Below are 243,793 nucleotides of genomic sequence, written 5' to 3'. Positions count from 1 at the left end.
TAGGGGATAAAGAACGCAGAGTAACGCTGCGCGAAACAAACACTCGTTACTGTCAGGTGTTTCAGCAGTGCGTGGAAATGGAGTTCTAGACGCTACGCGCGGAAGCAGCGGCGTCACAAAAAAAACACACAAGTGACAAACTTCTTGGGAGGAAACCGAAACTCAACAAGGCAGTTTGTTGGCCCCGCCTACCCCTGCAGTTCCGGTTCGGACGGCTCGGAGCTCCACCCCAGCAAGGGAAGGAGTCTTGAGCGTGCCGCGTGGGAAAGGCGGAGCTTGACGTCATATCTAGCGCGACGCTGACGTCACCGTTTTGACCGGGACAGTCTGGCGGGGCGGCGCATGCGCGTTCCCCCTCGGCCGCCCTGCCATCCCGCGACTGCAGTAGTGTCACCATGCTGTGCCGCTCGGGTGCCGGGTGGCTCCGGTCGCTTCCTACTTTGCGGCTTCGGGCACAGGGATCGGCCCCGAGCTGGGGCAGCGCGCGCCTCCCGGCTCTCCCGCTCTGGGCAGCCGCGTCGGTGTCGGCGGCCTCTCCGGGCGGCTGGTATGAGGCCCTGGCAGCGTCGGCGCCCGTGGGCGCGGCGGAGGAAGTGCTGCTGGCCGCGCACGAGGCCACGGGCCTCCCCTGGTGGGGCAGCATCATACTCAGCACCGTTGCCCTGCGCGGTGCTGTCACGCTGCCCCTGGCCGCCTATCAGCACTACATCCTGGCTAAGGTGAGGGGCGTCGGTCCCCGTGCTGCCTGCCTGTTAGTTTTAGCCATCAAGACTGCGTCGTTGCTAAGATAATTAGCAATATCACCAAGTGGTGCTTGGCGACGAGTACCTTCCAGTTCATCCTACCTACCAGGTCTTTATCCGAAATACAAATACCTCCTAAATTTCTGCTTGCGATCAATCTGCAGGCAGGAACCTTAACATGAGGCACACAAACATCTTCATTATTATTGTTGTTGTTGCAACTTTTTCGTTGTAGTTTTTGTTATTATTACTAGTGGTTTTTCGAGACAGTTTTCCTGTGTAGCATTATTATTATTGTTGTTGTTATTTTCCTGTGTATTATTTTTTTTCCTGTGTAGCATTTTTTTTTTTTGAGACAAGGTTTCTTTGTGTAGCCTGCCTGTCCAGAACTCGCTTTGTAGGCGAGGCTGGCCTAGAATTTACAGCGTTTAGCCCACCTGTCGGAGTGCTGGGATTAAAGGCGTGTGCCGCGATGTCTGGCTTCACATAACTTTTTTTTTTAATCAGAGTGTCTGCCGCATTATTTGCCCCTAACTATTTTTTACTGTTCTTCACTATTAGATAGGTATCACAAAGTTAACAGTTTGCAGCCTCGGATTCTCACTCTGGCCCTGACACCTACCACTCTGAATCTGATGAGTTGTGACTTTGACATTGCCTTTTAGGGCCTCGCTCTCTCTTTTTTTGTGGAATCGGTGTAGCATTACCTTTCCATGGATGAGCTTAAATCAGCACGAGTTAAAGTAGTCTGAGAAGGTAAAAGTTCACAGAGGATTGCCGGGAAGGGAAGTAGCAACAGTGTGGAGTCAGAAAGTCAGTGATGTACGTATAGGCAGGTGGAGTGCTGTTTTCTCTGCACTGGGAAATCTGAGGATGGAACAGTAAAAACCCATGTAGTTCTCACTTAATCTCAGTGAAGTAGGAGGTGCTGTTCATTTGCTACAGAGTAGGCATCGGGATTGCAAATGTTATTATGTACAACCAGAAATGGCAAGCAAGAAGTTGCAGTTTGTGTGTAAATCAGTTTGGTTGCCCAGATCACGCTTATAGGTGTACAAGCTGGAATTTTAAATTTGTGACTAAAGACATTTTAAGCAAGTTAATATCAAATAGTACCTTCTGCTTGCATTTTCCCCAGTTACAAATATGATCAGTAAACAACGTTTGTAAATATCTAGGGAACAGAGAATATAAAAATAAATTTGACTGCCCTGACCAGATGCTGAGCGTGGGAGGAATGGGGTTACGTGGTTTACAGCGTGGGAGTACAACAGTGCAGGAACACTGCTTACTGGCTTGTTTAATTAGCTTTTGTTTTTGGTTTTCCAGACAGGGTTTCTCTGTGTAACAGTGCTGGCTGTCCTGGAACTTTCTCTGTAGTCCAGGCTGGCCTCAAACTCAGATCAGCCTGCCTCTGTGTCCTGGGACTAAAGGTGTGTGCACCACCACACCAGGCTTCAGCTAACGTTTTATATAGCTCAGGCTCACATGCCTAGGGATGGTGACCCACAGTGGCCTGGTTTCTTCTTTGTCAATTAGCAATGAAAAAAAAAAGCCTATGCTAATCTGATAGATGAAATATGAAATGTCTTAGTTGAGGTCCTGTCTCCTAGATGTGCCCAGTTGACAACTGAAACCAACTGTAGCAGTGGTTATTAATTTAGTTCCTTTATGTGCTCATCAAAAGAGCTTTTTTCTTTAGTTAGGTGGAAAACTTGCAACCAGAAATAAAAGACATCGCCAAGCACCTTAACCAAGAAGTTGCAGTCCGTGCACATCAGTTTGGTTGGTCCAAGAGAGTTGCCAGGTATGCAGTTTTGCGTCTGTAATCATGAAAAGTAATTTGTATATATAATATTTATTGTAAATACAGGTTTAGGTATTCTCTTGATTGGCTCGTTCATATTAACAAGCCATTATGTAGCATAGTTGTTTTAGATATTGGAATGAAAGCAAATAAACAAAGAAATAGACTTTATCTTAACTCTCGAGGAGCTGCATGGGCCTCCCACCTCAGCTTCTCCGTCCTGGGGTTACAGGTGGAAAACACTGTACTTGGCTCTGTAGGTCTTTTTTTTTTTTTTAATGTATTTATTTTTATGTATGAGTTGCTATCTGCATGCACACCTGCAGGCCAGAAGAGGGCATCAGATCACATTATAGATGAATGTGAGCCACCCTGTGGTGCTGGGAATTGAACTCATGACCTCTGGAAGAGCAATCAGTGCTCTTAACCACTGAGCCATCTCTCCAGCCCCAACTCTGCATGTCTATTATATCAGGGTTTCGTGTGTACCAAGATGCCTCTAGGTAGCTAGGTAAAGAGTGACCTTGAACTCCTAATCCTCCCAAGTGCTTGGATTACAAATGTGTGCTACCACCTGGCCTTCGTTTTGGAGGACCCACCGAGGAGAGCCATGATCTGATCGGTGGCGGTGAGGTAGATACTGTGTTATGATTTGATGTACGCCATACAAAAGTTGAGGGAGTAGTTTAAGCTGTATGGTCCTGTCCCGTGCTGTCCATCAGTGTCAGCTCCAATATCCTCCCCTTCCTGCTTTGGTTTGGTTTGGTTTGAGGGCAGAGGGGGGTGTTGACTAGTTCAGGCTAGCCTTGGACTAGCAGTCTTCCTGCCTTCCAGGTGGCATCGGGACAGTATTGTGCCACCACCACGCCTGGCAAGCTGTATTTCACGTGAGCTTTAGCATCCTCATTTGTTCTAATAAGAAAACTTTTCATCTGAGACAGGCTTTGTCTGTCTGTCTAGAACTCCATTTGTAGATCAGACCGGCTTTCAACTCAGAGATCTGCCTGCCTTTGCCTTGTAAGTGTTGGAATTAAAGGCCACCATGCCTGCCCTAAAGAATACAATTGCTCTTTCAGATGACCCAGGTTCAATTCCCAACACTCACATGGTGGCTCATGGCTATCTGTAGCTCCAGTCCCAGGAATATCTCACATCCTCTTCTGACATCTGAGGGCGCCAGACACGCATGTTTGTAGTTAAATACATGCAAGCAAACCACTCATAAAACAATAAAATAAATCTTAAGCAATAATAGTAAAGAAAACTGTGTAGGCAGAGACTAGTGTATTTCTTGAGATTAAAGCTTGCCTCTTTCACATAATTATAGGTTCTAGGCCACCCAGGCTGTAGACTGAGACCCTGCCTCAGAAAGAGGAAAGGAGAAAGTGTATGTGTTACTGCATGAAACATAAAGCTTCATTTGTTAAATATAGATGAGATGAGCTTTAGCCTGAGGTTTTGCTATTTGAGGACTCCGAGAGCTACAGCCCTGGTGAGAAGGACAGATGAAAAGCTGTTGATTTGGGTTGTAAACGGCTGGGTGGGGTGAGAGTCACGGTGCCTTGCCTTAGCCACACCAGGGCATGCTTGTCTAGAAACATCTTGTGCAGATGGGTGGTTCCTGTGTTGAGTATCACAAATTTCCACAGATAATGCTTAGGTAGGGGTCCCTTTTGTTGGGTGAGCTAAAAGTTTCAAGGACCAGAATGTGCAGGTGTGTGGAGAAATTAGCATAGTAGAAAGGCCTAGAGGGTCTGTGTGCACAGTCGCAGTTCAGCACTCCACAAATTGATTAAATTCAAGAATCTCTTAAAGGCCTACTGTGTACTAAATGTTCGCAATGTAAGAAATTTAAAGATGGGCCAGAGAGATGGCTCAGAGGTTAAGAACACTGGCTGCTGTTCTTCCAGAGGTCTCGAGTTCAATTCCCAGTAAGCACATGGTGGCTCAGAAACTGACTATAATGAGATCTGGTGCCCTATTCTGGCATATAGGTGTACATGCAGGCAGAACACTGTATATATAATAAATAAATGAATTTTTAAAAAAAGATCTAAAGATAAGTATGAAACTAAGCAAGGTTAATGGTGCACACTTAGGAGGCTTGTGACCTGGAGACTAACCTAGCCTAGTGCTACCCTACCTGCCTCAAAATCCCAATTATCGTCCCTCAATACCGTGGTCCAGAAAGTAAGACTTACAGTCTGAAATGACAGTCCATTATGGTGTTGCAGGCCTGTAATTCTGGTACTTTGGAAGTGGAGGTGAGAAGACCAAAGGCTCAGAGTATCCTTAGCTACACATCAAGTTCAAGGTCAGCTTGTACTATCTGAGGCCATGTCTCACAAAAACAAGAGAAGCAACTGAGCTGGCTCTGATGGTACATACTTTGAATCCCTGCGCTTAGGCAGCAAAGGCAGGCAGATCTTACAGTTTGAGGCCAGCTTGGTGCATAGTGAGCGCCAGGAAAAGGAAGGAAGGAGAAAGAAAGAAACAAAGAGAGAGAAAGAAAGACACTGATACGGTGAACAGATTACTATGACCTTTGTTGAAAAGCTGAAAAAATGGAGGCGAGTTTGACAGTCTAAGGCTGAGTAGGCAGGAGCCCACAGAACAGGAGTGATCCTTTAGGAGGGTGAGTGATGATATTTGTCTGGATTACAGGGTTAAGTAAAATACACTTTCAGCTGTAGCATTTATAGTTAAAATTGTGTTACACTTTGATGGTCTTGAAATCCCACTCCTTATTTTGTTTAATTTTGAGACAGGAGTTCACAGGTAGCCCAGGTTTGCCATACTAAACTGGCTGTGTAGCTGGAGCCTGGTCTCAAGCCTTAAATCCCTCCACATCTGTCTCCTAGGTCCTGGGACTGTGGGTATGTGCCACCACACCTGGGAAAATCTCACCCCTAAAATCCTGCTGACAAGGGCCAGAGAATGATGGCTCAGAGGTTCACATGTTCTTCCAGAGGATCCTAGCTTGATTCCTAGCACCTATATCAGTGGCCCCTTGCACGTACACGTGTGCACACGATTAGAGATATGAAATGAAATGGTTTTTAAAAATCTTCCTGGCCAGTGATCATTAGAGACTGAAACTCTAGTCTGATAGTAAAGGGCTGTGTGCTGTCTGTTTAGTGGCTGTCGCTTACTGCTTATGATAGTTGAAACTATCTTCTCCTTCCTCTTTTTCTGTAGGCTCACTTATCTAAAGAACATGCGGAGACTCGTTTCGGAGCTGTATGTTCGTGACAACTGCCATCCTTTGAAAGCCACGGTGCTGGTCTGGGTCCAGCTTCCAATGTGGATCTTCATATCTGTTGCCCTCCGGAATTTTAGCATAGGGGCCACACATTCAGAAGGTAACTATTAAAAAAATAAATCCTCATATCAAAATATTTTTATTTTTCAATTTTTTGATTTTTCGAGACAGGGTTGTCCTGGAACTAGCTCTGTAGACTAGGCTAGCCCAGAACACATAGAAATCCACCTGTCTCTGCCTCTGGAGTGTTGGGATTAAAGGTGTGTGCCACCAGCACCTGGCCCATCTCAAATTCTTCAATGCTGCATCCCAATAGAAAAACAGTCCTAGTTTTCATAACTACCATTTACTGTCTTTCTTATATTACAGAATTCAGAATCTGAAGCGTGAACAGACAGTCTGTGTTGAGAACAAAAACTTAAGGAAATGAAACAAAACAAAGAATAGCGAATATAAATAGCTTGAATAAAATCAGTGCAGATGTTCAGAGTGAGGCACTCTGGGATTGCTGGGCTGCCCTTGTTTGTATGGTCCTGCAGCTGTTCTTAGGAACCGTGTTGTTTTTGTGTGTCAGCTGTTTCAGCAGGTGTTTCTGTCCGGGAGCAGTTGGCTGCTGGAGGCAGCCTGTGGTTTCCTGATCTCACCGCAGTGGATTCCACCTGGATCCTGCCTGTCTGCGTTGGTGTTGTCAACTTACTGATAGTGGAGGTCAGTGGGTCACATTGGAGGTTGCTGGCCATTTCAGCCGTGAGGATTGCCACCCTTCCTCTTCTGACATCACGTACATGTGTGTTTTGTTGTTAGACATAGCTCTGAATTCTGATGCCATCGGCTCTTGACATGAACCAGTTCCTTTATGTCTGGGTGTCAGAACGCTTGTTATTGAAGTAAGAACAGTAGCTCATGTCTAATCCTAGCGCGCAGGAAGCCGAGGCGGGAGCATCCCAAACTCAAAGCCATTCTAGACTACATAACAAGACCATCTAAAAGAACTAAAGCTGAGGCAACCCTGCTCTGCACAGCTGGATCCAGGGCAGCCAGGGCTGCATGGAGAGAACCAGTCTCAAAAGAATTAATATGCCTGGCCAGTCTGGTTTTAATCCTACAAGTGAATGGGGTTTTTGTGTATCTGTTACGTGAATTTATTGGTAGGGAACCCTGAGTAACCAGCTGCCATTCTCTTAAATGACTTAGGGTAATCACTTCAGTTTCTTGATGAGATGAGGTAGAAAAACGCATACATGAAAAATACAGGTTTTCAGTCAGCTCTTGCTTCCCCCAGCGCTTCACGCAGTACACAGAAAGCGTGCTGGTAATTTTATACAGAGCTCAGACTTGGAGTAAAATTCTCACAAACCCCTCATGTCAAATGAGCACTCTGACAATTCTAATATTTTTTTAAGCACCTTGGAGCTGTGAAAGTGGTTGCGCTGGTCGAGTGCTTGCCTAGCTTTCAGGAAGCCAGGGCTCTGTCGCAGCCTGACTACCCTGGGCTGAGTGACACACGGCTGTAAGAACATGAGACTCTTCAGCTGCACAGCAAGGGCCACGCCGCTCCAGGACATGTGTTTAAAGAAGAAAAGATGGGGCTGGAGAGAAAGCACGGTGGCTAAGAGCACTGGCTGCTCTCAGACAGGGCCTGGACTCGGTTCCCAGCATCCACATGGCTGCTCACAACAACAGGCTTTAACTTCAGGTGCAGCTCCATAGGTAACACCTTGGTGAGATAAAGTACAGAAGCACATACATGAACAATACAGGATTTCCCCGTCACCTGTCCTGTAACCCATAGTGCTTCTGAACCCCATGGGCGTCACACAGGTACAGGTGTAGGAAAACATCCTTACACCTTTTTTGTTGTTTTTGTTTTTTAAGATTTAAAAAAAAAAAATCTGAAGTCATCAATGAAATTTTGTTGGAGAAAGACATTATGTACAGTATAAATGTTCTTTCTTAAGAACACATAGTGTGGCTCTGGTTTGTGTTCAGTATTTGGTAGAAAGAGGGAAGTGATGAAACAGAGGGTGAAAGTGAATTACTGTCAGGGCTGTAGGCTTGTTCTGTGTGCCGTCTAAGGACTGATAAAAGGCTTTAAGGTGACAGTGTCGTGTGCTGGTGTCTCTGAACAGTTGACATGAATTATCTTATTCAGACTAGCCCTGTGAGGAGAAGACTGTAGTCATTTCATCTTAAGGGAGGGAAAGCGGCACACAAGGTGCGGGGCACACCTGTCTGTAATCTCATCACCTGGAACGTTGAGGCAAGAGAACCCTACATAGTGAGAGCCTGTCTCACAAAACCAGCAGCTGCACCAGGATTGCCTCTGCAGCCACAGCCCCTTGCCTCACAGGCACAAAGGCCAAACTGTCGTCCCCGCTTTGGAGATAGACGGTTAGCTACTCGAGTTTGTTGGTGTGGAAGGTATTGTGTTTAGTGCTGGATATGGGTGCCATGGCCTCGCACACAGCAGCTCTAGTGTTCTGCCACCGTGCCACAGTGCCAGCACACTAGTGCTGCTCACAAACTAGTGTTTATCAAGAGATGCAGCTCTGCCCCTGTGATCCCAGCAGAGGCAGTGTTTGAGGCTACCCTAATCTACTGAGGAAGTTCCAGGTGAGTCAGGGCTGCTTGGTGAAACCCTATCAAAAGACACTGCCCCTTGTGGCCTGTCCGACAAATCTATAAGGCAGAGATGACTTTGAGTTGCTGACCCAACAGCTCACAAGCACTAGGATTATGAGTACTTGGAAGCCAAGGCGTCAGCATGTGTTCTGAAGGTACCCGATGTCGTTTGCATTTAGTAATCAGTGTGTTTTTCTTGATTTCACTTCAGATCTCCTCTCTACAAAAAATGGGAATGTCTCGATTTCAAATGTACGTTACAAACTTCGTGCGTGCTGTGTCCGTGCTGATGATCCCAGTGGCTGCAACAGTGCCTTCAGTGAGTAGCATAGCATTGCACGTGGCTGCTGCTTAGCTTCCATAGCCTGCCATCTTGCTGCCTTGGGACTTCCTTTTACCCGCTTGACTTGCTGTTGCACGCAGGCAGAGGGAGGCGCATGGCTGTGAGTTCAAGGCCAGCCTGGTCTACAGAGTGGGTTCCAGGATAGTCAGGGCTACATATAGGAACTCTGTTTCGAAAAACCCAGAAGAAAGAGAGTTAAGAGGGGAGGGAGGAAGAAAGAAAGGTGGACAGACAGGCAGCGATTGTATTACTGTTGTCTGTATCATCCAGCAACACTGGGCATTGGCTGGATTGACTCATCTTCTTCACGTGCATGTGTCCAGTTCTCCTTCCTCACTCCCTCCCCCTCCTCTATTTTAGGCTGACAGAGCACCTTGCATCCTCTGTAATGACCTATGTGACTAGCTAATACATTGAGCAACTTCTGTGTAGACTGGACCAAGGATTAGCACAAGGACTGGACCAAGCACTTAAAAGGAAAGCTCTGCCAAGTCCATATGGATTCACCAGTTCTACATAACCTTGCATTGCTGTGGGTTTGGTTCAGTCGTCCCTGCGGAGACCTAAGTAAGCTTTTGAAAGGAATAGAACAAACAATTGTTATAGCTGCTCGTAGATATTTCCCACAGATACTTTAGAAGTTTTCAAAAGCTGTGTTGTATATGTTTTCATCTTTATTCAGCGCCAACATGAAGCCATTAAGCAGAATTCAGTTGTAAGGCTGATGAGCACGTACAGCGTTCTCACAGTCCTCAGGGATCTGAAACAGTGTGCTGTTGGTGCACAGTGTGCAGTAAGCTGGTGGGTGGGCAAATGTCGTTTACCTGTGCAAAATAAGTTCCTACGTCTCTGGAATCGATCCCATCCATGCCTGTGAGCATGAAATGGTATCACAGTGCTCTCCCATAGTGGAAAATTGCTGGAAGACACCATGTAACACTGATGAGACAAGAGCCATGTCATGCATGTAAAGCACTGGGCTCAGAGTTAGCGATGGATCTGAAAGGGTGTGCTACATCCCCACACCTGATGCTATCGGGATTCAGACTGAGCCAGCTTAGGGATGGTGTACCAGCTCCACGAAGACAGCCCTGTTGCTGCACACTGCTGCATCACACACAGCCTCTGATGGCTGTCCTTGTGGCCACAGTGGTCATAGCGCATGCTGGAGCAGGGCACGTTGCAGAAGTGGTAGAAGATGCTCCAGGAACACATAGTCCTTCTTAGGAGCCTTGCTAGCTGACCCACCAAATAAAGGTGCACGCGCCTCATTTGGTCACATCTAAGCTGTTTAAGAGCCTAGGGTGTATGTTTTGTGGCTTTTTTTTAGATGTGCTACACCCAGATAAATTTAGAGTTTTCTTTCTTAGCAAGAAAAGGGATTGTGTAGATGGCGGCTTGATCTCCAACTGGATGCGTTAAAAAAAAAAGTGGCAAGAAAGGGCTTGGAAATCCCTGTGTAAGCTGAGGGTGGTGCTGGCCGTTGTCCTCAATACTCAGGAAGCTAAGCAGAAGGATTCCTTCCCACTGGATGCACCTAGTTCTAGGTCAGGCACGTGTGCGCTGGTCACAGGACAGCCTCCTGGAGTCAGTTCTCTCCTTCCACCATGTGGGTTCCACGGATTAAACTCATCACCTGACTTGGTGGCAAGCACCTTTACCAGCTGGTCCATCTTGCCAGCCCTAGGCACTCTTTTTTTTTTTTTTTTTTTTTTTTTTTTTTTGGTTTTTGGAGACAAGGTTTCTCTGTGTAACAGCCCTGGCTGTCCTGGACTCACTTTGTAGACCAGGCTGACCTTGAACTCACAGCAATCCACCTGCCCCCGCCTCCTGAGTGTTGGGATTACAGGTGTGTACCACCACGCCCAGCCATAGGCCTCTTATTAAAAAGATTTTTGAATATTCTGGTGGTATAGTGAGGCAGGCACTGGAGCAAAGGTAAAGTCCCAACTCTACTCCTCTGGCAGTTCAACTGTGCTTGTACCTGCTGTGCTAATCTGCCTGTGCTGTGTTACTTCTGCCCTTGAGGTCAAACAAATGCAGATGCTCACTGTGGGTCACTGCTCTTGTCATAGCCCTCTTAGGTGGACACAGTGACTGTCCCATTTTACAGGTAGGAAATCGAAGCAAGAGAAATAACCAGTATAAGCCAAAGAATAGTGAACTCACACTTGGAGTGCTTCATCCCAGGCATACTCACCAGCCACATGGAGCAAAGCTTGAAACACGTGTGTGTGTAAGAAACACATGTATGTATGTATAGAAAATCAAAAGTTGATAATCCTGTCTCCAAAAAAATAAAGAAATGCATCCTAGACGACACTGAGAGGCTAGTTACTGGGGACTCGTGGAAGACTGATGAGTAAAAGGGGGAGTGAAGTCTAGTAAGATTGCTGTGGGAAGCGGCCACATCCCCAGGCTCCCACTATCCATCTGTACAATCAACTTGTCAGTGGTGCCTGTGGTGGGGAAAAAGTCCTAGTAGCCAGGGAAGAGGGGTGCTGTCTTGCTCTGCCTGGTTCCTGCTCTGTCATCCGGCTGCCGTAAACACCTCGCTCTGCATTCTTGTGCTCTCAGCCTCTCTCGCCTGCTGGACCCCACATGCTGTTTGCAGCTGGCTCTGAATGCTGGTGTTTTTTACTGACTTCTTGTACAGACCTTGGCCGTACAGGGACAGGTGCTAACGTCATGTGCTTTCTCTAGTCACTATCTCTCTACTGGCTGTGCTCCAGCCTCATGGGCCTCTCACAGAATCTGCTGCTGCGCTCCCCTGGATTCCGCCAGCTTTGCCGGATACCACCAACCAAGTCGGACTCAGAGACTCCCTACAGAGACCTCTCGGCAGCCTTTTGTGCCAAGTTCCTTTCAAGAAAACGATGACAGTGCACTTCCAGTACCTTAGGAATAATTAAAATGTCGCCGTCAGTTTCATATATTGAGCCTAAAAGACTTTATTTAAATATCATGAAGCATTGTAGGAAAAATATGTTTAACAGTAATAGTTAAATCTTTTATGTATTAATTAAATGTTCAGTTGTAAAAGTGTAAAAATAAGACAGGATGCCTGGCCTTGTTCATAAACTCATAGCGTTGTTGAGAACAGGATTAGGTCCTGTGTCATCACTGTGCTCAACTGTCCACATAATAAATTTCTGTAAATTAAAGGCTCTGGTGAAATAATTTCTTTTCTTTCTTTTTGTTGTTTTCGAGACAGGGTTTCTCTGTGTAGCCTTCCTTTGTCTGTCCTGGACTTCATTTGTAGACCAGGCTGGCCTTGAACTCAGCAATCTGCCTGCCTCTGCCTCCCCAGTGCTGGGATTAAAGGCATGCGCCACCACACCTGGCATAATTTATTATTTTAGAAAATTTTGTTTACATATGTATGTGTGCCTGTGTGGGGCTTTGTGCACCTCTGTTGAAGTGTCTACAGAGGCCAAGAACTCCAGATCCGCCTGGAGTAAGGTAGCTAACCTGGGTGCTGGGAACCAACCTCGGGTCTTCTGGAAGCCCGGTATCACCACTGAGCCTTCTCCCTAGCTCTCCCTTGAGGTAGCTCAACCACCGAACCCTTTAGCTAAGTGAGATAATTCTTAATACTTGGATTGGAGGGTGATTATAGGTCTGCTTGTGTATTTGAAAACAGTCTGTATGGTTTTGTCTGTCTGGCAAGTTCTAGTTAAGTGATCTAGTGGGGACTGGAGAGGGGGCTCAGTGCAGAGGACCGACACCCCAGCTGTCAGCTGAAGTGTTTATGGAAGGACTGAGTGCTCTCTTGGGATTAGAGTAGGAAAAGTTGGTGGGTGATATAAATTGTGGCTTTAGCTCTTTGTTTCATTCAGAAAGATGCCAGCCATGGTTGATGTACTCAGGAGTGAACTCAGCAGGCATTTGCAAAAATTAGAATTTTCCCTGTGTTAGAATAGGGGCCTGATCATGAGAGCAGGAAGTGCTCTTAACCACTGACCCATCTCTTTGGATCCTGAAATTAAGTGCTGCTGTGCAGTGGCGATGGACATCTTTTAATATCAGCATTCAAGGCCAGCCTAGTCTATAGAGTGAGTTCCAGGACAGCCATGGCTATACAGAGAAACACTGACTCAAAAAGCAAAACAAGGGCTGGAGAGATGGCTCAGCAGTTAAGAGCACTGGCTGCTCTTCCAGAGGTCCTGAGTTCAATTCCCAGCAACCACATGGTGGTTCACAACCATCGATAGTGAGATCTGGTGCCCTCTTGTGTGTAGGCACACATACAGGCAGAATACTATCTATAATAAATCTTTAAAAAATTATTGCAAATAAACATAACATTTAAAAAGCTTGTGGGTGGGGGTGTCTCCTGTAGTCCCGTAGCCTTGAAATCACTGGCTACCTATATATGTTGTGTGTGTGTTTAAATGTGTAAATGGTTTATTTAAAAATAAAAAAAACAATTTAAATATATATTTAAAATACATATTATGAAAACCTGGGAGACATGTTAATAAATGGGACCTCTTGAAACTGAAAAGCTTCTGTAAGGCAAAGGACACTGTCAATAGAACAAAAGGGCAACCTACAGATTGGGAAAAAATCTTCACCGACTCTACATCTGACAAAGGGCTAATATCCAAAATATATAAAGAACTCAAGAAATTAAATGCCAGCAAACCAAATAATCCAATTTAAAATGGGGTACAGTGCTAAACGGAATTCTCAACAGAAGAATGGCCAAGAAGCACTTAAAGAAATGCTCAACATCCTTACTGTGAGTTCAAGGCCAGCCTTGTCTACAAAGAGAGTTCTAGGACAGCCAGAGCTATTATTACACAGAGAAACTTTGTCTCAAAAAAAATGGATAAAGAATAAATTAAATTTATTTATTAAACAGAATTTTGCTTTTATTTTTAAAATTAAGTGTGAATGTGTATGTGGGAAGGGGGCTGGGCACAGGAGGGCAGTGCCCTCAGAGGCCAAAAGAGGGTGTCAAATCCCCTGGAGATACAACTACAGAAGGTTGTGAGCCTCTCAACTCAGGTCTTCTGCAAGAAGATTGTATGCTCTTAATCTCTTAATCATCTTTCTAGACCACATATCAGTTTTGAGAAAAAGTAAATATATATCTTGTCTTTATAGTTACATTACATATTCCACGACTATTGATGCATTTGAATCACCTGCAGAGTAACAGTGTTCAGGGTTTTAGACTGAGAGATGTTTCCTATCATCTTAGAGCAGAGCCTTTCTTCTCCTCACGAGCACCTGAAAGCTGCAAAATCCAAGAGCCTAGAGTCATCAGCTGGGCCAAAGCCAGAGGACAGCAAATTCAAGCAAGACAAGAGGACTCTGGGAGAGGGCAGCAGCAGGACCCCAGGAAGATGTCCTGGGACCCAGTAAGCTTCATTGAAGGTCACTAGAAGAATCCGCTCTAAAGGTAAAGGAATTTGGAGAAAAATCGGAACTTCAATCATTAAATGGCTCTCATTGCATTATTTTTGAACATTTTTGTTCTCAGGTTAATAATTATGTGTATTGTTTGTGTAGCCATTACAAGTTTCTTTATATAAGCCTCCCAGAAGATCATATTGGAAATATTATAAGATAACGTCTGTTTTACAGTTGTCCTGATGCTGTAGTTATTAGAGGGAAAAAGCCTACTTTCTTGCCCTGATTACTTCCTAGGGATGGGCCAGGAGAGAGGTCTAATCCCGCTAGGGTCCTCCTTTGCCCTGGTCTGTAACTCAGGATCAGAAAACGTACTGAGTCTGTTCCACAAGGCTTCCTACCTCCCTAGTTAAGCACTCCATAGTGGGCTAGAGAGATGGCTCAGCTCTTCCAGGGGGCCTGAGTTCAATTCCCAGCAACCACATGGTGGTTCACAACCATCTACAATATGATCTTTGTGCACTGTATACATAATTAACAAACAAACAAACAAAAAAGAACTCCATATAAAAGCCTTTGATATTGATGACTGATAGCCCTAAAGCCTGTAAGATCTGGATAGACTTTTTTTTGTTGTTGTTGTTTTTTAACAAACAGAGAATGGCTATGTAATTCCAAGTGTTAGCAATCAGCTATGTTAAACTAAAGAAGCTGTTTCCTTGCCTCACCTACTGCTCAAAACACTAACTTTGAGCTTTAATCTGACTGTCCTAAAACAGTGCTTTGTTTTGGTTTGGTTTGGTTTGGTTTTGCCGAGATGGTTTCTCTGTGTGGACTTGGCTGTCCTGGAACTCACTCTGTAGACCAGGCTGGCCTCGAACTCACCTGCCTCGGCCTCCTGAGTGCTGGGATTAAAGGCGCGTGCATTTCCGTGCATTCTCTTGTGCCCTCTTGACAGTCCAGCTGAGGTGAGCTCTTCAAGCTTGCCTTGCCCTTATGACTTAGCTCTAAGCTGTGAGTCTTGTTTTAGAAAAGCAAGCCTACTGGGTGTTGGGAACAAAAACACTGGGGGAAAAGATGAAATAAAAGCAAAAGTAAATGTTCCAAGAAATCAGCCACTCCTATTGTTTTCCTGAAGGAAAAAACAAAGAGGTTTGTGTCTTTGCTAGACTTCAAAGAGCCAAAAATATCCTTTAAAACAGTTTACTATGGGAAAATGCCTAGTTTTGGTGTTTTTACATTTAGAGATTTCACAGGCATACTTTTGTTCTGTCTTCCTGATAAGGCAATTACAGTGTTTTTGCCTTAGAAACTGGGAAGGCGCCAGGCTGTGCCAGCATATCCCTTTAATCCCAGCACTTGGGAGGCAGAGGCAGGTGGATTTCTGTGAGTTTGAGGCCAGCCTGGTCTACAAAGTGTGAGTTCCAGGACAGCCAAGTCTACACAGAAAAACTCTGTCTCCAAAAACCAAAACCAAAAACAACAACAACAAAAACAAAAGCAAAAGAAAGAAAGAAAGAAAAAAAAAAAGAAACCTGGAAGGCAATATTGCATTTAATTTGACTTTAGTTTTTCTTTTCTATAAAATCTTAAAAATGTAACATGAAGCATTCCTTTTTAGGGGGGTGGTTCGAGGCAGGGTTTCTCTGTGTGATAGTCCTGGCTGGTCTGGGAATTCAGAGTGACTCTCCTGCCTCTGCCTCCGGAGTGCTGGGATTCTAGGCGTGTGCCCCCACGCCCAGCACATGAAGCGTATCCTAAGTGTATCATTCTGTTGCCTCTGTATTCCTGGCCTTTGTATAATGAAAATGACAAGCTCAAGCCTTCTTGAGTGTCTGTGAATAATGGATGCTTCTGAGGACGGTAGTATTAAAAACAGAATCTTTATATAGGGGAGTTTGTAGCTTACTCTGTGCTGTTTAGAATCTAACCCATGGGCTAGTGAGAGGACTCGGCAGGTAAAGGGTTTGACTCCCGGAACACTGATGTCCTGAGAAAGCACCTACCTCTGTATGCATGCTTGCTCGTCCCTCCCGTATACACACTACAACTAAATGCATGCAACAAAATAGTAAAATAAAGTATATCAAAAATCAAATCTACCAGGGGTTGAGAGAAATTCTTTTCTTTCTGTAACTTCAGAAGTACGTCATTATCGGCTTACTTTCCACCCCTCCCTCATGGCAACTACTGTGTCCTGGGACAAATACTTCCAGCTTCTCTGTCAAAGGCACTCAGTATAGGCAGCATTTCCTTTCTCCTCACTATCACAGGCACCATGCCGGTCCTGGTGCAACCAGTGTGTTGCCTCATCCCCAGTAAGGTAGCTGGGGATACATTTTCCCCTTTAGAGATGTAATTAAAAAACAACAACAACAACAACACGTATCTTATAAGATAATAAGACTGTATATCATATGTTCATGCTTCAGGAAAGCTAAAGGAAAGCATTTGTCGGAAATGCTGAAGGTACAATCCCAGATTTTACCCCACACTGTCCTGAGTGATGACATCACATTGTGTTATATACCATTTACACATTCTTTTCGCCCGGTTTCTCTCTGTCTCTCTGTCTCTGTCTGTCTGTCTGTCTGTCTGTCTGTCTCCCCTCTTTCTCCTCTCGCCTCTCTTCTTTCACTCTTTTTATTTTAAGACAGGGTCTCACTGTGTAGACCAGACTAATCTGAAACTTCTGTGTAGACTAGGCTGGCCTTAAACCCACAGATCTCCCTCTGTCTCTGTATCATCAGGCCTCTCTGTATATTCTTAATCCCCAAACTACTTTCCTCCTGGATGTACTTTTCTTGGTGCAATTTTGTTTGCTGCCCTGTCTCTTGGCCTAGTTCTTTAAAGTAATTTTTAAATGTCTTATTGTGTGTGTGTTTGGGAGCACAACGCAGAGGTCTGAGCACAGCTTTGTGGAGTCTGCTCTCTCCTTCCGCCTTGCTGTGGGTTCCAGGGATCCAGGTGAAGTCGCAGGCTTGCCTAGGAAGTGCCTTTAGCCTCCAAGCCAGCCTGCTAGCCTTGGCTTCGTTTGTTATGATTTTATCCGGATGCGACTGGATACTTCTGGGTACCCCAGAGACTACCCCCAGTAGAAATCTCAAATTCAAACGGATCATCCTGCCTCATACCTTTGAAGTGGAAGGTTGTAACAAACTTTAAAGAAAATACTAAGGAAGCAAGACATTTTCTCCAGCGCATAGTGTTTTGTTTTTTTGTTTTTTGTTTTTTTCTCCGTACTGGAGAAATTTAGGTGTTGGCTATTATTCTGTGTGTTCTTTTTTGAGAGTGTAATTTAATTACATTTTCTGTTATTAATTGACAAGAGAATACATCTGAACCTCAAACTTTAGACACATCTGGGACATTTCTTCAAATGATTAAGGTCAAGAAATACAGATTATAATTCTAGTTTCTCCTGTTTGAACAAGTTTGAGTGTGTAAATCTTCATTTAAAAGATTGAAAAAAAAAAAAGCTGGGCCTGGTGGCACACGCCTGTAATCCCAGCACTCTGGGAGGCAGAAGTAGGCAGATCCGTGAGTTCGAGGCCAGCCTCTCTACAAAATGAGTCCAGGACAGCCAAGGCTACACAGAGAGACTCTGTCTTGAAAACCCAAAACCAAACCAAACCAAGCCAAACTAAACCAAAACCCCTAGCCTGGTGTGGCAGTACATAGCTTTAAATCCCAGCACTCAGGGAGGCAGAGGCAGGCGGATCTCTGTGAGTTCACTCAAGGCCAACCCAGTCTTCATAGTGAGTTCAGGAACAGCCAGGGATACATAGTGAGACCCTGCCTTCAAGAGGCAAAAAAACCAAAAGTTGATTGCGTACCTTTGATCTCAGTACTAGGAGAGACAGGTAGGTTTTTGTCAGTCTGAGATCAGACATAGTATATCAAGTTCAGGGGAAACCTAGGTTACACAGTGAGATCCATTCTCAAACAACAACAACAACAACAACAACAAAATCAATAACTCAGTGATAAGTAAACACAGCTAAAGGCTAAATCTTATGAAATTATTGATAGGGATATTTTATTTTCTAAATACCAAAAGTTGTGGAATCCAGTAGTCTCTGTGACTTTCTGATTTTAAGAATTTGTGAACTCTATTGATTTTTGACAAGAAAGCATTGGTGCGCCCAGCTTGCCAACATACGTTTGTTTGTTTGTTTGTTTGTTTGTTTTGGTCTTTCAAGACAAGTTTTCTCTGTGCAGTGGTGGCTGTCCTGGACTCCCTATGTAGACCAGGCTGGCCTCCAACTCACAGCGATTCTCCTGCCTCCGCCTCCGGAATGCTGGGACTAAAGGAGTGTGCTACCACGCCTGACTGCCAACCTAAAATTTTTGATGAAACAGTAATCTCTATAATTGTTTTTATTAACGAAGATCTTAGGCTGTGAGTGTGACTTAGTGGCCGAAATCCTGCTCAGCCACTTGGAGCCCTGAGTGCGCCCCCACTATTGATCACTTAACTAATTTGAGACACGATCTCACTGTGTAGCCTTGGCTGGCCTCAAAACTCTTAGAAATTCTCCTGCCTCTGCCTCTGCTTCTCAGTGCTGCCAGTCGTAGTGGCACACACCTTTAATCCCAGCACTTGGGAGGCAGAGGCAGGTGGATCTCTGTGAGTTCGAGGCCAACCTGGTCTACAAAGCTTGTAGCCTAAACTTATACAGACTGTACAGCCTAGGCTATACAGAGAAAAAAAGATGCATGCCACCGTGACCAGCTTAATTTAGTTTTAGCAACTGTAGATTTTTAAAGAATATGTATGATAATTTAGATAATGAATTAATGATTCATCTAAAAATGGTATCACTGAGAATAGGACCCCATGGCAACAGCGAATGATACTGCGTGTTGAGACGTTTATTCTTTCAGTGTTGATGAATCTCAGTCTTGTAATGGGCTACAGGTGCACGCCTTTAGTCCCAGCACTCGGGAGGCAGAGGCAGGCGGATCGCTGTGAGTTCGAGGCCAGCCTGGTCTACAAAGTGAGTCCAGGATAGCCAAGGCTACACAGAGAAACCCTGTCTCGAAAAACCAAAAAAAAAAAAAAAAAGTACAGATAATTCTAGCAATTCTCATTGCTTCAGCCATCATGCTGGCTGTTAGACAAACAGCTCAACACTGCCCTCTAGTGGTTGGTATAAACAAGCCAGCAAACAGTTTTCAGTTAACAAAGGAGTTTTTTTCTTCTCATTATTGTTTTTTCCTCTTATACACACATATTTATAATGGGTCCTATTATACTGCACATTTTCAAATTACAATAACTTTTATGCTTGTAGGAATCTGTAACTAATAATCAGCTGCTCTTTAAATTATATAGTTGTGAACACTGAGAATTTGAATAAGTAGCGTTATGTGAAGTTGAGTTGCCTTCTAAATTCAGTTGCTCACAGCCCAGAATCTAAGGCTTTGACCTACTTTTTATTTTCAACTCACTCTTGGCTCTCCACGGCCATTACCTTGAGTAAACACAGGCCTTTGAAGCTTAGGACTGTATTTACTCCAGTTAATGCTACAAGAACAAGATGTGCAGGTGATTAAAAAAATTGTCCAGATATTTCGTTACTGCTGTTGATATAAAGCTTGGCACACGAAGGAAGAAGTTTCTGGAAGTGCACTCTTTGTCCCCACCTGGCAGCGGCTGTAGCCACAGGATGTGACGTAACTTATGGCAGGTGTGTGGGCAGTGTTCAAAGGGCATGGCCTCCTTCCCATCAAGGCTTGCTGGCATTGCCGGAGTCTCATGTCATCCTTGCTGATAGCTCAACGGGAATGTTGTGTTCTTTCTGCTTACACCTTTCTCACTGTGTTCGTGAAGCCAGAATATGTGAACACATGAGACAGTGAGACAGGCCATTTGCACATCTCTCTGTTTATCTTACTATGTCACCTCGAAAGCTTTAGCAGGCCTGGAGAGATAGCTGAGTGGTCAAGAGGGTTGGGTCTGAGGATGTGCAAGTAAAAGAAGAGAACCAGTGAAGTCGAGGTATGCCAAAAAGCAACGTTGTTCACCGTGGAGGAGTGACTAGCAGGAAAGGGCTGCCACAGGTTCGGAAACTGTTGCAGCACGGGAGGGGTGGGAGTGAGTTTCTTTTAAAGCAGAAAAACAACAACCAGGTGTTGGGGGTGGTGGTTAAGTAAGAAATTAATCATCCTTTGAAGTGAATGTTCAGCCATTCTTTGAAGTGACAGGCCCCTTCCTGAGTAAAGGACGGGTTCCTGGGAAGGATACTTCTGTGATAGCTGCATGTTTGTATAGGCTCAAGGCGAGGCAGCAGGGCTAGCTAGCTCTTCTACTGCCTTCCTATTAGAAGGAGCCTAAAGACAAGGGGCTGCAGGAATCTAGTGCAAAGGGTACTCCCAGGCAGATGTGCCCTTCCAAGGAGCCACTGGGGGAGGGAATGGTGGGAGGCCCTGAGGGGAGAGCACAGGGAGGTGAGGGGCCCTGAAGGATCTGGAAGGGAAAGATGAAGGGAGCGACAGCCAGGATAGCTGAGGGGCCTGGAGGCGGGAAGGCTGCTTTTCTGGAGGACCAGAGTGGTTTCTGCATGCATGCTTGGCAGTCCACAACTGCCTGTGACTTCAGCTTCAAGGGTACCTTTTCCTGGCATCTGGGTGTACTCATACACAGGTGCCATACACACACACACACACACACACACACACACACACACACACACACACCAGCAGCAAAAATAAATCTTTAACAACAACCCTCGCTACTAAACCAAGTGTGGAGGTGTGCACCTGTCATCTCAGTGCTGGGGAAATGGAGGCCTAAGACTCAACCCCAGATAAGGGTATCTCCTCATCAAAGAAGTGTATATTTGCAGCAGGAGACAATTACAGCAAACCAAAACTGGTGAAAACTGGAGGACAGCTGACTGTGGTGTGCCTATACCCAACTGATCTATCTGTAACACTGAACTCAGGGAACATCCCAGAAGGATGGGAAGGAAGATTCTAAGAACCCGAGGGCAAGGGCATCGCTGGGAAGGTAGTGTTTTCTATGTATGGTGAAAGCAGTCCCCAAGAAATTGCAACAAAACAACCACCTAAGCAAGACCTGAAAAGTAGTTCACCTGTCAACGCGAGTAGGCAGCATCTCACTAGACCCCACCCCTAGATGAAGAGTTGTAGACAATTAATGGCTGCTGAAAGGAGAGTTAGTCTTCTCCAGGAATAAGCTCTCTGGTAGATTATCCAATCCCAAGTGGTTCATGCCTGTAACCACAGGACTCAGCGGGAGGATGGTGGGTCAATGTTTCCTGGGAGGCCCTGTATGCGTCTCTCAGGGAAGGCCCAAGCACAGAGCACCATTGGCTTCCGGTGGAAAAGGGTGAAGCTTGGGGGTCAAAGGTCCTGCCTCTCCCAGGAATGCCAGTGTCTGGGCGGAGGAGGGTGAGACATGAAACTGAGAACTGGGCCAGAAGATCTGCTAGATGTCTAGTTCAGCCAGAGACGCAGGAGAAAAGATTTCTCCACAGTAAGTGTTACTGCTATTTTAGCTGAGCTGCCAGCCCCAGGCCGGATGGCAGCAGGGAGCTCAGGGCTCCAAAAACCCCCGAGTCAGGCAGCAAGGAAAGTCCTGCCTGCCTTGGGCGAGTTGGTGACTGCTTAGAGAACAGCCAGTAATAGAGGCTTGGAGCGCCAAAACCGAGAGGCAGTGCTGGGAGCCTGGTTTTTTCAGGCTGTCGGAATGGCTGAACAGCCAGCTCCTCACCTTCACAGATGGGCACTGCAGTGGGCTGAGTGGTGAGAGAAAAAAATGGCAGCAACAATCCTCCAGCAGTATGTGGCTGCCTGACCAGCAGTCAAACCGGGAGGTACAGCGGTGAATTCTCTAGGGAGAAGGGAAGCCCTTCTTTACCTTGAATAAATGATGTGCCTGGCGGTAGTGGCGCACGCCTTTAATCTCAGCACTCGGGAGGCAGAGGCAGGTGGATCGCTGTTAGCTCGAGGCTAGCCTGTCCTACAAAGCGAGTCCAGGACAGCCAAGGCTACACAGAGAGACTCTGTCTTAAACAAACAAACAAACAAACAAACAAACGATGAGTCTCAGACAGTCATGGTGGAGGAGTGGAGTGAGAGAGCATTTATTTCATGAATTAGGAACGTTATAAACCTTGGGCTGCGGGAGGGGTTTCAGCGGTGAATGTTTGATTTTTCTGGGCCTTGGAGTGCCACGGATACTCTTTGTAAAGGTCATTGGTTGAAAGCTTAGGTACTAAGACATCTCACGAGGATTTCCAGGACTCCCCCGGTGCACCCTGAACAGGTTTCTTATGGGGAAAGGTTGAGCCTGTAATCTCCCTGAGGGCTGTGTGACTCTCCTTAGAGAATCTAGGCTTTCCCCAGATCAGGAACCCAGCTAAGGAAGGGAGTTGTCATTTTAGCACAGTGCTTAGGAGCTTTCCGGTAATGTCAGACTTTGACCTTAACAGAAGGGTCCAACAGAGTGTTGTGAATTTGAGTCCATTCTAGGTTATATAGTAAAATCCTGTACTGAAAAGCCAGAAGAGAAAAATACTGTATACTAGTTATACAAAAATAAGAGAGGCTTCATTGTGGCATTTTCACACATGTGCATGATGTATTTTGGTCACACTCACACCCTAGTCCCCTCTCCTGCCTCTCTGAATTCCGTCTATGTTTCCCTAGTCATCTGGTCTATTTCCCTTCTCATGCCCATCTCCAGCTCTGCCTACCTGTTCACAAATGGCATCATTTTGTTCTTTACAATTGTGCATACAGACGCCACATTTCCTTTATCTGTTCGCCCACTGATGGACACTCAGGCTGTGAGCAGTGTTGGAAGAAGCATGGCTGTGCAGGTGTCCCCATGACATTCTGATGCTGGTCCTGTAGCTGGGGTAGAGCTAGATCACATGGGAGGCCCATTCCTACCTCTTTGCTTAGGGGAGCTTAGGGGAGCTCCTAAGCTAGCTTTCACAATGGTTACACCGGTTTCCTCCATCCTGACGTCTCTCCTCCAGCAACCCCCCTCCGCGTCCATCAGCAGCACTGTTCTGTGATGATGGCCGTTCTGGCTGGGATAAGTCAGACTCTTGAAGTTTTAATTCGCAGTTACCCAGAATTGCACGCTTCTCTCTGTGGTTATTGGTCATTGGACTTCTCTCTGTTCACTTCATTCATTCATCCATTGATTGGATTATTTGTTCTGTTGTTGGTTAATTTCTTTCTATGGTCTGGCTATGACCTCCCTGACTAATGAGCAAATATCCTCTCTTATTTTGTATGCTCTCTCTTCATTCCGCTAATTGTCTCTTCATTCTGCAGAACTTATTAATTTGATGAAATCACATCTGTCAGTTCTTCCTGCCACTTTAAGTTTTTATTGATTTCTTATTTTTTGGTTTTTCGAGACACGGTTTCTCTGTGTAGCCGTGGATGTCTTGGACTCACTTTGTAGACCAGGCTGGCCTCAAACTCACAGCGATCCGCCTGCCTCTGCCTCCTAGTGCTGGGACTAAAAACATGTACTACCACTGCCCGGCTTTAATGATTTAAAAAGAAAAAGATTCAGGGGGGCTGGAGAAATGGCTTAGCAGTTAAGAGCACTGGCTGCTCTTCCAGAGGACCTGGGTTCAATTCCCACCACCCACACAGCAGCTCACAACTGTCTGTAAATCCAGTTCTAGGGGATCTGACACCCTCACACAGACACACATGCAGGCAAAACATCAACGCACATTAAATAAAAAATTAAAAATTAAAAATTTATTTTTGTATGTGAGTACTTTGCATGTATGTGTGCCATGCAAGGAGGTCAGATGAGGATATCGAATATCCTGAAACTGAAGTCGCTGATGGTTGTGAGGTACCGTGTGGTCCTGGGAGTTGAACCTGGATCCTCTGCAAGAACAATACTTGCTCTTAGCCACTGAGCCATCACTCCAGTCCCCAGGTTATTTTTTTATCTCTTTACTTAATTGATTCATTTTTTAAAAGATGTATGTATTCTATAAGTACACATGTTTTGCCTACATGTGCACATGTGGAACATGTGCATGCTTGGCTCCAGTGAGGCCAGAAGAGAAGATGCATCCACTAGTACCAGAGCCATGGATGGCTGTGATCCATCATGGAACTGAACCCAGGTCCTCTGCTAGAGCAGCAAGTGCTCTAAACTGCTGGGACAATTTTCTAGCCCCACCTTAAAAATACAGAGTCTGTCCTAAATACAGGTATGCACCCCCATGCCCATCTGGGAGGAGAGATCCTTTAGAGATCAGCAGGGCAGGAGTGTTCAGCCTTGGGGTTATGTGGTCAGTGACCTTATAGGCACTAAGTGTATGGTCTCAGCTTGATGCGAACTGATTAAACACAGCATGCAAGAGAGGCCCAGACCACACACTTCCAGATTCTAACCTGCTACTGCTATTGACTCCTTCAGCAGAAGAGCTATTTTATGTAAAGAGGTCTAATATTATAAACTTGGCTGCTCAATTTAGTATCTTCACTCTATGTACAGTTCTACCAATAACCTCCCTTAAGGTTGCTGCTTGACAAATGGATGAAGTCTAGAGAAACCAGTCTTTACCAGAATGGCCAGCAGAGGGCAGCCAACACTGTCAGATCGGGATCATCCTGCGTCTTACAGAATTCCCCCACACAGGGCTTCTGCAATTCTGTTTTGCTTTGTTTTGTTTTGTTTTTCCTTTCCTGCTTCAGGAAGGAAACAAGAAAGATTTTTTGATTCTTTAATGTGTCTATACTAACACTTAAATGAGATTCGAAGATGGGTGTGATAGTGTCTGCCTTTAATCCCAGTGTTCAGTAGGCAAAATAGGTGAATCTCCTTAGTTCCAGGCTAGGTAAGGAGTTTCAGGACATTCAGGGCTACATAACGAGATGCTGTCAAAAACAAAAGCAACAAAACAAAACAAACAACTCCCCACACAAAACAAAATTAAAAAAAAAACAAACCAAATTATAGTATATGGTCTTATAGCATATACACACTGTCCGTGCTTTATATATAAATCCTTGAGCTTGTTGGTAACTAAGCAGTTGCTTTCAAGAAACTTTTTCTATCCCTCAAGATAATTTTTTAGAGCCTTCCATAGAGATTAGCTTGGGTTTCCGTTGCTATGATAAAACATCAGAAGCAATTTTGGGAGAAAGGCTTTATTTGCCTTACACATCCACGTCATAGTTCATCACTGAGGGAAGTCAGGGCAGGAACTCAAGGCAGGAACCTGGAGGCGGGAGCTGAAGCAGAGACCATGGAGGGTGATGCTTCTCATGTCTTGCTCACCCTGCTTTCATATAGCACCCAGGATCCCCAGCCAAGGAATGGCAGCACCACCCACAGTAAATTGGGTACCCCACATCAATCATTAATCAAGACAATGTCCCACAGGCTTGCCCACAGGCTGATCTTATGGAGGCATTTTCTCAACTGTGGGCCACTCTTCTCAGGTTATTCTAACTTGTGTCAACTTGACGGTAACTACTCAGTATAGAGATGATGCTATAGGATGCGTGGGATCGAACCCTCCCTGGTCCCTGTGTCTAGTGCTTTTATTTTATTCAGTCTGGGTCCAGCTTTCACGGCCAAACTGAGATTCCCTTCCCCCTAGGAAGGTAATTTCTTCCTCCATGGCTCTCAGGGAACACTCTATATTTTCTCAATCTTGGGCGCAATTTCTAAGTCTCGAAATGGTTCCTAGCTGCTTAACACCACTGCTTCTGTAACTCCTGCCTTATTTCCGCTGTCCTCCAAAAGAGCAGCTAGCTTTAGTTTATTTTCTGATTTATACAATAAACCCAAAAAAATGTTGCAACATAGAAACGTTTTCTATGTACTTGTTCAGATGAGTCTATGTGTGCATGTGGATGTCTGTGTAATGTGTCGGCAGAAAATGCTTTTCCAAATGATTTATTTATTTATTTATAAAATATTTATTTATTTATTATTATGTATACAGTGTTCTGCCTGCATGCACACCCGCAGGCCAGAAGAGGGCATCATGTTGCGTTACAGATAGTTGTGAACTACCATGTGGTTGCTAGGAATTGAACTCAGGACCTTTGGAAGAGCAGGCAGTGCTCTTAACCACTGAGCCATCTCTCCAGCCCCCCTTCCAAATGATTTATAATTGTGCAACTAAAAAAATTACTCTGTAACAGCCCATGTGTACAAAACAGGAGCCTATGAAACATTTACATAGTGACTGGATTGGAACCTGGCAGAGGAGCAGACAGTTGAGGCTTCTGTCTGGGTTATTTGCTCTGAGAATCTTGACACTCACTAAGGTCACCTATATTGACACCTAAATCTTCCTGTGGTGTGCCAATAGTTCCTTCCTATTAGCACCCTCCCACAGACCCTAGGGTTGTAGGCTGTGTATCTTGCCCCCCAGGAGAGTTCTGCCCATGGATGCAGTTACCTCAGCTTCTTTCATCACTGTGTAGCCATCACACCAGGTGTTTCTCAGCACCCTGCTTGGTTTTTTAAATTATTTATTTAAATGATATGGATATGCATGTATCTGACAGTAGTTTTGTTCAGTAGTGGCATGCATGTTAAGAGAATAAGTAACCATGTTCAGACTAAATGATTGCTGTTTTAAAAAGCTTGCTATACAAGAGGAACTGATGCCTGGCACTCACTGGGCAAAACCCTGTGGCTAGCTGGGTCATAGACCCTAGAAGACAACTTAATACGAGTATTGTGCTAAATAGACACAGAAATAAACTCCCTTATGTTCTTCAGGGTGCATCTTTCATCTCACAGCAGAGAAGATTCTTTCTGAAATAGATAGCTATTAGTAGAGAGACCCATGAGTAGTCCATGTGTAGAGAACAAGAAAATGTAAGTCCCAGAGACGATTGTGGAAGGGGAGGGTGGAAAGATCGTAAGACCCAGTAGTGGATGTCTGCAGAAAAACATTATTTGTTGCACACAACGTGGCTGCTGCACATACGACCCCATAGAAACTGTGTCTGCATTCATAATACCTGCACAGAATCCCAACATTATTGATGGAGTGATCATCAAGTCCCGTGCTCAGCCAAGAAGCCATTGGCAATTAGGAGCTGCTGAGAAAATGAGAGTTTTATTCAGGGGTGTGGCCCCTAATTCCCCACCCCTGCCCCCCGTGCTTCATTAGATGGTCCTACACCCACATGCACATAGATCATGCTAGGTGGGTTCAGCAAGTTAAAAAAAACAACCACAACCATGAAGTTTGGAGGGGATGGAGGGGAGGAAAGAGGGGTAGATGTGGTTAAAATGCCTTATAAGCATGTATGAAAGCCTCAACTAGCCAGGCACGGTGGCGCACGCCTTTAATCCCAGCACTCTTTAGGTGGAGGCAGGAGGATCTCTGTGAGTTCAAGGCCAGCCTGGTCTACAAAGTGAGTCCAAGACAGCCAAGGCTACACAGAGAAACCCTGTCTTAAACAAACAAACAAACAAACAAACAACAAGAAACAAACAAGAAACCAGACCAAACCAAACCAAACCAAACAGAACAGAGGCGGCCTGTAACTATCACTGGTTACATTGGTCTGTATTTGATAGCCGATAGTATCTGAGACGGACGCCTCCCAGCCCTGTTTGTTCTCATCTGTTCTTGGTAATTTACCTGTGTATCTGAGCTCTAAGGTATGCAGAATGTGGAGTCTCACGTCCAAACTACTGAATTACACATTGACATAATATTCTTTATTGTTCAACATTTCCACACACTTGCATGATACATTTTAGTTGTTTATATCCATTATTCTCACCTCTTGTCCTGTTTCCTCTCCTCCTGGAGCCCTTCTGCCCAGCACGTCCCTCTCCTAATCCCATGTCTTCTGGTTGTTGTGTGGCACATTGAGTTTAGCGTTTCTTACATGAGCGTGGGTAGGAGGTAATTACCAGAGCAAATCACTAATGACCACACCACTGAAGGAAATGACACACCCTTCAACAACTTCTAACATCCACTAGTCCTTCAGTAAGAGGTAGGACTTCACGGACCCTGCCTATCACCCATGCACTGTGGTTATAGGCATAATACTATGCCCGATTTTATGTGATGTTAAGGATTGAAACCAGGGCTTCGTGTGTAGTAGGCAAGCACTGTACCAAGTTATAGCCTCAGTGTCCACATGAAGAATTTATTGATTGATTGATTTAAATTAAATTTTTTTGAGATAGGGTTTGTCTGTATTCGCTTTGGGTGTCCTGGACTTGCTTTGTAGACCAGGGTGGCCTCGAACTCAGAGTGATCCACCTGCCTCTGCCTCCTGAGTGCTGGGCATAAAGATGTGCACCACCACACCCAGCTGAAAAATTTATTTTTTTGAGGCAGGATCTCACGGTATAGTCCTGATTAACCTTTGACCTGGAGCTTACTATATATGTCAAGCTATCCTCTAACTCACAGAAATCCACATGTCTCTGCCTCCTGACGGCTAGGACTAAAAGCATGCACCACCACTCTGTCATGAACAGTTCTTGATTGGTTTATTGATTTGGTCACTCAAGAAAAATGCTCATTGAGTATTGATATCAAACGTGATAAGAACTGGATAGATGATTCTCTTATGGTGTAACAGTGGCTGTGTTATGCCCGATACTTGATGGGCGAGGCCCAGGGCCTCTACTCTGCTCACTAGTGGCCTCATATTTCTTGTATAAGTTTCCAATCCCCTCTCTCCAACCCTAGGTTATCAAAATGCTTTAAGTCTTTGAGCAGGGGGGCTGGAGAGATGGCTCAGAGGTTAAGAGCACTGGCTGCTCTTCTAAAGGTCCTGAGTTCAATTCCCAGCAACCACACTGTGCCTCACAACCATCTATAATGAGATCAGGTGCCCTCTTCTAGTGTGTAGGTGTACATGCAGGCAGAACATTGTATGAATAATAAATAAATCTTTAAAAATAGTCTTTGAGAATGAAGACTGTAACTTCTTGAGATCCATTGCATTATTTTACCAGTAGGCACTGTGTAATCTCTACATATTTGTAAAAAGCATATGCTCTATGTAACTCACCTGAGATGTTGAAGTGCATATTTTTTAATCTATTTTATTTGGGTTCTTATACCTCTACCTCCCTACTCTACTCCAGTCCCTCCCAACAACCCCACACTAGGTAGGAGAACAAGGTTAGTGGGGAGAAGGAGAGTAGGGTTCAACTATTTCCTGCTGGTTAGAGCTGTTGGGTTCCTTTGGGCAAGTCCTATCTTCATTTCAGGAAAATTTTAACTTCTTCTTGTCAAACTGCATCAAGAGCAACCAGGAGCAATGGGGGGGTGGTGGTGCAGAGAGCATCAGTCTCCTTCTTCTTTCTTAGAGCCCTCTGCCTCTTTACTGGCTCTGGCATTTATACCCTCTCAGAGTCCTCAGAATTAAACTGTCTGCAGCTGGCAAAGATCACATCCCTGCCAGATCAGGAAAAAGTGATGGTGACTTTATAATTCCAGGCAACTCCTCTGGCAGTGCACTTGGTTCAAGACTAACCCTTGGCCCTGTGCAGCCTCTTCCTCCTCCTGGCCCCTTGCCTCACACAGGGGCTGTGGGGGAACCTAACAGCCAAAGTGTGTGGAGCAGGGCAGGATGGCAGCCTTTATTCCAGCCTCATCTGCTTCCCTCCTTCATCCTGTAGGACGTTTGCAGTCCCAGACACTGGGCTTGAACCTGTCTCTCTCTGGCTCTTTTTGTTTTCCAAGTTCTCCAGCCTCTACTCGCAAACTCTCTAGTTGCACAGCCAACTTTGCAACCCTTCTGGGGCTGGCTTACAGTCTCAGAGGTTTAGTCCAGTATCGTCATGGCAGGAAGCATGGCGGCATGCAGGCAGACACGGTGCTGGACGAGCTGAGCGTTCTACATCTTGATCTGCAGGCAGCAAAAGGAGACTGTGTGCCACACTGGGTGTAACCTGAGCATGGGAGACCTCAAAGCTGGCCCCCACGTGACACACTTCCTCCAACAAGGCCACACCTCCTAATAGTGCCACTCCCTGCGGGCTAAGCGTTCACACACGTAAGTCTTTAGGGGCCATACCTATTCAAACCACCACAATTTCATAAATTCAAAATGAAACCTATTATGTTATATAATCAATATATGCTAAAAATGAATATATGACTTGATGAGAAACAGCATAGTAATCTCAGTCATATTTGGTAATTTCTTCAGTGATTATTTCTAGAAGATTTATTTATTAAATATGAAATTACATGCATACTACCAATGTATAAGAGGCTATCTCATTCTTTCTATTAACAAGGACTTTAACTATATATGTTGGTCATTTTTATAAGATACGTTTATATTTCTGCTGTAATTTATAATTTATACTTAATTAATACTTTAATTAAATTAGATTTAATTTATATTAGATTTAATTTACTTTTCTTTATTATTCAGAATTTCACACATATGTATGTATAATGAAACATGATGATGCTTACTTCCTCACTTCCTCACTACAGCTCCCCATAGCAACTTCAACACACTCCTCCCAACTTTATGGTTTGTTTGTTTTTTTTAATAACCCACTAAGCCTAGTTAGAGCTACCCATATGTGCATGCGTAGGTGTGAAGCCACCACTTGACCATGGATATCCTACTAGTGGTCACATCCAATAAAATTTAATAAATAGATTTATGGGGTGGGGTTTTTTTTGCTTGTTTCAAAGTTTTCTCTCCTCTTACACCCTTTGTTGAATAATTATTCTCTTACTTTATACCACTAAAATTTTAATATATTGTTTTTGAATTAATTCTGATGATTTTAGCTGCTTCTGTTTAGTTTTATCAACATGTCTGCCTTTCCTTTAGAGTTGGCTTAATTACATATTTTAATTAAATATTAATATTTATTAAACTTATTAATTAATGCATAATCATTATATTTATAATTATATATTAAGTTTAGAAGCATATTTTAGCCATTTGGAGTTTTTATTATTTCATTCAATGTTGTGGAAGGAGAATAGTTATATATGTGAAAAATCGCCATTGTCATATGAGGTTCAGACAATAGGGAGAACTGGGAGTGGACACAGGAATCTATAAATCCTGTCCCAGGGCATCTAATGCCCTCTTCTGGCCTCTGTGGGTACCAGGCACATACTTGGTACACAGATATGCATGGAGGCAAACATGCATACACTTAAAATATATTTTAAAAATTAACAGTTAAATAAATAAAAAAGTTTTTAAAAATGCTTTTGGCCTTTTTTTTTTCTATTTTTCTTTTACTGAAAATAGATTTCCGCCCCCAGATAATATATTCTGAAAGTTCTCCCTTTCTCCAAAAAGAAGTTTGTTTCTTTTTAAAAATAGTTTTTTTTAATTGAAAAAAGCTATACACATTTATACCATTTCATGTTTTGATACCTGTATATATTGCATAATATTTAAATCAAGGAAAAAAGAGCTTTTTTGTTTTCAAATGTCTATTGTTTCTTCATGGAAAAAAACTTTAAAAATCCTCTTCTTTAGCATTTTCTAAGTATATGAAACATAATTATTTTGTGCAGCAGCATTCGTTTTTACTATTGTTTCCTAGTACTCCTCTTGGTGGCATGAAACATCCATTTGTTAAAGGTGGTGGGGTCTTCTTAGACTGAATTGCAGACTCTGAAATTGTGAGTTGATTATTCCCTGGGCCCTTTACCTTCAGGACACCGACTGGAATTTATGTGTTCCTACTTGACTCCCCAGGAACAAATATTCTAGCTCTAAAGACTCCTTTGCTCATAAAAACAAACAAACAAACAAACCAGAAGCCTTTATTTTCTAATTTCATGTATGTGGATATACACATGTGTGCCACTGAGTGTATGCAGGGTCAGAAGACAGCTTCTGTTGCTTTTTCCTTTCTTTTCAGTGTGTTGATTCTGAGAGGGTCAAACCTAGGCAGTCAGGCGTGGTGGCAAACACCTTTACCCTCTGGACTGTCTCACCTGCCCCTTATTTAAGCACATTTCAAGTCAATGCCGGTGAGTTCCAAGTCTTTGCATCTGTAAAGGGACCTTTATTATCTGGGCAGACTTGAAACACTCCTGGAGATGTGGAAGAACTTAATTATGCTTTCAACACACATTGATGTGCTTGGAGCCACTCAGAAGGAAGGCAGAGACGTCTGAGCACTTAAAACTGTTCCATCTTTACGAGGCTGTGACTTGATGTTTATTTTTACCAGAAAATATTCTCAGAAGTACCAAGTAATTGGGCTTTATTCTATAGACTGAAGGCCAATATTCCTGCACTTGGTAAAAACCAACTGAAAAAGTGAATTCCAAAGATGGAATGTCTCCATGGAAAATGCGGAGTTTCAGCCCTCGGCACTCACACCTAAGGCCTGTTGGCAGCTGTTCTTCAGGGCTGACACAGACATGGTGGTACATAAAGGCAGTTTCTATGGAAACCTGAACCCAAATGCAACTGAGGCTTTGAGATCAAAGGCAGTGCCCTTGGATTGTTTACAGAGGCCAAGGAAGGTTCCAGAATTTTATTGTTCTTCACAGAAAACACAACCCTTGAGACTTTGGAATGTTTTCTTGCCCAGGTGTTTTGGAACTATGGGGATGACTTAAAACTCTGTAATACATTGCAAATGCATCTGTTTTAATTATTTTGTCAGGTATTTTATAGCATTCATTGCTGTTTTGAAGAAAATTTTATCTTCCATTTCTTCCTTTCTCATTTTAATTTAACAAAAAATGAGAAAATGAGGCATACAGAATAGAACTAGTAAATTTGGTAGTCAGTGACTGTCCTTATCATACAGTTATGCATAATTGATTCAGGATAACATTTCTCCCCTGCACTTCTTAATAGATACAAAAGATGGGTTGCTAATATAATGTACAGAGCTTCAGGTCTGCCTACAAAGAAGGCTTTGGGCTTGTGAGGTGGCTCAGTGGTAAAAGAGTTTGCCATTTAAGCCTGGCAGCACGGGTTCAGTGCCTGGAACCACTGTAACAGTGAATCCACCCTGTGGCATTGGCCTCTGACCTCTGACCCTGGTGTATGCATCGCCTGCGTCATATGCACACATGATCATGATGATAAAATAAACGTAAAAAACTGAAGGCTTTGAGCTACAGTAGCATTCTCTCATATGAGTAGCCTGTGCACCAATTTCTTTCTTACTTCTCTCTCTCTCTCTCTCTCTCTCTCTCTCTCTCTCTCCCTCTCTCTCTCTCTCTCTCTGCACATGTGTGCGTGTGTGTGTGTGTGTGTGTGTGTGTGTGTGTGTGTGTGTGAAACTCTGTCACCAAAATGTTCATAGAAATTAAAGTAGAAGGCCACATTTTCAATGGATGTCTGTTCACAAATAGCACTTTTTTTTCTTTTTTTTTTTGAGCCTGGTTTGGACTCATGACTCCATGACTCTCCTGCCTTAGTTTCATGGGGACTAGAATAAGCAAGCTTCCTGACCCCCACCACAACCTTTTTATTTTTATTTTCCCTTTGGCAGATTTTGACTTAGATGTATTTCTTCTGACAAATCCCCATGTCATAAAAGTCACAGCAGCCTGGCTAGTGCCAGTGAGACACATTCTTCCTGGCTGAGGGAGCTGGTGGAGTGCTCCCTGAGCCTCCAGCCTTCGTCTGTGGGGGTTGCTAGCCCTGCTCTCATCTCCCTCTTCTCCTTTTGGTCCCCTTCCTCCCTGCCAAATAGTCCTTTTTCTGTCTTCATTTTATATGTATTTTTTGCCCCCCCCTTAGAATTCTTCCTCCTTTTCCACAGTCCCATTTCTACTTTCATGTCATATATATGTGTGTGTGTATATGTACACATACATACGTAAATTTAAATCAGCATTCCTCATACAAGAGAAAACACGCAGTATTTGTCTTTCTGAGTCTGGCTTGTTTCATCTAATATGATGTACTCTCCACTTATCTTCCTGAAAACATGATTTCCTTTTTTCTTTTAATTTGTAGGTTACAGCACAAAGTACTGGGTGTCATGCGCCCGTGTTGTTATGCTTTGTTCTCAGTCACGGCCCTTCCTGTGTACTGTCTCCTGTCTCCCGTCTCCTGTCTCCCGTCTCCCGTCTCCCGTCTCCTGTCTCCCGTCTCCTGTCTCCCGTCTCCTGTCTCCCGTCTCCCGTCTCCCGTCTCCCGTCTCCTGTCTCCCGTCTCCTGTCTCCCGTCTCCCGTCTCCCGTCTCCTGTCTCCCGTCTCCCGTCTCCCGTCTCCCGTCTCCTGTCTCCCGTCTCCCGTCTGGCCCCGTGTTCTCTTTCTTCCCTGCCTCAGCTTTTCTGTTACAGGTATTCCCTTACCCTCCAGTTTTCACCTCCCTAGGGAATGTTTTCTCAATCCTCTTTAAGTTTCATGACCTAAAAATACACATAGACATTCTCTCTCTCTCTCCCGCCTCTCTTAAATTTAGTTTCTACACGTGAGAGAAAATGTGGTATTTGCCTTTCCCAGTGCTTTCACTTAGCAGAATGATTTCCAGTTGTGTTCATTTTTTCGCAAGTGCCATGATTTAATTAAAGAAAAAAACTGTAAGGTTCCATGTGTACTTGTGCTATATTTTCTTTATCCATTTATTTGCCGATGGATACCTAGGCTGGTTTGATGTCTTGACTATTGTGACTAATGCAGGAGTAAACACGGCTACAATTCTCTCTATGGTGTATTGACTTACAGTCCTTTGGCATTTTTTGAGATAATTACTGTGTTTTTGGTGGTATTTTAAAGAAGGGGACATTATACAGATGCTTAAGAAAGCAAGGCGTACTTGACTGCATGAAAGTTTGGTTTTTTTGTTATTGTGTTTTGTTTTGTTTTCCGAGACAGGGTTTCTCTGTGTAGCCTTGGCTGACCTGGACTTGTTTTGTAGACCAGGCTGGCCTCGAACTCACAGCGATCCACCTACCTCTACCTCCCGAGTGCTGGGATTAAAGGTGTGCATCACCGCGCCCGGCTGTTGTTGGTTTTTTGAGACAGGGTTTCTCTGAGTAGTCCTAGCTGTCCTGGTCTGTACACACAGGTCTGTAGACCTGTCTGGCCTAGAGTGTCTGTCTTTCTTGATATGTGGAGGCATGGGGGAAGGGAGCACAGCATGTGGTGGGGATCATGTGTGACCAGTTCCACTCCCATTCTGAGCCTTTCCTGGGGTTCACTGAAGCACAGCATAACCATGGCTCTATGAAACATGGGGTCTGTACATGACATGGGGATGGTTTCTGAACCACTTGGAGAAGGCCTGCGCACTTGGCCTTTGTTATAGTGGAAAGAGATTGTATAAGAAGTAAATGGTTTAACTAGGGGGATGACAGAAGAGTCTTGTGTACATCTTGGGGGAAAAATTCAGGATAGCTGGGGAAGCCCCTACAAACTTCACAGGAAAGGGCATATTCAAGGAATAGTAAGTGAGGGAGGGAAGTCAGGTGTGGGCAGTGCTGGACAGCCTTGAATATTTGGCCTTTACTTGGAAAAAAGGAAGAAACTGCTTCATTTGTTTTGACCACAGGGACCTTTGTTTGCCTTAATTCTTAAGCTCTTTTGTGATTAAACATTTTATACATCTTACAATCTTTTCTAAGCATGAATATAAAATTCTGTCTGGTATTTGTTACCTGTAAGATCAAGAATCAGAGGCTGGCATGGCTTAATTATACAAGCAAAAAATTAGCTCCTGTGATTTCTAAGGGACAGGGGAATTCTGAGCTCTAATTGACTGTCTTTGCTTATGACCCTATTGGTCTCAACACCAACCTGGAGGCACATTTATGGAGTGCGAGTGGTGGTAACCAATCTTAGAATGAAGTGATGCTTGCACACTAGGATGCTGCTCTTGGTTGTTAACTTGATAGGACCCACAAAGTGGGTCCTAACCTAGCCTGAAGTAACAAGTGTCAGCCTCAGGCACAATTTACTTCATTGGTTTCCTCTTACATTAAAAAACATTAAGTTTATGTTCACAGCCTCATGTTGCTCAATGACCAAGTATATTCTGAAAAATGTATAGTCCTTGTACAAACACCATAGAGTGTATGTCTACAAACCTAGATGTATAGGCTGGCCACTGGACATGGCCATTTGAACAGTCAAGAGACAAGACAGTGGATGGCATGACATGACTGGCTGCCTTTTTGTTTGTTTGTTTTGACACAGGGTCTTGCTAGGTAGCCCATAGTGACCTGGAACTCCCTGTGTAGCCTTTATTGGTCTCACAGTATTAATTATCCTACCTCCGTCTCCTGAATACTGATATTACAAGCATGAGCCACTGTACACAGTTCAGTGTACTGTTTTACAGTACTTAAAAATATTCTACTTTATTACTTGAAATCGTGTGTATGTCTGTGTGATATGTGCACGAGTGCAGTTGCCCTAAAAGGCCAGAGGCGTTGGATCCCCTAGAGCTGGAGTTACATGTGTTTGTGAGCTGGGAATCAAGCTCAGGTCCTCTCCGAGAGCAGTATGTGTTTTTTTCTGAACAAGAAGTCTTGACTCTGTTCTTGCTTTAGACTCTACACGAACTCACACTGTACAGAAGGTCAGGTGGCCCTGGCTGAGAGCCATCTTCCCAGCCTCCATAGTAGTTAAAAAAAAAAAAGTGTGTATAGTAAAATGTTGATCACAGAAATGTAATATGTAAGACCTAGTTTTATTAGCATCAAATATTTCATATTGTAGTATTCAGAGATGTTCTTCACATAGCTGGTAGCACAGCAGCTTGGTTTCATCAACATCATCCCAAACGCACATGAGATGTACTTCCTTTATATTAGGAATGTGTATCTAGCTAGCATCGTGGCAGGGTCCTGTAAGTCCGGCACTCTGGAACACTGAGGCAACAAGATCATGAGTTCAAGGCCAGCCTGGGTTCCCCAGAATCTCTCTAAAAAAGTATTATGATGCTTAGCCTGTTACTTCTTGATGTTTTTTCACCTCAATTATAGTCTTGTGGGGCTACTTTTATTCATATGATTTGTTATTGTCAGTAGCCATTATGGGCCACATATCCATGTATTACATGAAGCTAATTTTTTAATCTAAAACTTTATTTTGTGGGTGGTGGTGGGGCATGAAAAAAAATGAGAACTTTTTAATGGGCTTCTAGACACATGGTAGAGCTCAGACAGTGGGTCACTGCAGGGCTAATGGGGAGGTGGGTCCTGAGATAGGGACAGCTGTAGTGGTAAGAACAGGGATTCAGGGATCCTGCTCTTAGCCTGGGCCACCTGACCTTCTGTACAGCTTATGAAGAGTCTAAAGCAAGAATGGAGTCAACGCTTCTTGTTTAGAAAGCCTGGGTCTCCCACCAGCTGTGAAGGGAGGAGGGGTTTTTTAGTGCTTATTGGCTCAGTGTCCCCTGTACAAAGGCTACAGTGACATTGTCTTTTGCTGATGTGCAGCCATGGTTACACAGCCAAAGGTTATTAAACAGGAAGATTTCGAGAAGGACACATGAAGCAGACACTTTTTTTCCTCAATAAAAATTTAAAGTTAATTTTTAATTATTTTTCATATACATATTATGTTCATATTCTTTCCCCACTGAATTCCTCCAAAATCTCCCCATCTCCCTCCCCGTCCCCATATTCTCTCTCTCTCTAATTGGCTCACACAAAACATATTTCATGTTTGTTTGTTTGTTTGCTTTTTTTGTCAACTTTTTGGTTTGTTTTCAGGTTTTGGGTTTTGTGTGTGTGTGTGTGTGTGTGTGTGTTTGTTTCTTGAGACAGGGTTTCTCTGTGTAGCCTTGGCTGTCCTGGACTCACTTTGTAGACCAAGCTGGCCTTGAACTCACAGTGATCCCCCTGGCTTTGCCTCCTGAAAAAGTGCTGGGATTAAAGGCGTGCGCCACCACCACTTGGCTAGGTTTTGGGTTTTTTGTTTTGTTTTGTTTGTTTGTTTTGGTTTTTTTTTTTTTTTGGTCCTTCTTCTTCTTCTTCTTCTTCTTCTTCTTCTTCTTCTTCTTCTTCTTCCTCTTCTTCTTCTTCCTCCTCCTCCTCCTCCTCCTCCTCCTCCTCCTCCTGTTTGTTTACTTGCTTTAGTTTTTCTTTTTTGGAGAGACAGAAAACTTTCTTTTGAGAGCTTTGCTCATAAGCTCTGTGCCTGCATCACTCCCCTCCTTCCACTCCCGAGAGCTCCCAACATTCATTCGCATTGTAGGGCTTCACTTCTGCCTTTTTGCATAACCCCACTCCAACACCTTTCTCTCACTGAGCAAGTCGGGAGCCACAGAAGTAGGATCTAGAAGGCCATGGTTAGGGCTTTCACTTCAGGAGCACCAACCAGGGAGCTGTTGCAGAACCAGACACAATGGAGTGATGCTTGTGCGTATATTGAAGGGAATTCTCCTCAGGCCCGGTGACACATTCCTCTAATTCCAGCCCTGAGGAGATAGGAGGATCAAGAGTTCCAGGCCAGGCCTGGTGAAATGGCTCCTCAGCTAAAGAAGCTTGCTGCTAACTCTGAAGATCTGAGTTGAATTCTTTGAACTCACATGGTAGAAGGAGAAAAAAATCCCAACTGCTGAAATGTATCCTCTGATTTCTACATACATGCCATGACTCATGTACACACACACACACACACACACACACACACACACACACACACACACACTATAAAAGAAAAAAATTATAAAATTTTAGGTCAACCTGGGCTATATAGTGATATCTAGTCTCAAAAACAAAAAAACCCTGCAGGGCGGTGGCGGTGCACGCCTTTAATGCCAGCACTTGGGAGGCAGAGGCAGGCAGCCTTTTCTACAAAGTTAATCCAGGACAGCCAAGGCTACACAGAGAAACCCTGTCTCGAAAAACTAAAAAACCCAAAACAAACAAAAACACAACAAAAGATGGTAGTGTGTTTATGATTGTGTATGTGTGTGTGTGTGTGTGTGTGTGTGTTTGTGTGTGTAATAGAAATACTGTCTTAGTTACTCTTCTGTTGCTGTGGTAAAAACTCCATGACCAAGGTGCCTTATAAAGGAAGCTGCTTGTTTGGGCTGTGGTTCAAGGGGATTAGCATCTGTGATGCTGGGGAAGCATGGCAGCAAGCATCAGGCCTGGCATCTGGAACAAGATGCTGAGAGCTCACAACCATAAGCACAAAGCAGAGGGAACAGCTGGAAATAGGGGTACCCTTAACCCTCCAAGCCCACCTCCTCCCATGACATACTTCACCAACACGATCACACCTCCAAACCTTCCCAAACAGCACCCCAACTGGGACCAAGTGTCCCAATGCTGAAGACTATGGGGAGCATTTCTCATTCAAACCACCACAAGTATATTATGTGCATATATGGAAATGTCATAATTAAACCCATAATTATTATAGCTAACATTTACGAATTACACATTAAAAATGACAAACACAAATGCATACTTGAAAAAATCTTTTAGGTACATAACAAATATAAGAGGGTCTATGAGACATCTGCCATTAAGACCCTTGTGTTGACAGTAAGGAGACAATGGAAGGAGTAGATACCTCTTTACTTAGTGCTGATTAATACTCAGTATGGCCTATGCATGTCTGGCTTGATAACTCTCGAAAGTAGCTTCTGAAGTCAGCCTTTCTTATGGCAACATTCACGGAAGTACTACATCTGAGTTCTCACATTGTCTCTTCTTAGACTCTTCGTCTCGTCTTTGTCCTGTAGCTCTACAAACTTTTGCCCCAAGTCTCATCCTTTTCTTGAAGAAAGATTTGGAATGCCAGCCTCATGGTAGGACTGGCTTTCTGCAGGAGGCTTGGACCAGTTGCCTCTGGCAACACCTTGCTTTGGCTCTTGGATGGTTACCCCAGACAAGAATGTGCTAGGGTTTATTTGGGCATCACCTGACTTTTTCAATGAGCCAAGGAATGCAACAGCCTCCACAGTCTGCAGAGAAAAGCAGGTTGTTAGCAGTTGGTCACCACTTAACCCTACAGCTGCCAAATTCACTTAGTGTCTGGGCCAGAGGTGAGTCCACCTCAGCTTAATTTTGGGCAAGAGAAAGGTGTGAAAGCTTGAGGTGTGGGTCCCACCAGCTGCTGCTGCTTCCCCCTTTTCTCTTTTTCATTAGCACTCACTCTCCAGATTCTCTCAGTGTGAAGTCACAAAAGCCACAGTCGTTGGCTTGGCAAGTGTGAACAAGGCAGTAAGGAAAACGGAGCACTAGAGTGTTCACTGTGCCAGGGGCTGGGCGATGAAGTTTCAAGGAGGCAGCACCTGCCAGTTCAGTGCTGAACAGTAAAAGCATTTTACACTCTACACACCTCCTGTTTTCCTTGCGGTGTTAGGAAAGGGTTGGGTGAGAATGCTTTGTCAGGCTGGGTCTGGCAGGCAGCAAAGGCAGAAAGACTTGCCCCGGTGTTGGTTCCTAGGCCAGCCAGGGTCTCTGTCAGCATCTTGAGTTTGGTTGGGGATTTACTGGTTCATGGCTGAAGTACATAAAAGCTAGCAGCCAGCAGGATTGAAAAGGCCTCTGGAAGGCACATACGAGGTGACTGTGACCTAGTGGGAAGGGTGCTGCTCACTGAGACAAGTGGGAATGTTCCATAGTGGTGAGGGGTTGGCCTGTCATTCACTTCCAGGGGTAGTGGGACTTGTGTCTCAGAAGAAGCACACCAAATGATGATAGAAATATTCCAAACGAGAAACCTCCTATGGAGTGTGGTCTGAGCATTTGGAATCTTTCACCACTTTCTTTCTCTGGGCTTATTTCCCAACTCTTCAGGTATAGAAAGCTCTCTGGTCCATGCAGGCTGTTGAGTCTTCGATGGCCAGACCTTTTGTCTTGCTGATTACTTTCAACATAGAGATTAGAAAATCCGAAGTAGACTGTGCTTCTCTCTGTGGAAACTGGATCTTTTATTTTTTATTTCTTTTGCAGTCCTGGGGATGGAACCAAGGGCCTCACATGTGCTAGGCTCTCTACCATTGCACTGTGGCCCCAGTTCCCTGGCCCCTTTCACTTTTTATTTATTTATTTATTATTTTTCTACAGATTTATTTTTACTTTAAAATTTTGTGTCTGTGTGTCTATGTGTTTGTCTGTGTACGTGAGTGCAGGTACCCAAGGAGGCCAGAGGAAGACTGGACTCTCTTGAGAGGTTGCAGGTTGTTCATAGTGAGTGCTGGAAAATGAACTCAGGATCTCTGAAAGGCAACAGGGCTCTTAACCATTGAGGCATCTCTCAAGCTCCTGCTTTTAATTTCTGAGAGAGGGTCTCTCTAAGTTTCCAAGGCTGGACTTGAACTTGTGATCCTTCAGTCTCAGTCTCCAAGTAGCTAGGGTCACAGCCTACACCACTGTGCCTGGTTCCTGATTAGACTTATACTACCATGAGTCAGAGAGACAGTAGAAGCCAGGAGAACTTCCTTCAAGGTGCCTTTGGAGGGGGCTGTGGCCCCACCCCTATGATGCCTTGAGGTTAAACTTCTTCAAAATTCACTGTGAATTTGATTGTGTAAACAATTTGTGGCATAGTAGTTATGGTAACAATGCTTTCTTCTTTATGTCAAAGGCCTTCCTGTCCTTTTCTCATTCTCTTTTTCTTTTTCCACCTTCTTTAATTTCTTTCCTACTTTTGAGACAGAGTCTTATGTAGCCCAGGCTGCTCTTGAACTCACTGAAGATAATTTTGAACTCCTGATCTTCTTGTGTCCACCTCCCAAATTCCGGGATTACAGGCACATGCCAGCATGCCTGACATTGAGATTCTTTTTTAAAAATATGAGACTCTGCTAAGCATGGTGGTGTACACATTTAATTCTTGCCAGGGACCAAAAGGCCTGAGGCCGACTCCCACCCATTCAGTATTTGCAGCAAACATCCTGCTGGGCCACTCATTAGGTATGCAAGGCATCCGGCTTAGTCCTGAGAAGACAGCGATCTGATCCTAAGATATTCACAGAGACATCCTGCTTTGTCTCACCTGAAAGACCCCTCCCCTTGCTAATGTTCCCGGGGCTCAACCCAGAAGATTTTGTACTTTTCCACTACTCTCCTTGCGTACCCCCGCCCTCACTAAAGCAGGTTTTAAAAAGCCTGCCCTTACCTTTAATAAACGAGCTCTTGACAAGCAATTGTTCGCTTGAGCTACTGTCTCTCTCCCGCCCATGTCTTTATGTACAGGTTGCGACCCCCCTCGATCCCCCAATAACTGACCAGCTGGACTGGTTGGTGGACTAATTATCGTTACATGGATTAATTTCATCTGGCGACCACGAAGGGACTCGAGGTGCGGGTTTCTCCCCGAACGGATTAAGGGACCGGTCCACAGGAGTTTTCATGACCAGCCGAGCTCGCCCGGCCGGCTTCGTCATTAGGTGAGTCATCCGTTCGCATATCTCAAGAATGGGCCATTCGCTGTCCAAGGAAGCAAAGTTCATAAAAGGCTTAAAGGACGTACTCAGAGAGAGAGGTATTAGGGTAAAAAAGAAACATTTGATTGAGTTTTTTGTTTTTATTGACCAGACCTGTCCCTGGTTCATGATTGATGGACCTACTATTCATTCTGAAAAGTGGCAGAAGGTGGGGCGTGAGCTTAATGCACTTATTAAAAAAGATGGTAATACAGCGGTGTCGAACAGTATTTTTTCTTATTGGGGCCTTATACGGGACATAATTGAGTCCGGCGAAAACGAAAGCGGAGAGAGGCAGCTCCTCTCCGTGGCTGAACTCTGCCTGCGCGAATCTCTCCCTCCTTCTCGTGTTCCTTCCTGTTCCTCTTTGCAGGGTTCCTCTCTTCCTACATCCTCGGAGCCCTTAAAAAATCTTTCCCCTGCGCCTGCGTCCAAGCCTTCCCCTTCCTCCCGCCGTCTCTATCCGTCGCTTCCTCCCACCCATGAGGACCCCATTTCCGCTATGGAACGCGGGTGTTCACCACTTTGTGCCCCTGTTTTTCCCCCAAAAAGGACACCCTCTGTCCGATCCGGTCCGCCAGCCTCTCCTGTTCCCCCTTCACGCGCCTCCCGCCATTCCGCCATTTTCCTTTCTCAGGCCCCAGATGAGCCCTTGGATCCGGATGCTGCTGCCACCCTTGAGGAGGAGGCTGCTCGACATCATTCCGATGATGGCCTCCTCCGCGCGGCGCCAACCTTTCCCTCCTCTACCTTGCTCACTCTTCCCCCTCCCCTTACTAAGCCCTACCCTGCCTCCCGGCTCCCGCCACCTTGTTCCCTCCCAAACTGCTTTTGCCAGACGGAGGCTCATCTCCAACACCAGATCTCCCATGCGACGAAGATTCTTCAGCTTCAACAACGGCTTTCGCTTTTATTTTTTTTTTTTTTTTTTTTTTTTTTTTTTTGGTTTTTCAAGACAGGGTTTCTCTGTGTAGCCTTGGCTGTCCTGGACTCACTTTGTAGACCAGGCTGGCCTCGAACTCACAGTGATCCGCCGGCCTCTGCCTCCCGAGTGCTGGGATTAAAGGCGTGCGCCACCACGCCCGGCTGGCTTTCGCTTTTAACAACGCGCATTTCCTCCACAGCTCCGTTTATTTTCCCTGTCACCCGTTCCCAGAGCCAGCCCGCCCTGAGCGGGGCGAAAACTGAGGCCATTGATTCAGGCGCTGCTTTGGGAGACCCACCTGCCCCTACACCCTCCCAGTCGTCCGCGGCCCTTGTAGATTCTGATAGTGAGCATGATTCCTCAGGTTCGGAGGGAGAACAGAAAGGTGGTGGAACGGCTCCTGACCCTACCCCCACTGCTTATCATAAACTCAAATTTAAAAAGCTAGAAAAACTTAACACGGCTGTCCGTAGTTACGGACCTAATGCGCCGTTCACACTCTCCCTCCTTGATGATTTGGCAGATGGAGGTCATCTAACGCCCAACGAGTGGATCACCACTGCACAGACTGTCCTCACTCGAGGACAGTTCCTTTCTTGGAGGGCGGACTGGGCTGATCGTTGCCGTGACCTTATCCGAAAAAACGTACAGCAGGGACATCGCGAGACCCGTGAATGGTCTCTTGACAAACTCCTTGGCCAGGGCAAATATGCCACTGACGAAAAACAGCGTGCACTCCCCTTTTCCTTACTTTCACATTCTAGTTCTGCCGCTCTCGCTGCTTGGAGAACTATTGCTTCCACGGGCTCCGCCCTGTCCCCTATTACCAAGATTCTTCAGGGACCTCAGGAGCCCTTCAGCGACTTCGCTGCGCGCCTCCTGGAGGCTTCAGAAAGATCCCTTGGTCCTGGCCAGACAGACAGTAAATTTCTTACACAATTGGCCTTTGAAAATGCCAACTCAGCCTGTAAGGCAGTTCTTAGACACAAATATAAGGGCAGGGATCTTGATGAGATGATTCAGCTTTGCCGAGAGGTTGATCCCCTAACTGATAAGTTTACCAAGGCCATTATGGCCGTTGGAGCCCTCCCTAGCGGGGCCTCCTGTTACCGGTGCGGCCAACCGGGACATTTTGCCCGCGCCTGCCCAAATGAGCGTAACCGCCCACCCTCACAGGCTGGACAGCCGCCGGTCGTTCCGCCACCCACTGGATCCCGGGGACCTGTGGCCCGGCCCCCCCCTACTACGCTCTGCCCTCGTTGCCGTAGAGGTCGTCATTGGGCGAACACCTGCCGTTCCACTGTTGATGCCATGGGTAACCCTCTCCCCCCGCGTTCGGAAAACTCCTCTGGGGGCCAGTCCCGGGCCCCTCACCCTATCCAATTCCAGCCTGCGTCGGGACCGGTGTCACAGGCTCCCCCCAATTTACAGACCCGCTTCCATCCACAGACCTCCTACCCCACCTCCCAAACCCAACCTCCTCCCATTCCAGCGGCGGCCCCTTGCCCTCCCCCACAGGATTGGACTTCCGTGCCACCACCTCTACAATACTGACGCCCGAGGATGGAACCTTGTCCTTGCCTGTCGCCCTCTTTGGAAACCCTCCCCCTCTTCCCCTCCTGGTCCTCGGCCGTGCCTCTTCTGCCCTTATCGGGCTACTCATCTATCCCCTCGTTTTAAAACACCCGCTCCCTTCTCCTACGCTCCTCCTTGCCGCCGCTACCCAGGGCCCTCTCTCCATCTCTCCTGGTCAGATTCTGGCCTGGGCCCTTCCGTTAACCCTGGCTGACTCTGTTGTCTCTCCTCCCGCCACCCCGACTCCCTCCCTGCCCCCCTCCGCTTTTTGGGTCCAACGCTTAACTTCTGATAGACCCCATCTTACACTAAGGCTTGATGGCCGCCCCTTTGAAGGCATCATTGATTCCGGGGCAGATTCGACGGTCCTGTCCCAATCTTCTTGGCCCTCGTCTTGGCCCTGTCAGCCCTCCCTTACTCACCTTCAGGGCATCGGAATATCTACCAATACCCTTCAAAGTTCTAAGGTCCTTCGCTGGACTGACCCTGATGGCCAGACAGGGACGGTGCAACCGTTCATTGTCCCAGGGTTACCCGTTAATCTGTGGGGCCGGGACATACTCTCTCAGATGGGGGTCTTTATCTATAGCCCCTCCTCTCCTGTCACGCATCAGCTTTTGGATCAAGGCTATTTGCCAGGCCAGGGCCTCGGCAAGCTGGGACAGGGGCGTCTCGAGCCCATTGTCCCTATGCCTAGGATTAGTCGCCAAGGGCTGGGATATGAACAAAATTTTTTATAAGGGCCACTTCTCCCCCTGCACTCCAGGCCGATAAAATTACTTGGAGAACTGATTCTCCTGTCTGGATCGATCAGTGGCCCCTTCCTTCCCGTAAACTGGCCGCAGCCTCAAGGCTGGTGCAGGAGCAACTTGATGCAGGCCATGTTGAGCCCTCTACTTCCCCCTGGAACACCCCCATTTTTGTCATCCAAAAAAAGAATGGTGCCTGGCGACTCCTCCAGGACCTCAGGGAAATTAACAAGACCATGATGCCCATGGGAGCTCTGCAGCCTGGTCTCCCCTCTCCTGTAGCTATCCCTAAAGGATTTCATAAACTTGTTCTCGACCTTAAAGATTGCTTCTTTTGCATTCCCCTACACCCTGACGATTCCAAACGTTTTGCCTTTAGCCTCCCTGTTGTTAATCATGTTGGGCCCTCACCCAGATTTCAATGGCGGGTACTTCCTCAGGGCATGGCCAACAGTCCCACTCTTTGTCAAAAATATGTAGCCCAGGCCATCGACCCGCTACGCCTTAGGTACCCACATTTATATATTATTCATTATATGGATGACATCTTACTTGCTGGCCCTAACACGGCTGAGCTCTCTCTCGTCACCCAGGAACTTGTTAAGAGTTTGGGTCATCTGGGACTTAAAATTGCCCCAGACAAAATACAACTACACCCCCCTTTTCTTTTTCTGGGCTATGAACTTGGGACCTCTTCAGTCAGGACCCAAAAGGTCCAGCTCTGCCGAGACACCCTTAAAACACTTCATGACTTCCAGCAGCTTTTGGGGGACATAAACTGGCTGCGCCCCTACCTTAAGCTCACTACTGGAGAGCTTAAACCCCTTTTTGATATTTTAAAAGGCAACTCTGACCCTTCTTCACCACGCAGTCTCACTGCTGAAGCTTCAGTGGCCCTACAAAAGGTCGAAGACGCCATCTTCCACCAGTCCATCTCCTATTATGACCCTACCCAGCCTTTCGCGCTCATAATTTTTCCTTCCCTCTTTGCCCCCACAGGACTGCTCTGGCAACGGACCCCTCTCTTTTGGCTTCATCTCCCCTCCTCCTCCACTAAGGTCCTTCCTACCTATCCTACTCTGGTTGCGTCTCTCATTCGACAGGGGCGGGAAGCGGCCACCAGGCTTTTCGGAAGGGACCCTCACTCTATTATCACGCCTTACTCGGCCACACAAATAAGGTGGCTTTTTCAAAATTCAGATGATTGGGCGGTCTCCTGTATTTCTTTTTGCGGCCTATTAGATAATCATTATCCCCCAGATAAACTAATTCAATTCCTGCAGCGACAACCTGTCATCTTCCCGAGAGTCACCCGCTCCAGACCCCTCCCCCAAGCTTCCCTGGTTTTTACTGATGGCTCCTCTACCGGGGTTGCTGCCCTTTCTGTGGACGGAGCTATCCTGCAAAAACAAACCCCCCATACCTCTGCTCAGCTTGTTGAGCTGGAAGCTGTTGCACACGCCTTTACATTGCTTCCCCATACTCCCTTTAATCTATATACTGATAGTGCCTATGTAGCATCCTCTGTTCCACTCCTCGAGACGGTTCCTCGTATTAAGCCTGCTACTAATGCCTCTCCTCTCTTCTCCCGTATCCAACAGCTTATTCTTTTGCGCTCTCAGCCTTTTTTCGTTGGTCATATTCGCGCTCACTCTACCCTGCCAGGGCCTCTGACTACACTTAATGCCCAGGTGGACTCAGCCACGCGCCCCCTGCTTTCAGGGCTGGCCGTTCCATCCGCCAGTGACCCCGTTGCTATGGCCAGGGAGGCTCACGCCCTCCACCACCTTAATTCCCAAAGCCTCCGCCACATGTTCTCCATCACTCGGGAACAAGCCCGGGCTATTGTTAAAGAATGCCAGGCATGTGTCACCTTTCTTCCCGAGCCACATACGGGAGTCAACCCTCGTGGCCTCATGCCTGGACAGGTCTGGCAAATGGATGTTACTCATTTCTCCTCTTTTAAGAAACTTAAGTATATTCATGTGTCTATAGATACTTTTAGTGGATTTATTTGCGCCTCTCCGCATGCTGGAGAGTCTACTAGAGATGTTATTGATCATGTTTTGTATTGCCTTACTGTTGCCCCCAAACCCTTTACCTTAAAGACTGATAACGGCCCTGGGTATACAAGCTCTGCCTTCAAGTCCTTTTGTGCCCAACTGCAGATTAAACATGTTACGGGGATACCTTACAATCCCCAAGGACAAGGAATTGTCGAGAGGGCCCATCAGACACTTAAAGCAATGCTTAATAAATTACAGTTTTCCAAAGGAATCCTATATCCCTCTACAGCAGGGCCTCGCCTGCTTCTCAATCATGCATTGTTCATCCTAAATTTTCTACAAAAGGATGATCTTGGCCATTCGGCGGCCGATCGCCTTTGGCACTCCTCCACCTCCTCCACCTATGCCAAGGCTCTGTGGAAGGATCCACTGACCCACCGATGGCATGGACCCGACCCAGTCCTTATTTGGGGCAAAGGTCATGCCTGCATTTATGATCAGAAAGAACAAAATGCGCGCTGGTTACCTGAGCGCCTAGTCAAACCTTTTAACCCCCCTCTCCCAGGGAACTCCCCTGAGGAAAAGATGTAATTGTGCTCTTTTTTAGGATAAAAAAGATACCGCCGATGCATCACGTTGCTACTCACCACGTCGCTCCTTTGCCTCTGCCTCCCTGAAGTGATTCTCGCGGCATTTCTGCGCCAACCTCAGCCTTATACAATCTATAATTTTATCTGGGTCATTATTAACCAAGCGGGAGATATTGTTAGTTCCTCCTCCTCTCAGGGCATTAATCCCCAGTGGCTCGATTTACAGGTTGACCTCTGTGCCCTGGCCCTGGGAGGCCCCTCTTCTTGGGGCGTGGAAGACATTTTTTTTCTCTCGCTCGGTTGGTGGTCCCAGTCCCGGCTGCTGTAATGACCTGGAGCGCATCATGCTCCACAAAACCTTACACCAAGATGGGATTGCTTGGGCCGGAGGGCTCTATGTTTTCCCGGGACCCTCTCATCGCTGTGGTGGGGCCCAAGATTTTTACTGTGCCTCTTGGGGGTGTGAGACCACTGGCGACACGTACTGGAAGCCATCCTCTTCTTGGGACCCTTAAAGACCTTTGCAATGTAGCTCGTTCAGTCACCAATGGCTGGTGCAACCCCCTGACCATTCGCTTCACTGAGCCCGGTAAACGTGCCATTTGGACGGGTCGTGGATTTAAATGGGGCCTCCGTGTTTATAAATCAGAGTACGATTTTGAACTTACGTTCAGGTTACACCTCCTGAAAAAGGTACCCAGTAAGGGCGCTGCAGTGGTTGGGCCTAATCATATTTTCCATCATCCTGTTCCCGTTCCTGCTCCTGACCCGCCCCCCCCCCCCCCCCGCCTAAACCCGCCACCCCCATGCCTCCCTCCCCTCCCACCCCCTCCCTTCCGACCTACCCTCCCCGTGGGCCCCCCCCCCCCCCAGTTCGGCTGATGTCATTCCCCAGTTGACAAATGCCTCCATATGGGCCTTAAAAAAAAAAAAAAAAAAAAAAAAAAAAAAAAAAAAAAAAAGAATGACTCCTCCTTGTCATTTCCTGAATGTTGGATGTGTTTCTCCCCCTCCCCGCCCTTTTACGAGGGTATTGCTCTTCTTTCCACCTTGCTCTTTACTAATGTTACCCCACCCTCACCGGCTTAGCTCCCGACAATCGCATTACCCTCCAGCCTGTTTCCGGCATAGGTACTTGCCTCCTGGGTCCCCATATGCTCCCTCCCCCAACCTCTTCCCCTCAGCGACGTTCGCGCCCAGACTGTCATTCCCGACCTCTCCCTCCCCTACATTCGCGCGCCAAATAACACCCATTTTGCTTGTTCCTCTGGTTTAACCTCGATCGTCTATGCCCCTACCTTCCTTTCCTCCAAAGACTGGTGTGTCCTTGTTATTCTTCTTCCCCGTTTTACTATTCATGACCCCGACTCATTTTTAAATTTTCTAAAAGGGGAAATTTCCCCAACCCTAACCTTGCCTCCCCCTGGCTTACTACCCTTCTCCTCACCCTGCTCGGGCCCCTCGTTGGTGTTCTCCTTCTATTATCCTTTGGCCCATGGACTTTAAACCGTCTTACAGGGTTTGTTAAAAGTCAGGTTGAAGCTGCCACCAAGAATATCCAGGTTCACTACCGCAGCCTGGAGACTGAGGACTCAAATGAGACTTCTATTTCCATCCAGGAGATTTCACCTACGCCTCAGTCGGTTAACTACGGGCGGCCTTTGCAGTTCCTATGGGCGGCCTTTGCAGTTCCCGAGGATGCAGAATGCTGGATGGTGAGCCTGGTTGTGCCCTCGGTGCCTTTGGTAAACCTGTGCAAGCCCTCCCCTATATCTTTTGGCCTGAGCCCACCTTGACCTGACCCGCGATAGTGCCTGGTAAGTCAGAGACGGAGCGATCGAATAAGTCTCGGTTATCAGACGTCGGTCGGTCCTTGGTGGGAGGACAGACCATAGGCGTGGTAAGATTGAGCATCGATCCTCTAGCAGGCTCAGGCCATCGCGAGGCCCCCTCTCCTTGGGAATTTGGCCGGTCCAGAATAACTGTTGTCCTGAAACATTGGACATTAGTGATTCTTAAATATACCGCCATCCTGTAACAATGACTGGTGACCTCCTAAAGGTCATTCGCTGGGCTGTAAGGTCTCCCTCAGGCCAAAGTAAACAAAAGGGGTGAGGATGCCAGGGACCAAAAGGCCTGAGGCCGACTCCCACCCATTCAGTATTTGCAGCAAACATCCTGCTGGGCCACTCATTAGGTATGCAAGGCATCCGGCTTAGTCCTGAGAAGACAGCGATCTGATCCTAAGATATTCACAGAGACATCCTGCTTTGTCTCACCTGAAAGACCCCTCCCCTTGCTAATGTTCCCGGGGCTCAACCCAGAAGATTTTGTACTTTTCCACTACTCTCCTTGCGTACCCCCGCCCTCACTAAAGCAGGTTTTAAAAAGCCTGCCCTTACCTTTAATAAACGAGCTCTTGACAAGCAATTGTTCGCTTGAGCTACTGTCTCTCTCCCGCCCATGTCTTTATGTACAGGTTGCGACCCCCCTCGATCCCCCAATAACTGACCAGCTGGACTGGTTGGTGGACTAATTATCGTTACATGGATTAATTTCAAATTCTAGCACCCAGAAGGCAGGAGAAGATGGATCTCTGTTCATTCAAGGCTGTCTGGTCTATTCAACAAGTTCCAGCCAGAACTAGTGAATTCTATCAAGAAAAACAAAACAGACACCAAAAACAAAAAGAAAAATAAAAGAAAAATAAAATAAGGGTGCGTGTGGCAGCCACCACTATGGTGAACAGCTATGTGATGGAGAGATGAGAAAGACAGAAAAGCAGAGTGGTACATGCACTGTGGAGAGAGCCAGAACTAGAGACATCTCAGTGATGAGGATCAGGCTGATGCGAGTGGCCTTCACTGCTACCTAAGACCATGGTGATGTCCATATCTGTACTGCCACTGAGGGCCATGTCTATGTCCAAGGTCCTACTGCAACTGTGGTCTGTGTCAATGTCCATGGTCTAGGCTGCTGCCTGAACTCACGTTGGTATCCATGGACCATGCTGTCACCGGGGGCCATATGGATGTGAGTGGTCTATACTGCTACCCGAAGCCATGGTAAATCCATGGTCCAGGCTGCCTCCAAGGGCCTTGTCTGGGTCTGTGGGCCTATCATAGCCATGGGGCTATGTTTATGGTCTCTGCTTTCACTAGAAACCATGTGGAGGCCCATGATTCATGCTCCCACTGACTGTGAAGAGCAAGGAAGCTACTTTTGCAGTGATATCCATGATTGCAGAGGCATAGTTGAGAAAGAGGGATATGGAAGGCTCTGTGACAACCCTTACCATCCCCAGTCCTCCCCGCAAAGTAACAGCCTAAGCAAGAAACTGCCAGAGACCTCTTAAAAGTCTGATAAGGATGCTGAGGTTAGTTCTCCACAATTAATGTCTTCTAGTGGAGGTGTGGGTGGGAAGGTCTCAGTTCTATTTAAGGGGAAGGCCACTGAGAGTTTGACCATGAGTATACAGAAAACGCATATTGGACTTTGGCTTAGGGTTTATTGCTGTGAGGAGACACCATGACTAAGGCAACTCTTTTTTATTTTTTGGTTTTTCGAGACAGGGTTTCTTTGTGTAGCCTTGGCTGTCCTGGACTCTCATTGTAGACCAGGCTGGCCTCAAACTCACAGTGATCTGCCTGCCTCCCGAGTGCTGGGATTAAAGGTGTGCGCTACCACACCTGGCTCTAAGGCAACGCTTATAAAGGAAAACATTTAATTGGGGCTGGTTACGGTTTCAGAAGTTTAGTTCTTTCTCGTCATGGTGGGAAGGATGGTGGTGGAAGAGCTGGGAGTTCTACATGCTGATCTGCAGGCAGCAGAAGGAGACTGTCTCACTCTGGGCATGGCTTGAGCACATACAATCTCAAAGCCCACCCCCACAGTGACACACGTCTCCTTACAAGGCCACTTCCTATGGGCCAAGCATTCACACACAAGTCAGTGGAGACCATTCTTACTCTTACCACCACAGACTTTAAAAATAAATTAATATTTAGTTTTTTGAGGGGGAAGGAGGACAGAAGGGTGAGGGGGTGAACGTGAAAGGACTGTGAAACAGGTGTGATTGGCGTGCATGATGTAAGATTCTCAAAGAATAAAAATATTATGTTTAACAAAACAAAAGAAAAACAAACCAAACAAAAAACCGAACCAAACCAAAAACAACCCCGCCCCGTCAGACTGTGAAACCCTTCGTGAAACTGTAAAATCTAGTTTTGTTGACATTAACCAGATTGTGGTTGTTCAATCCCAGCATCACAAATGTGGATGGGGTGGGGTGGGGGGTGGGGGGCAGTTTTTGAGGCTGGTTCTTTCTTCCACCTTGGGTTCTGGGGCTAATTCAGGTCTTCAAGTTTGTGGGGCAAGTGATTTATCCAAATGAATCATTTTACTGGCTTTTGCCTTCTACTTAAAAAAAAAAAAACTCAAAATAAAAAACAAAACAAACAAACGACCCCCCCCCCCAAACCTCATTAATTTTGTGTCTACATGTATGTGTGCATGCTCCTGCCTTAGTGCTTGTTTGGAAGTCAGGGGACAGCCTGTCGGAGCTGATTCTTGCTTTTCCACTATGGAATCCAGAAATCAAATTCAGGTTGTCAGCCTTGGCAACAAGCGTCTTTACCCACTGAGGACCTACTTTTTAAAGAAACGACCTTGATATTTCTTGTAATAGAGCGCACGGCATCCGTGAGAACTGCAATAGCAAATGAATAACGGCCATCTGGAAGGAAAAGGACACACCCAAGTCCTAAATCCGAACCATGCTGAGTGTACCCTACGGGATCAGAGGTGGTATGCTCCCTAGTCTCCTGAGATGGATGTGGTCACATGACTGAGTTCTTAGCCAATGGTTACAGGGGAATGGGACTGGACCTGGCTCTTAAAGCCTCCTATTGGCTGATTCTTCCTGCCACAACCCATTCACAGCTAGAGTGGCTTCGAAATGTATGTGTGATGTGGCACAGCTCTTCTAACCTCGTGTGAGTGAGAGCAGCAGAACCTGTGTCCCTCAGACTACGTAGCCTCCGCCCTGACTGCATGGTGAACCTCCATGGTCCTTACGCATCGGGTCTGTGTGTTACAACAATTCAGTGCATTCCACACGTAATCACTGTATCTGAGCTTCGCAATTCAGACACAAGACCCTTTACAGACGTGTCCACCCTGTTTTGTAAGTTATTATCTCTCTATTTGATAACATTCAGTGTTTCCAGACGACCTTTATAATTAAGTTAAAAAAAATCTTTCTTGAGGCTCAAAACAGTTCTTCAATTCCTCTTTAACAACCCTATTTGTGTTTCTCCTTTTCCTTGCAGACCCTTTTCAGTTAAATAACTTCTGTTTTCTTGTTTTCCTGGACTGTTCTTTCTTTCTCATGCCTGTTGAGCCGGTATGTCCATCTCCTTGGAAAAGCACTTCCCAGCGCTCCTCTCGGTCCTGATGGGTTCGATGTGGGCACACGGAGCACCGGTCTCCTTTGAGCATTTCTCACAGTACTTACTTTGCTTTGCTGTACTCATCAGTTTGAGCTAGGAACTTATTGATAGGCCATATTTAATTGATGGCAGAGGATTCTCTTTGTGCTTTTTAAAATATTGATTCTGCTATTTAATTGATGTTAATTAATTAATTAATTAATTAATAGACAGAGTCTCCCTCTGCAGCCCCAGCTGCCCTGGAACGCAGTATGTCTAACCTTGATGAGAGCTGGTATTAAAGGTACGAGCTCCCATGCCCAGCTGCTTTTATTACTTTTTATTGTGTATATGTGTGTATGTATGTGGTTGTGTATATGTGTGTATGTATGTGGTTGTGTATATGTGTGTATGTATGTTGTTATGCTCATATGAGTGCAGGTGCCCACCAAGACTAGAGACATCAGGTCCTCCTGGAGTTGGAATTTTAAGCAGTTGTGAGCCATCTGGCATGGACACTAGTAACAGAACGCTGGTTCCCTGCAAAAGCAGTGCATGCTCTTAGCTGCTAGGCAGTCTTGCAGGGCCCCCACGTCTTTGCTTCTCTGGTTTCGGCTTGGTCTCTGGAAAGCTTTTGAAATAACTGAACACATCACTTCTGCAAGTACTTGGTAAGAGCTTCCCGGTGTCATGTATTTTGTGATGTGAGAGCGAGATGATGTCAGGAACTTGAAAGTGACAGGGTACTTGCCTTCAGGGAACTAGAGTCTAGCGAGGCTGACGGCTATCAACCAAACACGCAAATATTGACAAGTTCTGCAAGCATGCATATGCCAACCACTACAAGTCTTTTGTTTCTTAGTAGCTGAGCAGAATACATTTATGATTCAGTACTCAAAATACTGCAATTTTACAATCGTGACAATTATCAAATCCCACAAACAATGATCGTAGCCATGTGTACTGAGCTGTTAGGATTGAAGCACATTAAAAAGATGCTCACATTTAGATCTTATTAAATCCTCATGACAAACCCACCAGGGGCAGATTCCATTCCAGACATGTTGCTGTGCTCTCCCAGCTGGACTTAGCATCAGAGCCACTCAGGTCAATGGGCAGCCACATCAGGTTGGGACCTGGTCTTGATGGATGTCCCAGACTTGGCTAACTCTGATAAGACTCAGCCATGTCTGGGAACTAACCTTCTCCTAATCATGTACTGCCTCCCCCACCCGGAAAAAAAACAAAAAACAAAATACGAGTGAGTAGAAATATGTGGTTCTCCTCAGATGAAAGTCAGTGGTGCAGCTGGTATCTGCATCGCTGTGAGCACGTTGGGAAGGCCAGCGAAAGCATCCTGTCCGTGGGCTGCTTCCTTCCTCCTTTGTCTTCCCACACAATCATTGTCCCCATTTTTCACATGGGTAGGTGGGGGTACAGAGGACTTCTGTTCAAGAGGAATAAATGTTATGAGATTTCTTTAAATAGTTATAGAAAATATGGCTGTATTTCCCTACAGATGACGATCAGTGGCTCATAGAACAAGAAGAAAAATAGATTTATATTTTCAACCACTTGGAAAAAGGGAGACACTTAAGTTTTTCAGGGGTTGTACTTTTGGTTCTTTAAAAATCAGTTTTCTGAGACTTTCCATACAATGTATTTTGACCATATTCACTCCCTGCCCCCAACTTCTTTCATATGTACCTCTCTTTTCCTAACTGTCAAACTTGTGCCTTCTCAAGACTTTTTTATTTTGCATCCACCAAGTCCACCTGGCCTTCCATTGAGCATGGTCTACTTATCAGGGGTCCATTCTTGAAAAAAACTGACCTACTCTCTCTCCAACAACAGCTGTCAATTGCCAACAGCTCCTTAGGTGCGGGCAGGACTTTTTGCCCACCTCTTTTTTTCTGTGCTGGGGTCAGTCTGGCTTCAGCTTTCCGGGTTTCATGTATGCCCTTAAAACTCCCACGAATTCATATGTGCAGCTGTCCTGCCATGTCCAGAAGACACTGCTTCCAGCTGGTCACCCACTATCTCTGGCCCCTGTACCACTCCTGCTCCGTATGCCACAATGATCTGTGAAGGAGGAGGACACACACATACACACACACACACACACACACACACACACACACACACACACACACGTATCTTGTTTATGCCTGAGAATTCTGCAGCCTCCTATTCTCAGCACCCTGGCCAGCCATGGTTAATTGCCATCTACTGCCAATGGAAGCTTCTCTGATGGGGACTGAGCGATGCACCCATCTATGGGTGTGGCTAAGTCATCAGGAGGTACTTTAACACTATGTCCATTTAGCAGAGTAACAGTAGTAGTTTCCCCACTTCCAGGGCCTATGACCTGTCTAGTCATAGGTTCTTGGTCTAAAAATGGTGCCAGGTTTCATCTTGTGAAGTGGGATTTAAGTCCAACCAGAAAGTGGCTGATGACTGCCATGTTTGAACTCCTGCTGTGTACCAGTGGGCATGTCTAGCCAAGCCAATTGTTATTATAGCGTACAGGGCTCACTGCTGTATACAATTGGTGATCGCTTTTTGCTTCTCTGGTCCAAGCTGAGCTGAGCCTCAGGGCCAGGTTGAGGTGCAGAGGTAATACACCAGACCATGGAAGCCCATCGAGGCAGAGGATGTGTCTGGGCTCATAGTTCAGAAACTAAGAAAGCTAGCCAGTGGGGACGAAGCTTCCAGACCAGTCGAGCATGTGCTATCTTCAGCAACAGGGTCAGGAATTGTTCAGAATTATATGCTCACTCATTAACACACAGGAATGAAAACGCTTCCTGCTCTGGCAGAGACAATAGACAAGCCAATGCAGGCCGCAATGCTGAACGCTGTGATGCTGTTATGTGTTGTGAGAAGTGCGTGAATGCTCGGGACCTGTCATTTCTCTTGGTCTTAATGTGAGTAGGAATTCAGGGGACAGAGAAGCAGCTTTTTAGGCAGAACAGTTGGCAAGAGCTTGGAGATGCTGCTGGGTACATAGCTGGCACTGTCACACTAAGGTAAGAGTTAAAAAGAAGGAGAAAAAAAAATCTAAAAGGAAAAAGGAATTGTTTGGGAACACTGAGTTTGGGATGTTTGGGGGCCATCTGGGTAATATGTCAGTTTAAGTTGTTAAAAACCTGATCTAGAGCTTAAAGTGAGGTGGGGGGGCTGGGAGGGAGGGGGAGGGATGGGGGGTCAGAGGGAGGTGTAGCAGAGCCAGGAGACAGGAAGGTGAGCGGAGGGGATGGGATACTGCACGGACTCCCCTCACTCAAGGTGGGAAAGAGGTACTGTAGTACAGGGGGAGAGGCCATGGGAGGAAGAGCAATCTGAGAACACAGGGTGCTTCCGGCAGCAGCGGCGGCGAGGTGACCCTGCAGTTAAAGGAGGAATTAGCAAACAGGTCCAAAGCTTAAGAAGAGCAAAACAGGATTTGTCCTGAAAGGACTCTGCTGGTTTTGGAGGTCAGGAAGTCATTAGCAGCCCCGCCTGGAGAAGTTTCAGTTAAAGGAGGAGGAGAAATAGCCAGAAGACAGCTGGGCTCTGAGAGATGGAAGAGATGTGCGCTGGTGGGGGGTGGGGTGGGCGAGGAGGCACAAGCACCCAACCCCCACCTCCTTCCTCCCCCCTGCTCCCTCCCCCCCACCGTCCCCTTTCCCCCACCTCCACCCCCCCCCCCCCGCAGGAAGTTTGGGCAAGAGGATGAGAAAGAGCCATAAGGAACACACGAGGGACAGGAGAGGACAAAGGAAAGATTGTAGTTTTTTGAAAGTGTAAAACTTGAAAACAGTTTTTAAACTGTAGGGAAAGAGTGGGTGGAACGGAGAAGTTTGCCTAACCGTATGTAGGTGTCGCGACTGAGCCAAGTGCTGGCGACAGCAGTGTGCCCTTTGGAGAAGGAAAGGCACACTCGGCCTCTCAGGTCCAGGGTGGTAAGACAGAGTGATCAGAGTGATTAATTCCCAGGGCTGGATGTAGGGAATTTGATGGCCACACCGTTCTTGTTTTGTAACATGACATTTTGAGCTGCGGTTCCAAGGCGGTACAGAAACCACACATATGTTGCTTTTATTGAAACTTGCTAAGCGCCAAAGGAGTGACACTCATGCAGGCAAGGCATATTATTTTTTAGTGTGGGAGCTCAGGATAAATGCTCAGCTTTCTAGACAAGGACGGTGGCTCTTCGGTTCAGCTGAGCTCCTCCTCAGACTCCTCCTCAGAGCCGGTAATCACCATCCATCTATAGTTTGGATCTGTGGTAAGCACCAAGGACAATGCAACAAACAAGCAAATCCACACCTGGGCTCAGCTGCCGCAACCTGCCAAGCTCAAAGTAAAACAGTAAGAGAAGCTTAAACATAGGCCGAGGAGGAGCAATGTCAGGCCAGAAGGAAAGCCTTTTTAAAGAAAATACAGTTAACAGCTAGGTCTACTCATTTCTACCTGTTCCCACCCCCCCCCCCAGTCCCCCCACCCCTGCCCTTCAGAGATGGAGGCATGCGCAAATGAAATGTAAGGCCAGCCTCTGCTACATAGTGAGTTTCAGAGCTCAGACTGGCCTTGAAGTCCAGATCCACTTGCCTCATTGCCCCCTGCCACCCCTACCTCCTCACCCCCACCCCTCCCCCACCCCCACCCCACTGCCCCTACCCTCCCCCCCTTCTGGGAGAGAAGGTATGAACACCACCCCTAGCTGAGATGCTGTTCCTAATATCACCCCCAAATGAATAAATCCCCAAGACAGTCACATAAGAGTCGACTGTCATCTTTCTAGAGGAATACTTAAAACTTCCTTCAAAACATGGAAGATTTGAAGCTGAGGGGCTGGCTGAGACCTGAGCTGGCGTTTGCAGCAGAGGCTGGGAACAACGGTAGTGCTGTCTGCCTGTAACCTCAGGGCTGAGGGACAGAAGCAGGAGGTAGTGCTGTCTGCCTGTAACCCCAGGGCTAAGGAACAGAGGCAGGAGCACAGAATAGCAAATTCCATGCTCAGTGAGCGGCTCAAAGAAACTAAGGTGGAGAGCACTTAAAGAAGACATGCAAGGCCGGGCGTGGTGGCACACGCCTTGAATCCCAGCACTCGGGAGGCAGAGGCAGCCGGATCGTTGTGAGTTCAAGACCAGCCTGGTCTAGGACAGCCAAGGCTACCCAGAGAGACACTGTCTCAAAAAACAAGAAACAAAAAACAAAACAAAAGACATGCAAATGTCACCTTTGGGCCGTTTTGAAGATCTGCATACAGTGGCATGTAAAACCCCCACCCACAAAAGCACATAGGAGTTGAAGGAATACAAGAAAGATGTGAGTATCTTTCAAAGTAAATACATTTAATACAGTCCCAGTTAAATTTCCACTTAAGTTTCCTGTAGATCTTAAAATTCTCTAAGATCTAAAATGTGTCTGGGAAAGGTAGAAATCTATCAATAACTAGCTCATATTTGAAAAGCACAGAGAAAGAACTTGCCAGGTCGTGTATTAATATACTGGGCAAAGACATGGTTAAGAGTGATTATTTAAAGAGCAAATATGGCCGTGGAAACGAAGAAGACTCAGAACTATCCTGTGTGTGCATGGTGCTTGATAGACACCTGGCAGATAAAGACAGATCTCACAAAAGATGACAAATTGCTTATTTTGGTGACATGGGAGAAATTCTTGCCCAATGAAGCCAAATAAATTTGGATTCCTACACTATATACAGAGGAAACTCTGGCGTATTAGGACAGCACAGAATGTTCAAAACCATAAAGCTAATAGAAGAAAATATTTCTGTGACCAGTTTATGGTACAAGACCTTTCATAAAAGAGTAAAAAATAATCATCAGGAGAGATGTTGGCTTCAACTATATTAAAACTAAGAATTTCTACTCAGTGAAGGACCTCACAGACAAGGTTAAGGGACAAATGGGATAGAAGGAAGATGTCTTAGTTAGGCTCTCTACTGCTGTGATGAAACACCATGCCCCAAAGCAACATGGGGAGGGAAGGGTTTATTTGGCTTACAGTTCCACATCACTGTTCATCATCAAAGGAAGTCAAGACATGAATCAAGTGGCAGGAGCCTGATGTGGAGAGGCCACTGAGGGGTGCTGCTCACTGGCTTTCTCATTATGGCTTTCTCAGTTTGCTTCCGTATAGACCCGGGGACCACGAGGGTTGGTGCTACTCACAATGGGCCCTCACCAATCAATCACAAATTAACAAAGTGTCCTATAGCCAGATCTCATGGAGGCATTTTTCTCAATTGAAGTTTCCCATTGTCAGATAACTGTAGTGTCAAGTTGACATAACACTAGTCAGCACAGAAGATAAAAAGATTCATAATAGCTAAGACTGAAAATGGGCTAATAAGTTGCTGGAGAGATAGCTGAGTGGTTAAGAGTGCCACCTGCTCTTCAGGAGGTCCTGAGTTCAATTCCCAGGAACGACATAGTGGTTTACAACAGTCTATAACATGATCTGATGCCCTTTTCTGGCATGCAGGCGTACATGCAGCTTAAATACTAATATATATTAAGTAAATAAATAAATCTTGAGGGGGGGGAAGAAAATGGGCTAATAAAAGAAAGGCATGAATGTCAAGTATAGAAAGTAAGGCAGTTGGCTGGGTATGGTGGCACCACATGCCTTTAATTCAGCACTCAGGAGGCAGAGACAGTTCAAGGCCAGCCTGGTCTACAAAGAAAGTCTAGGACAGCCAGGACTATAAGAAAAACTCTGTCTTGAAAAACCAAATTAAAAAAGAAAGAAAGTAAGTAAGTTAATGAAAACAATGGGTTCATGATCTAAAGAAGCAATTCAAAGATGGAAGTATGAATGGCTGCATTAATAAAAAGAGGACATTCTGTGATAGAAACATTAAAGGCAGAGTGGCAGCCAAGCATGGTGGTGCACGCCTTTAATCCTAGCACTCTGGGAGGCAGAGGCAGGCAGATTTCTGTGAGTTCGAGGCCAGCCAGGTCGAGAGAGAGAGAGAGAGAGAGAGAGAGAGAGAGAGAGAGAGAGAGAGAGAGAGAGAGAGAGAGAGAGAGAGTCAGTCAAGGACAGCCAGGGCTACACAGAGAAACCCTGCTTTGAAAAAGAAACCAAACCAAACCAACAAACATGCATGGGAAGTTCTGGTGAGGAGATGCAGTGGCAGATGCTGCCTTCTTGTCCTGAGGATGTGGAAAGTGGTATCTCACTAATGTTGTGCCCAACTAGCTAGCATACAAGAGAAAAGGGAAAACCTCTGGTGGTGTGACTGCAGACTGAGGAAAGCATGGTTTTGGAAGGGGTCGGGTAAGGCAGCTAGCTTTAGGTGTTGCTCTACTTTTTCACTGGCCTCAGTCCTGACGGAGTCCTTAAAAGTATCTGCGGAGATCTGGGTGTGTGTTCAGGTCGTTCTTAAACACACCACTTTGGGCTTGAGCCCCATCTAACATGCAAGGGAGGAAAAGAAGCACAGGTAGAGGGTGCTGTCTGCAAAGAGGAACTTGAGGTTAGTTTTCAGGAGATGAGAGGGTGTCATAGTTTTTTGTTTTTAATTTGACTCAAACTTATATATACCTTGAAAGACAGAATCTCAGCTGAGGAATCGCCCCATCAGCTTTTGCAGACATGTTTGTGGGGCTGTTTTCTTAATTGCTATTTGGTTTGGATGTGATTTCATTGTGGATGGTACCATGTCTGGCCTAGTGGGCCTGGCCTATATTAGAAAGATGGCTGTCTTAGTCAGTGTTTTATTGCTGTGAAGAGACACCATGGCCACAGTGACTATTATAAAAGAAAACATTTAATTGGGGCTGGCTTACAGTTTCAGAGGTTTCATCCATTATTGCCATGCTGGGAAGCATGGCAGCGTGCAGACAGACACGGTGCTGGAGAGGCAGCTGAGAGTTCTACATCCAGATCAGAAAGGGAGCAGGAAGAGAGAGAGCCATTGGGCCTGGGCTGGGCTTCTGAAACTCTGGTGACACATTTCCTCCCACAAGGCCAGACCTACCCCAACAAGGCCACACCTCCAAATAGTGCCACTTTCTAGGAGCTTATAGGAGCCGTTTTCCTTCAAACCACCACAATGGCCAAGCAAGATGGAAGAAGCAAGCCAGTGAGCGACGTTCCTTTACCATCCCTGTAATCTATAAGTCAAACAAATAGTTTTCTTCCCCAAATTGCTTTGGGTTGTGGTATTTACCACAGCAACTGAAACAAACTCTAACAGAGGAAAATGTGAGTTCTAGAGATATGGGCTTGGGACAAAGAGGCAGCAACTTGGAAGTTCCTGAAGATAATTGGTGGCTATGTTCACTGACTTGGGAAGTTGTTTTCTATATGACACTCCCACAGGGTTAGAAATGATCAGTCACTTTCCAATAGACATTGATGGGACATGACCAAAGGGCAAAACTTATCCAAGTTCTTCCAAGGTATCAAGAGAAAGTATAAAAATACACATTTGAGGAGCTGAGGTAGTCTTTCCGCTGACGACATCACATGCTTTCCCTCATCCAGTCAGACAACAGGCTGCAGGGGAGACTGGCAGAGCAGGTAGTCTAAAAGGACAGCGTACACTTTTAACTAGGATGAGATGGATTCATACTTCCTTGGCACAAGAGATTAGATAAATGTTAAATAAGCAGCATTTTCTTGTCTAGATCTGTGTTAAGGTTATTATTTTTTTTTACAAAATAATGTTTGTTTCTCAGTTTCTCTCTGAAGCCAGCTATCACAAAACAAATGAGACTCATATTTGTTTAATAATAAGCTTCACAACACAATAATTGAACAGTCATTACTCTATTCTTAACCCTTTAAACTAATCTGGTTTCCACCCAGTGTACATCCCAGAGACACTTGCAGTTTCTAGCTTTCCTGCTCCAGCTCCTCTCCTGATGTCTCTTGGATATCTCCCATGGCTGAATCCCCTACTTCCTCTTCTAATTCCTTCTCCCCTGGCTGGCAGGAAGTCCAGCCCTATTCTCTCCCCTGCTCAGTGATTGACTATCAGCTGCTTTATTGATGTATTAGGGGACAAATGGGGAGCAGTGTTTACACGACATTGAGAAAGGAGATTCTCAGAGCAAGGATTGCAACAGATATGGGGGTATAGCATTTGAATTACACAATAACCGAATGCCTACAGATCTGAGTGTGAAGTTTGTGGCATGACTTTGCATTTCTGTATGGATTTTTATTACATTATAATAAACATATTATCTAGGCAATTCTTTCTCACACCCGAATGGAGGGAAGTCACATGGAAACAAATTAAGGATGACTCAGGGCAAGGGACACACTTTCACCAGCAGGCCGGAATCAAGACTCATGTGCAACAGGCTCATGCATCAGTCCACTAACACATATCCTTGAGGGGTAGAGGCAGCTTCTGTGACTCTTAGTGATTTTGTTTTGTTTGCATGTATGTGTGATGTATGTTCTTGTGTGTAGGCACGTTACCGTGTGTGGGGCAAGTATCCGTCCCCTCTGTGTGTATGTGCGCACGTGTGTGTGTGTGTGTGTGTGTGTGTGTGTGTGTGTGTGATATCAGGTGTCTTCCTCTACCCTCTTCACCTTATATACAGAGACAGTGTTTCTCACTTGAACTTAGAACTCACAGATGCAGCTAATCTCCTAGACAGCTTGGCCCAGGGACCTCCTGTTTCAGTCTCCCAAGGCTGGGTTACCATACCCACCTGGCTTTTATGTAGGTGCTAGGGATTTGAACTCTGGCCTTACACTTGTGCAGTAAGGCACCTTACCCAATTTGCTACCCTCCTCGATTTGTTTTAGTAAGTATGTGTTCTGACAGACAAACCAATTTCAGCAATAGGTTACTGTGTTAGTTTCTTAGGGCTGGCTTTAGCTACTTTTCTTGTGAGAGATGTGAACAAAAGTCTAATGACCTCACATAGGGTACTAATGACAGACCAAAACAACAGATCTCATGGAAGCCTAGCTGGACAGCTCAATGAGTTTATTGGGTTTCCTTATAGAAGCCCAGGTGTGGCAGGTGACACAGTGTGTCTGTAGAGCTGCATCATGGAATCCTGCCTTCAGCTAGTCTAGTCTCAAGATCAAGTACAATAGGGAACCGAGATGGATGCAGGGGAATGTTCCCAGCCCCATTAGCATCACCTTATCCCTAGTATCACTGTGTTAGTGTGCTTATTTATTTCCTATGACTATAGGGCCAAAGGCATTGCTGCTCCATGATGGTTGATAGTTGGGCAAATCTATGACAAGGTGACAAAGATTAAGCAACAAAAATGACAGAAATTTATTATATTAAGCTATAGAAAGGTGTTAAAAATCAGGGCATCCTTATCTTTACTCCACTATGAGACTCCATTTTACAAGGGGCTCTGTAGTCCATTTTGATGACTGCATTTCTTGGTGGGCACAGAAACAACATCATCTGTCTGGCAGCACCCATGAGGTCCAGACTGTTAACCAACTTATTTCTCAAAGTAAAAAGGATAACCTGTAAATTTATTAAAGGAAACTGGAGTCATATGAGCACAAAGGTGTGTTAAAGTCATATAAATAGAGGCAGGCCTGAGAACTCATGACAGAGTCCAAGAAAAGTGGTGCAGCCCCCTCATGTGGACCCCATAAAGAGGAAGACACTTAACACTGGTATGTTAGTGGCCCCACCAACCTCTTCTCTGACCCAGTGGTGTGTGTGTGTGTGTGTGTGTGTGTGTGTGTGTGTGTGTGTGTGTGTGCTGGGGACTGATGGGCAGAGAATTCCCTACTTGTCCCAGGGCATCCACTCAGCTCTGTCCCCACTGTTGGAGCAGCCTACTTAAGCTGCCACCCGCCCACATGCCCATTGGTCCCTCTGGACCTGCCATCTATCTGTTTGCTCAGTCTTTCTGGACCCAGTCATGTCCTCTGTCTCTATGGACCTCCCTGGTCTCATGTACCTCAGCAGCTCAGCCTGACCTTAAGGCTCAGCTCAAACTCTGCTCTGTGTCTGAACTCCACAGAGGCCCCCCAGAAAATCTGTAGCCAAATTTGTTATTTTATTCCTATAGAATAAAATAACATTTGTTTAATCTTCAATTTCTTTCCTCAAGAATTTTGACTTTTGAGGGAGGAATGGGAGGATACAAGGGATGGGATAACCATTGAGATGTAATAAGAATAAATTAATAAAATATATTTTTGAAACTTTGTGAAACTTTGTTTCAATCTTCATCATCTACTTGGTACATTTTAGGAACGCTTTTTATTAACCAGGTGTAGTCATTCTGATACTTACACACACACACACATGTACATACATACATATATACATATAATAGATAAATAGATTTGATGTGTAATATATGATCTGAGATTTGTGTGTGTGACCTAAGAATTGATATTAATAGGCAGGATTGGAGTGCTGAAGAGATGATGCAGTAAGTAAAGGTGCCTGGTGCTAAACCTCACTTCTCACAGGGTTGAAAAAGGGAGCCAGCTCCCACCAGTTCAAATTCTTTGACCTCCACACACATGCTCTGGGGCACACATGTGCCCAACACATATACATACATATGCATAGACGCTAACAAATAAGTGTAATGATTTAAAAAAAAATATTGGAACCAGATAACCTGTGTTTCCCTTGCTCAGCTTTCGAGGGAACCAGAACTACCTGACGCGTTGCTGCCCAAACCTTGACAGACCCTGACAGACGTGCTTTAAGCCTGGTACACTCACCACAAGACTAAACACTTGGAATCGGGATGCCAGCAGGCCATGCTTTCTCTTGTAAGAGAGAATCCTCCCTTATCGTTTCTGGCTTCTGATATTTGCTCACAGTCCTTGTTATCTTGGCTGGAGCGTGCTTCACTCAGTTTCTGCTTTGGTCCTCAGAGGCCTCTGTTCTCTCTGTGTCCAAATTTGCTGCTTTTATAAAGGTACTAGTCATTGTATATACCTCATCTTTGTATTATTATATTTACTCTGTATATCTTTATTATCTATACCTGTAACAACTCTGTATCCAAGTAGCGTTTAGAACTTAAAACTGGATTTGAGGGGGAGAAATGCAATTATCTCATAACAAGGGAAAAGTCAAAATTCTTTTTTTTCTAGAATTATCATAATTTTATTATTTTATGTTAACATTTATTTGTTTCACTAATATTATTATTTACATAAGATAAAAATAGGATAAAATTTTTTTCTAGTGAGGTCAAGCTGTTCTCACAATATTTCTTTTTCTTTTTTCTTTTCCTTTTTTTTTTTTTTTTTTCTGAGACAAGGTCTCTCTGTGTAGCCTTGGCTCTCCTGGGCTCACTTTGTAGACCAGTCTGGCCTCGAACTCACAGTGATCCATCTGCCTCTGCCTCCCGAGTGCTGGGATTAAAGGCGTGCGCCACCACGCCCATCTCCTTTTCCTTTTTTAAAAAAATATATTTTATTAATTTATTCTTATTACATCTCAATGGTTATCCCATCCCTTGTATCCTCCCATTCCTCCCTCAAAAGTCAAAATTCTTGAGGAAAGAAATTGATAACTCATAGCCAGAGTGACTGAGAACCTTGAACTTTTCTTGTATGTCTGCCTCCTTTGGGCTCTGAGTCATGCAAATTGCAGGTCCCAGGGTATCCCTCCTTGTTGGCTAGCTGTTTTGGAAGAGGTCTCTCAGCCCGTGGTTCTGGTTCAAAGGTGGTTTGGCAGTGATATGTTTGAGTGACCCTAACGCTGAGATGGATGAGTCCAGGTGCGAGGTGGATGAGTCCAGGTGCGAGCTGGAAAGGACCTTTCTCCCTGGATTTACTTCCCAGAACGTTACAGAAAGTGATTTCTTACCAGACCTGGGAAAAGTGCCTTCCTTCCCAATAGAATGTGACCATGTCCTTCCAGAGTCATAGATTTACGAGTTTTCCTGTTGAGTCTTTATTTTCATCTTCCTAGCTGCTTAGAGGAAAATCAGGATAATTCTGAAAGTAGAACTTTCAATTCAGGGCTCTTTATTATTTTTCTTGCTCCTAGGTTTGTGGTTTTGGGTTATACTAATGCATTTACACCCACAAAGTCAGCTTGAGCTGTTGAAATGTGGTCATTAATTAATCGATTAATCTAAGCAAAACCTCCCATGCTAGGGACTTCTTACTTCATCTCTCCAGTGAGCTTGAAGCCAGGTTACAATGATGCTGAAGGTCCCTCTGGTTGATGAGTCCTGCCAGGGAAGTTCATGGGAAGCCTGCGGTGTTAACGTCTTTCCTGGTTGGACTCCAGGTGTTCAGTCCCTCTGCTTGCTTTGGCTTTCCCACATTACTTCCTACGTGGGTGTTACAGGAACCTTCCTCTCAGTGTCCAACAAAACCCTCCCCTTCCCCTTCCAACCTTGCTACAAAAGGTTGGAAAAAAACTCACTGTGGTTTTTTCCCCTTAATTTTATTTTATGTGGATTGGTGTGGGGGTGTCAGATCCCTTCGAACTGGAATTACAGACAGTTGTGAGCTGCCATATAGTTGCTGGGAATTGAATCCGGATCCTTTGTAAGAGCAGACAGTGCTCTTAACCACTGAGCCATCTCTCCAGCCCCAACTCACTGTGGTTTTAATTTAGCAAAGGTCAACGGGGAGGGCAATGAGAGAAGTGCTTGGTGCCATTCACACAGATATAGCTCAACAGAGGGACGACACTTTCAGTAATAAGAATCCCATGGGAATGGAAGAGTCACTGCACGGTTTAAGAATTATCAATGTATGTGTTCCAAGAGCCAATGGGAAAAATAAATTATTCTTGAATCATGGGTGGCAAAAGGTCGGGAAGTCTGTGGGGTTGTTGAAAGGACATAGGTAGCCCTGGGAAAGAACAGAGAAGTCTATTTCCTAAGCAGACAGTTGTATGTGCAGAACCCAGGCGAGCGCTGGCACAGCAGAGCTGTGGAGGTGTGGAGAGCACCTCATTCAGCTGGGGGTGGGGCTCCTGCTCCTGCTCTCCCAGTTCTGTCTAGTTGGGGAGCTAAGTGCAGGGGGGGTGTCTGAGAACAAGGGGGCTTCTGGGTTTGCGAAGAGAACAAGAGCAAATGGAAAGTACAGCCAGGGGGAGGTGCTAAAAACAAGATTTTTCCCTTATTAAAAGTTATATTTCCTTATTAAAAATTGTATTGGCCAAATAGTATGATTACGCTAAAGGGTAGTTAGCCAATACAGAACATTTAAAAAATCAAAACAATGGTGTCACACAACTTTAATCCTATTTGGGGGGCAGAGGCAGTTCCTCTGTGAGTTCCAGGCCAGCCTGGTCTACATGGGATTCAAGCTGATGTGGTTATGTACTGAGACCCTGCTTCTCTCTCTCTTTATTTATTTATTTATTTTTTTTTGAGACAGGGTTTCTTTTTTTTTTTTTTTTTTTTTTCTTCACTCTCCTGGAAGTCACTCTGTAAACCAGGCTGGCTTTGAACTCACAGAGATCTGCTTATCTCTGCCTTCTGAGTGCTGGGATTAAAGGCATGTGCCACCACCACCTGGTTGAGACCCTGTCTCAAACAAACACAAAAGAACTAAAAGAAACAAATCATAGACCTTCCACACAGCTATTTTTAGTAAAACACTACTCACCTGTTTTATCTGTTAATGACTCCGTATTTTTAAAGTTGTTATCTTTTTAATAAATTATAAATATCTACCCATTTTGTTAAAGTACTTTCAGTATCATTTTACTGAATGTAAATGTAGCAACATATCATATTTTGTGCAATAAATGATTTCTTTCTGGTCAAACATTCAGGGAAAGCACTTTTTGCTTTTAGTTATTATTTACATGTATATTCCCCACAGCTATTAATGGGTTGTTGTGATGTTTTACACATGCATATAATGTATTTTGACCATGTTCACTCTCCCAGTCTTTTCTTGTTTTCCCCACTTCTTCCTCTTCCGAACTACTACCTCTTTCATTGATCTGGTTTTCTCCTTCTCTTCTCTTCCTCCTCTTTTTCCTTCTCTCTGCACTCCTTCTCCTCCACCCCTTTCTTTTAAAAACTAAGTTTCACCCTGATCATAAACCCCCCTCCTTCCTCTCCCGTCCCCTTCCCTGTTCTTCAGAAAAGGTGAGGCCTCCCTTATCCATCCACCCCAGCTCATCAGGACTGAGTGCATTCTCTTCCCCTGTGGCCTGGCAAGGCCAATCCCCTTACTAGGAGCCCCAGATAAGGCCTGAGCTGCTCATCAGCTACATCTGCGTAGGGGACCTAGGTCCAGTCCGTGCACGGTCCTTGGTTGGTGCTTCAGTCTCTGCAAGTCCTGGCTATTTGTCTCCATTGGTCTCCTTGTGGAGCTCCTGTCCCCTCCAGGTCCTTCCATCCTTCCCCCTACTTTTCCACAAGACCCCCTTCGCTTTGTCCAGCGTTTGCCTGGGAGTCTCAGCGCTGGCTTTTGATCTGCTGCTGGGCTCCACCCCCTTCCTTGTCTTCCACTCTACCTCCTTCTTTTTAGCGACCCATTGAATTAATTAGGGTTGTTGCAGAAGCATGCGTGAAGTGTTATTATTTATAAGAGAGTTGACATCTTACCACTGGCTACACTACTGAAGAAAATGTAGCTCTCTTTCCCAGCGCCCATTAACTGCATTTGTATCTTCAGAAGGGAAGGGCCCTCCCCCTTTATTTCTAGGTCTAATCTTGTGCAGGTCTTGTATTGCTAATCACAGCTGCTCAAAGTTCAAGAGGGCACTAGCCATGCCATGCCATGAAGAATGTTCTACAACATTCCGTCCCTTCTTCGGTCTGTGAGACTTCTCTTCCAGTGTTTTCCCTGAGCACTTTGAGTGTGTGTGTGTGTTGTATAAATATCCCACTTGGGGGTGAACATTTATTCTTTTCCCTCTGACTACTTGTAAGTCTTTGCAATAACTCCACTCATTGCAAAATTAAGCCCTTCTGTCCAAGCTGACAGTAGCAGTTAATAACCATGGGCATAAACAAACTATTTACAAGGTGGTTTGTTAGTTAAGCACTTTTATAGGTAATTTGAATTAAATTGTTTTGGTGGTGGTACTTTGAAGTATTCTTCATGGATAGTTTCCAATGACATTGCCTTTGGTGGGGATACAGTTTCTGGAAGCAAGCCTCTTGACCTCCATAGACATAAGAATCTGATAAAAATGAGTTATACAGGATGGGTTCCACCAGACATTTGTATAAGATTACTAATACCAGATATGGTGGCAAATGTAATCCATTACTTGGGGGCAGAGATAGAAGGATCACTAGGTCTAGGCTGGCATCGGACACACTGAGGGTTCCAGGCTAGACTAGAAAACACAGTAAAACCAGGAAACAAAACAAAAATAAATGACAAGCAGAAAAGCAAAGGAGAGAGAGAGAGAGAGAGAGAGAGAGAGAGAGAGAGAGAGAGAGAGATATGTGTGTGTGTGTGTGTGTGTGTGTGTGTGTGTGTGTGTAAGAGAAGCTGACATAGAAGATTATGTCTATGATCCAGCCATCAAGAAAATAAGGAGGCAGGAGGATTGATACTAATTGAAGGCTAACCTGTTTTATACAGTGAGTTCTAGAAAGCCTGGGCCACATAATAATGGCATGTATCAGAGGGAGGGAAGCAGGGTGTGTGTGTGTGTGTGTGTGAGAGAGAGAGAGAGAGAGAGAGAGAGAGAGAGAGAGAGAGAGAGAGAGAGAGAGAGAGAGAGAGAGAGAAAGAAGAAGAAGAAGAAGAAGAAGGAGGAGGAGGAGGAGGAGGAGGAAGAGGAGGAAGAGGAGAAGGAGGTGGAGGAAGAGGAGAGGAAGGTAGCTAAAAATATATTTCAAAAACTAGCACAACAAAACGAAGAAGTGGCTAGCTGCAGTGTCTCACACCTGTAATCCCAGCATTTGGGAAAGCAAAGGCAGGTGGATCTCTGTGACTTCGACGCCAAGCTTGTCTACAAAGTGAGTCCAGGACAGCCAAGGCTACACAGAAACCCTCTCTTGAAAAACAAACAAACAACAACGAAAGAGACCCACAAAAAGACAAAACATAAAAAGGAGTGGTAGGTGCTTTTTGGTCGTGGAGGATGGAGGACAATCAAGGAGAATAGTAAGAAGTCCTTCTGTCCTTCTGTTGCATAAGAAGGCGGTGGTCACGCTCTGTGCCAACAAACACGCAAGCTCTATTAGACGCAGTGACTATACGAAAACACTTCTTGGCATTATAAGCTCATATATGTGTTTTTATATGCTATGAAGTTGGAAAAAAGTTAACAGTGTGAAGTATCGAGGCCACAGCTGTATAAAAAAAATGTCACAGTTTTCAGCCAAATCTATGAGCATAAGAAATTAGGTGTTGTGGTACTCTCTCAGCACTCTTTAAGGCTGCTGAAGGTTGGACCTCAGCCAGTGCGAACAATTGCTTTTGCTGGCAGCAACAGTTCCAATGAAAACAGAGGCAAGCCACCATTTTATTTTTTAACCCAGAAACAATGAAAACACAAAATCTTTCATGGAAATCATTTGCACATTTATTTTACTGCTATTTAAAGAAGTAGGAATTCCATGAACATTTTTGTTCGTGATGACAGTAGGCTGTGAAGGAAATTGTATAGGGCTTTTGGAGTTAGAAGTGTAATACATAGGAAGTAAGCTAGAAGGAAAGGAATATATGTACTTGAAAGTTGTGATTACTGGATTTTTTTTTTTGCTTTTTTTGTTGTTTGTTTGTTTGTTTTTTGGAAACAACAGCTCTGTGTAGCTCTGGCTTTCCTGGACCTCATTCTCTAGATTGGGGTCCACCTGCCTCTGCCTCCTAAGTACTGAGATTAAAGGCATGCATCACCATGCTTGGCTAGGTAACTTTAGCATTCTCTAACCCTTGCAGATAAGGGAAGAGTCTGCATAAGACAAAATCCATTACATAACTGATATTCATGGACATCTTTTTCTTTTTCTTTTACATTTACTGTTTTATTTATTTATTTTTAACATATACATTTATTTTATTACACATGAATAAAACAAACTACATGCAGCAGGGAGAACCATGAGACAATCATGAGTTATATAAATGTTACCTTCATAGTGATTTGGCTATTTGTATTTGTCAAACTTGAAGTAAGCATCTTTCCTATCTTGTTGTGTCTAAATTTCTGAATGAAATTCAATACCTATCATATCTCATCTCTATTAACTTTGGTCCTTTATCTTGATCTAAAAAGATCTTATCCCCTAACCAACTAAACTTGATTGTAAAACTAAACTGTCTGGTCCTCAACCCCCCCCCCCCCCAGAGACTTGAGAAGGAATAAACTTAAATACCTGAGTGAACCAGTAGTGCAGGTTAGCAGCTTCCAAAATGAAAAATTGACTGAGACAGTTTATTGGCTGAACAGCCACCCAACACTTTCTAAAACGTTGGAGCCTCATCTTCGTCCTCCTAGCCCAATATCTTTGCTGGACTTATTCGTGAGGCAGGAACTATTGAGGACTTGCTTACTCTGTCTTGGCAGAGTTTGGCTGTTGACTCTGCCTGCCTCTAAGCTTGTCCATTTTAAGGCAGAATTCTGTCTGTGTCAGAAATGAGGACATTTTGCCCAGTGGCTTGTTTGCCACATTTGAAGCCAACTCCATAAGGACGTTCTTTGATGCTCATCATCTTTGAGGTAGGCTGTGTGCTGACAGGAGTTAACTTGTCTTGTTGTCAGAGAATCTTTAGAATAATAAAACATCTTTAAATGCCATATTCTGTGGGTCTCTGAGGCTTTTGAAGACCTTATTTAACTATTTTACCTTATATATCTATAGAATCATATTTATTAGACCTAGAATATATATTCTTGTGCTAAATCAGACTAGTATTTGACATGACCATGATTTGCATCAATATACAAAACTCTATACCAATGACTTAGAGATAACATTTGTGAGCCTTGAGTTAAGGAATGGTTTAATCATCAACCTTTTGATCTATCCTCCTTTCTTTCTTTTCATATCCTATCTCTTTACCTGTGGATGAAAGATAAAGGAGAAGAGAGACATCCTTGAGTTCAGCCTAGTTTTCTCTCTGTGTAAGACCAATAATAACTTATAACCACCTCCCAATGAAAATAAGCATTTGAAGATCAAGAGACAAACAGAAACTTACCCAATCTGCCTTAGAGGGAATGGGGGATGTTGCTTTCTTAAGGTTTCTTTAAGCTGAATTGGGGCATATAGTATCTTAGAAGGGGCCAAAAAAATTGGGGAAAATGGTTAAGCAAGCAAGGATTGCATTTGTGGTCCAGTTTCTAAATGTTGAGAAATTCCAAGCTTGATAGGAGTACAGTATGGGACAGATTGAAATGCCGGACCAAATGGGATCAGAAGCTTTCTACAACACTGTCCTGGAAGCTGTCCAGTTCTGATGGGTAACAGCAACAGAGGCGTCTGGGGCTGGAGCAAGGACGATGCAGGATGTCAGTGCCCAGCCTGCTGAGTGGAATGAATCCTGTCAGGTCTGATCCAGCATCAGTGTCTGGTTCTTTTGTTCTGAAAACACAATTTCTCACAAGCATTATACAGTTCTGACATTATTATAACTATATGAGGTATGTGAGATGTACAGAGCAATTAAGGCTGGTTCTCTGCTCATTGTATGAGCAGCAGTAAGATATCTGCAAATCTTCCTTCATACTAAGAGTGGCCTCTAGCAATAAGTCACAAAGAGCCTGTGGCCAACATGAAGCCTCTCTATGCATTTACATTTGTATCTCTGCCAGTTTCAGAGCTATTCCCATGTAGTGGGATTAGCAAGATAAATTACCTGCTTGTTCTGCAGTTTGAATTACTTACATCCCAATTGCCACCGCCACCCCCTCCCTCAACACCTCCCAATCCCACCCCCTCCCAATTCAGCTTGGTGGTGCATGTCTTTAACTTCAGCAGACTTGAGGCAGAGACCGGCAGATCCCTGTGAGTTCACAGTCAGCTTGAAGTGTGTATATAGTTCTAGGCTACCCAGGACTACACAGTGAGACCTTGTCTCAAAAATTTTACCTTTCACTTGGGAGGCAGAGGCAGAGGCAGAGGCAGGTGGATCTTTGTGAGTTTGAGGCTAGCCTGGTCTACAAAGTCTACAAAGCAAATCCAGGATAGACAGGGCTACGCAAACCTGTCTGAAAAAGCCAAACCAACTAACCAACCAAACAACCAAATAACCCCCCCCCCAGCCAAAACCCATAACTTTGCTCAATGCAACCATGGGTCCAGCTAAAATATTTTTCTAAACTTGATTGCAGTTAGGTCCCTGACATTTCAGCCAATGAAATTATTGGAGAGACCACCAGGTTCTGTTCCTTTGTTCTATCGTCTGTATTATCTTCTGTATTGTTTTTGCCCTGAGAACAGTTTAAATTAACTAGCTAACTTGAGATTGTCCCACAGCAAAGCTGTGAGATGGTCAGGTACCCATGGGGCCATTAACCCACTAGTCTGGTTGCCTCCATTTCTTTTTCTTTTTTTCTTTCTTTGTCCTAAAATAATATTTTTATTGATTCTTTAGGAATTTCACATCATAACCCGATCACACTCACTTTCCGGTCCTCCATGTCCGCCATACCCTTGCCCTTGTGACCACCCCACCCAATAAAATAAAAATAATAGTGAAAAAAGTCCAATTTGTGTAATCCATATACTCATCAGAGCATGGTCAAACTCCCAGTGGCCAGCTCTCTAAAGGAAATGCAGTCTTTCTGCACCTGAACCACCTTCAGAAGCCATCACTTGTGGAGAGCTACACTTCAGCATCCTTATCACAATTTTTTTTCTTTTTTTTTCCTTATCACAATTTTTAAGAGTTCTTTTCTGGTTGTTTCATTTTTAGGCTGTTACTTTTGTGGGAAGGGTTGAGGTAGAGGTAGGGATTGTCAAAGAAGTCCTCCATATTCTTCAACTGTGCATCTGCAGTCATCAGTATCACTGTCAAAGATGCTTCATTGCTCTTTACGGTCAGTAGGAACACAGATCATAGGTTTCCATATGGTTTCTGGCACCAATCCAGGCCATGAACATGGCCCCTGCCCACAGTAGGACCACAGACCCAGACAAAGCCCTTAGAGGGAGCCCAGATTATGGACATCACCATGGCAGCACAGGCCACTCACATCAACATGGCCTCCTGCGACAGCCATCAACATGGCTTCAGGCTTTGGCATAGACCAGGAACATCTGCTTGTCATTAAATTGTAACACAGGCCATGGATATCAAGCTGGTTCTCAGCCACATCAGGACCACTGACCACGCATGGCCCTTGATGACGTCATGGACCAAGATGGTCTTCCCAGAAGGTCCTGTCTAAGAAGTGAACCATTCCTCATCTTTGGCCTCCATCATTGTCCAGAGCCAGGGATTGGGCAGCATATTTGGGGGCTGAGTCTGTGTCTGCATAAGCTCCAGGCTGCTGCACACAATCTCTCCAACCTCCCTGGGCAATGACTTGTCCCACTATTGACCTCTGACCTCTCACACCTGTCATGTCTTCGGTTCCACCTCTTTCGACAGCACACACATGCTCCTCTTTTCTATCTTTCCCACCTCTCCACCACACATCTATTCATTGTAGTGACTCTTCTACTTGTTTCTATTGAAGCTTCTGGTGGATTCCTGTTCCCTGTGGTACCCAGACATCTTAAATTATGTGGAACCTTTGACAGAATCTTGTTTTGTGTGCTCTGCTTTATGTATAAGCTAGTCATTGTCATAAGGATGCATTTCATGATTTTCTTCCTGAAATCCTCTTCTAGGCAGGTCCAACCTTCTGTCTGTGAGACATGCCATTGTCACCTACGCAGTGTATACTCAAGAACCATATAATTCAGTTAAGGAAAAAAATCCACATATTTTAAGAAAGTTAACTATTTAGTTGTGGACCACATGCATAGCTATCCTGGGGAGCGTGTTGCCTATGGGCTGCAGGCAGTACACACTAAGCTATTTATGCATTTATGAATTAACATTACCAAAACATTTCCTCTTTCTCATTAGTGTACTAAATGCCTAATAAGCATTTGATGTGGCTGATGGAAAAATAGAAAAATAGGGCTTTCGGGTCCATTCAACAGAACACGCCAGATCTCTAAACATAACTTTAGTAAAAGAGAATAGCTGAAGGACCAACCCTCTGCCCTGCTCCTTTGCAGCTATGTTAAAAGTGCCCACATCTGTTTGCTTTCATATAATTTAGTATTTCTGAACTTCATGTGACTGAGACTCCATCTCCTCAACCTGCAATAGTGAGTGCCTATCGGAGAACCCACAGAGGCTGTGAGCATCTGCACATGCTCCTCATAGAGTAAGGCCACCAATACCCTGTAATGCAAAGGAGAGGGGTTCACGAAAGGGGTAATCGAAAGAATATGGAGCCATAATGAATGTACTGATTTTTTTTTTTTTTGAGACAAGGTCTTGCTCTTTAGCAATGGATTGCCTGGAACTAAAAATGTAGACCAGGCTGGCCTCAGCATCACAAAGACCCTCTACCTTCCAAGGACTGCAATCAAAGGCATGCACCACTGTGCTCAGTGATCCAGTGATCTTGACAACGTATTCCTCACAGGATATCAGGCTGTGATCAAGAGCGAGAGGAGGCTCCGTCTGAAAGTAGTCTCCCAAGCCAGTACTCTGAGCTGCTCTCCTGTGTCGCCCACCCACAACGCCTTCCTTCCATTTTTGTCTCCCTCTTCTTGCTCCACCAAAACTCACCTTGAGTTGAGTAGGTGGCCTTCCAGGTTGGCATGCACCAGAGGTTTGCAGGAAACAGGTCTTGGCTAAGAGCTGGAGCAGTATCCGGGTTCTGAGAGCAGGGGTAACTGCAGAGGAAGAGGATGGCAACCAAGGACGGAATGCGGGGTCCCTCCCAAAGGGAGAAGCAAACACTGTCATCTCTGCCCAAAGTGCTTACTGGAAAGGGCAGAGTGGTGGGAGGGCAGGTGACTTAGCCTCAGAAACTCAGGGGTGTTCCCTAAGTAGTCAGGCTCTTTCACTGTGTTTTGATTTCTGTCTGAATTTTCTGGACTTTTGTAGACATGACTAGATCAACAGTGGTTATTTCCCCTTTCTGAATTTCATCTGCTGAAACTGGAAACTTAGATGCCAAGTGTTATATAATGAACAAAAAAGACAGTCAAATATTATTATTCAAATAATAGCAACAGTATACTTTAAATATATCTGGTTTCTTTTTTCACCTCTCACATTCTTGCCTACTTTAAGACCAGAGTAGACCTTTGCCTGTGCCCTTGCTTTTTGGCTTAGATACTCACTTTTCTTAGTGCTTAAACTGTCTGGCAGACGGAGGGTTAAGCTTTCTAGCCTCACCAAAGCTTTATATACAGTAGCTTGGCATCAATCACACGCACTTCTGGGCAGAGTGAGCTTGATGAGACCCTGGATTTCCATTTCACTGGATTTTCACCTTTGTAAAATTATCTCATTTGTACCAGTCAGATGCAAAGTGTGTGTGTGTGTGTGTGTGTGTGTGTGTGTGTGTGTGTGTGTGTGTGTGACTGTGAGCATGTGTGTGCTCACAGGTTACTGTGCAGGCTGAAAAATGGTACTAGTCAAGCCCTCTATCCAATACCAGGCAATACTAATGATCAATAACTGCTGGCTGTTAATATGATGGTGAGGTTGTGGTTCTTCTTCATATCATTGACATTTTTATTACATAAGCATAAAAGCTACCACCGTATCAATTTGGAATGGAACATAGCCCAGAATGCTTTTGAAAACTCTCCAATAGTATTTAGTTTATTTGTTTAATGAATTTTAAAAGCTGAGACATAACGTTTACACATCGTCATCAGGTCTTTAATGGAGACTTAATGCTTGCCTTATGCACAATCATCAGTCCGAAGCAGTAAGCATGGTCACATTTTCAAACGCTAGAGCTTCCATGTGTTAGGCATCGCACAAGCTTCTGTCATGGTGCAGTGCAGCCGACTGTCTTAATTACCAGTTCCTGCCTATGTTATAAAGAAAGAACACATCACTTCACTTCCTCCGCTCTGTTTTGTGCCCTTTATACAGCTTCCCTCCATCCCTCCCTCCTCTCCTCTGCTCTTCCCAGTCTTCCGTAACCATGATTCCATTGCACTGTCTTATGAAACTGATCCATCATTTGCCACAAATGAGTGAGAACATGTGGTGTTTGTCTTTCTGCTGCAAGTGACGAGGTTCGCTCCTGTTATGGATGAGTAATATTCGTGTGTGTACACGTTTCATTTCTTTGCATTCTCCTGTTGCTGGATAACTAGTCAACCATAAAGTTTGGATTTTGTGGGTAATAAACAGAAGATTGCTAGTATTTTTGCATAATAATTTCATATCTTTTGTGAGTTCCAGGGGTAGAATTGCTTGACCATGAGGTAGCTCATTGGAGGAATTACCATAGTGTTTTCCACAATAACTATGCTAACTTATACTCCCATCAACTCTGTGTAAGATTTCTCTTTCTTTTTACCAGGTGTGTGTGTGTGTGTGTGTGTGTTGGATGATATCCATTCTAACTGGGGTAAAGTGTCTTATTGTGGTTTTATTTGTATCTATCTAATATGTAGTAAGATGAAGCATTGTTCAAATACCTATTGGCCATTTGTATGTATTGTTTTCAGAAATGGCTATTTAGTTCTTTATCTTATTATTATTACTATTTATTTGTTTATTTATTTACATGTGGTGTGTGTGTGTGTGTGTGTGTGTGTGTGTGTCCTTATGTGGTATGTGTACATGGGTGCAAGCACTGGTGGAGGCCAGAAAAGGTTGTTCAGTCCCCTGATACTCAAGTTACAGATAGTTGTGGCCTGCCAGAAATGGGTGCTGGGAACAGAGCTTAGGTCCTCTGTGCAATCAGCAAGTGCTCTTAACCAGTGCGCCATGTCTCTAGTCACCACCATAATTTATCCATAAATATGCATAAATTTGATATTTTTGGTGTTAAAGTTTTTGGATTTATTAGCATATAATGGATAATAGTCTCTTACTCCAGCTACTATTCAGGCTGGAGAGGGTTTCTTTTTTTATTTTTATTTATTTATTTATTTTTTGGAGAGGGTTTCTTTCACCTCCTGTAGGTTGTGGTGGTTATGGTCTTGTGTGTGTGTGTGTGTGTGTGTGTGTGTGTGTGTGTGTGTGTGTGTGTCCCAAGACGAAGTACAATCTGAGCAGTCTGTATCATGTTACTTGTGTGGGTAGGTTTTCAAGGCTGACCATTTGTTATCAGACAACCAGTTGGGTGGATGTGCTCCTCCCTGGGTGATACTATTTTCCTCACTCTCAGTCTCCCTTAGTTTCCTGCAGCTCTTTGTGTAAGGCTGAGGCCTCATGAACTTTCCCTTTTCATGTTAGCATGCTTACTGGTGTTGTCTTTCTGGCATAGGATATAGAGGAGGCCTTTACTAAGTCTCATTGGTTGAGTGTGCTAGTGCTGGTGCTGGTGCCTGTAGCTGTGGTAGCAGTTGTCCTGGGGATATAGGATATTAATAGGAACGTTTGTATGAGCACATGGTACAGCCTGTATAGGGATAAGACTTGTGTCATCACTAGCCATAGTTCTAAAGTTGCAAACAGAAATGTGGCGTTTTCTTGGTTGTCAGAGATAAACTAGGTGATACCTGGGCTTTTTATGCCTTCAGCTACAGTCCCAAGGCTGGGGGTGGGGCTGGGATAGCCTTTCCTTATTTCTTGTTGGGTTGGTGTAGTGCCGCTGGTAGTCATGTTTCTGGAGCTGTGGAACTTGGCTGAGACCTTTCTCGGCTTCCAATGGACAGGTGCACGTCTAGCTGAGACAGGGCAACGGTGAGTGGGAGCGTGTTCAAGGTTGTCGGCTTGGGAAGAGAACCCCATCGGTTCCTGCCTAAGGAAGTGGTAATGTGAGTGGCTCTTTTGCTTGTGGCTCTGACAGCCATTGACTCTGAAAGTGCAGGATGCTAGGGGGAAGGTGCAGTGTGTTTCGCCCAGTGAGGGAAGCAATGGATCAATAGTCACCGTTGTGTCAGCCCAGAGGCCAGAGGAGGGATGCCTAGTGTGGCTGTCTAGCATCTGAGGCTCTGGTGGTTGAGGAAGACCCAGCATGAGCTCCTTCTTGGGGCAGAGGAGTCACTCAGACAAATTGGCTCCCTAAGTTCACTGAAAGCCTGTGAAATCTGTGGATCCCTTCTGTGGTTGAATCCGCTAGAACTTTATTTTATTCCCAACTGTGCTAGCACACCCCACTCCTGTCAGGCAGCCGGGGTGGACGTTATATTTTATTTTCCTATAGAGCCTTCTGACTCTCCTGATATTTAGAGGTCCCTTTCCCTTACTGACTTTCAGAATTCTCTCTTAATCCCTCTCCTCAAAAAAGTTTTTCCTTTGTTATCCTGTTTCTTCCCTGTGACAGAGTCACCTTCAGAGCACCTCCATTCAACCATCTTGGCTTACTCTTCCTCCATCATCTTCATCTCCTTATTTTCTTCATATCATCAACATCCTCGTCCTCCTCCTCCTCCTCCTCCTCATCTCCCCCTTCTTTTTCATATCACCATCATCATCACCACTACCACCACCACTGACATCACCATCATCTCTCCCTTCTTTCTTTCTTCTGCTCCTTTGGTTCTTGTAGATGTTTTCATTATAGATATAACTGCTTTCCCGATTATAAAAAAAAAAAACTAATTAAGGCTGGGTGTGGTGGCACACACCTTTAATCCCAGCACTCTGGGAGGCAGAGGCAGGTGGATTTCTGTGAGTTCAAGACCAACTTGGTCTACAAAATGAGTCCAGGACAGCCAAGGCTACACAGAGAAATCCTGTTTTGTACTCCCCCCAAACCTCAAAATTTAATTAAGAGTCAGAGGGCAAAGAAACCCACAGAGTTTATGCAGACCAGCACTTGAACAACTCTGTTTGTGTGTAGTAGTGGTAGTAGTCATAGCAACAGCAGCAGCAACAGCAGCAGCAGCAGCTTTATATATACAGAGTTCCTTGGGCCACAAAATAGCAAGTAGCCATTTCTCTTCTTATTCAGGCCAGAAGAGAATGGGCAAGAATTTATGTCCTGTATTCATATCCTTCCCTTCCAGTCCTCTTAGATTTTGTTATAATATAAGGAGTTGAAAAAATAGCATATTGGGCCGGAGCAATGGCTCAGAGGTTAAGAGCACTGCCTGCTCTTCCAAGGTTCCAAGTTCAATTCCCAGCAACCACATGGTGGCTCACAACCATCTCTAATGACATCCAGTGCCTTCTTGGGGCAGACAGGCACACATGCAGGCAGAATACTGTATAAATAATAAATCTTTAAAAAATGGAAAATAGCCTATCAACAATAATTAACTTTAATAGTATACATTTACATGTATACTGTTTGGGAAGTGGTGAAATTGAGACCTATGGATGAGCAGCAATGCTTAACTTTAAGAGAAAAAAATCACACCTCTGCTCCTATGTATGTCATATGCCATGGGTCTCATGGAGCATAAGCAAAGTAAAATCAAGAGAAACACTGGCAGTTTCAGAAGCCTGGGGAAATGCTCTGTGTTGAAAGAACTCACCACAAGTTTGCAAACATGAATTAGGTTCAAGACATCATTTTCTTTGGATGTGGTCATTGAGGAATTTTCTTGCTAGCCATCTTATGAGCATAATCATAATATTTGTAATGCCCACGTTCTGTTTGGATATTCTGAAGGTCGCAAGGGTTTTGCTCTGCTCCAGAGTTACCTAATGTCTCACATGCAGTTAAGTTTTTGAAGCTAGGAACAGATTTCATAATAGTTTTATTTTAGTAGCTGAATTTAGGATTTAGAAGCAAGAGCTTGTGCTTACTATTTTTCAGCACCTGGTTTATGGCCTATGGCCTTGCCAGAAACAGATGATATTTGTACGCGTCACACCTTGACATGTTTTGCTGAGGAATATAGAAAATTAAGTGTGGAAGGAAAAACATATATGTGTAAAGGGGAAAATGAGAAACTTACATGCTGAGCAGCTAAATAAATGGATATAACTTAGCTTGAAGAAGATGATATTTGAGGAAAAATATATGGAAAACACTGGACACTGGGGTCCTCCTTCTTACTTAGGACAGAACAATGAGCTCATTTGGTACAATTAAGGGTCTGGATATTAGAATCACAAATGGTTGGTTAGAACCTGTCTCAGTTTTGTTTCCTTTGTGGTGATAAATAGCTTGGCTTCATGGAGTAACTTTTAATTACAGCTAACAATTCCCAGCTATGCGAGGGAGTCAGGGTGGCAAGAATTTAAAGCAGCCACTCACATCCTAGTTAAGAGCAAAGAAGGAATGAATGAATGCTCCTCTCAGCTCAGCTCCCTTTTTCCACTCGTAGTTAATGAATGAATGAATGAATTATTGTTTTAAGACAGGGTTGCATTATGGAGCTCTGACTGTAAAGCAGTCTGGCCTCGGATTTACTGAGCTCTATTTGCCTCTGTCTCCTTGGGATTAAAGGCGTGTGACTCTGTGTCTGGCTCCTTCCTCCACTCTTACGCAGAATCCTCTTCCTAGAGGACAGTGCCACCACCGTGTCTGTCTTTCCACCTTAATTAATTCCCTCAGTAACATCTATTCCTAGGAAATTCTAGACTGTGTCAAGTTGACAAGTAAAACGAAGCAGCCCAGAGTCTAAGTTCCAAATTCTTACTGAAAGTGCATAACCTTGGCTCAGTTCTTTATCTCATTTGACCTTCAGTTTTCCCTTGTGAAAAGTAGATAAGAGCAGTGACGACTCCATGAGGCGGGTGGGAGGACTGCATGCATCAGCTTAAATGTCCAGTAAGCTCCTTTTGTTGCTCAAAGACAAGAGATTGGGAGACGCGGATGAATCACCGAGTGAGTAGAGCTTTCCCTGTGACCGCTGGGACTGTGACAACATTCTTTTCCAGATAACGCAACTGGGCGTTTCACTGGCCCACTGTAGGCATTAGCTGTTTGTAAAAGCCCTATTAGTTACTATTGGCTTGGCATCACCAAGAAGTGCTTTGCCTTTTAAATTGTGTCTTCTCCTCCTCTGGGTTAGAATCAAAGCCTTGCTGCTGCTGCTGCTGGTTCTGCATCATAGCTTACTGGTCAGCACCTGAACTGTAGGCTGCTGCAGCCACCTAAGCCTTTAGAGTCCATCTTCTGTTCTCATGGACAGGGCTCATCTGATTGTCTCTGCCAGATGGTTTTATTCATTTATTTTTTAAATCAAAGCTGTAGGTAGCTGCTAGCTGGACACCTGAAGGAGTGAGTGAGCAACGTTTACCATGAGCGGCTGTCACCACTGAGAAATTTCTTGGCTGTGTTGAAACTTCCAGCGAGGACACTTCCTTTTATGCCGTTTTCCCCTCAGGACTTGCCTCACCCAGCCATGAGACAACTCTCCCTTTAGTGCTGTCTGCCCTTCCTTGTCTCACTTCTTCTGTCTCACTTGGGCTCTTTTAAGGACCATCTCTCAACTGCTCACATTAAGAGTTAGTGGTAGGCATGTTGCCACATGCTCTCAGTCTCAGCACGGGAGGCAGGCAGGGGGATATGCTGTAAGTTTGCCGCCAGCCTGCTCTTCAGTGAGAGTGTCAGGCTGGACAGAGCCACACAGTGCGATCCTGTCGTTAAAAAAAAAAAAAAGTAGTCATTGCTTATGCTCTCTCCTGAAGAAGGCATGGCCACTGTGCTCAGGAACTCCCAGAGGCTGTGGCATCTAAGTTAAGTCCTCCATAAGATGTCAACATTCCCTCACTAATAGGGGAGGGGCTTCTTGAGGCTTCAGCCCTCCCTGAGGCAGCAGTAACAGGTCCTTGTGGGTGCAGGAGTCATTTTATTCACTAGCACAAACACTGATAATACATCCCTGCTCCAGTAAATAACCCTGCCCATGTTCATGAAAGCAACTCTAGTTAATCTCCCCCCAACCCCCTGCCACACAAAACAAAAAAATCCAAGTAAGAGCCACATGACGATAGGAAGGGGGACTTGGAAAACAGAACAGGTGCAGACAGAGGGCGTTGGGGTATGTGTGGAAATGATCAAATGTGTTATATGTGCCTGGAATTGTCAAAGAACAAAAGAAAATTTTATAACGTGAATAAGGAATCTTTGTTTCAGCGTGCCTTTTGAGGAAACCAAATGGAGTCAGGGTGTCAGTGTCCTCCTTCACGTGTTGAAAGTAACAAGCTTTACGGCGGCGATCAGAGGAGGTGTGTGCAGGGAGAATATGGCTTGGGTACCTGGTGGATATTTGTTTTGATTATGAACATTTTGTCTAAGTACCAGGCACTGGTGCACTCTGGTGGCATGAGAGATGGGTTTTCCGGCAGTCTCCAAGAGCTTTGTGACCTAAGACAGCTGACTGCGGAATGCTGTGGGAGTACAGAGGAGAGAGGCACCCTCAGAAGGCTGGCAGAGGTGTTCTGCATAGTCATAAGTCAAGCGCTGTGTGTGCTAAGCATCTAGCTGACTGCAGATAGGGAAAACAACTGACATAGTAGTTTTCCAGAGCATGGGGAGTTTACAGGGACATTTGGAGGAGAGTGAGTTGTGGTCTAAAAAAGTAGGAGTTAGGAAGGAAAGAGAGGGAGCATCAGTTTTATTTTTGTTGCTATAAAAAAATTCCCTAACCAAAGCAACTTAAGGGAGAAAGGGTTTTCTTGCCTTATAGTTCCAGATAGGACATAGTGCATCGTGGAGGGAAAGGCATGGCCACAGAAACCTGAGGCTGGCTACCACACTGAACTAGTAGTCTACAGCAGAGTACAAACAGGAAGTGGGGTCAGGCTAAAAACCCTCAAAGCCCTCCCAGCCCCCAGTGACGTGCTTTCTGCAGCAAAGGTTTCCTAAAGGGTCCATAATCTTTCCAAACAGCGCCACCTGCTGGGGACCTGGTGTTCAAGCACATGCGTGGATGGGGCACATTTCACAGTTGAACCTCAACAAAGGGTATAGTCTGGAGTGAGAAATCTGACCCCCTTAAGAGAAAGTGAGAGAAAGAGAGAGTGTACCTCCTCTTTTCCCAGAGGAAGAATAAAAAGAAGAGGAAAAGGATTCATAGTTTCTGTTTCATGTCTCCGGCTACTAGTTAGTCTTAAGTTGTTATCGTCAGGCAAGCACTATGCTGGGCTCTTTATGTAATTACCCCATGCATCCTCCTGCTGCAGTGAGTCTGTGAGCTACAGTTCATGTAAGGTCTTGAAGGAGATCTATAAACAGAGCCAACGAGTAGTGTGAGCTTGTAGTTAATCGGGTTCTCTTGAAGCCTTCGTATAACATCACACAAAGACATCCTCTATAAGCCCTAAGCAAACCCTTATTTTTCTATCTTTTCTCCTTTGCTACTAGGTTTTGAACACACACAAGTTTTAGAGATTTTAGAGAGCTTTGTCATTGCCTTTAGAGCTTAATTACTTGATTGGAGGGCCTGACATAAACTTATCGAAGTTAACATTTGAGTATACAGTAGGCCTGACAAATTGGTTAAAAAAAACTATTTAAACTATATTTTAGTAAAAATACTTTCTTTTACATTCAGGTGCATTTGCATATTGTCATCTGAGCTGTGTGGCATCAGGACTTCACTTTCTGTTCCACAAGCCTCAGCTGCCACTGCATTCTGGATTCCCCAGTGTTCCCTAGGCACATGGGGACATGCTCTGGCCTACAGGAAGTCTTTGTGGCAGCGTCAGGGGCTAGATTCCTATCAGCTATTTAACCTTCTTCTATTTTGATTTCACGGAAGAGATGCTTTTATGAACTCTAGGGTGTGTGCCACTTTTGGTCTAAGTATCTTTTTGTATCATTTTCCCCAGTATGGAGGCCTTGGACCCTGGGGTAATGAGATACAGTTTAAGAGACCGCTAGGATCCCCACCCTGTTTTTCGTATCTTCAGGTAAACTTGGTAAACTCATGACCATTCCAATATGTGCTAACTAGTGACCCCACATCTTTTACCACAGACAGTAGCAGTCTGCCTGGGGCCTCTGAGTTGCCAAGTCAGGGCCACTGCCATAGGTTGAGCATTCTCTTTAGCAGTAATGTCCTCTAAGTGTCTATGTTGACCTTCTGGCATGGCTTTGTATTTTGTTCTACAAACACCATCTTTAAACGTAGGCAAGTGAAAATCAAGTTGTTCTTGTTCTTTGGCAAATAATGAAACTCCAGGGACATAATGCTAGTGGAAGAGAAGGGTGTGGAATGTACTGCTGGGGTGAGACAGCGACCACCTTAGTCTATTTGTGTAACGATAACAGAGTCCCCCCCCCCCCAGCATGCATCTTATAATGAACAGAATTTTATTGCCTCAGTTCTGGATGCTGGGAAATCCAAGATCAAGGTATTGATCTGGAATGAGGACCTTGTAGCATCAGGTCTTCACATGATAGAAGATGAAAGGGCAAGAGGGTCAGGGTGTGCTCTTTCTGACAGCACCAATCCCATCCATAAGTGTGGGGCCTGTGTGGCCCAATGACCTTCCCAAACTCTCACCTCCTGACACTACAGTGACTGTTCCATTCCAACACTAGCTCTACAAGGACATTCAGGTCATTCCAGCCCCCCCCCCTTTTTTTTTTCCGAGACAGAGTTTCTATGTGTAGTCTTGGCTGTACTGCACTGGTTTTGTAGACCAGGCTGGTCTTGAACTCACATCAGCCTGCCTGCCTCTGCCTCCCGAGTGCTGGGATTAAATGCGTGCGCCAACACGTCCAGCCAATGCCAGCATTTTTTAAACACATGGCCAAAACATGAATGACAGTTTTCTGACAGCCAGAAGTGATTGTGTTCATCTGCAGTGGTTGCAGACCCAGGAGGCCAGGAGGCCGAGGCAGGAGACAGTTGAGTTGCAACTCAGGTACACAGATATACCTTTTCTCAAATAAGTCATAAACCTCCCTCCAAACTTAACAACAACAACAACCTTAACAAGATCCCAATTCCCAGCCCCCTAAAAGCACCCGCTTAATTCCAAAACATTCAATGATTACTCTTACAGACTGCTAATCTTATTTCTATCTGAAATCTAAAACAGGGCAAAAATAAAAATCTTCTCCTCTTCTAAAAATCTATAAGCCTAGGGTTATAAGAACAAAGTATTTTGAGCACTTGCTTTTGGTATCAGTGTTGGGACAAGCAGGTGGGCAGCTTGCCTAATGGCTTATTGACCCTGTCTCCCTTCTAGAACTGGTGCAGTTCAGTCTCTCGTAGCCCATAAGCCATCTCCGAAGCAACCTGAACACCCGGGATTGCTGATAGTGAAGACAGCTGATGGTAACCACTCTTTAGACAGCCCAAGGGAAAAATTTGATGCGTTCACCTAAAAACTTTATTTGCTACGGGAATTTGCTTTGGCTAATGCAACTTTTAAGACCTGTTAGTTCACTCCAAGGCCAAGGAACATTTATGTAAGGAATCTTCAATAACATTCCTTTAGTTTGGCAAGCGTGGGGCTCCCTGATGCCAGTTGCTCCCTCTCTTCAGTATTCAGTTTGTGTATGGCTTCATTTGACTTCCCAAATGTTTTCAGTGTTTAAAGAATGCAGATAAGATCATGTAAACTTAGAGACATTTATTTTACTTTTATTTTCTTCTCAGTGTTTTTTTTTTCTACCCTGAGCTTTAATCAAAGCCTGCACCACGATTTTTATTTTCATTAGACAAGACAGTTGTGTTCAGGGTGCTTCCTAAATGGTGCTGATTTGTATTTCCCAAGGTCTGTTCTACAAACCTCCAGTCCCAAGTGCTGGTTCTTAGAGTGCTAATTGCGGCAACCCCTGAAAGTGCTCTATGTTAAACAGAGGATCACTCTAGGACCTTGATGTTAGAGTGCAATTTCCTTTCTTCCATTCCACCATGTGGAGACTTAACTCTTTATACCCTGAATTCTGCTGAATCCAGGGCCCTGGGTTATGGGTAAAGCCTGCATACTTGGAGCTCTGAAGTATTGGTAAGGCCTAGGTACTAGGAGGCCCCAGGGTGTGGGTGAGGCCTAGGCACTAGGAGGCCCTCAGGTGTGGGTAAGGTCCTGGTCCTTGGAAGCCCTTGAGTAAGAGCAATGCTTTAGTATTAGAAGGTCCAGGGGTATGCTTGATGCTAAGTTACTAGGAGGCCCTGCGATGTGGGTAAGGCATAGGTACTAGGATGTTCTTTTGGTGTAAAGTAGCTTGAGGCTTCCTTGGCTAAGACAGTAAAGGACAAAGAAGTTTAAACAATTTTTAATTTATTATGGGTTTTTCACAATACATCCTGATTGTTATCCCCTAGCTTGTATCTTCCTATTCCTACCCTCTCTGTGTCTTCACCCTATTTCCCTCCCCTAGACCTCTGATGGAGGTGGGGTGGGGTGGTAAATAGTGATACTTTGACTTCTTCCTTCCTGATGTGGATCCCCTTCATCTCCTTTTGTTGTCTTAGTGCTCTAGCTAGAACTTCAAGTGCTATATTAAAGAGATATGGAGAGAGTGGCAGCCTTCTCTCCTCCCTGATTTTAGTGGAATTTCTTTGAGTTTCTTTCCATTTAATTTGATGTCAGCTATTGGCTTGCTGTATATAACCTATATTATGTTTGGGTATGTCTTTTATGCCTGTTCTCTCCAAGACTTTAAACATAAATAAATGTTGGATTTTTTCAAATGCATTTTTGGCATCTAAGAAGATTATCAGGTGTTTTTTTTTTTCAATTTGTTTATATGGTGGATCACATTGGTGGATTTTTGCATATTGAACAACTCCTGAATGCTGGGATGAAGCCTACTTGGTCATGATGAATGATAGTTTAAATGTGTTCTTGGGTCTGTTTATGAGTATTTTACTGAGTATTTTTATGTCAATGTTCATAAGAGAAATTGGTCTGAAATTATCTTTCTTTATTGGGTCTTTGACTGTGGCCTCATGGAATGAGTTTGTCAATGTTCCTTTCATTTCTATTTTGTGGAATAGTTTGAAGAGTATTGCTATTAGATTTTCTTTGAAGGCCTGGTAGAATTCTGTGCTGAAACCATCTGGCCCTGGGATTTTTTTTTTTTTTTGGTAGAGAGACTTTTGATGACTGCTTTTATTTCTACAGGAGATATAGGACTATTTAATTTGTTTACCTGATCTTGATTCAACTTTGGTACGTGCAGTCTATCAAGAAAACTGCCCATTTCATTTAGATTTTCAAATTCTGTGGCATATAGGCTTTTGAAGTAAGCCCTAATGATTCTTTTGCTCTCTGCCTTTTAGTTAGTTTGGCTAAGGTTTGTCTTGTTGATTTTCTCAAAGAACCAGCTCTTGATTTTGTTGATTATTTGAATTGTTCTCTTTGTTTCTAACTTATTGATTTCTGTCCCAAGTTTGATTGTTTCCAGCCATCTACTCCTCTTGGGTGTGTCTGCTTCTTTTTTCCCCTGGGGCTTCCAGGTATGCAGTTATGTTGCTTGTATGAGATGTTTCCAATCTCTTTATGAAGACAGTTAGTGCTATGAACTTTTCTTCTAACACTGCTTACATTGTGTCACATAGATTTGTACTTGTTGTACTTTTATTTTCATTGAATTTTAGGAAGTCCCTAATTTCTTTCTTTATATTTTCTCTGACCCAATTGTCATTGAATAGATAGATGTTCACTTTCTAATTGTGTGTAGGCTTTTTGTTATTTCTGTTGTTGTTGAGGCCCAGTTTTAGTCCATGGTGATCTGATAGGATATGAGATAGTATTTCAATCTTCTTGTATCTGTTGAGGCTTACTTTGTGACCTACTATGTGGTTGATTTTGAAGAAGGTTCTGTGAGGTGCTGAGAAGAAAGTGTAATCTTTTGTGTTTGTGTGAAAAGTTCTGTAGATATGTTAGGTCCATTTGATTCATGACATCTATTAGTGTAATTATTTCTTGCTTTAGCTTCTGTTTTGCTGATCTATCCTTTGGTGGAATGGGGGTGTTGAAGTCTCCCACAATTAGTGTGTAGGGATAGATGTATGGTTTAAGCTTTATTGACGTTTTTGTTACAAAGGTATCTTTGTAGGTCTGAAATTATGGATAGGTACTGTTTACATTTGTTTTTATCATGGAGTTTATGTTTGATCCATGTATCGTTATTGAAAGTTTCACTGGGTAGAGTAGTCTGGACTGGCATCTGTGGTCTTGAAGGGTTTGCAAGATCTCTGCCCAGACTCTTCTGGCATTTATGGTCTCTGCTGAAAAGTTGCATGTGATTCTGATAGGTTTGCCATTGTATATTACTTGGCGCTTTTTCCTTGGCACTTTTAATATTTTTCTTTGTTCTGTGCATTTAGTGTTTTGATATTATGTGGTAGGAGGACTTTCTTTTCTGGTCTACTCTAGTTGGTGTTCTGTAGGCCTCTTCTATGTTTATAGACATCTCTTTAAATTGGGGAAAATTTCTTCTTCGATTTTGTTGAAAATGTTTTCTGGGCCTTAGAGTTGGGCATCTTCTCTTTCCTAAATTCCTATTATTCTTAGGATTCATCTTTTCATAGTGTCTTTGATTTCTTTGATGTTTTGTGTCAAGAATTTCTTAGATTTAACATTTTCTTTGATGGTTGCATCAAATTCTTCCATTGTGTCTTCTACACTTGAGATTCTTTCCTCCATCTCTTATATCCTGTTGATGATGTTTACCTCTGTAGTTTCTGTTTTCTTATCTAAGTTCTCTGTAGGATTTCCTTAGTTTGTAATTTTATTATTGTTTCCATTTTCATCTTCAGACCTTGAGCTGTTTTATTGATTTCTTTAACCTGATTGTTTGCATTTTCCTGAATTTCATCCAGTGATTTAGTCATTTCCTCTCTATAGGCCTCTGTCATGGCCTCTCTAAGGGGCTTAATCTGTTTATTTGCATTTTCTTATATTTCTTTATGGATTTTATTACTTTCCTCTATTATCATCTTCCTAAGGAAAGATTTGATGTCATTTTCTTGTGTTTCAATTGTGTTAGACTACACAGGGCTCATTGCTTTGGGTTCTGGAGATACCATATTACTTTGGCTTTTGTTGTTTGTGTTTTTACACTGGCCTTTAGCCATCTGTCTGTCTCTGCTGTTGTGTGGTAGTTTCTGGTGTCCTACGCTGGCTGTTGAGAGCAGCTCATAGGTGAGTGGCTATAGATTGAGACTTCTCACCTGCGGGTATCAGGGAACCCTTCCGTGGATCAGCTAGGTGACCTGAGGTCAGACTGGGGAACTTTGCGTGGACAATTTGGGTGACGTGAGGTCAGATTTACCTGTATTCCATACCATAGTGTCTCCTCTTGGCCGGGAAACTCAGACACTGGTGTTTTGTGGCCCACAGTTAAGTATGAGACACAGAGCACAGGTGCTGCTTGCGGGAATGTGTGTTGTTATACTCTGGAGACTGGGTCTGAGCTTACTTGGACCCCAGAACTTTCCATGGATTGATCAGGAGACCTCAGGTCAGATCCACTTGTATTTGAGACCATGGGGTCTCCTCTGGCATGGAAGACTCAGACTCTGGTGTTTTGTTGCCCACAGTTCAGTCTGATACACTGAGCTCATGTAAGCTAGCATGTGGCTAGAGACTAGAGACTATAGGCATCCCTGTAGGTACCCAGAAAGTTTTCTGTGGATTAGCTGGGTGATCTGGGGTCAGGTCTACTTATAACTCATACCATAAGGTCCCCAATTGGCTGGGAGACCCAGACACTGGTGTTTTGTGGTCCACAGATCAGTCTGGGCCACTGAGTGCTCCATGCTGCACCCCAGTGTTTGGCTGGACATTGGACATGTGCACATGCCTGCAGGGACTCAGGGACTTTTCTGTTGATTAGTCAGGTGACCCAAGGCTGGACCCACCTGAGTTCCACATTGTATGCCCCCTTCTTACCTGGAAAACACTAGCATTGGTGTTTTGGAGCTCTCAGTTTGGCCCTTCAGTTTCTGTGTAGTCACTGCTGTCCTAATGATCTGACGCAGTGTGTGATCGGTGCCACCATCTTGGACCCCACAACAAGGAAATTAATCCAGAGAAAATCTGAGGGGGAATATCACCTTAATTCCATTGTGAGTAAACACAGTCTTACTTTCCCATGTCTTTAGAGACAAAGAAACACCAAAAAGCTAATTTGCCTTTACCCAGTCATTCATAATAGGAGATTACAAGGAGTCAGCCTTGTCATAATAGGTCCCAGGTCCTAACCAAATTTTGACTTTAACTACCATTTATGCTGTCTCATGTGAGAGTATCCACCTTCCCAAGAGTGAAGGAACAAGTTGTAGGTAAACACTGTTTAGGCGCAGCCCATTTTTAAGTCTGCATATTTGAAATATTCATAGGCTTGTAGGTTAGACTCAGGAGAAAGTCATTCATCCAAGTATTTGTAAAATTTGTAAATGATAACAGATAAAGAAAACCTTTTTTGTACTTCAAGAAAGATAGACTAAAGCATCTATTGACCATAACATATCATAATTTCAGTATAATAGCTATCTATGAACACATCCAGCTGTCTTTGAGTATATGCATGAAGGGATCAAAGTTGGTACGTAACGTAGACATGCAGTACTACTCACAATAGCTGAGATATGGCATTAGTCTATGTCCATCAGCTGGCAGATGGATAAAGGAAATGTAGAGTTGTACATAAAAGAGTATTATTAGTCATAAGTAATGTAATCCTGTTACAGGAATATGGATGCTATTAGAGGATAATGAACAAAATTAACCAGACAAAAACATAGTATTTCATACTTCTCACAAATGGAAAAAACAAAGTCCTAAAAGTAGAGGGGGGATTATAAGGAAAGGGTAAATGCATGGCATTCAGGTTGAGGGTGGAGAGAGGGAAAACTAGGGATGTAAAAGAGAGGGTGGATGATTAATACACAATAAGAGAATGTTGCACCACAAGATAGGGAGATTCTGTCTTTTTTCTTTTTCTTTCTTTTTTTCTTTTTCAAGACAAGGTTTCTCTGTGTAGTCTTAACTGTCCTAGACTCACTTTGTAGACCAGGCTGGCCTTGTTCTCACAGAGATCTGTCGGCCTCTGGGATTAAAGGTGTGTGATACCACTACTGCGTGGGAGATTCTGTCTTAATAAACCAAATAAAAACAAAACCCCCTAAACATCAACAATATCATTACCCTGTAACTTAATCTATGTGAATGATTTAAGAAAGCCTTAATTAAGCTCTTGGGGGATGCATTAGTTACTTTTTCTGTTTCTGACCAAAGTAATCTAACAACACTGACAAGGCAGGTCTCAAATCTCTGTAACTCCAGTTCCAAAGATCCAGCAATCTCTTCTGCCTTCCTCAGGCACCAGGTGTGCTTGTGGTGAACACATACATACAAGCAAGACACCCAAACACATAAAATACTTTTTCCAGGAATGGTGGCACATACCTTTGATCCTGGCATTTGGAAGGCAGAGGCAGGCACATCTCTATTGAGTTCAAGGACAGCCTGGCTTACACAGTGAGTTCCAGGCAAGCCAAGGTTACTTGGTAAGACCCTGTCTCAAAAACAAAACAAATAAATAAAATGCCACAACCTCCCTCAAATCCCCCAAATCCCAAACCAAATCAAGCAAGCAAGCAACCAACAACCAAAGAAAGCAAAAAACCCTCAAATGACAACAACAACAACAGCTACAGCAACAACATTCAAAAAACTTAAGGGAGGGGCATTTACTTTGGTTCCAAGTTTGAGAATTTGGCCCATCATTCTAGAGAAGGCACAGTGACAGGAGGTTGAGGCAGCTGGTCACATTGCATTCACAATAAAGATACAGAGAACTAAAAATTGTGATATCCAGGTACATTTCCACTTTTCATACAGTCTAAGAGTCTGTCCCAGGGAATGCTGTCATCCAGTTAAGGAGGGCCTTTCTACCTCAATTGAGATAATGAAGACAGTCTCCCGCTGGCATGTTCAGAGGCCAACCTAATCTCAATAGTCCCTTAAGGTTTGCTCAGAGTCTTTTCTCTTTGATGATTCTGGAACTCATCAAGTTGACAATCACAAAGTCTAATTAATCACAAAGCAAACTTATACATAAGCAGTACTATAAAGTATGCTCTAGGTTTTTGCCTCCACTTCCACAGTGTGACCCTCACTAACATTGTGTGTTAACACAAATAAGAAGTGACCTTGAACTGTCATGGGGATCTTGATTTGGACTCCCTAAGGCTTCTCAGGCCTTGTGATCTTTGCCAAAGGATTCAGGGGAGATACACAGACTACAGTTAGAAAACTGACAAAGTTTATTGTAGTGCAGGCTTTTGAGGGGTGAGAGTAGACCATGACCACGGGTACCAGTTATGCCCATCTACATTTTTGGCAGGATTTATATTACCCATAAATCACCTGAATCAGGCAGCATTTCTGATTGATGTGTTGAGAGACTATTTTGTGTCTGTTTGGAAACTTCACCTATGAATAATAAATCTGATGGCCTATCGCTTAGGTAAGAAATAGGAGGTGGGATATCCATCAGGCAGAGAGGATACTGGGATAGAGCCAGGTGCATAAGATTTGACCAGGAAGAAGTTAGAAGGACATACACATGGTGCCCAAGCAGAAGTGGCCAGCCACATGGTAAAACATAGATTAGTATAATGGTAACCCAGTTATGAGCTAGTCAGAGAAGAGCCCAGCCATATGGCTTAGGTGTTTGGATATTATTTGAGTTGCATGAGCCATTATTCTGAGATCTTGGGGCAGGAGAAACCTGGTGCCCCCCCCCTTAACATTGATGGGTATTTTCCCATCCAGATGATTGACAGGTCTATTTGGATGAACACTTTACAGTATGTAAAACCTTCTGCTGAGTAATTTTGTAGGGGTTGGAGTTCTTGTCACCAGATATAGATCATTAAAAGTTTGTGACTTTCTCATCAGTTGAGGATATCCTTCCAGGGCTAGAGTGTTGACTCAGGTCTCATTTCTCTGATCAGCAACCAAAGTTCTGTAGGTATAGTTCCTGGTTTTATAGGTGCTTGATTATGGGGGAGAGGGTCCTCCCATCTTACTGGTAGCTACATAACAGCACTAATTTAACATGGAGCTTTCCCACTGGAAATAAATGAAAATGTTGCATCCTTTTTATGGAGGTTTCCCTGGTTACTGCATCTTCTTTTGATCTAAATATCATCTTTTTATTATGTAAACTTTTGATATTGGAGTCTCTTATCCTCACTCTTCTTGTTTAAAGCACTTACATCTTACTTCCATCTATAGAAACATACATATGAAAAAATCATTTCTTAAGACATCTTACCACAGCTTCTGGATTTACCTAATCTCATGATTTACTGATTAAAAAGGATATTTCCAAGCTGGCAAAGCTTGAGAGACCAACTGAGATGATGCACCGTGTTGGGAGTTGAGGAGTGGGCTCACCCTTCAAATACACATTAGCTACTGTCAGCCTACGCTCTTCCCCTGCCTTAGACAGGATCTAACTGTCAACACTTGCAGTTTAAGGAAGATACTTTTTTTTTTTATCATGTCCAACACTGTGTCTTCTTTGATGGTTGTGTCTTTGTTTCTATGATAAGAAGCAAGTAGAAGAGTCAGAGAGATGGCTCAACAGTTTAGAGCATTAGTTGCTCTTGAAGAGGACCCAGGTTCAATTCCTAGCACTCACATGGTGCCTCACAATCATCTGGAGCTCGAGTTTCAGGGCACCTCTGCGGCTACATATACATACACAAATGTAGAACACTCATACTCATAATAAATAAATCTTAAAAATAATAAATTAAATACTTTTAAAAAGCCGAGAAACAAGGAATGGAGGTGTTATGAGTTTGAGTGGGACATGACTCACATAAGCTCAAATATTTGAATACCTGGCCACCAGTTAGTGTCATTGTTTTAGAAGGTTGTGAAACCTCTGCTGTGAGAGGCGTGACTGCAAGAGCTGGGTCACAGAGGGTTGGCCTTTGAGGGGTATAGCCTGGACTATATTTGGGTCAACCTCTCTGCTTCTTGGCTGGTGCCAGGCTATTAATAGGAGCTGCATACTTTGCTGCCACTCCCATGCATTCCCTATGATGGTGGACTGATTGATGTTCTCTGAAGCTGTGAGCCAAAGGGAATCCTCCTTCCTTCAGGGTTGTCCCATCAGTGATGAGGAGAGCAATGGATGCTGGGAGTAGCTTTGGGAGACTGACCCTATTTATTTTCCATCACTGCTGTAGCGAGAAAGCTGTTGAGAAATATCCACACAGGAGATTAGATGATTTCTAATGTTTCTCCTGCTCCAAATCTAGTCTCATTTCCTCTATATTTTCTCCTTCACATGCTCAGTAACTGAGCATATTCTTATAATGGAGCATACACTATTCTCCACATTGGTCAGGAGTTTGTAGAGAAAACAGAACCAAAAGGATATGGTTAAGGAATCCACTCAAGCAACTGTGGACCCTGGCACCCTGCAGTCTGCAGGGCAGGCCACAGGCTGGAAAGGGAAGGATGGGTCACAGCTGAAGTACAGACAGACCCCTCTGCTGGCCAAATTCCTGCTGCTGAGGGCCAGCCAGTCTTAGTTCCAAAGGGCTTTCTGATGGGAGATCAGTCACGTTTTGGAGGATTATCCCCAAAAGCTTGCGGTTTAAATACTAATCTCATCTCCTCCCCCAAACATAGCATCAGAGCAACCAGAATCATGTTTGACTAAATATATTGGTGCTGCTCTAGCCAAAAGGACACATATTAACCTCTCAAATATGTAGAAGAAAGCATGATGACACAGCATGTGCTTCCAGCCTTCCTTGTTACAATCAGTGTTTCCCTTGGGTCAGAAGGAAATCTGCTCAGTTTAGAAGTTAAATGGGCCGGGCGTGGTGGCGCATGCCTTTAATCCCAGCACTCGAGAGGCAGAGGCAGGTGGATCGCTGTGAGTTCGAGGCCAGCCTGGACTACAAAATGAGTCCAGGACAGTCAAGGCTACACAGAGAAACCCTGTCTTGAAAAACCAAAAAAAAAAAAAAAAAAAAGAAGAAGTTAAATGGCTTCTGGGTTTTAGGTTAGATTCCATGAATAAGCCTCTAACCTCTGCACAAACGTTGGTCATAGTGGCATAGAGAGACATCTTCCACCCTAAACATTCCCCAGTGAGGTCCATAACTAATGTCCCACCTCGGTCTCTGCCATTCTCCCACTCTGCTCCTGTCTGGTTGTTATTAATATGTCTCACTGGCAGTCTTCCCACCTTTACTCATTCGTTGCTATTGACTCCAGCAACTCTTCAGTATCTTATGGAATTGTATAATAAATACACAAACATACTCTTTGTTTGTTTGTTTGTTTGCTTTTCAAGTCAGGGTTTCTCTGTGTAGCATACTTGCTTTGTAGACCAGGGTGGCCTCGCACTCACAGCCATCTGCCTTCCTCTGCCTCCCCGAGTGCTGGGATTAAAGGTGTGCAGCACCAGTTCAATACAAGGAGCATATGCATGTTCACACTTGTTCATTTGGTGATTGTCTTTAATCCAAAAGGAAGGCATTTCATATAACAAGAGAAAAGTGAAACGGATGTTCACATTTACTGATAAACACAATGCATTTTGAAGTTCCCTTTACTCTGAGGTCCAAATACCATCTATATAGCTAGGCAATATAAACCATGGAACACAGCATCCCTGTGTAAAGCAGCTTCCGGGAGATAGGATTCCTCCCTTAGGATGACATCTTATTGCTTATTTATTATCTGCTGTACCTGTAGAGTTCCCAAGCTATACAGATGTCTTTTAAAAGAAATGTTTCATTATGAAATGACACACATGGCATGTTTTCTTACAATGACATCAGGCTCCTAATTCCCTAAGCAGCAACAAGAAGGCTTTTAAAGCTAATTTATGTTCATCCAAGAGTCTTTGCCTAAGAACTGGTTTTCTGGGTCCCACGAAGGTCATACCTGAAGGACCTGTGTTAAGATCAGGAAGATGGGACACCATGATTCTTTTGATTTTTTTTAACAACTTCTTTTGGAAAAGATGCAATGGATGAGCATTTCAGCAAGATTGACTTTGTAAGGGGCTATAACAAAAGAAGTTGAAAAGTAAGAAATTTGCCCCCCAGCTGTGACCAATATAGTAACTGGTTTTATTTGACATTTTACAATTAGTGTTGTACTGGGAGATCCCTGGGGTTACCTGTGGACTTATCAATCAGCTGAGAAGACTCAATAGACAAAAGTAGTTATCATCTACAGTCATAATTAACTATAGTGTAAATGATAGGAAAAAAAGAAATTAGAAGCAGCAGTGGAAATGTTACACGATTTCCTTCTTCCTTCTTTTTTTTTTTTTGTTTTTTTTTTTTTGTTTTTTTGAGACAGGGTTTCTCTGTATAGTCTTGGCTGTCCTGGACTCCCTTTGTAGATCAGGCTGGCCTCGAACTCACAGCGATCTGCCTGCCTCTGCCTCCCAAGTGCTGGGATTAAAGGCGTGCGCCACCACGCCTGGCTCCTTCCTTCTTTTATACAGGGTTTCTTTTTGTAGTCCTGGCTGTCTTAGAACTCACTCTGTAGACCAGGCTATCCTTGAACTCAGAAGTCTGCTTGCCTCTGCCTCCTGAGTGCTGGGATTAAAGGCATGCACCACCACCAGGCAACTTCCATATTTCTTGTAAGCATTAGATTATAGATGATTCTGACTCTAAAAGACTGGTTGAAAATTTAGATTCAAATAAAGGAAATGTAATACTTTACATGGCTGATCTGCCATATGATTCATTGATTTTCTATACTACTCCCCATTTCATTGCTTCATCCATGTAGTAGTAGTAGTAATAATAACAATAACAATAAAAAATAAATAATATCATCCCAGGAGGTGGAAGAACTACTAGGTTCCCCTGGAATAGTAATTTTCAGTGTTTTAAAAAAGTGTAGTCTACGATCTATACTTTTAAAACACATTCTCTCCCTAGTCCTCCTAAGCTGCTCTCACCAGAATGGAAGAATGGCTAGTCGTTCTTCATTGCATATGATTTTATTCAATATCACATAGAAATTTGATATTGGAAGCAGGGTAACCAGTGTTAGATCACTGGTAACACTTTTCACAAGGACCTATACCAAGTACTTGCCATGCAACCTGGTTCCTAAGTTATAATGAAACTAAATTCCATAATCAGAACAAGAATGCTATAAACCTAGATGTCTATTAGATAAATGTGCTTCTGACAACAGCCGTGCAGCAGTCCGCACATGTTAGGTAAGCTTGATGGGACCCTGACCCTTCTTTAGGAAGCTCTGGCTACCACGCGGTGAGAATGCTTTGTGTGGTAGCATCCCTGCCTCCAACCCTGATGGCCTACATTAACCCACACATGGCTTTAAGATTATTTTTATTATTTTATGTGTATGAGTGTTTTGCCTGTATGTGGACCACAGTGTGGTACCTGCTGAGGACAGAAGAGGGCATTGGAGCTTTTGGAATTCGAGTTGCAGGCATTTGTGAGCCACCATGTAGGTGCTGGGAATTGAACTCAGGTCCTCTTGCAAGGAGAAACAAGTGCTCTTAACTGCTCAGCCGTATCTCTGGTCCTCATTTATTTTGATATATTGGTATTCTTCTAACATTTGTCTTGATTAATAAGTATTTCACCAATAAATCAATATTTGATACTTAGCTCTGGTATTTAGCAGAGCCTGAAACATTGACTGATATGTGGCTCACCAAAAGTAAGCAGTGACCTTTCTGAAATAACATCTACTAGCTACCCTTAAAATCTGAATTTTACAGACAGCTGCTTACTTTAGAAAGAAGCTTAAATGAAGGGGCATATTCTTAGTGCCATATTGCCTGTGATGAATTGTTTCAAAGTACATTATTAATTTGTAGTTTGGGGACTACAGTGACATCAGTTAGGGATCCAGCCTTTACCTCACAGAATGTCATGTGCTTCCTGTGCAGCACGTCCTGTGTTACATCATTTGTTTCCTTCTGTATTGTCGCTGTTAGACACAATCTCCCTGACAGGGTACTATCTATTCACCTGCAAAATGTCGGCTGCTGATCATGCTCTTTTCATCCTTGGTTACTAATTTCCTAACATTTCCTTATGTAAATCAGTTTAGATCTGAAATAAGTCAGTGTGGGTGGAACAGCTTTAGCAACAGACTAAGAAAAATGACAGTTACAGAGATGATTGCCTCAGGTACAGCACCCAGAACAGGACAATGTGTTACTTTCAGAATGACTCAGGGCTTAGTGTTGACATGTGATGACCTTCATGTATTATTGAACAAGACTGTATGATATGCCATTTATTCCATAGTGTTGTAAAACAGGCTTTAAGCAAATACTCTAGACTAATGTGTCCATATTTATCATAGGATTGATACTAAAGACTTTTCAAGGAAGAATGTTTACTTTGATTTTTGATGCTTAATAGTGAGAAAAGCTATTTTTCTGAATATAAATAAAGTGCATGGTTAGGAGTTAACATTTGTTTATGAGTAGAACTGTTATTAGGTTATAAGTAAGTGTTTTGCAAAAGAAAGCACGTGACCACATGTTCTGTGACTAGTCTAGCAAAATTAGATATTTTCATTGCTATGATTTCTGCTACTCTTTCTATTTTCTTCCAATTGTCATAATAGTTGTTTCCATACTTGTCATTTTTACTCACTGAGACACCTTAAAGAATCAGTATGTGGCAGTGTGTGATTGGGGCACAGCCACAGTTCACCATGTGATTGGGGTACAGCCACAGTTCACCATGTGATTGGGGCACAGCCATACTTCACCTTTTCTGTATCATTTCATGCTTAATCAAAGCTACCTGCCTGCCCATGGCTTTTGCATTGCTATTCAGAAAGTTTAAGACACAAAAATCAGCCTAGATGCCCCAAGCGGATGAGTGGATGAAAAAATAAACTGTGTATACATAAATTGAACAATTTTTTAGCTGTAAAGAGTTGTAAAGCGCTGTAAGAATGGGTGGAACTGGAGGGCAGCATAGTAAGTGAAATGAGACACGAGAGAACAAGCATCACATGCTTCCTCTCACAGATGGATATAAAAAAAACAACAGCAATGACAACCGAGCAATACACGCTGAATTGAAAGTAGCAGACTGATTGCGAGAGATGTAGAAGGGTGCAGGAAGGGTGGCTGGGCCATAGTCAATGTGTTCTGTGTGCTGTGTGCATGCATGGGAGTATCAAAGCGAATCCCACTAGTTTGCACAAACAATGCATTAATCATAAAAATCATTTAAAAAGTTACTGGGAAAGAACACAGCCACATTAATCACTGAATCAGATTCATTGCATCAGGAGCTAGTGGCTTGATGGAACCATTGATTTGGGAATACATTAACGTACAAACAAAAGCTTCCCAAAAGCAGCATGTTTGGGCGCGTCCATCGCAATTATCAGGCACTTGAAAACACTAGACTGCTTGGGTATTGTGTTCCAGTGAGAACAAGAGGACGTTGAGAGAAGACACAGAAGAAGCATCCAGAAGTCATGTAGGTGCCTGTATCTAGTCTGCTCCTTGGGTGCCTGTTAGAAATATGTTTTGTTTTGTTTGTTTGTTTGTTTGTTTGTTTGTTTTTTGGTTTTTCAAGGCACCGTTTCCTCTGTGTAGCCTTGGCTGTCCAGGAATCACTGTGCAGACCAGGCTGGCCTTGAACTCCCAAGTGCTGAGATTAAAGGCATGCACCACCACTGCCCTGCTAAGAAAAATTTTTGCTATTAAGAAAGGCAAAAGCTCACTAGAACTGATAATGAAGATTCTGGACAATGGTGAAAACTGTTTTCGAGGGGCCAGAGAAGTGGCTTCCTGCTTGGGAAGACTGGCTGCTCCTGTGGCAGGAGAGAAGACTTCTGTTCCCAGCACCCCCTGGGGGCTCACACTGTTCTAGGGGAGCCAATGTCCTCTTCTGACCCCTTCAGGCACTAGTCGCACATGTGTGCACATAAATACGTGCAGGCAAGATACCCTTGTACATAAAATAAAACACATCTAAAACAATTTCAAAGTGTTTTTGCATGGTTTCCCCTAGATTAGCCTCTGGGACAACATCCAGGAGCCGAGTTCCTGTGTGGTCTCCTCCCCGCGATCCCCAGTCTACACTGCCCAAGAGCCAGCATTTGCATCTCAGTGAGGAAAAATAGCCAACTATGGTTTACTCAACTGTCATGCCTATTAGGAACAGTGCTTCTTGTGTAGTCTATTCTAATAGCAGTGGGCTAAAGAAAAATGGCTGAAATACTACCATGAGCAGGGCATGCAGGCCGAGCTCTGTGTGGACATCTGGAAAGAAACTAAGCTAAACTAAAGCTAAAAGAGAGAGGAATCAAATAAAAAGGCCTCCTAAAATATCCCAGTTTTGTGCTAATAATACTACTCTTTCTTTGATATTTAAAACAATGGATGGTTGCTAAAATCATGCAGTTAGTATGTGGATAAACGGGGGAAAATAATCCATGTGAAATTGAAATAAATCATCCCTGCATACAAAGAGTAAACAACGCCAAGTGTTTGATAGTCTATCTTCATAGTCATGTTTTATTTTATTATTTTATTGCTGAGACAGGGTCTTGTGTAGCTCAGGCTGGCTTCAAACTTGCTATGTAGCTAAAGAAACTTCTGGTTTCCCTGCCTTTACCTGCATGTGAGTGTACAGGTATGAATCTTGATTAATACAGTGCTGGGTGATTTGTTGATGCTATGCAAGACTTACATCTCTAACCCTCACATTTTACTTTTGATTTTTTTTTTGAAAAAAGAAAAACAGAACTGAATCATAGCAGTAATATTGTTAGGAGTTTTATATAGTTCATGTTTGAATCATTAAGGAATGCAGAGTTCACCATTCCTCTAACAATATAGCCCCGTGGCTTGGAACTACAGGAAGTAAATACCTGTAGCATGGTCTTTATTAGCCTCTAGACAGCTGGGAAGGGAATAAAGTAAGAGTTGAGATCTATGGCTTCCAATTTCACCTCTTTTCCTATGTGCAGAACTGTGTGGATTTAGTGAGAAAGTTTTCCTTATGCAATCTTGGACTAAGTAGGAAGAAATACTAGCATTAAAGAGAGAGGAAATGATGCATCTTAGCAGTTGGAGAGGCAATATGGTTAGTTGATTCTAAAATGAAGGATACTCTGTTTACATTGAACTTAGGGATCAGACTTGGAGAGACGTTGGCACAGGCAGCGTTGATACGCAGGAAGACAATGGCTGCAGAAAAACTATGTGGGCATAAAGCCGGTGCTGGCTCTGCCTGTCTGTACATGCCTCAGCTCTTCCACCCAGTTCAGGTATGCTTGTAATCGCTGGGGATTCTGGGATCGATTTCCTATGCTCCGCATAGCCAAAAGCCAGACTATTTGGTTTTCATTCCCAGTTTCACCACAAATGTAAGCTTTTGCCAAATACCCCTTACAAGGACCCAGCATTTCTCCCTTACGGACTTTCTTATAAGGTGTTATTTATGTGAAGCTCTTGAGATTGGATAGCCTAACTATTTAACCAACTGGCAGGAATGATGCCCTAGACTTACTTGTGAGACACTGTATGAGAGCTGTGGTCTTCTCGAAAGAACTGCAGGGCATCTGTTCTTAACGATAAAACGAGACTCCTGGGCAAAACAAGTCCTGTATAATCCCCAGCTCACGGTGCCCCTTTGCTTACAGACTGGAGGGCTCCCACAGACACTTGCCGTGTTACCTTTCTCAGGAATGACAAGGAAAGTAAATCCAGGAAGGTGGAGTGCAGGAGATGATTACTAGTTGTTTTTTTTTTTTTCTTTCAAATTGACAGTTATAATTTGCCCGTTGTCAGGGAGAACGCAACCCTGGGAGCTTTATCAGTGGATCTGGGAGGAAGGTCAGGTGAGCTGCTTTGTCTTGAAGTTCGATGGTGCTGCACTAAAATTCTAGGAGAGGGGAAGGCGCACAGCTTCACTCATTTGTAGCACTAGAGCCTTGTTTTTAAATACTACTCCTCCTCCTCGTCCTCCTCCTCCTCTTCAGTTTTTTGTTTGTTTTACTGTTTGGTTATTTTTCCTCCCTCCCTCCCTCCCTCCCTCCCTTCCTCCCTCCCTTCCTCCCTCCCTTCTTTCCTTCTTCCCTCACCGCTCACCCTCTCTCTCCTCTTTTGAGACAGGGTGTCACTATGTAACCTGGCTGTCCTGGGACTCACCTGTAGATCAGGCTGGCAGAGTCGGGCCTGCCTCTGCTCCAGAGTGCTGGCCTTACAGGCGTGCACTCCTATACTACCTTGTTTTTAGACAGGCTGAGAATGCTGCAGCCAATGGTCAGGCTAACCCCGACCTGTCATTATCTTTTGTTACTTTCCCTGTGGCCTCTTTTCTGGAATTGGCTATACTGATAAACCGTAACTTTCATTTTAGGGTCAGTGATGGTTTATGTGTCTGTTTTTTACCCTTCCTAGGTAATGTTTGAAGCTAAACATTTTTCTGCACCTCTGTTCAGAGAAAGGTTTTCTGCTAAACAGTGTCTAGAGCTGTTCTGTTATTATTCTAAACTGTATATCTTGACTCAAATAAGATAGGTTAAAGCATCCTTCTAGGCCTTAGAATAAATTCATCAAGGACCTAATAAAAATCTGTTTTATTTGATAGGGACTGTCTTAGCTCTGGGGACAGTAGACACAATCAGCCGAGGCCCAGGTAAGTCCAGAGACTTTCAGTGGGGAGGCTGGCATCTTCTGAGGCACATATTTTTTGAGATAGGAGTGCTAGCTCTCAGGCTAATCACTCTCTGTTTCATTGCATTCTCTGAACTTTTGTCTCTTCCCCACACCACAAGACATTTATTTAGGAAATAAAGGTCTTACCTCACATCTACTTTTGGGATCTGAAGCCCTACAAATCAGCTCCTGGCTCCACATTCTGTCAATTATGATCCCTGATACCGAGAGCACTGTAAGTACCACAGTGACCTTTTATCTTCATTAATGAAGCCATAAGATGCTGTGTTAAGTGAAAAATCAGTGAATCACTCACTGGACACACAGAAACACTCTGGCTTTGGGTTGAGCATTAACTATAGAAAATCCAGGGCAGAGGAGAGAAGAGGCAGAGATACAGCAAAGGAAAGCAAAGGCACAAAATGGAGATGATATTCTAGAGACATGTGGAAGACAAGCACAGGGTTGCTGATGATGATGGCGAGGTGGGGCTCGGTAGCTCAGAATCTGGGAGTGAGATGGCCAGCTCTTAGCTGGTAGGTGTGGGTAGGCGCTGGGCTGCGCTATGGTGATAGATGGCCTACTAGTGTTATTAAAGATCTGGCACTGTGCTCCTGCTAGTTAGGGCAGGGTCAGAACAGCAAGTAGTTTCCTCACCCTCTGTTTAGTAAAGAAACTGTTAGTGTGCCTCAGTTCACACCTGTGTGCCTTCTGGGGCACTAAAGCAGTGAGGGGATGGAGAGGGGACTCAGGGAGCAGATGGTCATGCCTCTCCTACTATGTAGTCACAGTCCAGCAGGGGGTGATGGCTGCATGTCTAATGAGAAGGGAGTAGGTTAAAGACTTGATTCCTAAATTAAAGTTCAAAATATAGGAAACAAAGACTAAGTTACATTAAAGAAAACCCACTGACATATAGTCTTAAGAGATTATTAGCCCAAATCATAAATTTAAGATGCATCTGACTATATGACACCCCACTATTGTTACCTACTTTAAAAACACAGCCAAACTGAAGGACAGCGATTATTGTCCAAACAACAAAAGATATTCTGATTTTTAGAGCCATCAAATACTAAAAATATATATCTTTAAGTCAGTGTTACATACTATGTGCCCCCCACCCCCCAATAAAACTTGTTAGCAACAATGGAAGCAGAACCAAACAAAAATAACCATCACAGTTCAGTGCTCTTTGGGGACTGATATATGAATGTTCAAAATAATGAGTGTAACTGATCAAATCTTGAGGATCTGGGTTCAGATTCCCCAATGCCATGTAAAAAGCCAGGAATAGGAAGCCAGTGCTAGGAAGGTGGACCCTGGAGCTTGTTGGCCAGCCCCTCCTGCCAACTGGTGAACTCTGTGATCAGTGAGAAATGCTGTCTCAAATAATAAGGACACCTGGTATCAACCCATGGTTTCCACATGCATACACACACACACACACACACACACACACACACACACATGCACACAAACACACACAGACACACACACACACATGCACACAAACACACTTACATAAACACACACACACACAAACACACTTACATAAACACACACACACACACACACACACACACACACACACATAAACACACACACCCCTACCTGCCTACTCACTCTTGTCATCAATAGATGTTTCCAGACAAGAGTGCTTGATTCTATTAAATTCAAATACTTCCCAGTCATTAAAACACAGAGATTTCAGATTTGCATGTTTAAATTTTCTCTGAAATTATATAACAGAATATAGTTTATATCTTAATCATGAGACATGCCTATGTTGGCATATAATTACTATCCTAAATTGTGTACTTACTAAAGGATTCCTAATATCCTAAAAGGATTCCTAATATGCTAAAAACATAGATTATTATAATGAGAGCAGAATGGGCCGGGGGTGAGTGGCCAGCCTCCATACAGAGTGATTTTTGGAGTTGATGTGATTTTTGTGTCATTTAGGCTTCTCATCTCTTGTATGACAGAACATCTGGCATAAACTGCTGAGAAGGAAGGTGTGTGAACTTCAAGAGGCTCAGCTAGTAAGGGAGCTGTCACCAAGCCTGAAAACCAGAGTTTGATCCCCGAGACCCACATGGTAGAGGAGGACTGACTCCTGCTAAGCTGTTCTCTGTCCTCCACTCATGTCCTGTAGTGTGTAGATGTGCGTGAGTGTGCACACACACTTATATACACAAATCCACAAGTACATACATAATGACAAATGTAAAGGAGAGGGATAAAGGAAAGGGAAGATGGTCATTTATTCCCTAGTTTCAGAGATCTCAGACCACCACGGCAGGGATGAGAGGCCGGCAGGGAGGACACACAGCATGGCACCGCATGTAGAGTGGAACAGCAGGGCTTGGAGACGCCTTGAGTCACCCGCTTTCTCCAACCACTCACCACCTCCTGCAGCTCCACCAACTCCCAACTGTATACTCAGAATTTGAATTTGTTATACAGATTACACCACTCATTATGTCAGGGCCTTTATTGTCCGCTAGTCATGAGCGGACACACCTGGAGCCGTGCATCATCAATTTCCCAGGCTTATTAATTCAAGATGACCATCAAGATTAACTACCGCACACCTTGTGCTGCTCTGACCCATTTTATAGAATTTCCCAAGAACGAATGTGACTCTTCTCATTGTTAGACTAAGAATGTATCCCCAAGTGGTGGCTAGTATCTAGGTAAAACAGGGCTGTCTTTGTTTGCACTCTGGGAAGATGGCAGTATTTATAATTGAACATAAACTTATAGTTAACACCAATGGACAAAACAGTACAAAGATAAGGGGAATGTTAGAGAAGACAGTAAAAATGCAGTTTTTATTTTATTTTATTTTAGTTAATTAATTATTTATTAATTTTAGTTTTTCGAGACAGGGTTTCTCTATGTAGCCTTGGCTGTCCTAGACTTGCTTTGTAGACTAGACTGGCCTCGAACTCAGAGCACTCCTCTTGCCTCTGCCTCCCCAGTGCTGGGATTAAAGGTGTGCACCACCACGCCCAGCCTGGAATGCAGTTTTTAAATGCTGATGCACTCCCCCATGTGAAGGGGGTTCCATTAATGTAGTAATGGCATCTCCATAGTCCTTTAGTCACAGAACGCCTTTGGAAGGGATATGACTTATTCAGCTTAAAATGCTGGGAAGAATAAGCTGTGCACATTTGGGTATCTGTCCTGTTTCTCCCTTAGAGAAGCAGCTGCTTCCTGGGCAGTCATTTCTTCTTGCTTCTATTCACCACCAGCTGGGCAGAGCTCCAACAGGGGATACCCTCTCTTGTCCAGGCCCGTATATGGCTGGGTGAGAACATTGGTCCAATTAGGGAGTGTGGGATTATGGACTGAGCTATTCATCAACCACACACTCTAGCTTAATCTGTTTTGATCATAAAGGTGACGTACATCAATCTTACTCCTTTGCCTTACTTTTCAGTTTGTTTTTTTTAACAACTGCCAAGAGGTGTTATTTATTCAAAATCCCCATACTTACCACTCCCTGATAGATCCTTGGATTTATTTGTTTACCTATGTTTCCCCTTAGCAGAACACAAGCTCCAGGGCAGAAATTAATTTTGTTCTCTGCTGTATCCCTAGCATCTAGAACTAGTACAACACAGCCTTTTAATAAATACCTGCTAAATGAGACATCAGTTACCGTGCCAGGGTGAGTGGAGGTGAGTGTCTCACGGATGAGTGAGGTCACACTGCACCATCTCTGTGTGAGATGTGGAGTGTTAGTCTCTTAGCTCTGTCTTGAAAACATTTTTATTTATATACATGGATGATTTGCCTTCATGTATGTATATGCATAGTATGTACACCAGGTAACTAAGGAGTCCAGAAGAGGATGTCAGACTCCCTGGAAATGGAGTCACAGGTGCTTTTAAGCTGCCATATGGGTGCTGAGAATCTAGCTCAGGCCCACCGGAAGAGAGGCCAGTGCTCTTTACCACCGAGCCATCTCCCCAGCCCAAATTGCCCGTTCTCAAAGAGTACCAGAATAGTATACAGTTAACTTGCTTCCACCATCTGATTTTCTATCATCTGATTTGCTTCTGGGTCCTTAAAGCGAAATGTATTTTGAATGAGCTTTGAAAAATGTTGCCTTAGTGATGTTTCCCTTGAACAGTATGAAGGTAGACCGAGCCCTAACGGCAATGAGTAGGAAAGTGCTTTTCAGGCGCTGGTCCAGCATCCTTGGAGGCTGAGGGCTTCATCATCATTTTTCTGGCTCTCTAGCTTTAAGCTAGAGTAACTAATTTTCTGAGTAACTAATATGGAGAAGGGCGCTGCTGTGTTTACAGTGACAAAGCTGAGAATGGTCATACGTCTGCATTTCCAAGGAGGAAATTCCAACTTTGCTTCCCTTGGAGCCAGGAAGTAACTAGATCATCACATTTAAGATTTGCCTCCAGATTTAGTTTATATTTGGTCTCATCTCTTCTCTCTTCTTTTTTCTTTCCTTTTTTCCTTCTTTATTCCTTTCCCTTCCCCCCTCCCTTTTCCTTTCTTCCTTTTCTTTCTTTGTTTTTGACATATGTCACAGGTTGGCCTTGAACATATAGTGGAGGATAATCTTATATTTCTGATCCTTCTGTCTCCACCTCCCATATTCGGGGATTACAGGTGTAAGCTACCATGCACAGAGAATGCAGCGCTGGGACTCAAACCGAGGGCTTTGTGTATGACAGTCCGGCACTTTCCCAACTCAGCTACAGCCCAGGCTCGGATTCTCCTTTGCCCCCTGGATTTGTGCATGCATAAATTTAGGCTTATGTGTTTGTGTTCTTTGTACTTTTATGTTTATAGTCGTCTTCTTATGTGGACAAATGATGGTGATGTTAAGGTTTTTAATTAGGTATTATTATGAGGCAAAATACTGACCTTAAGTTCAATTGCATATCTATGTATGTAGAAGTTTCCAGTTCAGTTAAAAATGGTTTTGCATTGTGGGGTGGCCTCAGTACGTAAAGTCTTTTGCTGCAGAACCTGGTGACCTAAGTTTGGTCACTCAGATCCAGTATGGTAGAAAAAGATAAATAAATAAATAAATAAAAACAAAAGTTAACATTTCTTTTTGTTGTTTTGTTTTTTTAAAACATGGTTTCATTATGTAGCTTTATTATGTAGACTGTGCTGGCCTTGAACTCACAAAGATCCATTTGCCTCTGCCCCTGAGTGCTGGAATAAAATACATGGCTGCTATGCCTAGCTCCTTTTGTTGCTCTGTGTGGTGGTAACATTCCACTTGGACCCCAGAAAAGTGTAGTCTTTTACCTTTAGTGGTCACAATGCCATCTTTTATTATTTAAACCCCATAATAATCCAAGTTAATACTTTTTAAATGTCTGCAACCCATTTTGTATGTAGAGACATTTAAAAAAGTCATTTAGTGAAAATACTGTGTAACTTTTATTTCTTTTCATTTTAAAAGAAATCTGATGGTAGGCAACTATTTTATTATTTGAATTTTTCTTTTTAAATAATATTTTATTACTTCTTCAGAATTTCACATAATGTATTTTTCTCTCAGTCATCCTTCCCCTAACTTCTCCCAGCTCCACTCCCACCTCCCTGCTCACTCATATTCTCTCTCTCTCTGTATTTTTAAAACTCATCAAGTTCAATTTATGGTGTTCAAGTGCTGTTGGGAATGGGGCCTGTGAGAGAATGTGTTGACCTTCCAGTGGTCACATCCGTAAAGAAAACTGGCTCTCTTTTCCAAGCAGCTATCAGATGGTGAGAGCTCCTCAGATAGGGTGTAAACTTCCTGCACACATACTCTCTCCATGCTGGATTCTGTCTGGCTTGTGCTTGCTTAGGTCTTATGCATACTGCCCAGCTGCTGTGAGTTCATATGGGCAACTGCCTTGTTGTGTCTGGAAAACACTGCTTCCTTGTAGCCATCCTCTACCTCTGGCTTTTACGGTCTTTCTGCCCTCTCTTTCATGATGTTTCCTGAACCATGTAGGGATGGGGTCTGTACTCCACTTAGGGATGAGCACTCCACAATCTTTTATTCTCTTAACCAGTTGTGGGTCTTTGTGTTAATCACCATCTACTGCAAACACTTCCAGTGATGAAGACCAAGAGACATGCCAATCTGTGGGTACAGCAATACGCCATCAGGAATCATTTTAATGTTATGTTCGTTTAGCAGAACAACAGTAGAAGGTTCTTCCTTAGAGCCTATGATCTATCTAGTCACAGGTTCTTGGCCCCTATAATGGAAATGTTGTAGGGTATTCACTGGAGAAGAGTCCTCAGACATGAGCTTAAGCCAATAGGAAGTTTTTATTAGCTGCCTGGCAACTACACTGGGTGCTCAGGATCCTAGTATAGCCCTGAGACTCTCTCAGTGTGAGTTGTCAGGACAAAAACCATGTCCTGGGTTCACACACTTCAGATGACAAGAACAGTTAGACAGAAGCAGAACTACAGCAGCCAAAAAGGAAGGTTAGTAGACTTTCCCAGAACGGTGGGCTTTGGTGGATTAGGCCTTGTTTTAGTTTTGGCAGGTGGTGCTGTCTATGTGTTGAGTTTTATAGCTTGAATGACACTTCTATCATGGAGTCAGTTGTGCTTAGGTCTCTGGGCCTACTAAGGTCTGGGGTCCTGTTACAGTATCTGGTTCTAGTGACCTGTTACCCAGTCATTAGAATCCTTTACTTCCAGTTTTGGGTACTCATACTATGATAGTTAATTTCCATTATCAATGTGATTGGCTTTAGCATCAGTGTGGAAACATACCTATCAGGTATTTGTTAGGATGTGTATAGACAGGTTGAGCTGAGGAGAGAAGACCCACCTTTAATGGGGGTGGCACCATCTTCATGGGTGACATAACCATCAGCCTTCTCTCCTTCCTAACTAGGATGCTATTTGACCAACTGCCCCATGCTCCCCCACCCATGACTTCCCTGCTGTGATGGACTTGAACCCTTGAACTGTGAGCCAAATAAACTCTTCTTTTCATAAGCTGCTTTTATTAGGTACTATGTTACAGCAACAAGAACAGCAATGCCCACATACCAAAGCACCTCATCAAGATGTAAGCAATAGTTATCAGTAAGATGTGCTATATTTTAACTTAGACTCGCCTTACTTAATTCAATATAGTAAGAAAGCAGGAAAATTAGAATAATAATTTTTGCATTGTCACTGATATAGGAATTCTGAAACAACATTTTATCTTTTTGCATTACCTTGAATATTTCTTCTGAAAAATTTTGAAGTTGCACACTTAGTTAATCTGTTTAAGGGACATTTGTGCCAAAAACCTAATGTGAAAAGCCACTGCTATGTTCAGGTGAATTAAATTAAAATTACTCCTTGCCAGAAATGACCTCATTTAGAAAACTTAATATATTAATATGCATTTAAATATACTGTATGAACCACTGAAAAAGAAAGTGGTACATGTCATGTAAAATCCTATACAAACTTCAATTAAAGGGTGTAGGATTTGTTTAGGTTTCCAACAGCACAAAGGCTGATTGGCTTCTGATAGAGGAAGGAGAAGGAGTATTAGCCAGATTCACCTGAGAAGACAAACATAGGAAAGATTTTTCTAAACTTGGCAATAAATAAGGGTCAGTCTTCTATCTTACCATCTTTGTTGTAGTTTATGGTTTTGAAAATGAACCTTAGCTGGGCAGTGGTGGCACACATCTTTAATCCCAGTCCTCAGAAGGTAGAGGCAGGTGTATCTCTGTGAGTTCAAGGCCAACCTGGTCAACAAAGAGTTCCAGGACAGCCAGGGTGTTACATAGAGGGACCCTGCTTTAAGAAATAAAGGAAGAAAGAAAAGAATAAAAGGAACCTCACATCTCTTTGTGTCCTGGGGAAAATAAGATTATCTAAGCACATGCTGTTAATTTTACCCATAAAAAGAAACCATAACTGCTCTTCTATAGAGCTACAGAGGAAGATATAGAATAAAAAGACATTGTCCAAACAATATCTATATTAAAAACTTACTCTCTTACAGGCAGTAGGTAGGATGCTTAATATGGACATGCTTGGTGAAAGCCCTAATACCTTTCCGTGCCACTTATTTGTTTTTCAAGTTCATCTGTGGAAGGTTCATATCCTGACAGTCACAGTGATGGGGCAAGGCCATAGGTTACCTTAGGATGAAGGTTTTAAAGCAAAATGTTGGGAATGTTAGGGAAATTTCAGCCTTCATAGTTCAAAAAAATTTTAAAGTAATTTTATATCAAGTGCCTACAATTTTTTCTTCTCTAGAAAGAACAAATTAGTGCTTCTCAAGATAACATGGAAGAGAAAACTGGCTGACCCAATCGGCTGTTGGAACAGGCTCCCAAGTGAAATTGTGAAACGCTGTTCTGTCGCTGTCTCATCTGTCTGGTATGTCAGGATAGGGATGGGAGAGGGGCAGGAGAGAAGACCTCTCGAACACCATCCAGTCCTCACACTGCCTCACTTCTGCCATGGAATGCTCACTGTTGGGTAACAGAGAAACAAAAACATCTCTTATCAAGGAGACATTTTACAAACAAGACTTTTTAATTCTTGGAAATTTTATTAGGAACTGATGGATAAAATATCTGCACTTCATTATTACCCTTATTTGTAACCTTTATTATAAAACAATGGCTGTTTTTTTAATGACTGGTGCGCTTTTGCTATTTAAGCATATTCTTCTGTGTATAGTAGCTCATTAGTGTCATAACTCAGAGCATTTACTCGCCTGTACATTCTTGCTGGGCAGGTAGATACGTTTACCTCTGTATTCCTGGAAGCCAACATGGTCTTGGATCAAGAGTGAGGCTAACTCCTGGAAGTAGCTTTTGAACTCTCCATGGATCAGACTGGTCTGGGAGTGCTCACCCAAGAGTCTGCTCCTCTAATACCCTCTACTTGTCCTTACAAAATGTACTTTACTCAGCCTTGAGTCATTGCCATCACTAATTCCTTAATCTTCAATATTGGCTTTTCTGTTATGCCTAAAAGAAACTGTTTTATTATGGCAAAGCATGGACTTTACCAGAATGAAAATAGGCTTACATTTTCTGTTAGCGCTGTACTCTTGAGCAGGTTACTCAGACTCTACATGCCTCAGTGTTTTCATTAATCCGTCACCTCATAGGACTTTGTTGAAGACTTTTTAGTGAGTTTAACACAGAAATAGGATGAGAACAATATGAAAGCTGACTTACCCTTGTGGGCTCATAGCCCTAAATGCATAAAAAGGAGGCATAGGCTATAGGTTGAATCAAGGATTTACATAAAAAATAAGCATGGGCACCATGGGTGACTTCTGTTAGATGATTAGTTAGGTTTTGACTTAAGTCTTAGTCACCATGACCAAGACATGGTGACTATAAAAGGAAACAAAAGCGTTTAATTAGGGGCTGGCTTACGGTTTCAGAGGGTGAGTCCATTATCATCATGGTGAGAGCATGGTAGCACGCATGGTGCTGGCGCAGTAGCTGAGAGCTCCTCATTGTCACAGACATAATGATAAGTCATAGAGGCTTGGCTTGACAAAGTTCCAGAGCCCTCCGACTGCCCAGCATGGGCACTAGACATCCAGAGGAGCTGTTGAGGCTTTGCTTGGCAGCGTTCCAAAGATCTCTGGCTGATCACCACTGCCCCCAAATATGTATGGTCCAGGTGTAATATTGTTTAGAAATCTGCTATTTCTCCTAAAATTGTTTTGTTTTCTCTTTATTTCTCAGCCCTAAGGAAAATCATACAGGGAAAACTTTTTTTCCACAGAGAATGCTGAAAGAAGGCATCTGGCTAAAGGCTTGAGACAATGATAGAGTTTTTTTTTTTTTTTTTTTTTTTTTTTTTTTTTGCTCTGACTACGAGCACCCAAGCAGAAACTGCATGTAAGAAAGGTAAGACATAACAGTACCTGGCTAGATACTGTTACCTGTGGAAATGTTTCCTTAGACTCTGCTTTGAGAGCAATAGAAGATGGGCTTGGAACATCATGCTTTACAGATATTTTACAATAGAGGGCCCCTTGGCAGTTAGCCTAGGCTTAGGTAGCACACTTGTTGGTCTAGGACTGGAAATGGGTCCAGTTTTTTCTTTAGAGACTGTCTAGCTCAAGCTATGTGTTAAGGCCATCTTGTAAACACATTGGCTTTAGCCTGGGGAAATTAATGATTAAACTTTCCTGAGTGTTGTTTAAGAAGTAGTAAGCAGGTTATGCTGACCACTGTTTGGAAAATAATTGATTTTTGTTGTAGGTTACAGACCTTTTTGTATTTCCTTGTTACTCTGTTGATTTTTGATTGCTCTAGTAATTGTAATGATAAAAAAAATTATGATGTAATCTGTAATGAAAAAAATTGAATTTCATTTTCAGTAAAATACCGGGGTTAGCCCAAGGAGAAAAGGGGCAAGCAAGTAACAGACATGAGAGAATAAGCTACAGTGAGATGGGGAACAGCAAGAGGGATGGATAGATGGAGAAAAACAAGCAAGAGGAGAGATAGGAAGACGGGCAACAGCAAGCAAGGAGATAGTTGGACAGACAGACAGCAAGCGAGACAGACACAGAGTCAGGAAAGTTCTCCTGGGCTTTAAGGCCTTCAGCTTGTACCACATATGCCTGAGTCTCTGAGTATTTCTTTTTCCTCTGTTCCTCAGCTTCTCCTCAAGAACTGGTTTCTCTAGCTAGGTGTTCAACCAATGGTTGGTTTCCATTAACCATCTGTTTACCGCCTGCTCAGTTCTCCCTACTGCAGATCCACCTCTCTTCTCTCCTCCTCTTCGCTCTTCCCAGAGCTGGTGTTGGGGAGCAGTAGCACTTCATCCCAACCCACAGGCTACAAGAGAGAGACTGGGCCTAGCACAGGCTTCCGAACCTCAAAGTCCAAACCCACTGACATGCTTTCTCCAATAAGACCATACCTACGCCAACAAGGCCACACCTCTTAATCCTTCTCAAACATACAACTCCTCGGTGACTAAGCTTTCAAATTTATGAACTGATTTGCAGTCCTTCTTATTCAAACCACCGCAACTTAGCATTTAGAATGTTTCAATTCAATGTGGGTGGCATTTAACCCGAGAGTTCATACATGTAAAGTGTTTTGATCCAGATCCCCGTTCCCTCCCTGCCATTCCTTTCTTCATTTCTCTCATCACCAGTCCCTCCCAAGCTCACATGCCTCGTTTAACCCCCTGGAGTCCAGATCATCCTGACTGCATGTGTGTGGGGTAGGGCTGTCTACCGGAGTATGGCAAGCCCCTCCTGGGCCTCAGCCCCAAAGAAAACCTGTCTCCGTCTCCCAGCAGCCATCAGTGGCCAATAGCTCCTCAGCTGTGGGTAGCACTCCTGAGTACCCTTCCTCCATTTTAATCCTAAGTATTAAATTGTATTAAAAAGATGACATTCTCACCTATGCCCCCTCTTCCGTCCCTCTACCTTCCTGAAGCTATGTACACTCCTTTGGCAGCCTGTGTTTCCATGTGACCTGTCTACAGTTAGTGCCTTCTGCTTTCATAGGATACCTTCTCGTGCTATCAGGTGACTCAGGTGCACCTTTCCAGAGAGACATAATTGCCGTAATGTGCGTTGTGCCTTTATGAGGCTATATAAAGACTGATCCCATATGTTTTTCCATGACCACAATGTAAGAATGGTTTTAGAATGATTTTTGTTTTTAAGTTAGGGATAGTTTATTTATAGAATTTTTTTTACTATTCATCAATGTTTATATGTGAAAGGACTACAGGTGTATTGTGTTTTTATGTCTTAGAGAGTATTATGAACAAATACTAAGTGAGCTGGTCCCTTGTCTGTCCTCTGGATCTATTCCTGATCCGGCCTCTACCCCTTCTGACTTTGGAGTTCACTAGGGAATGTGTCTGATTAGATTTGGAGCAGGTATTTTTGTGAGGTGGGGGACATAATCCTGGGTATAACCTTCTCGTTTGCTCGGATTGGAGAGAGGTCCCTGGCAATGGGCATGGCTCAATGACGTTCTGTTTTATAAAGGCTAGTCCCACTTCAATGCCTCTGCTTCCTTTGGGTAGCTAAGGCATGGAGCTGCCTCTTGCTACTGCACTGCTTGGCTCTTGTGCTTGGCTTCCCCCCCCCCGGCCCCCCCCCCTCGTTTCCCTGTCTTTGCAGCAGCCTATTTCTGTTAGGCCCCGAGGACTCAACTTTGACTGTCCCATTATAAACATTTGTCAAGAAGGTGAGGCTTTCTGTTAGGTTACCTGCCTTGAAAACTGTTGTTTACATTAGACTATGTGGGAGTTTAGCAATTTAGAGAGGTAGGCCAAAACGTTTGCGTTTTATTTATTTGTGGCAGGTACACAGTAGGCAATGCAGAAACCTCTGCCGGAGGCTTCTTCCTCTAGATACGCTGATTCATGCTTTATTTCTTAGTGCTCTAGGCAAAATTTATGAGGCTGTGTCTCTTTTCTTATCAAAGTCCCTGTTCACTCTCTACTCTCTATGTTCCTGAAAGTTTGCATAACTATACTCTTTAGTTGATGAGTTAAAAAAAAAAAATCAAAGAAAGATAACGCAGAGACTCTGCACTGCCCCCTTTAGATCAGACATTGTATTGCAACCACAGACACTTCAGAGTTTTCCTTAACTCTAATGGAGGAAGGGGGACATTCTTACCAAAAAGTTTTACTGATTTTATAAAGTCACGGCTATGTGAGGGCTTTTCCTTCATTTCCCTGATGTTCTCTTTTACAAAGAAATCTATTGTAATATTAACTTACACTACTGGAATGTTATCAACTAAGAATTGTTCAGGATGCGCCCCGCCCCCCCAGCCTTGTGTAAATCCTAATGAAAAAAAACAAAAAACAAAAAAACTCCAGAACCACTGGCCAAGAACACTGGGTTCCTGCTTACTGTTCCTCCCTTTATGTAGTACCAGGGACTAGATTGCCTGCATCCCCTGCTCCAGACAACGCTTGCTTCCAAATCCTTTAAGGCCCTGTGAGAGGCACAGTCAGACAACTTGGCAGCGATGACTCAATCTGAGGAGAATTAATTAATTCCCTTCATTTAATGATGCTGTTTTTGATAGAAGCGATGCTGTTGGGAGATTAAAAAGTCAGGTTCACGTGTATTCGCAAGATGTTCAAAGTCTGTCTATGGCAGAGGCACACACTCTCTCATATTAAAGAGAAAGCCACACTTACAACCGTAATCTCCCACTTTCAGCCACTATCTTTGTGACCTTCACATAAATTTATGGTTTTGAGATGACTGTTTTGAAAAGAAAACAAAGTTCTACTAACTCTGGCAGAGATTCCATGTTTCTTGGACATACTCTGTAAACATTCTTATGAAGATTATTCTTAACATTTTCATTGCCAAAATTGATGCGTCTAGTGTTAATATCTAGCTGTTAGTTTTAGTTAGTCTTTTTCTTTCTTTCTTTTCTTTCTTTTTTTAAATATTTGAGGATCTGTACTGGTTTGAATGGGAAGTGCCCCACCCCCCAGTCTTGTGCATTGGAATGATTGATCCCTCCTTGGTGGCCTTGTTGCAGGAGGTGTTGCCCTGGAGGTAGACTTTGACACCATAGAGACTCACACTATTTTGAACATATGCTCAGCTTCCTGGTCACAGTTTGGGTTTAAGATGTGAACTCCCAGCTTGCTGCTCCAGTTACCATTCCTGCCTGCTGTCACACTTCCCCCACTGAGATGGTGATGAACTCATCACTCTGGAACCATAACCCTCAATACAGGCTTCTATAGGCTGCCTTGGTCATGGTGTTTATCACAGCAATAGGAAAATTACTAAGGCAGGAACCTGAACCGGGGAAAGGCACCTAGAAGGCCAATGGATTACAAGTTTAGAAAGTAAACTTGCTTCAGGAAGCGTTTGCTTATTATTTACTTGGCTCAAGGCTTTTGAAATACAAGATGAACAAAGCAAGCTCTCAAGACACTGGTGTCTTACATTTTAGCACTTATCATCTCAAGATGTTCCGACTCAGCAGGACAGAGTAGCAGATCAAAACTACCCTTATCTGAAAGCTTCCTAAGTAAGACTGAAGCAGCTGGGCTGCGGATTTTAAACATACATGACTAAACATTCCAACAAAATGTGCCTTTTCTGATTAATATTTCACAAGGGGCACGTATGTGGTGGTGATGGGTATTAATGAGTGTCCTGTGTCCTGAAGTCCATGGCCAAAGGTGGGAATCCAGAAAAGTTCTCCTGGGGCCCAGATAGGAATCTAAAAGGAGCCATAGAGGACGGACTGGGGATCTTCAGTTATTGTCTTAGCTGCCTGTGCTCTCATCAGAGCCACAGCCAGCGCAGTTTATAAAGAGCCCACATCTGTCTCCCCACAGGCTTGGAGCTTTAATCAAGGTGTGGACATCTGGACTCTTATGTTTTCCACATTCACAGTGACACCTTGAAGGCTGTCTCCTCTGCAGGAGTGAAGCACTGTTCCTCCCGTCGCAGAAGGGTAGAAGAGAGGCACAAGCCCCTTGAATTGTGACATTGATCCATTCATGAGGGCAAAATTCTGAGTCCCCAACACTGAGTTCTGAAGAGGACAAGACCTGCAGACCTCAGAGAGTGGCACATATGGGAACAGAAGAGGTAAGCAAGATTTATCCACACACCTAACACACTTTAGCTAGGCATCAACTACATTTTGAGAATGAAGTAGGGAAAGTAAAAATAATCTTTATAGACATTGTCTAAATGACCTAGGTAGAATAGAAGGCCAAGAAATGGGTGTAGAAAGTGGTCAAGAACCAGCAGTGATTCATTAATGAGCCCGAATAAGACTGAGTCAAGAATGCCACTAGAAAGGCCACTGCAGTAGTCTGGGTATCAGATGTCAGTCATATGATATTCATACATTGGTTTTAAGCACCCCCCTCTCCTGAAGCCCACCCACTGTCCCCTTCCGCCTCTAGACGTGGCAGAGGTGATGAGCTTCATATCAAAGGTTATCTAGGTATGCACAGGTTTAATCGGCATGGAACTATTGTCCGATGTAACGACCTTCGCCAATTTACAGGGAGTAATATAGTCAATAGGGAAAATGATATTGACTGTGTGCTTTGTGAGTGTCTTTGAAACTATTTAAAAATTATTGTCCTAGAGATTCAATATATTTTAAGTACTTCTGTCCTGTCATTATTATCTTTACAAATGAGCCGAGAACATTACAAACCCCTCGGTAGATTAAAAACAACTGGTTGGTCTTCTGCATGGAAACCTCTAAGGATCTGAGTCACATTAAAGATGATGCGGGTCAGAGAGATGGCTCAGAAGGTAGAGTCATCTGCTGCCAAGCCTGGTGATGTGAGTTGGATATTCCCAGGACCCTCATGTGAAAGGAGAGAACTCACTCTTGTATGCTGTTCACTGACCCCGATACACATGCCCCCCTCTCTCTTCCTCCCTTTCCTTTCCTCTCCCCCCTCTCACTCACACACACAAGTACATAACTAAGTATAATATAAAAAATTTTAAAAATGAAGGCCTGCAGTTAATGGTACCTTGTCTATGTGCACAGCCCTCCTGAGATTCTCCTCTTTGATGTCTCCCAGTTATAGGGACAGATTGGTCCCTTCTTTCACATCTGAACCACCCCATAAACATAAATTTGTCACTTTAGAAATAAAAACTAGTGATCAAGGAGCATTTTTATTTGTGACATAAATTTTTACAACAGAGGAGATAGCTGCGATCAGATGTGGAGTTTGTAGAACCATGGGGAAAATTTGAATTTTAGTTAGTGTAATTTCCTCTGAATAATTTTGGAGTCTGAGCAAGCAAGTCATAAACATTTATCAAGGAAGCATGTCTGTCTACTTTCCCCCTAGAAACTGCCTTATTTTTTGACTTTACATTTGCAAGTAACTGATTATTTTTGTTTCCTGTCCATTGTTCACTTACTCATTAGCTTGCTGCATGTTGCTTGACTATTTCTGTATGTCTTGCCCTCACTGTGAATTATTAGCCATGGTCCCCCATTTGTCATGTTCTGCATTTTAAGTTCTTTCCCGATCACAGATTCTTTGCGCCACATTTTCAAGCGAGAGAAAATTAATGAGAAGGGAAGATATAACTGGCTGCTGGGAGCACTAATGGCAGCTGATCAAAGTCACAGCTCACACCACTGACACACGTTATCTCCCAAGATAGCACATGGTATTCGCTGTATAAATGGATGAAAATTCTATGTAACTTGTGGATTCCTTTCTGTTCAGCTATATATTTGTCTGTGTTTCCTTTTCATGATTTTTCACTTCATATTCTTTGCCATTTTACCTATTTGGTGTTATAAAATTATAAAACGTTTATACCCTTTTACAAAACATGCTTATGTAGTGTTCCATAAAGCTTAAAGATATTGTAAAACTTATGATATATCATTATATTCTTCAAGTTGTAGAATTAATTTCATGTAAAAAAGAAACTCCAAAAAACAAAAAAAATCTCTTCAGTTTAAATCCACAAAATCCGTCCCAAATTTAGAGATCATCTGCATTTTTTATTTTAAAACTATTATTTGAAGGTTGCAGAGATTGCTCAGTGGCTAAGAGCAGCACTGATTGCTCTTCCAAAGGACATAGGTTCAAGTTCAAGCACCCACATGTCAGCTCGCAACTGTCTGTAACTCCAGCTCTAGGGGATTTGACAGACTCACACAGACACACATTCAGATAAAATACCAATGCACATAAAATAAAATTAAATAGATCATTAAACTATTATCTGAAGCAGTGAGGCTAGTAATTAATCAATTTTCCCCAGCTAAATCAGCCAATATATTTATTTACAAGAAATTAATTCTGGCAGTTTTTGTTTGTTTGTTTGTTTGTTGTTTTGTTTTGATTTGTTTTTGAGACAGGGTTTCATTGTGTCACCTTGGCTGTGTTGGACTCACTTTGTAGACCGGGCTGGGCTCAAATTCATAGCAATTCACCTGCCACTGCCTCCTGAGTGCTGGGATTAAAGGCATGCGCCACCACGCCTGGCTCACTCTGATGTTTTGATAGGAAAGTAATTTATTAAGTGGCCATTAGTAAAGTAATAGCATGGACAACAGATCTGGAGAGCAGTGTGGTCTGGGCAGGAAGTGCAGTCCACTGATGCCCTCCTCGGGAGCTGCTGCCACTCCCCAGGGCTGGACACACATTCTCACAGTGCATTTCTCTGCCGCTGGAAGCTGGATAGTCTAGAGATTTGGAGCCCAAGACAATCATCTTGGTAGAACTACGGCTATGTCAGAGAGATTTTCACATGTTTGCTTTTCCTTCATCTCCTGGCTTTTGATCCAAAATCTGGATTAAGTATGTCATATACGGTGTCCCCTATTTGACCCCTTCCCCTTGGTGGGGAGGTCTGGTGGCACTCAGAGGAAGGGTAAGCAGACCACCAGGATGAGACCTGATAGGCTGTGGTCATATAGTGGGGGAGGAGGTCCCTTTCTGTCACAGGCCTAGGGGAGGGGAATAGGGTGAAAGGGAGGGAGGCGGGACGGGAAGATACAAGTGAGGGAATAACAATTGGGATGTAATCTGAATAAATTATTTAAATAAAAAGAATGTCATATACTAATGTACAGTACAACTCAATAGAATTTGGGAAAAGAAATTCCTGCATTTTAAGTCATAATAGTAGAAGGCAGGATTTCCCCTCCAAAGTGTATAGTGAGTCCTCCAAACACGGAAATAGGGTTCAAAGGTCAAGCTTATATAATTTTCTGTCTTGAAATGATGGATCATCACAGACCCTTGCTGTAACACATTCTACCTTGATATAAATTTAAGAGTATACGCTTTGTAGTATGAATGATAACCTTGAATTCATTTTGTGCCTTCTTTTAGCTCTGTGACCTTAAACAAATTGATTAACACCCTTCCTAGTTGGAATGTATCTGTAAACTAGAAATATCAATATCTGTTTTGTTGCAATAATTACCACTGAAATTTGAATAAAGTGCATGGTACAGTTACCAGCAGAGCAAACACTTGATAAATGTAATCAGAATCGTTCACATTTTTAATAGAGTCTGGTTCATTTTGTCGCAGTTGCCTCTAGTCACCTATATCGGGAAGTTCCTTATTATCGGGAATTCCAGCCCAGTTGATATTGGAATCAAAAGTCCACTTTTTTTCCATAATAGTGAAGATTTTGGGGCTGGAGAGATAGTACAATGGTTAAGAGCATTGGCTCCTCTTCCAGAGAACCCAGGTTTAATTCCCAGTACCCACACTGCAGCTCACCATTGTCTGTAACTCCAGCTCCAGAAGCTCTGACCCTGTCACACGGATGCACATGCCGGCAACAAATCAATCCAAGTAGAAACAGCATCTGTAGAGCCTGCCCACAACTAAGGGACAGGTTTTTGTTTTTAGTATTCAGGAATATGAGGTGTGTATTGTTTTACTTTTCTGGGTGCTGTGTGACAAATGCTTGACAAAGGAGAGGTTTTGTTTTTGTTTTTTGTTTTTGGGTTTTGCTTTGTTTTGTTTTGTTTTTGCCTCACAGTTTGCAGGTCCAGTCCTTCCTTGAGGGAAGGCATGAGAGCAAGAGTCTGAGGTAGCTGATCACACATCAGGTTAGGCACAGACAGCAGCAAGCGGAAAAGGCTGCGTTTCCTTTTTATTCATTTTTGAGCTTCAGCCAGAACATGTCAGGGCGCATGTTCTTATTTTAGCCAACCTCCTCTGGAAACTCTCCCATAGACCAGTTCAGAGGTTTGTTTCCATCCTAATCTCCAATCCTTTGAAGCTGACAGTCACAACTAACCATAGACAGCAATTCTGTGCACGTGCTATTTTTAATTATGCAACTTTCAAACACACGAAATTATAGTACGACATCTGGTTGTCTTACTTTTATGCACGAAGACTGATCAATCTGTTAGGTGGTGACAATTTAATGCCTCTGTTAAAAATTCCTTATGGTCAATTTTGTCTAATGGTTGTATGTGCTGGTGATCTTTTGTTTGTTAAAATATTTCATCAGTAGTTACAAAATGATAATTTACTAACGCTATTATTCCTTAATACATTTGTTAGTTGGAATCCTTTTTATCCTTTATATTAATTTGTCTGCTCTCAAATACAGGGAATCCAAGATAAAGACAAAATAAATGCTCAGTATATAGACCTTGTCAAGAGGAGTGATACATTGACATTGTCAGGATAGATAGACACTGTCAAGGCCCACACACAGGTATCCAGGTACAGATAGACACTGTCAGGAGAAGTCACTGGTGTCCAGGGGTACACTAATCAGATCACAATTGCAGTGTTCTCTAGAACAGTGTTTGCAGCACCCCCTTTGAGGCCCCAAAAGTGGCTTAAACATATTATTATACAATCTGGGTTCTGATAGGATCCTAAATATTCTGATGTCCTGGTAAGGTTTTAGCCACTTTGTATAAAATTACTTGTATTTGTTAAGGATAACAGCATAAATGCATTTTTAAGAAAATATGTTGCCTCCCATGCTAAGAGTGTCACGTACTTCCGGACAGCTGCTAATGAAGTGGGAAGATGCAGCCTGCTTCAAGAGCTGGGATTGCTGCAGCTGGCTGGGGCAGGGCCGGCTCTCCTGTTCTCATGTCCTCAGGCCAGCTCTCTAGGCTGCTCATTCCAGCTGCCCTGTCCAGGTGAGGTGCCGGGCCTGCTCTCCTGAGTGCTGTAGCCAGTTAGGGGCACGGTCAGAAAGAGGCTGATCCTGTTGATCCAAAGCTGCCGGATCTCCATGACACAGGGCAACAGCAGGATATCTGAGACAGGGCAACAGCAGGATATCTGAGAGCAGTGCCAGTGAGGATCCAATACTGAAGGTATGGCAGAAGCCAGAGGCCTCGAACCAGACTAGTGACTCATTACAATGAAGATGTGTGGACAAAAGGGTATACTGTGGGACACACTGCGACACACTACAGCTTCCTCTATGAGATGGTTGTTTGTTTGGGGCAGGTGGGAGGAGGTTGCAAGGGTGGAGGGCAGATAGAAGGCATGGGAAGATGACTGGGATTGGGGTGCATAAGTGAAATTCACAAAGAAATCAATAAAAAGTTCTTTAAAATGCGGCAAATAGATTTCAAAGCAAAAAAAGAATTCCAGCCTCGAGCATGTTATCACATACCTTTAGTCCTAGCACTGTGGAGGCAGAGGCAGGAGGACCACTGTGAGTTTGAGGCCAGCCTGGACTACCTTGAGAACTCCAGGACACCCAGGGAAACACGAGAAGCAAAAACAAAAGCACCACCACCAATAAAAAAGGAGTTGGGATGGATCAGCAGTTAAAAACACTGGCTACTCTTCCAGAAGACCTGGGTTTGATTCTCAGCAGCCACGTGGTGTCTCACAACTGTCAATAATCCAAGGTGCACTGTCTTTCAGCATCTATGCACTTCAAGCATACATGAACATACTTGCATGTACATACATCCTGCACACTGGAAAAAAAAGTTTCATATCCCAACTCTTGGGGCACCTTAGCAAGCATGGTACTTGAGAAAATTTCAGGGATTTTTTCAATTTTGGTACAAGGTAAGCATTCTAATTATTACACCATATTTCATTTAAGGCAATTAATCAATTTCTTTTCTATGAAGTCCTCATTATTTTGCTCCTTAATTTTCTTTTGTAATCTAGATATAGACTCTAAGAGGGCATAAGCTTTTATAAGGCTTATAAGTCAGGTTCCACACAATTCAATAGTTTTAAAAATAAGTTTATGTTCAAGTATATTCTTCTGGAGACAGGAAGCACCATGCAAGCACTAGTAACTGGGTGAAAATGATGGGGAGATAAAAACATCTTCTCTAGTACTATATTTTTTGTAATTTTTCCTTATTGTGTTCTTTCTTTCTTTCTTTCTTTCTTTTTTTTTTTTTTTTTGAGAGTCATACTATATAGCCTAGTCTGAGGGTCACTATGTGGACCAGGCTATCCTTGAACTCTCAGAGTTTGTGTTTCTTTTTGAATGTTCGGCTTAAAGACCTGCAATGCTATACTTGGCCCCAGCAGTATAATTTCAAAATAAGTATGGTACTGTTTTGTTTGGCAAAATGGACTTTAACTTAGCAACATAGAAAACTTCTCTGACTTCGAATTGATTATGAATATTTGGTTTTGTTTAAAGGGCAATATTTTTGAATGGCTGGACTTAGGCATATGAAAATGAACTACTAAATGCTGCTTTCCCAGTTAAAAATATGCTGATGTTGGCACACAAGGACTGAGTGAAGCTTCTTACGGCTTAGTCTGGATGGATGGCCCCATTTCCCTCATTCTTAAGGCAATGTGGACATCTTTGATAAAATCTGCACCATTGATGACATGACAGCAAGGAGCAATTCAAACACCCACTTCACTGTTAAAGTCCAAGAAGCTGAGGAGACCACCTCAGGGTCAGCATGGCTTCTGACTCTTGTTAGAGATGCCTACAGAACCAGCAAATACAATTTGTCAGTCTCAGCAGCTCCCCGGGAAAAACCTTCTTTGACATGTTGGCCAAAAGCCACTCCTGATATTTCTGTAGTTGGGCTTGGATCAAATTTACCTCTCATGCGCATGGCCAAAAACATTGGCCAACTAAGCGAGCAATGAATGAATATCACCCTTTCAAATTATTCTGAGGGAGCCTTTGTTTTTCTCCTTTCCTCTGGAGGTGAATCAAGTACATTGACGTGTTCCCTGGAATGCTAGTGTGTATCCATATACTAGGGGGGGAAAAGCACTTACTCTGTTTTCTTCATTTTTATTTTAGTCCTTTATATAAATCTCTCTCTCTCAAAAAAAAGTGGCAATTCAAGTCTTCAGCTGAGATGAAGTTGAACAGTCACAACATCAGAAAAGATTCTTTCATGGTTGTTGGCCAAGTCTTTGATGCCAGCATAGGGCAATCTGCATGGCAAAGCATCCTAGTGTCTTTGGCTACTTGTCTCTTCACCAAGGCTACAGAGCTCAGATTGCCAAGCATCGCAGGTGCTCCATCTTTCTAGAGAATACCAGAGTTTGCTTTCAGCTGAAGTTTTTCTTGGCAAGAAAACCATGTTGACAGCCCTTGGAGTTTCTAAAAGGGGCTCACAGCATAGGAATTCTTATAAGAGTCACTCGGTTTCAGGGCTGTGAACTGTTTTATTTGGTTGAGTGTTGAAGGAAAATGATTTTAACACCATGATTCCATTCAAGACAGAAGAAACGGAATTAAGAACAGAGTGGATTAGGGACTGATTTTGTATTGTGTAGTAGGTGTTTATAGCGCCACATATTTGATTTCAATTCTTTGGCTCTCAGGCTAAGTGTCAACCATCTCATGTGCTTTGACCTGTCCATGGTGACACTTCAAGACTTTTTAAAGGTGAGCTTTGGCCACTGGGACAAAAAGTGAGGTTACAAGGCAGAGAGAGAGGGGGGAGGGGGAGAGGGAGAGAGAGAGAGAGAGAGAGAGAGAGAGAGAGAGAGAGAGAGAGAGAGAGAGAGAGAGGGAGAGAGAGAGAGAGTTAGAGAGTTGTTAGGTCCTTTGGATAGGCACTTACCCATTGATGACAGGTTTCAAGTTAGGTGCTGAAAAGTAGTGGATGAGTGGACTGACCTCACATCCCTTCCTTTTTCCTGGCTCACTTCTCTCCTCCCCCCTCCCTTTTGGCTTTCCTTCCTGTTTTTTGTTCACTTGGCCTTGATTTTATGTGTGTGGGTGTTTTGTCTGCATGTATGTCTGTGCACAACATGCATGCATGTTGTCTGTGGAAGCCAGAAGAGAATGTCAGATCCCCTAAAAATCAGGCTCAGAGATGGTTGGTGGCCTCCATGAGGATGCTGGGAATCGAACCTGGGTCCTGAGGAAGAGCAGCAGTTGCTCTTAACCCCTGAGCCATCTCTCCAGTCCTTTCTTTCTGTTTGAGCCCTACAGCGTCAATCATCATCATCAGCTGGTCACACACTAGTGGCTAACGTTTTGTCAATTCAGCATCAACCCTTAGTGTTAGGTTCTGTTGCTGTTCTCGTTTTTACACGGGAGAAAACTGAACACATAGTGATTCAGTAACTTGTCAAAATCATCCCAGAAGTGGGCAGTGAGGCCATATTCTAATCATCCCAGAAGTGGGCAGTGAGGCCATATTCTAATCCAAGCACTTGGGATGCTAATTGCTCTCACGGCATCTTTCAGTGCATGCAGCCATTCATTGTATCAGTTGTAGAGTCTTAGTAGTATGGTTTTATATTAAAGTCTTTTCACTTCAAACAGTTTTTAATAATAGCAAGAAATAAATATTTTCTTCCATTTGGCAAAGGCCTTCTAGGCACCACAGGGATGGTCTTCCCTGTTTGTTAGTAGCTGCAGAGACATTGGAAACAGACACTGGGAATAATAGGGTTTGGCTTCCAAAACCCATGATTGATTACAAATACATTTCTGCTGTTTGCCGTGGGTATTTTTATAATATGGCATTTCTGCCATTCTAGATTCCTTTGCTAAAATTTCACTTAAAGGCAGTTGTAGCATTTCTAGAGAGAGCCCAGAGGTGTCTGTCTCTAGAGGAGGTGCTGGGAGACCTGTTTTATAAGCACAGATGTCTGCAACTGTCTAGGAGGAAACCCAAGTATATCTTCCCAACTCTTGAATTTTTATCATACTTTCCACAGCTGAGCAGACAAAGTCTGGAAGGAAAGCCTGTAAACAAACGACATTCTCTGGAAACCCGTTTGCCTCATTGTGGCAGTGACAATGTGCTTCAGTTTAGGGCCACTTTTTTCAATTGAGTTAGCGCCCATTTAAACAAAATTGCTTTTTAGGGAGACACAAACACTTCCTACCTCATGAACTTTCAAAAGGAGCAAATACCAATGACTTCCCACGAGTTTCAGTGTGGCAGAACTCCCCTTTTAAAAGTAGTGTCTGTTGGTATTGAGGCTGACGGGACACTTCTTTTGATATTGAGTTTTTATAGTTAGGGGCCCTTAAGCCAAAAGAAGTAAAAAGCCCAAAGCTGAAGTGTTCATTTTTATCAAACTTCTGCTTCAGCTGGGCCTTTTCGCACAATTTGTATCAGTTCTGCTGGCAAATCTTTTGTCCCACACTTTCTCTACTCAGTGTGCCACTATTTTTCACTTCCTTCCTTGACACCGTCTTAAACTAAGTTTCCCCTGTGACTTTCCCAGTTTAAATGAACAGATTTAAGATGGTTTTCCTTCCAGTGAAGCCTCATGCTGCAGAGTTATACTGTTAGAAATATGTAAGTTATTTTGTCTTTGGGGGTTGAAACTCTCCAAAATACTCTGATCTAATTTAAAATGGAATCCATGCTCTTGGCCACATGTGGGTTGTTCTTGCCCCAGATCCTCTCTAAATTAGTCTCCAAAAACACTGGATCCCAATGCATATGAGCCCTTCCTTGTCCCCTAAGTTTCTGGCTTAGCAACTGGCATGTGTTCTTTCTGTTCATAAGTGTGGAAGGGTTTGTTGGAGGGCTGTGGAGGTGTCCTGAGGTGTTGGAGGTATGTGTGGGTTTGGGGAGGTGATGGAGGTTTGTGGGGGTTTGTGGAGGTGTGTGGAGGTGTACAAAGGTGTGTGGAGGTGTAAGAAGGTGTGTGGAGGTGTGGGTGAGGTATATGGAAGTGTATGGAGGCATATGTAGGTTTGTGGAGGTGTATAGAGGTGATGAAGGTATGTGTGGGTTTATGGAGGTATGTGTTGGTGTGTGGAGACAGCTTGGTTGTGGGCTGGACCATGGGTTTGCCCACACTTTACACAATTCCTCATTTTGGTACTAATGTTACCCCAGTGCATATTCTTTTTTTATGGCAGATGACAGAGGCATTGGAGACAAACAGAGATGTGCTAAGTGTCTTATAGCTTCTGCTTGGGGCATTCTGAGCAGTACTTTACAATTACAGCTCTTCACTGTTTCCTCCCTTGGTTTAGCTAGTTTCTCTAATTCATGTAGAAGTCTTAACATCAGATAATACGATTCCTCCAATATTATTCTTTAGCTCCCAAATGCTTGGGTTTTCTTATGGCCCTCAAAAGCTCGTACTGAAGGCGTGGTCCCGAGTTGTTGGCACTTTCAGGAAGTATTTGGATGCATCATATGGGTTTGTAAATGAGTGGACTTAGAGAGGTGGCAGACGCGTGGAGGGAGAGGCCTAGTTGGGGATGTGACTTTCAGGCTGAATCTTACCCCTGGCTCCTCCTCCTAGCTCTCATTTTCTACTCCTTGGCTGCCAAGGAGTGAGCAACTTTGCTCCTGTGGCCCCTGTGGCCATGCTATACAAACTATGGCAAAACCATTATTGGGCTGAAAACTGTGAAACTGGTGGCAGAATCAATTTTCCTTCTTTTAAGTTGCCTTTTAAGTGATGAGGCCCTTGACAAGCAGAGATCGCTATTTTTTCCTTTTCACATAAACACTGAGACACTGGCTTTGGCTAGACATTGCATTGAGCTGATAGACCGGGTAGGGGACATTAGCGCTGTCATTACACACTAGCTTGCTATGGTGTCAGATGTCTTTCTGTGCCCAAATCCCCCTTTCATTAGCAATGTGTGGTGTTCAACACACAGATCATAGTCCCGTTTTCTTGGATTGATGTTTAAGTATTTGGTTTTCCTTAGAGTCATTAAAAAGATATTATTTCTACTTCTATTTCAAGAAGCTTGCTTTTCAAATATCTTCTATTAATATCTGTTAGCTATATGCAGCAAAAGGTTTCATTATGGTGGTCTTTATCCATGTGCACAGAATGTCTCAGTTAGGTTCACACAGACGCCCATTCCTTTCTCTTATCCTTTTCTCATCTTTGCTGATCTTCTCAGGAGCTACATCAATTTTTTCTTTATACTTAAGGCTATCTCTACTTATTTTTAATTTAATTACTTTAAAATAATGTGGCTACCTAATAAGATCTATGTAACTTTTATTTTTTGATTAAGTCAGCTGGCAAGTAGCTAATAGCTATAAATATTCTATGTCCATTGGCAAAGAAGGAATGCTAGTCATAATTTATAAAACTTGAGTCTGATTATTTTTAACCTGAATTACTATTTGTACTGTACTATTTGAATCCCTTACTAGTTCTAGCCTTTAGACTTCGTACTTCTTGTTTTCAATCTAGAAAACAATGGGTTGTACATTTATATAATATTAATTTTGTTTAATATATTTTATAAATCTATGGATTTGGTTTAATTAACTTACACTTAAAAATAATTTATTTTTATTCTTATGGCCGTCAGTGTTTTTGCCTGCATGCATGCATGTATGCATGTGTACTATTTATGTGCCTGGCACCCTGGAGGTCAGGACAGGGCATTGGGTCCCCTGTAACTAGAGTTACAGATAGTTGTGAGTGACCATGCAGGTTCTGTGAATCCAACCAGACTCACTGGAAGAGCAGCTCTTAGCCACTGAGGCATCGCTCCAGCCCCTAAGTTTACTTATTTTTGTTGTCGCTTCATCTTAACCTATTGTACAAAAATATGCTAAATAACATTTATTTAGATTTTTAAAACAGCGACTGTTTCTTCTTCTAAAATGATTTAGACTTTAGTATAGAATACTTAAAACTTTTCCCCCTCCACAATCATTCATCTGACAGAACTTGCATCATCATCCATCCATGTATGACTTCTGTTTTGCATGGCAGTAACACTGGTGTATCACTACGTCATGGGCCATTTGACTTGTCTCATTCCCTGTTACTAGTTCCTGTCTTTTAAACCTTTCTTTGTATTTATTTGTGTAATTAAGGAAATGTAAATCAAATCAAGCTACAGAGAGGTGCCCTACTCCTGGCTATATGTCTGATATATTGAAATTAAGGGTTGGAGTAAAGGCACTTGTCACCACACCTGGGAGCGTGAATTTGATCCCAAGCATGCATGTATGCGCAATGTATATGCAACACACACACACACACACACACACACACTGAAATATAAGAAAGAAAGGAAGCTCCAGTACCTGTAAGTGACACTGTACTGTCATGTTCATTCTGATAACATTTATCACAACCAAGGTATGAAACCACCCTATGTTGATTGGCACACAGGTGGATAAGAAACCTGAGGTTTGTGCTTCCAATCAGATGTTATTCAGCCTTAGCATCCTATCTTGTTTTGACTCCACAGCAAATCATTTTTGGATAATCAGTTTTGCTGCCCATGTGTCAACAAGAATTTACTCAAACTCAGGCCTTGCGAAAACATAGCTGTGTGGCAGTTTCAAGACTGGATTGAGTCGCTGAGCTTGTGTGAGGGTTGGGAGGGAGGGATGGGTGGACTGACTCAGGGTCTCATGGAAACCAGGCTTCCCTCTGGCTTACTAGAGAGCTGAAAATAACTTGAGAATCTTTCTCCTCTTGTCTCTACAGGCTACATTCCGAGATGATAGCCATGAACTGCCACATTTGCCCAGACTCTCTTTTTTAAAAAATATATTTTATTAATTTATTCATATTAAATCTCAATGGTTATCTCATCCCTTGTATCCTCCCATTCCTCCCTCCCTCCTGTTTTCCCCCTAATCCCCTCCCCTATGATTGTGACTGAGGGGGTCTTCCTCCCCCTGTATATGCTCATAGGGTATCAAGTCTCTTCTTGGTAGCCTGCTATCCTTCCTCTGAGTGCCACCAGGCCTCCCCATCCAGGGGATGTGGTCAAATATGGAGCACCAGAGTTCGTGTGAAAGTCGGACCCCACTCTTCACTCAACTGTGGAGAATGTTCTATCCATTGAGTAGATCTGGGTAGGGGTTCAAAGTTTACTGCACATATTGTCCTTGGCTAGTGCCATAGTTTGAGCAGGACTCCTGGGCCCAGATCCGCCCATCATAATGTTCTACTTGTAGGTTTCTAGGACCCTCTGGGTCCTTCTATTTCCCCATTCTCCCATACTTCTCTCACCTAGAGTCCCAATAGGATGTCCTCCCCTCTGTTCCACTTTCCAGCTAAGTGAAGACTATCATGGGACATGCCCCTTGGCCTAGTGTCCAGATATAAGTGAGTATATAACATTTGACTCTTTCTGTATCTGAGCCAGTAGAGACATAGACAAATGCAGCATCTGGAGAACAACATGCCAATTCCACTACAGTGAGGGTCCACCAGAGACTGCAGCTTGACAATTGAGTGCCTTTCTGTTGGGACTGGATGTCTTGCTTCACCGGGTCACATCCAGTGAAGCAGGACACCCAGGCCTTTGCTTGCAGGGTCTACTCCTCCTCTGTAGGATTAGGAGCTTTTCCCCTTGTTTTATAGGAGTAAGAACATGTATCCATGTTATGCTATAAGGCAGCTTGCCTGAAGATGAGCATTGGCTGGAACCTGGACCACTCCTCTGCAAACTTGTTCCTCCATTTTACAGATCTGAGAATTCACCGGTCCCTCATTGGAAGAACTTTCTGAGCATGTGTAACATATGTTCTAGGTTTATGGACCGACCATCTGATGTGTAGGTATGTAATTAACATCCCTTCTCCTTCCACACAGACTTAGCCATCAGCTCTTTCCACACTCTCAGTGCAGCATGTTTATGTCCAAGTACTAGTGCTTGCTCCCTTAAAAGTTCCCAGTCAAAAAATTCCCAGATAGGACTTTTATACACAGGACATAACATCTTGGGAAAAGATATGATCAGAAAAAACTAATTTAACTTTACAGATAAAGAAATATATATTTATCATCATTAATGCACTGTTTTAGATGTGCATGTAATGTGTAATGGCTGAATGGCATTTACTAACATTCATTATAGCCCACACTTACCTTTTTCTATAGGAGAATACTTAAAAACATCTAGTGTTAGAAGTTGTCAATAATGCAATACATCATTTTAACTGTAGCCACTATATCTTACTATAGACCTCCTGAGTTTATCCCTAGAAATGCATTTTTAGTATTAGAATTTAGAAAGTGTACATTCTCTAAAGTTGCACATGTATAGGAAGTATATTGAAGATGGTGTCTTTTTATTTTTCTTAAAATGTCTCTCTCTTGGTTTTTTAAAAATATTTTTATTAATTTATTCATATTACATCTCAATTGTTATCCCATCCCTTGTATCCTCCCATTCCTCCCTCCCTCCCATTTCCCCCTTACTCCCCTCCCCTATGACTGTGACTGAGAGGGACCTCTATCCCCTGTATATGCTCATAGGGTATCAAGTCTCTTTTTGGTAGTCTGTTATCCTTCCTCTGAGTGCCACCAGGTCTCCCCCTCCAGAGGACATGGTCAAATATGAAGCACCAGAGTACGTGTGAATCTCTCTTGGTTTTTTGAGACAGAGTTTCTCTGTGTAGCCATGGCTGGACTTGGACTTGCTTTGTAGACCAGGCTGACCTCGAACTCACCGCAATCCACCTGCCTCTGCCTCCCAAGTGCTGTCAATGACCCTTGTACCAATGTCTTGTTGGGCCTCAGACACCGGTAGGCATTGTAGTTCACACGAGTCTGAAGCTTAGTTTGGGAGGATTCTTCTGAAATGTGGAAATACTCCTGGTTCCGAGGAGAACGACTGATAGTCCTTGTAGGGCATTGGTTAGTATTTCAGGGAAGGCTTAATTAACCAAGCCTGGTTAAGTGGTAGCCATTGAGCGTGTAGGGCTTTGCACCTCTGAGTCTATCCATACTTCCTCCTCTACTTTGGAAACTCCCTTAGTCTACTGAGTTGCTGCACAGGCATGCAGTAAGGTAGAGAACCGCTCTGCACTGGGTGAAAAAGGATGGACAAAGAGGACTTTATATCAGCTCATGTCTGGCGGGCGGAACAATAGCTGGGGAGTGAATCAGCATTTAATGAGCTCCTCCTGTGTCTAGAGAATGACTCAATTCCTGTGGGGAGATACAGAATACACGAATGCCCATATTTTCCCCCTCTTGTCATTTGCTTGTGTTCTGATTGAACAGCTAGAATAAAAAGAGAAATGATTGTGGGCCATTGCCCTATGGTATCAAGAAATATATTCGGGATAATGCTTTAACTTCTGGAATACATGTGTCATCTATTCGGTCTGCAGCGTCACTAAGCTTCTTGTGGTCCCTGGGGATTTCCCTTCAGGTTTCATGGATGCTCTTTTGGTGAGCCATAAGAACACATAACCCAGCTCAGTATTCTCTTGGTGGTTGGAAAAAGGCTCACAATTGGTAGAACTGAGTTTGAGTTTCCAGTGCCTGACCTACATCTAGGGTCTACATTTCATGGTTACAACACTATATTAGCTGTACAACTCTTTCCAAGTTCTTTCTCAAGAAATCCACTAGAATATGAATATAGACGCAGAACCATTTGCTCACTATATTTGCTCTGTATATAGTCAACAGAATTTGCTGAGTACAGATTGCATCCAAAGCACCAAAATTACAAAGACAGGTAAGATATGGTCTCTGACTTTGAGACAGCAATCTTCTAGTAAGGGAAACAGACATGGAAACTTGGGGGTTGTGGGATGGTGCAGGGTGAAGAGGTAACAGAGGACACAAAGGCGAAGGAGTCAGTTCCCTTGAGATCTGAAAAGAAAAGTAGGCGTTTGACCATGTAATGAGGAACAGGAGTCTGTCAGGAGGAAGGGAGCCTAGGTACAGGAGTGCACACTGAGTCATGCAATCACCAGCTTGTGAGGCCATTGTTTGTCTAAGAGTGGAAAGTAGTAAGTGTTTAACTTAGAAAGAGACTCATCAACATGGAATGGCAGTTTCCTTTCAAGCCAAGTGAGGTCCCTAGAGCAAAAGTTGGGGAAATGCTTTGTATCTAGGGAAACATTGTGACTTCTGTGAGCTAAGGACAACTTCAGATTTATTTGCCTGCACTCTTATATTTTCATAATAAGTTTTTTTTTCATCAAGTTCTAATTGGAGATTACTTCAAGGCTCAGAGAGTCCTCCAGTTGTTCATAGGTTGTTGAACTGGGACAGCACGACCAACATAACCTTGCTTTGACCATATCTTTATTTGATTTTTCTCTCCTTCTTCCAGAACTATGCACTGGGTGTGAGCAGCCAGACCAGTGGTCTGACACAGCCAAAAATAAAGGCTAGGTGAGCCAAAAGGAGCAAGAGATGTAAGAGGAGCTCGTGGTCAAGCCAGCAGCATGCTTAGCCTCATCACACCAAATGATTGCTGGATTCTTGCAAGGAGACCATTTGGCAGTAAAGGAGTTCTATTTCTCTTGGGGACAAGGCTGGGGATTTGTTTACTTGCCTTCGCCCATCTTGGAGCAACCGAGCAACTCAGGGAACAGGGGGGAGCTGGGACTTCATGCTTGTTGGCTTGCTTCTACTGTCCTTTAAATAGCTCTCTTGTTCCTGAGATTTCTGTCCAGTTTTGAAGTTGAAATTCTCCATGGAAGGCACAGATCATTGGCTATTTCTTGGGGGCGGGGGAAACTACAAATGCTCAGTCTTCACTGATGGTTCTTATCATATGTGTATCGCAGTTGTTTTGGACTGTGGTTGGAGTGGCTAGACCATCTACTTTGTTTGAAGTGTCAGTTGCTATGGGAATATAGTATGTGATTTCACTGAATAGGTGATGCTGAACTAGATTTTTCACGTTACCAGGAAAAATGTCTATAGGGGATGTTTTCCACACCTTGCAGCCTCTGACTAAGTATATTTTGTTCACCCTGTTCACTGCAAAGGAGCCCCATTCATTCCCAACTCCTTAAGGCATGGTGAAAAACCACTCTCAGTAATTTATACTGTCTTCGAACAGAAGACACAAGTATGACTATTTTCACTTCTCTGTATTGTAGCAGTCATTTTTAATCTTTAAAATTTATCCTTTGAGAACCTCACGTGTGCATATAATGTATTTTGGTCACATTTACTGTTATCACCTCCTTCCAAAACCTTCCAGATTACCCTGATGTCCCCTTCCCAAAATCATGCCCCTTTCCTTTTTAAAATAACCTGCGGAATCCAGTGAGTGCTACACATTTATGTAAGGCCGTGGGGCCATCCACTGGGGCATGGTCAACCTACCAAGGACCACACCCTTAAAGAAAACTGACTGTCCTACTACTAGCTGTCATCAACTAACCGTTAATAGCTGCTCTACTTGGGGTTAGGACTCATGAACACCGCTCCCCTCTACCCCATGCCGGACTGGAACTGATCCAGTGTTGACTGGTTTCATCTTGTGCAGATCTTGTGCCAGCAACCACAGCTGCTGAGTTCATTGAATGAACTGTCACATCCAGAAGACAGTCCTCCCAGGCCTCTGGCTCCTATAATCCTTCTGCCCTTTCTTCTGTGATGTTCTCTGTGCCTTAAGCAGTCTCTTACTCTCTGCACTTTGATCGGTTTTGAGTGTACAAGTTAACCACTTTCCAAGCAGTTGTTAGTTCTCATCTGCTGTGAAAAAAAAAAACTATAAAAGAAAATGAACCAAGGGACCCAGGTGCTTTGCAGGACCCGTGGTCCCATGGTCTGTAGGAAGCAGAGCAGATGAGATCCTCTATTTGTGTTCTTAATGCTCCTATAGCAACAGCCACTGGTTCTCAAATGAGGCAGCTGGATGCCAGATATTCTAAGGACACTGCTTAAGACGCAGAGGAGCCTCGGTGCCTACCGTGCTCCATCATCATGGTACGTGTGAGGTTTGACTTTTGTGGGGGAAAATATTGGTTAAGAACTCCAAATAATTTATAAAAATATGTTTTTATTTTAATTTTTCTGATTTTATCGTTAGGTAAGCTATACAGCTTACTGCTATGATAGTCAAGGGATGATCTGAAGGCTGCACTGAGCGGTGGACTCAGGTGTGCTGAGTGTCAAGTGACTATTGTTGGCTGGGTCCTGTAACTGGTACTGGAACACAGTAAACGTCCTCCTGAGTTAGACTCAGGAACTCGAGCATTTGATTTGTGTACATTAGGAGATTTCTACCACATGTTAGGAATTTGGGATAATAATACAATAAGAGTTTCTATTATGAGTCCCCTAGAAAAGGAGCAGTACCTGAAAGTAATGAAAGGGCTTCGATTGATGTGAAGGTCGCAGGCCACATGACATTCATAGTTGTGGGATGTAGAGATCATTTAGCATCTCTGTGTCTCAGTCTTCTCTTGTGAAACAAGGTTAACAGTAGCACTGATACCATAGTTATTGTGAGGTTTGCATCAGATAACGACATATTAGCAGTAGATGTAGCTGCCTGTCACAACTAAGCCCTGAATGAACATTAGGTATCAATGTAAGTTCTGAGAATGCGGCTTAGAGAATTTTGTATTAATTGGATGATGAATAAATTAAACCAATAAGCATTTATTAATGGTTCATTTTTTTGTAACTGTGACCAATACTTATCCAGTGAAGCTGAGGTGGTAGTTGATGTATGTATGTGTTTACAAAATGAATTATCATGGTGAATGGCTTATGATACAGTTAAAAGTCCTTCATGTGAGCCTGACGTGGTGGCTCATGCTTTCATCCCAGTATTTGGGAGGCAGAGGTTGTCACATCTCTGGGAGTTCTAGGCCAACCAAGGATACATTAAAATATTGTTACCAAAATTAAAGATATATGAATAGATGAGTCTATAATAAGGACAGAAAAAAATCAAATTAATACGCACACAGTGAGAAAAAGATGACTTTGGAAAAACACAATTTTCTTCATTTTATATATTTGCCTAGGCCCAGGTGAATTTTAGTCACTTCCAGCCTTCATAATTTTAGCCTGTATTGCACTTGCAGGGGCAAACAGTTTGAGCTCTACAATTTTGGGTTGGATAGCGGTAACAGTGTAAAAGCTTTCTAGGGGTCTGAATTATTTTAGGAAAATAGACTTCCTATAGTGCCGCTAACATGTCAGCAGTCTTAGAGAAACACACCTGGGTAGTTAGTCCATTATGTTCCCTTCACGAAAGTGGATTAGAGCCCCTCCCATTCCCATCTTTTCCTCCTTGCCCCCTCCCTCCTCTTTAGCTTGCTTTGTATCTACAGGTCTTATGTACGTAGCTACAGTTGTCCTATGTTCACAATCATAATGTGCATGCACATGCCACATCTAGAAGACAATGTTTCATAGCTCTTTTTATTTTTCTGGCTTTTACAGTCCTTCAGCCCCTTGTTCTATGATATTCCTTGGACCTTGGAGTGGCAGGGAGGAATGGGAGATGAAAATGGGTATTTAAAGAGGATCCCACTGTTAAAAACTAAGAGATAAGCAGTGAAAACATAACAAATCAAATTCCCTTAAAGCTAGTGTCAACACTAACACTTGTCTACTTACTCACTGTTAAGCATGTAGGGGAGTTGGGGAGTTTTTGTTACTAGTTGCATTTCTTTATTTGTTATATTTTCTACGATTTCTACTTCTCTCTGAGGCATTTTGAAAACTTGTGCTTTTCTAGGAATTTGTCCATTTCACCTAAAGTAATTTGTTAGCATCTTATTTAATAGTGTTATACTATGTCACCATATACTTAATAGACACCACACAAAGTACTGGCTAACATATATACGTATAAATATATGTTATACTTTTTATTTATGTAAGATTGGTAGGGATATTGATGCTTTCATTCCTGATTATATTAGTTTGGCTCTTTTTCTTGGTCAGAATAAATTTTTATTTTTCTCTCATCTTTTCAGCCTTTGATAGTTCTGTTCTTATGGATTCATCAGTTTTCTCAGATTGGCATTGGAAGTTCACATAAATCACGTAAATTGTCTTTTCCTAAGATGCTCTAACCACTAAGGAAACTGACACGTGGAAGATGTGTGCAAAGGCTTACATGAGCTAGGTGCGGTGACACACACCTCTAATCCCTGCACTCAGGGGCGCAGAGGCAGAGGCAGAGGCAGGCAGAAGCAGAGGCAGAGGCAGAGGCAGAGGCAGGCAGAAGCAGAGGCAGGCAGATCTCTTAGTTTGAGGTGAGCTTGCTTACAAAGTGAGTCCAGGACAACCAGGGCCACACAGAGAAACCCTGTCTCAGAAAAAAGAGCAAAGGCTTACAGTATAGCCTCATGAAGGATGAACACATGAGACACTTGATAACTTAAGTATCTCATAGTCACATGTTCTAGCATAAGCTGCCTATGTGAAGATAAGTGTACTTGATTAAAGAAGCAGTTAGTCAAGGACAAACTGGATTATCCATTGTCATATACTGCTTTAGGGGTTTTAAAAACCATCTCTTAAACTGGGCATGGTAGTGCACACCTTTAATCTCTCACTTGGGAGGCAGAGACAGGAAGATTGCTGTGAGTTCGAGGCCAGCCTGGTCTACAGAGCGAGTTCAGGACAGGAAAGGCTGCACAAAGAGACCCTGTCTCGAAAAACCAAAAAACAAAACAAAACAAAACAAAACAAAAAACAAAAAACTTTTTTCTTTTGAGATTATAATGTAATTATATCACACCCTCCCCCTCTTTCCTCCCTCTAACGCCCCCCCCCATATACTCCTCTTTTAACTTCCAAATTCATGGCCTCTTCTTTCATTAATTGTTGTATACATATATGCATATACATATGTATTTCTAAATACATAAACACAACCTGCTCATGTTACTTTTATGGCTGACCATTTGGCATTGGATAACCAACTGGTGTGCTCTTCCCTGGGGGACAGTTCCTCCTGCTCTTAGCTGTCCTTATTGTCTTTGTGTAGGGTTGAGGTCTTATAGTATTTCCGCTGTCCACTTTGGCCCCCATAGGCTCATAGATTTGAATACTTGGCCACCAGGAAGTGGCACTATTAGAAAGGATTAGAAGTTGTGGCCTTGTTGGAGGAAGTGAGTCCGTGTGGCTGGGCATCGGGGTTTCAAAAGCCAAAGCTGATCCCAGTGGCTTTCTCCTCCTGTTGCCCATGAATCTGGATGAAAGTAGAACTCTCAGCTACTTTTCCAGCACTGTGTCTGCCTGTGTAGCACCAGGCTTCCTGCCATGACAATATGGAGTAAGCCTCTGAAGCTGTAAGCCAGCCCCAACTACATGCTGTTTCTTGTAAGAGTTTCCATGGCTGTGGTGTCTCTTCGCAGCAGTGGAACACTGACTAAGGTAGCGTGCTCATTGGTGGTGTCCGTGCTCAGCTCATATTCAGGCGGACATGCTGGTGACACTTAATGGATGTAGCTTCTGACTTGACAAGGAGACATAATCTCACTGAAAACTCTCCCATCCTCTGGCTCTTACAATCTTTCTGTTCCATCTTCAAAATGATTTCCGAGCCTTAGATGCGGAAGTTGAACTGTAGGGAGCAGACGTTTAAAATTTTTAGATAAAACTGGAATTTTTAAATTTAGGCAAATACTCTATTGGTAGTAGACCCTTATGGCTTCTGAGCTAACAGTGTGGTAGGGAGGAATATTCACACGGAAAGGAGAAAAGACAGTGCCAATAGAATGTATCAAGTGTGTGTCACCATGTAGCAAGCTATGTTAAAACCAAGGGCTTAAAACGGAAATCATGTATTTGTTTCCTGAGTCTGCAAGTCAACTTGTTTGAGCTGAACTCAGCTGCATAGTTTTACTGGTCTTGCTACTTCTTACATGTCGGTATTGGCTAGAGATTGCTCCTCTCTGTAGCTCTCATTGGCTATAGAGTGCTCCTGTCTGTAGCTCTTATTGGCTAGAGAGTGCTCTCCTCAGTAGCTTTCTTACTGTCTTCCTACTAGAACAATAGTTCACAATAGCAGGTTCTTGGGAAGATGGGCGAGAGCCTACATGGTAGAATAGAAATAATATTTAAGACTTCTTGACATGTATATAGGTTTGGAAGAGGGCATTACAACTTCTGTCTCAGTCACTTTTGGCATAAGTCAAATTGGGCATAGAAATAAATAATTATGTCATAAAAGAAACTTCAAAATCATGACAGGGGAGTTAATGGGTCATAGTGCAGTCTGCCACAGAGAATTAGGCTGGAAGTTAAGAGGGAGCTCCCAGTTGGTAATTTCTGCCAAATACAAGTTGAGTTCTGTTTTTGTTAGGGTCGGAATGGAAGGAGCAATGTTTTAAAGAGTTTACTAATTTCTCCATGTGGAGGGAGTGTGTGCACCGTAGGAAACAGGAAGCAATGGTGGAGTTCAACTTGTGAGTGGGCACACTGGCTGTTTTATGATTTAAAATTCTTAATGTATACCTTCTTTTAAAAATTGCTTTGTGTATGTGTTTGCCTATGCATGTCTGCATAGAGATCCCTTGTCAGGTGTCACTATGTTACCCTCTACTTTGTTTTTGGAGACAGAATTTCTCTCTGAACTTGGAGCTCACCGTTCTGGCTATGATTCCTGGCCAGGGAGCCCATTGGTGCTGAGATGGCAGGAATAGGCCACCACATATGGCCCACATGGGTCCCAGGGATCCGAACTCAGGTCCTCGTGCTCTCACAGCCAGCACTTTACCTATTGGGCTATCTCCCCAGCCTTTGGCATCTCCTTATATGGCCGTGTTTTGCTTCTGCATGGAGCAGATGACTTGAGAAAGCAGATACCCATCTAAGCATTGGTCACTCTTAGGGAGCTTGATCTCTCCTTTTCTCTTGAGTGCATCAACAGGCTTTGTGTGTCTTTAAGATGAGGAGGACTCTGGGAAAGCTGTCTTGTTACCCCACAAATACCTTAAAACTCTGGATTTTTGCCTCTGGAATTATTATATGTGAGTGAATTCCTTCATTTTACAATGGAAAAGCATGAAGTCATACCCGGCTTGGCCATTGCTATTATTTATTTAGCAGGTTTAGTCTTTTAACAGTTAAACTTCGATCACGTTTTACTATTTGTTACATATCAGTTTTTTTTAATGTATTGCATAGTTTATGCATTTTACAGTCCACTGTTTGAAAAGACAGTCTGTGAGTTCAGGAGTGACTTGTCTGTGTGCTTTTGTCCTCACCAATGCTTTGTGTATTGTGTCTCAAAAACAATTACAGATTCTGGTGTCAGTCAAGTCAAATGACATATTTTACTTCCTTGCTGCTAAATAGCAAACCCCAATGCTTCACATGTACATGCCTGTGTTTGGGAATGTCCATGTCATACACAGCAGGCATATCTATAAATGTCAGATGCATGCATTAAATAGATGAACAGCCACAGGGAAAAGAAATAGAATGTCGTGGGACGGCAAGTCGATTCAGGACACATGCCCCATGGCTGGACTCAGACAGTCTACTGCAGCTGTGCCTGGTCTTTCCCTTCCAAGGTCTGAAGAGCTTGCAGGCAGGCCCTGGGCATGGCTGATCTTGGATATGGCCCTGCATTGATCTGTAACTGCTCAAAGGATAAACTAAATGAAGAGTAGCCGTCTCCCTGAGCCTGTTGGATGTCCTGGGCCAGTTTGGAATCCTGGCTGTCAGTCAACAGCAGGCCCAAGCAGCTTCCCTGAGAGCTTGCAAGGGGCTGCACATATAAGATCTGGAGGTGACTTCTATTTCAGTTGAGTTGGCTCTGCAGTGCATCCCCAGCACTGGCAGAAGAAATGAATCACGAGACATGTTCTTTAAAATAAAATATGAAATATGTGCTTTCAATCAAAGAACCAAACCTTTTCAGAAAAATATCTTTTAAGTGCTGCATGAAGCGTTGCTCTGATTTCATAATAAAATTATCTTCATTTTTAAACTTCTCCGTCTTCTTCATGAATTCTGTCTGGTGTGGTTTCCCATGGTATTATTCACACTTCACTTGCCTAAAAAGCAATTTTAATTTCATTCATTCAGGTTGTTTTCCTGCAGTAATTCATTCTTGTGGTTCTCCCACCAGATTGAAGTTTCCCTTTGTTGGCTTACGTTTTTGAAACAATCTTCAGTTAATACCCAAGTGTCTTTACCACCTTTGCATTTCCCAGCAATAACATGTTCATGTATAATTCCTCAGCTTACTTTGTTTTTTTGACAAAAATGTCAATTATTTCATATTATTATATGTTTTTTGGATTAACTTATTATAGCTGTAGACCATATCAGTGGATAAGTCTGTCTCTAATTAGTAGACTGTCTAGGACAGCCAAGGCTACCCAGAGAAACCCTGTCTCAAAAAAACCCAAAAAAAACCAAAAAACAAAAACAAACAATTTTCCCAGGGAAGAGGCCCCCAATTGGGTACTCAATACTAAATTACCTGCCTTCAATGCTTAGTAGGCCACGTTAATATTGAAATTTTCTTAAATTATGCATTAAGTTTTCTTTTGTTATTTTATTTCATGTTTAGCTTTCTTGGTCTCTTATTATTTGAATTCAGATTTTTAAATTTATTTGTTTAATTTTACCTTCCCTTTCCCCTCTTTTTTATTTTATTTTTTTCTTTTCTTTTCTTTTTTCTTCTTCTTCTTCTTTTTTTTTATTTTAGTGTACTTTGGGGAAAAATGTCCTCTAACTCATCTTTCATGAGTTAGCTCTGCATTGGTATTTTTGTTTTCCAAGGATGGCTTTTTATTTTCTGAGTTAAATGAACTGTGCTCCTTTTTTGCTAACTATTGCTGTTACTGTATGTCTATTATCAATAACAATTAGGGTTCACTGTGGTGACCTTGTCTTTATGCTCCTTCATTTTCAGAGGATGCTAATGATGGAATTTGGTTACTGCATAGCCTTACTATTTCTTTTTTGTTGTTTGGCCTTCTGTCTTTCACATTAGAGACCCTCTTTAAAGTGTCTTCTGGCTGCTGACCAAGTCTGCTGGCTGCTTCCTCAATACAGCAGTGATAGTTGCCCTTGTCAGGACGTGCTCTGGGTTCCGTGGTCAGGTGATCTAGTCTGGCTGTTTCTAGAGACTGTTGGGAAGGCAGAGTCTCCAGACTCTCTTGGATTATTGTCTTGGAAGGTAATCCTCCGTGCCCCCCCCTACACCCCTGCTACCATGCCCTATATGTGATGTGCCCCTGACTGATAGAGCTTTCCAGAGGTGGAAGAAAAAAACCCCGAGAGTCTTAAGTGGAAGAATGGGTAGTTCTGCCTCCTGAATGCTGGGATTAAAATTCACCACCACTCCTGGCTAATGGTTTTCAATGCATAGTCCTGTTATGATCACTTTACCATTTTGAGCAAATATGAGTTTATCCAGAACATTTAATGAGAGGTTTCACAACATTGTCCTGTTTTCTATTTGGCTTTAGTGACAAGAATTCATCCTTTGACCACACTACCTGTGTTGTTTTATGGAGTCACAACACCATTTGTGCATTTGGTAGGATTCTGTCCATCTGTTGACACGGACAATGGGTTAGAGTTGCTTGAGTAGTTACGTCACTGTGACTGATGGAAAAGACGCTCTTAATGCGCTCATCAGTCATTCAGATGATATGCAAGCTCGCTGACAGGCTTCATTGGTCAGTACTGTTAAAAAGCAAAACCCAACAAATGTCCAGGTGGGAGGACCATAAAAAAGAAAACATGTCCACATTAGTTGATTAGAATGTGTTAGCTGTGCTTGAAAAATGGGAGGAAAGAACTTGTAACTGGTGACATCCTTAATAGTAATCAACTCATACATTTTTATACAGTAAGACAAGTTACCAAATTTTGTCAGTAGCGGATGGAGAAAAGGGCACTAATTGTTTTACAATCAACATTAGGTTATTCTTGTAATTTTGCTTGTGGGCCTGAGGTTTTAGCAAAATGAGGAGACCTTGTAAAGACTTCAGACAAAAACAGTGAAAAGAAAAGTGTATAACTCTGCCCAAAATTTTATTGTTTTCTGGGAGGGGGGAGGATAAAGCAATGCAATCACTTAGTTTGATGAAGAAAAAGCCAAAAATTACAGGACAACCGTCTTAATGCAGGTGGGAGAATTATGTCTCAGAGATGTAAAGATGATCTCATCTTACTTATAGACTAAGTGTTAGAAAGATCCTAATTTATAATCTCCTAATTTGTTTTGAATTGAGGAGTGCACTTATCCATCAGGATAGGCAGGTATTTAACAAGTCGTCCACTGAGCAGAGACATCTGCAGATGCTGGAGACTTGTGTACAACGAAGACACAGCCTGAAGCTGGGAGACTTAGACTGATTTTCTTATAGGGCATCAAGTAACTGCACAGACTTTACCAAGCTGTTCAGTTCTCCAACGCCCAGGGTTTCTCTGTTCTATCTGGGAGGCAAGCAATATCCCCAAACCCCAATTTTGGTGAGATATCATTGTGAGAGAAGTGAGACAATACTGAAAGCCACCTTGCAGAAATGAAGAAATTGCCCCCTCTTTGGAAAAGGCTTTGAGTAGATCTATTAACTCAGAAAACCTCCTCCTATCTCTGCAGAGTCAGAGCAGCCAGTGTGGGCTCTGTGAGCATGTTACCATAGGCTGGAGGCCCAGCTGAGCTCCTTCCTCCACAGACACTCTCATGAGAATTTGTTTAGTGTTTAGATGCTCTTTTTTCCATCTTAAAAAAATTTAGTTTTACTTTATGTGTATATAAGTGTTTTTGCCTGCCTGTTTTGTATGTGCACCACATGTGTGTCCAGTGCTTGGAGAGGTCAGAAGGGGGTGCCAAATCTTTTGGGACTAGAGTTGCAGATCATTCTAACGACGCCAAGTTGATGCTGGGAACTGAATATGGGTCCTGTTTAACAACCACAGAGCCATCTCTCCAGCCTCATTTTCTTCATCTTTTAAAACAAGATAAGAATAACCCTTTGGAGTATGTAGAAAGAATGAGCATAGAAAGACAACGCATTTGAAACAGGTGCTGAAAAGCATTAAGTACTTGATGTATTTGTAATTGCATTTGTAATTGCATTTAACAAGGGCTGATGTATCTTTGTGAGCTCAGAAGTCAGAAAAGGGTGCAGGCAAGTTAGAGATACAGGTGTCTGCAGACAGCAGCGGTTGGTACCTGGCCTTACCTGAGCCACAGCTTCTGGTTTGGAGAGCAGATGGACAAATAGAAAGCAACAGATGTGTGGCCCTGAGCACCTAGTGCTGCTGGGTGACAGAACAACGCAGAGTCACTAGGATAAAGGCTTCATGTCCTGGACCCCTTCATCCACAGCCCAGTTATTTTATTCAGTTGATCAGGCAATTTTCCCCTGTACCCCATGAAAATAGCCTAGTCTTAGTTTGTGTTGCCTTTGAATTAGTTTTCCCCACAGTGGTTGGAGTTACTTCAGTGTCTGTCATATGCTAGGCAAACACTCTACTCACGGGCTACATCCTCAGGCTTTATATATTTTAATCATAATGTAATATATGTAAATTATAATGTATAATATAATACCTGCCCTATTTGTTGTGACAAAACACCCGGACCAAGAGCAAAGCAGTGGAGGAAAAGGGTCTATTAGGCTCCCACTTCCAGGTCGCTGTCCTGCGGGGGGCAGGAACTCAAGCAGGAATTTGAAGTGGAAACAGTACTTAGCTCGCTTCCTTGTATATCCCAGGACCACCTGCCCAAGCAACAGACTCGTTGTACATGAACTAATAATCAAGCCACCCTCCTGAATAGACACACTCCCAAGCTCATCTCATCCAGACAAAGTTTCATTTCAGGATTTCCTCACAGATGGCTCGACTGTGTCAAGCTGACAGAGACAACCAGGGCAATACCAACAACAGCTCTTTGTATTGACCTAAAAAAGTTTGTAAACTCGGGCTAAATTGTAAGTCCCTTGAGCATAGTCCAGAGTGGTCTCCATCTTTGTGTCTAGTGCACAGTACAGATGTGTGCTAACTGGCCATAGAAATGATCACAGAAGCTGGACCTTAGGTGCTCACCAATTTCCTCTGTGACCCCGGCAGGGAGTTAGCCTCAGTGTCCCCATTTATGTGTCCCTAAAATTTGAGGAAATGTGCTTCTCTTTTTCCCAAAAGTATTTGATGGAACAGTGGAAGTATGGGAATTGGTTTCAGGCGCTGACTGAGTAAAATGATCTTGGATTACATGTCAAATGCTAAGTCCCACTTCGACTTTATATGTCAATATCTGTCACTTGTGTAACAACCATTTTATGTTTTGATGAGAATGTAAAGATTCCAGAGGAATGAACACACACCCAAGTGCAGTGATTTTATTTATATGTTAAGGATTTGGGCTGGACACCTACTATGCTAGCGTGGATGTTGCAGTTTTTGAAGCTGTATTCCTTAAAGGTACTCCCCCCCCCCCCCCCCCGCTTGTTCTTTTATGTGACATAATTGGTGCAACCACCACATTTTTATTGTAATTCAAGGTAAAATGTTGGATTTTATAAGGAAAATAATAAATGATTAAAATGATAGATTCAATCAATATTTCCTAAATATGTTGAAAGATCTAACTTTCCAGTTTTGAGAAAAATGCAGACTACGCCTTAAACTGCATACAGATAAGCACACATTCCTAAGTCACTGTCTTATAAAGCCGACCACTAGCAGTAATATAAAAGAGAGAGAACTGAGATGTGGCAGACTCAGAAGTGGATGATTTGTCTTTAAGTGGTGAACATTTTCAAGTTACAACACACTTAGGACTGACAGATCAATAATCAAATTGGGATTAGTCAGGAAATTAAGCTCCGTCTTTTTCTAGATGCATTATTTTTTCCAGTACTGGCTGGTTTTTATGTTAACCTGACACAAGCTAGAGTCATCAGAGAGAAAGGAGCTTCAGTTGAGAAGATGCCTCCATAAGACCCAGCTGTAAGGCATTTTCTCAATTAGTGCTGATGGGGATGGGCCCAGATCATTGTGGGCGGGGCCATGCCTGGGCTGGTGGTCCTGGGTCCCATAAGAAAGCAGGCGGAGCAGCCAGTAAGTGGTACTCCTCAAAGGCCTTTGCATCATTTCCTGCCTCCTGCTGTTTCCTGCCCTGCTTGAGTTCCCGTCCTGACTTCCTGTGGTGACGAACAGCAATGTGGAAAGAGAAGGTGAATAAATTCTTTCCTCTCCAATGTGCTTTTTGGTTGTGGTGTTTCATTGCAGCAGTGGAAACCCTAAATAAGATATTTGGTTCTTGGGAAGTGAAGTAATTTATGTTTTAAGTGGGAGACATTGCCAGGAAATGAGGAGGAGAGCCATGTTTCCTCTCTGGTGCCTCTGCCTTAGAAAGACCTTGAAGCCATGGTCTTCAGAGCTCCTGAACAGACTATCTGAAGGTACGCTGAGCAAAATGTCAGCAATTCTGAAGCTGGGCGATAAGGAGGCTTGAAGTTATTTAATATTGTCCACCTCAACTCTTTTGAGTATCTGAAATTTCGCATAGTGACGGTTTAAAGAAACAAAGGCAAGCCTGGGGGTTTGTTGTGGAGATTTTATTTTCTGTTAATTATTGTCTTGTGCTAGGCTTGAAGTTGCCTGTGCTACTGAGAGGGAAAGACAGGACTTGCATGGTTCATCTCCATGAAGCTGCTGAGGATGGTAGAGAGCTAACTGTGGTTCTCCTGCATGTGGTCTGCTGCGGTTATAGCATCATTATCAGAATAACCTGTGTGTTGTATATAGCGCAGAAAATATTAGTGTGGGAGCCAGAATGCTCGAGGTCCAGGCCCATCCTTCCCCCTAAGAGCACAGTCTGGTATGCAGAGTCGATGTTTGAACGGTCATCTGGGCCAGGTGCTCTGCTCTGGGCACATACCACCTCATCTGCAGCATGACGCTGCCTCTACCTACTCACCAAGTGGGATTGTGGTTCAAGAAATGTAGTGCAGCTGGATGATTACAAAAGTTTTAAATCATTTAGTATGAAGATGAGCTTTAGCCTATAGTATATAAAGAAATACCTACCTTACTAATAGGCGCTCATCAAAATATGCTTACTTTAAATATGCTTGACATTTTCGAGTTTCCACATGGGCTTATTGATAGCGTCTTATCTTTAATATTTATTTGGACACAAGTCTTGTTAAATAGCCCAGGCTAGCCTTGAACTCCAGATCCTCGTGCCTCAGCTCTCTGAGTGCTGGCATTACACCAAAACCCTTCAGGTTTTAAGCTGGTAGATGACTGCTGGGTTAGGGTGAGAGAATACAATAAAAACATCACCACATCTGTGGGTAGTAAAATGGACTTAACTCACTGCTTGTTGTCTAACAATTTGCTTTACAAAGTTGTATTGCATGCCTCATTTGCATGTAGTTCATACTTCCTGTCCCAGAAGCCTTGGCAGAGCCACGTCTCACTGATATTACTCTGTGATTTTTCTTGAGTTAAAAGGAAGAGGCGGCAGCCAGCTGCCGCCTCGACACACGTAATTGCACCTTGTGTCGCAGCAATAATTATGTATGGGCTGTTAATTCAAAAGCAATGTCAGGCACACACAATTCACATGTGATGAAAATAAAATGAGAAAGAATGTCTGTCAAAAGGGACAGAGTCGTATTACTAGAATTAAAGAGAGGAAATTATTTTTACTATTTTGTGAACATACTGCTAACGAGCAGTGTGAAATGGAGGGCTAAGTGTATTTGCTGGAATGTTGAAACGATACTTAAATACTAAGTTTGGCTCACTTCCATTTGGCAGTGAAAGAGTATCTGGGTGGTGTGTGCAGCAATTCCCCGTGAAATTTTTAATTCCCGCCTGGAAAAATACCAGTTGTAATGATGCGTCTCTTCAACAGAACTTGGCTGTGGAAATCAAGGTTATGAGGCTGGCTGGCTTAAGTCACACTGACTTGAGGTGCTTACCTGAGTACATTGTTCCGAGCTCTGGGAGTCGGGGAATGGTGGTAGCAGGACTTTGTGCATGAAGTTTATACATCTTGCTGTAAAACCTTTTGTTTGCTTTCCTAACTAGAGCGATAACCACATCTTTCCAATTTTATCTGGCTGGGTTGGAAATGCCACACATATGTCTGTAATTTAAAAGGATGTTTCTTAATTTCCAAGGGACTCAGAGAACTAGCTTCAGGTAACCCAGACCCTGTGTGGCTGCATGGCATGGTCACCCAGCTCATTAGGATGAACATGGTTTTATAATGCGTGGCTCTGCTGAACTAGTGACAATCTAGGGCTCTGAGCAGGCTGGTCTCAGGGCTTCTGCTTCCCTCAGAGTATCTCAGCAGTTACCCATCATTAGCCCCAACTGCAATCATTTCAGGGCAGGTGACATCAGAACATAACTTTCATGATATATAAACTTTTTTTTTTGCACGAAATAAATAAAGATGTGTACATATTATTTTGGGTGGAACACAACAAATCAAATGTCACAAGCTATTAAGGGTCTGAATTCAGACAGATTTATCTCTGCTATAGATTTGGAAAATGCTAGTGCTACCCCCAACATCTATAAGAATGGGAGAGGAAGACCCACATACACCAGCTCCTGCATGCATCCGCCTACCACTATAAAAGTACTAAAACCTGAGTGAGACCATGTCTTAAAAACCAACCAACCAACCAACCAACCCACCAAACAACAACAACAACAAAATCCCAATCGAACAAAAAGACAAAACAGTGGAAAATTCACTTTGGCATGTGCCTTGGAGTAAGTGTATGTTCTTGAAGAGGAAAGACTACACACAGTTTGTGAATTCTCAGAGAAAGGGAAACGAGGCTGATACTTGGGATGCTCCACCAGGAAGGGCACATGGTTGCCAAGGGATCTATCTACCTGTCAGCACCATGCAACCGTAATCTTTTCTTGTCTCTTTGTAATCTTGGGAAGGATGACTTAGGTTTAACTGACAAGCCATGTTCATTTAAATAAGAGGAGAACATTCCCAGATTACCCAGGGGCAAGTGTTCTGCTATCACAGCACTACCCTTTGAGCCAAATTGCCAGCATTTTAATCAGATGATCTGTGTCCACTTGTGCCTATAGCTGGGCTTATAGGCTGTTGACTTTTTAACAGAAAATGGAGGTGGAGGGGTGGCCATTGGGCCCTCACCAGTGTATAAAGCCACTCCCCTCAATCACGTCACCTATGTTACCTGGGTGCAGACCTAGCAGTATGATTGCTTCAAGGTCACCCATATTTCTACCCATAATCCCTTGCCTGTTGCTCTGTAAGTAAAGCCTGATAAAGTCATTGGTTCCTCAGAGTGAACTTTGGTGGAACAGAACTTTAGTTTGTCACTGGGACTTTAGAAGGAGTGGGGTAGACTTTGTGTAGTCCCCTACAGGGCAGAAGTTTTTGAAACACTTTCCTTTGTTCTGTGCTTATGTTAGTGCACTTACTGGGACTCTTAGCACCATGCCGAGTGGGAAGGTGCAGAGCAGACATTCTTGCCTGATTTGAGCTACATGTAAGGAATGTAGACTTTTACGATAGATATCCTGTAAGATGTAAGAGTGTTAATTTAGGAACTAACCCTATCTTCTTTTTTTTCTAAGAGGTTTTGCTCAAAATTTGAATTGGTATTACATCTTATTAAGTGCTTTTTGAGACTTGATTCATGAGGATTTTTCTCTCCTTTAGTCTGATAATTCAGTGGATTGCACTGGTCATTCTCAGCCTTCCACCCCCGTGTGTAGCTGTTCTATAACGCTTGTGTTGTTTCTCCTTTTCTTCCTTTTTCTCTCCCTCTTTTTCTTTCCCATTTTCCTCCTTTTTCTTCTTCCTTTCCTCCTCCTCCTCGTCTGTCTCCTCCTCCTCTTTTTGTATTGTGGAGGGCCTTGTTGTGTGCTCAGCAATCGTTCTATTATTGAGCTACACTCCTAGCCCTATGCATTACTTGTATTTTTTTTTAACATTTTAAAAGAATGTATGTATGTATGTATGTATGTATGTATGTATGTATGTATGTATGTATGTACGTATGTATGTATATATGTATATATGTACGTATCTATCTATCTATCTATCTATCTATCTATCTATCTATCTGAGACAGGGCCTTTCTACATAGTCCTGGATGTCCAGAAACTTGCTATGTAGACCAATCTGGATTTGAATTCACAGAGATCCACCTGCCTGTTTCCTGAGTGCTGGGATTAAAGATGTGCAGTACCATCCCTGGTTAAGGACTTTTCTTCTATCTTGAGATACCTTGGCCATAATTTTCTTTTGCTTTTCTATTTTTTGAACTTTGCCTCTTTTTGTATCACAGCAACACTAACTTCATGAAAAAAAAAGCTACACCTTCCTTTCTATTTCTGGCAGACTTTTTTAGTTTAAGCTGGTTTGCTTTCCTATAGTTGATATTACTTCCCTAACTGTTAGATAGTATTGTATAATGGACCCATTTGAGCTTAGAGATGTGTTTGAGATGTGGAGATAAAATTGTTAATTCTATTCTGTTATCATCTTTCTCTCCTTTCCCTCCTTCCTTCCTTCATCTCTCTCACTCTTTCTTATTTATTTGTTTGTTTGAGACTAGGTTTCTCTATGTATACCTGGCTGTCCTGGAACTCACTATATATCCCTCCCTGTCTGTCCTCAAACTCACAAACTCTGCCTGTCTCTGCCTCCCCAGTACTAGGATTAAAGGCGTGTGCAAAAGTGTTTCTAATAAGTTATTTTGTAGCCAGGCATGGTGATGTACACCTGTAATCCCAGCACTCTGGGAGGCAGAGCCAGTTGTATATCTGTGAGTTTGAGGATAGCCTGGTCTACAAAGGGAGTCCAGGACAGCCAAGGCTATACAGAGAAACCTTGTCTCAAGAACAACAACAACAACAACAACAACAACAAGAAGTTATTTTGTATTGGGTGAGTTTCAGGTTCTGTTTTTTAAATTTTTATTAATTTATTCATAATTATATCTCAATTGTTAAACCATCCCTTGTATCCTCCCATTCCTCCCTCCTTCCCGCTTTCCCCCTACTTCCCTCCCCTATGACTGTAACTGAGAGGACCTCCTCCCCCTGTATATGCTCATAGGGTATCAAGTCAGGTTCTGTTTTTAATTAAACTGTCTTGGTTGTATGAGTCAAGTTTGTCTGTGGAGTTACTTGTGGTCTTACTAGGACTTTTTAGTTTTTCTGTCATTATTTCCAGAGAATTGTTGAACATACTGCCTTGTATGTTCTTTATTTATTAGCTTGTTCCTGTTTTTATGATTTGAATCATTGATCTCTGATTCTATCCTTATTGTTTTCCTTCCAATATGCTTGCATTCGTGGTTTTAATATTTGATATTTTAAATTATAATATAATTGCACAATTTCTCTTTCCCTTTCCTCCCTTCAACTATCTCTTCTTGCTATCTCTCAGATTTGCAGGCTCCCTTCCTTTAATTGTTGTTATGCACACATATGTGTATACCCATAACATATAAATATTACCTGCTTGGCTGTATACTGTTACTATAAGTATAGCTACATCCATGCACTGGGCACATGCTCATCATATGCTGCCTATTCTGACATAATCAAGTTCTGTAAATGGACCTTAGTGCAGCTTTGCATTACATTGTGGTCACTGATTGTTGTATGTGCTATTTATCAATTTGTTTTTCTGAAATTATTTGATTTTTTTCAAGGACAGAATTTTTCTTGGTTGCAGTTTATCTCTCCTTTCAATTCAGCTTTGTTTCTCATATAGCACTACTTTGTTATTTAGTACATTAGCTAGTTATTTGGACATTAATATCTGTACAATGGAAACATCAAGGCATTTGTGTATAAGTTATTGACCCGACTCTGCTGTGGTTTGTTGTGAAATACGTGGTTTATACATCTCATTGCTTTCTAAGACTCAAACCTTTTAGATACTTGTACATCTCTGAGATCTTCATATAGTTACTTTTCCTAAAAGAGTGATTGTTAGCTTTTGGGTTCTACTGAGAGATGGTAGTTCTGAGATCTGCTATGTGTTCTAAATAGGACACACGTGTTTGTTGTTCCTACACAATCTTGACAACACCAGCTATTACCATGGAGTAGTTTAAAGTTGCTTTTATTCTTTTCTAGAACTATAAATAGAATTTGGTAATGTATATTCCAGGGCAATATCAGAAAGGAAAAATTTAAAACTCTTAACCATCTGTTCTCAAAGACGATAACTTTCGATATTGTTTTATTTTCTTAACATATACTTTTAAAATACAAATATTTAATCTCACATTACTTTATATATTTTTATGTTGTTTTTCATTAATAATATACTTTAAACATTTTTTTCTGTTTCTATATGAAACATGATTTAAATTACCATGCATTTTTTGTTGTTGTTGAAAGAGCTATAACCACTAGGGCTGATGGTTTAGCCTGTTATCCTATATGACATGGAAGAAAAAGTTTATTTTGGCTTACAGTTTCAGAGGTATAGAATCCATTAATGGCAGGAGCAGGAAGCTAGCTGATTACATGTTTCCCTATATCCAGGAAGCAGAAAGAGAAAAGAGGAAGTGAGGAAAGTCTATAAACTCTCAAACCTTACCCCCAGTCACGTACTTCCTCTTGTGAGGCTCACCTACCTCCTAAGGGTCCTATAATGGCTCCAAACAGTTCCAGCAAGAGGGGACAAGTGTCCAAATACATGGGACTTTGGGAGATACTTCTCATGCAAACCTTAATATTCTGTCCCTGGACCCAATAGGCTTAGGGCCACCTCATAAGGCAAATTTATTTTAGTCTAACTTTAAAAGTCCTCATAGTCTTTGATAGTCTCAGCATTGCTCAAAAGTCCAGTCTTCTAAGACTCAAGGCAGTCTCTTAACAGGGATGCTCTGTAAAATTTAAACAATCAAGTTGCTTCCTGCACCATACATCTCCATCTTTGGCTGGTTCTCTTCCCAGTAAGCAGCTCTCCTTGTCTGATACCTCATGACTGTGGCACTCACAACAACTTGGGCTTGCTGCCATAACCCAGGCTTCAATTTGGTGTTATGGTGTTTTGAAATTTCTTCCACTGAAGAAATTAGTTCATTGCCCTTTAGTTTAGCTCACTTAAGTTCCCAGGATATGGGCAGAACACAGCTAGAATCTTACCTAACACACCACAGGAATTGCACCTAGCCCAGTTTCTAATATTGTTCCTCTCTGAAATATTGTGAGCTGGGGTGTGGGGTGGTCTCTGTGACTATCGCAGCCATCAGAGTGTTTATCTGCGTGAGGCTAGAAGGAAGTCCAGTTCAACACAACTCAGTAGCTGGTGCTGGTTAAAACTTCAAAAGACTGACATTGGGTAGTTTAGTTTTAGGCATATTAGGAGCAGCACAATTTGGAAAAGTTTTCTACTGTTAATCTCATATGCAAATAAAGTTTCAGGCATGACGTCATCAAAACTCTTTTGTCAAGTACACATGACCTCTTCCATAAAGATGGGTCTATTGATTGACAACATGTGACATCTTAAGGGTCTGGGTAGTGGCTAGTGTAGTCTCAGTCATACAGGTAGCACTAGGCTCACCAGGCTATAAAGCACCACTGTTCCCACTTGCAAAGTACATGTGACATCTCCTATAAGAATGGGTTCTATAGATTGACTTTGAAATAGTGCTCAAGATAAGGATCTAAGGAGAATGATTGGGATAAACATAGCTTGGCCCTGCAGTAGCTCAGAGGTTACCACAGTATTAACTACACCCATTCACAACCTTCTGGGAAGAAAAAAAAAGTTGTATACATATCTCTCCCTTTGAACAGAGAACCCTATATGTTTAACATTTGTGTTTCCCCAGTGCTGGAAAGAATGAAGCTAAACCAGGCTAGTGGGTTACGCAGGACCTTGGTCTGGCAGTGAGTGCTGGAGAAACAGGCTTCTCTGAGTTGATTTTCAGTGAAACAGTTCTCCTTTATTTGGGTGAATAAGGGCTATATAAACATTGGGGTTCTGGGTAGGGGCTTTCAGGGTCAGTGTACATCATCGGCTGGGGCTGAGGTGCCGGGAATACTCCATTAGCATAAAGAGGAATTTCAGATGCTAGACGGACATATCCTTATAAGGAAATAGGAAGTTTTAACCTGAAGCCTGGTCACCAGGCCACCTCACGGGTGGCAGAGATGGGGTTTGCAAGGCTATGTGCACCAGGGCTTGCAGACCCAGAATGGGGGGAGCGGGGGGAGGGGAAGGGAGCAGTCCTTACTCCTACTGGTCCTAAGATGAGCTCTTCAGGGTTTGGACACATCTCAACCTTCCTGTTGCTGCTCCCAAAGCACCTACTAGAACCATCCATTAAGCTCTGCTTACAGCACTCAGTAGCTTTTCTAGTGCAAAGTTCCAAAACCTTCCTCATTCCCCCAGAAAACAGTGTGTTTAGGTTTTTCATGGGAACAACCTCCATTTCCTGGTACAGCTTCTGTAGTGGTCACTTTTCTATTGCTGTGATAAAATACTCCAGCCTACAGCAACTTAAGAAAAGACTGGCTTATTTTGACTGGTTTATTTATGGTTCCAGGTCCCATCAATGGCAGGGATACTACCCCCATAAGGATCCCTGCCTTAATCCCATGCCATCTGCTACCTCCCACCCATAATCCCAAATACTTGCTAATGTTCTTCCTCTGGGCTGGATTCTCCATCCGTGCCGCCAGCCATGTGCTTCTTCTCCAGCTAAGCCATGGCGGCCCTTCCTTTCCTCTCCTCAGATCTCTCTCCTTTCTCCTTGTGTGTGTGTGGGGTCTTTCTTCTTCCCAGAATTCCTCTCTCTTTCCTAGCCCCACCTATTTCCTTTGCCCTGCCCAGGTAGGATGGCTTTTTATTAAGCAAAAGGTGGGTCACACAGACAGCAAGCAGTAATTAGCATCAAAATACATCAGACCATCCCCCAACAGGGATGGCAGGGCAAGTGACAAGAACAAGAGTCTTGACTGACTACATTTCCATTGACACTCTGGAAGAGGAAGTTGGGAAGGACTAAAAATTGCCAACACCTATTCAAGTGATGCGTTTTCTCCAGGAAGACTTCTTCTCAAACGTTCAGGAACTGCCTCAAACAGCGCCAACAATTGGGGATCAAGTTTCTAAATACATAAGCTTGTACAAGGCATAATTAGTTTTGTTGCTAAGAAGCTTACATAAAAGGAAGCAAAAGACAACAACTTTGTATTTTACACAATAGTGCATCTCAGCATGCGGGAATTCTATCTGCGTTTCTTGTGTTGTCTTTCTTCAGCCATAAAACAAAGGCAGTTGAGTTGGTAATTCTCAGCCACAGTGTCTTAACACTGTGGGTCAGAACAGGCTCCTGTAATTGGATGTGAGGCTTGCAAAAAATTTGTCAAGAATGCAATGAGTCTGGTGTGGTTTTGGCACTGTCACCTTTGTTACATTGTGTGACTTCATTGCAGCCTTGATTCTGAACAAACAATATATGTACTTCATACTGTGTACACCTGCCTTACTCCACACAGGATCATGGACACCACCTGGAACACCTTTGCTCAGATTTGAGAGTATTGCATGTTATAAATTGGAATGCTCTGTCACACAAAAACATATCATTTAATTACAGAAACCAAACTTTTAACGTTTCTGCTATCACAAGTCAGCAGGTATCAAATTAGTGTATCTTCTGAGTTGTGTTAGACTGATTTTAAAAATTACTGTTTGAACTGGTGCATACAGATGAAGACCATTAGAGAAAGTCACAATGCAGAGACAACTGATTGAATTGCCATTGCTGGTACACCTTCAGGACAACACCTACACCCAAGGCTTGGGGACATCTCTGAAAGAAGAGATGGGAAGATTGTAAGAACCAGAGGACCAGGACATCTGCTATGAGATGGTGCCTTCTATATATGACAGGGGAACTGCACCCACGACAGCTAAACAGTGTGATTGCCTGGATGAAATGTGTGTAATGGCAACTGCAGTTAGCAAGCACATACAGATGAGGAAATCTCATGAGTCCCACTCCTAAACGAAGAGCTCCCAGCAAGTAATGGCTCCTGAGAGAGGGAGAATCTACTTTTTCAGATATGAGACCCTGATAGGTTATCTGGCCTTAAAACAGGTACAAATGAACAATACTAAAAGGACCATAATAGATCATATACATAATATATATAATTTATATATAAATGTAACAATTATGATTAGAGAAGGTGATATTATGGATTTGAAACCGGGTGGGGAATATAGGTGGCATTGGAGAGGGGAGAGGAAAGGGTAAAAATGGTTTAAATGCAGTATTCATACATGATAGTCTCAAAAAACCCTCTAAAATCAATTAAATTAAAATAATATTAAATGAGCTTTGGTTTGGGATTAGAAAAGAATTTTCAGCAATGTCTGAAATGGTCCTAAACACATTTCTGTCATTTTGCAGTGTGTGTTTATGCAAAGAGGGGTTCTCAGCATTGTTGATTATAAAAATGAAAGTATTAATTAACTCTGAGAAGCACTGCAGATGCGCTGCGTCCTATAGTAGTAAATGTTCAGCCAGTATTTAATTATTTATAGAAAAATAAGCATATCCGCCTAATGTGTATGCAAACTTACTTTATTTTTATCTTTAATAAATGGTAAAATTGTATATACACCAAAGAATTGTTTTAAAATAAATTTGTAAGTTATTATCAGTAGATGTTTGGCTATTGTTTATTTCATATACCTGCGTGCCGGGTGTCATATACAAATTGTTAGGAACAGATGGAACTGAGAGTAGAAGACGTTTAAGAAGCCCTGTGCTACGATCTCCCACCCTGTACCTCTGCTTCTCCTGATACTCACTAAAGTGATGCCCGTGACACATTCCACGCTGTTGTTATTGTTTGGGCCCGTTTGCCTGATCTGCCATTTTACTTTGTTATAATTTAAATTTTATAAAAAGTTTAATTGTGGGCCAAAGTTATGAATAATGCATTCTTCAGATGTCATGTGCAAGCACGGGTGGCAAGCATACTTCCTCAGGGTAGATGGGACAGTCAATCACTTCTCTAGGCTTCTCAGTGTGCTGTCAACCAACAGGGCATATGGACAATTAGTACTTCTCCTCTTTTATAGACATGTGATGATATGCAAATTGTTTGGAAATCTTTGTCTCAGTTAGTTCACTTGAAAAACAGGGCAGTTAGCATAGCCTTGCCTTGAGAAGTGACACAGTAAGTGGGAACTCCATACAAACTGAGCCAGTGGTTCTTAACCTTCCTAGGGCTGTGACCCTTCAATAGTGCTCTTCACATTGTGGTGACTCCCAACCGTATAATTATTTTTGCTGCTATTTCATAACTGTAATTTTGTTACTGTTATGAATTGTAATGTAAATATCTGTGGATTTTGATGGTCTGGGATGACCCCTGTGACCCACAGGTTGAGAACCTCTGATGAGCCACTGTGGTTCAGGAGCTGAGTGGTAGGCCAGGGGGACTGTTGACCACTAGGTGGCAGGGCAGTGGTGTGGAGCTTCCCCATCTCACACTGCACCCAGTTGACTTCAGCTGTACCTGGGCCAACATCTACTTCTTTGCCCTTTCATTTAGCCACTGTTCTGACTCTACCTTCTTAGCTTCTGACTGGTGCAGAAGTATTACTTTCTCTCAGAGGTCAAGGGAAGAACTTTTGACTGATTGGTGCCATAGCTGCTCCTCCTGCCTCATTGCCTTTTTGGCTACTGACCTTGGCTGCTTCTAGGGGCGGCAAGCATCTCTGTGAAGATGATGTTTTGGATGTCATTCCTCCCAAGCTGGGTGCCAATGCTGAGACTTTTTTTTTCACACGTGTCCACGTGACTCTTGGCACTTTGGGTGGTCAAGGGAGCTTGGGGGTGGGGGTGGGGCTCAGTGTTAAGGTGAAGAATACCCCTTTTCCAGAACATGGGATATGATTTCATACTGAGCTTAACTCCTTGGGTTATGAGGATTGAGTTCAGAGGGTCTGCAGTTCCTTTCTCAGGCACAAACCCTGACCCAGATGTAGCCATATTGCTCATTGCTGTTGAGATAAATCCTAGGAGGAATGTCCTCCAAGCAAAATGAGCAGAGAAATGCAAGAGGTAAGAATCCAAATAAGGGGGTCAAAGATACCATTTGCTTAAGCTCTGCTTGAAATGCTATCTCTAGCAGCTAGCTAAACAATATATAAACAGCAATAGGAAAAAGAAAAATGATTTCTTATTGAAGTAAGCTCAGAGTCTTATGTCTGTCTACCATTAGCCCCCTTTTACTCCTTCTGATGCCCCTGGCTGCACTGGATATAAGCACTAAAGAGTTACTTTCACTTAACTTCTCATTTATCCTCAATGTTTTATGTTTCTGTAATTATTACTAACTCCTGATTTTGCTTTGTATGCTCTCATGGGTGTGCATATTTAATTTTCATTGGTTTAAGACAACATATTATATTGTCCCAGGTCAATCTTTGATGGCTGTGATTATTCAATGCTAGGTCCTTGGGTCTCATACAACTGGGGCATGAATGGTTCCATTATACTTAAAACTATTCAACAATTCTATGAGTCTGAGAAAATTGTGTATTCCATATCTATAAGTTGGAATAGTTTTTGTATTAAATAGTCAATGTATTAAACCCACTTGGTCTGTGGTATAGCTTGACTTAACTCTGGTTTTCCTTTTCTTTAGTTTTATATTATTTAATTCTCAAGTGGGGTAGTAAAGTCATCAATTATTAGTGTATGAGGACCTATGTCGCTTTTATGCCTATTACTGTTTGTTTCATGAAATTGTATTGTTCAACATTCAGTACGTATGTATTTATACTTGCTAGATTATACTGAATAATTATTTCCTTCATTATTGTGAAATAGATATCTTTATAACTTATAATTTTGCTTTGAAGTCCACTTCATCAAACATAAGACTAGCCATGCCAGCTTATTTGCTTAATTCATTGATTTTCATCTTTTGACCCTTAGCCTATAGGTGTCTTTGTCAGTGAGATGTGTTTCTTGAAGTCAACAAATAATTGGGCACCAATTTTTAAAATTCAATTAGTTTATCTGAGTTGGGGACATTTATATTTAAAGTTGTTACTTAATGAGATTTCCATTTTTTAAACTTTTGCTTGTTTTTCTGGATGGCTGGATTATTATTTGTTCTTTTGTTTCTCTCCTATTAGCACTAGAGCTTTGCTGCCCTTCTGTATTGGGCATGATAAATTCCTTCCTAGCTCTTATACGTTCATCTATTCCTTTCATGAAATTTATTCTTTTTTGTATTCTCATGTATACATCTCTTGGTCTTTGATAATCGGAAGCACTAAGTATATCAAGGCATTGTGGTATTACTTAAACTTGTGATTTGCTAGTGCTGATGCCACAGGGGATAAGTATCCTATAGTTCAGTGTAGTCATTTTAAAATATCTGTTTCAGAGCCATCTACTGGCTGCTGACTTCAGGCTTAAGGCTATCAAACTCATGGTTATCCTCAGTCCTCCCAGACACCAAGAGCACAGAAATGCTCTGTTGACTCAACCGTCTGGCTTGTCAGCATCTAGCCCTCTCACTCTCCACAATTGCCTTACACATTAGTGCTGGTTGAATTGAGGTTCCCTGATTTTCATTTGCTTCTTTCTCTAGCTCTCAGGCTATGCCAGGTTTAAATAGTATATTTCTTAAGATGCTATCACCCATAGCATTTGGACTAGGGAAGTGACCTTTCCTTGCTGACGCTTCCAACTGAAGAAATAACTATTTCAGCCAGACTGGATTTGATGTCTCCGAGAGCTGTGTGTCTGTCCTGTGGATGGACCACCAATCTCCTTTACCAGGCCTGACTGGATTAGCTTTTGGATGAAGCTTCTCCTTGATGAAGAGCTGTGTTTAGCCTGGCTTCTCTTTCTGTTGCTGAGCCCCTCAACTTCTCTTCATATCTCATCTGCCTTCTAACTGCCTTTGTGGAGTCTGAGGATCTTTCTCCCTCTTTGCTTTTGGAAGATAGTCTATCTTCCCCTTACTATTTTTCTCACACCGGGTCATAAAAAGGCAGCTTTCAGTCTTCCATATGCTAGTTCAAAGAGGCAACTTGGAGTGTTTTAGTTACTTTTCTGTCACCGTAAAGAGACACCATGACTAAGGTAACTTAAAAAAAAAAAGAAAGTATTTAAAAAGAGAGTTGCTTAACATTTCAGAAGATGGGTCCATGGCCATCATGGTAGGAAATATGGCAGCAGGCAGGCAAGCTTGGCCCTGGAGTAGTAGATAAGAGCTATATCCTGTTCCATAAGTTGGAGATGGAGAAAGAGAGAGAGGGAGGGAGGGAGAGGGAAGGAGGGAGGGAGAGAGAGAGAGAGAGAGAGAGAGAGAGAGAGAGAGAGAGAGAGAGAGAGAATGAGAATGGGTCCAACACAGCCTTTTGAAATCTCAAAGTTTACCCTCCAACAAGGCCACACCTCCTAACCCTTCCCAAAACAGTTCTACCAACAGCACCAAGGATTCAAATATATGAACCTAAGTGGATCATTCTAACTCAAACCACCACAGGGAGGAAAGGTTTATCTGACTCTTAATTCAGGTCATACAGAAGGGAGGCATGGCTGAAAGATTCTGTGTCAGTGAGAGTCTGCTTGCTAGGGTGTTGGTGCTTAAAAGGGGAGAGAGATGAATACTGGGGCTCATTAAAACTGGTGTTAGTGAGGATAGATGAGAGGCTTAAAACAAGTGAAAATTAATCCTTAAATAGATGGAAATGAGATTTCCAGTCTTTCCTCTCCTCTCTCTAAAGGTTATGTCAGCTGATACAATTAGTAGATAAATAAATGGAATGCTTGCTTTCCAGCTAAGCCTCTAAGAAGATAACAGTAGTTCTCTATACTTGTAACAGGGCTTAATTTTAATCAACTAGAAATTCACAAACTCTCTACTCTCAGAAAGGAAGGACATCTTATCATCGGCTACTAAAAGCAGGGATGGCAGACACTTACTTACAAATGAATGTGGTGACCGTTCAGATGTATTCTTGCCACAAGGGCAATTAATCCAGCTGTATTTTCTGGTTAATTTAGAATGCACTGTGCAATTAACTCAGACTTCTAAGAGAAAGTCTCTACTTAAATTTGGAAGTTTACCAGGAGGCTCTGAAGAGCCCATTTTGAATGATGTAATTAACAGCAGAACCCTTTAAAATGTCCTAGGACAAAGTTCATCCCATGAGTCATATTTCAACCAAACACACAGTTGCTATTTTCTCCACATCAAGAGTTCGTTTTTGAGTAGTGGATGATGTATGTGTGTGTGTGTGTGTGTGTGTGTGTGTGTGTGTGTGTGTGTGTGTGTGTATGTGTGATTAAACTGGTTCTACACAGGAACAAGTAGAGCTGACACCTTTATAAACAGCCAGTTATGAGAACCCAGAGAGGGGCATAAAGACTGCACATTTTAATAGATAAGTTTAAGCAAAAATGAAGAAGTTAAACTCCATGCAGAGTACATTTGGCCATTTTATTAGCTGCCATTGCCTACAGCCATGTTTACATTGCTCTTGAAATGTACAATTGCTTGTCAATAGCATGATTATAATGCATTTTGTTTCTATTAAAGATGATATTTTGTGTCTCTTCAGTTCGTACATTTCAATTTTTGAAAGCTGTCTTGAGATTTCATTTTAAAAGATATGAAGAAAAGTTCAAGAAATAAAAGTGGCCTGAAACCCAGTAGAACTCTGAGAAGCCATGCTTTTAATCTAGACATTGCAGTGTTATTTTTAAATAGTGAGAATGTTAGAGTATAAGGCATTTACATAATCTCAACACTAATTAATGAGAGCCAGTTTTCTTGCAGAGCTCTACTTTTCATGTTAATACTCTGCTTTTCTCTAACTTAATCTTTCAGTTGCCTGTGTGAAAATGCTCATCTAAGCCAGGTACAATGGTACATGCCCGTAATCCCAGCACTTAAAGAGTCAGAGGCAAGCAGATCTTTGTGAGCTCAAGGCCAGCCTGGACTACAAATCAAGTCCAGGACAGCCAAGACTGCACAGAGAAACCTTGTCTTAAAAAACCCCAAACCCAAAAATACCCTCCACAACAACAAAACCAAAACCAAAATATTGATCCATGTGGTAAAGGAGGCTGTGTCATTTTTTGCATCAGTGTCATGGTGCTAAGATTTCCTAATGGATCTTAAGTTGGTAGCTACTAAATATTCTTCAACATTTGATATTCTTCCTGTTTCTCAATTTTAGGAAAGAAGACATCCAAGCTCAGAGAAATGAAAAAAGTTGCTCAAATCCACAGAGGGTGTGACAGAGCTAGTCCCAGAAAGCTATCTCTCTTTTCTGTTCTGTGTCAGCCTCCTCTGATCACTTCCATTCTGCATCTTTTCTCTTCTGTGCATGTTATCTGCAACTTTAGTCTCCCCCAATGTGTGAACAAGGATGCCTAGAAGACATTCATTCATTAAAAAAAAAAAAAGACATTCTAGAGTACAGTTACAGAAAAGGACTTTCTGAACAGAAAACCATTTGTCCAGGATTTGAGGCCAATGATTGATAAATGGGGCCTCATAAAACTAAAAATCTTCTGGACAGCAGAAAAAAAAAAACCAACCAAGTGAAGAGAAAGCTCACATAATGGGAGATAATATTTGCTAGCTATACAACTGGCAGAGGATTAATGGCAGAATATATAAAGAACTTAAAAAATATTACCCATTCAGAAAATAAAAAATGAACTTTGGATCTGAACAAAGAGTTCTCAAAAAATGGCTAAGAATTATCTTTAAAACATGTTTATTGTCTCTAGCAATTAGGGAAATGCAATTTAAAACAACTTGGAGATCTTATGTTGCTCCAGTAAGAATGGCAAAGGTCAACAAACGTCTGGCAGCACATGCTGGAGGGGATGTAGGGAAACACTTTGTTGGTGGTGGAAATGCATGCTGGTTCAGCCATCCTGGAAATCAATGTGAAGAATCCTCAAGAAGCTAAAGATGAATCCACCATAAGTCCACCCTTTGGCAATGAGCAGACGACTCAAGATCCTACTTCACAGATGCTCGCCACCCTGTTCACAAGAGCTAGGAAGTGGAAACAACTTACATGTCCTTCAACATATACAAGGGTAATGAAAACATGGCACATATGCATTGCAGACTACTAATCAGCTGTAAAGAAAAAGGATGTTGACGGTACGCCCATATTACTGAAGACGCTATGCACTTCGTATGCAGGGTCAAGAGGAACCGGAGCTGGATCTGACCTGAAAGCCTCCTTATCAAAGACCAGTTTCCATGGTAACAGAAGATAAAAATGGAAGCTTTTAGAGAACGAAGAAACTAATGGTCTGGCCCAGCAATGAAGCCTATGAACCACCACATGACCAGCATAGCATGATAATCCTATGGGTTCAACAGTGGTATGCACACATTGATGGTAGCCAATAGCTCACCAATGAGACCTAATGTCCCCTCAGCAAGAGGGAGAACATGCTTGGTACTAGAAGCCCAGCCAACTACCAGGGTCTTGAGAAGTCATGGATCTTGGAGATAAATCTCCAATGCCACTATACTAAACCATAATGACATTCTAAGAATTTATCTTTATATCCACAGGTAAATGCAGTTCACATCCTTCATCAAAGAAACCTCCCTTTGTAACAGTTGGAGACCATCACAGAAAGCCACCGCCGATCAAAGTGCAGACAAGAGATGATGTGGAGCCCAGCTCCAGCACCTAAGGCTCAGGGGTCACTGCAAGGTTATAAGACCCAGAGGAAGAAGTTTGCTATGAGATTGTGTCTCCTAGAAATATCAGAAATGCTACACCCATAAAGTTTTATCAACCTGGCTGCCTGAACAAGTTCTGGACAATGACAACGACAGTGGGCATGCTAGCAGGGAAAGCTCATGGTACCTCAACCCTGGACATGCAACATCGGAGTGCTGAGAGTGGTAGAAATGGCCTTCCACAGTAAGGAGCTCAACACCTAGCTATCCGACATCACGTGGTCAGCCCTGAGAGATCATAAACCACAGGTAACACTACATAGACTGAAGAGGTTATATCTAGGTGTGTGTGTGTGTGTGTGTGTGTGTGTGTGTGTGTGTGTGTGTGTGTGAAAAACAATCAAAGAGATATACTCTGAGAGTCTCCACTCAGAGGGGGATCTGGACAGATGCTGGGATTTGCTTCTGTATCCAGGTAAGAGTGGTATGGAAGAATGGGGGAATGGAAGGTCCAGAGGGCTCAGGAGCCCCACAAAGAGTGCATCAAGGCCAGTGGATCCGGGCCTCGGGGGGCCTGAACAAACTGCTGTATCAAGCAAGGACAATGCATGCAGTAAACCTAGACTGCCTGTTCAGATCTAGCCAATGGACAGGTCGTTCTCCATGATGGTGGGGAGAGCAGAGACTGCCTCTGACATGATTTCTGTTGCTCCACCCCTGATTTGATCATTTCCCTTGGTGGGAAGGGCCAGGTGGCACACAGAGGAAGGGGAAGTAGCTATCTGGATGAGACCTGATAGGCTGTGGTCCTATGGTGGGGGTGGAGGTCCCTTCTGTCAGAAGTATTGGGGAGGAGAATAGGGCAAAAGAGGGAGGGAGGGAGGGAGGGAGGGTGGGGACAGGAAGATACAAGTGAGGGGAATAACAATTGGGGTGTAATCTGAATAAATTATAATAAAGAATAATGAAAGAAAAACAGTCATGAATTTGAGACAGAGTAAGAAGGGTTAATAGGAAAACTTAGAGGGAAGAAAGGGAAGGAGAGAAATTCTGTAATTATATTATCATTTCTGAGATAAAAATTGTTTAAAAACAGCATATACACACAAAAAGTAATGACAAGCATCCCTGTTTATTCTTTGACAACAGTATGACTTTCAAAAGGAATCTACACCCCATACACAGTAGCTTCTAACTAGAGTCCAAACTGGACCAGACCCTACTTAGCATGTCCTTTTGAATTGATTCTGAACTTAGTTTAGATTAAGCAGAGAATCTAAGGGTTACCATTGTCTTTCCTCATATGAGAGCCAGGACATGCTTATGTGGCCTCCAATCGAGGCATCCTTCCTGACTTTTATATAATGAGCAAATCATTTAATTCTCTGTGACTCGGTTTACTCAGCCACAGGATGAGGACAGTAATAACTCACGGCTGATAGAGTTGTAGTAAGGAGGAAATAAACCATCACATACAGAGCATTTGAGATGATGCCTGGCACACAGCCAATGTCGTTATTTTCATAGTGTAAGCCAGAGTTTCTTACCAAAAGGCATCATTGTCAAAGATATATTTACTCCCATTATATTGATGTCATCTGCTGATGCATATTGTATACATACAAAAACCTAGAAATTAAAGTTTACAAAATAATTTTGGATGCCAAAAGGCTGTCTTTTATCTCTCCACTACTGACTCAGAACACCACTGACCCAATTTTTTGCCCTGTGTTTCATGCTTTGCCTTCTACTTTATTTCCCAGCCTACGATCAACTGTCAAATGACAATTTCTTTCCATATATCACAGCAATTCCTCATGTAGTAACATGTCAGCTTCCATCAACTTCAGTGTTCTAAAGTGCTGATAAGCCTGCAACATGTATGCTTGGTAATTAAGAATCTTTCTTCACCCCACACCACTGGGATTAGTCTGTAAGGATTGGCTGTAGGCTGCAACGAATTACATTTCATGTTCAGTTGCTAGGATTTTTTTTTTCAATTACTTGAATCCAAAGAGGATAGCAGCTTTTTCAGTGTGTTTGTTACAGTATTTGGTTTATAGATGGAAATGCATCAAGAAATTCTCTTTCTTTTCCTATGCCTTAGTTTGTCATTTGAGGATATACACATGGTCCTGGTTATCATAGGCAGCCAGTCAGAGTCCCATATGTGCTGCAGATGACGTCCAAATGAAAGTTATCTTTGCCCTGATCTTTGATGCTTCACGTGTTATTTTTCTTAAAGTTTTTTCACGTAGTTATAAAAGTAGTTGAGGTACCTCCACGATGATAAGCTCCTGTGAAAATTCAAATTAATTTTTAATTGAAGAATTGAAAAAGTATTAATCACTCATTTTCATTGTGGAGGAGACAAATGTGTTGACCAAGTTAAGGTAAACATGCGTTATTAGAATAAACATAAACCTATCATTTGAATCAAGAGCTAATTTGCTTCATAAATTGTTTTTTTCCCCCCAAGGAAACATCAACCACTGTATTTTTACCTCTTGTATCTACATATAAACACAGCAATAAACTAGTTCAAAAAATTGATTTAGATAGGATCACCCACCCGGATAATACTTAATATTTTTTCCAAGATATATATTATTTTATTAATTTGTTCTTGTTACATCTCAATGGTTATCCTATCCCTTGTCTCCTCCCATTCTTCCCTCCCTCCCATTTTCCCCTCATTCCCCTCCCCTATGACAGTTCCTGAGGGGGATTTCCTCCCCCTGTATATGCTCATAGGGTATTAAGTCTCTTCTTGGTAAACTGCTGTCCTTCCTCTGAGTGCCACCAGGTCTCCCCTTCCAGGGAAAATGGTCAAATATGAGGCACCAGAGTACTCATAAATTGTTTTAACCAAGACTTTAAAAAAATGAAATTATTAGATACATACTGGGATTGTTCTAGGATGATTTGAGAATTCACCTATCACTTCCTAATAAAATTCTGTCACATGTTGCCATAAAGATAAAAAGTGTGAGAAACATGAAGGTGGTTGTTTCTGAGAGTGACTGGGGAATTGTTGCTAAAGAAATCAAGTTCAAGTGTGGTAACTCATGATCAAGAACTTCGAATAAGGGTTAGAGGAAAAAAGGGGAGAACACGCCTCACCTTTAGAGTTGTTTCCTACAAGTCATGGTTATTGAAGGATGTATGAAGGCTAAGCACTTCAGGTTGTTAGGTCTCAAGCCCAGGATGAAAGGCTAACTGAGGTGCCTAAAAAGCATCAGCATTCCTTGATCTCTATGTGTCTGGGGTCCTCCAGGCTGCTATAGCCTGTACCCTACCCTGAGCTCTCCAGCTCAAAGGCTGACTGCTCTTGCCTGTATGTTCACTCTGGACTCTTCCGGGCATCTCTGGCTATGCTCTCCCTCAGATCTACAGTAAACTTCCACCCATACCTAGGAGTAGTCATGTCCTCCTTTTCATTTCTTCTTTTTATTTTTAATGCATAGATCTAGATATTATATTTAAAGAGTCTCCATGTGTTGGCTGTTTGGTACCAGGCTTGCCCAGACAAGATCAGTAAACCTATCATAGTTGCTGATATCAGCCCAGAGCTACACCCTTCATTTAGTTATTTAGATGTTGCACTGTCAACAATCATGGAGCTTGTTGTTACATATTTGTAATTAATTATCCATGCTGGGACAATCTGATTACAGAATAATAGCATTAGCATAGGCCTACTTCGAGGCTGGTTAATTTTATGTCATTTTGGCCAAGTATGGCTCCAGGGTTTTGGGCAAACTCAAGATAGATGTTATTGTGAAGGGGTGTTTTATTTCTGATTATCATGTAAAGCAGAAAAGCTTGAACCAAGCAGATAATCAATCCTTCAGGAGATGCTTAGGGCCCTTCCTATCAGTTGATGGCCTTAAAAGACAGATCCCTTGAGGAAGAAGATACCATCTTCAAATTGTCTTTAGACTCAAGACTGGAACAATGCCATTCCCCTAAATCTATAGCCTGCTGGACTGAAGATTCTGGGGCTTTTAGTTCTAACAATGATGTGAGTCAATTTCTTTCTTATTTCTCTAGAGAGTTCTGGTACATAGACTACTTAAATAAGACCATCCGTGATCACACGTTCCACAAGTCTATGATGAAACTTTATTTTTCAGTGACCACACTCTCTCTTCCCTTTAAGAAGCACTGACTGTCAAGCCCTGCTTTCTGACATGCCTACATGTGAGGTGTCGCCTCATGTCCCCACTTCCATAGCCAGGAGCGACTCTGGCTCCTATGTCTTGCCCACCACAAATGACAAGCCCAAATAAATCCTTCCTCCATGAAGCTGCTTCCGGTTGGCTACTTGGATACCACACTGAGAAAAGTAACCAACAAAGTCAACCAGAGGAGTGAGAAAAGAGAAGAGAAGGAGGAATAGTGTAGAATGTGCCAGGGTTACTGGACTCTTAGGGGAGCCTCTCACTGGGTGCTGCGTGTAACTGGGGAAACTTAGTCTCATTCATAGAAAAACTGAACAGACATGAAAGGGAGGTCGATGGCAGTTTGTTAGAATTTGAGAGAAAAACAACATGGTAAGAAACCTGTAAATCTTTGCAACTTCTTGCGGGAAGGAGATGGAGAGGAGGAAGAAAGAAAGGCATGTTGTTTATAAGCAGCCACATGGCAGAAGGAGAACAGCTTCCTAAGAAGAGTAGAAAGGCCCAGGGCACCAGGGAAGATGTACCCAAGCTTTGGGAAAAGAAAAGAAAGCAATGCTTTTCTGGGTAGGCTGAAGCAATTGCATGGAGGAGGGGTTTCTGGGAAGGAAAAGTATATTGTCTCACTGAGGAGGTAATTACTCCTCCCATTTCTTTAGTGTGGCTTTAGGTGAATCAGCCTTACTGAAGGCTAGTGTCTTGATCAAGTTTTGACAAGCCCAGCTAGCTTATCAACTCTAAAGGGAGGAGGCAGTAGTATACAACATTCTAATCTTGGGAGCAGTCAAGAATGCCATGTCTCTACCCAAGGTCAAAGGTAAATTTGATTCTTTTGACCAGGACAAAATAATTTTCTATTGATGAGCTTCAGTGAGGTTTGGTAGCCATCTTGAATGGCTTGCAAGTCTATGGCAACAAAAGTATTTTATGCACTTGGATGAAAATATTCTTATGAAACCTAGTATATATATATGTATGTATATATATAATAAATATATGTTAGGCTCTGTTTCTTACCAACTCTTGTCTTTCTGACCTATGCAAATGAGAACAAACAGCCTCGTGTTCCTGCTGCCAAGGCCAAGAGCAGCTCTGGCCATGATACCTTTTCTGCTATGAAGGATTAGAGAGCACACAAACTATAATAATATACTCACTTTAAAAGTACATGTTTTGAGTTGAGTTTGAGCCTGTAATCTCAGCATTCTGGAGCCTAAGGCAGGAGGATTGGAAGTTTAAAGTGATGCCAATCTAAATAGCAAGAGTCATCTCCTGTACTATATAGAAATAAATATAGTCACAGAGATAGAGATAAATATATATTTTAGTTTACACTCATATTTACTTATACCAAAACTTTAAAAAGCTGTTTCTGGAAATTAAAATATCATATCTCTTTTTTATAACTTTTCAACTTAGCTCATATATGTTGAAGTATTTTAAACACACAAAATCACTTCCCCCTTCTTTGCCTATTCCATCTTTCGTGCCAACTTTGTAATAGTATTTTTAAAGTCCATTTATGAATCTTTTCACGATCTAGTGATAGAAAATAATGGGTTTAATTGCACTTATTTCTCTCTAATTTAGGAAACATTTGAGTGGGAATGCTTGGAACTCAAAGCAAAAACATTTAAAGCCTTTGTTTCTACTCATAACACACAAGTCCTCTGATATTATCATACCCTTGATTCTCACATTTCATATGTTGAACTGTAGAAGCTTTTTAATGTCCAGCATCTGTTTGATTTACAACAATGTCAGCTTTACTCCTGAGCCCATCAAATGCTGAAGATGCTTAACTGATACACACAGAACTACTGACATTGAGAGGGAGGGGGCATGCATAAGTGGCCTCAGAATCCAAATCGGCACCATTGAACTGACTGAAGGCTTATGTTCTCCCCAGTCTTCCTAAATGTGAGCGTGATCAGCCCTGCATGAGACCAGGGATGCTTTGAACTAAAGAAGATGGTTCAAAGAAAAGAAAGACCTATCAGTAAATGGTAAGGCTACAATCAATCAAGGGCTCCATTTTAAAGAACAAATCTTTGATAAGGTTTACAAAATTCTAAGTCCAATTATAGCTATGGAATATGATTTCCAGTTTGGAAGTAAGGGAGACAAGAAGTTGACAAAGCAGAAGTTCGGCTTTTTTTTCATACAATATAGCAAGAAGGCTGAACCTGGGTCACAGCTGTGAGAGTCACAAGAAAAGGCACAAAATGAATCAGTAGTATTTATTATAAATATAAGACAAATCAACACAGTAAGGTTATAAAGAGTTTAGTTCCATTACTATAGGATTTTAAGAAGTATTAGCAGACGTGGTTTAGTGATCAAGAGCATTGGCCATTCTTCCAGAGGATCTGAGTTTGATCACCAGCATCTATGTGGATGCTCACAACCACCTGTAATTCCTGATGCCCTCTTCTGGCTTTCATGGGCACTACACACAAATGGTACACAGACATGCAGGCAAAATACTCATACATATAATTTTTTTTTTAGTTAAAAAGTATTAGTAAATAATATTGTTCATGTGTGGTTTATAGTATAAAAACATTTTTGAAAGTTTTCTAATCCCAAGTATGTAGCTTTGTGGTGTTGATTTTCATCTTCCCAAACCTAAACCACATTATTAAACCACTCACAAAAAGAATGTTCTACAGAAGTTAAATGATGTGGGATGGAAGTCAATGAAAGATGATGATTGAAGCATAATATTTTATTACTTACAATAAATGCAGTGTAGGTTTCTCTTGGGGCCAGACAGGGCAGCTTCCCTGGATATATGTGGGTGAGCGGCAAGATTTGTGTTAAAGTGATGCTTTGATTTGTGCTGTTGTGAAACTCGTCATGTAACATGTGGTTCACAGAAGGTCATTCCCTCAAGTACACGATGTACTGTGTGAACTTTGAAACCAGTAATCTTAGCGGCGCATAAAATGGTGGGATTGAAATGCGGTCTGGACGAGATGGCATAGGAAGAAATACGTTAGGAGCATGCCGCCTGCCTCATCTGCCCACTGGTTTTCTGTTGTTCTTAATTCAGCCATAACCTAAATATTTGCACTAATCCAGTGGATACTTAAGGTCATCTTTTTGTATTCTATTTTTTTTTTAGCATGAGCAAGGCACAATAAAATGTTTTGTAATATAAATAATCATAGTGTAATAAAATTGACTAAGTAGATTCAGATTATGAAAAAGAGCTAAAGATATTCCAATTTTGTTTGGAAGAGAGCAAAGTTTTCTTTTTTGTTGTTTAAACTGGAAGTTTTTTGACAGTAGTATTCAGGTTTTGATGCAGCCATAGATCATTTTAAAAATACAGTCATGTTACATAAACTATATATTTCATATTTCTCTTAAAAATGGCATACTTTGGCACCATGGCACAAACCTGGCTCATGGTCAGTGGTCAACAGCTATAGGACATTAGTTGCCCTTTTACATGAAGAGAGGGCACTTCCATGTGCTCCACCAATCCCAGACAACTGCACAGAACTGTTATCTGCATGGTTTCTGTAGGTAGCAGGCAGCCATTGGAACATGTTACTCATTGGTGGTCTGCATATGTGTCAGTGGTCCTGTGGATGGCTCTAGAAATTTCCTGTCATCTAGAGGTTTCTGTTTAGATATGCAAATGCAATTGTATGGTAATTGTCTACAGTATTAAGCTGAAGAACAGGATGCGCAGCTTTGTAGGAGTGATAGACGACACTACACAACCTGAGTGTGTGTTGGTTCTATCATGTAGTACACCAGACTGTAGGCTTGTGTGAGTCTACTCTACTGTATTCATACAGTAACAAAATTGTCCAGTGGCACATTTTCCAGGGCGTGTCTCCATCATCAATCAGTGAGTGACTATAACTGCTCTCTGGAATGCAAAGGGAGCCAACAGCTTCCTTTCTCAAAATAGTTTTCATCTTTAAATAACATTAATTTACCTCATGAGTATAGAACCTTTTTCTGAGAAGTTGGTCTTTACATATGCCTTCTTATTTATTTTAATAACATTTTAAGAAAGGTAGGTTATGTACTAGGAAACAGAAACATAACTGGGATATATCATGGAAAATGAATGAAAAGCGTCTAAACCTGAGTTTAGGATATTCCTGCCCAACATATACATTTGTTCATTTGTCATTTAGTTATTGAGGATGTAGTGTCTATTCAAGATCCTCTAGCTTCAGCGAGAGTAGATAAGTTTGTGATTCTGTGGGAGTTCGTATTTTGGTAGAGGAAATAGAAAGTAAATAAGCCTATGATTTGAGATAGTGACAAGAGTAATGACAGAAATGAAGCCCACTGAGGGTATCGTGAGCTTAGAAGTGATGATCCATAAGTGCCCCAAAGGAAGGATCATGTGAGCAGAGAATAACTTCTAGAAAGAGTGAGATATTCATTGATAAGAGAACAGCACCAGAAGGCAGGAGGACATAGGAAAAGGGCAGAGAAACTTACTGTTTGAACTTTTAATGCAACACAAACATTTGAGTTGGACCTTTAAAAAAAAAAAAAAAGAAAGACAACGATATAGACCAGTGGGCAAGAAGAGGGGTGATAAAGGAAGCGAGTTGGATGGAGGATGCTCTGTGTCCAGTGAGAAGCAGGAAAGGGTTTAATCATGGGAAAGATGTGACCAGACTTAGTGTATGTGAGATTTTTTTTCTGCCTGATCTGAATAGACTTTAGGGAGGCAGAAGAGAATATGGGAAGAACTTTTTTTGGGGGAGGGGGCTATGGTAGGAGAGAATGACAGAGAAATGGGAAATGATGATGTAAAGTTTACTCTGTAAAGAAGCAGGAAGTGGAGGCAGACGGCAGGGGAGGAGATGAGAACAAGGCGAAGGCTGAGTCCCCGGCTGAGTGATCGCTGTTGAGTGAAAGGTTACAGGTGGGCAGGGTCCCTAACCCAAACTAAGTAAGACAGTGATAAAGCTAAGCAAGAAGGGGCAGCACAGAAGCACACAAGAGAAGGCGAGAGCTGGGTAGCCAGTATAAATATAAAAAATGAATACAGTGGGGCCTCCATTCTTGAAGGTTTGTATGTATAGGGAGTGAAATACATACACTAAAATGGCCAAAGGAAATTTATATGTAATGTTTACAGATATAACCAGAATGCTGAAGAACTTTCATCCTCTTTTTACTTTATTTATTTATTTTTATTAATTTTGAAAGAATTTTATACGCGAGTGCTGTATTTCCATCATTTCCTCTCCTTTCTCCACACTTCAACTCTTCTCATGCCCCACCCCACTCCCTTCATTCATGACCTTTTCTTTAATTATTACTGTTATGTACACATGCGTACACACATACCTGTGATATATGTGTATCCTGTGGTGTGTATTTAGAGTTTCTCACTTGTCTTTAGTGTTGACCAGCTGGGACTGGATAAGCTGTCAAGGGTCTCATCCCTGGAGAAGGCTGGCTCTCAGCAAACACTGATTGCCTGAAGCTAGCTCTTCATCTAGGATGAAACCCTAGATGAAGTTTCTCCCATCCATTTGCGTGTCACCTAGTGTTGCCATTATGCAGGTCTTGCTTAGATAAGCAGATCATTGAGCTTTCGTGGGTATAGCCTCCTTGTCATATCCAGAAGTCTCTATACAGCAGCAGGCATTCTGGTCCTCTGGTGGTTACAATCTCTCCACCCCTTTTTCCGTGACTGTTTTTCTCGAGCCTTAAGTGCAGTGGTTGTGCTATAGACCTATCAGCTTGGGATGGGCACACCACGGTCACTTATTCTCTGTGCTTTGACTCGTTGAAGATCTTTGTAGTGGACTCTATCTGCTGCAGAAGAGGCTTATTTGATTGAAATACGAGAGCCACACTTCTGTGTGGGTACAAGGATGAGTATTTAGACTATAGTTAGAAACTATGTTGGCTTAGGAAAGTGACAGAAGTATGTACTTTTCTAGGGTCTATGACCTCCCTAGAATTGGGTAGTTGCCTAGGTTTATAGTACCAGATATGAATCCCCTTTTACTGAGTAGGACTTAAGTCCAATTAGACAAGGTTGATTGTCCTCAAGATAGAAGTGCCACCATTGCACCATTGGGGATATCTCGCTGGGCAGAACATTTTTGTGGTTCATAGGTGTGGTGTTTAGAATAAAAATGGCTTCCCTAGGTCCATGGGAGTGGCAATATTAGGAGGTGTGGCCTCATTAGGTTAGGGGTGGCTTTGTTGGAGGAAGTACATCATCGCTAAGGGGGTAGGCTTTGAGGCCTCAGATGCTCAAGCTAGGCCTAGTGTGGTATTCACTTCTGCTGTCTGTGGATCAAGATGTAGAACTCTCATCTCCTTCTCCAGCACAATGTCTGGCTGCAGGCCGCCATGCTTCCTGCCATAACAGCAATGCACTAAAGCTCTGAACCTGTAAGCCAGGCCCAACGAAATGTTTTTCTTTTATGACAGTTGACGTGATCCTGGTGTCTCTTCACAGTAATAGAGATCCTAGCTAAAATAACAGGATCTACATCTTGATAGAACTGACTATTGCTTGTTTTTCTCCCTTGGCAGTTTACATAGCACCTTCCAATACTATGAGAGCCAGTCCTCAGGGAGGAGGGTTCCTGGTCATTTCAAGATCGGTTTCTCTAAGTCCTGTATCTAAAATGTCTTGGGTCTCCAGCAATAGAGTGTGAGCTTTCATTCTGGGAAGAAACCAGAGATAACATCAATCTCCCCTATTGTTTTGGGACTCTCTTGGACTCCCCCAACCAACAGCTTGAAGGGATGCTTCCCAGGCCTGACATTTGGGTTTTGTTAGTCGATGGCTCTGGGGCAGAGCACCTGCTTTGCTTTGTGATCTGTGGGTGAACAGTCTCACTAAGGGCCTTAGCAGTTGCAGAAGAGCTAGCAGCACCACTCTGGGGAGTGTTCCAACCACTCTGTCCTGGAGAATAAGGTAGCTCTTGTGTAAATCTTTGGTCAGCGGCTGCATTTTTGAACATTTCAGCCATTTTGATTCTCCTGCCCCTACCTCCCAATGTTTTTCTTTTAATTTCTTAGTTCTATTCTCTGTAACATTACCTGCTGCTCGCTATTTTCACATAAAATTAGCATTAAACAAAGTTATTATATGAACCTTCAATGTAGTTTATAGTCATTTGATGTGTTGATTGATTGAAGCCAGTCTGGATATCATCCTGAATGGTTAATCTTGCCAAAAAGAAATGCCAGTACTTCCCCCCTTGGATCATTGGCCCTTCCATTGATGCTTTCTGTTAAAAACAAAATGCTAATAACAGCTGGTTTTAATTGGGTGCAGACTGGTTTCAGACTGTAATTATGATATAATAGTTTAAAAGTAAAAATTCAAAAAAAGTGGAAAATCATGTTGCAGAAAATAATCTGACATGAAAATATACATGAAGGAAAAACAAGGCACGGAACATTTTTCAAGGCTTTTACTTTTCTGTATATTCAGAGCTGCTACTCAGAAACTCCTACCAAGTATAGCCTCAGGAAGTGTTGTGCTTTGAAAATGAATACACTTTATTTTCTTCCTATATTCCACAACAAAATGACTGAAGTAAAAATAGATGCTCAAAATCTAAGACAAATAAACAAAACCCATGGTACCAAACAAAAGACAACCATTACTCTAAAGACATTTTTAGGTCTCAAAGTACTTAGTTTTCTTTTGTCCACTTTCAGTTTGTTGCCTGCCAATTGTTAGTTATCCATGGGAGAAGCTACCCCTGCCATTTCGGGTGTGAGTTGGGAAGTGAACGCTCTCTTTCTTAATATATCTAACCATTTGGTGTCACTGTTCGCTTTGGATATTGCTTGGTCTGACTAGAACACGAGCCATTTGGTTAGAAAAGCTGTCACATTTGGAAAGGAGCGACCAGGCAGGGAGAAACGAAATTGTTTTTCTTTGTCTGCCTGCTGTTCCAAGTCGTTGCAGGCGTTGCCAGTAATTTGCAGGGGGGAAGCGTGGGGCTTGTTCAGCTGTCAGTGAGTATGAGGGAGGGGATCAATTCACACCAGCCTGTTCTGTATATGATGGACGTAATTACCAAGGGCTGGTGGTGGGCACTGGAGCGCGTGCTTTAGGAGGTAGCACAGGCTGTCCGAGGAAGGAGAACCCCAAACTTTCAGGAAAGGCACGTGCTGGGCTGTTAGACAAGGCTCATAGTTTTCACTGTGTCTCTGGCATGAAGAGTCCCTGAGGACGAGGACCACCAATCAGTGAAGCAGAATTTATCACGAGGTTAGTCCCACCATCAAACAAGGGCGAGGTACAAGAGCGGTAGAATTTGTCTGAGTCCTTCTCTTGAGGTGACCTTGGGTTTCTAGGTCAGATCTATGTGCTTGCAGGAGGGCTTGCGTTGGGATATTGCTAGGAAGATGATAGAAATAAGAGCATCACAGATGGATGAAGCCTCACCTAAGAGGGGTTATTGAGGAAGAAATGGATCCTGTGGAGGAGGATGGTGAAAGGTACGTAAACCCTGGAGGTCACTCCAAAATACTGAAAGGAAGTGCATAGGCAGTGTTTTGCTAGGTATTAAGGGTGGAGATAGACTTATTTCAAGGCTTATTGGAGATATCAATGGTATAATTGCTGGGTAGACAGTTTAGCCATTTTAGGATTATGACTTTTCCTAGAGAAAATGAATTAGAGTACTACTTTAGAAAGAAATTGCCCTTTTCTCTGTCATATTTGACTAATGGCTGCCTATACTACTATGCAGAGGAATTTGAATTCATGGCATCACCTACTATTTCCAAGAAATGTATGAAGCAACACACTTTTACCGCCTCCATTTTCTGAATGAAGAATTGAAGCACAGAATAGTATTAAAATAATTTGCTCAAGGTTACAGCGGGAATATGGCACAGCCACATTCAAAGACAGATGAAATTCAGTATGTTAACTGTTCATTCTGATGTGATATGAGTTCAAGTAGAAGGCAAAGAGCTACCTCTCCTTAAATCTCTTAGCTATCTATAGATAATATTTGGAAAGAAATAATGAACCATTGATAAAAAACTGATGAGGCATGAGGGAAAAGACTCCCAGCACAGAGCTTTGCAAGACACAGTCATGTCTACAATATAAGGCAGTTTTCAGTCATATGGAAATCAGAAAGAAAATATGTAAACGTTCAATGAGACCAACTCTTATACAAAGTCCAAATTCATCATGTTTAAAAACAGATTTTTACCAGCTATATGAACTTGTTCAAGTCACTTCACTCTTCTCATTTGTCAACCAAGGATGATGACTGCCTACCACTCATAGGTTGCTCTGCGGATTGAAGGAAATGATAGACATATGCATAAGATGCTCCTTTGATGTAGGAGTTGTCACATGTTACTGTCTCCACTATTATCATGGTTAAGACCTCTGCCATCTAGCTTAATTCTCTTCTATTATATACATTGCTTATGAGCTGCCAGGCAGGATTCTAAATGCTTTATGCGTTAAGTCACACTGTAACCCACACAGCAGGCTTTGCAAGCATCTTCACATTAGAAGTGAGGGCACTGAGGAGGTGTTTAAACTTCCATGTCTGTCCTGCTTTCAGTACCACCTTCCTCATGGCTGCTATAAGTGGCCTTCCCAACCTCAGACTGCTAGAAATGGCCAGAAATGGAATTCAGACTAGTATTTTCCCACTCTAAGTCTAGACTGCATTTTTTAGTATAATTTGGGACTGATGAAAGTTAAAAAATTGAGAGCAAAATTCCACTCACTAATCAGAGAGATACTAACCTTGCAGGCCAACACATGTGCATCTTCTATCCCAGATCAGACTTTTCTGGAAAAGAATTAAGTTTCAGAACAAAAACAATGAGTTATGTACAAGAAATTAATGAGAAGATAATTAATTGAATAACATAAAATGAATCAAAGCAAATATAAACAGGGAAAAGTTATCAAATTGAAATCCTAAGAGTTCACTTTAAAATGGCAAAACAGACCAGAAAGAAAAGAATTGAATTATGTTTGATATTATGTGTTGTTTTTCTGATGATTTTAGATAAGGACATTTACTTTACTAAATTGCAATTATCTTACCAAGAGACAAAATAACTTAGCTTTTGGGTTACTTGATTTTATTCATCATTTAAATCTATTTTTCACTGATACATTTACAGAGTACTATAGAGTATTTTTATGCACATATACGTTGAGTAAAGTTTGAATCAAAATAAACATGTTTGTCTTTCTTCAAATGGTTATTGTTTCTTCATGGTGAAAACTTTTAAATTCCTGCCTTCTGGGTTTTAATCTGTCTTCTGCATTGCTGTCTGTAACTGCCATGTTGTGCATTGCTACATTAAAACATGCTCTAATCTAACAGCATGACGTCCTCCCTTCCTCATTACCTCTCATGGTGTCCCTGGTGGCTTGTAGTAACCATTCTATCCTCAAGTCCCATAAGATACCCATTTTGTTTATTGAGGAGTCACTAAAAATTTTATATGCATTCTGCATTCTGTCTTTGAATATTCAAAGTCCAGCCATTTGTCAAGTCTTTATTAAAGGCCTACTGTGTGCCCTTATTAGTAGGGAGGCATATATCAATGAACACGACAAAGCCTGAAATCTGCTGACATTTATCCTATAAAACTTACAAGAAAAATTTAAAAATCAAACAAAGGAAACAGAACAAATGTTACAAAATTTTGTGGTTTGGCAAACTGACCCCTAAAGATGAAGTCAAGGGCAGAAGCAGAGTGGTAGGCAAGGGGAGTGACTCTGGAAGAGACTCAGGACAACTCCTCATACATGGAAGGTTGATTTTGAGAGAAATCCAAAAGGAAAGTCCCTGTGGCCATTTGTAAACAGGAGAGGTCAGATGTCGAGGAAAGAACTGGAAGCCGAGATTCAGGAATGAGCTCCCTGAAGGAGAGAGAATTGAAGCAACGGCATTTTTAACCTCAGTGAATCAAGTATGAGAGGAAGGCCGAGGGCCAGAGGACTGGTGCTGGGAGGAACACAGTGTTGTGGTAGTGATGGATGGTGTGACTAAAGAGGAGAAAGGGTCTTCACAAGAAGATGCAAGGGTGGCAGGGACCATGCAGTTATGCTCACAGGCAGTTAGGACAAAATAATAATAAATTAATAACAACAATAACAATAATAAAATAACAGTAATAATAATAATGATAATGCATTATTATTTTCCTAAGAAAATGGAAAATACTAGGAAAAAAGAGAGCTAGGTAGGAAATGGACCGAGCTAGGAGACTTGGCTAGCCTGAGCCACAGTGATGACTCTAGGATGACATGGTACCATTTTGCTCAGGGAAACTCTTAGTGAAACACTGAAACATAGCTAGTCTCATATGTAACTTCTAATTTTCAAACTACAGCCAAACACTTAGAAAAGACCTTGTCATCCATCTTGAAAACGAATGAGAAAAATCCGAGTCTTCCACTGCGAAAGCTGCCACTTCCCATCTCTCTTCACGAAGAGAATTTATTCTCGCTGTCATTCAGAAGGGAAAAGGCTTCCTTGGTAGCGAGGGCTTGAGGCAGAGGAGACAATGGATCACACTCAGTCACAAAGCTGCATTAGGAAAACATCAGTTTGGCAGAGGAGATGCTGTAATTTGTCAGGCAGATTAATCTCAGAGATGGAAAGTCCTAATCAAGCGGCGGGGACTTTAATCCATCTCCTGGATAGGTATGTTGGCTGTGGACCTGCAGCCGCTCTGGGAGTGAAAAGAGACACTGGCAACCTGCAAAGACTTAATATGTGGAAACCGTGATGAATTTAGAGAATGTGTGTGTGATTAGATTTGCTCACTGTTGGCACATCCTCACTTTATAAATGTAGCCGAATGATCAAAAAATGAAGAAAATATAAAGTTCATTTAAAGAATACAGACTTAACAGTGACTTTTATAATTGAAAAATATTTCTTCATATACTGTATTTTGATCATGTTCTTCCTACTCCAGTGCCTCCCAGATCCTCCCCACCTTCCTGCTCACCAACTCTATACAGTCTTTCTAAACCAAACAACAGACAAAAAGAAAAAAAAAAAAAGAAAAAGAAAAAGAAATGTACACACAACCGCAACAAAACCCTCACAAAAATAGAAAACAATACAAATCAAAACAAATAAGCAGAAGACCAATAATACAAAAAAAAATGACAGAACAAAGCAAAATGAGACAAAAATTGTATGAAAATACCGTTGAGTTTGTTGTGTGTTGGCCAACTACTCCTGGGAGTGGGGCCTGCCCTGAAGTGTGTGTCATAGACCCACAGAGACACCATCGGAGAAAGTGGATTTTTCTTTCACCAGTGAGAATCAGCTGAAATAGCTTCCTGGTTAGGGGAGGCAACCCTTGTCTACTTCCCCGCTCAGTGCTGGGACCCTGTCTGTCTTGAACCTGTGTGGGCCTGTATGTGCTGCCACAGTCTCTGAGCTCATGAGTGAATCAGTCCTGTTGTGTCTGGAAGACACTGTTTCCTTGGAGTCATCCATCCACTTTGGCTTTTACAGAAGCTGCCTCCTCTTCCACAGATTTCTGAGCCCTACAGGCAGGAAAGGCTTGCATGAACACAGCATTTAGAATGGAGTGCTCCAAAGTCTCTCACTCTCTGCTCACTGTCTAGCTGTGGGTCTCTGTGGTAGTGCCCATCTATTGCAAGAGCAAGCATCTTCGATGATGGTTGAGCAAGGCACTGATCTAAGAGAATGTTGTTAGGAGTCATTTTATTGCTTTGTTCCTTTAGCAGAATAAAAACGTTAAGGTTTCTCCTAGGCCCATGACCTATCTAGTCTCAGGGGTGTGGCTACTTTAGTAGTGCCAAGTGTAGGTGGTATTTTGTTTGGTTTTTTTGAGACAGGGTTTCACTGTGTATCCCTGGCTGATTAGAACTCACTATATAGACCAGAATATACTCAAACTGACAAAGAGGTCCCTGCCTCTGCCTTCCATATACTGCCAAAAAGGCTCATACCACTAGGCCCTGCAACTACAGTGACATTTCTTTAAGCTATCTATAGGCATGGTGAGAAAAGCAGATAAATTATTTGTCATTCTCTTTCCTCCTAAGTGTAGGTGTTGAGTTTTCAAAATAGAAGAAAATGAGCCGGGCATGTTGGTGCACGCCTTTAATCCCAGCACTCAGGAGGCAGAGGCAGGTGGATCACTGTGAGTTTGAGGCCAGCCTGGTCTAAAAAGTGAGTCCAGGAAATCCAAGGCTACACAGAGAAACCCTGCCTTAAAAAACAAAACAAAACAAAAAACAGAAAAAAGAAAATAATAGCAAGAAAATGAAAAATACATAAATGAACTCACCTGCTACCCTGAACCTTTAAATGATATTGCGGTTTAAACCATACTCAAGCAAGAGCATCTTAATACTTTTCTGAAATTGTGGTCTCACTGGGGAATTCTTCAGGAAATATGTTTGCAGACCCCTCCCTGCATCTATGTTTGTGAGCCTGGTGTGTTTTGCTTTTGATGACCAGAAATGGCTGTAATGGGGGGGGGGGAGGGCTTCAGGACACTGGCATGTTAAGCTTTGGTGAGGCTCAGATTTATCACTTCAAGGTTAGTATCGAGGGACATTTAACAGGAGGCTCTGTGGGTAGTGAGTCGTCATAAAGCAGAGTCCGCACAGGGACACGGACACAAAGCATGCTGGTGTGTGTTTTCCTCTGCCGTGAAAGCTGTCAACGTAACATCAAGAATTCAAACGCATGCCTTGAAGAGATTGATTTATATCACAAAATGTGCTAATGCTCATTATAGAATAACCATAGCCCAATTCCTCGTCGCGGATCAGTTGGGAATCTTAAATTACTATTTGTAACATTGGCATATTGTAATGTATGCCGTGCTTCCGGCTCACCACAGAAAGTTGGTGTTATTTGAGCAGTGAAGACTCTGGGGCAGTTCATAGAAACACGACATATATGCCTGGGCGCTGCCTGAAATACCCATCAAGTGCCACCACTTTATCATGTTGTAATATCTCTCCTTTCAAAACCTTAGACAAGTTGAGCACACCATCTGCTCTTTGTCTGTAACCCTCCTGTGATTCCCTTAATCCTGAAGAATGGTTCTTGAAATTCGTACAGGACGCCTTAAAGCGTTTGCCACATTCTTTGAGAAGCATCTGGTTGGACCAAGTCCCGTTTTCTGTATTTGTTCCCGGTTGTCTGCTGTGTGTGCCATGTTTCTTGTGAATCTAGTTTTGTTAACTTTGGGGTAAATGCTTTTTTTTTTTTTTAAATAGCAAGACTAATAACCCAAAGTAAGCTGCTCAAGCTCATATAAATGAATGACTCAGACCCAGGAAAACTTGATTAATTTGCCTGCTGTCTAATTTGTAGAAGGTTACCTGGAAATGGGTGTTTGTTTCTTTTGCTTGATGGCTTCAAGATGGACCTTGTCCCTTTAAGGAATCTTGGATACCTTGCATATTTGTTCAAGCATCTGCTCAGGTTTCAGCAGCAACTTCATGATAGCTATAATTCACACAGCTCTCTTTCAGCAAACAAGGCAGCAACCTGTCAGCAAGACAGATCTCCCAAGGAGCTGGCGACTGAGAGCTGTAAAGAAGACCTGACTCTTAATATGGACAAAACTGTCAGACCGACGAACTATAATGGATTATCTTTTGCCAGTTTTTAAAAAATTATTTTCAGGTTTTTTTTCCTATTCAAATTGTATATATACTAAAATATTGGAAATTTCAGGAAACAACCATCTTACACAACGTTCAAAAAATAATAGCTTCCGTAGGATACACATTATGGCTTTGCAGATATTAGCTCTTTCAACTCAAACAGTGACTGCAGTGAGATGTATACTCTCATTGTCCGCAACTCATGGAGAAGGAAACGGAGGCATGGCCTTTGCTATCAGTCTTTTGACTGATAAAGCAGTGAAGCCCACGTTGCCCAGCGTCAAACCCTTCAGTGGTGCTGCCTATATATCCCTGGCCACTGTTCATGCCTGCATAGCCTTCCTTTCACAAGGGTTTTTTAATCAGCGTCATAACACAAGCTTGAGATAAGAGCATGTTTGGCTAATGATTTTAACTCTGTTTATTGAATAATGAAACTTCCTTACACTATGTACAAACTCTGGGAGATATCTTTGCTTTAGAGATATTTTAATTCAGTAAAACTGCCGAGGCTCTCTCCTTCACATATTGCCTAGTCGTGTAAACTTGCTGGTCCTACCAAGCGAAAATCATGCAGGAGACAAAGTTGGAGTACCAAGTGTGCAGTGAGTTTGCAGTAAAGCTGATGGCTTCTTCAATCTCAACCTTACACTCTGAGAAGTGGAATCTATCTATCATCTTCTGCCTGGTTTAAAAATAGTTTTAAATATGCTTTTAACTGAAATGGAATTACATCACTTCCTTCCCCTCTTTCTCCCTCCAGCCCCTCCCAGCTACGTTCCCTCCAACTCCTTCTATGCCACCCCCGTTCTCAAGTTGATACACTCTTTTTCTTTCATTATGCTTGTTAAGTATGTGCATATTATGTATGTATGTCCATCTGTGCATACACAAACACAAATACAACATGCTGAGTCCATTTTTGTGGTTTGTGTATATGGCTTCAAGGCTGACCACTCTACACTGGACAACCAATAGAGGGCCTCATCCACAGAAGAGGCTAATTTTCTTTTTCTCAGCAGTTGCTAATTGCCTTTAATGCTTTGCCTCTCGGAATTTTTGCCTTTCACATGAAATTATCTGTCGATATTATCATTGTCTTCCTCTTGTACGCAGCTGTTTCTAGGAGATACTGTTTCATAACAGACCTCCTGGGATTCTGGCTCTGACCATCTCTCTGACCCCCTCTTCCTTGAAGTTCCCTGAGTAACATATGCAGAAATGGTGAGATAGGTGTAGTGTAGGGCCTGGGATCCCCATGGTGCATGGATCTCTGTATTATGTCCAGGTGTGATGGTCTGTGATGGCCCCATTTGCTGTAAAAAGAGACAAATCTCAAAGAAGAGGAGGGCTGGTAGCTGCACTTACCTGTGGGCGTACACATAAGGTTTAGGAGGTAGTAAAGAATTGTGCTGGTCTGGCAAAGTGGTGGCAATAGATTCTTTTCTAAAGTCCATACTTAGCTGGCTAAGTTTCTAGAACCAGATACAATCTCCCTCCTGGTGGGTGAGCCTTAAGTCCACTTAGACAACCGATGCTTACCACTGATGTGGGAATGGCACTTACTGCACCTTTAGAAATTCCTTGCCATGTTGGCAATTATCGCTGGTCATAGGTGTCCCTCTTGTGTAGGACCGTTTGGTTGCTCCCCTCCCTTGGCAGCTTGCCTAGCATTTTCTGGAACCATGGGAGCTTGGACTGCAGAAAAGAGGCCTTTTGGTCTGACTCAGCTTGAGTCATGTGAGTCCTCTGTCTTAAGTGTGTAGTGTCTTTAGCAATAGGAGACTGGCCCCAACAAACTACTGAAAGGCCACCCAGGGCTATATCTATAATCTATATCATTTTGGGAGTCATGGACTATTACTAAAGAAAGTATCATGTGCCTTGTTCTGGGACACACACGCACACACACACACACACACGCACACACACGCAGACAAATGCACACACACTTTAAAGAAAAATTAAGCCACCTGGGCATACTCTGCTCCCCGCAGGAACTACACATTGATTACCACAGTTCTTTCTGTATGTTTTATAGGATACACCAATTTTTAAACATCTGCCTTTGGAAATATCAGTACCAGCTTACCACATACTAACATTTTTGTAGTCTATTTTTTTTCTTCTTTCTTAATTCTGGGCTTGACATTTTCATTAGGAACCTCAGCAAAGCTGAGTGGTACATCCAACTGTGGCAAAATACCTGCATGGTAAATAAGTTCAGAAGATGCCCTTGAGAATACGTGGAGAGAGAGCCTGCATTTTGAGGAGATTTCATTAGACTTCGCCAACTGCCTTCTCTGGTGCCCTGCCTCAGAGAAGGTGCTACACAAAATTATATACTAGAAGGCTAGGCAAAATATCTTTGGATTTTGTGTGTATACCCCTCCAGATTAGATACTGCTGCCAAGGGGTTAATTTGACTCAGAGATTCCCTCCCCATGAGGTGTGAGAGTCTGTGATATAAATCCCATCTGTTTCTGGAAGCGGTTTATGGATTTGGCACTGTGACGTGTTGGCTTGACAATTGCTGAAAAATCCTTTTTAGCATGATGCAGGTATAATTTTTAATAGTATCCAGATTTCTTTTCCTCACCGCCTAATTTTAAATTAGAAACCACTCCAGCCCCGTGTCTCCAATACAAAATTTGTTCTGAAAGTGAGTACAGCATAGCACCTCCTGACCAAAATGATGTCCCTTGCATTTTCTGATGGAGAAACAGAATGTTATGAGAGTAGGAATATTATACTGAAAATGGTCCTGCCACATCTCTCTTTTTAAAATTATTTTATTCATGTGGATGTCTTATCTGCATATATGGCTATATGCCACATGTGTGTAGTGCCCATGGAGGCCATCACTGGGTATCAGTCCTTTGGAAGTGGCCCACCACGTGGATGCTTGGAATAAAACCTGGGTCCTCTGCCAAAGCAACAAGTGCTGTTAACTTCTGAGCTGTCAGATTACTTTGGTGGATTCTAGGGTCGGAGGCAATCATTACACTTGTGCGAACAATACATACATGTGTCACTTTTCATGTCACTGACACATATCTGAGATAAATGCCTTAAATGAGGGATGGTTTCTTAGCCCATGCAGGGTCAGTTGTCTGGCTCCATTGTGTTGGGCTGTGTCAAGATAGAATATCATGCCAGAGAGCATGTTGAGAAGCACAGAGGCTCACCTCAGGGCAGCCAGAAATCCACCAGGGTTAGGAGGAGAGGACCAGGAAAAAGAAAGATGCTTCATCGGCAAGCCTGCAGTGTCTTACTTCCTCTTCCTAATGTTTCCATCATCTCCCAACATAACACCACCAATTGGGTACAAAACATTCACTACATGGTCATGTGTGTGGGGGGGGGCATTTTACATTCAAATCATAAGAGCATTCATTTTTCCATGAATAACTTTTCTACTGGTAAATCCAGGTTTTAGAAACTAAAGAAGCAAAGACTAGTGTTACTGGAGGAAAAACCAGGATGTCAGCCTGAGGGAGGTAGAAAGTCACAAAAACAGCTGACTCCATCTCTTGACGTCACTGTGGAAGGCAAGGGACTCCTGAGCCTTCCCTCTAGCCCTCTAATTCTTATGTAAGGACTTTCTTACGTAAGGTCTGTCTACACAAGATAAGACTTTAGATCATGAGCCTTAGCTCTTGACATGGCTTTGTGAAGGAAGCCTGCTTCTAATCTAACTTTTCGTTTAGCTTCATATGTTCCTGTTGCTGCCAAGGGCTTCTGTTCCTTTGACCTATAATGACTACCCTCAAACCCTGCTACCTGCACCCACATTGACCCCCCCAATTCACTTACATGAGAAGGAAAACAGATCAACCACAGTACTTTTAAATTTTCTTTTTCTTTTTTCTTTTTTTTTTTTAATGTGAAGTAAACCAAGAGCAATGTTTTGCAGGAGATCAGGTGCCTGTTGTGTGAGAATGCGTCACCAATGCCTACACGTGCTCCATCAAACAGCAGGAGATGGGGTGTCTTAGGCTACCTCTGCATTTCCAGAGGTGGTATAGAGGACCATGATTTAGGACTCAGAGTCTCAAGGTTCTGTCTTCAGAACAGGACGATCTCATGAGCCTTAGACCCGTGGGCCATGCATGCAAACCTACAGTGTCTGTGCATCTCCTGGAAGAATATTGACTCTTGCTTCCTTTCCCCATAGAGACGTTCTGTTGAACTCTGGTCCCCTTGGGCCTGTCATTCTTCCTTCTGGTTTCTTTGAACGTCTTCCTTTCTATTCGGTAATGTTTTGGTCATTCAAAGGCCAGAATTCCCTATTGCTGTGCTTATTTGTTTGGGAAGAGGAAGTCAGTGTGCTCGTAAGTCTGTTCAGTCAGCATCTCACAGGGGTACCTGCTTTTGTGTTTGCTTGCTGTGTTGGGGCTAATGTCTATTCCATCAGCTGCCCTTTGAATATGCCCAGATTGCCAAGAGCCAGATAAAAAGCTCCCGGTCCACCTGGGTTTTCATTTAGACAACTTTCCGCTGGCTCTGTTCCCCACCAACTCCTCCGAGCCTTTTATTAACCATCACTAGCCTCCATGTTCTTTACAGTTCGCTTCTGTTTCCTATTTCCTAGCCGTTCTTCAAAATGGTAGCTTGATTTCAGGCTGGTTCTCTTTGAGACGGTATCTGGGTAAACGGCTTCACTCTGAAGCCTGTGTCAATGGCAGTGTAACTGTGGCTTTGGCTTAGCTCGCATCTTTAGACGCAGTGTTCTTTGTTAGCTAACTAACAAGTACAGTGTTGACAGCCCTGTGGCAGCTTCCTACCACCAGGTCACAGTAACAGCCTCCATCCAGGCAGTGATTTCATGGCATCAGTTGCATCTGGTTCAAATATTAAGCTTATGGGTGGAGGGGCTGCTACATGTCTGTGCCCCAGCAAACAGTCACACATGCATACGCACACACATACATGCGTGCGCGCACACACACACACACACACACACACACACACACATCAATTGATCAGCTTTTGAATGAATAAACATACCCCAAGAATGCTTCCTCTGTACATAGGGAACTTTTGGTTTTTATTCTTTCTAAAATTCCATTATGAATGCCTGGCAGACTGGGAAGACTAACATCTCAGCTGATCTATACCTCGCACCAAAATACCTGTGAGTGGATCTCCTTAAGGGGCATCACAATTTTGTAAAAATGATATCCTGGTATTAATTTATACAGTTGGATCCAAGTGATAACATAGAGAGGCCAGTGCCACTGCCGGAGATTTTATTACTCCCATAAATCCCAGAAACTGATTTATTCATTTCCCAAAGGAAGAGGGCCAGCCAGCCCCTGGAGGGCCACATGCCAAGAGGAACATTAATTTATCCACGAGGCAGAAACAGGTAGGAGGAGGAAAGCCTTGGCATGTCACTCCCCACCCCAAAAGAAAGGTTAAAGAACTGTAGAAAGTTTAGGCTCCTGAGTGCTCCTAGTAAAGTCAGTGAGCCCTACAGAGGCCGTTTCCAGTTGTCTCTCACCGGGCCCTTGATAACTTAGAGAAGAGCAAATACTAGGTAGGGTGTGAACTGTATATTAGTGAGTTTGCATTGGATATGGAAGAGGTTCACCAAATAACCTGCTTGCTGTTTTAAAAAACCAGCTAGCCTTCCCCTTCAGTGAGCGACGGCCCCCAAAGATGCTGAAACACCACAAAAAACAGATATATTTTTTTAAACCAATGAACTAATACAATACAAACAGTTACTAACTTTTCCACGATCTTCCATGATCTCTCTGCCAAATTGGAAATTGAAAAAAAGAGGCCATATGTGTTGAGAAGGGAAAATGTTTGTACAATGAGCACCCCTCACGCCTGTTTGCAAGTACAAGAGGAAGTACTAGGACCACCTCTTAATGTCCTCAAGGACAGTTAACAGAGACTACAAATTCTCTATAAGGATCTTGTCTTCATAGCAAGCTGGTACCCAAGTCATGTCTGAGAAAAGCTAAGAAGATCATGAGCGATGGCAAGCCATACCCCCCCAATCCCATGACAAAACAATTACAAAAAAAAAAAAAAAAAAAAAAAAAAAAAAAAAGAAAACAACCATGATGGCTGTAATACACTGAAAATAAATATTTCAAACATCTACCAGTCCCAGGAAGCCTGCAATTATTTAATAGGCTTATGGGGTTATCTGTTAAAATAATGCATTTATTGTTCCCTTAAATCTGTTTTTACTTACCACGTTCTAAAAATTTCTAAAACAGAGTAAAACAAAACACCCCTAGAGGTTAGTAGGCTCAGCAGAGTGGAGGATGAAGGAAGAAATCATGCCCCCCCCAATTCTACTGTAAGTTAAGTTTTCTTTGTGGTGAAGACTAGGGCAGCGACAGCAGAGGGTCAGAGACAGATCTGGGCTTCATGCTGGTTCTTCCGTTCCCATGTTGTCATGTACAACCAAGTCTTCTCTCTAAACCTGCTGTCTAGTTTAGAAGGATCTTGGGGTTATTTCTTGCTTCCATTACTGAATCAAAGTCATATAGGTTCTGTTAGCAAAAGAAAGGTATAGTAGAACCAAATTTGGGAGGGGGGAAGTAAAATAATTTAGAAATGAGGGAGGTTCTGATTTTAAATGTGGAGATAAAAGAATATGCCATTAATATTGTTTGGAAAGCTCAATTTTCTATATCCATATAGACAGTACAGAAACAGTATAACAATATCTCAGGGTTATATCATGATTTATTCTCTTGTAATCTTTTAATCTTACAATTATGCATGTGCTCTCTTTCTTGGTGTTTGTGAAGGTCTTTGGAAATTAAAGAAACTAGTACTACTCTGTGCTTTATTACTGAGTTAGAAATAAAAATAACAAGGGAAAAGGGTTGGATCTATAGCTCAGTGGTGGAGCACTTGCCTGGCACATGCAAGGGGCTGGGTTGGTTCCCAGCACTGGAAGAAAAAACAAAAAACAAAATGAAAATAGCAAGAGAAAATAAATGTAAAAATATTCTTTCTTAAGAAACTAGTAGGCTGGTCAATTATTTCCCTTGCTTAGAAAGCATGATTAAAACAAGTGAACCACTGAAAGATGCGGATGGGGCAATGTTCCAAACCTTAAAGGCTTACGGCATGGGGAATACGACATTGTACTTGAAGGCAAGCTCCTGCCTTAACCATCCTTTATAGACAAAACTCATCCCTAAGCAGCCATAAAGGGGCTTCTCACTCTAAGATACTTAAATCAAGTTTTGTTAGAATGAAGAATCAGAATGGTCTGGGGTCATCCTGTTCCTCTTATGTGTCAGCCAAGCAGGACTTGACAGTGCATCTCAAGCATGGCTGATGTGTGTCATAAAACTATCACACCAAAAGGGTTCTGGTTCAGGGAAACTCCCAATCAGGGAAGGCTGGATATTATTTTTATTTCCTGGAGGCACACACAGCCTTCTTGTGCTTTGGTAAAAGCTGCCTCAAGTATCTGAGGCCCAGTTTTCCATTCGGGCTCATCCACCCTCTCGGAAGATAGTTTAGACACCTGAGGCAAATGTGTAGTTGCTAACCCCCAACAGTAAGAGAATACTCAGCTGGCCTAAACATTTTCCTTATTTACTTGCACATGAATGCAGCTGCCACATCATTGATAGATATCAAATAAGTTTTGAAATGAATTTTTAATAGTTTTCACTCTGATGTTGGTTTGAATGAGAATGTCCCTCACAGGCACTGACGCTTGAACTCTTGTTGTCCAGTGGGTGGCGCTGTTTGGGGGAAATGCATGTCACTGGAGGAGGGTTTTGTTGTTTAAGATGTGAGCTCTCAGCTCGGCCATTTTTGACACTAACACTCTGGAACTCTAAGTCCAAATACATTTTTTTCTTGTTTATGGTGTTTTATTTTTTTATTTTTATTTTTTGTGGTGTTTTATTATACCAATAAAAAAGTAACCAATACAACTATGGTACACATGAAAGGTGGTAATTTGCTCAAGTGGTCCAGAAAATGACTTTTTTTGAGAGTATTGGTTTGGGAGCTGAACAGGGTGACATTGAGGTGGGTTATACCACCAGTGAATTCCTGGCCTAAAGGTGTAGAAATTTCATCTTTTTTAAAAACTAGTTAACTCTTCAAGTAAGAGATATGGAAACAGTTTTCTTGGTTCCCCACAGAGTTCCCCTGCTCTCAAACTTTCTGTTTTCACCAATTAAATATTTTCTCCAAGATGATATTGCTAAGTAATTAATATATAAGAGGCTTAAGGTTGGTTTTCATGTATATCAGGAGCTCATTTGTTCTCCATTTAGACTTTCAGAGGACTCATACTGTGCATGCTGTGCCTGGCTGTAAATAAAAAGCTGCACGTGGTGGGATTTGCAAGGAAGTAGGCAAAGGAGACATATCTGTTGCTCTGGCATGGTAAGAAAGGCTAGGTGGGCAGAAGCAAATGGACAGTAAATCACTGTTTCACTAAGAGACTGTGTAGATTGGTCCGCACCAGAATCTATTTGGCTTCTGTGTCTAACATAGGGTGTGACAGAGATTTGAATTAGCAGAATTAGCAGTTGTTTGTTGGAGCCCATGGACGTCCTCAGGTGCTTATTTAAGTACTCTTGTATTTTCCTTGTAGGCTGTCATTGCAAGCTGGGATGGCTGTTGAGGGAATCCCTGAGTATCTATGCCTAAGCCTTGCACTTGAGTTCCCACCCATGAAAGGGATGCTGAGCTATGTGCCTTTTCTAGAAATAAGATCCTATGACTGGGCATAATCTCATATTACCCTGTGTTTTTACATTCAGTTGCTCTGGCAAATTTAAAGATCCTACTTAAAAATATAAGGTAATGAAGGTAGAGTAGCCATTCTGTGGAAGTTTCAAAAAAATTACAAAATATAATTTAACTATCCCAATCACTCCCATCCCAACCAAAGATGTTATTGTTAGTAGTTGTATTTGTTGCCATTGCTTTGCCTTCATACTTGCACATGTTTATTTACTTTTGTTTTACAAATATATAAACATGTGTAACTATAAAAATATTTTAGATAAATTCTATTTACAAAACATGTATACAGCTTGTATGCTTCTGTAATATGACCCTTTGGTTCATTTAGTTAAATATTCTTCATGAATATAATATTTAATGGCTGTTTCTTCTTAGCACAATTTCTGAAGAAAAAATATATTTTGCAGATTTTAGCATTAATTATTAGACTTTAGTTATTAGTTTTATATATATATATATATAATTTACTTTTAAAATGCTTCCTATTTAGGAGCGGGTTTAGCAGAAAGAGTGTTTGTTGTGCAACCATGAGGGCTGAGTTTTGTATCCCAGCACCTATGTAAATACTGGGCAGGTGTGGCAGCAGGCCTGTAACCTTAGCTTGGAAGGCAGAGATCAAGCTAGCAAGCCAGACTACCCCTGGGTTCATGTGAGAGACTTTGCCTCAACATTTAAAGTGAAGAGTGATTGAAGAAGATACTTGTCATCAAACTCAGCCCTCCACATGCAATGGCACATGCTCACACACACATGTGCACACAATGCACATTACAATGCAAAAGCATTTCCTATTTAAACGTTGCTTCTTTCAAATTGGCTATTGTACAGACCAATGTCTTGAACATATTTCCACATCAACTTCTGAAAGCCTCACTTTAGGAAAATCTATTAGCTGCCTTTGACACCATAACGAATTACTCTTACATGTATTAAGATAGTTATAAACATTTATTACCTCACCTTTTTCTTTTGGATCAGGAAACTGAGAGTGGCAGAACTGGACAATTTTGGATAAGGCCTTCTGAAGTTGCAACACAGATCTAGAGGATGTATGTCCAAATCACCCCTTTCTCCGGGATAGAAGGACTCAGTCCTTTACTTGTTGACCTTCCCATGGACTGCCTGTGTGCCCAGGGAGAGTAGTCACTAGGCAACAAGACAGGAAGTTCAGTGTCTTGTAGTGCAGCCTTGGAAGTCTTGCTCTACGGTTCTCTCAATACCTTACACAATACACAAGCCATCCTATCCAGTGTGGGAGGGGTGTGCTCAAAGGTGGACCTCCATACTGAAGCCATTGTGGAAGCTGAGTCCCACAGATGGTGTCCTAGAAATGCATTTATAGGGTTAGTTGAACAAATTATTTTATTAGAAAAGTTTATTAATTATATAGTTGTATCTATTTACTCACATGTAGACTCATCCCTCTTTGGCTGCCCTTACTCCTTTTTAACAACTGTACACAGGGATGTTGTAAGAAAATCTAAACTCTTCTGTATCTATGGAAATGGCATGCTTCCTATGTTTGGATCATCTTTTTATGTGAGTTTATAATTAGATTGTTTCTTGGTGGGTTTTTTCCCCCTTCATTTCTTTTCCCACAGTTGCTATCCACTTGTCTGACTACTTTGATACATTCTTGTTTCTACCTCAACCCAGGTATTTAAAATAAAAGACAAAAAAGAGACAAATTGTTATAAAAGATGTGTGTGGTAATGTGGAAGATCATACTCCAAAGTGGCCTCATACTGATTATGTAAGATAACATCCTTGTTTGTAGGATAAACATTGAAATATTTAGGGATACAGCAGCATCATGTTGGCATCTAACTCCCAGACCATTACAAGCCACATTTACACACACTGAAGTACACAGCAATATATAATATTACTTTCCAAGACAAAGAGTGTAGCCTTTTTAATATGTTATACCATTTCTCTAGTATGTATGTTTCAGTGGCTTTTTTCCCTTCATATATGAGATTGTCACCTTTTCTCTCTTTACACTTTAAATTTTGATATAATTTCAATCCTGCCAAAATGTTGCAAGAATTGTAGGAAAACTTCCTAGGTATACTTAATTAGGTCTGCCCGTGTCTTTGTTTTAGCAGGTCTGTTGTATGCGTTTCCATAATGCTTTCAGTCATGTGGCAAGTGAAGCCAGCCAGGCTCACGAAGTTTCACATAGGAACGAGGTTACCTGTATTCATTCTGGTAAAGAAGCAAACAATTTATTTGTACTGCTCCGTGCACCGAAAACTTATTGGAAGCTGAATTCTACAGCAATAGATTAAGGAGCTTGCTTGGAAGAATTTGAACATGGCATGGTATCTGAGCTGTGACATAGTAGCTGGTGGTGGCTTTTAGCCAGGTTTACAGTCAGGAGAGAAGTCTGAAAAGTTTGAAAAATTGTGGAGGTTGGCCAGAAAAGGAACGGATTGAAGGTGATGAGTAAGGAAGTTGTGATTGTTAGAGGTGAGGATCTTTAAAGAGACACCAAACATACTGTACTGGGAAGATAGGAAACAAAGCCTTGAGGGGAACCTCATGTTTCCTCATTGGTTCCAGAGAGCACAAACCATAAAGTCAACTGCAAGACTTTCCCTTGAGAAGAGGGTCTAGTCTACTGTGGAGCTTTGTACACACAGAAGCACCCAGGGAAGTCTATTCCTGAGTTCAATCACCCAAACCTTCACAGACCAGGCTCTGATTGAAGAGGTCCAACTGCTGCTCAAGCAGGCACCAGGCTTTAGCATCATCCACGGGATGCTGGCTTTGCAGACATACTCCATCCAAGAGTTTGGGGCTGAAGAGTCATCACTCCCACAGGTAAACCCCAAGAAGGCAATGTGTGAAGCCTTCACCTTTGAGGGTGAAGATGAAGATGCCGTGGAGAGCAGGAGACTGGAGGTGTTGGGAAAGTGGAACAAAGCAAAAAGTTTGGAATTCCTAGGACCATGGGAACTTCGGGAGATGAATCAAATGCATCTTGCAGTATGAGATAACCATGAGCCTTTGGGACCAGGGGAAGAAAGTTATGGTTTCAACATAAAACAATCCCTCACGGCCTCCAGTGTAACACCCAGTTTTCCAGCTGTAGTCAGTGTTCTGGGAGTTTCTTTATGAAGTGAGATCTAGGTGGAGAAGGAGGGCAGATGCACCTAGGGCACCTAGGGCGGGTGTTTGGGATACATGGTTACCTGGCCCTTTCCTGTGTTGCCTTGTCTCTGAGTCCTAGCCACTATGATGTGAACTGTTCTCCTCCACCATGCCCCACTGTCACCATGGACTGAGTGCTCTCAAACAGTAAGCCAGAATAAGTCCTTCCTTAGCAACAAAGATGTTTGCATTTCCATGGTCTTTCCTAAATTGATAAGCATTATATTTTTGTTTCCTACTCAATAAATATAATGACTAATGAAAAGGATAAATGTATTTTAGTACTGCTTATTTCTAGAGTTCCTGTTGATGCTTGGTGATTAATGCTTAGCGTACATGTCATAGATTTTTGACAAACTATGAACATTTTAGAGATCATTTTAATTTAAAGCATAACTTTTATAATTCTGGCCATGGAGTATCGCTTTTCTTTTCATGAGAAGAAGTTCCTTGTGAGTGGAAGTCTGCTGTACAGACGCTTCGATGAAGAGTTTGGAGATGGAGAAAGACGAGTTCCATTACCACTGTTTCCGAGCCTCGTCCACGAGTCTTGAGTTGTTTTAGTTCCTCTTTTATCTTTCTTTGATTCTTTGACAGAATGCCAACTGCTGCAGGTTGCAGGCTTGCTAAATAAATGGCTAGGGTTGCACCCTATGTCAAACATTCAAGAGATGAGAACTTTAGTCACTTGCTGAAAAAGAGAAATAATTCTTTGACATCTTGTGCACAGTAGGTGCCTGAGCATCATTTAAAAGTAAATAGTTATATTCATGTTTAGTCAGGAGGTATGGAGTTTGGCTGTTTCAATGAGTTTGAGGACAGAGGGAGGCATTTGTCTGTTGAGGGAAACGCTGCCTTGAGACAAGGACATTTCCCTCTTTGTCCCTACAGCTGTGTTGTACTGTACACACATAGTGTTTCCAAGACAAGGTGTTAAGCAGAGGGAAATGAGGGAAATTTTAATTAAAGTGTAGAAGAGTTTGAAACTTACCACATACTACAGGTCAAATATTTTTTTGGTAGATGTTGCTTTGTACAATTTACAAGTTCTGTTGAAGTAACAAATGTACTTTTTCAATCATGTTCACCTGATAATTTTTACTTTATCTCTCTTCCCCAGCAAATTTAGTGCATTCATAAATTGTTAATTGGAAATGGCAATTTTATGGTTTATTTCTTATTTATCTTTTGTATATGTTTGTGGGCATGTGTGTGTGTGTGTGTGTGTGTGTGTGTGTGTGTTATATGTTTGTAGCCAGGCATGTGTGCCATGTGCATGTGTTGGGGGTCAGAGGACAATTATGGAAGTCAGCCCTTTCTCTCCACTTTCACATGGGTACTGCGCATTGAACTCAGGTCGTCAGGCTTGACATCAGGCATTTACCTGCTGAGCCATCTTGTCTACCCACTATTTTAGCAGTCTAACATGTAGCTGTTCTTACACAGTGGAAAAAAGACAGATGAGATGCCTGCATTTCTCTTGTTGTTTATGGGATCAGTAAATTAAATTCAGGTTCCACTAAAAGCCTGTACTTTAGAAGTCTTTGTTCTCCTGGATACTTCTAGAACATTTCTTAAAACAATGTCAAAGTCAAAACAATTATGAGAGAAGTCTCTTTTTGTAATTTCTGTTGTGAGACAATGTCTCAGAATATGTCCCTGGCTGGCCTGGAATTCTCTATGCAACAGACATGTTGACTTGACCTCAGAGATCCAACTGCCTCTACCTCCAAAGTGCTGGAAATAAAGGCATGCACCATAACACCCAGACTTTTTTTTTGTTGTTTTGTTTTTGTTTTTTGTTTTTTTTTAAGGAAAAAGTAAACATAAATGAATAGGGTTAATGGAAAACTTATTTAACCCCTTTATTGACCTGAATGTCACCAACTACTTTACACAGTTGCTTTATCTTTTTTCTAACACACACACACACACACACACACACACACACACACACACACACACAAGCGGTTGTTTACAGCTCAAATTTCCTCATTTCTAAATGTGATGATATTCATTTCTACTTGGGAAGGATAAAGACAATTGCAGCCAAAGAAGAAAACACATTCCACTGTAGGCATATGGGCATGTACTGGAAGTTGCATTAAATCCACCCCCAAAATGATGAGCTGGTGTCTGAGACCCTAGTACTTAACAAAATGACCTCAGTTGGAAATGAGCTCTGAAGAGATAGCCAAGTTGAGACAAAAGCTTAAGTGTGAATTCTAGTGCATCATTATTCAGGAATGAGCACCCAGCCACCAACAGGAGTGGAGGTGAGGAGTTGCCACTGGTGGACCAAAGCCAGGAGAGCTCCTGAAGGCTATCAGATCCAGTTTGTATTCCCCCTTTATACTCTAAAACCACAAGGTGGGGCCAAGGCGGGGTGAGAAAACCAAGCAATATTTTACAGAAAGGTGCATAGCAGTCAGCATGCTGTTAAGGGCAACAACCCAACCCACTGTCTCAGGTATTTCAGCAGATCATTTTTTCCCCCCAAGTAACAAGTAAAGTCATGCTTGGCAAACAGGTGGTACTAATGGTGCATTTTAGCAAATCAAGTATGCACCGTGGCGCACGTGCATATGTCAGAGGTGTCCATGCATGGAGGCCTAGAGAGGCCATTGAGTGAAGCTGTGGAGATGAAGCTTGGATTGATTTGGAGAGAACCCAAGATACTGGAGATGCCAGAAGTGTGGGATGCCTGCTGAGGACAGGGAGTGGAACCAACCCAAAAGAGAGACGTGTGTTGCGAGGAGTGGGAGAACTGAAGGGCCCTTTGACACCAGAGATGGAGATGCTGAGTTTGGAGTTTTCCCTGCTGGATCTTGGTCTTGCTTTGGTCCAGCATTTCCTCACTATACTCCCTTTCCTCTCTTTTGAAATCATAATGCATATACTATGGAGTTATTTGTTGGAAGTATGTGATCTGCCATTTGATTTTGATTTTATAGGGGGTCACATTTAAGAGATAGCCACAAGTCTCTGAAGAGACTGTACTACTGGACTTTTAAACAGGAAAAGACAATGGTGACTTTTGAGTTAGACTGAACGCATTTCTGCATTATGATATGGTTACAGGGCTATGAGGGCCAGGGAGTGGAATGTGGTGATTTGAATAAAATAGCCCCCATAGGCTCATAGGGAGTGGCACTATGGGGAGGTGTGGCTTTGTTGGATGAAATGTGTCCCTGGGGTGGACTTGGAATTTTCAAGTGCTCAAGCCAGGCCTAGTGTCTCTTTCTGCTACCTGCTGATCCAGATGTAGAACTCTCAGCTCCTTCTCCAGCATCATGTCTGCCTGTGTACTGCCTTACTCCCCACCATGATGATAATGGAGTAAACCTTTAACCTTAACCCTGATCCTAATACCTCAGGCTCTAAAACCCACACTTTATAAATGGGACCCCATGAAACTAAAAAGCTTCTGTAAGGCAAAGCACACTTTCTTTTCAAAAATTTTTAAATATTTTATTAATTTATTCATATTACATCTCAATTGCTATCCCATCCCTTGTATCCTCCCATTCCTCCCTCCCTCCCATTTTCCCCTACTCCCCTCCCCTATGACTGTGACTGAGAGGGACCTCCTTCCCCTGTATATGCTCATAGGGTATCAAGTCTCTTCTTGGTAGCCTGCTATCCTTCCTCTGAGAGCCACCAGGCCTTCCCATCCAGGGGACGTGGTCAAATATAGAACACCAGACTTTGTTTGAAAGTCAGTCCCTACTCTCCACTCAACTGTGAAGAATGTCCTGTGCATTGGCTAGATCTGGGTAGGGGTTCGAAGTTTACTGCATGTATTGTCCTTGGCTGGTGCCATAGTTTGAGCAGGACCCCTGGGCCCAGATCCTCCTGTCATTATGTTCTTCTTGTAGGTTTCTAGGACCCTCTGGATCCTTCTATTTCCCCATTCTCCCATGCTTCTCTCACCCAGAGTCCCAGTAGGATGAACGGACATTTTCACTATAACAAAGTGACAGTCTACAGACTGGGAAAAGATCTTCATTAACCCTACATTTGACAAAGTGCCCATATCCAAAATATATCAAGAAATTATACACCACCAAACCAAATAATCCAATTAAAAAATGGGGTACAGAACTAATCAGAATTCTCAACAGAGGAATATCAAGTGGCCGAAAAACACTTAAAGAAATGTTCAGTGTCTTTAGTCATCAGGGAAACACAAATCAAAACGATTCTGAGATTCCAACTTGCACAGGTCAGAATGGCTAAGATCAAAAACTCAAGGGACAGCACATGCTGGCAAGCATGCGGAGAAAGGGGAACACGTCTCCATTCCTGCTTGGAGTACAAACTTGTACAACCACTTTGGAAATCAATCTGTCGCTTTCTCAGAAAATTGAGAATAGTGATGCGTCAAGACCCAGCTATACTACTTTTGGGCATACACCTGAAAGATGCTCTACAATACAAGGACATTGGCTTAAATATATTCATAGCAGCTTTATTCATAATAGCCAGAATCTGGGAAAATGACTAGATGTCTATCACCTGAATAATAGATAAAGAAACTGTGTTACATTTACACAATGAAATAATACTCAGCTATTAAGAACAAGGGACAGTTGAAAAATTCAGGTAAATGGGTGAAACTAGAAAATATCATCCCGAATGACGTAAGCCAGACCCAGAATGACAGGTGTGGTATATACTCACCTGTATTTGTGGGGTGGGGGAGGTGGGGGTCGCTGCAGAAACTGATGCACCAACCAAGGACCTAGACCCCCTGCTCAGATGTAGTCAATAGGCAGCACAGTCTCCTTGTGGGTCCCATAATATAGGGAGTAGGGGCTGCCTCTGACATGGACTCTGTGCCCACTCAGTGATTGCTTTCCCTTAGCAGGGCAGCCCGAGGCCACAGAGGAAGGGGATACAGGCAGTCCAGAAGAGACTTGATAGATTGGGGTCAGATGCTAGGGGATGAGGGCTCCCCCTTTCTGAGGACTAGGGGAGGGGGGAGGTGAGGAGGGGGGTGGTGGGAGGTGGGAGGAGATAAAAAGGGAGGGAGCTACAATTGGGATGTGGAGTGAATAAATTATAAATAAACACATTAAAAAAGAAAACACAGAAATGTATTCTGTCCTAGTCCTGGAGGTTCTACGTCAGACGTATTTGTTTTTACAGTTCTCCATAACTGTGGGGCAGATTCCTTCTTTATGGTTTTCAGCTTTGAGTGATTTGTATTCTACAGGTACTCACATTGGTCTCTGCCTGTCAGTCTCATGGTTTCTCTGTTCTTGTAAGAACCGTTTTAATTCAAGCCGAGGTAATCCATGATAATCTTTTTATCTCAAGATCCTAAGCTTAATTACATCTGTAAATGCTCTTTCCCCAAATAAACTAACACTTACACATCAGGCATGTTATACTACACCTCTTTGGTGAAGCACAATTCAACTTTGTAGAATTCTATGTTGTGGTTTTGGGTTTTTTGGTTTTGTTTGTTTTGTTTTGGGTCTGGGTTTGTTTGTTTTTTTGAGACAGGGTTTCTCTTGTAGTTGTGGTTGTTGTGGATTTGCTTTGTAGACCAGGCTGGCCTCGAACTCACAGAGATCCAGCTGCCTCTGCCTCCTGAGTGCTGAAACTAAAGGCATGTGCCACCACGCCTAGCTCTGTCTTGTGTTTTTACAATACTGTGTGCTCCCTTTGCTTGTGGTAAACACACACCACTCATTTATAGCAACGAAGAAATACAGCCACAAGAAAACGGGTATGAGAAAGGGAGAGGACAATTAAAGGAGAGAAAATGACTTCTATATGCATTAACTTTCACTTCGAAAGCTTAACAAACACTGGTATTTGAGAGAAGTTTAAAACAAACAAAACTGAAAAGCTGGAGATGATTTGGCTAAGTACTTGAATAACTACACGTGTGTAAAGGATTTTAGGGCAGCTGCGATGACCTATTTTAATTCAAGATCTTTCAAGGGGCATTGTTCAGAGGAATAGAAAATACAGTCAGTGTCATTATTTTCAATAGACCCCCCCCTCCTTGCTCCTATTTCTAAGGCAAACAAAATACAACATTTTATACAAGACTGTCTTGAACCAGACATTGGCAAATCTTTTGAAGGAAGCAATATAATTGGGAGTCTTTGCATGTGAATGTTCCTGACAGGCTGAGTTCAGAGTGGTAAGCAATTGAAATGTTATTCTTAATAAGAAAGTTGGCATGTTCTTAAAAGTTTTTCACACCCTAACAGTTTAACAATAAGCATGAGCAGACAATTAAAAAAAAAAAAAGGAACACTTATAAACAATTAAAAAATTCCATCTCAACAATGAAAAAATAAATGAAAATTAAATGTTTGTCATCCAACTGACTAGGCAATGATAAAAAGAATGAAATTTGGTATTGTGAAATATTTGAATGAAAGGGAACTTTCATAATTGCTGATGGGATGTAAATTTGGTTGAATCTTCCAAATACCAATTTGGATTCCTCTACATAAACATATTTGAAGTGTGTATATCTTTGGACCCAACAACTCACTTTTGGGCAATGTTTGTTAGGGAAGCAAAAATACGTGTATCCAAAGATGTATGCACAAACAGGCCTGCTCTGAGATGCTTCTGCCATTTACATATTAGAAGCAATATATATGTGCAACACTAAAAAGTGTGCTAAATGATATACCCACATATCCAAGTCCATCTGGCATCCAAGAGCGATGGTGCAGCCCTTTATCTACCAACATGAACGTGGATTGCGTTAGTGGCACATAGCGGCATACTGATACATGAGAAAGGTCACAGGAAGATAGGTACGCTATCTTTGTGAATGGCATATTTGATTCACACATTTAATTCTGCTTTGTATTTTTCATGTTTGTACACAAAGATAAATATGAAGCATGAAACGGTATTACTTTATGATTGTATGTAACATTTCTAAAACCATAATATTAGAAAATTATTATAAATATATAAATCATGCTCTATTAAATGATCAGGATAGTTTATATGCAACTTTTGTGTTTGTTATTCTTCTTTAGCTATCAGTTAAGATTTTTGAACCACATGTAAAATCACCGAAGTGTTTTATTAGTCCTTTAACAGAGTCTTTTAAGAAGCCTCCATTGATGGGCATGGGGAGAGGTCTCTGTGGTTGAAAATGATCAGAAGTTATTAGAGGACCAGTGTTCAGACCCCGGAGCCTACATCAGGCAGCGTGCCAGGGCCTGCAACTCCAGCACGAAGGGACTCAAGGCACACACATCAGCAAAAACTTTAAAATAAATAAATAAAGCTTTCCATCATAAAAGCAATTAATATGTTAGGCAGTGCTTCACAGACACATTTGTGAGCTTTGGCTTAATAAATTTTGCATTGCGAGCATGCACAATAATAGGAAACACACTTGGGAAACAATTTTAGAGTAAAATCCTGTTCTTCGTTGCCAAAGGGAAGGTTCTGTAGCTAAAAACAAAGTCCAACAACACTTTCCCGTATGCTGCTGCAGGACAGCCATTTGTAATGTGCAATGGATCCATGCTTGGAGATTCAGAACACGGCTCTGATGAAGGGGAAATAGGCAGGTGTTAAAATACCGTGTGGATTTCCTGCTGTCGTTGCTAGTGTATGTTCTAGAAAATAACATGGCTGGGATGTTTATTCACATTCAGCCCAGTTCAGTATAGAGCTTCGAACCCTTAGAGGTCACTATGTTCAAATAGGAGATCCTTAGGCCAGTTATTAGCCTTCACGGGGTCAAGTCCTGACCTTGTCACTGAGCATTCTCCAGATTCGCACAGAAAAGACCCTGCCAGCAGCACTCAGAAACACCACACACACACTCTGGGAAGTGCTAAAATGAGTAATTACAGCTTGAAGGATTGGTGTGTGTGTGTGTGTGTGTGTGTGTGTGTGTGTGTGTGTGTGTGTGTGTATTAGAATATAATTAAAATGACCATGATAAAATATTCATTAGCTCACAAGCTTTTTAGCAATGAGAACATTTCTTATTTCATCTTTGTGCAATACATATGTGTTAAGTATAGTCACCATGATATATGATAGATCTCCAGCTTATTTGTGTTAGTTCAGGGTTCTCTAAAGGAACATGACTTATAGGTCATATATATATATATTTATATACACACATTACATGGATACACATATATGTATACATATACATATTTGATGAACAGCTCCCCTTTCTCACACACCCTTCAACTTCCTATACCATTCCTCAGCTGCTTTATGCTTTCAGCATTTCTAGATCCCACTCACAGTAGGATCGTGCAGTACTTGTTAACTGGTTCCTGAATTGTTACAGTCACAACGATACCCATCAGGTACATCATGTTGTTGCACATGGTGACATGTTTATCTTACACACTGCAGAACAGTATTCTCTTTCTGATGCTTTTAGCTACTGTAAATGCTTTCTTTGATTGATACTACACTTGAATTGCATGCAAAGCAGAATACTGCAGTTAAAAACCAGTGCTTTCTCAAAGGTAGCATGGACTCCATATTTCTCCCATTTTTGGTTGCACGTTGCTTCAAGAAAAGTCATACATTAGACATTACCAAAACATAGGCTTGCTCTCACTGTTTAGATATCTCAGTCTTTTACTGACTTTGAATTTGATGATTAAGTTAAAGTCTGTTACAACTGCTCCACATCCCGTATCTTCTATCTATTTATTTAAATAAATTATAAGCATTTTATTTTAAATATAAAATTTAAACATCTACAAGACAAAAATATAAAAAGGTCCCAACAGGCTCACAGTAAGGAGAAGCTCTGTCCCACTTTCTTTCCTATTCTCAGCGTGGACTCTGAGGATCCTGCCGTCCTTTGAACATTGCTAAATAACATTTGTTCACATCTGCACTATCTGTTATTGAGATACTGAGAATTTGCTCTCTTGTTCCAGCCCCATGTTGATCCCTAAAATTCATCATCTACTTTAACTTTTAGGTAAACAAAGTAAGCAACTGCATGATCTCACTTGTACAGAAACTAAGGCAGCTGATCTCATGGAGCAGAGAAGAGAAGTCTATGCACAAGGAACTGGCTGGGAGGCCCAGGGTCGGGTTGGGAGCTGCTGATCTAAAAGTGTGATTTGCATGGAAGCAATAAGGGGAAGATATATATTAGATATATATTATTGATGACTATGGCTAAAGTAGACGATACTCTTGAAGAATGCTAAGGCAGTGAGTTAGAAGCATTCTCACCATAAAGTGATAATTGTATAAGGTAATCATTTCAGCCGTTCCACAATGCATACATACTTCAAGACCTTATATAATACACGGTAAACATATGATTTTAATCTATCTATTTTAGCGTTAAATTAAAAGAAGAACACAAACTCCCCAATGTATGGATTATGAATGGAGGATTGTTGTGATTTTTGTTTATTTATTTTTGTTTTTGTTTTTTCCGTGCATGCACGAAACCTAAAGCAGTGATGGTTATTCAAGGAGTTTCTTTGGGGAGGGTGGGGGTGGTGGTGAAGATTCTATGCAAACTCAGGCGTGCTATTAGCTGAACTTTACCATGCACAACTGTGCATTATGCAGAGTTACCCCGAGGAACATCTATCCTGACTCCCTCGCTGATTTATCATTTCATTCAGTAATGCATGCAATATTTTATTCACTCTTCCCATGTACGGACTGAATGATGAATGCCGGGATGTGAAGATGAATGGCCTGTTTCTCCATATAAGCTCATGCCGTGGGTACATAGAGATGATTCTTCAGTTTATTAGGCTGTGTCTGGTCTATGCTAATGGCCCCGTTTTCCTACTGTGTTGCAGGCCACCCACCACCTGTGAAACAGGGTGCATCCTCTGTTCTTCCCAGGAACTCTCTGCAACAAGGGCATAGTGGGGTAGGTACCAGAATGAGAAAAACTGACCCCAAAGAAGCTTTTCCAGGTCTTTTATACAAAACGTTTCCTAGAAGTTGGTATATTCTGAACGCTCTCTCTCTGTTTTAGATTCCCAGTGTATTTGAAATGGTTTTAATCTGTTTGTTTCTCATTGACTCACATATGTTGCAGCACAGTGAGCTTTATGAGAGTAACCTAATGGTCAAGAAGATTTAGGGATTTCTATTATTTTTCTTATAGTCCTAACCCAATCATCCCTCCCACTTCTGCACTCCACCCAAGCCCGGAAATCCTACTGAATCTACACAGCACTGAGTTTAAACACAGTCTCGTTTAACACACACATGTGGGGAGTCTGAGGTCAAAGGTATATACATGGTCATGGCGGAGTTCCACATTCGCCCTTCCTGTTGAACGAAGCGTGTGAGAGAAGTGCTGGAGGCGGGTGCTTTTGTTTACTCAAACGTTGGCACGTGCATTTCCTGCTGGATCGTCCCTATATACAAGTGTGAACATGGAGACAGAGCGGGACACTCTTTCTCTTTGAAGAATATGCTAGCAAGGGTATCTTTGCTGGAACATGGCCTCTTGTAAAGAAAAAAAAAAAAAACCAAACGGTGCTGAATCAGACAAAGAAAGCAGTGATGGAAAAATCTCAGCACCCTTCGGCCCTCCCCTTCTTTCCATTCCCAAGAAATTAAAAAAAAAAAAAAAAACCAAACCACCGAGAATACGCAGCGCATTCCAAGAGAGTCGATCATCGCTGTGTTTAGCAGCCCTTCAGGCTTATAAAGAAGGAAGCCCGTGGAGCCTGCAGTCTCGGGTCTCTTTCCTTCCAATACTTCTGTTATTGCTATGGCCTGCACCATCATTATTATTGCAGGCATCTCACTGTGTTTTCAAACAAAAGCTTGGCTACCATTTCTGAAAATGTCACAAGAGCTAAGCTTCCTGTAAAACTTTAAGGAAACAGTTTAAAAACTAAAGCTGCACAGGTTCAATCTGAACTTCATTAATGGCTTCCTTGAAGCCAACCACGGTCTTGCGAGGCCCATTAGTGTGATGTGGAGCCTCTGAAGGCCCACATAGTTTCTTGGAGTCCAAAAAAGTCTGTCTCGAGCTGGCGTTGTTCCCTGGCCTGTGCAGTTTGAGGCCTTTGCTGGGTCCAGGTAAAATTCACATCTCGTTTCTTTCTCTTGATTCCATTAGTGAAGATGAAATCTAAGACAGTGCTAGGCTGCTTGGAGAAGCAGCAGCTAAATGGAGGGCTGAGAAAGCGTTCGTGCATTCAGCATTCCTTTAGCTGCCCTGCAGCATACTGGGCTATGAGACTTTAATTAATAATGCTATGCCATTTTGTGGCCAAATATACAGTAACTCTCTAGACACAAAGAACTCTTCAGGGGTGGGAGATTGTGTTCATATCTTTCCAGAGAGGAACATTTATGATGAGCTTTTGACCACTAGGCTTCACGATTAGAGTCTGTGATGAATGGACTCAGTTTTAAGTCACCTGTCTCCAGCTCTAAGAGCAGTGGCTTTCACCTAGCACAATGTTCCAAGAACTATCCTTGGCACTAGGATTGTGACAGTAAGCACAGGAGACAACATATCCCTACAAAGGACATACAGTAGAGTGCTGGAAGCAGAGACAGACCACAAACAAATATACATACTTTAAAAATGTTTCTAGCCACCCTTGAAACAACTAAAGCTATATAATAAGGCAGAGAAGATGATTATCCATCTGTCTATCTATCTATCTATCTATCTATCTATCTATCTATCTATCCTCCTTCTCCTCCTCCTTTCTTCTTCTTCTTCTCCTTCTTTTTCTTCTTCTTCTTCTTCTTCTTCTTCTTCTTCTTCTTCTTCTCTCTCTCTCTCTCTCTCTCTCTCTCTCTCTCTCTCTCTCTCTCTCTCGTGAGATTGGTAGGTGGTAGGTGGGGCAGTCATTTTAGGTTTTCTAATCAGGGGTGAACTTCTTTAGAGAGTGCCAGCATTTAGAAGTATCTAGATACAAAGAAAAATGAGCCTCTGGATATCTAGAAAAACTAATAGAAGACAAAGGGACAGTACTCAGCGGCTAGGATGGACCTTACATACTTGAAGAGAAAGAAAATTCACCATGTGGATGGATGTGGTTAAACAGGGAAGCGCAAGAAAGGGGAAACTGAGTTCTGCTCCACTCACACCTTCACGGGAAAACTGTGCCTCTTGCCTCTTGCCTTTGGGGCTATTCACATGTTCATCTTTGGCCATGGCAAAGTGGGCAGAAGTAATAGCGTATTGCTCTGAGTGGAGGCTTTAAAAGTTTTGCCTCATGACCATGTCAGACTGGGCAGCTGTTAGGAATGGCTGGCTGAAACAGATCCACCGAGCAACTCTCACACCCGGGAGAGTGAAGATCTGATGTCGCTGGCCTTGTGGGTCTCTAACACAGCATGATTGTGATAGTGCTGAGCCAGTACAGGGGCCTGGTATCATAGGGTCTTGCTGGCCCTGTTAAAAAATGTGGTGATCTTCTTTTTCATAAAAGACGTATTTTTAATTATCTGTATATTGTCTCCATGAGTGTATTCTATGTGCAAGTGCTGATAGAGAGGGGTTGATCTCCTAAAACTGGAGTTACAGGATTTTTTAGGTGCCCAGTGTGGGTGCTGGAGGCTGAAACCCTGGCTGTCTCCAGGGAAACTGACCAGGGCACATGGCTTTCCATCTAGGTGCTAGGGCATTCCAGACTCCCAGATAGAGTGGGTGGAAGGTGGATCCTTTATTTCATCTTGTCCTTCATTTCCAAAAATGCACAGAGGAGAGGCAAAGGAAGAGGCCACTCTCAGCTTGGGATGAAGCCATGCAATTTGGAATTGTATTTTGATTCCTATTTGAGTCACTTACCAGGGACAAAGTGGCCTTATACAAACTGGTGGTAGACTCTGCCTGTGCTATTTGTCATGTGGTAAAGAGTCCTCCCACCCCATTCATTTTGTGGAGTTTGTATCATCCCAAGGATGTATGAACCAATAGTTGTCCAGTTCAAGCCATGACTTTGAGAGCCAAAAGGCTTCTCTGGGGCTTCCACTTTCTTCAGGAAGCTGGGAGTACAGCTAATGTATCTCACCCTGGCTTTATCTCTGCGATGTGAACAGTTTAACACAAGTTTTAAATGAGTTGTTATTTCTTGGCTGCATGGTTATTTAATCTTTCTCTGCACTGATATTTTTATAGCATTTTATGAGCAGTGAGCTTTGAACTTGAAGGAGAATGTGTACATACAAACAGATGACATGGACCGTTATTGACCAGAAGCTTTGGTGGTATTCTCAAAGAGAGATTTGAGATTCAAGAATGGGCCCAAGTATCATTGGCCTCAATAATAAAGGCATCCTTCTTTCAGTCAGCTAAGGGATGTAAGTCTTGAGGCCCTAGGTATCATTAACTCCCCAGGCCCCTTGTGAGACAAAGTAAAAGCTGTGACAACTCTCTCTGCTCAGGGACTCACCTCAGACCCCATCATTCAACTCCTGCTGACTCGCAGCTTTATTTTAGTCTTTGAATTTCTCATTTTACACTTCTCTGGCTTACAACCTGCAAACTGTCTCAGAGGATGCCACCATGTCAACAACAGGTAGCTTTCACTTGAGTCATCTTTGCACCAGAATGAAAAGATGAAATGAAATGATGGGGGATGATCTAAAAAAGGCACTAGAGTGAGGGTGAGAAGCTGAAGCCATGGTGAGTAACTTTGAGATCACTTCCAAGACTTGAACCCAGAAGCACAGAGGGCAAGTGTCTAGGGAAGCTGACCATGGAGGAGAGAGGGAGAGAGAGATATGGTCATGTAATAGAAGTTTCAGGAGTTTTAGAAACAAGAATTTCAGGTCTGTCTTCCTTCTACTAATTTTATGACTCCATTCTTTCCATCCAAGCTAAAAAGTGCATGATGCTGCCGGTCAAAATGAGTTACTTTTCTTTTCACTTATTACCTAGTTTGGATTGATAGACATCCATACCTGGCTTGGGATTTCTGGTCATTTAGTTGTGACCATGGACCCTTCCTTTCTCGAGCCTCTTGAGCTATAAACTTCTGTTTTGTGTTTTTCATTTCTCCTCAATAGACTTCATCAGATGGCATCTTCTGACCTCCAGCTCTCTTACCTGACCTCCAGAGCCTTCTTCATCAGGCAGGGTGCCTTTTCTTTCCTGAGTCTTTTCTTCGAAAGTGATTCAATGGATGGAGAAGCTTCAAATGCTTATGTATTTGCTGCTTTTAGAAATTGAAGAAGTGCCCAGCTGTGGAGTTAGTGCTTTTCAATCCTATTAAAATTACAAACACTAAAATATACAAACTTGAGATAGCAAAGATTGTTGTGACACTAGAAAAAAGTAAACAGTGCATTTGAAGATATCGCTGGAAAACTTGGGGTAAACATCTTGTTGTGTAATGGATTCCTCAAAGGCACTTCATCCACATTCCATGTAATGATAATTAATGGATTCTCAAAATCTAAGGGCCAGACAAGCATAATAAACTCTTGATTGACATTCTCCCATGCTTCTCTCATCTAGAGTCCCAATAGGATGTCAAAGTTGAAGGGTCCAGAGGGTCCTAGAAACCTACAAGAAGAACATTATGATAGGCAGATTTGGGCCCAGGGGTCCTGCTGAAACTATGGCACCAGCCAAGGACAATACGTGCAGTAAACTTCAAACCCCTACCCAGATCTAGCCAATGGACAGGACATTCTCCACAGTTGAGTGGAGAGTGGGGTCACACATACTGTGGTGCCTCATATTTGACCAAGTCCCCTGAATGGGGAGACCTGGTGGCACTCAGAGGAAGGATAGCAGGCTACCGAGAAGAGACTTGATATCCTATGAGCATATACAGGGGGAGGAAGTCCCCCTCAGTCACAGTCATAGGGAAGGGGAGTAAGAGGAAAATGGGAGGGAGGGAGGAATGGGAGGATACAAGGGAGGGGATAACCATTGAGATGTAATATGAATAAATTAATAAAATTAATAAAAAAATCTTGATTGGCATTCTAGATTTTATCCTGACTTTATTAGTTACCTTGACACTTCATTTTCACTGTTTGGGTTTCTCGGCTTAGACTTTTTAAAGGCCTCACAAACACAAAGACATACTGAGCACAAAGACACAACTCACTCCTTGTATACCATAGACAAGGCAACTTGGCAATTTTGTGTGAGCGTCCTACATTTTGAGTTTATATTAAAGATTTCAAGTTCCTGGGCTGCCATGTGGGACTGCGAACCAAGAGAAGGTATTTGGTAACCTAGATGAAGCTGAAAGCTGAAAGGGGTGAGTTGGGGAGATCAGTATTAGCATTAATTATTTTATTGACATGTTTGAACAAAAATATTTCCTTCAGAACACTCTGTTCAGCAGAATTGAGTTGAAGATTGTTGACCAAAGCGGCCAATTAGTCGCTATTCAAGACTGGGGAAGTGTTGGTTTCTCTAAGAATGTATTTTGTCTTGAGTGTTTAAATGAGCCTGGCCTCCCTGACAGATGTGAAAGGCAAGGGACCAGTCATCAGCTTCTGCAGACTGCTAGGACCTATGGCCGATTCAGCATCTGCATCAGACACTGCCATGGTCCATTCGAGACTCAGACCCACTCCTGTTAGAGGACTCAAGACTGTGTGGCACAGGTCACAGACTCAACCACCCAACTCTCAGCTTTGTCTGTGTTTGGGCATTGTCCCAGAGCATGTGAAGTCTACAAAGTAACTCGTTCTTATGTAAGAATTCTCATTTTATGTCCGGCGTCTTCTCTTTCTATTTTGTTCTTCCTTCCCTTCCTTCTCCGCCTTTGAATTTAATCTTATTTTCCTTTTTAAAGTATTTAAACTGATTTCACTCTCGTGTTCAAAGTAAAGAATAAATAAGGACCTATTTTATAGATAGAATAACGAACTAGGAAATCCTCTATGATGTAGAATGTAAGAATGAGAAGACAAACTAGAGAAAAATGTTTCTATATTCTAGTTTTGCTCCTAATAAGTAAAACCCTCTTACTCCTCAGATTTATTTCTCCTTTATAATCAAAAGCAGAATTTCTCTGCAAAGTGTCTGTTGGGGCTCTGTGTTTAATTAGCTAATTATACACACACAGTCACACACACAGACACACACACAGACACACACACAGACACACACACAGACACAGACACACACACACACACACACACACACACACACACACACACACACACACACATTAGAGATGGCCAGAAACCTCCCTCTTTATGTGGATGTCTCCTTTCTCTTTTTACTTTTGTTGGTCTACTATTTTTTTTTTAGGGACTTTTTCACTCATGGTATTTTAAACCTGGATCCCCCCCCCATACACACACACCTTTTAAAAACACTTAAATTACCCCAATACTAATTTCTCTAATTTATTCTGTCTGAAGGATCACTCCAGATTCTAGAAGGCCATGTCTAAGAGTCATGCCATCTCCCTTTACCTCTTGTCACTGGTTCCTTGCCACTTACACACAGAGGTAAGATCACTTCACACTGTGCTTCACTGGCCACACCAGCTTTTTTGTTGTTGTTGTTGTTCATCTTCAGCTGCATGCAATGAGAGCCTCACCCCATGGGATTTCTTTCTGTGGAATTTTTTTCTTCAGAGCATTTACATGTTCTTATGTACAAGGACTATGAACCTTTCCATTAGGTAGCATAGTCTCTTGCTTAAGGTTCTGTGAGTCACATTGGAAGCGATTCTTCTCCACACTGCAATGATTGAGAGGGAAACGGTTTCCAAAATGCATACTAATTGAATACATTAAAGCATTAAGGTTCTTTTTATCTGTGCTCAGATCTGTACAGCCATCTGTACAAGTCTTCTGTGGGAACCACAGCTGCTGTTTGTTCGTGTGCAATACAGCCGTGTCATGTCTAGAGGCCAGAATTTTATTGTATTCCTCCTCATCCTCTGATTTTCCTTACAGTTTTTTTCCAGCCCCCCTTTGTGGTGGTTTGAGTGAAAATGGCCCCCATGGATTCAGAGAGGGTAGCAGTGTTAGGAGGTGTGGCCTTGTTGGATGAAGTGTGTCATGAGGGATGCGCTCTGAGGTTTCCGATGCTCAAGCCAGGCCCAGTGTCCCTCGCTTTTCCTTCTGCCTGCCAGTCCAGACGTAGAACTCTTGGATCCTTCTCCAGGACCATGTCTGCCTGGACACTATGATGTTTCTCACCGTGACAATAATAGGCTAAACCTCCATACTATCAGCCAGCTCCAATAGAATGTTTTCCCTTATGAAAGCTGCCATGGTCACGGCATCTCTTCACAGCAATGGAAACCCTAATTAAGACACTTTGTAATATGGTACTCCCTCAGCCTCATGGGGGGAGGTACTGATATAGCTGTCTCATCTATGGCTAAGCACTCACGGCCACTTCTTCTCAGCACTTTGAACTGTTATGAGTCTGCATTAACCACTGCCATCTACAATAAGCAGCTTCTCTGATCACAGCTGGGAGCATCCCAGATCTATAGATATAAGCTTAAATGTTGAGAAGGCAATTTGACAGCATGATCATTTAGCAAAATAACATTACAATCAAAAAGCTCTTCTCTAGGGCCTATGAATTCCTTAGAAGTGACTTTTGACCGTATTTACAATATAAGACATGAATTCCTTCTCGTGAAACAGACCTCAGAGTCATTTTCGAGAGAGTGGTTGGTCACTGCCTTAACCAAACTTGCCACTATTACACCAGTGGGCCGTACTAGTGGAAGTTAATGGCTGCTGAGGGAGGAGTAAAATTCCTTTCCTTTGGCTAGAGCATTGGTATATTTCTCATGCTTTAGCAGATGGCCCCCCACTTCCGTGACACATAGGTGTCATTGATTAGACTCAGTGAGTTATTAAAAAATAACATTAAAATGAGAGAGAGAAAGAGAGGAGGCATTATAGGGTACTGTGGGGAGTTGGAGAGTGGTAGTGGTAGATATAGCCAGTATACATTGTATATACATATAAGTGTTTAAAAAATAAAAAATAAAATAAATAAAATTTTTCTTTCATCAATATCCTTCTTTCAGTAGATATCCTATGGCTCACCCATTCTGATTTACTGAATTTATTCTTTCTCCACTATTAGGCTTTAAAAAGCACTACAGAAGATGTGACTAGTGGAGCCTGCACTTTAAAAGCTTATTATATGTATAGCTATTACGGTGTGCAGTAGCACTGAAAATTGAGGAAATATTTTTACAATTAAAAGAAAAATAATTGTCAACTAGAAAAGATCATCCTGACTTAGGTAACCCAGACCCAGAAAGGCACACATGGTATGTCTCTCTTATAAGTGGATGTTAGCCATATACTACAGGATAACCATATTTCAGTCCACAGTCCTAAAGAAGCTAAGTGACCAGGAGGGTCCAAGGGAGGATGCTTGAATCTCGTTTAGAAGGGGAAATAGCATAGACATCAGAAGTGGATGAAGAGACCCAGCAGAGTGGGAGAGGGTGTTGTAGAGGAGGCTGAAGGTGGGGATCAGGTATGGAGAGATATGGTGGGAGGCCGGACAGCTGGGAGACAGAAGGGAAACAGAGGGGGTGGGGTATCTCTGGGACAAGCTGGAAATCTGCAACAGGATAGGCTCCTAGGAGGACATAGAAAGTGACTCTAGCTGAGACTTCTAGCAGTGGGGGGTGGAGGTGGGGGGTGGACGGCATGCAGACTGGAGTGGTCACCTCCTAGCCAGGCAGGACTTCCAGTGGAGGGAAGGGAACACCAGCTCACCCACAAACCTTTCGACTCCAAATTTACCCTGACTATAAGATGTGCAGGGATAAAGATGGAGCAGAGGTTGAGGGACTAGCCAACCAATGCCTGGCCCAGCCTGAGACCCACCCCATGGGAGAGAGCCAACCCCTGACACCATTAACAACACTCTGCTATGCTTGCAGACGGGAGCCTAGCACAACAGTCCTCTGAGAGACTCCACAGCCAAGGAGACTGGGGAGTGTTGGAGAAAAGTGGGGAGGGGAGGACAGAAGGACCCAGAGGGGACAAGAACCCCACAAGAATACCAACAGAGCCAACTAACCTAGGTCCAAGGGGGCTTACAGAAACTGAAGTATTAACCAACGAGCATGCAGGGGCTGGACCTACGCCTCCTACACTTATATAACTGATAGGCAGCTTGGGCTTCATGCGGGTCTCCTAGCAAGTGGAGCAGGGGCTGTCTCGGACATGGACTCTGTTGCCTGCCTTTGGATCACGGTTCGCTGGCTAGGCTGCCTTATGTGGCCTCAGTGGAGGAGGATTTACTTGGTCCTAATGCGCTTGCTGTGTTGGGGTGGGCTGTATGGGGGTGGGGGGACTCTTCTGAAGAAAAGGGGAAGAATGGGGAAGAATGTGGGAGAGAGCAGGGAGGAGCTGGGGTCGTGATGTAAAGTGAAAAATAGAAACATCAATATAATTTTTAAAAGAAAATGGAATATAGGAACATTATATAGAAATAATAGGGGAAAGGGATAGCTTGTTGAATATGCTCTTCAATTATAAATCTATTGCCATTCTCAATTTTTAAAAAATTCATTGGTATAGAATTCTGTTACTGGTACAGAGATAAGGTTATTTTTGACACATGGGCATAGAATTTTATGTATTGATAAAAATTTAAAGTTAATTTTGATATATATGTATGTATGTTTCTATTCTGGTATAAGGTATTGAACATATACAACTCACAAGTATAAGGTTTACTTCCAGTCCTGTTAAAAGCTACTAATACTAACTGTTTAGGATAATTAACTTATATATGTTAATGATTAATCAGATTCACGGTCATGTCAAGTACTAGTCTAGTTTATCACAGAAATATACATCCTAGGTTGAACAGATAGTAAATATCTAGAAACAAGCAATGTTTGCCTATTTAGATTTACTATAGGTGATAGATAGATAGATAGATAGATAGATAGATAGATACGTAGGTAGAAACATAGATAATGATTGTATACTATGTAAATATAAGTGTAAATAAATAGATGGTCCTCAGAAACTTCAGAGAACTACAGAATATGGCATTTAAAATATTTTTATTAATTTAAGGCCTTTTTTGTACTTGAGACATGTCAGCTCCTGGCAACATCTCCAGGCTACCTCAATAAAGATGATGAGCACCACAAAAATCCCAATTTGGAGATAGCTTCATTAATGGCAAACTAGCCACTGGGATATAGGAATGGATATATATATATATATATATATATATATATATATATATATATAGAGAGAGAGAGAGAGAGAGAGAGAGAGAGAGAGAGAGAGAGAGAATGGGTGACTGATCAGGTAATAAACTGTCTCTGTCATCTCTTAGTTTTGGAAGCTGCTTGCTGGCACTCCCTACTTAAGTAATAATTTTGTCTTCTCAAGTCTTATGGGGTTGAAGACTAGACAGTTATAATTTCACAGTTAGGCTTCTGAAGTTGTTTAGGATTTAAGAAACTGTTTTAAGGTCTAGAAAGATGGCTTTCATATGACAGAGAATGATTTAGGTATAAAATTTAGACTCATCTAGATAGGATAGATAGCATTTTCTTCAAGGTTGCCAAATACAAATGAGCTAAACATTTTGAATGTAACTTTTACATCTGGTTTTCCTGGTTGCTTCCTGATTGATCTTACTGTATGAAGTTTATTATAAATAAATAAAGTCCACATAAAAAAAGAAAAAATCACCTACTCTCTTGTTAAACCAAAAAGTTTCTTATGTGATTGATGAATGAGCTAAGTTTTTCATTTTATTTTTGTCTTATGCATTAACATAGTGAAATGAAGCTACTAACTTTTAGTCATGTCTAAGCCACGGTTGCTCATCAATTATGATTCTAGCTTGAAGATAATTTTGTGATAATATATAAAAATAGAATGGTTATTTAATCTTCCTTCTCACATGAATAATAACAATTAATTTTACTAATAAAATTTTTCTTTTGTCTTCATAACTTATTAGAAATGTTATGTAAATTTTTGTGACATTTTGTCACATTTGAGAAAAACTTTCATATGCCAATTAAATGTGAGATATAAACTTTTAGTGTTTTGTGACATGATTAATTATATATTTTTGGAATTGATGAGTCATTATTGTGTCTCTGATGATCTGTGAGCAGTGACTTTTGGGTTTTATGCTATTTTTGCCACTCTTTTGTGTCAAATCAACAACAACAACAACAACAACAACAACAACAAAATAATTAGGTGATAATACAAGTGACCTGGAATAAAGAGTAATGAGCAAGTCAACATTCCTAATACAGCGTGAGGAACACAACTGGGGCAGGTGTGCTACCCAGGTAAAATAGGAGAAGACAGAAAAGGTCAGAGGAACAGGCAAGAGTTGTGGCATCCTATTCACAACCTGGTGACCGAAATGATCTCAAAGGTCTGCTGTGGGGTTGCTGCAAATGAAGACGGGGCCTAATGAAGTAGCAAACATATTCCAGAGTTAGGCAAAGTCACCTTTACCAAATGGAACCTTAACTGTACCACTGACCTGACCGAAAATCATGACACAGACTCTACTACAATGAACTAACATTGTCTTCAAGTCTTAGCCAGAAACCTTCAATGTCTCAGCTCTTTCAGCATCAGCCATCATGAGGGAGGGGAGGCAGGAAAAACCAGAGTAGAAAGAATTGATATTCTTAGTCTATTACAGTAAAAAATTTCACCTATTCCAACTTTGTAAAATTGAAACATTTTTTTAGAGCCCTTTACAGGGGTTTAGGATGGGGTTGTGTGGTATGAAGCCCAGAAGGTTAATGCCAGTCCAGGCTGGTGTTCCTAGCTGTTCTGACAACACTGTACTAGCCTGTAGACAGAAAGAGAAACTGAGGCCCACCCCATGTCTCCTCTGTACTTCTGGTAGAAGCTCTCCTCTCTGGACAGGATCTTCCTTTTAACAACTGGAGGAAAATGAAAGACATTTCTTTCGTTTTCAGCCAAAACGAGGCCTCAACAATCAAAGTATTCATCCACTGCTTCCCACATGCACACTTCAACTTAAAGGAAGAAATCAAGGAGCCGAGGCGAGACTGCACCAACAAGTTATACACGCTAGGCAGGGTTCAGCTTTTAACATGGCACATTTTAGCCATGAGATAAACATTGCGTGTTTTCTGAAATTATTTCCAGGACCCAATGCTGTTTCATAAATGCCTGCTGGACTTCACTAGCTTCGTCGCTGGATCAAATGCTGGATTTCCCAAGTGCTCCTTATACAAGGCTTTGTTTTTTGTCATGTTGCTTCCCCCTCATACGCCCACTTCCTAGCCAGCGCTTGCCGGCTCAGGAGAAAACAGTTAATGGTGGTAGCATTTTGAAAAAGAATGCCTGTTTTCTAGGCATGCCTCTAAGTTTTTGAAACTTTAAAAAAGCATCCTAAAGATTTTGACGTATAGTGAGAGAACTAATGTATAAGACAAAATTCAGGCCAAGGCATCATTAGTCCAAACTTCACACTTCAGTAACTGCGTGTCAGGCTACAAGCATTATAGCGCCACCTTCTGGGAGTATGGACCTTTAAAAGCGCAGTTAGTTCCTGGTCTCTGTAGACAGTTGATTTTGTTTCAGCCACCGCAAACTAAATTCACTTGAGATTAGTAACAAAAATTGCTTGCTGTCTTGGTCTGTTTTGGCTGCTATAACAAAAACTCCTTAAACTGAACTTCTAGTGAGCAACAGGAACTCACTGCAGGAGGCTGGGGAGTCCAAAAGCAAGACACTAATGGATTCTGTGTTTGGTGAAAGCCAGTTTCCTGATTGATGGAGGGCGCCATCTTATATACTGAAGGGACTTCCTTTTTTCTAAGGCTATAAATTACACTCATGAGGGCCCTGCCTTAATCACCTAGTGATCAAAGGATATGCTTCCTCATACCATAAGTTTGAAGGTTAGAATTTCAAAATATAAATTTGAGGCTATAAAATCTACACTATAGAAGCTGCAAACAGCACATATAAATGAATAGAATTCCTAGTACCCTGCCATGGCCATAGTGTAAAGAAAGCGAGGCATGGCCAAACACAATGTCTCTTTGGATGTTAAAGATTATTGGGAGTGGGCTAGAGATGGCTCAGTGGTTAAGAGCACCGCCTGCTCTTCCAAAAGTCCTGAGTTCAATACCCAGCAACCACATGGTGGCTCATACCCATCTGTAATGTGATATGGCGCCATCTTCTGGCTTGCAGGAGTACATGCAAGCAGAGCACTGTATACCTAACAATAAATAAATACATCTTTAAAAAAAATTATTGGGAGCATGCATTGCATTTCATATTTACTTCATAGCCCAACTTTATGCTTTTTTGTAGACTCCAAACAGTATTTTATAAACAGTTTTAGAAAAAAAAATCAATGAAAAAACTCACTCTTTAGCTGATGATCTATTTGAATACATTATTTTTTCTAGTGATCCATTTTGGAACCATTGCTCTAATGTGGGCATTCACTATTTCTGTTGTTGTTGTTTATTTTCGAGATTGTAATTTAATCCCATTTCCCCCTTCCCTTTCTTCTCTCCAAGCCTTCCCATATACCCCTTCCTACTCTCCTTCAAATTTATAGCCCCTTTCCTATTAATTGTTATTGAAGGTATGCATGTATTTGTATATACATATACACTTCCAAATATAGCCTGTTGAGTTAATATGTTACTTGTATCTGTGATTTCAGGGTTGACCTTTTGGACAACCAATGGGTGTGGTCTTCCATGAGGAGGACCACTTATCCCAGGCCTAGCTTTCCTCAGTTGCCTGTTGTTCTTTGTGTAGGCTTGAGGCCTCATGGGCTTTTCCCCATCCAGTTTGGCGTGCTTGTTGGTGTCACCCTTGTTCAGCTCATGTTCAGGCAATCATATTAGGAAGACGTTACGGGTACAGACTCTTATGTTGCTAGGAGACACAATTTCACAACAAACTTCCAGGTCCTCTGGGTCCTACAATCTGTCCGCCCCCTTGCCCACTAATTTATTAAAAATTTCCGGGGCTGGAGAAGATGACTCAGAGAACCCAAATTCAGTTCCCAGAACTCATGTGGCATGGCTCAGAACTGTCTTTACTCTTGCCCTTAAGGGGATCTGAGGCCTCTCACCTCCTGGAGTAACCGCATGCATGCGCACATATCCAGACATGGATGCACGGGCATACACACAGCTTAAAATAATAAAAATGAAGTGTTTAAAATTCCCTTGCATCCTTTGCCTTTCAATTTCTTTGTGTAGGACTAAACAGGGAGCTATGTAGAGACTTGGGCCAGGAAACAAGGAAGGGGTGACCAGTTACTGGTAACAGGAAGTGTGCTATAGAATGTGTGAAATAAAAATAGGATTAGCTCGTTTCTCTTGGAAAACATGGCAACATTTATTATTATATGGTAATACGAGCAATAACGTGCACGGACTATGAAGCCAGTTGGGCTGACTGTGAGTTGGTCTCACCATCGGCTCACCCATCCAGGATAAGTCTCTAAATGTAGACTTGTCCCCATTTCTCCTCTGTAAGGTGAAGCTAATTCTGGCACCTATTCCAGAGGGTCAATGTGAGAGTCAGGTGTGGTGTTGTACTAGACACATAGTACATGCTGTATATAGATTTTTATAACCTAATTATTTATCAATTGTTACATACCAGCTCTTAGTATATATATAATTAATTTATATATATACTTTTGGTATATATATATTTTTTATATATATATTTTTATATATATATTTTATAATATATTTTTGGTAATTGTGGTGATGTATTGGCTTTTCTCATTCATATGTTTTCTTGCCTGTCATTTTTCAATATAGTTAGGCAAGTAACCAATTTTATGCTAACTAGCGAGGGTGAAAATATAAGAAATATACATTAATCCATATATATATTTATAAGATACATAAATAAAATGCAACATAGACATATAAATAAAAATTGCAGGAAACACAAAAGTTTAATTAAACAGTACTAAAAGTCATAAAGATTTCACCTATCTGAGCTGGAATCCAAATAAGATAGACACACTGTTGTGGGTTAATATGTCTTTTTTTAAAATAGGCATTCCAGATCCATCCCTTTTCTCTATAAATGTTTTGATTGGAGCCACCAGATTTATATTACTTAGTTTTCCATTGCTTGGCTTTTGGTACCTCCATCTCTGCAGTGCCATTTGGAATGCTCCTCTATCTTTCATGTTTCCTGTCATTTGCTAATTTTATTTAAATAATTAGTAAGATCTAGGATACGTCTGCATACACACACACACACACACACACACACACACACACACACACACACACAGGCATTTGCAAGGTTACTTCATAGGTGGCACTTTGTTTTCAATCATAATTTTATCATAGTGCTTAGATGGCTTTGTTTCCTGTTGCTGCCATCCACTGGTGACCAATGTCTAGAATACATACTTCAGTCTCTATGACAGCAATGCCATCATTTTCCCCTGGAATGTTCCTTATAGTTGAAAATCCCTCTTATCAAATATTTGCTTAAAGTTTATATAGAAAGGTATGAATTTGGTCCTTAGCATCTTCCAATGTTAACCCATGAGAGTCTCTTAGTCACATAAAAAGGATGCATGAATTCAAGCATCTTTGACATGTATGGTCTTTTATTGTTACTATCTTCATTGATGTTCAAGTTATCTCTCTTGTCACTGGCCAGACATCACAAAATTGGTTTGTAAATCTTTTAAACTTCATCCCAGTAGCCTTTGGCCTTTTGCCCTCTCTTTTTCTAGAAAACAAGTTTACCCATGATCATATTGTGTGCATTCTGAATGTGAGACCAGCCATTTTCCCGAGGAGTACTGCTTGTGCTCAGTAAGAAATGGTACAAACAGCTTCCAGGATCACAGGCACACTGTACTACTGATGTACCATTGGCAGACACATCTAGTGGATTCCATTCTAAGCTCAGAAGGAACATGAGTTGATAAGACAGTTATCCACATTGTATTTGTAGCTGTTTTGTATGTCCCAGCTTCCATAACAGTTTACTCTAGATGAGTGACGTAACAGAAACATATTTTCTCTCAGTTCTGAAAGCAGGAAGAAAAGGCCAGTGTGCCATCAAGATCAAATTCTCCTAAGGGCTGTTCTGGTCTGCAGGACTTTTGGTCTTTTTCTTTTTTACTTTGTGAATGCAGAGTAAAGATCTGTCAGGGAGAGATTATGGATTGTTCTCTTATAAAGGGCATGGATCCCACCAGGAGGGAATTGCTTTTACCTCTAATCTAACCCTAATTAACCTCCAATGCTCCATCATCAGTGTATGAATTGAGGGGTGGGGCACAAACATCCAGCCCATAACAGAGCTGCACGGCTTTTACTGCCCTTATTAATCTTAAATATTCCATGACTCCCACATCAAAAGGCTTTGTTATCTACAACACGGATGTGATTCCTTATTTGGTTAAATTGGTGAGCTTAGCCTATGTTTTCGTTGTTTTGATAGTTGTGGTGAGTCTACTACGTTGGAGCATGCAGTCACATCCCAAGGTACTTACTCTTCTAGGAACGTATGTTTTATTATAATTTATTTACATTACATCTCGATTGTAATCCCCTCGCTCTTATCTTCCTTTTCCCACCCACCCTCCCTCTCCCACCCTATTACTGTCCCCTAGACCTCTGACCGGTGGGGTCCTCCTCCCCCACCTGGACTGTAGCTTATCAGGTCTCATCTGGATAGCCTGCATCCCCTTCATCCTGAGTGAGGTAACCCAGACCCAAAAAGACACTCATGGTATATACTCACTTATAAGTGGGTATTAGCCAACATAGATGTCCTCTGAGAGACTCTACCAAGGGGGAGAACAGGACAGATACTGAGACTTCAAAGCCATACTCTTGGTCAAGAGCTGGGAGTTGTATGGAAGAGATGGGGGATAGAAGGACAGGGGTCAGGTGGGGTGGGGGTGGGGTGTCAGCAGCTCCACAAGGAGACCATTAAGGCTGGTGGATCTGGACCCAGGGGGCCCTGTACAAACTGTTGCACCAACCAAGGACATTGCCAGCTAAGGATATATTTTGATTGTAAATGTTTGCATGTGTCTGAGTGTGAGTGTTTGCATGTGACTCTGGGTGCCCGTGGAAGCCAGAGAGGTTGCACTCTCTGGAACAGCAGTTGTAGCCTGGGTGCTGGGAACTAAAGTCAGCTCCTCTGGAAGAGCAGTACGCACTGCACTTGGAACTGCTGTGCCATCTCTGCAGCCCAGGGTTTTGGTCCTTTTAGCTGAGACTTCTTAGGTAGAGTCCTCAGGAGTAACATTGCCTGGATTCCTGAATATTCCTAAAGGATTTGGCTTTTATATTTGAATGCTGACTTTAATTGGTATGAGGTCTTTTATTTATATTCATTTCCCCTGAAAAATTTATATTTAGGTTGCATAGTTTTCCAGAATCTGTAATTTGCAGTAAAATAGGATGATACTTTCACCTTTCTCCTAAAAGTTCAACAGCTTTAGCAGAATATTTTCTATTGGGGTCAGTTTTACCAGATGTGAAGTATTCCTTTTCAGGATATAGTCTTTAATCTATTATGTTTGGGAAGTTTTCTCTATTTATGTTTTTAGCATTTTTATATTGAATAGTTTCCCTTCAAACAAATTTTGTGTGTATAACCCATATTTAACTTTACCTTTCTATTGTGATTGAACATTTTCCCCTTATTTGGGTTTCTAAGATATTTACCATGGTATTTTCTCACTCTTTTTCTTAATTTAGTAATTTCTTTAAGAAAAAAAAATTACTATCAGGCCAGGTGTTGGAGGAGCATGCCTTTAATCCCATCACCCTGAGGCAGAGGCAGGTGGATCTCTGAATTTGCAGTCAACCTAGTTTACAGAGTGAATTCTAGGACAGCCAAGGATACACACAGAAACCCTGTCTTGAAAAAACAAAACAAAACAAAAAACCAAAACCAAAATCAGTATAATTTCTAAGTCTTTCCTGGGTTATATAAGTTCTCTTAAAAACTTTCTTTATTTGCCTTATTTCAGAGTTTTCCTGGTTTATATTTATTTTGTTTATCACATATATATGTTTTAGTTTCTGTAAAGACATAATAAGCATTTTAATATATAGAAAGTGCATGTCTTGTTCACATGTGCCTCTCCTGTAGGGATAATCAGATATATTTGGCTATAATTCCTAAATATCTAAGGAAGAGGCAAATATTTAGGTTTCTACTCATAAAAAGAAAATCTCCATAAAGCTCAGACTAGCTCCCATGCCATCTATATTTAGTATGATACTTTTGTTTATCATTTAATGTGATTTTTACAATTTTAAATAGAATGAGTTTTTATCTTTTAGGCAGATGAATGGCCTGTTAGCATCTTAGTCTGTTTTTATAAGGAGCCAGTTTATGATATTTTCTTGCAGCCACCTGAATAGCCTAAGACAAGGTGACAATGTGTTTATTTCATAGGAATGCCCTAAGAATCCATGAATAACTAATGTAAACTATTTGCCATGGAAAATGCACAGAAAGACTCCAGTAAATGTTAGAGATTTGAATTCCTATCTCAATATCATTAAGTCCTGTTTGGCTTCTTCTTCTTCTTCTTCTTTTTTTTTTTTTTGAGACTGTATTGTTTAGATTTTCAGAGTGGGGAACAAAAATCAAAGAGACAGCCAGGTACCACTTCATCTTTATTTAGTCTCTACGAGAGGCTCTGTAAACATCTGCAGTGCATCGTAAAGCCACCAGGTTAAATAACTGAAATTAGCTTTAAAATACACAGACACAGGCCATCTGGGGATGATACTCAATGGCTTGCTTCCCACTCTCTAGCTATGCTCTAAATGAGCCACTCAATCGTTTAGAGACCAAATTTCTCAATATAAATGGAGGCAATAAAACACATTTTAAAAAACACTATCAGTATTCAAGTTCATTGGGATGGTTTCTCCTTTCTTTTTTTGGTTTATTTATTTACTTGTTTGGTTGGTTGTTTTTCTTCATATGTATGTGTACCTGCATGAGGTTACGCAGTACCCACAGAGGCCAGAAGAGGGCGTCAGATCCTCTGGACTTGGCGTAGCAGGTGACTGAGAGCTTCCTGGTATGGGTGATGGCAATGGAACCCAGGTCCTCTGGAAGAACAGCAATGCTCTTAACCACTCTCTACAGCCCCCTCCTTACTTTTTTAAACCTAATTCTTAATTTTATTTTCAGCATAAATTCCCAGATACTGGTGAGTAAAAGATGGAAAGAAAGGCAGCTGGGGTTAGGAAAAGCTTTCTCCCTCTGTTATGCAACTAAGATAGGACCTGCATGAAGACATGAGTACCTTGATAAGGTGAGCAGACGGTAAAATACCTGAAATTATGAGTATGTGATTTGCTATCATATGAGGGCATTAGATACTGCACAATGAGCCTAGGAGGAGATAGAACACTTTATAGAAAAAAAAAAAAAGGCAAGCTTGTTACAGTGTCCAGAAACTAGTTTCTTAAATCCTTTAGAGGTGACTTTTCAGAGTTATAGGCTTATAGTCAGCACCTTTGAACTTCTAGTAGCTATAAAACTGGAAATATTATTCATTTGTTCACTAAGTCACTCATCATTTTTGAGACAGGGGCCTGCTAGGTGGCCCAAGATGTTTTCAAAATTGTGATCCTCCTGCCCCAGCCTCCTAAGTAACTTGGATCAAAGGCATGTGCTGCCATGGCAAGCTCTAAAAGGCAATTTAAAATTACCAGTTGTTTCACAAGGACACATGACACATTTTTTTTTAACTTGCACAGTAAAACTGAATGTCCCATTGCATTCAATCCAGGAACATAAGACTCTGTGAGTCCAGTGGATTCATAGAATAGATAATCTTGAGCTAAGCTTTCAGTTTAAAATCTTTGGGATATACTCTGTGATGTTATAAAATTTACCAAGATGATTTGAGTTTCGAGCATTCTTGGCTAGAAGCCATAAGGGCTTTCTTCTGTAAACTTGGCTTTGGTTGATCTGGCCTGCTTTGGAGAAAGCAAGGAAGAGGCTCCCCACCTGCCCTGCCCCCCTGCCCTCACCTGTACTGGCTCAATACTGGAAGAGTTCTGCTACCAAGTCCCAAAGGCAGTGGATGTTTTTTTCTCTAATAAGAGCTCAGCTAATATTTTAACAAAATGTTAAGTAGTTTATTATCATGTCAAGCTGTAATTGGTCATTCTGCTCTGCGGTGCATTTGCTAAGGCTGTCCATTGGAGTAGCATTACCATCAGCTATTAAAAGAATGTTCTCATCACTTCTCTGGTAGAGTAGATTATTTTGGGAATACAGAGTAAGCAAGACTGAATAGAGTAAAACTCAGAAATAGAAAAGAACAAAATATGGCTGTGGTTATAGCACGTGTTAGATATCACACACTCACACATGTGAATGTGTGCATGCACACAGATGCATGCATACACATAGACACACAAACTTACTGCTTGTGTGCAGGGAATATAGAACTTGGGTATTAAATAGGAAAAAAAAAGAATGATATTTGGTCCTGCATTAATATCAGTCATATTCTTTCCTATCTTTGAGTGTGTGTAAATTTTCTGGACACCATGTAACTTGAACCAGCCACTCCTGCCACATTTTTTGGCCTTTTTTTTTTTCTTTTCCACTTTTGCTACTCTAATAAACTTTGAACCTGAAGTAGTGAGTCAGTGGGAAGGTGTTTCCTCATTCCTTCATTTATCCAATAGATATGATGTACTGCTCATGCCAGGCACTGGAGAGGCATGGTTGGCTTGCTGGAGAGTGGGTACGTGGGAGGTTATTTGAGTTTTTTTTTTCTTCCTTCATAGTTGGAGCCCAGAGGGATGATGACTAAAGGGATTAATGAGATATTGGAGAGGACTCAGACCTATGATGAGCTGATCATTTGGTGAGAGAATAAAGATGAAAGCATAGTATAGACATGAGGTCTGCAGTAACTGCATGCTAAACCCCTCCTAAACACAGAAAGATTCCTCTCCCACCTTGAGTCTGAGTTGTACCAACCGCTGAGATTTGGGCAAACAGTGGAGGACTTAGTGAGCTGATAGGGTGTGTGGTCCTGGAGTTCTATTGGTATGACTTTATTATTACGGGAGTGGGTTGATTGCCAAAAGAAAGTTTACAAAGAAGATGAGATGAAGAAGACAGTAAGGTGTCTGTCCTAACTATTTAGCTTTGGGTATGATGAGACTGATTCAGGTTTTTCTTTGGCAGCGTAGATGCATCCAAATGTAAGACTTGCAATAAATTAAGGATATTTCTCTCTCTTCTTCTGCTCAGATATGGTACGTGGAGGTGGGTAAAACAAAGAACATTGGAGTTAACAGTGTTAGTATAGTCATTAGAATCCATAGCCTCAAACAACAAACAATAGCATCTGCAGTGGGCCCCGCTGAGTGCATCAGAGGAAAAAAAAAAAAGAGAATCCGATTCTCTGCAGTGATGGTGTAACAGCATAGCTATGATGTTACATAGCTCTAACATAAACAGGCAAACATATGAAAGATGTTTGAGGTTCTTTATAAAGCAAGTCATTAGAAGTAACATGGCATCAAACTGGTAAGACCCTGAGAAATTTGTGCAACACATACCTACTAAGAGTACTTACATTCAATGAAAGAAACACTCAGCTTGTCCCAATAATTATCCATTCATTTTGTTTTTCTTACTCTCCTTGTATATTAAAATGGTCTGAACACTCTAAACAACAACAACAACAACAACAAACCAAATTTAAACAACAAAAGCCCTCATATTCTTTCCCACACCTACATCCTATGCCAGAATTAAAATTCAGTTCTGTTAAGCCTTCAAACATTAAATGTTTTATTTTTACCAAGAAAATATAAACAGCCTTTTAGTAATCATTTAGGTTTGATTATGATGTGCCAGTAACATTTATCAATAAAGCAAAGTAAGCCAAGCATGAAGGCACACCTGTAACACATGCATTCAGGAGCAGAGGCAGGAGGATCATCCATTGAGGCTTGTCTGGGCTACATAAAAGAGAATACAGATACACATGAGAGAGAAGGAGTGAGGGAGTGAAAGAAGAGGAAGAGGAATAAGAGGAAGAGCAAGAAGAAGAAAAGATGGAAGAGGAGGGTGAGGAAGAGGAGCAGGAGGAAGATGAAGAAAACAATGATGAAGAAGATGAAGAAGGAGAAGGAAGAGGAGGAAGAGGAGAAGAAGAAAAAGAAGAAAGAAGAAGAAAGAAGAAGAAAGAAGAAGAAGAAGAAGAAGAAGAAGAAGAAGAAGAAGAAGAAGCTGCCATATAAAGACTTGTGAATAGGAGGGAAGAAAAGCTATCCTGGAGTATTTCTCTGAGAAGCCGAGGTAGAGATTAGAAAAGAGAGACCTATGCCTAACACCTGTTAGGTTAGTGAGCATAACTAGATCACTTTGAGGAGTATGCCAGCTAAGAAGCACAACTCCCGCCTCCAATTTTTAGTGGCTAAAAATAATAAGCACTTGCCTTTCCTGCCAGGTCTTAGGTAGGCTGGTGGTATTCTCTGGTGGTCTGGACAGTTTGCTGATTCCAGGTAAGTTTATGCATAGGGCTGGAACTAACTACTAGTTAGTTTGAACTGCTTTAGGACAGTGTGGCATGACATGACTCCTCCATGTACATCTCACCACACTCCAGTTGACCAGCTGCGGCATGTTCACATGACCGTGGCAAGGTGATGAGATAGGAAAAGAACATGCAAGCACCTTTCACGAATCTCTTCGAATAACATTTGCTCATTAGCAAAAGCAGGCAGTAGTCAAGCCTAGTGTTACATGGGATGGGAGTGGGCTTCCATCAATTGGGTTTTGGAAAGGTGGTGGTGTAGAGAGGTGACATATCTTACAGCTGAAGGTGTCATTTGGAAAGCTGACTCCTCATAGCTTTCACAAAGGCAATATCTCACCACCAGCAGTAAACACCTGCACCAGGTCCTCCTGTCATTCATAGGAGAGGCATTTGCTCTCAGCCTATAACATATAAAGGCTTTTACTAATTACAGTATTTTGATTAAACTACTTTTATAGAAAGTTAAACTATAGTGGTCATAACATAATCCTTTAAATGCATTGCAACATACATTTCATGGGACAGAGGATATAGCTCAGTGCTAGAGTACTTGTTCAGCATACACAACGCCCAGGCCTTAATGTCTAGTATCAAATTAAAATTTTGTTTCTTCAATTTTTTTTAGTGGTGACAAAGCCTTGGCTTCATTATTTCTAGTTGGTGACAAAATAGCCTATTTAGATGTTTGTCTTCTCATGCTTTCAGAGTAGAAGAATAATATTGAAGGATTATCCTTTTAGGCTTGTTTTGCTAAACTAAATATTAACATTTTTGATACCATATAAAGGTCTCAAACTGATACGATACCGTTTATTTTGTTCTGGAAACTCTTCAGAAGATGAAAGAAGAAAAATGAGTTAAAATTGTTACAGCAGTCATAAACCACAGATAAAACAATAATATGTGTGGTAAGCTCATAAAATATAAAATATAATGAAATAGGAGTTCAAATGCACACTATAGGGAATTATATGCAGCACAACGATCTCATAATGTCAAAATGACAAATGTGATTTTTTTTGACAAATGCAAAATAAAACCTTGTTTTAAAAAGAGGAAGTGAATGATGTTCTTGACATAAACACAGCTCTCACCTCAAAAGGGAGTAAATGAGTTTATTCTTGGGCCGAATGTGTTGACCATGACCAGATTCAGATTGGCCAGAAAGGCATGTTCTACTGTTGAAATTACATGAAATCTTAACAGCTACATAACAACGAAAGTGATAACTCAACATCTTTACCAAATACACTGGAATGCCATAGGTAGGTGATTTACAGAAGATGGGGGGAACTCTATAGATGCTAATGGCATTTGAAGTTTCTGGATTGGTGGGAGGTATTGGTCTGCTAACAATTCATTTTAAGGGGTTTCTACATTATAAGGATGTGAGGTTGGAAACGGGTAGACAATGACTGTCTCTCAGAGTCTAAAGCTAGCCCAACATAATTTGACTCTGGTCTGCAATATTCTAACTCTCCGTACCATGCAGTTCGTGGCTTTCTCTTTTCTCTGGGAACCTTAATTGATCATTTCCCTTGTTGATCAAACATCATATCTGCACACAGAGAAGCAAATGCTGTTTTATGTCCCACGGCACTAGGAAGGCTCATTGCTGGGGACTGAGAAAGAATGAGCTGGAGAGGCAGGAACGCAGTCCTCAGGAGAAATAGTTGACAAATCCATCAAGGAAGAAATCCCTGGATCGTGTCAAATGTACTAGTTATCATGATTCAGGTTTCTGACACATTCTGTCCTTTGTGTCTGATATAACATTTATGTGTGATGCAATAAGAATATTATGCTTAAAGTTAAAAATCATCAAAATGGCCTAAAATATTAAGGTAGCAATTAAGGGTAACTGGCATTTTATTTATTTATTTATTTGAATGAATGAATGAATGAATTAACTTTATATTCCAATCATAGCCTCCTCCTTCCTCTCCTCCTGGTCCCACCCTCCCTCTCTCTTCCCTGTGTCCCCTTCTTTTTGCCCCTCAGAAAAGGGCGGCCCCCACCTACCCATCCCAGCATATCCAGTCGCATCAGGACTGAGTGCGTCCTCTACCACCATGGCCTGGCAATGGAGTCCCACCAGAATTAAGTGATCAAAAAACATGCAAGAAAGTCCTTGTCGGAGTCAGCCCTCGCTCTCTTTACTAGGGGACCCACATGAAGACCAAGATCTCACTATGTAACCCTGGCTTTTTGAAATTCAATATGAAGACCAGGAGGGCCTCAAATTCACAGATATCTGCCTTCCTGAGTGCTAAGAATAAAGGTGTACACTAGCATGCCTAGCTATACCCAAGTTTTTTTTAAACTTGGACAATTGCCACTAAGCAAAATGTGTTCATATATGTATAAATGTTATATATGTATGCTATATGTGTATATATAATCCTATAAGTATGTAGGCTTTGAATGAGAAATTTAGCTTTATGTAATTGGGTAGGAGCATGTATAATTAGGCAATTAGGCCTGGAGTTCACAAGACAGGTAGGGGGTGATGGTGGAGAAACACACAGGTCAGATTCATGAGCTCTATGGTACTAATATAAGCTATGAAGTAGTTTGAAAACTAGCTTAAGATTATTCAGTAAAAAAATAAGGAATTGATGCAAAGAAAATAAGGCCCTGCTTGACTATGGCCCCAAAGGTATGTATAAATGCTGTCTCATTCTCTGCAGCAGGTGGCAGGTGTTGTTGCAGAATAGGAGGAGGGGGAAGAGGAAGAGGAGGAGGAGGAGGAACAATAGCATGCCACTGATGTCCTTTTCCCATAATAACACAGATCTGAGCAATTTGACATTATGGGTTTTGGTTGTTTGTTTTTGAAGCAGGTCTATGTTATGATTCATCACTTTCTATAGTATATACCTCTGGTGTCATAGGGTCTACTGGCTTTTGGACCACACAACCAGAATCCATATACCACATCTTAGATCTACAATCTTTCCGTTCTTGGTCAAGCCTGGCAGTTTTCTAAATTATTCAATATGTGGACAAGAGCAGGGTTCTCAGGTATAGAATAAACTATTTTTCTAATGGTAAGCTTACCAATACTGTAGTAATAATCTCTTCTTGGTAGGAATTATAAAGATGCAACAATTTGTTTTTCAGTTTGGAAAGTAAATCTTTAAACTTTTTTTTTGTTGAACTTTGAACATTTACTTATGTAGGCTTATTACTACTCTCCAGAGTATTTCTTTATATATCTTGTTTAATCGACACAATGCTTGATTGGTAGATCAGTGTAATATTTTAGAGAATATTCCGATAATTAGACACTTTTTGACTATCTTAAGGAAGATGTAAGGTTGGTGTATGCCTATAATCCTAGCACCAGTAAGGTGGAGATAGAACCACGGCAAGTTGGAGGCAGCTTATACTACATTCACAGTGAGAATATCCCTCAAAAACAAGAGCCAGCGATGTGGCTCAATGATAAAGTGTGTGCCTGGCATGTGCAATATCCTGTATTTGATTCTCAGCATCATAAAAAGAAATGGGAGGTAGAGAGCAAGGACATAGGTCTATAGTAAATGGGCATGAACACAAACTATTTCTAATCCTCTTCCCTTACAGGGATGGAATAGGATGGATTTTTTAAAATGAACAAATGGGTGGATAGCACATGCTAATTCTGTTTTAGTTTGCTCAACACAACACAATTGGGTGCCTGTGCTCAAACTTTTATTCATCCATCTTTATCTCTTGTTTTTCACCTGGGTTTTATAAGGGTCAGATCTGTGAATTAAACGAGGCATTTATAAGCAGTACGTTTTGTAAAAGCATCTTTTATTCACCTGATGTAATTGTTGTCTTGGAGGCTTACTGTTGAATAAGCTCACCCTTTCTAGCTCTTTCTGAACTCTGGCTGGCTGGTTCAACTCAGCAGTTCCGGCTCAAAACTCCTCTCCAATCTGACTCCTTCAAACCGGTGTCTTTTGGCTTCTCCTGAAGTCTCTGCTTCTCAACTCTATAAACTGGACTCTACTGAACTATATGAGCTTAACTTCACTCAGTGCACTGGACTGCCTGAAGGGTACTTAATTCTTTGGCATTGTCTTCTCTTCTCTTTCTACTGTACCCTTCTCTCTTCACCTAACTCTACTGTACTGCTCTTAAGTAGCTTCTCTTTCCTGTCTGTTCTCCTGAGAGTTGGGTGTATCCTCCTTCTGACTCATTTTATCAAATCTTTCTTGGATTCATCATTTTGTCTGTCCTTCAGTTAGAAGCCTCCGAGCTAGAGGGATTAAAGGTGTGTCATTCTAACTGGATCACATAGATCTAGAAAGTCTCTGGATGTCATCCCTTGCCAGTGCAGCCATGTTGCTGGTTTAAATTTCTCTGCAAAGTTTCCTTTTTAAAAAAAATCTTTAAAAGTGGAGTTATCTATTTTTCTTAGAACATGATAATTTAAACTTTTTTACTAATGTTATTGGAAAGGAGCCGTTTTTAGACAATCTGTTGAGCCTCCATCACTAAGATAGGCTTCTTCGCACAGGTGGTAGATTATGGAGTTGTTATGCACATTTTCAAATATGTTCATTGAGTGTGCACAAGCTTTCAGGAAATTGTCTCCCTGATGAGTCCATGGGTCCAGGAAAGTTGCTACAAGTTGGACCTGGGCCACACCATTTGTTGCTTAGCTTAAAAGCAGTGCTGGGGGAATGGTAAAACTTTTGATAGCTAGGAATTGATATCAGGTGAAACCCCATAGCCAAGAATCTATCAGTATTTTATGGGTATTCTTTCTCTAGTTCATACTTTCCCAGAAAATGCATAGAATACCTCATCTTGTGCTTTATTCAATAGATTATTTATTCTCTGACATTTAATTTTTTTTCAGTTTTATGATGTCCTGGATATTAATCTTCTGCTAGGTAAAATTGGCAAAGATCTATTCCCATTGTGGAGATTCTGTCTTTGTTCTTCTAATTGTTTCCTGTGCTGTACAGAAGATTTTTTTTATTTCACATGACCTCACTAGTCAATTCTTGTCATTTACCTGAAGCTATTGCATTTCTATGCAGATAGTCTTTGTCTATACCTGTATCTTGAAATTTTCCCTGGGTTTTTCTCTAGGTGTATAAAAGTGTCCGGTCTTAAATTAAGTTCTTTGACCATTTTGAACTGATTTTTGTATACATCAAGAGACAGGAGTCTCATATCAGTATTCTACATGCAGAAACCCAAATTTCCTGGTACCATTTGCTAAAAATGAACCTTTTTACAATATATATTTTTGGTCAAAAATCAAATAGTTGCAGCTAGGTAGGCTTATTACTAGACCCCCTATTTCATTCTCTTTCATTAGTTTATGCACATTTGTGGTAGTACCATACTGGTTTTGTTACTATGGGTCTGTGATATAATTTGACGTTGGGTACGTTTGATACTTCCAACACCTTTCTTTGCTTAAGACTGTTAAGGCCATTCAGGACCTCCAACTGTTAGATTTATTTTGACTATTTCTAGGTGATTTTGTAGGAGGAATTTTTATGTGGCCATTTTCACAAGACTACTTTTGCTGTTGTCCTTCCACCCTCTACTAACTTCAATTCCACTATTCAGTGTTTTACAATAGACTCCTGTACACATCCTAACACAGTGTTGGTGGGTGACTCTAATATCCTGTGGATCGGTCATCCAGGCAAAACAAAGCATCAGCGCAACAAGAGAGTTAAATTAGCAGTACAGATGAGGTGGATTTAACAGACATCTATAGAATATTCTCTCCAACAGCCACAGAATGCATATTCTTTTCAGTATCCACAAAACTTTCTCCAAAATACACAATGTTTTCGGACATGAAGCCAGCTTTAACAAATACAGGGAAAGAGAAAAAACTTAGTGTTTTATCAGATCATAATGGGATAAAATTAGGTTTCAGTAGCAAGAGAAGTTACAGAAAATATACAGACACTCTGAGGTTTAACAATATAGTTTTTGAATGGTCCCTGGGTCACTGAAGAAATAATGAAGGAAGTTAAAACAATTATAGAATCAAATGAAAACAAAAACACAACATGGAAGAATATGTGAATTATATTGAAGATAATTCTAAGAACATAGTTTTTGGGTCAAATGGTTATATTAAAAAAATCAGAATGTGAGAAAGGAGACCATGGAGGGGGAGACAAGAGATGGAAATGAATACAAATATCAGGAAAATACAACGATATACCTAAACAATGCTAGTGAGTCAGAAGCTTTGCATACTACATAAAAGTTATTAAAGATCAGAAAGACCTCAAATAACCTAATTACACATCTCAAATTAGCAGAAAGAAAAAAAGCATAAAGATTAGAGATTAATGAAATGGAAGCTAAAAGAAAAATACAAGGGGTCAGTGAAGCAGAGTTGATTCTTAGAAAGAACATGTCAAGATTGACAAACCTGTATCCAAACTAACCAAAAGAAAGGAACGAAAACCTAAATTAACAAAATCATAGATTAAAAGACAAATGTGACAGTGCACCAGAGACCACTGAAATCCAGAGGACTGCTAGGGAATATTGTGGAAAACCCGTGTTCTAATATGCTGGGTATTCTAAGAGAATTACCAAAATTCTCTAAGAGAGTTACCAAAATTGATAGTGTATTAATGTACCCAAGGAGGTGGAAGAAATAGAAAAACAAAATAAAACAACAACAATAACAACAAAGAAAGCTCATGATCGATAGATCCAAAACAGAATTTGGAATTGTCCCAGACCTTAAAGAACTCCTTATACTCTTCCAGAGAATAAAAATCAAAAAAGCCCCAAACAATATTTCATAAGGACAAATGTGAAGCCTTGATACACAAACCAGAAAAGAATACAAAAAAGAAAAGAAAACCATAGGCCAATATCCTTAATCTAAATATATGCAAGGATTCCCAATATAATAGTTGAAAACTGAATCCAGTAACTTAGAGAAAGGACCATTGTAGACATGGCTAGGTTGGATTCATCTCAAGAATACAAGGATGCCTAAACACACATAAACCAGGAGAGCTAATTTATCACATCAACAGAGAAAGACAAAAAGTCAGAGTCTCGCCTCCATAGAGAGAAAACACCTCTGACGAAAATGCAGCCTCCTCTCATGATAGAAGCCCCGAAAAACTAGAAACATAGGGTTTAAATCACATACCAATAGCTAACATACTGACTGAGTAAAGACTGAAAGTACTTCCTGTAAAATGAAGGAAACAAAACTGTTTGCTACCACCATTGTTGTTCAGAATAGTAGAATCATTCTGAAACTATCAGACAGAGCAGTACAGCGATGGGGAGGGGAGGAGTCAAACAGTCACTATTTTCAGGTGATATGATTCTAGTCTGTAAAGGCCTTGAAAACTCTCTCGGAAGACTTTTAGATCTTGTAATCACATTGAGCAATGCAGCAGAACCGCTTACAGCTGAGTGACTCACTGAGAATCCTCCTGTAGAGGAATGTTAATTCAGAACATGGCTGTCTGGCAAGAGATCACATCCGAAGATCTTCTATGTCTGTACCATCCAGTTGGAATACAAGCATGTCTTTGATCCAGGAGACAGAGGCAAACAGATCTGAGTTCAAGGCCAGCCTGATATAGAGCAAGTATCAGGTAAAGAAAAGCTTAGGTCCAGGCATGGTGGTACATGCCTTTAATTCCAAATGAAGGTAAAGTTAGTTTGTAGAAGAAAACACCCACATTTGAAAGTGATGTCTAATTGAATGGCAGAAAAGGTGAGAAATCAGAGAAGATTTGACAGAATAGGATACAGCCAACTCTACAAGAAGAGAGAGGAAAGGGTAGCTACTTAGGCAGTTTTTCAGAGAGAGAGAGAAGAGGCAGTTTTACCAGGACAGTGATAGAGAGATGGGTTGCAGAGAGAGAGAGAGAGAGAGAGAGAGAGAGAGAGAGAGAGAGAGAGAGAGAGAGAGAGAGAGAGAACTCAGGTAAAATGGAATGAACCAGAAAATGAGAAGAAACCAGAAGATTAGAGCAGATTGCTGAGTTATTTTGAGGCCAAGCAGAGCAATTCTGGGCCAGGATAAAAGCCAGATTAAATAAGTCAGCTGGGAGAGGAGTTTGAGCCAGAACAGCTGAGTTGAGCCAGCCACCCAGAGTTCAGAAAGAACAAGAATGAGTGAGCTGATTAAGAAGTAAGTCTCTATTATGATTAAGGCCACTATGAATATGGTTGGGCATATATCCCTGTTGTGTCCTGGAGCATCTTCTGGGTGTATTCCCAGGAGTGGAATAGCTGGGTCTTGCGGAAGCCCTATTCCCATTTTTCTGAGAAAGCGCCAGATAGATTTCCAAAGTGGTTGTACTAGTTTGCATTCCCACCAGCAATGAAGGAGTGTTCCTCTCTCTCCACATCCTCGCCAGCATGTGGTGTCGCTTGAATTTTTGATTTTTAGCCATTCTGATGGGTGTAAGATGGAATCTCAGAGTTGTTTTGATTTGCATTTCCCTGATGACTAGGGAGGTTGAGCATTTCTTTAAGTGTTTCTGAGCCATTTGATATTCCTCTGGTGAGAATTGTGTTTAGTTCTGAGCCCCATTTCTCAATTGGGTTATTTGGTTTGGTGGTGTTTAATTTCTTGAGTTCTTTATATATTTTGGATATTAGACCTTTGTCAGATGTAGTGGCCTTATTCATAATAGCCAGAACATGGAAACAGCCTAAGTGTCCCTCAGTAGAAGAATGGATTAAAAACTGTGGTACATTTACACTATGGAATACTACTCAGCTATTAAAAACAAGGAAATCCCAAAATATGTGGACAAATGGATTGAACTAGAAATGATCATAATGAGTGAGTTAACCCAGAAGCAGAAAGAGTCAAACGGTATATACTCACTTATATCTAGACATGTCCCATGAAAGTCTTCACTTACCAGGAAAGTGGGACAGAGGGGAGGGCATCCTATTGGGATTTTAGGTGAGAGAAGCATGGGAGAATGGGGAAATAGAAGGATCCAGAGGGTCCTAGAAACCTACAAGAAGAACATTGTGATGGATGGATCTGGGCCCAGGGGTCCTGCTCAAACTGTGGCACCAGCCAAGGACAATACGTGCAGTAAACTTCGAACACCTGCCCAGATCTAGCCAATGGGCAGGACATTCTCTGTTGTTAAGTGGAGAGTGGGGACTGACTTCCACACGAACTCTGGTGCCCTATATTTGACCATATCCCCTAGTTGGGGAGACCTGGTGGCACTCAGAGGAAGGATAGCAGCCTACCAAGAAGAGACTTGATACGCTATGAGCATATACAGGAGGAGGAGGAGGTCCCCCTCAGTCACAATCATAGGGGAGGGGAGTAGGGGGAAAGCAGGAGGGAGGGAGGAATGGGAGGATACAAGGGATAGGCTAACAATTGAGATATAATATGAATAAATTAATAAAATATTAAAAAAAGAAGTAAGTCTCAGAGGCTGAACACATTCTAGGCCTAGGTTAGATTGTATGGAGGCTACAAGCTTCCAGTACTAGGCCTAGGTTAGCAGAGAGAGGCAGTAAGCCTCCCAGAAAACAACTGAGCCAGGGGAATAAAATTAATTTTATACCCTCCCTCTCACCTGTGGAGGGTTTCTATGTCTGCTTTTAAGTCCCCTCAAAGAGGCAGGCAATGACCTCTGTAGGGATGCGAAATCCAGGCCTCCCACCTTGATTAGGTGCAAATTTGAAAGGTCATTTAAACTCTCAGACATAATGTGAGACTTGCTGGCAGGGGCCTCAAATAAAACAGCCTTGAGCCTGTTCTTCTCTTCTGTCCAGTCTTGCAGCTGGCTTCCTTAGAGGCCAATCCATTTCTAGAGAACCAAGTCAGAATTCTATTTCATCGAGTGAATGTGGTCATCTTCCTGTTAATCGAGCTGATGTGGTCTTCTAGGACTGTATACTTTCAAACAGGCTCCTGAGAACGGAACTCCTTATGAGCACACTGCCAAGCACAGGTATCTGGCCCATTCTGATTTTAGCAAATAGCCTTTTAGGTAAAAAGAACCAAATATCTTAAGAAATGGGCTATGATGTTGTTGTCTCTGCTTCTGCAAGCTCACAAGTAAAAGCTAAAGGATGGATCAAATAAGGAACCAGGTAAAAATCTTAGGATGGTTTCTTAGACTGGGACTCACATGAGAGAAAGTCTCGGGGTAAGTCTCAGCCTTTATACCAGTGGTTTTCCAACTGTGGCTTGCGACCCTTTGGTGGTGGCGGGAGGTCGAATGACCCTTTCACAGGCGTTGCCTAAGACCAACAGAAAGAACAGATGTTTGCATTATGATATTTACATTTCTGTAGCAAAATTACAGTTATGAAGTAACAGCGGAAGTAATTTCATGGTAGGGGGTCATCACAACACGAGGAACTGTACTGAAGGGTCACGGTTAGAAGGCTGAGAACCACCGCTCTACACCTATGGGGACTTCCCACAGCCCTGACACACTTTGGGGCAGCCCACTCTGCTGCTTAATTCTTTCCAATGAGCCCAAATGGATATTTTTAGATATTGGAAATTTTATATGTATTGCTGTTTTGCCTGTATGTGTGTCAGAAGATGATATCAGAGCCTGTGGAATTCTGACTGTGAGCTACCATGTGGGCACTGAGAATCGAACCCAGGGCCCTGGGAAAAAACAGCAAGTACTCCCAATGGCTGAGCCATCCCTCTAGCCCCCAGTTTGCTTGTTTGTCTGTCTGTCTGTTTGTTTTTACGATTTAAGAATTGTTTTCTTCTTTGCCACAAGAGCTCGCTTCCTCCCCATTCAGGGTTTAATGCACAGGGAATTTATTTCAGTTATCATGTTGGAAAAATTCAAAGGCAAAGTAAATGGAAAACAATCACATTCTACCTTGAATAGCACCATACCAACCCTTTAACACAGCTGAGAGCAGTTTTATCGGTCTACTAGTTAGCTTCAGCTCTTAACTTGACATTACCCAGAATCCCAGCGCATATGTGTGGGGGCCCTTTCGGATTGATGTAGGAGGGGCCTGACTCCTATGGTTGGTATCATCTCTAGGATGGGGTTCCTGGGCTGCATAAGAAAGCTAGGATATGACTTTCTCAGGTACTCTGGTGCCTCACCTTTGACCATGTCCCCTGGAGGGGGAGACCTGGTGGCACTCAGAGGAAGGACAGCAGGTTACCAAGAAGAGTCTTGATCCCCAATGAGCATATACAGGGGGAGGTAATCCCCCTCAGGAACAGTCATAGGGGAGGGGAATAAGGGGAAAATGGGAGGGAGGGAAGAATGGGAGGATACAAGGGATGGGATAACCATTGAGATGTAACAAGAATAAATTAATATAAAAAAAAAAGGCTAGGTGAGCACGGACAGGAAGTAAACCAGAAAACGCCATCCCCACCCTGTGACCCTGCATGGTTTCTGCTTCACGTTGCTGCAGTTCCTGCCTGCCTGAGGTCTGACCCTGCCTTCATTCCATAACCTATAAGATGAAAAGAATCTTTTCTTCCTCAAGTTGATTTTGGCCACAGCAACAAGAAAGAAAACTAGGAAAATTAAGAAATTTTAGTATAAACAGATTAGAACAAGAGCTTTGCTTCCTTTCCATTGCTTCTAGTAATCTGACAACAATAGCTATGTCTAGAAGACCCTGCGTTTCAGGGCCAGTGGGATGGCTCAGTGGCTGGAGGTGCTTGCTGCCAAGCCTGATAACTTGAGTTCAGGATACACATCATGGAAGGAGAGAACTGACTCTCAAAAGTTGTTATCCACCTCCACACTTAGCCTATGGTATCTTCCCACAATATATAAAATGTAATAATAAATTAAATAACAAATAAATTTTGCATTTCATTTGCATTTTGGCCTATTTTCTTTTTTTTTCTCCCTCCCTCCCTCCCTCCCTCCTTCCCTCCTTCCCTCTTTTCCTTCCTTCCTTCCTTGGATTCTTGAAACAGAGTTTCCTCTATGTAGCCTTGGCTGTTCTAGACTCACTTTGTAGACCAGGCTGGCCTTGAACTCACAGTGATCCACCTGCCTCTGCCTCCCTAAGTGCTGGGATTATAGGCATGTGCCACAATGCCCGGCTTGGCCTATTTTCATGCCCCAAATTGAAGCAACGTGGTCACTTCATAAGTCACCCCCATTATTAAATAAAATTCATTTCCTAAGTGTTTCAACTCAGAGTGTATATAGTTAATTCAACATTTCCTATATTTTAAATTTTTAGATATGATAAAAAATAAATAGTATCAGGATATTCAGCTAAAGTCAGTATCTCGGGCAAGCTTAAAATCTGAAAACATTGTTGATTTCAGATAAGGTCATTTTAGTGCATCCATCTAATTGTATATATTTAGTCTTAAGTGAAAGCAAAAATATTGTATGTAAAATACTTTTAATAAGCACATGAAAACAATCTAAGTATTCTTTCATATTTGTTAGAGGCCAGCTGACCCAAAGGACTGGGTGGAATGAGTTTGTTTGAGGTGCTGATATTAATGAATCCACGTGTGCATATTCACTCTGCCTTCCTTTCTTGTTTTCCCATTCATTTCTATCTTCTTCTTCTCAGTCTTTCCCACTACACTATACTGATTCCGCTAGTTAAAGACTAGCCGTGTCACTGCTGGGATGAAAGGGAAATAAGCTAAGGGTATGAGTGTAAGTAAAGAGGCAGGCAGATGGCCACCGTGTTCTCATCTACATGTTTACTGTACCCATGGGCCTCCAGTGCTCCTTTTGCTGCTGTGAAATCCTTTATTTCCTGGGTTAAGAACTCAGGAAGATGGTTGACTCCGTATTTGATATAGCACTGATTCCAAATCTTAGCACTTAACTATTTATTATGTGATCTTGAGCATCTTTTATGAATGCTTCTGAAGGAGGAGGAGGTACATGTGTTGTCGGTTTTGAAATACAGACACATACATACAACACACCCAGACACCAGGAACTCATTCATAATTATATTTGATCGATATGCAACAAGGACATTTTATTAGCCCAGAATTGATACCAGCAAAGGACTCATTTTCCTCCCATATTTATTGAAAGAATGAAGAAATGAAAGAACTAAAGGTTCTTAAAGTTATCGACAAGTTCTGGGGGAAGGTAGTGTGTATAGAAATGCCCCAAGAAGTTAATTCTGACTTCAAGTAAACCCTAGAAGGACAAAAAGAAAATATTTAATATGTCTCACCTATTAAACAAGAAATCAAAAATAACATTTCTATAAAAGGAAGGAGGAGAGTTGAAAAATGGGACTTTAAAAGAGATAAAATGTTAGAAACAAGAGAACATGGCAGGCGCTTACAGACAATAACATTTAAAACTCAAACACTCTGTTCTGGTCAAACATTTGAAAGCCACAGAGGAATCTCATCACTTCCTCCAGAGTGTCGTGTTAGGAAGTTACTGAGCCAAGTCTGGAAGTAGCTCTCCCAGGCTCAGTAATTAAACAGTAAGAACCTTTCTGATTTTGGCCTTGCTCAGTAAAAAAAAAAAAAAAAAAAAATTATAATTGTGAACAAAATGATTCTCTTCTGAAGCAGCTGAGTGATCAGGAAAAGCAGTTAATGCATCCCTAAGATGTGTGTGTGTGTGTGTGACTGTGGAGTGTATATGAGTAGTGTGTGTGAGTGGTGTGTGTGTGTGAGAGTGGTGTGTGTGTGAGTGAATGTGAATGGTGTGTGTGTGTGAGTGGTGTGTGCCCATACGTGGGTGTATGCATATGTGTGTGTGTGTGTGTGACTGTGGAGTGTATATGAGTTGTGTGTGTGTGAATGTGAGTGGTGAGTGTGTGTGTGTGAGTGTGTGAGTGGTGTGTGTGAGTATGTGTGAATGTGTGAGTGCATGTGAGTGGTATGTGTGTGAGTCAATGTGAATGGTGTGTGTGTGAGTGGTGTGTGTGCGCATGCGTGGGTGCAGCGTGTGTGTGTGTGTGTGTGTGTGTGTGTGTGTGTGTGTGTGTGATGTGTATGTAAGTGGTGTGTGTGTGGGTGTGCATGCATGGTATGCGTGTGTGTGTGTGTGTGTGTGTGTGTGTGTGTGTGTGTGTGTGTGTATAAGCTTGTGTGGAGGTGGCTGTGGATGTCAGAAGAGGGCATTGGATCCTCTGGAATTGGAGTTGTAAGCATTGTGAGCTGTCCAATGTGGGCACCAGAAACTGAACTTGAGTCTCCTGGAAGAGCAGCAAGTACCCTTAACTGCTGGCCTGTCTCTCCAGTCCAACATTGTTTTATTCAGTTGGCTTTCACTTTATGAACTTAGTAGACTGATAAGCACCTCTAGTTGCCCTTGTAGAATACGAGCCCTGTAGATATCTGGGGGCCAGTGTCTTGTATTTTATTCTGTGCCACAGCACCCACTTTGAATTATACCCTTGGATTTTCTGGGTCCTGCCAGTTGTATTCATTACTGTAATTATAGAACTCAAATATTTGTGCAAATCAATAAAGTCCGGATGGGTCAGACAATAGGTATTTACTCATGTTGAAATGAAATGTTTCAGAATGACTTTTAAAAGGAAGAGCTTAAAAATGATGTCACATTCCACTCATCAAGGTATTTGGAAAATACTGTAACTATGGTGATTTCGGGGGATTTAACATGTGTTTTACTTCATTAAAGTGTTTAAATACTTAAAAAAAAAACCCTGAAACTGGAAATCTTAGTCAAAGCAACCCATGTGGCGTATGTGAGGTACGCCTGCCAGGCGTGCATTCTCAAGGAAATTGTTTGTTTCATTTCTTTGTCTTACATGAGAGCATTGGGGCTTCTGTGCATATGTATTCATGAGAACATAAGAACTCATTTGCTTTAGAAAGTGAAAAAAATCACCTCTTTTGCTTCCAGCTTTCCCAAAAGTTTGTTTGGATGATTTCTCTGAAGATGGGCTGGGCCTCTGACTGGTTAGGACTCTCTGATAGCTATACTTGAGAATTACACACGAAGACACGGGGTGGCCAGGGCATTTTCTGTGTTGGCAACTTTTACAATGTA

At 42.2% G+C, this 243,793-nt stretch overlaps 1 protein-coding gene and 2 long non-coding RNA genes across 3 annotated transcripts; all 3 read left to right on the top strand.

Annotated features, from left to right (window-relative positions):
* The first annotated feature begins 333 nt into the window (after positions 1–333).
* COX18 (cytochrome c oxidase assembly factor COX18) lies at positions 334–11,944 on the top strand. Its single transcript, XM_084760404.1, has 6 exons — positions 334–719; positions 2,450–2,550; positions 5,749–5,912; positions 6,387–6,520; positions 8,646–8,753; positions 11,481–11,944. The coding sequence occupies exons 1-6, from the start codon at positions 396–398 to the stop codon at positions 11,655–11,657; spliced, it is 1,008 nt and encodes a 335-aa protein (XP_084616530.1). The 5' UTR covers positions 334–395; the 3' UTR covers positions 11,658–11,944.
* Positions 11,945–14,020: 2,076 nt separating this feature from the next.
* On the top strand, positions 14,021–114,135 carry LOC311584486. Its single transcript, XR_014774907.1, has 3 exons — positions 14,021–14,187; positions 112,574–112,696; positions 114,031–114,135. It is a non-coding gene; the product is annotated as an uncharacterized lncRNA (long non-coding RNA).
* Positions 114,136–164,644: 50,509 nt separating this feature from the next.
* On the top strand, positions 164,645–211,047 carry LOC311584485. The gene is made up of 4 exons (XR_014774906.1): positions 164,645–165,910; positions 205,284–205,565; positions 206,131–206,204; positions 210,323–211,047. It is a non-coding gene; the product is annotated as an uncharacterized lncRNA (long non-coding RNA).
* Positions 211,048–243,793: the final 32,746 nt, after the last annotated feature.

The sequence above is a fragment of the Acomys minous genome (genome assembly GCF_964271855.1).
Source record: "Acomys minous genome assembly, chromosome: 15".
In the NCBI taxonomy this organism is placed as follows: Eukaryota; Metazoa; Chordata; class Mammalia; order Rodentia; family Muridae; genus Acomys; species Acomys minous.
Note: the sequence above shows the minus strand (reverse complement) of the source record. Positions and strands in the feature narration are given on the sequence as shown.

Coding starts and splice junctions, on each gene's coding strand:
- COX18 (XM_084760404.1), top strand. CDS start 396: ATGCTGTGCCGCTCGGGTGCCGGGTGGCTCCGGTCGCTTCCTACTTTG. Junction 720..2,449: donor AGCACTACATCCTGGCTAAG/GTGAGGGGCGTC, acceptor TTCTTTAGTTAG/GTGGAAAACTTGCAACCAGA. Junction 2,551..5,748: donor TGGTCCAAGAGAGTTGCCAG/GTATGCAGTTTT, acceptor CTTTTTCTGTAG/GCTCACTTATCTAAAGAACA.